General features: G+C 42.1%; 2 protein-coding genes and 1 long non-coding RNA gene across 5 annotated transcripts; 2 read left to right on the plus strand and 1 right to left on the minus strand.

Moving 5' to 3' along the window:
• Positions 1-5,233: 5,233 nt before the first annotated feature.
• On the minus strand, positions 5,234-164,746 carry ngef (neuronal guanine nucleotide exchange factor; the record flags this gene model as incomplete). 3 transcript variants are annotated; one of them, XM_084350029.1, is made up of 15 exons in its annotated part: positions 5,234-8,194; positions 8,335-8,439; positions 8,536-8,615; positions 13,949-14,107; positions 14,447-14,610; positions 55,628-55,717; positions 57,143-57,217; positions 57,393-57,522; positions 68,263-68,415; positions 71,398-71,558; positions 83,292-83,542; positions 88,835-88,899; positions 89,312-89,650; positions 151,005-151,110; positions 164,533-164,746. In XM_084350029.1, the coding sequence occupies 15 exons, from the start codon at positions 164,744-164,746 to the stop codon at positions 7,935-7,937; spliced, it is 2,352 nt and encodes a 783-aa protein (XP_084206155.1). In that variant the 3' UTR covers positions 5,234-7,934. The 3 variants fall into 3 exon arrangements, with proteins under 3 accessions (XP_084206155.1, XP_084206156.1, XP_084206157.1); XM_084350030.1 differs by having other exon boundaries at positions 14,447-14,568; positions 164,533-164,600; XM_084350031.1 differs by lacking the exon at positions 57,143-57,217 and having other exon boundaries at positions 164,533-164,600.
• Positions 145,102-145,993, plus strand: LOC311255501. The gene is made up of 3 exons (XR_014622378.1): positions 145,102-145,144; positions 145,757-145,821; positions 145,911-145,993. It is a non-coding gene; the product is annotated as an uncharacterized lncRNA (long non-coding RNA).
• An 81,769-nt stretch (positions 164,747-246,515) lies between the features above and the next one.
• Positions 246,516-253,917, plus strand: LOC311256227 (uncharacterized protein; the record flags this gene model as incomplete). Its single annotated transcript, XM_084351083.1, has 13 exons — positions 246,516-246,657; positions 248,139-248,247; positions 248,380-248,480; positions 248,571-248,843; positions 248,987-249,080; positions 249,249-249,316; positions 249,413-249,631; positions 249,740-249,799; positions 249,899-250,039; positions 250,202-250,246; positions 250,355-250,435; positions 250,524-252,317; positions 253,888-253,917. Exons 2-13 carry the CDS (start codon positions 248,139-248,141, stop codon positions 253,915-253,917), a joined length of 3,015 nt encoding a protein of 1,004 aa, XP_084207209.1. The 5' UTR covers positions 246,516-246,657.
• Positions 253,918-288,358: the final 34,441 nt, after the last annotated feature.

Genomic DNA, 288,358 nt, shown 5'->3' on the forward strand with positions numbered 1-288,358 from the left:
TAATGACGAACAGGCCACGCCCACTTTAACCTATCAACATGGCAGTGAATATATTAGGTAATAGTCACCCCTAGAGCATTCGTGCCAAATTTGGTGAAATTCCGTCCAGTGGTCTTTGAGATACACGTGTGGCATTTATGGCGCCCCCTATAGGTTGAGCTCAAAATGCTTTGGTAGGCAGATTCCCAGTCCCGTTGTGGACCTGCCCACCAAGTTTTGTGATGATAGGGCAAAGGGTGTAAGAGTTATGGCCAATCATTTCTAAGCTCCGCCCATTGCAAACATTCATTGGTCCGTGGCGGCCATGTTTTTTGACCAATCTGGCTCATTTATAATAGAAACTTGTCTTGTCATCCCCCGAGGCCGTATACCAAATTTGGTGTTGATAGGGTCAATTTTGCAAAAGTTTTATTCACTTTACTGTTTTTCACATTATGCAAATTAGCAAAGCATCTGTAATATCAGCTTTCATGGTGCAAAAGGCTTTTTTGTAGAGGACTATCAGCAGGGCGTGTAGAAAAAATTTCAAGTCAATAGCACTTATGGCTTGGTGAGGAGCGCCTTTCCAAGTTTACACTCTATGTTATAGCGCCCCCATTAGGCCGATTGGCATCAAATGTTTTGAGCAGCATTTGGACGTCATTTATATTCGATGTACCAAGTTTCATGTCTCTAAGTCTTTCCAGTTCGCCATAAATGATTAAAAAGCAAACAATGATGGTTAATGAGGAACAGGCCACGCCCACTTTCACCTATCAACATGGCGGTCAAGATATTAGTTAATAGTCACCCCTAGAGCATGCATGCCAAATTTGGTGAAATTCCGTCCAATGGTCTTTGAGATATGCATGTGTGGCATTTATGGCGCCCCCTATAGGTTGAGCTCAAAATGCTTTGGTAGGCAGATTCCCAGTCCCGTTGTGGACCTGCCCACCAAGTTTTGTGATGATAGGTCAAAGGGTGTAAGAGTTATGGCCAATCATTTCTAAGCCCCGCCCATTGCGAACATTAATTGGTCCGTGGCGGCCATGTTTTTTGACCAATCTGGCTCATTTATAATAGAAACTTGTCTTGTCATCCCCCGAGGCTGTATACCAAATTTGGTGTTGATAGGGTCAATTTTGCAAAAGTTTTATTCACTTTACTGTTTTTCACATTATGCAAATTAGCAAAAAATCTAGTTAGGCGGACCTTTATGGTTCTAGAGGCTTTTTTGTAGAGCACATTGAGCTGGACATGTGTGTAAAATTTCAAGTCAATCGGACTTACGGTGTGAGGGGCGTGGCCTTCTGAAAAACGCATTTTCAAGCCTTTATTACAACGCCACCATCTGGCCGACTGGGCTCATATTTTAATAAAAGTTGATGCACATCATTTCCAATCATTGGGCCAAGTTTCAAGTTTCTCTGCCATTCCAGCTCACGGGAATTTGAGCTCAAGCGGCAGAAAACAAATAATAATAATAATAAATATAGCCGCAAGCGGCAATCCGCGGGTTCTAACCTCTTTCGTCCCAAACCAGCCACCCTGAAGAGGCCACCCTAAAGAGGCTTTCTTTTGTAGAGGAATATTAGGAAGATGTGTAGGAAAAATTTCAAGTCAATAGCACTTATGGCTTGGTGAGGAGCGCCTTTCGAAGTTTACACTCTATGTTATAGCGCCCCGATTAGGCCGATCGGCATCAAATGGTTTGAGCAGCATTTGGACGTCATTTATATTCGATGTACCAAGTTTCATGTCTCTAAGTCTTTCCAGTTCGCCATAAATGATTAAAAAGCAAACAATGATGGTTAATGAGGAACAGGCCACGCCCACTTTCACCTATCAACATGGCGGTCAAGATATTAGTTAATAGTCACCCCTAGAGCAATAAAGCTCCACCCCGAAATATCGGCCGCTCTGCACACCCCTACTCTCCACGTACAGCGTGTTAACTACGACCTGCCTTATACAACATACAACAGTGCCCCCTTGTGGTATAAAGTAGCAATAGTATATCTGTTGTATATGATTGCAGAACACTACACCTGTTTTCAGTGAAATACAGCTTAATCTACTTAACAGTGCGAAAAGACGCTTCTCTCATTCCTTGGTTGTTTTTATCCAACTTCAAACATCTCTGGGAAGGAAACTTCCTTGAAAAACCTTTTTCGCTTCTCTTGGATTAATATTATGGCAAACATGGTTTCAATTGTTCTTTAATTAAAGAACAACTGAAACCATGTTTGCCATACTGTTTATCCAACTTCAACCATTCCACGGTAGGAAACTTAAAACATTTTTCAGTGAAATACAGAAATGAGTTATGTATACAGGTTTTATTGCACAGTGCACAGTAAGGTCTACTGAGAGCAGTGCTGATTGTAGAGTCTGACAGCAGCAGGAAGGAAGGACCTGCCATACCTCTCCTTCACACACTTGGACCTGCGATACCTCTCCTTCACGTGAAGAGCTTGAATTTGCTATAAGTGAGTTTTGACCAAAAATGAATTAAAGAACAAATGAAACCGTGTTTGCCGTAATATTTATCCAACTTCTGACTCAGATTCCTTGACCAATTCTTTTCAAGTTATACACATTCTGTATACATTTTAAAAGCACTTTCAGTGAATGCACCATCCAGCTCTTTTTTAGTTTGTTCTTTGACGGAGAACAGAACTGAATGGCAGGTAGAAAAAATTACTTTTTACTAAACTAATATTCACACTATTATTATACAATATCAGTCTGTTGTTGCTAGCACCATCTTCTTCGCTGCAGTGTCCTGGGGCGGTGTCCAACAGACTGAAAAAACTCATGAGGCATGGTCTGTTGTTGGCTCTAAGCTTCACACCCTGGAGGAGGTGGTGGAGGACAGGATGCTGGCAAAACTGCTGGCAATCATGGACAATGTCTCTAAACCCCTCCACAAAACTCTGGACAAGCTTAAGAGCAGCTTCAGCAGCAGACTCATTCAACCCCGCTGCCTAAAGGAACGGTACAGGAAATCACTCTTACCTGGTGCCATCAGACTTTATAACACTCACTCTAAAACACACAAATAATGTGCTTTAACCCATGTATGGTGTTCGGGTCTGTGGGACCCGTTTTCATTTTTTATCAAAAGAAAAATGATACGATTAATTTTTTTTTTTTTCAAGGTGTTTCTGCCCCTGCCGTTCCCGCACAAGGTTGCAACATTGTTGCAAAATTCAAGTACCAACACTGTCTGCGCTCACATTCCCGCACATTTTACCCTCTGTCTTGCGGGAAGCAATATTTATTTAAAACGAGTAGCACTTCATAAATGTGATCTAACAAAGGTAAAGGGCAAAAATTAACCATATATGCTGTTTATATTACTTGTAATTGGGATGAAGTAAACATCTGTTGAGTATTTTAACATAAAATTGTTTGATTGTGTTGAATTAAAAACCCCAAAATGCAGCAGGTCCACCAGACCTACGAACATTGGCTGATAACAAAAATATAAACACCACACAAGGGTTAAATTATCTATCTATCTATCTATCTATCTATCTATCTATCTATCTATCTATCTTATTATGACTGAAATGTGCTTTATTTGAAAGCAATTTGTGATGTGATTGACTTTAGCCTACTAATTGCATTAGTTGTGCACTATTAGATGAGTCCCCTGCTTAACCGCTCCCCCGCACCAGTAGGGAGAGCTGAGGTCCAGAGGTGAACCTATCCTAGCAATTTTGTTAGTGTGAAAACTGTTGTGCAATAACATTGGCCTGGAAAAAAACACAGTTTCTTTATGATCTTGTAAAACAGTCATGGTTAAAGTAACTTCAGCACTTACCCGCTGTTTTTTTTCAGATCCTTGTTTTGTGACACGAAATCTGTGATGAAAATTCTGTAGAGCGGGTGGGCTTGTTGTTATGAAGACCCGATGTCTTAAGAAGCAGCTTTATTGACAGTCTTGATCAAGGAGAATAAGAGCGACCGGTACAGTCTGCCAACCACTACCATTCTGACGAGCATTCCGATCAGTAGTGTATTTAACCCATCGCTGCATGCTCAGGTTTAAGAGTGACCTGGGTCAAACTACATGCTATATACGCTATCTTTGCATTCTGCACTCAGACAGAATTATCAGTCTAGCCTGAGATGTGCTTCTTAGTGAGGGACAAATGTATCCAAGGACTGATAGAGGGGTTTGTTTACTTCAGTCTTATCAAAGGCAGCTGCACTCAGCTGACAGACACAGAATAGAAGGTCACTTACTTCTTTCAGAGGCATATGCCAACAAATGTAACCCTGCTTGTATCTATGCTCAGTTGGGATGTAGCTTGGAACGCTCCTGTCACAGTAAATCACTGCTACACAGCATGTTATCTCCACCAGCTGGCAGTGAATGCAGGATAAGTAGACTAGTGCAGTTATCCTTTTAAGGGCTGGAAATAAAAACACTCGCCCAGATCTTTGCCCTCTTGAGCTCCAAAGTGGCCCAAAATTTAAGTCTGATTCACAGTTACTTCATGTAGCCTACCCCTGTGGCCCTGGGTCTGTTGCCCAGGCTCTTTGCTCAACATTGCCAAGTCTTTAGGCACACTCTACTGTAAACCGGACAGATTTTTCTGTCATGTTTGTGTGTATATGAGATCACATGTCTGACTGTGCCTTACAATCAAACTAATAAAATAATGCCTGAATAGCATGCCCAATGTTGGAGATGTTCAAATCAGACCACTGTTTCAAAGAGTGGACACAGTTCAATATCAAACTACAAAATAATTATTGTTCACTGACACTGACAAGCAGAAGAGAGGAAGTTCTCTTTCTTACAGCTAAGTTGGCTTTTGTGTGCAGGGAGAAATGAACAGTTGTTACAACTGGAATTTGTTTTGTGTTTTTTTAGTATTTGCAAGTTTGGTTCAGCTGAATTCTGTTGCTTTCCCCTAACTGTAATAAAACAGGGAATACTCCCTATATGTTGACACTCTCCATGTCACATAATGAAGCCATGTCTCCTTCAGTTGTTGACCCACACTCCCATAACTCTTGTTTTAGTGCAGTCCCCCAGAATGTGAATGTAAGTATTGCAGTTGGTGATGACAATAAACCTTTGTGTGAAGCTTCCTGCTAGCATGTGTGACAGAGGCTGCATGTATCTTTGCTCTATCTCAAACACTGGAGTTAAGAGGGAAAAGAACAGCTTTGGTTATGAATTATGTGAGAGAAAATGATTAAAATAATTAAATAGTTAAATAATCAGCAAGTCGGGCACATTTGATATTTGCTTTTAATGAGCAATAATTTACATCTTTCAAAATGAAATGACAGTTGCTGAGAAATGAATGGTTTAAACATTGAATGTCTGCATTACTATACATCGTATTTAAAGATACACAGGCTTTACAATCAGGCTTACTCACAGTTGTTCATAGTGTTGATACATTATGACACTGCTATTTGGCATTAAATTGCTATTACATGATTTATCCCTTGTGTATGTGTGTTTATGCATGTGTACTCCTTAAATTGACAATTTTTAAGTGTCATTTCAAACCAAATATATATTTTGAGCATTAAACATTGTATGCTTAAAAGACAGTTGTTAATGAGTAGTTTGTTCTTTGACAGAGAACAGAACCTGTAGGCTTGAGTTCATGGCAGGTAGAGGTGCTCTTTGTTTGGACTGTTTGACTGTGACAATTGTGGTTGTCCAGTATTTCCAAGAGTAGGCCTTTTGTCTGCCACTCAGTAAATGTAGATCTCATCATTCACAAGGAAAAAAAGGAGAAATCATCCTGAGGATCCTGATTTGAAGAAGTTTTAAAATGTGAAGACTTGATCCGAAATTATCTACTGACTTTTTATTTTTCTTCTTTTTTTTTTTGTGAGGTAAGGACTGTTAAATGACTTATTGTTTTTCTGTATCAGAAATACAGTCTGGTCATTTTGAGTGTGATAAAAAACTATTTTAGCTGGAATGACAGATTTTCAATGGAATATCTGCATAGGTGTATGGAGGACCATTTTCAGATTTTATCATATTAAAAGGCTAACTGGTCATTAGAAAACCCTTTAGCAATTTTGTTAGTGCAGCTGAAAACTGTTGTGCTGGTTAAAGAAGCAATAACATTGGCCTTCCTTGGGCTAGTTGAGTATCTGGAGCATCAACATAGCCTCACAATGGGCAAAAAATAATAACTTTCTTCTTAAAACTCCTTAGTCCATTCTTGTTCTGAGAAATGAATGCTTATCCATTAGAGAAGTCTCCAAAAACCTGAAGATTTCAAACGATAGTGTGTACTACTACCTTCAAAGAACACTGCAAACTGACTCTCACCAGATTAGAAAGAAAAGTGGCAGGCCTTGGTGCACAACTGAGCAAGAGAACAAGTACATCAGCTATTGAGAAAGGGATGCCTCACAGTTCCTTAACCGGCAGCTTCAGTAATTGATACCTGTGAAACACCAGTCTGAACATCAACAGTGAAGAGCCAACTCCAGGATGCTGGCCTTCTAGGCAGAGTTGAAAAGATAAAGCCATACCTAAGACTGGCTAATGAAAGGAAAAGATTAAGATGGGCAAAAGAACACAGACAGAGGAAGACTGGGAAAAAAGTGTTAAAGTTGTTCGATCTTTGGATGTAAGGATCCCATAGAAGAACATTAGTGAGATGTAGAACAAATGAAAAGATGCTGGAGGAGTACCTGACTCTGTCTGTCAAAATGGTTGAAGAAATATGATGGTCTGGAGGGCTTTAGTGCTGGAAAATTGGGAGTTTTCTACAGGGTTAAATGGATCATGAATTAGGAAGGCTATTACTCCATTTTGCAACACTCTGCCATACCCTGTGGATGAAGCCTTCCACAGTTGGAGCCAACTTTATCCTACAACAGGATAGCACGGCTCCAAACCATGCAAGATCTCTTTAAGGAATAAGCAGTCAGCTGGTATTCTGTTTAGAATAGAGTGGCCAATGGTTTCATCATTGAGCTGTTTTTTGAGATGCTTGACTGTATGGTATGTACGAAGTACCCATTGAGCCGATCCAACGAGTTGCCTCAGGAAGCATGGAGTAAAAATGTCTAAATTTTACCTCAACAAATTGATAGCTAGAATGTTAAAGGTCTGCAGGCTGTGCAAGTTTGCCTGACTGAGTCTGTATTTTGATGTGAATAAGGTCCATTTATCACTTGCTGATTTCTGTGCGACCACATCCCTAAACTTTTGTAGCCATTGTGAAAGCATGTCACTGCTGGACTCCATGGTTGTAACTGTAGCCAACCTGACTACTGCTGCTGCTTTCCATAATAGAACTACCTTTTACAACCAGTATGAAAGTCTGGCTATAGTCAGAATTTAACACTCATAGGATACATTTTGGGAGGAATATGACTTGGGGTTATTTAAACATCCATACACATTTTTTCAATAATCATTGTTGACTTTCATAAAATAATATTTTGTGTATTTCACAGATCACCAATCACAGGTACTTGACTTGCTTGTGTTGTAGGTTTGAGGAATAGTAAGTGTTAAAAGTATTTTCAACATTTGACAATAAAACAAACACATTAAAAGTTTGACTTGCCCATACAGCTGAGGGAAGTTTACAGTACCTTTACAATAGCTTTTTTGGTTCTTGCCATGCACACAGCTCCTAACCAAACCAGAGATTTGCTGCATGCATTACACACAACAGTATGTGGGCCTACAAAACACCTTGAGCACACATTTATATTAGACATGCAGCATTGGTTGTACAATGCTATGAACTTATTTTAATAATTTGTCCCAGATTACAGAGACCAAAACTGGGAATTTATAAAAACCACCACATATCCATTCTGAGGTGAAAATCAAAGCGACAAGATGTCATAGTATGGGAATTGAGTCATTCTACTATTATTCTGATTATTTTGCTGCTTAAGTGCCTATGGCTCTGAATGGTTACATTCATCTTGTTTTTGACTCACTGCTTTACTTCACTGCTCTCTCCCATTTGATTAATCCAATGACTGGAAAAGTTGGAGACCTTTGGGGTTCGTCTCCCCACCCTTAAACCAACCCTGGCCCCAGTTGGTGGGCCTCCTCCACCTTCCTGTGTCTGCTGAATCCTGAAAGCCTCTCTCAGGTTCTGAACTCGGACCTCCTTGCTTTGAATGTCCTCTACTACTCGACTAGGGAACCAGCCCCTTTCGCCATCATGGAGTCTTTCGCCCATCATCCAGCCTGAAATACAGAAGCCGACAGTAAGACCAAAGGTGAAATGAAGATGAAGGGGGAAAAAAATACATAGCAATATACAAACTAAATATGTCAGCTAGAAAAGAGTTTTGTTTTTTCCCAAGGGGATATAGAAGCAGATTCACCATCATCTGTTCTCTCTAGTAGGTTCAAAACATCGGCCATCTCAATTGAGAGTTCATCTGGCTCCTGAGATGAGTATGACTGTATACACTGCACTTGTGGAGAGTCTGAAATAAATCACAGATAGTTTATATTTATATCTCCATGTCTGCATATTGAGGAAAGGACTATGTGTGGATTGATGGTTTGATATTCTGTCTCACCTGGTTGGTGGGCACTAGTTGACATAAAACGTGTGCGCCGGTTAGGAGTGAGAGCACACATCCATCGCAGTTTATCACTCCTGTCCATAGGGATGCCATTGATTAGTAATCAGCTAAACATAAATTAATTGTTTGGTATGTTCATAGATTCATAGGTTCATAGATTTGGTAGATTCATTCTTCCAGAGGGAACACTATTTAGATTAACAGGTTGTATTTTTGCTTGTTGTCTCCTATAGTATATTATGATTTGACAAATAAATCAAATCATGTGCATATGCACACGATTTGCATATCCAAGATGACACCGCCGCGAAAACGCTGACTTTACCAAGCTCTGTTCATTCAATATATTCAACGTTTCATTCAATAAATTCAAAGATTCATTCCATATATTCAAAGTTCATTCCATGTATTCAAGGTTCATTCAATATATTCAAGATTCATTCAATATATTCATGAATTCATTCAATATATTCAAGGTTCATTCAATATATTTAAGAATTCATTCAATATATTCAAGGTTCATTCCATATATTCAAGAATTCTTATAATATATTCAAGGTTCATTCAATATATTCAAGAATTCATTCAATATATATTCAAGGTTCATTCCATATATTCAAGGATTTGTTCAATATATTCAAGAATTCATTCAATATATATTCAAGGTTCATTCCATATATTCAAGGATTTGTTCAATATATTCAAGGATTCATTCCATATATTCAAGGATTCATTCAATATATTCAAAGTTTCATTCATTATATTCAAAGATTAATTTCCTGAACGGCATGCCAATATATATATATATATATATATATATATAGTGTATATATTTATGTATATGTATACTATGTGGCTGCTCCAATGGCAATGGTGCATGTTGACAGAATCCATCATTACCATGCCTCAAATTCATTTTCAATATAAGCAGCCATGCAATGCATTTTGCATTTCGAGGGGAGGGGTGTCACATTTCCCATTCCTTATTTGCATAAAGTTGAGGTCTCTTTGTCCAAATCAGGGGTGTCCATGATTTGCTACTCCTGGGAACTCATAAAAAACAAGAATATTTGCCATTGCAGAGTTAATATGAATTGCATGGCTTATTTCTTGCCTTAAAAGTTTCCCCATCATCACCGTCTAAGTCTCCCAGAAGAACTATAGAGTCTCCAGGTGGAGCCCCTTGCAGAACACAACCCAAAGACTTGCAGAAGGCCGAGTAATCTGAGCTGCTGTTTGGTGCATATGCACAAACAACAGTCAGAGCCTTCCCCCCAGTGACCTGCAATTGCTTTGAGTTGACCCTCTCATCCCTCGGCGAGAACTCCAACACGGCAGTGCTCAACTGAGGGCTTGTGAGTGTCCCCACACTCCTCTCTGACCCTGGGCAACTCTGAAAAAAGAGGGAGTCCAGCCACTCTCAAGGAGTTTGAGCTGCCACTGTGCGTAGAGGTGAGGCCAACTATATCTAGTTGGTACCACTCTACCTCCCACACCACCTCCAGCTGACATTCCACATAACAAAGGCCAGTAGTTCGAAGCCAGGGGTCAGGACGCCTAGGTCCATGCCCTCACCTGCCGCCGGATACACAATTCACCAGACCCCATCTCTATCCCCTGCAGATGGTGAGCCCACAGGAGGGAGGCCCCATGTTGCCATTTCGGGCTGAGCCTGACCGGGCCCCATGGGCCAAGGCCTGACCACCAGACACTCGCCGGTGAGCTCCCCCTTGGGTCTGGCTCCGCTGGTGTCCCTGTACCGGGCAAGGAACACTGTCCCTGTGTTCGCCGAATCAAAGGATCTTTTAGAATTTGCCTTGGAAGACCCGACCTGGAGCTAATTCCCTGGACAACATAGCTCCCAGGATCACAGGGACACGCAAACCCTTCCAACATGTTTTATAATTTTTGTTTTGTAATACAAGAGATTGTTTCCAAATGAGCCGCCATGTTGGTTTGAAACATTACAAACAGGTTTGAAAATTCCGCTGTAGACAGCCCAGGAGTGGCGTTCCTCTAATCATGTGTAGTTTGTAAGGGTTGTAGGTAGGAATGGGAATTGATGAGATTTTTACGATTCCAATTCCATTTTTGATTCTGCTAAACGATTTGGTTCTTTATCGATTCTCTTATCGATTCTCATTTGGAAAAAAGGAGAACAAACAGGTCGATAAGCATCAACTTTGTTTAGTTTAGTTTAGAGGAAAACATGCAACTTTGACATTCTCTGACTTAGCATACAATTGAACACATTCACCTACCGAAATTCAGGGGCATCTACTGTGGCAAATGGGTGCAAGCCTTTTACCACAAACTTAGTCACTGCTCGGTGACATTCGTCTATCCTGGCCTGGGTCATTTTATTCTTCCCTGCCTCAGTGAAAGGAGAAGCTAGAGGTAGACATGAACTGGAGTGAGTACTGCCAGCCTCTGAGCCAGTCAGACTCTCATCATGGTCATCTTCTAAATGTAATGCATGAGAAGAGGGCATTCATTTAACATTAACTGAGTAATAGCAGGTTTTACAATGAGGCAAATGGCGCTAACATGATAGGCAGTGTTAGTTACCTGCAGTATTAACAACAGAGGACATGCTAATGTTGCTGCTGCTGCTGCTGGGTTGAGATTGATCGAAAACGCGACATTCATTCAAAGTTATTGCATGCTGTGTGCGCAAATGTTTCTGCATATTGGTAGTATTTCCTCCCGTTGATGAAATATCCACTTTGCAAGTATTGCAAGTTGCCCTGTTGCCATCCTTTATCGTGAAATTTAACCACACTTTCGAGCGTTTGTACCGCTTGGGCGCCATGTTTCCTGCCGGCTGTACTGGACTGGAGTCACCACGCACGTTGCGTAGCTTGCGCAAGCTACGCAACGTGCGTGGTGACGTCATTTGCGCCCACTGGAATCGATGAGGGAATCGTTTGCAACATTGGCAAATGATTCCAAGGAATTGAAACACTGGGAACTGGTTAGCAACAAGAACCGGTTTTCGATTCCCATCCCTAGTTGTAGGAGGGTGTAGCCATACGTGGAAATTACAGAGATGACAGGGTTGCCCAGACCCTAGTCATTTTTATACTGGACAGCAAGCCGCCAATTTGGCTGTCCTTTTTGCGGCTAGGTCCACGAATTTAGACAGAGTGCAGCATATTTGGGGTCTGTTTTGGTCCGTCAATTTTACGCCTCGGAGGGTACACTTTTTGCCGCCTCCATTGCTATGTAAATCCAAGACGTCGATTTGTCACGGCAATTGCATGACATGGGCGGAGGTGTCAATGACGTGTGCACTGTTGTGCGACCCACAGCCGGGAGTTTTAAAAGCAGGAAACAGTTGATTACAGCTGTCAGTTCATCACTTCATCCGCGGACGTCAAGATGAGCAACTGGAAAGCCGCTGAGATCTGGGAGATGATAACCATCACAGCCGAGAGAATTATGAACAACCAGATCAGAGGAACTGTGAAAGATGGTATTTTGTACGAAAAGGATGCAGAGGAGCTTAGCCGTAGTGGCTTTCGCCGGGAGAAAAAGCAGTTGTTTTACGTCACTATTCACACCCAACTTCGTGCTTCACGTCACGTCACATGTTTACGCCAACCCCAGTGGCGGCTTTTTTGCACAGGAGGAATATTACACCTCCATTAATTTCCTATCTAAAAGGGGCTACTGTATCACTGTAAACATACTTTTAAATGATATAGTTGTATGCATTAAAAACATTTGTGTTAATTAAAGACCAAACACTGTGTTCAAGTGTACACGTTTTTAAAGATTGGGTGCCCTCTTTATTTGCCTCAGAGTAGTTTGTTTCACTATACCAACCCGCGTCTCCACACACATTAGCACTAGGAGTGTTTGTGGAGCAGAGTCTGGAAGTGTTTTGGTAATGCTAGTAAGTAGCTACTTTACAAAAGTGAACTTTTGAACTATTGACTAGAACTATTGAATGGTGAAGTTTACCATTCAATAGATTGAAACACATTTACAGTTGTAACCGGACTGCACTTTGTTTGGACCAATACCTCAGGGTGGAATCTGCACATGTAAGATAAGGAATATGATCTGTATCAGCCTCTGCCTTACTGCCCAGGAGACCATGAATGTTACAGCTTTGTAACTGTCTTTGTGGGGTGTTGGCACACTAACTGTTGGGCACTAATCGAAGTTACACACAGTTACAAAGCAAAAGATTTCCTGTGATTTCTCCTTTTTACACGTACCTATACACAGTATCTCCAGGGCATGTCTATAAAGTAAATTATAGTGCATATAGTACACAAAATCAAAACCTTGAAATCATAATGAAATGGTGTGATCTCATTTTAATATTGTTCTCTTACATTAGTGTAAGACTTACATTAGTGTAAGACTTACTTGCTTCAACATGATGACCCAATGAAAAACAGTTGTCTCAGGCCAATCAAAAGTTTATGGTCAGCATTTAGAGTGACCAACCAAAAGAGAAGAAATATCAGCCACTGTCACACCTCCAAAAAAAGTCAAAAGTCAACTTCTCGAGCAAGTGTGGACTCTGCAGGCGAGCAAAAATGGAGCACTCCACTCCTGCTCATTTTTGCCTTACTTATCCACCACAGATAAGTACTCCCTCACAGCTGCGTGCTCGCAGGTCATATACATACGTACATAATAGTGTTGTGACGTTCACGAACGAACCGATTCTTTCATACGGCTCGTTAACATGAACGATGGGAACCGAGTCGCAGCTGGGAACCGTTCTTTTTTTTTTTATATCAGTGTGTTTCACGCAGATGCACACAAAAGCTCCTCCTTTGCTCCTCCCCTGAGTGGGACAGAGAACAGGAGGGGAAAGAAAGTTACATGGGGAGGAGCGCAGCCCAGCTGCACTCTGCCTTTGCGTAAAAAAATACTTGTGCAACCTTGTGGAATATTTACAATGAATCCAGATCAGACTTTAAAATCTAGTCCACACATGTCAAATGAGGTTATAATCAATATTTCAGAATAATTCAAACTCAGATATTGGTGGGATATCTAATTTTGTATTATTTTGTTCCAAATCTCACCCCATCTTACCTCCCAGTGATTAATTCCAAGATAAAATGAGTTACCACCCGACTGGCTTCTTAAAACTTCATAAATATGATAATGGGAAATAGAAATCAGTCAAATGAGCCAGTTTTTGAACGGCTCTTTGAAAGGAACGGCTCACCAAGATCCGGCTCCCCTCAAAGAGCCATAAATTCCATCTCTAGTACATAATACATGTAGTGTCACAAAATACTGTGGTTAGACAGTTTGCTTTTACAAATAAACCCATCCAGAGTTTCTCTCTCTTCATTTTTGTCTCAGTACCCTTACCCATATCTCACAATACAAGCACTCATTGGAAACCTAAGCTAATTAGGCTACAGATACTTACATACTGGAGGTCTTGAGCATGTAGCTGATTGGCCGCTCCTCTTGGTTCTCCAGCAGCTTAAGATTAAAGACACTGGCCAGTAGCTGGCCCTGGTCTTCAAGATCTTCAGTCCTCAACATGGCCCGTGTGCAAGAGTCAAGGACCTGGAACTTGTCCCCACTAATAACAAGGTGACTGAATTAATATTCCTTGGTTTCAGTGTAACAAAAGCCTTTTTCTGTCCACAACCCTTTATATCGATGAGGGTAGGCTAGATCACTAGGCTAGCAGCACAAACTACATCCTCCACAGTGATCAAAATCTTAAATAAAAATCTTTTAAACAAAAACTAAACATTATAACTATTCTGAAGAAAGGAATTATGTCAGGACCTTCAAATTAAACAACATAGGATGTAGCTAGGTTTACCTAATAAACTGGCAACTGAGTGTAAAGATACAAAAAATCATGTGGTAAACTCAAGGATTTCACAGTGAGAATTCCTTACCAAATGCTTACCTAGAGCTGGGCTTAGTGACCAGCAGTAGATTGTTAAAAAGGAACAAGTAGAGGGGTTGGTAGAGCTTACGACTTCGCATGGTCCTAGTGCTCCTAGGTCCAGCCATTAGCTGCACTTCACCCTTTTTTAGCAACCAGCGTGAGTGGGAAATGATGGGCACAGACTACAGGGGTTAACAGAGAGTATAAAGTAAGGTTTACAGCAATTTCTCCAAATTTACAACACAAACTGTATTTTATTCCTTGGCTGGCAATTTTTACTGTTGACTTGGAAAACAGTTCAATCACAGAGAGCCAACTGTTACTGATCCCATTTTAGTTTGAAAACCATTTCATGTACGAGGATCTGCAATTGTTTGGTTCAAATGAAATAATATACACAGCATGAGTTGCTCAGGATTGTATGACATGCAGCCGGTCTAGTATGATTGCCAAACACCCGCCATCTTTAGAATCTCACATGAAGGCTGCAGATATCTTGTGATTTTGCGGTAATAACATCCTCCAACCATCCCTGCCTACGACTTGGAAAGGTAGGTGCGTGTGTGTCAAATTTATACAACAAACCACCCTCTACCCAGATATATTTGACACTAATTTACCTCCTATGTCATCCCTGATAACACAGCACTTGATGGCTCCGTCACCAAGGCTCTCTCCAAACTAGAAACCCTAGGTGTTGAACTAAAATGATGGTGGGACAAAATATTAGGAAAATGGAAACCTGTGATTTTATCTGTCCTTACAGGATTTGTGGTAATTCTAGTTGTTTTTGCTGTGCTTGGTTGTTGTATTATTGATTGTATCAGGAGCCTTATTGTTAGGGCAATCGACAAATCGGTCCCATCTCAGATGATTTCCTTTACTAGGGAATGGCACGGATGACTTACCTGACTCATTTCCAACACCTAACTGGATCCCCCCTTTTATAATGATGACTGGGATACTTGTATTGTGATTACATGTTTAGGGTTACACTCACGTTCCCCTAGCTTGCTATGGCACTCCAGGATGTTTATATCCTCCAAAAACAGCTGATTTCTGTTTATCAATTGATGATGTGTTTACTTACAGGTGCATTTTGTAAGATCTCGACATAATTTTAGTTTCAAACATTTAAAAATGAACTAACTCTATCAACAGAGTGTGATGAAGTAACAGATCTTGCATTATGTCCAAGATGCCTATGTACTGTATTGCAGAGAAATCCATTGCTAAGCAAAATACTAAAAAAACATGTATATGCACTTGTATGTTCTTAGCACTTAAATCATAGCACTTATGTACTTATGGTATTCTTGATAAATAGCAGCTACTATGCTCAGACGAGGGCTGAAAATTGTGATTATTTTATCAATGGTGATATGTTGTGGTTTCTTTCTTGTGACAAATTTACTTATTGTAAGTCGCTTTGGACAAAAGCTGCTAAATGCCCTAAATGTAAATGTAAATGTAATTTGCAGTAAACACAAAGATGCGGAAAAATGACTTTTTATTATCATCTCAAACAACAGCTCCTGAAAAGACACCACGTCCACAGCAGAGAAAAGAAGTGACATAAAAAGAAGCTAAACAGGAGTGTAGCACCCTATAATGTAATAATTTCCTGGAAATGTAATAACGCCTGAAAATGTAATTAAATTTGCACTTGACTAGATTGAAAATGTAATAAAACCCAATAATGTAATAACTTCACCAATAATGTAATAAAATAATCTGACTGATATTGTAACAACATTTTTACCGATAATGTAATACCTTATTACATTATTGGGAATTTATTACATTTTCAGGAGTTTGGTTTTTTTTCAAAACTGATAATGTAATACTTGACAGATAATGTAATATATATGTTCATTTTCAGTCCAGAGTTCTACATTTTGTGTTTTGAGAATCTAAGAATGTTATATACACTGGATTTGAAACAACAGAATAACTATTGGGTTAAATTGCAGACCTTGAGTACCATACAGCCATATGCATATGTGCAAATAATCAGGGACATGCAACAACATCCTGGTCTTACTGAGTGGGTAATGGACTTACCTCCTTGGGAGCCCAGAACTCCAGCTCAGATATAAGCTTCTGAGTAGCACTGGAGACCCCAGGTAACTCTTCCCTAAAGGTACCTCTTCACTTCACATATTTCCAACAAATCACTACCTCATGAAAACAAACACAAACCAAAACCAAAGCAACTTTCAGTAACACTTCATTTGAAGAGAGTATACTCAAGGATTCATAACACCTGCATAAACATTACATGACACCCGACATAAACATAGGCCTACAAATCCACTCATAAAGCTTCAGCTAGCCGTCCCTCGGCAACTCCCGAGCAGCCGGGAAAGCAGGGCGGCTAGTGAAATGCATCCCAGGGGCCAGAGCGGGCAACATCGAATCAAATTTGAAACTGCTGGCTAAAGCTAAACGTAAATATAGTAAGATCATAATACATGTCGGCGGTAATGACTCGCGGCTACGCCAGTCGGAAGTCACTAAGATTAATGTTGAGTTGGTGTGTAACTATGCCAAAACAATGTCGGACTCCGTAGTTTTCTCTGGGAGCCTCGGCCAAACCTAACCAGCGATGACATGTTTAGCCGCATGTCATCATTCAACCGCTGGCTGTCGAGGTGGTGTCCAGCAAACGATGTGGGCTTTCTGGGGAAAACCTGGTCTGATTAGGAGAGACGGCATCCATCCCACTTTGGACGGAGCGGCTCTCATCTCTAGAAATTTAACCCATTTCATCAGCCAACAACCAGCCTGACAACCCAGAGTTGAGACCAGGAGGCAGAGCTGCAGTCTTACACGCTTCTCTGAGCTTCCATTAGATCAGTTACACACCCAAAACTTTATTGAGACTGTGTCTGCCCCCCGACCACCGAAATTAATTAAATTAATCAAATCAAAAGTCCACAGAAGAGGAGTTGTGCATGAAAATCTAATAAAAATTAACAGCAACTCTGCAATCTCAAAACAAGACAAGAGAATTAAATGCGGACTCTTAAATATCAGATCCCTGTCATCGAAAGCTGTATTAGTAAATGACTTAATTTCAGATTGTAATATTGATTTATTCTGTCTTACTGAAACCTGGCTGCATCCTGAAGAATATGTCAGCCTGAATGAATCCATTCCCCCTAGTCATATTAATACTCACATTCCTCGAGGCTCCGGCCGAGGAGGTGGTGTTGCAGCTATTTGTGACTTAAGTCTGTCAATCAATCCTAAACCTAAATTAAATTATAACTCATTTGAAAGCCTTGTTCTTAGTCTTTCACATCCAACGTGGAAAACTTTACAGCCAGTTCTATTTGTTGTAGTGTATCGAGCACCTGGTCCTTACTCAGAATTTTTATCTGAATTCTCTGAGTTTTTATCAAGTCTAGTCCTCAAATCAGATAAAGTAATTATTGTAGGTGATTTTAATATTCATGTGGATGTCATTAATGATAGCCTTAGTAGTGCATTTATCACATTATTAGACTCTATTGGCTTCTCTCAGTGTGTACATAAACCAACTCACTGTTTTGACCACACCCTTGACCTTGTTCTAGCTTATGGTATCAAGATTGAAAATCTAACAGTTTCTCCACAGAATCCTCTTTTATCAGACCATCACTTAATAACTTTTGAAGTTCTATTACTGGACTACACACCATTAGGCAAAAACTCCTTCACTAGATGTCTATCTGATAGTGCTGTAGCTAAATTTAAGGAAATTATACCGCTGGCACTAAATTCAATGCCATGTCTTAATATAATAGAGGACTCCTCCGCTAACCTCAGTTCCTCACAAATTGATCATCTTGTTGATAGCAATGCAGGCTCATTGCGAACAACACTGGACTCTATTGCCCCTCTGAAAAAGAAACCTATAAAGCACAGGAGGTTAGCACCCTGGTATAACTCGGATACCCGCAAATTGAAGCAAACATAACGGAAATTTGAAAGGAATTGGCGTTCCACTAATTTGGAAGAATCCCGCTTAGCCTGGAAAGATAGCCTTAAAATATATAGGAAGGCCCTCCGCAATGCCAGAGCAAGCTATTACTCGTCATTAATAGAGGAAAACAAAAACAACACCAGGTTTCTTTTCAGCACTGTAGCCAGGCTGACAGAAAGTCACAGCTCTACTGAACCATGTATTCCTACAACGCTCAGTAGTAATGACTTCATGAGCTTCTTTAATGATAAAACTACTAACTAACTTTTAACTATTAGAGACAAAATCCATCATCGCCTGCCCTCAACTGGCACTATTGTATCTTTAAACACAGGAACCTCAGAAACAGTTGTAAATTCTGACTTATATTTAGACTGCTTCTCTCCCATTGACCTCCACCAACTAACTTCGATGGTTTCTTCATCTAGACCAACAACTTGTCTCCTAGACCCCATCCCAACTAGGTTGCTGAAAGAAACTTTACCTTTAATTAGCACATCTCTACTAGAAATGATCAACGTGTCTCTATTAACAGGATACGTACCACAGTCCTTTAAACTAGCTGTAATTAGACCGCTCCTTAAAAAGCCTAATCTTGATCCAGAAGCTTTAGCCAACTATAGACCTATATCCAACCTCCCTTTCCTCTCCAAGATCCTTGAGAAAGCAGTCGCCAACCAGCTATGTGACTTTCTTCATAACAATAGTTTATATGAGGATTTTCAATCAGGTTTTAGAACACATCATAGCACAGAGACGGCACTGGTGAAAGTTACAAATGACCTCCTAATCGCTTCTGACAAAGGACTTATCTCTGTCCTGGTCTTACTAGATCTTAGTGCTGCATTTGATACTATTGATCATCACATTCTACTACAGAGACTGGAACACTTAATTGGCATTAAAGGACCTGCATTAAATTGGTTTAAGTCCTATTTATCGGATCGATTTCAGTTTGTACATGTTAATGATGAGTCATACCTGTATACCAAGGTTAGTCATGGTGTTCCTCAAGGCTCCGTGCTTGGACCCATACTATTCACCTTATATATGCTCCCTCTAGGAAATATAATTCGGAAACACTCCATAAACTTTCATTGTTACGCAGATGATACCCAGTTATACCTATCAATAAAGCCAGATGAAACTAATCAGCTTACTAAACTCCATGCATGTCTAAAGGACATTAAGACCTGGATGACCTGCAATTTTCTGCTGTTAAATTCAGATAAAAGCGAAGTTATAGTACTTGGTCCTAAACACCTTAGAGATGCATTATCTAATGATATAGCTAGTTTGGATGGCATTAACTTGGCCTCCAGCACCACCGTCAGGAATCTGGGAGTTATCTTTGATCAAGATATGTCCTTCAACTCCCACATAAAACAAATTTCAAGGTCTGCATTTTTTCATCTACGTAACATTGCAAAAATCAGGCCCATCCTGTCTCAAAAAGACGCAGAAAAGCTAGTCCATGCATTTGTTACTTCCAGGCTGGACTATTGTAATTCTCTATTATCAGGCTGCCCTAACAAGTCTCTAAAGAGTCTCCAGCTGGTCCAGAATGCTGCAGCACGTGTACTGACAGGAACTAAGAAAAGAGATCATATTACTCCTGTATTGGCCTCTCTGCACTGGCTCCCTGTAAAATCAAGAATAGAGTTTAAAATCCTTCTCCTCACTTACAAAGCTGTTAATGGTCAGGCACCATCATATCTCCAGGAGCTCATACTACCCTATCACCCAACTAGAGCATTACACTCCCAGAATGCAGGATTACTTGTAGTTCCTAAAGTCTCCAAAAGCAGAATGGGAGCCAGAGCCTTCAGTTATCAAGCTCATCTTCTGTGGAACCATCTTCCTGTTTTGGTCCGGGAGGCGGACACCCTCTCTACCTTTAAGAGTAGACTTAAGACCTTCCTTTTCGATAGAGTTTATAGTGTCTTGGACCAGCTCTTAGTTATGCTGCTATAGGCCTAGTCCGGGGGACAAATGACACACTGAGCTTCTCTCTCCTCCTCTCCTCTCCATCTGTATACATTATGCCCGTATACATGCCCCATCTCGGCATGTCACTGACTTCACTTCTTCCCCGGAGTCCTTGTGCTTTCTAGTCCTACAGGCTCCAATGGATCCTGGCCGCGTCCGGGTCGTGGATCGTGGATGCGCCCTACTGCTATGGCCCTGCCTGATCGTGGATGCGCCTACTGCCATGACCCTGCCTGATCATGGATGCGCCTACTGCCATGGCCCTGCCTGACACCCACCACTACTGTCGCTAATATTAGTCATATCTCTGTTACATACGTTCCACTACTATTATTGTAGTGCATTACTACATACTATCCTTACCGTTAACCACTACTACTGTTATCACTAGTAATCACATTTCCATGTGCATTTCATTGTTGTTGCTGTGATGCCTCTTTATGTGCTTTCATTCCTGTCAACCATCCATTATAATTGTATACATTGTGATCTCGTTGATCTGCTCTGTACATGCAACATCTATTGCACGTCTGTCCGTCCTGGGAGAGGGATCCCTCCTCTGTGGCTCTTCCTGAGGTTTCTTCCGCATTTGTTTTTTTTCCCTGTTAAAAGGGCTTTTTTTGGGGGGGCAGGTTTTTCCTCACTCGAATCGAGGGTCGAAGGACAGAGGGTGTCGTCTCTGTACAGATTGTAAAGCCCTCTGAGGCAAACTGTGATTTGTGAATTTGGGCTATACAAATAAAATTTGATTTGATTTGATTTGAGAAATGGTTATTAAATCATTTTAATGTCAAATTGACATCTCTATGTCAAGTGACATAGTGGCCAGTTGACATACTGTCATATTGGTATATGAGATTTACTTGTATGAATAAAGATTAAATACAAATAAAAGAATGAAAATATATATAATTGTTTGTTGTGTCTAATTTACACTTCTGGTAGTTTTATTTTGAAAATTCCGCCACTTCCGCCTGTGCCTCTTCTCAGCACTGCGCAATTAACAGGCAAGTCTACAGGCATAAAAGAGTAAAAAAACAAGCGTCGCCGGCAAAGACTCAATAATGAGATGTATCTGTTCGTCTTCGAACCTCCGACTTTCATTCTTGATTAATGAAAACATTCTTGGCAAATGTTTTTCACTTTAGTCCGTCTTGCGTCGGTCCAAGAATTTCACCGTGTGCACAGAGGCTCATGGCAAATGTAGTGTGAAAACACTTTGCTTTCAGAAACTCCTCATAGTCACTTTAAAAGAAAAACCAGTCCTGTTAAAATAACAGGTTCATTGCAACAGGTGATTCACATGCTCCAAGCCCACTGTGTATATTAAATGTGGCGACCGGGTCTGCACCGCTTCATCACTTCGCAGAAAACTTAAACTCTGCCTGTGTTCTGGGTTAAAGCAGATTATCCTGAGATGGCCAAAAAAGCACTGGAAACCTGCTTCCATTACAAACATATTATCTTTGTGAAGCGAGGAGTTTTCCGAGGTGACGGCAGCAAAAACGAGATTACAGAGAGTATATTATGGTTAGTTGTAACAAAGATGTATTTATTGAATTAAAAATGTTAACAGAAAACCATGTGACCGTCTGCAATCGTTTTTATATTATATGTGTAATGTAAACAGGTAATCGATGTTAGTCTTTTCTAAAACAACTTTTTCACTTGAAAAAAAATTGTCCACCCGTGAACGGTCCACAGTGAAAAAATGCTGGAGAACCCCTGTCTTAAGCTATTTAGAGAAGTAGCCAAGCCTTGGCTAAAGTGTCAAGAAGTTAGCATCAGTAAGAACTAGCATGTAGCCACATGGACAATAAAAACTAGTCTAAAGCCTACAGTACACTATTCTACCATTATCAAACTTTTTCTGGTATCCTACAGAAATCTGAAGGTATTGATGCTGAGGCGTTGCATACTCACTTTACCAAGTGTTCACATAAAAGGAGATATGTCTTTATTGGCCAGTCACCAGAGAGACACTGATCGTGTTCTACCTTGCAGGGCCACGCCCACCAGGCACAATGCAAGCTGTTGAAGGTCTAAGGATGCTACTGAGTGAATGTGAACTCTGTAGTGTTAAATATGTAGGAAAAGGTAGTAAAACTACAAGCCATAGAATTTGGGTCGGTACAGAATGGGAAAAGCCAAAAGGGGGTCATCGAAATTGACTGCACTGCCACGCCCACCAGGAATAACGTAGGCAAAAGCTTTTCACAACATATCATCATCAAGACATCAGGATGAGGCGTAGTGACTGGCAGGGCCGTAGCCAGGATTTTTGAAATACTGAGGTCAACATTCGGCAGACCCCCCCCCCCGATGAAACATTTATTTCAGGCAAAACTGTGTAGTGTGTGTCTTTGTATGAGTGTGTTGCTGTAATCGTAAAATAAATATATATGAAACTATAACTGAAGTATTTGAGTGTGTGTGTGTGTGTGTGTGTGTGTGTGTGTGTGTGTGTGGTGTTGCTGCCTCACAAAAAATTACAACTAAGATGATCTGTAACTGTTGTAAACACATTAAGTGTTTGGTATAGGCTATGAGTCATGATTACTATAACTTGACCTAATATTTTAATGCCATGTTTAGTCACATTATTACTTATCCATCCAAACATCCAAATAATATCATTGATGGATAATTCATACTGTGACTGAACATTAAATCTGTAGGCCAAGTTAAACAATGTACGAGGCTTAGAAATGGGTTCCTACAGAACGGAACAGCCATAAGGGGTCACCGCACCGCCACGCCCACCAGGGATATCGGAGGCGAAAGCTTTTGACAGGGTGTCATCATCAAGGTCTCAGGATGATACTTAGTGAGTGTGAAGTCTGTGGCGTTAAATCTGTCGGACTAGTTAAATAAAATACGAGGCATAGAAATGAAAAAGAATGAAAGGGAAAAGCCATAAGGGGCGTTAGGGGGCGCTACTGAGTTATCGTGCCACACGTGGTGGCAGAAGCGGTATCAAATTAACATCCTAAAGTCCCGGAAACAGTGTCGGAAAAATGAAAATCGCCGCACACCATTCAAGATGGCCGACTTCCTGTTGCAGCAAAAATTCCAACGAAAAGCATTCCTGTCTAAATCCTTGAGGCCCATGACTCCTGCGAATTTCACGACGACAGCGACATTAGGTGGCGCTATGGAGTCCCCTGGCCACACCCACCCCCAATCATGTTGAATTCAGATGTGTGCGTGCACATGTGACGTATGTTCCGATCAATCCTTACAGATACAATAGGTCCTCGCACGAGACTCGTGCTCGGGCCCTAATTAAAGCTGCAAGCAGCGATGAACGGGCCCTTGCCCCCCCACGTATGTTGGGCCCAGATGTGTACTCACCCTTTGCCTTTGGAAATTTCCTACCTAAATGGGATACGTGTCACACAAAACACAACAGTGGAATATTCAGTGACTTCCTGTGTCCAGTGGGTGGCGCTATAGATATGACACAGTATTGATGCAGAGACGTATTCAGGGTGAGCTCCTCTACATGTGTGAGCAGTTTGATGCAGATGGGCAAGTGTATGTTGAAGTTATAAGGACTTCCAGCGTGATGGCGAAGGATCACAATTGACCGCACCGCCACGCCCATCAGGTGTAACACAGGCTGTTGAAGGTATGAGGATGCTACTGAGTGAATGTGAAGTCTGTGGTGTTAAATCTGTAGGATGAGTTAGTTAATGTACGACGCTTAGAAATGGATTTCCTACAGAATGGGAAAAGTGTCACACTGCGGTGAGGAGTGTCCTGTCTTGGGTTTTTGTCTTGTGAAATTCATGTTTTATTTTGAAAAGTAAACTCTCCTCTCGTTTCAGGTCACTTGCCCTTCCTCTTGTGTCACCGGTCTGGCGTCTCCCCTGATCCCTGATTGTTTCCACCTGTGTCATCCCTCCTCGTGTATATAGTCTTTGTCTTCCCCTGTCTGCGTTGCCAGAGTATTTCGTTCGTCTCGTCGAGTACATCCAGCCTTGTTCACAGCCTTGATCACTGCCTTGTTCGTTACAAAGATAAGTATTGCCAAGCTTTATTTTCTGTTTAGTATTCCTCTGAAGAGTGATTTTTTGTTAATAATATTTTTGGTCAGTCTTTTGTTTCAATCAGTTAATTTCATAGCGTTTCTTTCTCCCTCCGTTTGGAGTGCCTTTCTTTCATAAAGTTTTGTACCCAGAGTAGTTTAAGTTTATAGCCTGTGAGCTTTCCTCGTTGAGTGATTTTCTGTTTATTTTTTCATCGAAAGAGATTATTGAGATCAGTGTAGTTGTTCTTTGTGTTGTTATCTTGTGTTGTCTGTTCTGTGTCTTGTCCCCTGGACACCTAGATTTTCATAGTCGGATATTTTGTCATTCTGTCTGAAGAGATACTGCTCAGAAAATAAAACCTGTCATTACTGCTACCTTTCTGCATCTGAGTCCTCTTTTTCTGCCAAGCCTGACAAAAAGCCATAAGGGGGTCATTGAAATAAACCGTGTCACCACGCCCACCAGGAATGACGTAGGCAAAAGCTGAGCACAACTTTTCATCATCAAGGTATGAGGATGCTACTGAGTGAATGTGAAGTCTGTAGTGTAAAATCTGTAGGACGAGTTAGTGAAAGTACGAGGCATAGACATATTTGGTCCGTACAGAATGGGAAAAGCCATAAGGGGGTCATCAAAATTAACCGCACCGCCACGCCCACCAGGGATATAGGAGGCGAAAGCTTTTCACCAGGTGTCATCATCAAGGTTTGAAGATGATATGTAGTGAGTGTGAAGTCTGTGGCATTAAATCTGTAGGACAAGTTACATAAAGTACGAGGTGAAAACATGACAAAAAATGAATGGGAAAAGCCATAAGGGGGGCGTTAGGGGGCGCTGCTGAGCTATCGTGCCACGCATGGTGGCAGATGTGGTATCAAATTAACGTACTCATGTGTAAGAAGAAACGGGCCAAATTTGGCGAGTCTGCAAACATCCTAAAGTGCCGAAAAAACGAAATTTGCCGCACGCCATTCAAGATGGCCGACTTCCTGTTGCAACTAAAATTCTGAAAAAAATAATTCCAGGCTAAATCCTTGAGACCCATGACCTCTGTAAATTCCAAGATGATCTGAGAATGTTTTCGCACCCTGATCCGACGTAAGGTGGCGCCATGGAGCCTCCTGGCCACACCCATCACCAATCATGTTGAATTCAGATGTGGGCGCACACATGTGACATATGTTCCGAGTTTGGTGAGTTTTGGGGTATGTTCAGGCCGCCAAATATGCAGTCGACTGGGAAGATAAAAAAGAATAATAAATAATCCTTACAGATACAATAGGTCCTTGCACGAGATTCGTGCCTGGGCCCTAATTAAAAATGCAAGCAGTGATGAACGGGCCCTCGCCCCCCCACGTACGTTGGGCTGTGGCGCCGTCGGAATCCACGCGCCCAGATGTGTCCTCACTCTTTGCCTTTGGAAATTTCCTACCTAAATGGGATACGTGTCACACAAAACACAACAGTGGAATATTCAGTGACTTCCTGTGTCCAGTGGGTGGCGCTATAGCTATGACACATTATTGATGCAGAGACATATTCAGGGCGAGCCCCTCTACATGTGTGACCAATTTGATGCAGATCGGCAATTGTATGTTGAAGTTATAAGGACTTCCTGCTTGATGGCGAAGGATCGAAACTGACCGCACAGCCACGCCCACCAGGCACAATGCAGGCTGTTGAAGGTATGAGGATGCTACTGCGTGAATGTGAAGTCTGTGGTGTTAAATCTGTAGGAAGAGTTAGTTAAAGTACAAGGGATAGACATATTGGGTCAGTACAGAATGGGAAAAGCCATAAGGGGGTTATCGACATTGACCGCACTGCCACACCCACCAGGAATAACGTAGGCAAAAGCTTTTCACAACTTTTCATCATCAAGGCATGAGGATGATACTTAGTGACTGGGAAGTCTGTGGTGTTAAATCTGTAGGCCAAGTTAAACAATGTACAAGGCTTAGAAATGGGTTCGGAAACAGCCATAAGGGTTCACCGCACTGCCATGCCCACCAGGTATATTGGAGGGGTTACATGCTGGCATTCCGATATCCCAAAATTCTGACATCCCAAAATTCCGACATACCGCGATTCCGACATGTCACCATTCCGACATACTGCTATTCCGACATGCGAACGTTCCGCCATTCCGACAAAGTTTCGTCCCGGCATTCCGACAAGACTAATACTAACCCAACCCATAACCCTAACCCTAACCCTAACCTTAACCCTTTTAAAAGATGTGTCGGAATGGCAACACGTTTAAAAAACGAAAAAATACCGCCATTCCGACCTTAGGAGGAAAAATTTGTCGGAATGGTGGGACGTTTAATTAAAGGTATAAGTGTTGCCATTCCGACAATTAGGGCCTCATGTCAGAATGGCGACATGTCGGAATGGCGATTGCCCCCCTATCGGAGGTGAAAGCTTTTGACAAGGTGTCATCATCAAGGTCTGACGATGATATCTAGTGAGTGTGAAGTCTGTGGCGTTAAATCTGTAGGACAAGTTACATAAAGTATGAGGTGAAAACATGAAAAAAAATGAATGGGAAAACCCATTAGGTGGGCGTTAGGGGGTGCTACTGAGCTGTCGTGCCACGCATGAGGGCAGTTGTGGTATCGAATTAACGTACTCATGGGTTAGGAGCTACATGGCAAATTTGGTGAGTCAGCAAACACCCTAAAGTCCCGAAAAAACATCGTCGGAAAATAAAATTTGCCGCACGCCATTCAAGATGGCCGACTTCCTGTTGCAGCAAAAATTCCGAAAAAGATAATTCCTGGCTAAATCCTTGAGACCCATGAGTCCAGCGAATTACAAGATGATCCGAGAATGTTTTGGTGGGGACAAGCGAACGTTAGGTGGCGCTATGGAGTCCCCTGGCCACACCCACCCCCAATCATGTGAAATTATCAAATTTTTCACCACATGTGACGTATGTTCCAAGTTTGGTGAGTTTTGGGGTATGTTCAGGCCACCAAATATGCGCTCGTTGTCGAGGCGGAAGAATAATAATAATTAAAACTGCAAGCAGTGATGAACGGGCCCTCGCCCCCACACGTACGTTGGGCTGTGGCGCCATCGGAGGCCGCGTGCCCAGATGTGTACTCACCCTTTGCCTTTGGAAATTTCCTACCGAAATGGGATACGTGTCACACAAAACACAACAGTGGAATATTCAGTGACTTCCTGTGTCCAATTGGTGGCGCTATAGATATGACACAGTATTGATGCAGAGACGTATTCAGTGTGAGCTCCTCTTCATGTGTGAGCAGTTTGATGCAGATGGGCAAGTGTATGTTGAAGTTATAAGGACTTCTTGCGTGATGGCGAAGGATCACAATTGACCGCACCGCCACACCCATCAGGTGTAACACCAGCTGTTGAAGGTATGAGGATACTACTGAGTGAATGTGAAGTCTGTGGTGTTAAATCTGTAGGACGAGTTAGTGAAAGTATGAATAAAATAAATTGGGATCGCACAGAATGGGAAAAGCCATAAGGGGGTCATCAAAATTAAACACACTGCCACGCCCACCAGGAATAATGTAGACGAAAGCTTTTGACAAATTTTCATTATCAAGGTATGAGGATGCTTCTGAGTGAATGTGAAGTCTGTGGTGTTAAATCTGTAGGACGAGTTAGTTAATGTACGACCCTTAGAAATGGGTTTTCTACAGAATGGGAAAAGCCATAAGGGGTTCATTGAAATAAACCGTATCACCACGCCCACCAGGAATGACGTAGGCAAAAGCTGAGCACAACTTTTCATCATTAAAGTCCGTGTAAAGCAAATTCAGCCATTTTCTTCTAAACACATTAAATAGGTTATAAATGTATTTCCTTAAAGCCATTCAGCCATTTATAATTTAGTTATGGAGCTAGGCTGCCAAACTGTATTTCAACATTTCTGTGTTCAGGATTTAATGGGCGGGTCAGAAATCATAGCCGCGTTACGTAACGTGGCTATGATTAGCATGAACCCCGCCCTGCTGCGGAAGCAGTATAAATACGTTCAGTGCATTAGCTTCGGTGGTTTTCCGCTAGCTCTCGAGTCTTGGATAGCATCGCTTTTGATAGTTTGCAGCTAGCTAACCAGTCATGTCTCCTCCACGTAGCTCATGCATCTTTCCTGGATGCCACAGTGTGCAGGCCAGGGTAACGGCTCAGTTAGCCTATTTAAGTCTCCTACCGAGACAACGTAAGGAAATGGTGGATCGATGTTGTCAAGAGGAGCTACTGTGGAGAGCTCAAAATCACCACCAACACCAGTCTCTGCAGTGTCCACATTACCCCCGATAGTTGCAGCACGGCCACTGGCATTATGTGCCCGCTACCAAGCCTCTCCGTCCGCCGACAGCAGCTGCTACCATCACGGCCACCGGCATTACGTGCCCGCCACCGGCATTATGTGCCCGCCACCGAGCCTCTCCGTCCGCCGACAGCGGCTGCTACCATCACGGCCACCGGAGAGAGAGCACCTGCTGTCGGTGGCGGGCACGTAATGCCGGTGGCCGTGATGGTAGCAGCCGCTGTCGGCGGATGGAGAGGATGCAAGCCGGGGACGGAGAAGATGTGCCCGCCACCGATCCTCTCTGTCCCGCCGACAGCAGGTGCTCTCATCTCCGCCACCGGCATTACGTGCCCGCCACGATCTTCTCCGTCCCCGGCTTGCAGCCTCCCGTCCTGCCGACAGAGGCTGCTACCATCACGGCCACCGGCATTACGTGCCTGCCACCGACAGCAGGTGCTCTCATCTCCGGTGGCGGGCACATAATGCCGGTGGCAGTGAGCAGCCGCTGTCGGCGGGACGGGGGGATGCAAGCCGGGGACGGAGAAGATCGGTGGCGGGCACATGATGGTGAGCTACGGGACAAATTTGGTGAGTCTGCGAACATCCTAAAGTCCCGAAAAATGCGTCGGAAAAATGAAATTCACTGCACGCCATTCAAGATTGCCGACTTCCTGTTGCAGCTAAAATTAAAAAAAAAAATAATGCCAGCCTAAATCCTTGAGGCCCATGAGTCCTGCGAATTTCATGACGATCCGAAAATGTTTTCGCGGCCTGACCAGACGTTAGGTGGCACTATGGAGTCCCCTGGCCACACCCACCGCCAATCATGTTGAATTCAAATGTGGGCGCGCACATGTGATGTATGTTCCAAGTTTGGTGAGTTTTGGGGTATGTTCAGGCCGCCAAATATGCGCTCGCTTGGAAGGACAAATAAGTATAATAATAAAGAATCCTTACAGATACAATGGGTCCTCGCACAAGATTCGTGCTCGGGCCCTAATAATCATTCGAAAAACAATAGGGACCTCGCAGGTTTCCTGCTCGGGCCCTAATAATCCTTACAGATACAATAGGTCCTCGCACGAGACTCGTGCTCGGGCCCTAATAAAAATAATCCTTACAGATACAATAGGTCATCGCACGAGATTCGTGCTTGGGCCCTAAAAAGAATAATCAATAAAAAAAAAAAAATAGGGACCTCGCGACCTTGCAGGTTTCCTGCTTGGGCCCTAATTATTTTTGTCTTTACAATTTTAACAATGTGCAATAATGTATTTGCATAGAAACAAATGAATTATATATGATAAATGGCAAAAAGGGTTTGAAGAGAAAGGGGGGAATACTGCCCCCGATTTGTTTCATGCAGGTGGCTGGCAATTACATATAGCTCCTTTAAACCATGAAGGACTGTATTCACTGATGTTATGATAAATTTGTATGTACTTTAATATGGCCATTTCATGGCCATATTAAAGTACATACAAGTACATACAAATTTAATCCATTTTCGGCTCTCCATTTTCTCTCTGAAATAAGCCAAATTTCCCCCCTTATTACTGTTGAAGCTGTACTTCAGTGAGAGAAGTTTCATATTTTGTGTTCAATTCACTTATGTCAATTTTGGGTTTCTCGTGTCAAAACAACCTTGAAACCTGTAACGTATGGTAAATATTATGGACTAGAACCATACTGAGTTTGTGCCGGTTCATGATTATGATTCAGGCCGGAAGGGCGAGAACCCTGCAGTTTTTGTGCCATTTTATTGTGAGATTGCAGGTAGCGTTATTCTACGTCTTTATTAGTGTTGGGGGTACCACGTTACAAAAGCAATGCATTACAGTAATATACACTATATGGACAAAAGTATCTGGACACACCTCTTAATCATTGAATTCAGGTGTTCAAGCACCTACTAGGGGTGTGCAGAGCAGCCAATATTTGTATCTGTATTTGTATTTGTTGAGGGGGGAAAAGTATTTGTATTTGTATTTGTATTCGAGTAAAATTCAAAATAGGCGAAAAAATATATTTTTTTTTGAGTTACACTTCTAATTTTTGTTATAGTGTAAGTATTCTTTAATTATCCATTATAATAATTATGGATATGCAATATTGGTTGATGTTTTTCCATAAATCCAGCAATGAACATGTTACAAGGAATGTCATTGAAAAGAAAATAACATAACAGCCATTACCTCATCCATGGTTAAACCAACAACTAATAAAATATCATTGTGAACATTATGAACCCCACCACCACCCGTCCTTGTTGGAGGACGTTGAACAGACAGAATAAAAACAAATAATACTTAAAAGAACTGTTCTTTCTAATGCACAGAATTCCAAGAACTAAACTTGATCTGTAAATAATATGACATAGTAGCCTATAGCTAACGGTCATTATGCTTCTGGCCTCTACCTGGTCTTTTTACTGAACTTAACCAACTCCTCTCTTCATTGCCTAAAACCCAACCAAAGCACCGAGCAAAGAATTTTTTTTCTCCCCCGGTCTGCTGTCAGCAGGGTCGCTGGCTGCAGCAGCCTCGCGCCCGTGAAGTGGGCTCAAGCCGCGTTCAGCCGCGCTCGAGCGGAGCGGGGGAGAGAAATAATGTGTATTTCTTTTACTCTGTGGAAGATCTCCCAACGGAGTGAGGGACAAAGCAAGTGGGACAGATCTGCCCAGTCCCTGAGCAGCGCGTTTCACAGACAAGCCACAACGCAGAGTGTAAACAACATCACCTGGTTCAGCAGCACCATGGACAGCTGCGGGGGCGGGGGGGGCGGAACAGCGGTGTTTAATGTGTTTAATGTTTAATGTGTTTGTTTTTTTTTCTAGTAAATGTCTCTGATATGTCTTTTAAACAGGTATTAAGCTAGAACTAGAAGAAATATGTATAAGTGATCAATTTTATCAATTCTACTGTATATTGAAGTGTGTTTTATGTTTTGATCCAGTTTTAATTTATTTTCAATGTTCAGTGATTTTAATCATGTCATATTATTTCATTGTTAGACGAAGTCCACCTATTTAGCCATGGTTAAGTTCTGGGAAAGGTGAAGCACAATCTCGAAACATTAAAAACGATAGTTTAAGTTTAATTAAGTTTCGTGAGTTTAGACTTATAATATCGTCTAAAGTGTGAACGCTGTCAGGCCGCCCCTTAGTCCCGCCTGCCACTCAGGACAACAAAACTGAGAGACATCGCTCTCTCCTTTTAATTTTTCAACTCTTTACTCTGCTTGGGACACGCTCCAAAGCAATCTCCGCAGAACTGACCACATGTTGATTTTTCTAATTATATGATTTGCGGGATTGACTTACTTTCTTTAAGTGCTTTCGCTTTTGTTAGGTGCTAACAGAACGCAGTTCTGCTTTGATCGTTAAGTATCACAACCTGATTCAGAGGAAGTGAATTTAATTTAATTAATCTTGTATTTAGAAACAATGGAAGATCCGCCCGTCCAGCGTTTCATCCTCTTGTTATTTTATTCAAGAAAGTTGAATTAGTTTACAAATCAGACGCTTAAGAGCCACCACTGGAAGCAAGAAGAGGAACATCTCTATTAAGACCACCATCATTAGAAAAGACTTGCAGTAGCCTTCTGCTTCAACAAAGCGTGCGAGCGGTTTGCAACGACAGAATGACTTTGTGCCATGCCGAGACCGGTCCTGCCTCCAATTCTCACAAGCGGTGCCATTCCACTTGGCAGCGGACCGAGATTATCATCAGCTGAGTGCCGGACGAGTTGAGCCCTTCCTCCGACATCGGAACGAGGGCGTCACCCACTGTGACATCTGACGAACTGCAACTTTCCTCCGGCTCTTGGACTGGCACTGCAAGCCCGCAGTCGAGCTAAGAACTCCAGAGGAAAGACCCAAAGTTGTGGACGTCCCAACTCTCCAGACAAAGTAGGCTAAGCACCTTGCACACTGCTGGATTCACACGCATGAAAGAGTTGGTGTCTTTTTGGCTTCTGATTCATATCTCTTAGCTTAATTCGGTTAGGGTCTCGTTAGTATTAAAATTACTCTCATAATATTTGAATGCTTCCCCAACCCGTGACTTCACCATCAGCACAAGTTCATATAATCCCATTACTTTAATCATTACAGTCTCCACATTTTCTGTCATCATTCTTGTTTGTTTAAATCACCATTTAATTTATTTACCCTGATTTATCTAGTTAATAAACACATTTAGCCGTATGTCGTTGTCTGTGCAGGTTTGTTTTTAATGTGGAGAACCGGAACTGTGTAGAAATCACTGCTTCATTTATGAGATTGAATACACTAATTTAAAATTGATTAGAATTGTTACAAGTTAACCTTGTCCAGTCGGATTTGATCAATTCCCTACGGATTATTCAAATAGACAAAACAACGGTGGTGCCCCATTTACGAGTGCTTTATTGATCGCCAGTGATTAATAAACTACATTTATTATTGGTGTATCGCCTACACAGAAAACTTAAATGAGACCAGAAGACAAAAACCAAAGTAGCAACAAAAGGCTAAAGCAAAGTGCAAACAAAAGCAAAGTACAAATCAAAAGAGAAACCAAAACTACAAACATACCAAACAGGAGACACAAGGAGTCACTGGAGGAGACACTGGGGAGGAAGCTGGTGGGGAACACAGGACATCACGGAGAAACACGGACAAACACAGAGGAAGACAGACCAAGAGGGGCACAGGCTAGGCTTACACGGAGAAGGTCGGAAACGGGACAGCACAGAGGAAAGACGGAGTAACGTGTATTACTCCGTGTAGACCAAGATGGGGGGAAACGAAACACACTGACAAACACATGAGGGAGAACAAAGACTATATACACAGACACTAACAGGAAACGAGTGGAAAAGCACTGGAAAGGAAAACACACAGGAAGAACTGAAAAGCAAGAAGAGACACACAAGGGTAAAACTTCAAAGTAAAACAGGAAACAGAAACAAAGAAACACAGAACCTGACAATGATGTCAGTAAAATCCTGATCCTAGTTATTGAATATGGTGTAGGCAGCCCTGTACAGTCGCTTGTCCGCAGATTGCAGCGCCGGAGGTTTGATTTGCAAAACACATAGCAAACTATTGTATCACTCTAAGAGGGGTCTGGCTGCAGACCTGCACTGTCAGGACCCTTCGTTGCAGACCTGCACTGTGAGGCCGGCTCCACTGTTGGGACCAGAAGTTGATTCGAAGCTTTTCAATATAAAAGTGAGCATACCGGAAGCATGCATTTGTGATGTGGGACTACGAGGTGAGTAAAAGTCAAGTGACAACTTTTCGTCATACGAAGAAACAGAAACAGTCGTTATTCACTAAAACGTTACGTCCTACAATATATATAGCCCTGTCAAGTTATATTAATTTGAAAGAATCGAGTTTTGGACTTTTGGGTAGTTTTTAGCGTTGTTATTGTAGTTAGGCTAACGGTGGCTAGCGATAACTAGGATGACTTTAGGATTAGCCTCTAAAGGCACTCTAGGGATATATTATTTACATATATCTATGGGATTAGCATGACATCAGAAGGCTTTCACTGTCATTTGCAAACAGCATTTGTATATAAATTATTCTGTCCCAGGCATTTTGATCCATATAAACGGTTGATCAGTATCCATAATCAATATAACATTAAAGCGGTTTCCACTGTACAATAACTTGTTGTTGAAGTCGTATTGTGCACGCGATAGTGCTCACTTAAATGTGTTATTTTCCAGCTCAAAGACCAAGAAAACTGAGTCATATCATACAATTTTGTTTGACTTATTACAACATTATCTGTCTCTTACAGATGCATATTTCAATCTTTACTCCCGGCACTATGCCCCAAGTTGAACGCTGCACGTCATGCTGCAACCAGTTTCACTGCCCTCTGTGCCTAAAATTCAAACCTACCAAATTCTCCAAGCTGCAGAGCCACTTGGAGGCACACAGGAAAGGTGGCATTATATTTAAAGGTAAGTAATGTATGTGTGTTTGTACTCATAAAGTATGAGCCAATGCTACTAACTTCTGGCAGGTTGTGGTTTGGCTGGTAAAAGGGGAAAAGGAAAATTAAGGGAATGTAAGTAGCAGCGAAGAACACCTAACACCTCACTTGTCTGTGTGTCTTACTGTTCTGAAATGATGCTTCTGATTTAGTTTAGTTTAGAATCAGATTCTGTGCTCTGCAAGTCAAAATGTATGTGAGTTATGTGAGCCAAAATCAATAGCAGAAAATGAAAAGTTAAGGGAAAAGTTGAATGTTGCTGACATAGTGTGTGGTGTGTGTGTGTGGTGTGTGTATGCGCAGAAAGAGAGTAGAAACAGTATTTATAGTGTGTACTTATTTGTCATTGGTCCCTAACTAAGATGTTATTTTATTTTATTTTATTCTAGATAAAATTAGCTGCAGATGTGGGTTGAACTGCAGAGATCAGGGACACTATCATTGCCCTGTGTGCAGTAAAACTATATTGAGAAGGCCAGACATGACAAGACACTTGGAGGCAAGATACAGCTACAGTGTCCTCCTTGGTTTTACCTGCTGCCACAGGGAATAGAGGTTCAAGATTATCCCTGAAAAAGGATAAATGCCCTCATTGCAACAACACTATCTACAAGAAAAACATGGTCAAACATATCCAGAGAAAACACAGCGGAAAATCAAAGGACATAAGGATCACTTTATGAGTGTCTGTGTAGATGCTACCAATGGCATTTCTGCAGTGCAGAAAACAAGGCATGGATTTTCTGTGCCCATACATGTGCAGAACAAAACCTGGGGTCATGTTCGTAAAATAGAGTGTGAGTTACAGGAATGAAGGCAGTATTATCTAATGACTGTTAGAAGTGGATTAACGTTTCGGCACTGTGACCACATTGCTCACTGGACTACTGTACTGAAATGGCAACAGAGGAATTCCTTAAAGAGGAAGTTTTGTCTGAGATGTTTTGTCTAAGATGTTTTGTTACATCTTCTACTGTGTCTCCAATCTTGACACAGTCGAAACTGCCAAGCAAGGTAACAAAACACCTCCTAACTTTATCTATGTCTGAAGATAAGAAAATAACGTACATATCATAAAAAGAAGACGTAATGAAACTAATCAATCTAAAACACTTTTACTTTGATAATTTTCATTTAAACTTTTCCTTTAGAATGATGTCCACATGAGAGATGCTATTGTCATTCCCATTTGGAAACCAGGACATTTCCTGTTATCTGTAAGTAGAGATACTTAATTGTGACAAGTAGCTCCATACAAATTAATCCCTAGGAATTAATATTAAAAGCACAAGATGAACATGCTACCACTCGCATTTCACTGGACTTTAATTTTTCAGCACTTTTTCTTTTTCCCAACTATCCATCAAATGATTTTAAAAAATCATTAAAAAAAAAAAAATCATCAGTATTTTATGTGACGTTGTGTATTAAGTTTGTAATATTGTCAATACTTCTCACACAAGATAAAATGTTATTATCTGCAACTGTAGGTCTTGAAGCCAACACAGAGAGACATAGTCTTTCTGGACTCCAAATGTGCACATGCACGGTTTGGATTTGGAGATCAAGACATGAGAGAACTGTTGAGGTTTATTTTATTACCAAAACATATGTTATTTTGGTTCTTTACCCATGTTCATGTTCCAAGGCTGTTCTGACGGCTTTCTGAAATGGTACGTTTGATATACCAGATCATGTTCAGATCTGTGTAGTACCAATTTATGGTGCTGTCAAAATTAACTGCAAAAAAGTAACTGCATATATTGTGCTAGTATTATAGATCTTCTATGTCTTTGAATTTTACAGTTAAATTTTATCACCAAAAATTCAAACTTTTTTGAACAGAGTTTAGACGGTGGCATCATAAAAGGCTGCTAAAATGGAGTGTGTGTGACTGCATGAAGATTCCAGACTGCTGTGATTATGTGTGTTCTGTGGTGTGCATGGAAGATGACCATGGTTTCAGCATAGATGGTTAGGTCGTAATACAGCTGTTTTTCAATTTTTAGAAACCTTTGCCAGTCAATTAATCCTGGAGTGTGGAATGAGACTGGCTTAGACATACAGGTAAATGTATAATAATGAGGATGATTGATGATGATGATAATGATGATGATGATGATGATTGTCATCAACTATCTTCTTTTTTATTTGTTAGGGATTTCCACGACAGCCCTATGGGAGGGACTGTGGCATCTTCATGCTGATGGTAAATGAGATAATTGGTCAGATCTATTTCATTATGTCCTTTTAAATATATATTAAGATTAAATGATTCTTTTGTTTGTAGTATGCCCTCTACACAGTTGTGGATGCTCCCTATGATTTCACCATATTAAGTTTACCTGCTCATTCAAGGAAAGATAATAAATTGATAATGTTTGATCTTATATGAAATCCATATGTCTGTATGTTTTCGTAGGCTGCCATGCCAACCTTGCGAAAATGGTGGTGTGTCATGCTCATCGAAAACTTTGATCTTGGAAGGTAGGATGTTATAATTTCATTGACTTTGAGATGTTGACATTGCAGTTTCTGTACTTGTAGTTAGGGTCCAGGCAGCCTAAGCTCTTGTTATCCTGCATGTTCTTCTTTCTTTCTTCCGAGGAAATCCTCAAAGCCTCAACTGATGCTATGCACATTGTAATGTCATATGTCTTGTTGTCTTCCTATTCTCATGCTTTTTGCCAGAATTGCCTGAAATTACCTGGCCCCGACCATTGCTGCGCAGCAGCTGTAATTTTAATTGTTTTACCCCTTTTACCAATTATTATAGCCATGGCAAAATGTTTGCCCATTGGACTGAGGTTTCAAAAGCCCTTCTGGCAGGTGAGGTGCCACCAGTTTTTAGACTGAAGAGGCGAAAGTTGGATGACATGACTGAGGTCAGTTTCAGTCCTTTTTTGTCAATCTTTATTATTTGTTTTCAGTAAATCGTATGTCAAGTTTCCCTTCCCAGGACATGGTTCGGGAACTTACTTTGTGACTTTTGCTTGTATTTAATGCAAAATAATACTTGTTTAGGCTGAAGAGAAGCAGAAGGAGGAGAAGGAAACTGCTGCTCCAGTTGTGCAGGAGGTGGAGGCAACTGAAGAGGTAGGCTTGATCTCCCGTTCCATTTTGTGAGATGACCTTCCATGCTCTGACAAAAAGCCGACACTTTTTTTCTTTAGACCAGTGTGGTGGGTCGAGTGGTTCATCACTGCAAAAAAGCAGTGGAATGGGTGCAGGCCAATGAACAACTGTTTGCAGCCAGAGTGGAGATGCCTCACATTTTAAACATGGACAGCACACAAACTGAGGCAGCTGCGCAGGAAATGGAAAAGCTGTTCAATGATGACACCATGGATCTAAATGAAGACCAAGAATCGATTCTGGAGCCTTTTAAGTTTTTTTTTTGACAACATTGAAGATATGTGGCTCTTCTGTGAAGAGATAATGGACAAAAGAGGGTACATGGCATACTGTGAGTACAGAGAGGAGGAAAAATAAGGGAAAAAAACTAAGAAAATTGACAATTTTATATATTTTTTATATTCAAGTTTAATGGTTGCGTTATTGAAGCTGCATCACCAGCAGAACTACAGCAACACAGTATTTGGAAAGTGCAGAAAGGTAAACAATTTGAGCACAGCCTAGACATAACACTACTAAATCACCCTGCACTGCACAACAACAACCCGATGTTCAAAATATTTTTAACTGAACACATAAATAAAGCATGTTCACATGGGAAACTAGAACATATATAGGTTACTTCTGGTATACTCGCTTTTAAATTATATTTACCTACATTATATATATAAAATAAAGCCCCAAGAAATAAAGTGGGAACGAAAAGTGTGTGCTTCCGGTATATTCACTTTTATTTTGAAAAGCTTCGAATCAACTTCTGGTCCCCACAGTGGAGGTCTGCAATGAAGGGTCCTGACAGTGGAGGTCTGCAGCCAGACTAAAATATATAGGTTACTTCTGGTATACTCGCTTTTAAATCATATTTACCTACATTATATATATAAAATAAAGCCCCAAGAAATAAAGTATATTCAAATGGGGAACGAAAAATGCGTGCTTCCGGTATATTGGCTTTTATTTTGAAAAGCTTAGAAACAACTTCCGGTCCCCACAGTGGAGGTGGCCTCACAGTGCAGGTCTGCAACGAAGGGTCCTGACAGTGCAGGTCTGCAGCCAGACTGTCTTGTGGAGGATCACTCTTCCATAAGTTTTTTAAAATGTTTAAACTCCTTCAAACTTTGTGCTACAGAAATCATTCAAATATGAAAATGTTCAGTTCTTTAAGGACATTTATGCTTTGCATTTTCTTGTTTCTACATTTTATGTATTTACTGAATTTTTTATTCAGTATATTAGTCAGCATTGCACACAATTATTACTGTTTTTGTCTGTATTTTCATGTCTCTACTGTACCTGCTATTCAAGCTCACCACAGAGGAGTGTCACTAGAATGGCTTTAAAAAGAGAAGATAACAAAACACCAAATTTGTAGTGTTACAAAGGCTCTTGCTCTTAGTGTGACAATGCACCTTGTGGGGGCTGGAAGACCTGTTGGACGATGGCCCATTAAGTGAACAAAAAGGTCCACTGTAATGCTAATTAGGTGTTGTACTGTAAGATTAGCAGCAGATATGTGTGAGCACACCATTTAACGATAACTTTAACTGCAATATCCCCAAGACTCGCTTAAAAAAATCACACATTTTGTGAGTTGTTGAGGAAGGAGAAATTCTCAATTATTTTTGGCCTGTACACTCGGTAAATGTTACACATCATGTGATTGTGGCAACTTATATGAGGAAAAAAATACAGCAGTTATACGTGGAGAAGCCTCTGTCATCCTGTCTGTCCTACTGACTCTTCGTCAAATTTCTGCCTGAAAAACAGCGTGTGTCCCTGGCAAAAAACCTTTAAATCACCACGCGAGATTCAGTGAACTTTCCCCCAGAAAACAGCATCCTTCCTCACGAGTGAAAGAGTCAGAAAGTGTTTACTGATGGCCATTATGTAATTATGTAATTTAGAGCGTAAAATTTAACTTTGTCACTTTCCATAATGTATGGTGGGTCAGGATCTCAATCACAACACATTATAACTTCATCCATATGATAATAAACAGTCAGAGAGTACATGTTTAGATTAGCAGGTGCCACACCGGGGGAAAAACGTTGAAAAAACCACACAGATGTCAACATCATGATGTGTACCATCACACCTTTCTTGAATCCACAGCGCCAGTGTGCTGTATGGATTGACACACTGGTGCAGCTTTACGCCGGAGCTGCTTGGTTCTGTGTGAACAAACAAATGCTGAGAATTGGCGAATCGCTGCGGAGATAATGTGTTAATGAAGGTTCTCAGTCATCCAGGTCATGGTAAATCTAGGTGCTGTATCGTAGGCAACTGGACTTGTTTCAGTTTCTTGAAGACGTTTCACCTCTCATCCAAGAGGCTCTAACTAACTGGAGAGGAGTTGGCAGGGTTTTAAACCTTGTTAAGGACACGTGTGAGCTCTGAGTTTAAGAGTCGTTAGGGCTATTTGTGGGTCGTTGGTCAAACCGGCCTTCATGTGTGTTGCTGAGGTTAGGCGAGCCCAGGTGTGAATGGTTGTTAAGCTGTCTGGGGAGAAAACTCAGTACAGCCCACTCAGTACAGTGGGTGATAAGTAAAGTCTACAGCTACTCAATGAAAGAGTGCGACAGATTAATTTCCCCATCGATGCGCTCACTACTAAGACTGACCAGACATTTAAGGAACTAACATCACTACTACCAAGCAATGTCCTGGAAAACATCTCCAAGTTTGTTGAGAAGGCACAAGCATCACAACACACTAAGGGTAAGGAACAGCAGACACGAAAATTCCAAACTTTACAGGCACGTCAGAGCAACTCACAAAGAACAGAAGCTCTCACCTGGAGAAATAAGGACATTAACAACACAGCACGTCCGTACATACAAGAGAACTGGGTGAAAAACTTGTCCAACAGAGAGCACACCCAACCAGAGAAGGATGTCCTTGCCAAAGGACTGAACTTTGCAGTAGCTCCAGAGCAGATACCAGTAGTATATCTTCTCACAACAACAGAGTCAGCCATCAGAAACAACAAGCCGGCAGACACAGAGGCAGAACAGCTACGGTTGAAGGTATCAGCTGCTCTTGCTAATGCAAAAGCACCCCCCTCCAACCTCACTACTGAGGAAAGGAAGCCCCTGGCATCACTCAAAAGAGACCGAAACCATCTTGCCGGCAGACAAAGGGAGATGCACTGTTGTGCTAAACACAGCAGACTACCACACCAAAGTCATGGATCTGCTTAGTGATACTAACACCTATGAGACTCTGAGGCGAGATCCTACCAGTAGCTACAAAAAGAAGGTTATAGAATATCTACAAAAACAGGAAAATGACAAATACACTGACAAGGAAGGAGCACCACTCAGACCCATCATCAGCAGCATTGACTTAGTTACATATGACATATCCAAGCACTTAACCAGTATCCTATCTCCCTTGGTCAGTAACACTCAAAGGAGTGTTGGGGGCAAGTTTTTCCTCACTCGAATCGAGGGTCGAAGGACAGAGGGTGTCGTCTCTGTACAGATTGTAAAGCCCTCTGAGGCAAACTGTGATTTGTGAATTTGGGCTATACAAATAAAATTTGATTTGATTTGATTTGATTTGAAACATTCTTGTACAGTGGGTTCCCTGGTCCAGTCGATTGACATAGGCCATGTGGACTGTCGAAAGGTAGCGCGCCTATGGAAATCAACAAATCTTGAAGTTCACAGGATTCACCTGAAGGAATTGAGAGCCTCCTTAAATGAAATCCTAAGAAATGCCAGAACCCAATACTTCTCTCAGCTAATATCTTTGAATAAGAAAAACCCCAAAATCCTGTTTGACACCATACACTCCATAGTGTCCCCTACCACCCCTCAAATCCCTGTTTTCCCAAGCAGACAGTAATGCACCCCTCACTTTTTTTGTTGAAAAGATCAGAAAAATCAGGGGAAACACCTTACCACCATCTTGTTATGGGTCTGCCTGTGTGTTGTCACCCCCTCACACTTGGTCCTCATTTAACCCCGTGACATTACATGATGTCTCTACCCTACGTGATAAAATGAAACCCTACTCCTGCCCTACAGATGTCCTCCCTACAGTGCTGTTCAAAAAGTCTTTTAAGTCTATTGGCCCTTGTGTTTAATTTATCTCTTTTAACTGGAGTTGTTCCCTGTGTCTTTAAACATGCAGTTGTCGAACCAATATTGAAAAAACCCAGTTTGGATCCATCACATCCTGAAAATTATAGGCCAATTTCTAAAATCCCCTTTGTGTCAAAAATCTTAGAAAAAGTGGTGGCAGAACAACTCACTGTACATTTAGAAAACCATGAGATCTTCAATGAATTCCAGTCTGGATTCCGTAAAAGGCATTCTACTGAAACTGCACTACTTAAAGTTTCAAGTGACATTTTGTTGTCAGCCAACTCATTTAGACCTGTCATCTGCCTTTGATACTGTTGATCATAATACTCTGATCAAAAGACTCCATGATCTGGTTGGGATGTCTTGTTCAGTTTTACAGTGGTTCTCATCATATCTGTCAGGTAGAACCTTTAGTGTTTGTGCGAACCAGATTATGTCTGATACCACTGAACTCTCATGTGAGGTTCCCCAGGGCTCAGTCTTGGGACCAATCTTATTCCTCTTGTACATACTCTGACTAGGAACAATAATCAGGTCTTATACCATTTTTTTGCTGATGACATTCAGCTGTATTGTAAGTTTTAAACCGTTTAAACCAAAAAATGGTTAAACGACAATGTAGGAACACGTCCATCGCCTCTGCATTCCATTGAGGTTCTGCTCTTGCATGAATTACTCCTCTCATCTGCAAGCTGACTGTTTTCAGGAAAGAGACGCCACGAAGTCTCTCACCTCTTCACCTGACTTGTTTTGCTTTCAATGAAACCTTCAGATGGACGCTTCACAGGGGAGCCCCTCTCCTCTATTTACAGCTTTGGATAACCCTTTTGTCCTTTTCCCCCACTCAAGACAGAAACACTCCTTTCTCTCAGGTCGGTCGAGTTCATCATCAAATGAATCTCCTCTCAAGAGATCAAGAGGAACAGAAGAACTGTCATATTCATGTGTTATAACTTATGTCTTTGCAATTGCAAATTAGGTAACGACTATGATGTTCTGTGTCTTCTTGTCTTCTTGTGACAAGAATTATCAAGTACACTCTCCAGGGTAAAAGCACTCTGGGCCTCATCTCTGTTTTCCTAGCCCTCCTGCCCAAATGGTTTATGACCATGCTTCTCGTATCACACATTCCAAACTATAATGGTCTCTGCACTCATCTAGATTTCAAGCAAGTTCTAAAATACCATTAAACCAGGAACTCATCCTCTTAATTTCAACAGATTAGGAAACAGCAAAAGAAGTTCATAAAACTGATCTTTTTCCCATTTCTCTGTGATGAAATTTGAATGAAATCAAGTTTTAATGTTTAATGTGTCCTGTGTTTGGTGGAACCACAGCACCTCCTGATGATAAGCCCTGGTACGATTGGGACAGACCTTCAGGAGATCTTTCGTTTAATAAGTTTTTCTTGATTACCAGTAAATGATATATTTAAACAAGTATTAAGCTAGAACTAGGAGGAATAAGTACAAGTGATCAATTCTACCAGTTCTACGGTATATTCAAGTGTGTTTTTATTTTTGATCCAGTTTTAATTTCTTTTAATTGTTCAGTGATTTTTGATCATGACATAATCTTTTTTCATGATGGACAAAGTCCATCTATTGAGCCATGGTGAGATTCTGTGAAAGGTGAAGCACGGTTTTGAAACGTTTAAAACTATAGTTTAGTTTTAGTGAGTTCCTGTGAATTTTCACACTTACCACTATCTACTTGGAGACAAAAGCCAGCAGTCCTGCCCCCAGGCACGCCCGCCTTTTGGAGACAACAAAACAGAGAGACATCACTTCTCTCCGAGCAGAGTTTTTAGTTTTTGTTTAGTGTTAGTTATTCTTAGTCACTCTTTCTCCTGAAACTTACTTTTGAAACTCTCGTCTTTCAATTTTTCCGCTCTTTACTTTTACTTTGAAACACGCTTCAAGACAGCGATCTCAGCAGAAGTGCTCACACGTTGATTTTTCTCATTTTTATAATTTTCGCTGTATTGATTAACTTCTTTTTATTAATTTTGTACCAGAACGAAGTTCTATTTTAATTTTATTATACAGTTAAGTATCGTAACCTGATTTAGAGGAAGTGAACTTAATTTAGATTATCTTGTATTGAGTAACAACAGAAGATCCGCCTGATCAACATATCATCCTCAGTTATTTTATCCAAGAAGTTAGATTTAGTTTACAAAGTCAGAGCCTGAGAACCACTCGAAGCAATGAAGAAGAACATCTTTATTAAAATCATCATCACGACACTACAGCAACTTGCTGTGTCCGAAACCGTGCAAGCGGTTTCCGACGAAAGACAGACTTTGACAAGCCAGACCGGCTCTGACCCCCCACGCTCTCAAGTGGTAACACCCCGCTGGGCATTGATCGTCACCGGCTTGGTACTGGACCAGCCACGCTCTTCCTAAGACATCGGACCAAGGTCCCCAACCGGCTGATACCGGACGAGCTGACACTTGGCCATTGGACCGGGACTTCCGGCTAGAGTCGCAAACCACCGGAGAGAGAGACCCACTGCCGCTGACTCCGCAATTCTGCTAAGAAAGTAGGCTCTCCATCACTCATAACAGCTGGATTCACACATGATAAATGAGTTGGTGTCTTTTGGCTTCTGATCTTTTAGTTTAAGAGAAGTTCGGTTAGGATTTTGTTAGTATTAAAATTACTCTCGTAATATTTAAATGCTTCAACCTAACTCGTGATCTCACCATCAGCCCATATTCCACTAATAACCCATTACTTAGTTATTCCACATTTCCTGTTACCTGTTGTTATTCATTCATTGCCATTTCATTTATTTCATCTGAATTATTTAGTCAATAAACCTATTTAACTGTATGTCGTTGTCTGTGCAGGTTTGTTTTTAATGTGGAGAACTGATGGAAACTGTGTAGAATTCACTACTTGAGATTGAATAAATTGATCTGAAATTGATTAGAATTAATACAAGTTAACCTTGTTTAGTCGGATTTGATTAATTACCTCCGGATTATTGAAATAGACAAAACATCGGAGGTGGTGCCCCATTAACGCGTGTTTTATTAATCGCCAGTGATAAATAAATTCCATTTATTATTAGTGTATCTCCTACAACAACTACCTGAAGCTTAATTCTGATAAAACAGAAACATTGATTATTGCGCCGGATGACAAAATCCCTCAGATCAGGCAGTACATTGGTGATGTTTTAGGCTCATCTGTTCAGTCAAGCCTCAGAAACTTGGGAGTCATTTTTGATTCCGCAATGTCGCTAGAGCAGCACTCCAGACCATTAACCAGAAACTGCTTTTTCCACATGAGGAACATTGCAAAATTGAGTGATATGGTGTCAAAAGCTGAACTTGAGATGGTTATTCATGCTTTTATTTCTTCTCGTCTAGACTACTGTAACAGTCTATTTACCTGCCTAAACAAGAAAGAGCTTAACCGTCTCCAGACTGTACAGAATGCAGCTGCACAGCTTTTAACTCACAAAAGAGCACACATCACCCCTGTTTTAGCTTCCCTGCATTGGTTACCAGTCCATTTTAGAATCAATTTTAAAATTTTGGTGCTTACTTTTAGAGCCCTTCATGGCCAAGCACCCCCTTACATCTCTGACCTGATTAAACTTCATGTACCTGCCCGTACTATGAGGTCGTCAGGTCAGAGATTGTTGGTGGTCCCTCACACCTACTTTAAGACCAGAGGTGACCGGTCCTTTCAGGCAGTGGCACCCAAACTTTGGAATGCCCTGCCTCTCTCTCTAAGATGCTCCGAATCTGTGGACTCTCTTAGGAAACAGCTAAAAACTTTTTGTTATTTAAGCAGGCTTTTAGTTAATGTCTTAAATTGTTTTATTCATTGTATTTTTATGTTTTTACTGTTGTATTTTATTTTACTGTGAAGCACTTTGTGATTTTTATCTGTGAAAAGTGCTATATAAATAAAATGAACTTACTTACTTACTTATATTTCATCCAATCTTCACCATATTTAGATGAGCTGAAAAACAAATCTGATGGACTTTTTGATATCACTTACCGTTTGTCCATAATGTCTTATCAAATGTTTGAGCGCGTGGCATGATGCACTTGAAAGGCCATAACTCTTCAATGCTTAATCTGATTTTCACCAAGTCTGGGAATGTTGTATGTACAGCCACACTGCATCAGTCTGTAAAATTTCATACAGTTCTACCCCCAGGGGGTGCTACAGTAACAACATAATGTGATATTCCTGTAATTCTGTTGCCTTTAAGAAGATGGAACTTGATACACAAGTTCTCCATGACCATGTGCATGTTGGTACCATGCTGTTGGTACGGCATGGTACCAACAGTGCCACCTTGTGGCCATTTAAAAATGCAGGCGTATCTCTTTAACTAATGATTCACTCAGATCCTATTTTGGGTTGTACCATCAGACCTCAGTTGCCAAACTGCTGTAAAATGTGATCAATTCTACCCTAACGGAACATTACAGTAACAATATGAAACAACATGATACTCCTGCAATTCTGTTGCCCTTAAGAATATGACACTTGTTACAGTTCTCCATGAGTATGTGCATGACAAATTAAAGTGCGGTACAGCACCACCTTGTAGTCATTAAAAATCTAGCTATATCTTTTCAACTTGTGAATGAGTATTAGCGGTATTGGTGGTAGCAGTATTAAAATGTTTTGTGTTCTGAGTAAACAATTTAATCTTATTTTTTTTATTTAAAAAAGAAAAACATAACATGTAGAAACAAGAAAATGCATAGCATAAATGTCCTTAAAGAACTGAACATTCCGATATTTGAATGGTTTCTGTGACACAAAGTTTGAAGGAGTGTAAACATTTTTAAAAACATATGGAAGAGTGATGGAATAGTGTGCTATGTGTTTTTCAAATTGTTTTTCTGAAAATGCATTGCAGAAAAACAATTTGATTCACCAGTAGAAAATCAGCAAACATTTCTGCAGCAATCCCACAATAAAAGAATAAAAGTGTTTGATGCCCACAGTCCCACAATTAGAAATAATGCAACAACATAAGCTGCAGCAATCCCACAATTAATAGTTAGAAGAATAAAAGACAGCTAGCTAGCGGCTAGCTAACACCCAGTGATGATACGGTTCATACACAATTGCTTTTTTTGGTCAAATCACATAGGCATAAAAAAAGAGGGGGGCACAACACCTCCACTCTACAACTCCATCCCAGGGCTTTCTGCTAATTTTTTCCCCAAGCAGCACATTCCCTTCAAAGTTGAAAAATTTAGGAGCTCTTACACATTTTCAAAAGTATATTCAAGCACTTTCTAAGCAATTTCAAAGTGAATTTCCAAGCTTTTTCAGCACCTAACAGCTTGGCAAATTGCATATCATATATTATATATAAAGTAACCTGACTGAACCTTAAATACCTAACCGTAACCTTAAAATAAATAATCAAATAAGAAATGTATTTAAAAAATCATGAATTTGCTATTTTATAGTGGAGCTAGGTCGCTGTAGAGATGTGTGCACAACAGTCTTTGTTTTCCAATTTTTTGGCCTGCCTGATTCCCATCATGTCCATTCCATTTGTCTACTACTGGAAATTAGCCAGCCTTAAGTCCAAGCTGGTTTAGTATGGCTCTCATCCCGTCTCTCCACCACCCACAGCAGCCTTTGGTCTGGTTGTTGTTGTGGTCGGAACATGCTGTGGACAGTTGTCAACAGTTGCTCTAGTTCAATCAGTTTTGGGTGGAAATGTTTTTCATCACACCTAACAGTTAACTGTGTGAACGGTTTCCATGTCTGTCAAGAATCAGAAAGATCCTTAAGAAGGTCTGGGCATGCACACAAATTAGTAGCACATTTATTTTCTTTATCAATGCAATGCATGAATGGACTTGCATTTTTATAGCATTTTTCCAGTCTACTGACTGCTCAAAGCACTTTAGTTACATTCACTCATTCACACACATTCAAGGATTCAAGGATACTCAAGGATACTTCGACATGCAGCCAGGGGAGCTGGGGATTCAAACCAGCGACCTTCCGATTGCTTGACAACCTGCTCTACCTCCTGACCTACAGCTGCCCCAAGTCATTTACTGCAGGACTCAAGCAATACTGTATATGGTATGGATGGAAACCTTTTCACAAGGAGTGATATAATTATAATTATAGCTGCTGCGCAGCAATGGGTCGGGTCCGGGCTATTTTTGGCAAATTTAGGCAATTCTGAGCAACAAACAGGAGAATAGGAAGACAAGACAGTTGACAACAATGTTCATTTTGGACCACTTGAGTATTGAACCCACAACTTCTGGAACCAAAGACTGTCATCTATCGCTCTGAGCTAATTGGCAAGTGGCAATACAACAGTGGCTTCACAAATTGAGTGAGCCATTCACTGTTGTGCAGGCAGATTTGAAACCACTGTAAAAAATTCAGTTATCAAGACAAAAATCTGAAAATACACATATTGCAGCATGGAGATGTTGGTAATTTTAAAAATGATTGATTTGCTCCATAAGTGAATAACTGGTGTTTAGCTATGTCATCATTGCATTGACTCCAGTTGTTCCCATGAAAGAAAAAATTAAAATGCTGTGAAAAATTCAGTTTTTGAGGGTCAATTTTTGATAAATCAAAGGAGGAGAGAGGAAATAGGTTTAAGAAGTTTTACAGTTTTTGAAAAAAAACTGAGTGATGTACTTAATAATTTTTAATAGTTTTAAATGTAAAAAGTTTCTTCAATATTGAGGCTACAGTTTGATGAAAGTTCTGAAGCTGTAGCAAGTATGGTTGATTTGTTATGAATTTTCAAAGGTTTGAACTTTAGATGCTTGCTGTAGCACCACCATCAGGACTATTGGCTTGAGTTTACAGCTGAGGTAATCTGGCATGAGACTGGACCTTTGTTCAAAATTTGGTTAGCTTTCGTCCATAGTCCAGTCCAAGCTATTTGTTTTTATTTAATTTAGAGGCTTGCTGTGATGCCACCGTCAGGACAATGGTCTTGTGTTTTATGTTGAGGACATCTGATATTTTGATCTGTCATCATCATCATCCTTGGTGGGTCTTGAATCCACAACCCCTGACACCAAGCACCAGCTCCTAACTCACTGAGCTAATTGGCTGGAAGTGGGGCCTGCTGTGTAGCTTCATTTGTCGACTCAGGGAGTCACTGTCTGGGCAGCTGTTGTCAAGGCAGATTTCAAAAATGGTCAAAATGTCAGAAATTCTGTTACCTGAACAAAAATCTGATAATACATAAATTGCATCTTGACAGCATGGAAATGTTGGTGATTTGTTTTTAACTTAAAGTGTTTTGCTTCATAAGAGAAAATTTAATGTTTAAAAATGCCACTCTTACATTGACTCCAGTTGTTCCCATGAGAGCAGAATTCAAAATGTTCTCAAAAATTCAGTTTTTGAGATAAAATTCTGATATTTGCCAAACTCCATCAACCATGACCGCAAAATATTCTCAATTTTTTTCAGGAAGATTGAAAATGTATTTAGCAAGAATTTGATAGTATATGTTTACAGTACTGTTTACAGTCAAACATTTTGATGCACTGTAGGCTTAATTTTTGATAGATCAAAAATCCGAGAAACAAGTTTTGTGGAGGACGGTCTGAAGATGCTCTCTAGCAAGTTTGGTGACAATTGGGCAAAAATTGTGGGAGGAGATAGGTTTTATAAGTTTTACAGGTTTTGAAAAAAACTGAGTGATGGACTTCATAATTTGTAATGAGTTTAAGTGGACTAAAGTTTCAGCAGTATTGGGGCTACAGTTTGGTGAAAGTTTCAAAACTGTAGCATGTACTGTTGATTTTGTAGGTATTTTTAAAGTTTTTAAATTTAAACGCTTATTGTGCCCCCCCCAGGAGGAATATTGACATGTCCTTGGAATTAAGTAAATCTGGCATGGGGCCGGACATTTCTGTAAAGTTTGGTGAGTTTTCGCCCATGGGAAGTATGACTTCCTCGGAAGAAGAAAGAAAGAAAGAAAGAAAGAATTCCTAGGAATACAATAGGTTCCTGGCAGCTTAGCTGCCCGGACCCAAATAATTCAGGCCTAACATCAGCCTAGGCCAATCACCACATTCACTCCTTTACACAAACACTAACTGCATTGTGTTATATTATTTTTAAGATTACTATTCATGCAGGGAAAATATATTTTAGTTTGAGTTTAAAAATAACATTCAAACACACAAAAAAAACAGCCACATGTCTCAGAGTTAGTCAAATGCACTTCAAGAATTAAAGCAATAAATAATCAAATATATCCTTATTGTTTTCAACTGGCGTTTCCTTCAGAGCTCTGACTGTAAATGAATTTACCATCAAGATGCTGTGGTAGCTGATGCTTCCATCTGACAGAGAGAGAATAGACTGTCCAGGTTATTTTCCACATTATTTCCATGGTGATGCATCTTCTGCATGATTAAGTTTTTACATCACAAAATCAATTTGGGAAATTTAGTTGTGATATGATGTGCTGAGGGCAGCTCTCTGATGATTTTTTTTTTTCTTTTTTGAAAACTACCCATGTCTCATTGGTGCTTGTGAACCTATCTCTTATTTTACATCTTTTAGCAGCACTTTGATTCGTGACTTTTCTCCTTTTGATGTGCTCTTTCCTAGTGCTTTTTTTTTTGTCTCTTTCTCTCGTTCCCCCATGAAAAAATCGACATCACAGGAGAGCTGTCATCTTTGGCGCACAATGATGAGCCCAGATGAAGAGCACTTCAAACAAGACTATCATGCCTTCTGTGCACATATAACTCACCACTAATAAGATCCTGCTTGTGATCCAGCTGACATCACCATTATTAGTTACATGCTATAAGCAGCTAGAGCAGGGGCAACCACATTGCGCATCGTGAGTGATAACACTGAAAAATTTGTCCTGTAAGTGTACTGGGCTTGGAAGGCCAATCAACAGTGGTAAAGTGGAATGGCACCATCCTGGACATCAGGGGATTGAGTGACAAATGTCACTAAATTTGGGTGGGAGGTTGCTGAAAGATGGGCTGTCATGCCCACTGTTTAAACCCATGCAGTGTCTCCTGTTAATTTCTTTGATGTCACTAGCCTAGGCATCTGGCATAGGCTACTGTATGGAGTCAGGCTGCATATGGACCTGGTGCGCTCCGAAGTGGAGCGTAATTTGATCAGGAGGGACTCCGCATAGCTGCAGGGCGAGAGCAGGCAGTTCTTGAGGCGGCTAAGGGGAAACGAGTGGATGTGGGTTCCCCGGAACTGACCCCCTTTCCACGAGAGCGGCTAAGCCTTGAGCTGGACATACTGAGGGATGTGTGTAGGGGACAAGAAGTTAGCACCATCCAGGATGTTGTGTCTGGCCCTGCCAATATCTGTCGTGGCATCCGAGCGCTCTTTCTCAGCCTTGTGCAAGCTGAAAACCTGGCTGCGCAACACCATGACGCAGGAGAGACTAACACATTTGACCATTATGAACGCTCACAGTGACCTTATGGATGAAAACGATGTCTCGACCCTCCTTAAAATCTTCATCCGTAGGTCAACTGACTTGTTTGAAGAAGGTCCACTTTTGGAAATGCATGAAAGCCCTGAGTCAGGAGCGCAGACTTTTTTTCATTCAAGGGTACAAATAATGCTGTTATGTTCCTTAAATGGCTTGATTTAGTTATCAAAGTTTCATTTTCTTAACAATAAAGATGCCGTGTTCATCCATCTAGTTCTCTTATAACTGCATGCTATTATAAAACAACTTCAAATCAAATCCTTAATCATTGATAAGTGTGCGTGCTTCCCCCGCCCCTCCCAACAGAAATCCCACCCCCCCTCTCAAAAAATAGTTCCAACGTCCATGAATGCTGTCAAAACTTTCATTTATAATTGCCAACGCAGCCTCCATAATTCTCAACCTGGAAAAAACATAAAAAACGACCCCAAATCACAGAGATGCCGATTCGCACGGGACTAATATTATCACATGACCTCTGTGTTTGGCGTAATATGGTAGGTAATTTGCGGTGGAATTTTTACTTTACAAATTACGGACATGGCAGATTCGCACGGGATTAAGATCACAGACGACCTCCGCAATTATTACAAATTACTAGAGGTCCCCAGGTAATACTAATTCCGTGCGAATAGGGCTCTAGTTGCACTGATAATTACAAGTGTCAAGGAGATTAAGTCCGCTGCTGCAGCCCATTCTAAACACATGAAGACAAGGAAGAAGAGGAGGCTGAAAGGAATAAGGAGAGAAATAATGAAGAGAGTGAAAGCAATTGAGTGCTCACAACCAATTGCGTTGTGGTTGTTGTTAATTGGAATTTATTGCTGTTTCCTGTAGGCAGGGATTTTATTTGCTAAGTATCGAATTACGTAAATGGTAAATCTACACGTTTACCTTTCAAATGTGCTAACTTTTAAAAAGATTTTTGAATTTTCACTTTTTTTCATTAAATATGGTGTTGTAATTAATGATTATGCTAATGAGAACATGGCAATGGGGCTAAAAATCTTTTCTTATATTTTACTGTATATGCAGTATGCAGTTTGTTACCATTAACATAAACTTATACTGAGAAGTCTTGAACAATGTTTGATTTTCTTCTTTATTTTACCAGAGATGAGCTAATTATTCTAATTACACTAGTTGAAATTCATCCACTAAAACCTATAGATGACATTTCAATCATAAAAGTTCAGAGGAAACACCCTTTCTGGGTCCAAGAAATTTCTAGTAAACTATAATTGGTACATACCAGCCAGATTTTTTGGCTAGTGTCATGTTAACAGTAAACAGCTGTTTTCTCTGGTTAATTTTACCATTAACACAAGAACTTTTTTTTTTGCTTTTTGAGATAACTAGGTAATATCTATATATAAAACCCTATTATACAGTAGTTCTGAATGCAAATACCACAAAAATATGATATGATCATGCTCTACTTCCCATCTTCAACTTTTCATTGCTCACCATAGATTGTGTGATACATGACTGCAAAGAACAAAACCACATGTCCAGACAGAGCAAAAGACAAAAAAGTGCAGTATAAACTTTTACATTTGCTTATACCTTGCCAATTGTCCGATATGTACTGAAAATGTTGAAAAATTAATGTTCATCATTAGAGGACAAACTTACACCAATAAATGCAGAAAAAAATAATATTCACAGAAACTATGAATAAATGCATGGTCATATTCATGAAATATTAATTCACTATACTCAAATCATTTTCTGTTTTGTTATTACTTGTCTAACTCCCTGCAACTGTTTTTATTTGTGCAACTGACTCAACTTTAGCACCAAAGGCAGAACAGACCTGCAGCACTGAATGAAAAAAAGACCAGGCTAATATTGCCTATTCCTGAACAAACATGTGGTCTTTCTCTTCATGTATAAGACCACGTTAACTTATTTTTTATTTTACAGATGTAACTGTAACTAACCTATCAGAGTGATTTATAACAATCATGATATAAATATAAGATATTTATTAATAGTAACAATGCCCACCCCTGTATTTTAGCCTAATGGGAACAGTTGAAATGGTCACCTCTCTTTACAAAACCATCAAAGTCAAGCGTCAAGTCTGATGTTGAAATGTGCAGCACAGAGGTGTTTATCAGTCAGTCATGATCTGAACAAAGCAAGCATTCTCTGTGCTTGCCTGTGCAGGTTTGGAAACTGTGTTTCCTTCAGTGAGAAGTAGAAGTTGTCCAGTGTGGATGTAGTGAACTTTTCTCTGTATGTAAATCAGTTCTAGTAGTACATCCAGGGGCGAATGATATGGGGAGATGACAGCAGCACCAGTTCTCCTTCAATTTTAGCAAAGTCAGAGAAACGGCGGTTGAACTCTGTGTGGAGGTCTGTGAGAGTAGTGGCGTATCTGTCGGTGTGGCAGGGTGGCATATCTAGGGTAGCCAGCATTGGAAAATGTGTGACGCACTTGTTGGTCAGTTGTCTGGAAAATAGGGCACTCCCCAGAAATGTCTCTATCTCCCTTTCAACTCCCACACCCAGCGAAACACCTTCCCAAGGCTCAGCCAGAGAACATTTGAGTGGTACAGCACATCAGTGTGTTCTGTCTCACTTTCCTCCAGTAATTGGATGAATTTGCAATGGTTTAAAGGAATAGTTCACTCAAACAAAATTCAGTCATTATCAACTCACCCACATGCTGGTGATAAGTCCGGTCTAGTTTCTTATTCCTCAAAGTGCAGCTGGAGACCGGCGGGGGTACTCTCCGGCAACGATAATCCATACAACGAGCTTAAGTGGCGCCCGGGAGAAAATGTCCATAAAACTACACAAAAACTTCATAATATTTCTCCATACTGCTCATCCGCTGCAATCCAAGTGTCCTGAAGTGGCGACGTCCAGAGTTTACTCAAAACGACGTCATTTAGTACATTTTTCTAGCCTAAACAGTCACTATGCTATGTTTACATGGAGGCACGCTCCGCGTTCACGCGAGTCTCCCTCACAGCGTTTGCACTACGGAAGCCGTGCCGGACAAGATGAACGAGACTCGCGATAGATACACACCGGTATTTACATGCTGCTGTGAGTTTCAAAGTTTCAAATCACCAGTGCAGCAGATCCCCCTTGTGTTTGTGTGTCACTCGGTGGCTCACAGCAGCATGTAACTCCAGCTGCACTTTGAGGAAAAAGAAACTACACCGGACTTATCACCAGCATGTGGGTGAGTCGATAATGACTGAATTTTGTTTTAGAGTGAACTATTCCTTTAAGCCCACAGGCCCGGATAGAGTTTACAAGTTCCACCACCGTCTTGGCAACATGATCAAGTTGCAACACAGATTTACACAGGGATTCCTGGTGAATGATGCAGTATAGGAATATCAAATCTAAGTTAGGGCTGTCCTCTCTTACGCTGTCCTGTATCCTGCACTAAGCCCAACATTCTTTCGGGAAGGTTTGGAGATCCATCCATTCAGCAATTTAGTTCAGTCTCTCCAGGCATCCTGACACTAATTTGTACAGGTTCGATCCCCGTGGTGTCCCCATCATAGACTCCATGGCAAGAATCTCCTCCACCATTTCAAACCTGTCATTGATCCCTCGAATGAAAATAAGTAGCTGGGCAGTATGTTTAATATCTGTTCTCTCATCCAGCGCATTGGAAAAATATGTAAAGTCAGCTGCCTTTTTTGACAATTCAGCAGACAAATCTTCATCAATTCTTCCTGCGAAATGACTTTTTTGTTCACTCACGAGACAGACCAGTGAACAAAAGTCAACTCGAGACCTATTGTCCAATCGAAATGTAGACAGCACCCTCTGTTTATCAAGCTAAATAGCAATGCAGATTCACTGTAGTTGTAAGCCTCAAGATTCATTAAGATGCTGCCCCTAATTGATTTTTTTGGAGATTGTTTTATTATTGATTATTATTAATTATTAATTCATTATTATTGTTTTGAGGACTTGGCGGGCCAGATTGGGTTGGTCCGCAGGCCAGAACCAGTTCCTGGGCTGTATTTTGCCCATGTGTGCCTTAATCCATAACACTACAATAGCATTGTGAGATTTTCCTGACCCTCTTCCCTAATTTTTTTTCTAGCTACATCAGCAAGGCTTTCTATTATGAAATGTACCTCAAAAGTGTGCTACCTTAAAAATATTATGGACACAATGCCCAAATTTCTGTAATATGCCATCATGAAAGCGTAAAATGCGATGAAAAGACTTTGTTTACCTTGTTTTTAAACTCCAGGGTTTTCTCAATGCAGATAAGCTCCTCTGTGCGACTCATTTTTCGCACCCCCTCGTTACACTCTTTTACAATCTAAGGAAGACATAAAAATAGCATCAGTCCATAACTTCAGAACATCATATTATTTTCTCTTCTTTTTAAATGTTGCTTTTGTAGATACAAGCTTCATGGATACCATACAGAGAGCTGATTACTGATCTGCAGCTACCCAGGAATATATAGTATATGAAACTGATGTATGTATGTATGCTGGAATTCCTTTAAATACTCTGCTTGGCTCCCATTGTTATGGAATGTGTAAAAATCTTTGTTTTTTCAATATAAAACTGGTTAAAACAATCTGACTGAAAAATGATATAATAGAAATCACATATTGCTGCTTTCTAATTTTTTGTTTATTTTAATAAAAACTAGATCAACTTCTCAAACACAGTTTCATGGCTGCACTTGTAATTGATTCCAGGGAGCTGGGCTCAATATAACCAGGTAAGATTTATCTTAGATTATCCTAAAAAGGATCCAAAGGATGCTGATGGTTGAGGTTCCATGGTCCACCATAACCACAGGCATAAATAAATCATGCATATAATAATAAAACATGTATGATATGGCAAACCAAGCACAAGTTATATAAAATGTGCAACATTTACAAAACACTCCTGACATAATTTTATAATCCTAAACTGCAATAACTGCATTACACCCCATTTAAGTAAGAAGATGATGAAACTGCCCTCTAGCAGCCGGTTGTCGGAGGTACAGGCAGTGGCAACTGGTCTCTTTGATTCTCAACGATAGAAAACAAAACAAACAACAAAGCAAATATGATATTATGATCAGCTACTCTTTTGCTACTATTTTTTTTCTATTAATTTCTGAGTGGAAGGATGTCCTGACTGAGTCTTCATACAAGAGAAAGGTGTTTGTTATAAACTCTCCTCAACAGTGTGCTCTGCATGAGAGCATAAGTTTATTACGTTTATTTATTTCTTCACAAAAAAAATTAAATAAGGAAGTTTAACTAGGATACCAAATTTGTATCAAATCTGTACCTAAAAGGGGCAAGGAGCTCTTGATCGTACAGTGCTTTGCAAAACAAAGTTACAAAGTGTTTATATATAAGATCAAACTAAGAAAATGATGTATTGATGCAAATAAGAACAAGCAATCAAAATACAAAAAGTCATAACCCCCCAAACAACAATAAAAATACAGAGATACATCCTCATAATAACAGAATAACAACTATGTTGACGATGGCTTGTGTGCTACAGTTAATAAGAGCCTTTTGTGAAAAAACGCGTTTTGAGGAGTGATTTTATAGGTGCTGCTACAGGCCTCAGATCCTCAGGGATGGAGAACCAGGGCTGAAGGGCCTTAATTGCAAAAGCCCAGTCACCACATTGGTCTAATCATCATCATTTCAATACCAGCCTTACAACTGCCTTACTGCCTGTTTTAGCCCAACCTTGGCACAGCCCCCTGACTGATGCTCACCTGTTCCAGTTGCTGGTGTGCTTTTATAGCATTTGCTTCCCTCTCTGACTTTTCCTCTGCTTTTTTCAGGATATTCTATCAAATGAAGAAATTAAGTCAAGTTCAAATAACAAAAAGCCTTGTTATTACATTAGCAAAAAATCCCCATTCATCACTGCAACTTATTCTAAGTATATCAAACACTGTTGCATCTTGCCATGTTACTGTACAGTATCCATTTGTGTCAGTTTAGTTTAGTTGGCACACTCACTTGTACTAGCAGCTTGAGCCTTGTGATTCTCTGGAAAGGAAGGATTAGGAATGAGGTGAAGGACAAGCCCCTGACACACGGATGGTTCTCCAGTACAGCCATGGCCTCTCGAAATGCCTGATTTCCCTCTCTGCATAGTCATGTTGAGACAAAACAATGCTTAGTTTATTATGACTGTCTCTCTTTGTCTCTCTCTCTCATTCAATGCAGTGATGACACAGAAAAAGAAAAAAAACTGACCTAACTTCATTAGGTTTCTGCTGGTCATACATTGTTACAGATCACAGTGTCTGTGTTGAGGGCTCTAGAGTTTCATTTTATTAAGGTTACAATTAAAGAGGTCATATTATGCAAATGTTATTGCAATTATTTATTTTATCTTTTATCTTTTATTTGGGGGACCTAGTAAAATAGGTTTACAAACTAATTTTCAAAAAACACATTTTTCTCATGTGGTGCATTGCTGCAGCTTCCCTTTTCACACTGTGTCTTGAACACTCTGTTTTAGCTACGGAGTGACCGCCGTTCAATCTTCGGTGAGAGCTGCACATGCGCATTACTTAACGGGCAGGATGCATCCAATCAGAGGCAGAGTAGGGTGGGTCATGTCGAACAAGGTAGTGTGGTCCAAAATAACACAACTACAGCTGGTAACCATGGCTGCTACAGCTGCACATGTTGGTGCCCGATTCTGATACCGAAACACAGGCAGAACAAATCAAACTACCTTCGCAACCAAGACTGGACTTATATAACGCCTGTTAGACGCACATAAGTTACAGAAGAAATGGCTTGACTCCAAACAAGGCATTTCAGGAAGCGCAGGAGCAGTGTTTTCTGTCGAAGAGAGTAATTTCCTTTGGCATGGACTTGGTGTGGCAAGAATCCCAAAAGCATAATATGACCTCTTTAAGTTCACTCAACTAGAAAATGCATTTCCTGCTGAAAATGCAGTATGAATGCTGAAATTATGGCCTTTTCATTTGTGATAAGCCAAGAAAGAGTGATAGGAAATAGGAAGAGAGAGAGTGTGGGGATGACATGCAGCCAAGAACCACTGGGTGGATTCAAAGCCTCGGCCACTGTGGTAAGAACATATTGTTTGTATGGGTCATACAATCTACCAATTGAGCTACTGGGACAATTCTAAGATGTGGAACTTTTCAACATCTGATGTCTGTCAAACTAGCACAGAGATTTTGACACAGTTTCATCATTTTTCCGGCAATTAACTTGTCACCAGTACTCTAACTACTTGATGAGGGACAACCCTGGCACAACTTGAGGCATAACATCTATAAAGCAAAGAGATTCTAATTGTTCAACATATTTGAAAAAACATTCAGACACTAATACACGTGTGATCAATCATCCAAACATCCATCTGTATGTATGTATGACATTTGGAAATATGTTTTTTTTAAAAATCATTAAGGGGTAAGGAATTGAACCCCTGATCATGGGATCATGAGCCATTTGCTTTACCCCCCACGGATCAGTAGTTTATCATTGTAGTTGCAGTCACCTTGAATTTACCCTCCCAACCAAAAGGCTGTCAGCTGAATTTCAGCCATTTCCCTGTCAATTTCCAGCCACTTGAAGTCCCCATGATGGTGCCACCCTCACAAAAACATATACAGGATATATACCCTGTAAACATAAACCTTATTCTTCTACTCTGGACCAATAAACACTCCCGCTGATGAATGACGCACTACAGGTTGTTCGGGGCTTGACTTTATGCTTTGAAGCAGGAAACAGTAAAGTTGCCAGCTGATATTAAAAAAATACCATTGTACTACAGCTAAACAGTCCACTACACAATATTTATGACATTTTAGGAGAGAAATAGATAATGAACAGAATCATGGTTCATATTTGCTCATCACTGCCTTGTTCTATAGTTTGCTCAGATTTTTTTTGTTTCCATTTTCACAGTACATAAACAATATGGCAGGGACTCCTATTTCATGATCTTTCTTTGTTGTAGCTAACTTGTACACTAAAATGTGTTTTTTACTGCACCTCCAACAAGAAATGGGCAGTGTAGTGTAGGAACACATGGCCATCGCCTCTGCATTTCATTGAGGTTGTGTTTCTTGCATTAAATTACTCCTTTCATCTGCAAGCTGACTGTTGTCAGGAAAGAGGCCCTTGGAGCCTCTCCCCGCTTCACCTGGTAAGGAGGACGTTGTCGCCTCCTGATGGTGAGTCCTGGTACGAGTGGGGCAGACTTTCAGGAAATCTTTTGTTTAATATGATCTTTTTTTTAATTACTAGTAAGTGTCTCTGATATGTCTTTTTAAACAAGTATTAAGCTAGAACTACTGTAGAAGAAATATGTATAAGTGGTTTCTGTATAAGTGATTCTACTGTATAATCAAGTGTGTTTTTATGTTTTGATCAAGTTTTAATTCCTTTGAATGTTAAGTGATTTTAATCATGTCATATTATTTCATGTTGGACAAAGTCCACCTATTTAGCCATGGTGAAATTCTGGGAAATGCGAAACACGATCTCGAAACATTAAAAACAATAGTTTAGTTTAGTTTAGACTTATAATATCGTCTAAAGCGTGAACACTGTCAGCCTGCCCCTTTAGTCCCGCCTGCCAGCCGGGATAACAAAACAGAGAGACATCCCTCTCACTCACTCTCTTACTCTTAAAGCTCTTACTCTTAAAACTCTTTCTCTTGAAACTTCCTCTCTTCTTTTTAACTTTTCAACTCTTTACTTTACTTCACTTTGCGACATGCTCCAAGACAGCAATCTCCGCAGAATTGAGCACGTGTTGATTTTTCTCATTTTTATAATTTGGGGTATTGACTCACTTTCTTTAAGTGCTTTCACTTTTGTTAAATGCTAACAGAACAAAGTTCTGCTTTGATTTTTTTATATATATATATGTCGTTGGGTATCACAACCTGACTCAGAGGAAGTGAATTTAATCTAATTTATCTTGTATTAAGTAACAACGGAAGATCCGCCCCGCCAGCGTTTCATCCTTCATTTATTTTATTCAAGAAAGTTGAATTAATTATGAATCAGAGCTTAAGAACCACCACTCGAAGCAACAAAGAAGAACATTTTTATTAAGATCATCATCACTGATAAAGCAGTAACCCCAGGTGTATTAAGCAACGTAGAACTTGGGAAGAAAAATACCACCACAGCAGAATTTGTTGAAAATTAGTTTTAGTAGGCTAATGTAGTCAGAGATGCCAACAACACGCACACTTCACATGAACAACAGTGAATGAACCAATAAAAAAACATAAATCGCTCGTGCGTTAATTAATGCGCTCTAGGCTTATTAAACATTTGAAAAGCAACAGTCATTTACGGGCATTAATATGGAGACAGTTCCTGCTCGGCTTGTCCAATCACGGTCAGGGAGCAGAGAGGATATCTCTTCCCTTTTACCCAGCAGTGGAAGAAGCAGACTCAGGTTCTTGGACTCAGACAGCAGCTTTATTTTTACGAAACTATATATGAACACTTACACACAGATACACTTTTTCCTCTCGACTGCTTCTACTCTCGCTCGCTCACCTCTTTCGACCACACATACACACACACACACACACACCGCTCTCGCTCTTAAAAGGACACACACCGATCTCATAACATGTAGCTCAGTAGAATTTATTGAAACACCCATAAAGTAGACTATTTAGTTTGGTTTATCTGCACTAAAAAGGTTGGGAAACGATGAAAGTTTAAAATGTAGAGTTCAAATGAACATTCTCCCAGCGCCCCCCACAATATTTAGAACGCCCCCTGGGGGGCGGTACCGCTCCCGTTGAGAAACCCTAGTTTACATCAATGGCTTTGGATTTATCACATTACTACAGTATGAAGTTCCCTCTCCTGCAGTGGGCCTAACACACACGGAATCCTGAAAAGCCCCTGCCCAGCAGATAACACACAGGATCAGAAATCTGCATGCATACCAAGTTGACTGGACATCAAATGCTTCTACTTTGCAGCACACGTTGAATTCATTATAAAATGTAACTGATTTAGTCATTTGCCATCTTGTTCATCACATTCAGTCAAAATTCTTATTCATGGTAAAGAAGTGACAATACTGCCATCTACTGATCATGTATGGTTTATTGTTTCTATTTTAATATGTATTGAGATTAAGTTACAAGGCCAAACCTTATTACAATTAGCAAAGAAAATCTGCATTTATGTATTTTAATGTTCAGTTACTTAGCAGTAGAGTTAATAATAACTATTATTATTATATATAATTTACTCTTTTACTGTAACAGTGATGAACAGTGAATGAGGGTTAGGGTTAAGTTTCTGCCTGATAAATTGCCTAAAAAGAAGAAACCACTAATTAATTTATCTGTTCCTTTTCTTTTACACTGTCAGTATAACATATTGATTATTTTAATATTTTAATGGATCCTGGTGGATGTCATATATAGACGTAAAACCTGTTTTAATTATTTAAAGTTTCGAAGTTACAGTCTCAAACAAAGAAAGGACAGGAAAAGTCCTGATTGGTTGAACGACCGCAAACACACCCTGAATCCTCCAAGATAAAAAAATAGAACTGTGGGTTTTGCTCTCTTCTTATCTTGCTCTTATTGTATTTACTACTCTTAGCTTTTACTTGTTTATTCCATGCTATCTTGTGTTTGTTCGCCGCTCACGTTCATATATTTCTTTGCTTTTTTTACTTTTGTGTGTGAGTTTTTATTCTTATTTTTGTAGCCAAGCAGTGGCGAGGCTAGCCCTTTTTTGGGGGGGCTCAAGCCCATCCAAAACTTGCCTTAGCCCATCCAATCGTTTAGTCCTCAAAATTTTCACAAACCTGTTTTGTTTGCTGTGGAAGAAAATGGTAACAGGTTCAAATGGGCCAGTAAAATCAAGCACAACCTCCCTGCATGAATCTCTTGCCTCTGATTGGTGGGTGGGCACCTCCTGTTTTACAAAACAAAAAATGCAGCCCGAGCACACCAAACGTGGTTCCTAGAGGCAGAGCAGAATCACATAACTTGCGGTGCAGCTACCATACGAAACTAATGACCAGGTAATGCTTCATTTTAGAACCTTGACATAATCTGTCAGATGTCTATTAAACGGCAGTTGACCACACTACGATTTTATCAATGCCTCTTCTTGAATTGCGTTACGTTTAAGTTTGCAGAATAGGCTTGTAATGATGCGTAGCATGATAAGCTAGGGCGCTAGGAGCTAGCTCTAGCTATTCAATTGCAAAGAGTTGACTTGTTGGTGAAGCATTGTGGCAATAGGAGTAGCAGCTATAGTGCTAGTAGACTAAACATAGTGCTAGCGCTTCAATGACATGAATCTTCTTTTTTTTACACTACATAAGCCTGCTTTTCATACTGGCTGTTGATAGAAAGGGGATTCATGGTCGCTATACTGTAGGATAGAGCTACCATCTTAAACACTGGAACAGTAAGCCCTTTGCAAATGTCTGCTTTTCCATAGATGGACATCTTTTTTTAACAGAAAACAGCCAGGTGCAGGTGAGAGAATGTAAATCCATGCCATTGAGTAGTATTTAATAGATGAATACATGTTAATGAGTTAGCATTTATTTCTTTGTTGTTTAGTTGTTATACTGTATTACTTTTCTTATTGGTGGACAGTACAACGAGAGGGAGATGAGGATAGAGAGAGAGAAAAGGAGAGAGAGCAAGATGAAACAGGTGAGAATACGAACAGGTAGTCAAGAAGACCATAACAATAAGCATCTTTTTGGCCACATTAATTGCATTTGCCCATATTTATTAACTCAATCTTTTAAAACTGCTCTGTTCCACTGCCCACCCATTTGCTGTATTTACCTCAGAAATTGGCCCACTGGGCTTGTTTGCTTTATGTATTAATTTAAAGATTTATAACTACTTCCTTACAAAACGTTTGTATGTATGTAAAGAGGGAGAGAGGAGGATGGAGAGAGGACACACAGAGGGTGCAAGACCTGGAAGAAGCAGGTAAGAAAAGGGCATTGATTGTTATAGGGGCAAACCACCTCACTAATTACATATAAAAAGAAAGTACATTATATTTCAAGTAATTTCATGGATGACTTTTTAATCTCTCTTTAAATATTTATATATTTTTTCTGAAAATGTAAGTTTATACAAACAATATTCCAATATCAATATCAACAATTTGTTTTGAAGTTCATATTTTATTTTGTCTTCAAATTTTTACCATCCATTTTCCATATTTACCATGTGTATTTTACATTGAAAACCAATGTGTTTCAGTTCTGTGTAAATATGATACAGAAATACTGTACTGTCCATGGCATGGAGGAAGGTGGTTCATGTCTCAATGCATATTAAATCCCATTTAGAGGGCATAGGCTTTTAAAAATAGCCCAAAATAGGCTATAGTTCAAGATGATCTTTTATCCCTTAATAGGCCAAAAAAGCTGAGACACAATGTTATACACAGACAGCTGTGGTCAATTGAGCCTTCTCCTCAGTTTACATTAACTAATTTTTGGAGAAAAGTTGATCATTGTTCATCCTTAATCATTACTGTTATCATAGGTTTAGGAAGATATTAGACTCTCATCCGGTGAAATGACTGATTTAGTGGGGGGATTGTATGTCAGTGGAACGTGTACATAGATCATGGTTGGATAATCAAAGATTCTTGCTTTTATGAAAAATCTTAGCCTTTTCTAAGAAATTTTAAAACAGGATTAAATTCGGTAGCCTCATCATTCCTCATCAAGAGCGGATGTCAGCTGCTTCCTGGGGGCTGAGCCCCCCCAAAGGTCAGATCCTAGAATCGCCCCTGTAGCCAAATATTAACAGCTTGCGCATTACATACACCAAATTGATTCAGCATCCTTGTGAATAATAAAACAGACTGTATATCTTTGTGTGTACCTTAAGTACATCAGGGAGAGAAACAGAGAGATAAGTTGTTGAAGGTTACACATCCTGCTCAAAGCTACAGCTGTAACATGCATGTTGGTATTTACTTAACATACTACTACTTACAGTAGGTACTACTTCAAAGTGGCCATTTCACTCGCGGGGAGCGAGAAATGTCAGTGACAACTGTAGCCACTACGTGGAAGCATAGTACTGAATTGCAGCTGAAACGATTTTGGGACAATTCCACATTTGACCACAATGTAGCTGCAATGGAGAGTGGCGCTGTTTTAGGCTACAGATAGAGTGAATGGAGAGGGGGACTGCTAAACCGTATCAGATTGATTCAGACTGATTGTTTCACAGCGGTGGGACACCTCAGTTATCTGGGTGACCTTGGATAATCACTTGTGCTTTCTTTCTTTTACAGTAGAGCTAAACTACATTAGTCGTTTTTTAAGGAACATTTGTTTACTGGTAAAATTGCCGACCTGAATTATTGTCCCAGTCCGCCCCCGTGAGCCTATATCATGGCCTGACTGGATGTTGCTTGAATATAAGAATAGCCAATAAAAATATCTGATACCCTAAAGACATCTGAGGTTGTGATTTTGCTCGCTCGCTGCAGCCACGGCTAATAAGTGGAGGCAGAAACAATTACGCACAGCCTACAGAAGTTTCAACGTCCATATAAGCATTTAAGAAATGATTCTTATCAGTTCCATAATTCAGAGAGGATTTTTACTCAACGAAAAAATGTATAAAGATCAGCTTTTAGGTTGAAGACACGACAGCAGCACGTATGTCCAGACGCTGGTGTGTGTTATGACTGACGTATAGCTCCCCTGGTAGAGCAGCTCCCTCAGTAAGCAGAATCTGCTGCTGGTATGAGTTCGAATCTCAGTTTAGGCTGTAACTTTAGTTAATGTGTTTTCTTTTCTCATCATCATTATGATCACATATAGCTCCAAGTTTGAGCAAATAAATGAGCAAATGAGCATTAATTCTCCGCCGGCCGCGGCACCAGCTTTCCTGCTTGTGTACATAAAATACATTAAATTCTGACATGGCGCAGGAGAATCGGTGTCACAGCTGCCACACTCCGTGACACCGATGCCTTGCTGAGGCCAGTGCCATCCCCCACCACCTCCAGGAAGCTCCCCACTGCGTAAAAAACGCAGCGCAGCCAGGAGCTGCACCTCCGGGCCGAGGGCAAAATTGCAGCTGTTGCTCTCTGGATGTGTGGAGACACCGAGTGATCAGCCGTTGGATCTCTGCACGGGGCAGCCGGTACTTTGCCTGGACAGCCCGGTCTGACAGCACGTCCAGTGCGGAGAAGTGCTGACGCACGTATGCATTTATGTAAACCGTCTGGCTTCGCGCACGGCGACGCTGTTGGTTCGCAGCGAGAATGTGCTGTATTGTAGCCATCGTTTCTCACACGCGCGGACTTTGGCAACGCATTTATATAGGGTAGCAGGTGAAGCCTCTCTGGATGAGGTTCAGCTGAGTTTAATTACATCTGTTTCCTTGATGTCTGTGAAATGCCACAGGGTTGTTGTATTTTTATGTAGTACTATAAACTCATATGCAGATGTGTGTGAAAAACTTAAACGTGTAATTCAATAACAAGGTTTTTTCTTCTTCTTCTATTAACCTATGTTTCTTGCGCCAGTGGTCTGCAGCCATGAGCGCATTTCAACATTGAGCATTGTTTTATTATTTCGAAAAGTGGAGGATGTAAATTTCCCTGACGCGGCTTGATCACTGAGCATCTGGTCGCTAAGAAGGCTGTTAAGAGTGGGTCAGCTCGATCTTACATTTCCTTCTTAGTGAAAGATCTTCTTAAGCTAAGAGCGACTCTGGGAAACACATCCTTCTTTCACAGCGTTCTTAAGAGCGCTCCTAAGAAGATCTTAGCACTTACGAGCTTCTTAACGAATCTGGGAAACGCGGCCATTGGCAGGGCCAGACACAGCTTAATGAGCTTCTCCACCTCCGAATGCAGGATGGACACATCCTGGATGGTGCTCACTTCTCGTCCCCTACACACATTCCTCAGTATGGGGGAATGCAAATGTTAAGGCATCTGGAACAAGTTCGCTTAACTGGAAAGACCACATCCATCCCCCACACTTTTGAAAAGCTTGCTACGCCAGCGCCCCCACCCCCACCCCCGCGCGCTGAGGACAGCAAAGAGGTCTGCAACAAATACATTGATCACTTGGCCAAGGGATCTCCTCCTGCAGGGAGACTGCTTCAGGGACTCAGTCCGCTTTAAATAACCTTCTGTATATCCGACTACTGTGAAGCTGCTGATTATGTATTTCAATAAAGCGAGAGAAAACTGTCTGACATGACGTGGCGTCGTTCTTCTTTCTATAGGCTAAGCCTGTTGTAGAAAATATAAGGAATAGAAAGCACAAATATTTGTGTTAAATTCTGACACCACAACTGAAAGAAAGAAAGCCGGTCATAGACGTCGGAACTCACGCACCCCATCAGCCTCCCTACCCACGGGAAGATACGAGAAGTAAGCACCATCCAGGATGTGCATATGGACCTGGTGCGCTCCGAGGCGGAGCGGCGTTTTGATCAGGAAGGACTCCGCATAGCTGCAGGGCGAGAGCAGGCAGTTCTTGAGGCGGCTCAGGGGAAACGAGTGGATGTGGGTTCCTCGGAACTGACCCCCTTTCCACGAGAGAGGTGGAGAAGCTCATTAAGCTGTGCCTGGCCCTGCCAATATCTGTCGCGGCATCCGAGCGCACTTTCTCAGCCTTGCACAGGCTGAAAACCTGGCTGCGCACCATGACGCAGGAGAGACTAACACATTTGACCGTTATGAACGTTCACAGTGACCTTATGGATGAAAGCGATGTCTCGACCCTGCTTAAAATCTTCATCAGTGGGTCAACTGAGAGAAGGTCCACTTTTGGAAATGCATGAAAGCCCAGAGTCAGGAGCGCAGACTTTTCTTTTTTTCATTCAAGGGTACAAATAATGCCGTTATGTTCCTTAAATGGCTTGATTTAGTGATCAAAGTTTCATTTTCTTAACAATAAAGATGCCGTGTCCATCCATTTTAGTTCTCTTATAACTGCACGCCATTATAAAATAACTTCAAATCAAATCCTTAATCATTGATAAGTGTGCGTGCTTCCCCCGCCCCCCCTCTCAGAAAATAGTTCCGACGTCCATGAAGCCGGTGAATCAGATCAATAGAACGTTTTTTTTCTGGTTATCATCTATTGATATTCGGTACGCTACAGTTGTGGTGTCAGAATTTAATGTATTTTATGTACACAAGCAGGAAAGCTGGTGCCGCGGCCGGCGGAGAATTAATGCTCATTTGCTCATTTATTTGCGCAAACTTGGAGCTATATGTGATCATAATGATGATGAGAAAAGAAAACACATTAACTAAAGTTACAGCCTAAACTGAGATTCGAACTCGTATCAGCGAGTTCGAATCTCTATTTAATTTTGAAACTACCAACAGGTCTCAGAGGTCCCCAGAGGTAGGATTTTCTGCCATTGGAGGTACCTGCTCTCTGCAACGTGTGGGAACGTCACATTCTCACTCAAGGTGTGGTTAACTATGAATATAATGCATACCACATGCCTATCAGTCACATGTCATGATCAACAAACCTGTTCTCCACTGGAAAGAGACAATGTCCACAGGCATAAAAACAGCATTGTGGTAGAGATGACGCCTATTATTTTTTGTTCACAGTTCCTCTCTCTCCAAGCATGTAATTGTCATCAGTAATCAAGCAGGCCACAAAACTGTTCTGAGCAGAGACAATGTATTATTTACTGATTTTTAAAAGACAAAAATTATGTCCAATATCCAAAATGACTATTTGATACATTTTCTTTCTTCAACAAGAAATAGCTGCTTGAGTCATGCACCACTCCACACACTCCACCAGTGTATGCAGAAGTCTACATTATGACAGATGTATTAAGAAATAGGTACTCACAAAATGCGTCTGTAGTTTTTCTCCTGGTACACCTGGTTAATGACATATTTGATGAAGACATTGAAGTGTTCCACAGCGTGGTAGTGGACAATGTCACACACATCAGAAATCAAAATAGACTTCTCAATTCGGTGCTCAAGATCCATCAGGAACCTAAAAATATGAAGAGACAATTAGTATTTTCCTGCTTTATGCGTTGCAGGCATCAAATTGGTAATGAGCATTTTTTTTACATAAAAACAATACATTTACAAGTTTGAACCATAAATATATAAATATAAATATTTGAAATCATAGGCTAATCCAACTTCTTTTCATTTTAACTGGTAACTCATAATGTGACATAATATGGCCCCTGCATGCCTGCAATGTCTACAATGTCTGGGTCTGCTCCTGATGAGTTGGCGATGAGATGGTGTCCTGGGGGATCTGTTCCCAGACTGGATGAGGGCATCAGTGAACTCCTGGACAGTCTGTGGCAGTCAGATGCACCGATACATAATGTCCCGTCGGTGCTCAATTGGATTTAGGTCAGGGTTACGAGAGGGCCAGTCAATGGCATCCATGCCTTCGTCATCTAGAAACTGCCAACACACTGCCATTGTCCTGCACCAGGAGGAACCCTAGGGCCACTGTACCAATGAAGGTCTGACATCTGCTCTTAGGATTTCATTCCGGTACCTACCAGCAGTCAGGGTACCGCTGGCTATGACATGGAGGTCTGTGCGACCCTCCAAGGATAGGCCTCCCCAGACCATCACTGACCCACTGCCAAACCGGTCATGCTGGATGATTTTACATGCAGCATAACGTTCCCCTTGGCGTCTCCAGACTCTTTTAGTCTCCTCTATCACAGCGGTGGATAGGAGGTTGTGTGGCTCGGGCACCACTTGGCGATGCCTAGGCCTGCTCAGTCGTCTCCTAGATTGACACACTTTACATATACTATAATTTGTATCAGATTGTCTGTCAATGCAACTTGTAAACTGTGATTTTGTTGCTCTCTTCTGTACATGCGACATTTATTGCATGTCTGCCCCTTTCTGGGAGAGGGATCCCTCTTCTGTGGCTTTTTCCTCACTCGAATCGAGGGTCTTAGGACAGAGGATGTCGTTTACTGTACGGATTGTAAAGCCCATTGAGGCAATGTGATTGTGGGCTATATAAATAAAACTGATTTGAGTCTGTTTCTGACAGTTTGGTCAGAAACATGCACACCAGTAGCCTGCTGGAGGTCATTTTGTAGGGCTCTGGCCTGTCCAGCTTTCCTCGTGTAACGACCACTCTCCTGGTATCTCCTCTGTGCTCTTGAGACTGTGCTTGGAGGCACAGCAAACCTTCTTGTGACAGCACATATCGATGTGCCATCCCAGAGAAGATGGACTACCAGATCAGATACTTTTACTTATGTGTGTGTATGTATATATATATATATATATATATATATATATATATATACATATATATATATATATATATATATATACATATACACACATATCTTGTCTTATATATATATATATATATATATATATATATATATATATATATATATATATATGTAGGTAGGGCAGGTGTGGTTATTAACAATTAATAATTACTAAAAGTAATTAAAATAATGATCAAAATGATTAATAAAACGGGGAACCACCCTGGAATCAGGGACCAATAACCAGACTGAAAAGCTGTCTGAAAATAAGGGTTCACTTTAAATGTAAATATGTGTTAAGGTTAAAGGTTAAGTTAAAGGAACAGTGAAGGAAGTGAATCCAAGCACTGACCATCACAACCAGCAGTGACCACAAAGCATATGCACAGATAATCACAGAACACTGCTCTGTACAATATAACAGAATTTATTAATGTTAGCAAATTGATCATTAATACTTCAATCAACAAACATCTATCATTCAACTACGGCAGCTAAACTATGAAACTAAAACTCTAAGAAAAACTGTGTGTGTTTGTGTGTGCGTGTGTTTATGGGTTAATGGAGAGAGAGAGAGAGAGAGAAAGAGGACTAGAGAGGCTCAAATCAGCTTGTGATGAGCACAAAGAAAAACAAGCAACAAGCATAATGTTTTACAGTGTGAAACCAGCAACAGGTGCACAAACTCACAACAATGTAGCTTACAAGCATACAATACACTCTGCCCAGACTCCAAATACGCCTCACTTGTGATCGCATTAGTAGCGGTTATGTGTCCGTCTGCCTCCTTAATCCAGCTCACTTTCTTTCCATGGATAAAAGTGTTGGCCGGCTCAGCATCCTGAGGGCTGATGAGGGCTGCTGAAACAGTGGAGTCGACTTGGGCAAAGAAAAAGGGGCAAAATTGTCACTTTCTGAGGGGCCCTACTCCTTCTGCAGGGATGAGAGATGCTGGGTTGTGCAGCTCTCCTCTGGATCAGAAATGTGTTTGGTAAGCACAGGACAGTTTTGACTCATCCAGCGAGAGCAAAGACTTGCCCCTAGGCGGAGGTAAAATCCATTGGGTTGCCTTTGAGTAACAGCTGCGCAGACAAAAGCTGATGTTTCCAGCAACATGTTACGATGGGACTGCCTTGAGTTGGGGCGTCAGCTGTGCTTTAAAGTCCTCCGGCATCCGGCTGTTGCGGAAATTAACGATGCGCTCAGATGCGCTTTCAGACCTCAGACAATAAGGGGGACTGTGGCAACCAGGCGCCAGCTACTGGACACTAGGGTTGGTGCACCTTCCTTTGTTTACCAGGCTTTGTTAGTGCAAGGAGACCACATGTTGGGCTTTGGTCTACATACAGGTCCCTCTATTGTTAGAACCATGTTGTTAGATATGCTAATTCTGATTGATGTCAGCATCATTTTTAGAACAACTTGTGACAAGGGCAACAAAAGACTGGAACAGTGTTTGAATGCTCAGAAAACACCTGTTTGGAACATCCAGCCCCATCACTGGGTCATTAGCAACAGGTGATGGGGGAAAGGTTCATTCATTTGTGAAACACTTGATTGTACAATGCATATTACTTCATGGGATAGGTTTGTTTGCAACTGACTAAATTCTGTTTTTATTTTTTACGTTATCCACAATATCTTAACGTTGATGGAATTAGAGTTGTATTATGAACAGATTTGTGTTAATCAAGACCTTGTCCTACCTTTCACTGGCTTTCATGACTTCCTCGATGTTGGAGAACAGAAAATGCATGTCCGATTGGCTGAGAGTGTTGATTAAAACAGGGTTACGCAGGAAGTGAGTCTCTAAAATTTCCAAACTCTTGTAGTAGGATGCTTCAGAGGTAACAAGCTCAAACATGGCCTAGAAAGAAAAGCAAATCATGAGGCCACATTAATACTGCACATCCCTAGACCATGTGAGCAGAGGATATGATGAAATTCTGCTTAAGTTTGATGTCTTGCTGGTGAGGTGTCTGTGTCACTACACATTCTGGGCTATGATTTAATTGGTTGTGAATGTAGGAGGCATTCACAACATATGTTCTTCTACGCACGGAATTCTTTATTAGTGTGAATGCTTCAAAGCATTCACACTATTGTTCTTCCGGAATTTATTAAAGTTATTATTAGTGTGAATGCTCCAAAGCATTCACACTATTGTTCTTCTGGAATCTATTAAAGTTATTATTATTAGTGTGAATGCTTCAAAGCATTCACACTATTGTTCTTCTGGAATTTATTAAAGTTATTTTTAGTGTGAATGCTGACACAGCATTCACACTATTGTTCTTCTGGAATTTATTAATATTATTAGTGTGAATGCTTCAAAGCATTCACACTATTGTTCTTCCGGAATTTATTAAAGTTATTATTAGTGTGAATGCTTTGAAGCATTCACACTATTGTTCTTCTGGAATTTATTATTAGTGTGAATGCTTCAAAGCATTCACACTATTGTTCTTCTGGAATTTATTAGTGTGAATGCTGACACAGCATTCACACTATTGTTCTTCTGGAATTTATTATTATTATTATTAGTGTGAATGCTTCAAAGCATTTACACTATTGTTCTTCTGGAATTTATTAAAGTTATTATTATTATTCCTGCTTCCGTACATTTTTGGCTCGCTTCACCTCCTACAAATTTTGAGCTACAGAAACCATTCAACTATCAAAATGTTCAGCTCGTTAAGGACATGATGGCATCCATTTTTCTTTTTTCTATCTTTCATACTTTTGAAAATATTCAGCTTTTTCTGCAAAATTTTCCCCATTCAACCTTATGGGGATTTTTTCAAATTTTGCTCTGCTACTACTTCAGCATACGTTCAGCTATAGAAACCGTTCAACTATCAAAATGTTCAGCTATTTATGCTCTTTCAGCCTTGTACTTTTCAGCTTTTTAGCTTTTCAACTTTTTCAAATATTCAGCTTTTTCAAAACTAAAACCAAAATTTTTTCCCATTCATCCTTATGGGGATTTTTTCAAATTTCATTCTGCTACTACTTCAGCATACATTCAGCTATAGAAACCGTTCAACTATCAAAATGTTCAGCTTTTTAAGCTCTTTCAGCCTTGTACTTTTCATCTTTTTCAAATATTCAGCTTTTTCAGAAAAAAAATTAATATGGAAGCAAATGGGAAAATCTTCAAATCCTCTTCAAAACTCATCCACTTTCAAGCTCTTCTGCTCCCTCATACTGTCACGTATAATATTTGCATAACATAATCCAGATTGCATGTGTGTATGTCTTCCAGCATTTCAGTGCACCGATAATGTTCGTGCCAGTAACACTCATGCAGTTTTTGTCTCTATGAGCTTTCAAACACATTCTCTATGAATTCAGTTATATTTGATTTAGATTTGACCAATGAAACATCCTACTAGTTTTTAAAATTAATTCATATTTACGATTCATGCTAGTATGCTTAAAGTCAATGTCGTTCTGATGGTATAATGTTTTTTTCAAATTAAGACATCCATTTTGGTGGTTTACTACATAATGCACCAAATTCTTACATTTTCTTGATAAAAAAAGTGCAACACCTGCATTTTGTAATTACTGATGCAATATGTAAGAACTTATTACAAAATGCGGCAAAGTTTATTACATATTGTGTTCAAGATTTTTATTACAAAATGTGGCAGATTATTACAAAATGCGGCGTTATTACATAATGAAGTGAACATTTATTACTTAATTACATAATGGGGCGTTTTTACATAATGTGGCGCTACAGCTACTTGTAGATTTCCTAGATTGGAGAGGATTTCTAGTAGAGCAGAACTTTGTCAGATATTGGGCGCACTGGTTCGGACGCAGGGTTGAAATCTGTTTCAATAAAGATTGCTCTATCCATCTCACCCAGCCTCGCCTCCGCAGATTCTTTTATCATCAAACTACACGCCGACACCTTTTGTTGAAGACAGCCCATAAACAACACTGGCATAGCCGTCAAAGGCGCATACAGTATAAAGCCTTCTAATTGCAACTGACTTCTTTCTGTACTGGTTTTGTTAGATCTTAGTGCTGGATTTGACACCATTGACTATCACATCCTCTTACAAAGACTGGAACATTGGCATTAAAGGAGCTGCATTGCATTGAGCAGTCTGTACAGGTTAACAATAAATTCTCGATACATACCAAATTTGGTTCCACAAGGTTCGGTGCTTGGACCAATACTAATTACTCTACATAGTATATATTCATAGTGCGCATGCACCACCGTGCATGCAGTCTGTTGCGGTTGCTCCTGTTTGTTTTTATACTTGACTACTTTTTAGCTTCTTATTTAATATATTGTTTTGACTTTTTTGTATTAGCTATTACTCCTACCCTTTCCAAACATACTGGTGGAGAGAGTTTTGGCCTTTCTTTTTGCTGTGAAAGTACTTCCTTCACTCAGCCGAGCCATTGTTGCACAGCAACTACACGGCTGCATTGTTTACATGAGGGATCAGCTGTTCGCTATGAAGCCGGACGGCATGGCGTCCAGATCAGCAGACATCCCCGAAGAGATCTGGAGAAGGACACCCAGAGGCTGCAGGGGAGGAATAAAGCTGCTGAATCCAAGAGCAAGGTAGAGACAACGGAGACTTACGGACAAGAGGAGTCATAAGCCGTGTCTTCCCTCTCTCATCATGGGCAATGTGAGATCGCTGGCTAATAAGATGGAGCCAGGAGTCAGAGGGAGTACCGGGAGTGTAGTTTAATGTGCTTTACGGAGACATTGTTCTGTTTGCCGTTGGACTCCAACCATATTATCTGCCTCGGGAGTTTTCACATGTTGTTGTGGTGACTGTTTACATTCCTCCCTCTGCCAACCCAACATCGGCGTGTGACGTCATCCACTCCGCCATAGCCCGGTTACAGACTCAACACCCGAGTGCATTCATTGCTATCTCGGGTGACTTCAACCGCGTCACCATGGATACAGCACTGCTCAACTTCACACAGTATGTGAGCTGTCCTACCAGTGAGGAGAGGACCCTGGACTTGCTGTATGCTAACGTGAAGGATGCATTATTCTAGTAGAATGTACATTTCTTTGTTCCGTTTGTGTTGTTCTTGCTTATATATAGTTTGTTTTTGTTGTTGTTGTTGTTGTTGATGATGATGATGATGATGATGATGATTATTATTTTTTTTTATTTGTTTCTGCATATTTCTGGACTTTGAATGGGAGCAGCTGCAATGCAAGCAATTTCCCCTCGGGGATCAATAAAGTATTTCTGATTCTGATTCTTTAAGGAAATACTATTTGGAAACAGCTTTCACTGTTACGCAGATGATACATAATTAAATTCTATCAAGCAAGATGACACTAATCAGTTGACTAAATAACAGGCATGTCTAAAGGACATATAAACCTGGATGAACTGTAATTTATTGCTAATAAAATGGATACAAAAATAAGTTATTTTGCTGGGCCTATAACATTTTAGAAACACATCAGCAGAGCGCATATCTCCTTCAAGGTTCAACAGTCCCCTTTAATTCAACCAAACTTAGTCCAATATCAAACTTGATAGCCCTATATCAGTCTAAATCTCAAACCACTCACAACTGCTTAACCATAATTTAAGAGCACAAGAACTAGGATCCGCAGCAAATTATATTCATTCATAGATACAAGCCACCCAAAAATACATGGCATTTTTCATCAAGATCCATGCATTATTCCCCAAGAAATTAATGATAATGTTGGAAAACGTGAAAGTGACAAATAATTCCTGGATCTGTCCCATTATCCAAAAGTTTATGGAGTCTAATCTGGGCCAAGACCCATCCTCCATCCAAGTTTTGTAGAAATCCATTCAGTAATTTATGTGTAATCCTGCTGACTACTAACCAAACAACCAGCCAACAAACAAACAAACAGACAGGGACAAAGCAATATAACCTCTGTGGCAGAGGTAATGATAAAGCTGCATTACTCTGTAGTGGTATTACTCTGGTGCATTGGGGCATTTGAGGGCTTTAATATGCTCAAAAACTCAGTCCCCTATACATGGGCAGCCCCAAACTTCATACATTCTATAAGAACACATTTACATGGAAATATTCAGCTATAATCATAGTGTCTCCTCATGGGTGCTGGAAATGTCTTCTAAACTGTGATGTACTCCTCCTAGCCAGACGACCTGATCTGAGTCAAAAATGGTGAGTTAATAATTCACGAATAACATGGTGAGTTAACACAAGCTTCGCCACATCGCTGTAGCCTGTAGCCTCTGGTGTGCCGCAGGAGAATATGAAGAAGTGGAGCCTGCTAGAGGGAACAGCCTCAGTGAGTTATTCAGCAAAAACAATGATGCAGAGGCTCCAGAAAAACAACTTTTATCATCAGCTCAAACAACAGCGCCTGAAAGACACAACGTCTGTGGCAGAGAAAAGAAGCAATGTAAAAAGAAGCTAAACAGGAGCACTTATTGTCGGGGCTTTCAAACACTGGAGACAGCTGTGAACCAGTAAAGAGCTGAACTCGCAACGTTTCTTTAGACCACAAAGTAACATCTAATGTTGTCTGTTTACTGAAACATATCTTTAGTTAACTAAGGACAACACAAACTGTAATAGTCAGGGTGATGTGACTGTTTTCCAGGTACTGTGGTGGTGCTAAAGCTGAGCTAAGTCAGCTGTAATGTAATCATAAGATAGAAGTCTTATTTTGACCAGCTATATTCTTGCTCTGCTTTCAGTTGCCTTTATTTATAACAGCTGACTGTAAGTTGCGATTGTATGGACCCAGTAGTAGACCAAATACTGTCATTCAATTCTGAATACTGTAACAACTTGGCATTACGGTTATGAGACTGTTATGTAACTTTGATATTCATTTTTGAGGACAGTACAAGGTTTATTACATGTGTCTCACTGTAGCAGTGACACTGTGAGATATTGTATACAGTCAGTAAATCATGAACTTCTTGCTCCAGGAAAGAACATGGAGCAGCTCTGGCTTCTACTCCCATGAAGAAATGACCAGGCCTGCAGAGCTGGAAGTTCCTGCTGTATCAAGTATTGGAGTGAAAGTGACAAGTAAGTCTAAAGTGGCTGAGGATCTCTGAAGATGGTTGTATTTTGTAAACTTTGTGTTATAATATATATAGTGTCAAAATTACTTTTGAACACAACTGTTTCTTAATTTCTTCCTGAAAGAGGACAGATGGCACTGTGATGTATGTATTATGAGTACTGACATCATCTGAGTGGAATAATGAATAAATCCTTTATCCTTTAAAATCTGACTAATCATATCCTACATGTAGAGAGGGCTTTACAAAAAACATTCAAACCACTGCAGAGTTCACAATGTATATACAGTATCTTAGCTGGATCACATCACTGTTCACACTGTATAATAAACACAGTACGGACATGTTCTAATAAAAACAATGTGTCTAAACTAAACTAACTGTCCTGACACACCTTTGTCTTTTTAGGAGCAGAAATCCAGTCCAGCCACCCCTAGCGATGAATTACCACCCTGCCCTTTATTCTCATCTACAGCTGGTCTCATCAACAAGTCCGCCCAGTGGACATCTGTCCCTATACATTACATCAGCTGACATCTTTGACCATCATCCCATGATATATATTCTCTATACTGTAACCTTTTGCACATCCCATGATGAAGAGGTTTGCACAAAACTGTACACCTTTCTGAGTCTAAAACATACACGCTTGCTATAGTATTTTTTTTTTGTAATTTTTGTATTCTATATTTCTGTTCTTGACTGTTGCAGTAATTAGCCATAATTTATTATGCACCAGACACCAAGAAAAACTTCTTCCTCTCAAAAAAGAGTGGCATTTTAGGGTCCACTATTGCACTGATATTTTTGTAAATTTTGTAAACTTTGTAATAAATGGCAAAACATGAAAGGCTGTTTGTGTTGACATTAACTAAAATTAAACATTCAAACCTGTTGGAAAGGCTTGGAACTAAACCTTGAGAAAGGCGGAAATACTGTCCCTATTCATTTGAAGACGGTGGCTGGTAATTACAAATAGGTCCTTTAAACAACTCCTAGAGCTTTAACCTGATTGACTTCTAAATTTCAATGGCCAATCTTAACACTTTTGCAATGAAAAGTCTTTGTTTAACAGTGTGGCCGTGGCGGAATGGCAAATATCGATAATTTGCCGTGACACGACGTTGCTGTAATCTAGCCGTACATGGTCAAATCTGAACAAAACTTCCCATGTTTAGGGGTTGGGGGTCTGACAATCTTTATTTAATTTACATAAAAGTCATGGTGCGGTCTATCCTTGCCATCCTTAAACGTAATTATAATTTTCTCTAGTACCAATGCAAGAAGTTATTATACTTTCTATGCCAAAGTAATTCACCTTTTGAGGGGCTAAATATGCTTTAAAACTCACAAAACTTTGCACAAAATTCAAACGTGGTGGAAAGTTTAGTATTTTATGGGTTTCAGTGATGGCCAGGGCACCCTAAAAAAATTTACATGTCAATATTCAGTTATAATCACAGCATCCCCCGCCAACAGAAGGAAATTTCCCACCTGACGGTTCAGGTGGGGCATTGCCACTAAGTGATCATGTGAAATGGCACGGTGTGACGTACAATGTTAGATGTTCCCTGTCTTGTTTAGTCAGCGATTCAGCTAGCTCCCACAGTCATACAATAAAAATCCTCATCTCATCTCATCTCATTTTCATGTCCGCTTATTCCTTATTCGGGTCGCGGGGTGTTGCCGCTTTATCCCCCCTTTCAGGGGGTTGCGGGGCTACTGGGGCCTAATCCAGTTATCAATGGGCGAAGGCCAGGGTACACCCCTGGATGAGATGCCAGCTCATCGCAGGGCCCTCTGATGGCAGAGGCTGCCTCGCAAGGTGCCAACTGCGCATCAGGAGCAATTTCGGGGTTCAGCATCTTGCTCAAGGATGCTTCGGCATGTAGCTCAGTTCCGCCCAGGGGAGCTGGGGTTCACCTGCTCTACCCACTGAGCTACAGCTGCCCCGACAATAAAAATCCTGCGATATTTAAATACCAAAAGAGGTCTGATGGTACACATTATAACGCTGAGATCTGTCGTTTTTTTATGCGTTTCCCCCTGATTTCTACCTAAAAATTTAAAAATGTATCTGCTGACTGTTTATAATCATATGGATGCTGTTTTATTGTGTTGTGATTGAGATCCTGACCCACCATGCATCTTGGAAAGTGACAAAGTTTTTGTTCGAAAAAATCACGTCACATAATCACCACCAGTCAACTGAGGGAGCCGCCTGGTTCTCACTGCTGGGTACAGACCAGCTACCACATTACTGTTGTTTGGTCTTGTAGCATTGCTTTGTTGGTTGAAGTGTGTAACATTTCTTTTTTATTTGATGAGTGAAGGATCTTTTTTCAGACTGAACGACATTAGATGATCACAGCCCTGTCCCTGGCTGCTGGCTTACCTTTTCACACAGATGTTATCTCGCCTCTGTAACGTTCACACAGATGGTGAGGAGGAAAGTCAGCGCAAAATTCTGGCCTTCAAAAAGCAGTGTGAATGGGGCTATTGATTGCTAAGCATCTCCCAATGCTGCTGGGATTGCGGAAGCAATAAAAAAATGACTGGAGACGTGGACTTCCCGATTGTTGCCCAGAGTTACAATGATGGTCAACTTTCTGGAGTGTAACAGCGCATGAAAAAGACCCACCCATATGCAACGTACATACACTGCTTAGCACACAGATGTAATCTGGTGCTTGTGGAGTGTTGTACTGTCAACCGCAGTGAAAACATTCCTGAACGTCATTAGTAAATGGTACTCTGTATTTGCAGAGCCTTCAAACCATCATTGGTTCATTGAAATCCAGAAATCACTTCATATGAAACAAAGTGAAATAGCGCAGCACAGTGAGACAAGATGGCCTTGCAAGTGGCAATCTGAGAATGCAGTTAAAACTCACCACTCCGCAATTACAGGATGCCGAAGAGAAATAAGTAACAGAAGACAAGTGGTCTGTGGAGGCCAGAGGTCTTTATGACCATATGACCAGAATTTCATTCATTACATGTCTCATTGTGTTTGAAGAAACACTGTGTGTGCTTCAGAATGAAGGCAGATATGTGGAGTGATGTGCTGACATCAGTGAAACAGTTATGCCAGGACAACTGCTTCGACCTGGGGATGTAGAAGACCATTAGTGCCCTTGCACCCAAAAGAAAACGGACCACAAACCACCCCACTATCCTTGGCAGTTTCCTGATTACAACTACTTTGGGTCAAAGAGAAACTGGCGCACAATTGTCACAGAGTGAGACACCTGGATTTCAACAGCACCTGTACCTCCTCGATACCCTCATCAACAAACTGGAAAGATGATTCATGGGAGAGTCTATGCTGGCATGTCCTGCAGTGTTCAGATGTGACAAAAATGGAATTGAACTTATCATTCAGAAATACGCACAACTGCTGAAAATACGCGGTCTCCTTGTTGGAGCAGAGATGGACATTCTTAAAATGTCTGCTGCCACACCTGTTTCACCTGAGCATTTTCAGAAAGCTGTTAAAACGAACTGCTATAGAAATCCACCTCTGAGAGAACTTTTTCTGCAATGAGGAGAATTTGGAACTGGCTGCGGTCACCGATGGGAGAAATAAGGTTTTCATCACTGACAGTTCTTCACATTGAGGACTGAGGAAGAAAATACACATTTAGAGTGACGTCTGAGAAGTGCCCTCTGATCTCCAGACATAAATGTTGATTCCTGTCTGTCTCCTAAACCCTGTAGATACACATTTGCGTAACACCAGTTAATCAATGGATAGTTAATCAATGGACAGACGATTTGATCACTATGTTAAATGTGTGCCCCCATACTTCCCCCACCCCCTGCTGATCACACTCTCCAAAGAGCAGACCCCCCTCCCTTTGCATGTCTTTTGCATACCTATTGTTTGAACCTGATTGAATCTTCTTTGTTCTTACTGTATAAAATGCTACTGTTTCACTTGCTCTGGGTTCACTCACTGGCTCAGTCCACCAGTCTACCGGTAGACTTTGAATAAACACATCACCACAGCAAACTACTCAACTGGACTTGAATGATTTCTTCAACAGGACGACATAACAGCAAAGCTATCACCTGAGAACATAGTGGACATATAGGAGTGCAAAAAAGGCATTTACTCCTTCACTAGTTAAGACACTGGTCATATAGGCTATTTTACAAGCCTACTGTAACAACAGGCAACACTGTTGCTGAACATGTTCTAATTGTGAGTGTGTGCACACAATAAATTTAATACGTGTGAGTATATGTGTCAGTTTTCAATTACACACAAAATTAGTTAATGTGTACACCTATACTAAAAAAATTAAAATGGTACAGGGAAATGAAAGCTGAACAACTTTATGGTTGCCAGTGAGCTTCAGTTGTGTGCGCTCATGTGTTGAAGACAGATAGCCTATCCTACGCAAGCCTATGTCTGATATAGTACAAGGTGGTCAGAAAGTAAATGTATGTCCTGTTGTCTGACACTATGGCATGCTTGGCTCTACTGTCTTCTGTTATTTTAATGCGTAAAAGGCACGCAATGGTTGAACTGAGTGTACTCAGATTGTCAGATTGCCCCCCGGGCGCAAATGTCAAAGTCTGCCTATGACAATGACATTCTCCTCCATTGTACATAGTCGAATCTGGCCAAAACTTCAAATGTTGTATTAGAGTCCCAGCTTGAAGACATTGAGATGCCAATATTCTGTTACAGTCATAGTGCCACCTGGTGGCAACAGGAAATTAAATTTTTCTTTACTTCTTATAGCAGCTGCTGCAGCTAGTTTGACCTACATATATGAAATTTGGTACACATGTATCGCACCTACAACAAAGTTTCTCGGTACCATGACCTAAACCCAACAGGAAGTCAGCCATTTTGAATTTATTGCTAATTTTTTGGCAATTTTGACGTGCTGTACTTTAACAATCTCCTCCTACAGCTTTAGGCCCATTTACTTGAAACTTTATCTGGGCAATCTTAACATCTTTACGATGAAAAGTATTAAATGCTCGAGTTTTCGCTGAATGGTGCCGCAGTTTCACTTTAAAACATTAAGTGCATGTAACTCCATTATACATGGTCGAATCTTCCCCAGACTTTACTCTTTTGATAATGGTCCCAGCCACATTAACATCTCAAATTTAGCTAACAGTCGTAGTGCAACCTTGTGGCAACAGGTAATAACATGTTTGTTTTTATTTTACTTCCATTTACTCCTGCTAGTAGGTTGACCTAATACACCTCAAATTTAGTCAGAGAATCCTAAAGGCCTTCATGATGGTATATGGTGACGATTCTGAGTGCTCATTGGACACTGATATAGTAGCAAGAAATTTTTCCCAATGAAAGAGGAAATTCTTAGAACTTCTTTGTAAATGGTCCAATCTTTCCAAAATGTTACATGTTTAATCAGAGTCACACCCAAAACACTTCTACATGTCAATTAGGAGGTATAGTCATTGAGCCACCTGCTGGCAACAGGAAATAAACCTTGTCTGACTATCATTATTTAATTTACATGAAATTTTCATGGTACGGTTTATGCTTCAAATCAAGGATGTTCAGTTAAACATCGTTCATCACTGCTTGCAGTTTTAGCTATATTTAATTTCATATATTTCCATTTCACCAAAATGTTGTCATTGTACTCCAAAGGATTTGTTCACTATTATTATTTTCCAAACTCAAAATGCATTTTTCAGGGGCTAAAGGTGATGGAAAATTCATGAAACCTTGCAAAGTTGTCACCGTTCATGAAAATTAAAATTTTCAAAAAAAATTCAAAAGCAAAGCCTCCACTGTATTAGTTCAAACTGTCCCAAACTTTACATGTTTGATAACTGCCTCGGCCAGTGCCACCTATTAGCAACAGGAATGGAGATGTTTTATACTTTGGTGTACTTTGTCCCCAGTTTGCCCACATTCACCTCAACTTTGATCACAAAAGCCTGAAGACCTTGATGATGCATTGTACCAAAAGCTGTGGGTTTTTGTTGAATGACTTGGGCATGGCAGCATGGCAATTTTGAGGTCATCATGAAACAGGAAGCTGTTGTTTCTCACACATACTTTATCCAATCTGCCCAAAACTTTACGTGCTTGATAAGAGTAATGTCCCAGAAAACATCTACATGCTATTTTTTTGGCATAGTTTTAGTGCCACCTGACAGCAAAGTTACAGGTTATATACTCTTACCAGTAACTTCAAGCAGATTAACAATACAATACACCTTACCGATGAAACGTTATCAAAAGGTTGTGCATAAGTTGAACAGTATGGATGTGGCAATGAGTCAAATGATATCATTTTGCCAACAAACAGGAAGTTGTTCTAACTTGCAGTTGAGTGTATTACAGTGTATCACATTGTGTTTTAAAATTAAACATCTGTGTTGCCAGTCTATTCATAATATTTTATGTTTTTCTCCTGTCTGGTGTAGCTAAGATAACAATGATTGGTGAAACCTATCAAGTAATGCTCACTTCTTGAATGCAATATTCTATCACTAATGTTTATATACAGTATATCCAAATCACATTTCACCCTCACAAAACCGCTTACCTCTTGCATTATGATTTCTTTCGGTGGTAACTGGGTGAGCAGGCCACTGCCCTGCACAGCTTCAAGATTCTGCCACAAGCTCAGTGAGCGAGCACTGTTCCTCAGTTGCAGCTGTAACACCGGCGGGGACATGACTCTGGTCCCTGACAACACTGTCCCTGCTGTGACCACAGGTGAAAGGGTCTCACGTTGCCGCCGTAGCTCGATCTCCTGCAGCTTGGAGGTGTCTCGATATTCCTGGTATAGGAAGGCTGTGGCGGTCACACACACACACATAAACTGATGATATCATAACACAAGTTTTCTAAGTGTCCATTTAAAAGGTGAGATAGATAGATAGATAGATAGATAGATAGATAGATAGATAGATAGATAGACTGCTCAAAAGGGAACACTTTAATCACACATCAGATCTTGATGAACCAATTATTCAAGCTGAAAATCTTTACTGATTGTATAATTTGTTGAGAACAAAATGACGTAACAACGATCAATGGAAACCAAAATCATCAACCCATTAAGTGCTGGATTCAAAAGTAAAAATTTGAAATCACAGGCTCATCTGACTTGCATAAATTTAATCAAAACCAACTAATGTCACTCAGTAGTGTGTGTGTCCCCCTGTGTGCATGTGTGCACTCCCTCCTGTGAGCTCCTGGACAGTCTGTAGCGGTATTTGGCGGGGTCTGATTCACTGATACATAACGTCCCATAGGTGCTCAATTGGATTTAGGTCAGGGAAACGAGAGGGCCTGTGAATGACCAGGAACTTCCTGCACACTCTGGCCACATGAGGCCGGGCATAGTCCTGCACCAGGAGGAACCAAGGGCCCACTGCACCAGTGTAAGGTCTAACAATTGGAGGGATTTCATCCCGGTATATAACAGCAGTCAAGGTACCGTTGGCTATGACATGGAGGTCTGTGCAAACCTCCAAGGATGTGCCTCCCCTCCTTTTCTTGCAGCACCAATCAAGCTGCATGGTGCTGGGCTGTGAGTACAGGTCCCACTAGAGGACGTCGGGCCCTCATGCCACCCTCATGGAGTCTGTTTCTGACAGTTTGGTCAGGAAACATGCACACCAGTAGCCTTCAACAGGTCATTTTGTAGGGGCTCTGACAGTGCTCCTCCTGTTCCTCCTCGCACGAAGGAGTAAATACCGGCCCTGCTGCTGGATTGATGCCCTTCTATGGCCCTGTCCAGCTCTCCTCTTGTAACGGCCAGGCTCAAGACTCACTTGAGACTCTGCTGGGAGACACAGCAAACCCATTATGACCACACATATGGATGTGCCATTCTGGAGGAGCTGGACTACCTGTGCAACCTGATTGGGCTACTGCCTCTACCAGTAGTGACAAGGACACTAGTAGAACACAAAACTAGAGAAGAACCGGTCAGGAAGGAGAAGGAGGGCAATTGTCTGTGGCCACCACATGCAAAAACATTCCGTATCTGGGTGTTGTCTTGCGTTTGGCCTCTCCATTGCACCTGTTGTCACTTTCATTTGGGACCTCACCACATGGTGCTAACATTAGAGGGGCCTGCATGTAAATCAAAACCTAACATGCGGCCTCCAAGCACAAACAAAGCCTCGAAACAAAGCGAAAAGTGTGCCAAACCCAGTGTCCTGTAAGTGGCACCTAGTTGCTACATTTCGCCAGGTTTGAAACTTCCCTTTCCCATTGACTGGAAGTGCACCAGAAGGCACCGCCAGTTCCGGCGCAACAGCCTGATGCACAGAGATGCCACAACTCACGGCAGACCCATCATAACACGTTGCTGAAAGCAGTAGTTTTAAATGCCAACGCCATTCATCCATGCGCAGGAAACGAGCTGGATTACCAAGGCTGACGGATAGGCTTTGGCGATTGGACGAATATATCGCCAATCAGCGAGTCCATCACGGTTGGTTTCATTTTTGGCGATTTTTGGGCCGATTTTTGTAATTTTATTTTGCTTAATTAATGGTCTGCCCCCACAGAATGCAACACGGTATGTAGTGTAATATAACTATATAACCATATATAAGTAGTTAGTGGATAGTGACAACTGGTAATATAAAACTGAGATGTTAAAGAAACTAATCAAAATGGGAAGGAATCGTAAATGAATGGTTAAGACATATGCTACTCAGCACTAGTTGATTAAACATGCACCTATTGATTGAATTGATGATTAAACTACTGTATTGTGTTAACTTGGAATAAAATGTAACCACACATGTACGAATGAAATTATGTAACACACTGTAATATTTTTAAAGTGCAGAACTGAGAAGGAGGAAAAGCTAATGGTGTATTCTGAAGAGAGGGCCTGGGTTTTTAAAACTGAAGAAAGGGCCTAGGTTTTTTAAAAAAACCAAGATGAGCTAATGGTATCAGGCACGTCCGCAGCACGGCCAGGTGCAGTGGAAAAGTTTGGGACTTTCCATGGAAAAAACCCAGTGTCAGCAGAAACGTGCAAGAGTAGGGATTGGTTGAGGCCAAAAGGCCCAGCCCCCTCTTTAGTGAATAAAAGGAGTATGTTTTGCATTGAGAAGTTGGGTCTTCAGATGAACTTTTGTCTGTATGATCTCATGCTTAATTGTCGACAATTAAACATTATTTGCACTCAGCTTTTGAGGACTCCTGGAGATTATTTCGTTTTATTGGCATCTTTTTGAAACTCTGAAAAACCGTTTTGAACAAACAAAGAAGAAGAAGTCGACACGACAGGTACATATAGTTCATAATTACTATGTAGAGCACAATTCAAAGTGTGCGCGTATTGGAACTGGCAGCTTCACACATGATTTCCGACGAGTCTTTCACAAAATGGCGGAGCTGAAAGTAACATTAATTCATTAACCATATTTGAGAACTTCATCAAAAAAAGATGCAGGTGCAGTTGTGCACCCCGATCGTTATAATAGGACAGGTATGTTATCATGATCTCCCACCTGTTTGCTCATTTAGAGGCTGTCAGCGAACGTGTCCTTCTGCAGCCTCGCCCCCTGCGCCCGCAAAGCACACCAAACTTTTTTGCTGCATTCATGTGGTGTTGGAAGATCCGAGTTGCCGAGTTGTTTTTCTGACATGAGGTGGCGTTCATGTGAATTATCCCATTCTGAAAGTCATTTTTTGATTTTTTCCAACATCACATGAATGCAACATCCCCCCCCCTTTTTTTTTTCTCCACCACACACACAACTGCTGAATATATCGGCAAACCATCGGTTGATGGGCTGACGGTGACCGGTTGGAAATTTTTAACATATCGACCAACCCTACTGACACACTAACCGCCATGAGAGTGGTCACAAGTGAGACTTATTAAGCGTCTGGACAGATATTAGAGATTTATAGCGTGTATTGTACGCTTTTAAGCTACATTGTTTGTGAGTTTGTGGACTGCTGAGTCCAATTTGTTGCTGTTTGTGCTTGCTGTTTGCTTTTCTATGTGCTCATCAGGAGCTGATTTGAGCCTTTGCACTTTGTGGATGTAAGTGTTAGCTTTGCCATCGTGTGAGCGCACGATAAGTTGCATTTCTATCAGGGAACAAGGACCAGTGGAAGGTGATTCGAGCCTAAGGGGGTTCGCCTGCATATTAGGGCTGTCAAAGTTAACACGATAGCAACAAATTAAGGCAAGTAACGCTGTTTTAATTTTTTGACGCGTGATCAACATGCATACAATATGGCCTTGGCCCGGAAATCAGGAACCGATGCAGCAGTAATGTTGTGGATGGCAAGCAGAAACAAACCTCCTTAAGCAAAAATGGATAGAGAAAATGGTCAGATCTAAAACAAACAGACCCCCCCACTCTCTAAAGACTTTAACACCAGTGCAATAAACCCCCACCCTAGAACTGAAGTGCAATAACCCCTCCACTATCACCTCATTTAAATAAATATCCACTTGAACCTTGTGTTATTTATCTTCTTGTATATATTTTTTAATACTATTTTTATGTATTAATTTTATACTTGTTTATATTTAATATCTATTTGTCAAACAAAGAGCTGCCATCCATGTTTCGTTGTTTTTGAAACAATGACAGTAAAAAAAATAAAAAAATCTAAATCTAATCTAATCTATTCTATTGCAAGTGTAAAGTTGGACACTACATTGTGTTATTATTACTAAGGAATGTTACATTCAGGTCATTATGCCCCTCTGTTGTTGCTTGTTGGGCTTGAGTTTGCCATGTTATGCTTTCAGCATATTTTCTGAGCAGGTACTGCATGCTCTGAGGTTATTCCAGAGAATATTCTGGATCGACAGTCAGGGTGTGCATTTATAGCCAATTTCAGCATCAGACCTACAGATACCAGGCAAGCAGTGCTGACAAGAAAAACGTATATACTAAGACATATCAGGGGGCTACTCAGTAAGAGACAGAGGTAAATTGTGTCATCTATGTCCTCAAATGTCCTCTCCTCAATATTGAAAAAAACATCCCTAGTCTGCCTAATGAGGTCTCACTGGCCAACATTTCCCCTGGATTCAATTAGCAAATAGGCCTACAGGCCTGCCTCCAATTATGTTGGCCATGGAAAAGTGCCACTAGGGTGCAACATCTAGAGGAGCATTACCAAAACAGCAGAAAAGCGACCAGACTTGCATATTAGTTCCTCTTTACTATAGCTAGCTAACAACATGTGATGTTAGCTCAAAATACATCATGACACACAAGGGCTATGCCTTTACAGGCTTATAAGGCTAACGTTCATTGACTAAAAGACAGTTCATAACCAAGCTAAATATGCCCAAAGCATAGCCAGCCAACGAAAAAAGCTAATGTTTTTAGCTAGTATTAACGTTACCTTAGATGTTTCGACACTCGTGGACTCGGGACTGGCTGACAGTTTTTTTGTTTCCCCCAGGTTGTACTTCATTGGTTTGGTGCAGTTCACTCATACACCCCCCACCCCCCCCACCCCAAAAAAAGAAAAACTCTTTGGATCTGAACGATTCACACAAGTGACCTATTTGGCCATGAAAAAAGCAAGTTTCGCTTATCAGCGCACTGTTTGCATCCATGAAACTTATATGCAACAAGTAATTGACTGGTTTACTTTTGCTGATCAGAACAGATGCCTTCTTTCTCGGAATGTTGGCTGTGTTTACATCCAGAAGGATGGGTGACTTTGAACAACAGGTGCTTGTTGCATAATCTCCCTCATATACTGCAGAATGCTTTGGTGGGTGTAGAACTAGATTGAGAATTACATAACAATGAGTGAAACACACATGCACACACAGCTAAAGAAATGCAAAGAGGGATAAAACAGTACCAGTACAGTGCAAACCACAGACAATATTGTTGCATTTTTTTCTGCTTTCTGTTAAGTTTTTTGTTTACCATATTAATTTATGGTAATAATTTATGGTTAATAAATTGTTCTTTATAACAATAAATGATAAGTTACCAATGCTCCGCCCTATTCATAATATATTCACAAGTAAGTGATGCTTTTGTAGCAAAAGTTATCTCCACCTTTTGCTAGTGGGTGGAATACAAAGTATATGCTACCCTCACCCTTTGACAAGATTTTCCTCACCAATGTTTTTGATGATGTTGAGGCTGTGGGAGATTTTCTTTGAGCTATTTTCATTGCTCAGCAACCTGGAAAGAAAAAGGAAATTTTTGTTTAGGTGGGTGAATATAAACATTTCTTTGCTTCATTGAATTTACATTCAAAAAATTATACAGCAAAAATGATGACTTCTCCATGCTGCCTTTTCATCAAATCAGATTGAACCCAAGCAGGGAAATTACTCTTTGCAGTATTTGATGGAAACATAAAAACATCACACTTACTCTTTAAGCACAGAATGTGTACCTCTTAAATCATTCTAATTACACCATCACCTTCTCATAACTTACAGTACCCACAATCAAATGTACTACAATCATTAATCATTGATATTTACCTGTTTTACGACTTTTTACTTTTAGCAGAAACCAAAGTTTAAGCTTTATAAAACAATAATGTTTTTTAATTTATATCCTTCACTTCTCTGTAATTTGGTCTGACCTGAGGTTGATGTTATCCTGGTCTTCTCCACCAGAACTGGGCTGTTGTGAGCTCATGGTTTTCCCTCTGACCTCCTGTACAGTGCAAGCCGCAGCCGTCTGCTCAGACAGCATTTTAATGTCGCCAGTATGAATGCTGTGAGTGCGGTAAGGGATTATGTCAGCTGTAAAATCTCTATGCTGGTTGTTGGAGGCAGTGGATATGTCCACACTCCTCCCTCCTCCCACTTCTCTTGTCCTATCCGCAGCATCACTGTTGTACAGAGCATGTCTGATGCTGGTCTCACCATTGCTTGGCAACACCGTTCTGGAATGATGGAGCTGTGGTGAAAGCTGAGGGCTACATTTGAAAGCAAAAAAAAAAAACATTATATAATTACATCTATATCAACTATCTTCATCTTTACCTTGGAACTGAAATTCTTCAATTGCTGAAAGGCATTTTGCAGTGTGATTTTTACAGATGTACATTTATTTCTTTAAAGTTAATAGCATTCTATGCTTTTGTTCAGCAATAGCCTTCATTTGACATGCTGTTTGCTTTTACTATTCTAATTGTGTCGACATAACAAATGCATCTTTTATAGTACTCAGAGTACCACAATTTATCAGACCTAACTGTTCACAGCAACACCTGGGATGAAACCAGGTCATTGACCAGGACATTCACAACCAATAAGATTACAATCTTTGAACACAGACTGTATACAGTATCTGATAACCAGTTACCGCATGAACAAAGTTCCACAGTGAGTTAACATAGTTACTATTAAGCCAGCTCTATTTGCTGATTAAAGACCATGATAGGTAGTTTATTGAATTTTGAGCTTTGATTTTTTTTTTTTTTTTTTAATGATTTTTTTTCCCTCAAGGTGAAGAATAACTTCCATGGTCACCTGTACATTGTTTAAACAGGCAATTAGTTTTTCATGTACCACTTTTTAGAAAAAATGACTTGACTTTTGTTAATGTGAGAAGTGTATATAATGTAGATCAGTGGTTCTTAACCTTTTTTGGGAATGGGTAAAGCGCATGGCTCATGATGTCATAGTCAGGGGATCGAATCCTCATACTCTCACTTTAAGAGAAATTTCCAATGTAGTTAAAAACTTCACACTTGCATGCACCTGGTTGAATGTATGATTGATTACACCTGTAGCAGTGACTGAATGTTTGTATGTTGTACATGTAGAACCTTTCTCTGTTGTAAATATTAAATGGCTTCAGCTGTGCCACGATTGTTCCTAGTCAGGTCCTTTGAGCAAGGTCACAAGTTAACCACAGAAAAAAATACTGTCAGAATCTCTATGTCTATGTCTTAAAATACACCATAAAGTGGTGGTAACCCTCTGCACCCACACTTTGTTTTATATCTAAGTTAGCCATATTTAATTTATACATATTATACATTTAATTAAGTCAGTTTACATTAGTTAACATTCAGTATCAAAATAAACCACACACAGATTTTCAGTTTCATACAACACACTTTATTATTTGACAATAAATTAGTTTCTATTTTGAAGCGCACACATTTAGTTAGCTTTTGTACTGTCTTTGTTTCAGTACAGTTGTTTTGTTTGTTCTTTTTTGAGTTACCGGTGCTGCTGGTGCTGCTGCTGGGATCCAGGAAATAAGGCAAAAGGGATCTGCCCCACAAGCTCCGCCATTTTTATTTTGGTTTGGTTAGGTATGCTTGTGTTTATTCTAATGAGTTAAGTTCCTGCTTTGCTTTGTTTGTAAATTAGCTGTCTTTTGTGTTCAGTGTTTATGTTAATCCCTCTTGTGTTAATCTGGGCTGATCACCCAGTATATAAATTCCCCTCTTGTGTTCAGTAGTTTAGGTCTGTTTAGTCTGTTTGTCTGCTGTTAGTTTGTTCAGTTGACGTTGGTACAGTTCTGTTGATTTGACCTCTTTTACGGGCCCAGTCCTTTATTATTTTCATTTGAGAAATTTTGTTTGCTTTATATTTTGGGTAAATAAAAAACCTTTTGTTTGAAGTTACTACCCGTTGTCCTCATTGCCGACTGACTCGGTCCCTCACAGTAAGGCAATTTCAACATTCACACTGCATTTTCAGCATGAGACGCATTTTCTAGTTATTCTAATCAGAATTATTAGTGTCCTAAATATTATTGTTTAACTTTTTAAAGATTATGCCACCAACTCTCTATTAACTACTGAGCCGACACACTCACACCAAGACAGAAAGAAAAAAAAACATTGCAAGCCTATTAGATGCCCGGGTGTGGTACAGCCATTAGGAATCCTCTATTTCATGCAGCAGAGCCACAGGCAGACAGAGTCATATACTGTTTCAGGCTGGGCACGCTGTGTGACGTTGTCCCCGCTTTTCATTTTGGTGTCCATGTTAACAGGTTAAACTGTTCACACTGGATGCCTGAGGCGTGCTTCTCACGGGAGTGTCAAGCGTCGCTGCTGAAGCTAGAGATTGGGAGTCTCACTTATTTCTACCACAACATGTTCTCTGCAAAAATCGACCTGAAAACGACCTGTAGATAGTCATATGGATATCATACCAGTATATTATTACAGTTTTAATGTCAGTATCTGTAGAATATGTCACAGACATGAAGAGAATACACACAAAATGTGAGGGGAAGTTTTGTGCACTCTCTCTTTTACTTTCACTTTCTCTCCCTTGCTCCCTCTTGTTCCCCCTCTGGCTTTCTCGCTCTTTCAGCAGGGTAAAGGAAAATTACGTCATCATATTTATCGATAATTTTCAAAGGCCGACTCGATGTAAACAGATAGGGCAGGCAAGAGCCGCCATGCAGCAGCAACGCAGTTGACAGTCAGCCTATGTGAACACAAACACGTGAGTGAGCCACAGCAGCTCTGTAATTCAGCCGCCACACATTACACAGTCATCCAGTGTGCCCACCCTTTTGGGCTCCGAAAATCCTCTCCCTGGGAAGCAAAGGTGCCGGCAAGCAAACTCAGAGTTTATCTAAAGCAGTCCTCTACTCACAAAGCAGAAGTCCAGCGGGTAACACTCACAGTCTGGTTGGAATGGTCCCCTCATCACGAAGCAGAAGCCCAGCGGGCAAAACTCACAGTCCAGCCAAAACAGTCCTCTCATCACAAAGCAGAAGTCAAGCAAGCAGGCACACTCACAGTTCAACTGTGGAAATCCTTGGACATCACAGAAGATAACCACATAGCAACCACAGCAAAATATCATTAGAAAGCCCACTCAGTTATTCCCGGTCGGCGGCTCTGTCATTGGACCTCAAGTTCACTTTAGCTTCACCTTAACGTTATTGAAACACACAAACACACACACACGGGAAAAGTGCGGTAGCTCAATGACTACAGTTTCTTCTGATTACTCAAACATAAGATAGACCTACACAAGGCTAATGCTGCTACCAATCAACATGTTCTTTCTGCTGCTGTCTTCCTTGCCTTTTTGTCTCCACCCACCTCCCAATCATCACAGGTAGACTGATCTGACCATCTCTGCTGACCAATCAAATTCCCTAAACAAAACCACAGCAATCTTGTGTGTCTACTCTGGCAACACTTTACTAGTTACTTTCATTAGCCTCTTCACCACTATATGTCACAGACAACCCTGCACACAGGTGAACATCCAGGGAATGGACATCGAGATGGTGACATCTTACAAGTACCTGGGAGTTCACCTGAACAATTTACTGGACTGGACGGATCACACTGCAGCAACCTATAAGAAATGTCAGAGCAGACTCCATCTGCTGAAGAAGCTCAAGTCCTTTGGAGTGCAGGGGGCACTCCTGAGGACTTTCTATGACTCTGTGGTGGCATCAGCCATTTTCTATGGAGTTGTCTGCTGGAGTAGCAGCATCTTGGCAGCAGATAGGAAGAGACTTGATAAACTTATCAAGAAGGCCAGCTCCATCCTGGGATGCCCTCTTGACCCAGTGCAGGTGGTGGGAGAGAGCAGGATGATGGATAAGTTGTCATCGCTGCTGGTGAAGGAGTCCCACCCCCTGCAGGACACTATCACAGCACTGGGCAGCTCCTTCAGCGATAGACTGATGCACCCCAAGTGTGTGAAGGAGAGGTATCGGTGGTCCAAGTGTGTGAAGGAGAGGTATGGCAGGTCCTTCCTTTCTGCTGCTGTCAGACTCTACAACCAGCACTGCTCCCAGTAGACCTCACTGTGCACTGTGCAATAAAAAGTGAATACAAAACTGTTTATAATTACACTGTTTATATCTGTACATATTATGTATATACGATTCTATAGACGGGTTTCTGTGCAACGCATCGCACATATGCGCGCGCAGCCAGGGGGCAGAAAGCGGAACATGTCTCATTTGTTTACCAGTGGAGTCAGCGGAGAAAGAAAATGACAAGGAGCTGTTGTGCTGTAAACTGCACGAATCGGCAAAAGGATGGATGGAAACTGTTTAATATCCCGAGGGGATCTCGTCCTTTTGCCAAGAGAAGAAGAAGATTGTGGGTCCAGTGCACGTACACCCAGGCATCATAAGGTTTTGCCTTTACTCCCTGTCTCTAGCTAGGCAGGACACCTGCCCTCAAAGCGCAAAACCCTGAACTCGTGTCATAAAATTTTAAGTTTTGCACATGACCACAAAGTACATAATTATACGCTTCTAAATATTTGTATGCACGCAAACTGTCCTTAGTGTACACACTAGGCTTCTCAATTAGATAATTGTATATGTCGGGCCATATAATAGCTGGCCATTTGGACATATCTGAAATCCATTCCTCACTCAGAATATTTTATGGGTCTGGTAATTTCTCACCAGTACTGAAGACCAGTTTGTTCAGGTAATCGGTGCAGTCTGAGCTGCTGAGGCTGTTGATATAATTGGTCTGAGCCATCTCTGTCAAGACCTAGCTAACGAGCTGTCAGACCTGTAGTGTAAAGTATATTTACCGATATTGGCGGGGTTTTTTTCTTTCTAAATGTTGGCAGGCTATAAAGTAGCCCCGTCGTAAACATTTTTACTTTGACTTTGTTAGCGTTCACTAACATTACCACCCTGCTCCTGATATTGTAGACATCCAAAACAGCCGTCACAACCTGCTAAGTTGAGTGAAATTCACGGACATTTCAGCAAGTGTTTTTCTGATTTGTGATGCAATGAAAGACAAAGCGATCTTTCAATGAAATGACATTTTATTGCAATTGTGTCAGGGAGAACTTACAAACAATACGGCATCTACATTGATATCAGTTCACTCCGAAGCAGTCTTTTGCCCCCTGGTTGCGCGCGCACCTAGTATTGTTTGTACACAAGAAACCCGTCTATTTCTATTTCTCCTCTAGCTCTTCTTCTTACCTTTTTAGTATATTGTTTATTTTTTACTATTATTATTGTTTAATGTTATACTGAACTGTCATTTGGCTGCTGTGACGCACAAATTTCCCCATTTGTGGGACTAATAAAGGAAGTTCTGATTTTGATTTTACGTTGCATTACTTGTTTTATAACTGAAATATCTTAAGTATCGCTCATATAATCACTTTTGCCCCTTATTAAATATTATTTAGGATACTTATTTTCACTTTGGCTTCTTGTGTTTTGATTTTCCTCATTTTTCGACATTATATTAATTTAACCCCTTATTTGCCACCAGGCCACACCTTCCCCCTTCTAGAAAGTTTTTATGTGCCCATCAGACCCAAAAATATAGATAACCTGAACTTGTTGAGACTGAATAGGCGAGCTGAAAATGAAACAATTCTTCACTCTCCTTGAGTGCTCAACTCAAAGTTCATCCTCTTCAGCCACATCTGAATCCTGAGTATCAACGGTCTCAACACTTAGATCCACTCTAGCCAGATTCTGGCACATTACATTTACATTTAGACATTTAGGCACATCTTGAACTCCATCTGTGACTTGACTTTGTTGTCTTGCAACAAATCTGGTTGTGGCAAAAGATCTTTCTATTTGACTGTAAAGCCTAGTTTATGCTTCTGCATTGCGGCGACGGCGTAGCTACGTTGTCGACCCTACGCCGTCATTGAGCATTCGAAGTTCTGCGTCGAGGGAATGCGTTGTTCTGCAATTCACCGCCAAGCCGCTCGTACCACAAAAACTTTAAAAATGGCGGTGTTGTTATACTGTTGACCGGAAAAGCAACTGCCGGAAATGACGTTCTGAGCGGACCAATCACAGTCCTTGCCGTTCGCGTCTCGACGCGTCGACGTGACGCGTAGTCAGGATTTTTTGGAGGCGCACGTCAGGCTACGGCGCAGGGTCCGCGTAGGGGTCTGCGTCGACGACGTAGCTATGCCGTTGCCGTGACGCAGAAGCATAAATCAGGCTTAAGTGGTTCTGGGGGGGGGGGTCAACTACCTTATAGTCAGACTCTGAACAGGATGAGCATCTTCACTCTGTCAGTGACAGGCTTCAGCCCTTCTCTGTGCTCTAGTCACAGGCCTGTGGCTGCTCTGGCTCATCATGATCTGATGGCAGTCTGACTAGGGCGCAATTGATTGCGGTGCACTGTTTTCACAGCTCCTGTTCCCACTTCAGGTTTCACTTGATAGACCAGAATGGCATCTTTCCAACAAGAAAGTATAACACTGACCTCCTTTTATCTCTCAACTTGTGACGCCGACATTTCTCAACAGCACTCTGTCTCCTTCCTCCAAAACTTGTTCTCTCACAAGCTTGTCTCTTTTGTTTTTCTTGTGACTCTTGTCAGCAGTTTCCTTTCCCCCCTGATCCGAATGGATCCATGCAGGGAGTCCATAGTGCACAATAGGGGCGGGGGAAAAAATCGATTCACATAAAAATCGCGATTCTAATCATCCACGATTCTGAATCGATTCATAAACTTCAAAAATCGATTTTTTTATTTATTTTTTTTTCATTTATTTTTTTTTACATTTTTTTTTCTATTTTGAAAAATCACACAAAACACCAATTTGTGTGATTTGTGTACAGTTTATTTTTGTAACTTCTGGGAGAAAAAGGCAGCTGGCCTAAGCTTTTACTTAGGCAATTTTATTTATGCAAGTTATTTCTTGTACAGTAAGTTTTCATTTGTTTAGCATGAATAAATGTTACCTTTTTTTAATGTTTGCCTTTGTGTGATTACATCATTGGAATCAGTTTGTTTAAAAATCACATTATCTTATACAAACTGTATTGTTTTGATGCCATAATTTGCCTTAACACACTATGCACTGTATCAATTTTTGAATTGAGAATCGTTTGAATCGAGAATCGATTCTGAATCGAATTGTGACCCTAAGAATCGGAATCGAATCGAATCGTGAGACACCCAAAGATTCACACCCCTAGTGCACAAAGTAGCACTCATAGAAGATCTTGGCTACAGTTGAGGCTCTTTGGTCTTTTGCTGGGAAAGCTTGGGCATATCTGGTGAAATGATCAATTACAACAAGGATATTAGCAAATCCCTGGGAATCAGACAGAAAGTCAATACACACAAGATCAAGGGGCTCTTTGCTGTGACCTGATTTAAAGGTGCAGCTCTTTGGGACTTACCTGTGATACAGCTGCCACAGTTTTTCATATACTATTCAATGTCAGCACCCATCTTAGGCCAGTAAATTCGGTTCCATATGAGTTCAGATGTCTTTTCCACTCCCAGGTGTCCTGATTTATCACAGAGGAACTGGAGAACCATGGGGACATACTCTGCTTGTAAGATGAGCTGAAATATGTCAGTGCCAGGTGTTACTCTTTCTCTCTGAAGTAGTGTTACTCTGGTATCCTCTCCCTTGACTGAGTGGCTGTCTTTAACCGCTTTGTTCACTGGAGTAATGACTGAGTCATTGTTTTTAGCTTTGACAGGGTCTTTCTGGCTAATCTGGGTCAGACAACCAAAGTCTAGATGTGTGGGAAAGGCATAACATTCAGGGATGGCTTCAGGGGAACTCTCTAAGGGGAACTCTCCAGCTGGCTTTCCACACCTGACCTGCTTACAGAGGGCTTTGACACTTTTAGGGGGCATGTTTTGCCAGTCAGTCTCATTAGTTGGAAGTGGGCTCCGTGACAGTGAATCCACATCAATGTTGCTGCTTCCTGGTCGATACTGGAGGGTGAAAATTGTAGGTTGAGAGGGCAGCAAGCCAACAGTGACCAGTTGTGTTGAGCTTGGCTGAGGAGAGGATATACATTAGATGGTTATCTGTCCTCACTGGAAACAGTGCTCCATACAGATGTTCATGAAATGTATTGATATTGAGTGCCAGGGATTCACACTGGTGCACCTGGTAGTTCCTCTCAGAAGAACTGAGCTTTTGGCTCGCAAAGGCAACTGGTCTCAACCCCTCAGAGTGCTCTACGTTTAGCTCAGTGCCCAAACCATGAAGACTGGCATCTATGTGCAGCACATAGGGCTTGGATGGGTCATCAATGTGCCAGTTCTGGCATTAACTAGCGCAGGCACTAAATGATCTTTTGGAAGACATTAGAACAAGACTGGTCCCAATTGTCTACAAAGGGCTCATGTACTTTGTGGTATGTCTTGTCCGGTGCCACTGTCGCTCTGTTAATAACAATGATAATAATAATAATAATAATAATAATAATAATAATAATTAAAGCTGCAAGCAGCGATGAACGGGCCCTCGCAGTCCACACGCGTCGGTGCATGCCGCTGTCGCTTCACGTTGCTGTCGGGGCATGTGGCTGTCGGGGCTTGTTCATGCAACAACTTCCGCTGAGGAATCAAAAGTGAAGGCAGGAAAGCTGTTCTTTCGTCATTTAGCAATAAAAGCGCTCCCTATTGGCAGATTTGCACAACATTTTTCACAAACCGTCATCGGGGCATGGAACACAATTAAAAAACTTAAGTGTTAATGGGACTGCATTTGATGAAGATATACAAGACTGTCTGTTTGACCACAATTTGCAGGAAATTGCTGTTTTATATTTTGGGCGTCCTTTGGACTACCACATTTGTTTTAATAACCTTGTTCTTTGGACTATCACAATTCTTTTAATAAGTTTTTGTCAGGAGGGTCCACAGATGCTGTGTGCAAAGTTTGGTGCAAATCGGAGAAATTGCCTGGAAGGAGTTCGAAAAAGTAGGTTTGCGACATTTAGCAAATTTGCAAATGGAAATGTACTGCAAAAGTGGGCGTGGCCTACATCACACAATTCAGCTGAATGCAGGGAACACATAGATATAAGGTTTAACTATGTGCACCATGTTATGTGGGAGTTATTAGGCAAAAACGGTTTTGTGTTGATAATAGCGCCACCTGCTGGTCATTTTTGGTGTGTGAGTTACAGGGGCCAGTCTATACCACCCTAATCAGTTTCATACCCATAAGTGTTATGGTGTGGGGACAGTGCCAAATCTAAAATGAAACTGCCACCAGAGCGCCACCTAGGGTCGGATCGGTAAGACCTTTGTCAGCCATCGTCAGGAGGGTATTGGCAATGAGTGTACCAAGTTTCATGTTAATCCGAAAAACGGATGTGGAGATATAAATGACTCCAATTTAAAGAGCGCCAACTAGTGGTCATTGGGCAAAACTTTGCAAAGAGCCTCAGGGGCTCATGGGGAAGTAGTATCATGAGTTTCACGTCATTGGGACAAACCAATGTAGAGATATGCAACACTTCCTGTTTGGAGCGATATCTGCAGGAAGTTGTTATTTAATAAGTTGAGTATTCTTTGGAATATCAAAATTATTTTAATAACTTTTTTGTCAGGAGGGTACACAGATGCTGTGTGCAAAGTTTCGTGGAAATTGGTGAAATTGCCTGGGAGGAGTTCGAAAAAGTAGGTTTGCAGATATGGCCTGTGGCCTATATCACGAGATTCAGCAGAATTCACTGAACGCATGGATATAAGGTTTTTGAATGTGCGACAAACTATGTGGGAGTTATAAGGCAAAAGGCACTTTCCTTAATTACAGTGCCACCTAGTGATGGAAATTCACAACGACAACAGATTATGAAATTTTTCGCCAGGTGTTATCAATATTCCAAGTTTGGTGAGTTTTGGGGCATGTTCAGGCCGCCAAATATGCGATGTCGGGGAAGGAAAAAAAATAATAATAATAAATAATCCTAGCAGATACAATAGGTCCTCGCAAGAGATTCGTGCTCGGGCCCTAATTAAAACTGCAAGCAGTGACGAACGGGCCCTCGCCCCCCCACGTACGTTGGGCTGTGGCGCCGTCGGAGGCCTGTGCGCCCAGATGTGTACTCACCCTTTGCCTTTGCCTGGAAATGTCCTACCTAAATGGGATACGTATTCAGGGTGAGCTCCTCTACATGTGTGAGCAGTTTGATGCAGATGGGCAAGTGTATTTTGAAGTTATAAGCACTTCCAGCGTGATGGCGAAGGATCACAATTGACCACACCGCCACGCCCATCAGGTGTAACACAGGCTGTTGAAGGTATGAGGATGCTACTGAGTGAATGTGAAGTCTGTGGTGTTAAATCTGTAGGATGAGTTAGTGAAAGTACGAGGCACAGACATTGGGTCAGTACAGAATGGAAAAAGCCATAAGGGGGTCATCGAAATTGACCACACTGTGACACCCACCAGGAATAACGTAGGTAAAAGTTTTTCACAACTTTTCATCATCAAGGCATGAGGATGATACTTGGTGACTGGGAAGTCTGTGGTGTTAAATCTGTAGGCCAAGTTAAACAATGTACGAGGCTTAGAAATGGGTTCCTACAGAATGGGAACAGCCATAAGGGGACCCCCCTTATGGCTGTTCCCATTCTGTAGTTGAACACACTGCCACGCCCACTAGAAATAACGTAGGTCAAAGCTTTTTACAACTTTTCATTATCAAGGTCTGAAGATGATATATAGTGAGTGTGAAGTCTGTGGCGTTAAATCTGTAGGCCAAGTTAAACAATGTACGAGGCATAGAAATGGGTACCTACAAAATGGAAACAGCCATAAGGGGGTCATCGCAATTGAACGCACTGCCACGCCCACTAGGAATAACGTAGGTGAAAGCTTTTAACAACTTTTCATTATCAAGGTCTGAAGATGATATATAGTGAATGTGAAGCCTGTGGCGTTAAATCTGTAGGCCAAGTTAAATAATGTACGAGGCATAGAAATGGGTGACAATGGCGGCGAAATCTCAACTTTGAACCAATATGGCAGACTTCCCGTTGGACTGAGGTTACGGGTCCAAGAGGGTTTTTTGTGCGTCTCCTCATGATACATAAGCGTACCAAATTCTATTCATGTACGTGCATGTAGGAGGCGGGGCTTAAAGTTTGAAATATTCCAGGGGGCGTTGTGGAGCCATTTAGCGCCCCCTGCTGGTCATTTTTGATGTGTGGGTTACAGGGGCCAGTCTATACCACCTCTATCAATTTCATATCCATAAGTGTTATGGTGTGGGCACAGTACCAAATATAAAATTAAACTGCCACCAGAGCGCCACCTAGTGGCAGATTGGTAACCCCTTTTTCAGCTATCGTCAGGAGGGCAGTGGCAATGAGTGTACCAAGTTTTATGATAATCCGACCAACGGATGTTGAGATATAAATTACTTTAATTTAAAGAGCGCCACCTAGTGGTCATCAGCCAAAATTTTGCACAGAGCCTTATGGGCTCATGTGGAAGTAGTATCCTGAGTTTCATGTCATTCAGACAAACCAATGTGGAGATATGCCACACTTCCTGTTTGGAAGAAATGTGCAGGAAGTTGTGATTTAATAACTTGAGTATTCTTTGGAATATCAAAATTCTTTTTATTAGTTTTTGTCAGGAGGGTCCACAGATGCTGTGTGCAAAGTTTGATGCTAATCGGTGAAATTGTCTGGGAGGAGTTAGCAAAAGTAGGTTTGCGACATTTTGCTAATTCGCGAAAAAATTAGGTAACCGGAAATGGGCGTGGCCTATATCACGAGATTCAGCACAATTCAGTGAACGCGTGGATATAAGGTTTTTGAATGTGCGACAAAGTATGTGGGAGTTATGAGCCAAAACGCACTTTGCTTGATTATAGCGCCACCTAGTGGTGAAAATTCACAACGACAACAGATTAAAAAAATTTTCGCCAGGTCTGATCTATATTCCAAGTTTGGTGAGTTTTGGGGTATGTTCAGGCCGCCAAATATGCGATCTCGTGGACAGGAAAAAAATAATAATAATTAAAGCTGCAAGCAGCGATGAACGGGCCCTCGCAGTCCACGCTTGTCGGGGCATGCTGCCGTCGCGGCATGCTGCTGTCGCTACATGCTGCTGTCGGGGCATGCTGCTGTTGGGGCTTGCTCATGCAACAACTTCCGTTGAGGAGTCAAAAGTGGAGGCAGTCAAGCTGTTGTTTGGTAATTTAGCAATAAAAGCGCCCCCTATTGGCCGCTTTGCACCAAATTTTTGACAAATGGTCATCGGGCCATGGAACACAATTAAAAAAACTTTAGTGTTAATGGGAGTGTATTTCATCAAGATATGGAAGATTGTCTGTGTTACCACAATGTGCAGGAAGTTGTTGTTTCATATTTTGGCCGTTCTTTGGACTATCATAAATGTTTTAATAACTTTTTGTCAGGAGGGTCCACAGATGCTGTGTGCAAAGTTTTGTGCAAATTGGAGAAATTGCCTGGGAGGAGTTCGAAAAAGTAGGTTTGAGACATTCCGGAATCTGCAAATGGAATTCTGTCGCAAAAGTGGGGTTGGCCTACATCACACAATTCAGATGAATGCAGGGAACACGTAGATATAAGGTTTAACAATGTGCGCCATATTATGTGGGAGTTATTAGGCAAAAATGCTTTTATGTTGATAATAGCGCCACCTGCTGGTCAAATTTGGTGTGTGAGTTACAGGGGCCAGTCTATACCACCCCTATCAATTTCATATCCATAAGTGTTATGGTGTGGGCACAGTGCCAAATATAAAATTAGACGGCCACCAGAGCACCACCTAGTGTCGGATCTGGAACACATTTGTCAGCTATCCTCAGGAGGGCATTGGGAATAAGTGTACCAAGTTTTGTGACAATCTGACCAACCGATGTTGAGATATAAAATAGTTCAATTTAAACAGCGCCACCTGGTGGTCATCATCCCAAAATTTGAAGAGAGCCTTAGGGCCTCATAGGGAAGTAGGATCCTGAGTTTGAAGTCATTCGGACACACCAATGTGGAGATATGCAAAACTTCCTCTTTTGAGCGAAATCTGCAGGAATTTGTAATTTAATAACTTGAGTATTTTTTGGTATATCAAAATTCTTTTAATAACTTTTTGTCAGGAGGGTCCACAGATGCTGTGTGCAAAGTTTTGTGCAAATTGGTGAAATTGCCTGGGAGGAGTTCGAAAAAGTAGGTTTGCGACATTTTGCGAGCTAGCGAAAAAAAACGGTAGGCGGATATGGGCGTGGCCTATACCCAGAGATTCAGGAGGATTCACTGAACGCGTGGATATAAGGTTTTTGAATGTGCGACAAAGTATGTGGGAGTTATTAGGCAAAACGCACTTTCCTTGATAAGAGCGCCAACTAGTGGCGAAAATGAACACTGACAACAGATTATAAAATTTTTCGCCAGGTGTGACATATATTCCAAGTTTGGCGAGTTTTGGGGTATGTTCAGGCAGTGAAAAATGCGATCATTTGGGAAAAATAAAAATAATTAAAGCTGCAAGCAGCGATGAACGGGCCCTCGCAGTCCACGTACGTTGGGCTGTGGCGCCGTCGGAGGCCTGTGCGCCCAGTTGTGTGCTTGCCCGTTGGCTGTGGAAATGTCCTACCTAATGTAAATGGGATCCGTGTCACACAAAACACAACAGTGACATCTTCAGTGACTTCCTGTGTCCAGAGGGTGGTGCTATAGATATGACACAGTATTGATGCAGAGACGTGTTCAGGGCGAGCCCCTCTACATGTGTGAGGAATTTGATGCCGATGGGAAATTGTATGTTGAAGTTATCAGGACTTCCTGCTTGATGGCAAAGGATTGAATTTGAAGGAAAATGGCGGAGTTCCTGTTGGACTGAGGGTATGTGTCCAAGAGGGTTTTTTGTGCGGCTGGTGATGACACATAAGCCTACCGAATTTTGTTCATGTACGTGCATGTAGGGGGCAGGGCTTCAATTTTGAAATATTCCAGGGGGCGCTATGGAGCCATTTAGCGCCACCTGCTCGTCATTTTTGGTGTGTGAGTTACAGGGGCCAGTCTCTAACACCCCAATGAATTTCATATCCATAAGTGTTATGGTGTGGGCACAGTGCCAAATCTAAGATGAAACTGCCACCAGAGCGCCACCTAGTGGCAGATCTGTTACCCCTTTTTCAGCTATCCTCAGGAGGGCATTGGCAATGAGTGTACCAAGTTTCATGTTAATCCGACAAACCAATGTGGAGATATAAATTACTTCAATTTAAAGAGCGCCACCTAGTGGTCATCGGCCAAAATTTTGAACAGAGCCTTAGGGCCTCATAGGGAAGTAGGATCCTGAGTTTGAAGTCATTCGGACACACCAATGTGGAGATATGCAAAACTTCCTGTTTGGAGCGAAATGTGCAGGAATTTGTAATTTAATAACTTGAGTATTTTTTGGTATATCAAAATTCTTTTAATAACTTTTAGTCAGGAGGGTCCACAGATGCTGTGTGCAAAGTTTTGTGCAAATTGGTGAAATTGCCTGGGAGGAGTTCGAAAAAGTAGGTTTGCGACATTTTGCGAGCTAGCGAAAAAAACCGGTAGGCGGATATGGGCGTGGCCTATACCCAGAGATTCAGGAGGATTCACTGAACGCGTGGATATAAGGTTTTTGAATGTGCGACAAAGTATGTGGGAGTTATTAGGCAAAACGCACTTTCCTTGATAAAAGCGCCACCTAGTGGTGAAAATTCACAACGACAACAGATTATAAAATTTTTCGCCAGGTGTGACGTATATTCCAAGTTTGGCGAGTTTTGGGGTATGTTCAGGCAGTGAAAAATGCGATCATTTGGGAAAAATAAAAATAAAAATAATTAAAACTGCAAGCAGTGATGAACGGGCCCTCGCCCCCCCACGTACGTTGGGCTGTGGCGCCGTCAGAAGCCGCACGCCCAGATGTGTGCTTGCCCCTTGCCTGTGGAAATGTCCTACCTAAATGGGATTCGTGTCACACAAAACACAACAGTGACACCTTCAGTGACTTCCTGTGTCCAGTGGGTGGCACTATAGATACGACGTAGTATTGATGCAGAGACATATTTTGGGTGAAGAATTTGCAGAAAAAGCAGATTTTTTCAAAAGCTGAAAAGGAAGAAAGGCTGAAAAGTAATAGGTTGAAAGAGCTTAAAAAGCTGAACATTTTGATAGTTGAACGGTTTCTCTAGCTGAACATGAAGCTGAATGTTTTGATAGCTGAATGGTTTCTATAGCTGAACATAAAGCAGAATTTTTGAAAAAGCTGAAAAGGTTGAAAAGCTGAAAGTAATAGGCTGAAAGAGCTTAAAAAGCTGAACAGTTTGACAGCCAAACAGTTTCTGTAGCTGCACAGATGCTGGAGCAGTAGCAGAACCAAAGTTGAAAATGTCCCAATAAGAATGAATGGGAAAAGACCTCCCAAACACCTGCAGGTTTAGAAAAAAGTGTAATGGTTATGGCCAAAATATGCATACATTGAGTAACAGGAGACATTGCTGAACCATGTGATGTATTTTTTATTTCTGTAGAGTGAAAAATGAGGGCACAACAGCGAGAGACAAAACCGGTACCGTCTGCTCCGCTCCAGAGATTTAGGCTCAAAGTTAACACTGCGGCTTATGGCGGAGTTGCTGGAGTTCTTGTCACTCTAGGGCTTCCACAGCCAAAAGTTTAAGTCGCACATCTGAAATAAGATGATCATGTGAAAGCCAACAAGATTTCCTACATTTCTATGTATATATTGTCTATGTGAAGTAAAAGCTGTGGGACCCAAATCAAGCGGAAGAGAGTTTTTTCTAAAGTTTTTGCAGCTGCTCTGCACTCTAGCGATGATGTCACCCACTCTAGCTCACGCAATACACACCCATTATAAACCCAGAAGAGGAGCTAAAAATCCTTCAAACTAGCTGTTCTTTCATCATTTAGCAATAAAAGCGCCACCTATTGGTTGATTTGCACCAAATTTTGTACAAACCCTCATCAGGCCATCCAACACAATTACAAAAAGTTTAGTGTTAATTGGACTGTATTTCATCAAGATAGGCAAGACGTGTTTGGCCACAATGTGCAGGAAATTGTTGTTTTATATTTTGGGCGTTCTTTGGACTATCACAATTCTTTTAATAACTTTTTGTCAGGAGGGTCCATAGATGCTGTGTGCAAAGTTTTGTGTAAATGGGATAAATTGCCTAGGAGGAGTTCGAAAAAATGGATTAGCGGTATTTAGCGAATTTGGGAATGGAATTCTGGCGCGAAAGTGGGCGTGGCCTACATCACACAATTCAGCTGAATGCAGGGAACACATGGACATACGATTTAACAATATGCACCATGTTATGTGGGAGTTATTAGCCAAAAAGGGTTTTGTCTTGATAACAGCGCCACCTGCTGGTCATTTTTGGTGTGTGAGTTACAGGGGCCAGTCTATACCACCCCAATGAGTTTCATATCCATAAGTGTTATGGTGTTGGCACAGTGCCAAATCTAAGATGAAACTGCCACCAGAGCGCCACCTAGTGTCGGATCGGTAACACATTCGTCAGGTATCCTCTGGAGGGCACTGGCAATGAGTGTACCAAGTCTTGTGTTAATCCGACCAACCGGTGTTGAGATATAAAATAGTTGAATTTATACAGCGCCACCTGGTGGTCATCATCCCAAATTTTGAACAGAGCCTTAGGGCCTCATCTGGAAGTAGGATCCTGAGTTTGAAGTCATTCGGACACACCGACGTGGAGATATGCAACACTTCCTGTCTGGAGCGAAATCTGCAGGAAGTTATAATTTAATAACTCGAGTATTCTTTGGAATATGAAAATTCTTTTAATAACTTTTTGTCAGGAGGGTCCACAGATGCTGTGTGCAAAGTTTGGTGCAAATCGGTCAAAGTGCCTGGGAGGAGTTCGAAAAAGTAGGTTTGCGACGTTTCGCGAGCTAGCGAAAAAAAACGGTAGGCGGATATGGGCGTGGCCTATACCCAGAGATTCAGGAGGATTCACTGAACGCGTGGATATGAGGTTTTTGAATGTGCGACAAAGTATGTGGGAGTTATTAGGCAAAACGCACTTTCCTTGATAATAGCGCCACCTAGTGGCGAAAATTGACAACGACAACAGATTATAAAATTTTTCGCCAGGTGTGACGTATATTCCAAGTTTGGTGAGTTTTGGGGTATGTTCAGGCAGTGAAAAATGCGATTTTGGGGATGGAACAATAATAATAATAATCCTAGCGAATCCAATAGGTCCTCGCACGAGATTCGTGCTCGGGCCCTAATTAAAGCTGCAAGCAGCGATGAACGGGCCCTCGCAGTCCACGTGTGTCCGGGCGTGCTGCTGTCGCTACATGCTGCCGTCGGGGCATGCTGCTGTCGGGGCATGCTGCTGTCGGGGCTTGCTCATGCAACAACTTCCGTTGAGGAGTCAAAAGTGGAGGCAGTCAAGCTGTTGTTTCGTAATTTAGCAATAAAAGCGCCCCCTATTGGCCGCTTTGCACCAAATTTTTCACAAACGGTCATCGGGCCATGGAACACAATTAAAACTAGAAAAATTGTATTTCTTGCGAAAATACAGTGTGAATGCTGACGGCTGAAGTGATTTTGCAAAATCTGCTGGATGCGCTGGAAAACGCTTGCCTAATGCATAAAAAAATGCCTAAAACTATGAGAATGAATGGTCAAGAATTTGCAGAAAAAGCAGATTTTTTCAAAAGCTGAAAAGGAAGAAAGGCTTAAAAGTAATAGGTTGAAAGAGCTTAAAAAGCTGAACATTTTGATAATTGAACGGTTTCTCTAGCTGAACATGAAGCTGAATGTTTTGATAGTTGAATGGTTTCTATAGCTGAACATAAAGCTGAATGTTTTGATAGTTGAACAGTTTCTCTAGCTGAACATAAAGCTGAATGTTTTGATAGTTGAACAGATTCTCTAGCTGAACATGAAGCTGAATTTTTGAAAAAGCTGAAAAGGTTGAAAAGCTGAAAGTAATAGGCTGAAAGAGCTTAATGAGCTGAACAGTTTGACAGCCAAACAGTTTCTGTAGCTGCACATATGCTGGAGCAGTAGCAGAACCAAAGCTGAAAATGTCCCCATAAGAATGAATGGGAAAAGACCTCCCAAACACCTGCAGGTTTAGAAAAAAGTGTAATGGTTATGGCCAAAATATGTATACAGTGAGTAACAGGAGACATTGCTGAACCATGTGATGTATTTTTTATTTCTGTAGAGTGAAAAACGAGGGCACAAGAGCAAGAGACAAAACCGGTACCGTCTGCTCCACTCCAGAGATTTAGGCTCAAAGTTAACACTGCGGCTTATGGCGGAGTTGCTGGAGTTCTTGTCACTCTAAGGCTTCCACAGCCAAAAGTTTAAGTCGCACATCTGAAATAAGATGATCATATGAAAGCCAACAAGATTTCCTACATTTCTATGTATATATTGTCTATGTGAAGTAAAAGCTGTGGGACCCAAATCAAGCGGAAGAGAGTTTTTTCTAAAGTTTTTGCAGCTGCTCTCCACTCTAGCGATGATGTCACCCACTCTAGCTCACGCAATACACACCCATTATAAACCCAGAAGAGGAGCTAAAAATCCTTCAAACTAGCTGTTCTTTCATCATTTAGCAAAAAGCGCCACCTATTGGTTGATTTGCACCAAATTTTGTACAAACCCCCATCAGGCCATCCAACACAATTACAAAAAGTTTAGTGTTAATTGGACTGTATTTCATAGGCAAGACTGTGTGTTTGGCCACAATGTGCAGGAAATTGTTGTTTTATATTTTGGGCGTTCTTTGGACTATCACAATTCTTTTAATAACTTTTTGTCAGGAGGGTCCATAGATGCTGTGTGCAAAGTTTTGTGGAAATGGGATAAATTGCCTAGGAGGAGTTCGAAAAAATAGGTTAGCGGTATTTAGCGAATTTGCGAATGGAATTCTGGCGCGAAAGTGGGCGTGGCCTACATCAATCAATTCATCTGGATTCAGGGAACATGTAGACATAGGGTTTTAAACTGTGTGACATATTATGTGGGAGTTATTAGCCAAAAACGGTTTTGTCTTGATAACAGCGCCACCTGCTGGTCATTTTTGGTGTGTGAGTTACAGGGGCCAGTCTATACCACCCCAATGAGTTTCATATCCATAAGTGTTATGGTGTTGGCACAGTGCCAAATCTAAGATGAAGCTGCCACCAGAGCGCCACCTAGTGTCAGATCGGCAACACATTCGTCAGGTATCCTCAAGAGGGCATTGGCAACGAGTGTACCAAGTTTTGTGTTAATCCGACCAACCGATGTTGAGATATAAAATAGTTGAATTTAAACAGTGCCACCTGGTGGTCATCATCCCACATTTTTAACAGAGCCTTAGGGCCTCATGTGGAAGTAGGATCCTGAGTTTGAAGTCATTCGGACACATCGACGTGGAGATATGCAACACTTCCTGTCTGGAGCGAAATCTGCAGGAAGTTATAATTTAATAACTCGAGTATTCTTTGGTATATCAAAATTCTTTTAATAACTTTTTGTCAGGAGGGTCCACAGATGCTGTGTGCAAAGTTTGGTGCACATCTGTGAAAATGCCTGGGAGGAGTTCGAAAAAGTAGGTTTGCGACATTTGGCGAGCTAGCGAAAAAAAACGTTAGGCGGAAGTGGGCGTGGCCTATATCAGGAGATTCAGCACAATTCACTGAAGGCGGGGATATAAGGTTTTTGAATGTGTGATAAATTATGCGGGAGTTATTAGCCAAAACGCACTTTCCTTGAGTATAGCGCCACCTAGTGGTGAAAATTCACAACAACAATAGATTATAAAAATTTTCGCCAGGTGTGACATATATTCCAAGTTTGGCGAGTTTTGGGGTATGTTCAGGCAGTGAAAAATGCGATTTTGGGGATGGAACAATAATAATAATAATTAAAACTGCAAGCAGTGATGAACGGGCCCTCGCAGTCCACGCGTGTCGGGGTGTGCTGCGGTCGGGGCCTGCCAGTTACCCGGCCGCATTGCCCGATTATTGTGTATGTATGTCTTAACTGTCCGTGTGTTAATGGGACTGCATTTGGTGAAGATATGGAAGACTGTCTGTTTGAACAGAATTTGCAGGAAATTGTTGTTTCATATTATGGCCGTTGTTTGGACTATCACAATTCTTTTAATAACTTTTTGTCAGGAGGGTCCGCAGATGATGTGTGCAAAGTTTGGTGGAAATGGGATTAATTGCATAGGTGGAGTTCGGAGAAGAAGGTTTGTGACATTCCGGAATTTTCAAATGGAAGTGTGACGCGAAAGTGGGCGTGGCCTACATCACACAATTCAGCTGAATGCAGGGAACACATAGATATAAGGTTTAAGAATTCACACCATGTTATGTGGGAGTTATTAGGCAAAAACGGTTTTGTGTTGATAATAGCGCCACCTGCTGGTCATTTTTGGTGTGTGAGTTACAGGGGCCAGTTTATAGCACCCCTATGAGTTTCATATCCATAAGTGTTATGGTGTGGGCACAGTGGCAAATAAAAAATGAAACTGCCACCAGAGCGCCACCTAGTGTTGGATCGGTAAGACCTTCGTCAGCTATCCTCAGGAGGGCATTGGCAATGAGTGTACCAAGTTTCATGTTAATCCGACAAACCAATGTGGAGATATAAATTACTCCAATTTAAAGAGCGCCACCTAGTGGTCATCGGGCAAAATTTTGAACAGAGCCTTAGGGCCTCATAGGGAAGTAGGATCCTGAGTTTGAAGTCATTCGGACACACCAATGTGGAGATATGCAAAACTTCCTGTTATGAGCGAAATCTGCAGGAATTTGTAATTTAATAAGTTGAGTATTTTTTGGTATATCAAAATTCTTTTAATAACTTTTTGTCAGGAGGGTCCACAGATGCTGTGTGCAAAGTTTCGTGCAAATCGGTGAAATTGCCTGGGAGGAGTTCGAAAAAGTAGGTTTGCGACATTTTGCGAGCTAGCGAAAAAAAACGGTAGGCGGATATGGGCGTGGCCTATACCCAGAGATTCAGGAGGATTCACTGAACGCGTGGATATAAGGATTTAGAATGTGCGACAAAGTATGTGGGAGTTATTAGGCAAAACGCACTTTCCTTGATAACAGCGCCACCTAGTGGTGAAAATTCACAACGACGACAGATTATAAAATTTTTCGCCAGGTGTGACGTATATTCCAAGTTTGGCGAGTTTTGGGGTATGTTAAGGCAGTGAAAAATGCGATCATTTGGGATAAATAAAAATAATAATAAACATTACAATTACAATAGGGACCTCGCAGGTTTCCTGCTCGGGCCCTAATAATTAAAACTGCGAGCAGTGATGTACGGGCCCTCGCAGTCCACGCGTGTCGGGGCATGCTGCCGTCAGGGCTTGTTCATGCAACAACTTCCGTTGAGTAATGAAAAGTGAAGGCAGTCAAGGGAAAAACGGTTTTGTCTTGATAACAGCGCCACCTAGTGGCAATTTTTGGTGTGTGAGTTACAGGGGCCAGTGTGTACCACCCCAATGAATTTCATATCCATAAGTATTATGGTGTGGGCACAGTGCCAAAAACAAAATGAAACTGCCGCCAGAGCGCCACCTAGTGTCGGAGCGGTAAGACCTTCGTCAGCCATCCTCAGGAGGGCATTTGCAATAAGTGTACCAAGTTTCATGTCAATCAGACAATCGGATGTGGAGATATAAATTACTTCAATTTAAAGAGCGCCACCTAGTGGTGGTCGGCCAAAATTTGGCACAGAGCCATAGGGGCTCATGGGGAAGTAGGATCCTGAGTTTGAAGTCATTCGGACACACCAGTGTGGAGATATGCAAAACTTCCTGTTTTGAGCGAAATCTGCAGGAATTTGTAATTTAATAACTTGAGTATTTTTTGGTGTATCAAAATTCTTTTAATAACTTTTTGTCAGGAGGGTCCACTGATGCTGTGTGCAAAGTTTTGTGCAAATTGGTGAAATTGCCTGGGAGGAGTTCGAAAAAGTAGGTTTGCGACATTTTGCGAGCTAGCGAAAAAAAACGGTAGGCGGATATGGGCGTGGCCTATACCCAGAGATTCAGGAGGATTCACTGAACGCGTGGATATAAGGTTTTTGAATGTGCGACAAAGTATGTGGGAGTTATTAGGCAAAACGCACTTTCCTTGATAATAGCGCCACCTAGTGGCGAAAATTCACAATGACAACAGATTATAAAATTTTTCGCCAGGTGTGACATATATTCCAAGTTTGGCGAGTTTTGGGGTATGTTCAGGCAGTGAAAAATGCGATCATTTCGGCTGAAGGAAAAAAACTAAAAATAATAATAATAATCACTACAAAAACAATAGGGTCCTTGCAGGTTCCCTGCTCGGGCCCTAATTAAAACTGCAAGCAGTGATGATCGGGCCCTCGCAGGGTATGCTACCGTCGGGGCATGCTGCTGTCGAGGCATGCAGCTGTCGGGGCTTCTTCATGCAACAACTTCCATTGAGGAATGAAAAGTGAAGGCAGTCAAGCTGTTCTTTCATCATTTAGCAATAAAAGTGCCATGTATTGGCCGATTTGCACCAAATTTTGCACAAACCATCAGTGGGCCATGGAACACAATAGGTTAAGGTCCTGTGTTAATGGGAGAGTATTTGGTCAAGATACGCAAGATTGTCTGTTTGACCACAAGGTGCAGGAAATTGTAATTCTATATTTTGGGTGTTTAGTGGACTATCAAAATTCTTTAAATAACTTTTGTGGTGAGCATCCACAGATGCTGTGTGCAAAGCTTGGTGCAAATCGGTGAAATTGCCTGGGAGGAGTTTGAAAAAGTACGTTTATCAGTTTTCGCGATTTTGCGAATGGAAATTGTGGGCGAAAGCGGGGGTGGCCTACATCAATCAATTCATCTGGATTCAGGTAACACGTAGATATAAGGTTTTAAACTGTGCGACATATTATGTGGGAGTTATTAACCAAAAACGACTTTGGCTTGATAACAGTGCCACCTGCTGGTCATTTTTGGTGTGTGAGTTACAGGGGCCAGTCTATACCACCTCAATGAGTTTCATATCCATAAGTGTTATGGTGTGGGCACAGTGGCAAAAATAAAATGAAACTGCCACCACAGCGCCACCTTGTGTCGGATCTGGAACACATTTGTCAGCTATCCTCAGGAGGGCATTGGGAATGAGTGTACCAAGTTTTGTGTTAATCCGACCAACCGATGTTGAGATATAAAATAGTTCAATTTAAACAGCGCCACCTGGTGGTGATCATCCCAAATTTAGCACAGAGCCTTAGGGGCTCATGGGGAAGTATTATCCTGAGCTTCATGTCATTCGGACTCACCAATGTGGAGATATGCAACACTTCCTGTTTTGACCGAAATCTGCAGGAAATTGTTATTTAATAACTTGAGTATTGTTTGGAATATCAAAATTCTTTTAATAACTTTTTGTCAGGAGAGTCCACAGATGCTGTGTGCAAAGTTTCGTGCAAATCGGTCGAACTGCCTGGGAGGAGTTCGAAAAAGTAGGTTTGCGACATTTCGCGAGCTAGCGAAAAAAAACGGTAGGCGGATATGGGCGTGGCCTATACCCAGAGATTCAGGAGGATTCACTGAACGCGTGGATATAAGGTTTTTGAATGTGCGACAAAGTATGTGGGAGTTATTAGGCAAAACGCACTTTCCTTGATAAGAGCGCCACCTAGTGGTGAAAATTCACAACGACAACAGATTATAAAAATTTTCGCCAGGTGTGACGTATATTCCAAGTTTGGCGAGTTTTGGGGTATGTTCAGGCAGTGAAAAATGCGATCATTTGGGACAAAGAAAAATAACTAAATAAAATAATAATCACTACAGAAACAATAGGGACCTCGCAGGTTCCCTGCTCGGGCCCTAATAATAATTCGAGCGAATCCAATAGGTCCTCGCACGAGATTCGTGCTCGGGCCCTAATTAAAACTGCGAGCAGTGATGTACGGGCCCTCGCAGTCCACGCGTGTCGGGGCATGCTGCCGTCGGGGCTTGTTCATGCAACAACTTCCGTTGAGTAATGAAAAGTGAAGGCAGTCAAGGGAAAAACGGTTTTGTCTTGATAACAGCGCCACCTAGTGGCAATTTTTGGTGTGTGAGTTACAGGGGCCAGTGTGTACCACCCCAATGAATTTCATATCCATAAGTATTATGGTGTGGGCACAGTGCCAAAAACAAAATGAAACTGCCGCCAGAGCGCCACCTAGTGTCGGAGCGGTAAGACCTTCGTCAGCCATCCTCAGGAGGGCATTTGCAATAAGTGTACCAAGTTTCATGTCAATCAGACAAACGGATGTGGAGATATAAATTACTTCAATTTAAAGAGCGCCACCTAGTGGTGGTCGGCCAAAATTTGGCACAGAGCCTTAGGGGCTCATGGGGAAGTATTATCCTGAGTTTCATGTCATTCGGACACACCAATGTGGAGATATGCAACACTTCCTGTTTTGACCGAAATCTGCAGGAAATTGTTATTTAATAACTTGAGTATTCTTTGGAATATCAAAATTCTTTTAATAACTTTTTGTCAGGAGGGTCCACAGATGCTGTGTGCAAAGTTTCGTGCAAAAAGGTCGAACTGCCTGGGAGGAGTTCGAAAAAGTAGGTTTGCGACATTTTGCGAGCTAGCGAAAAAAAACGGTAGGCGGATATGGGCGTGGCCTATACCCAGAGATTCAGGAGGATTCACTGAACGCGTGGATATAAGGATTTAGAATGTGCGACAAAGTATGTGGGAGTTATTAGCCAAAACGCACTTTCCTTGATAACAGCGCCACCTAGTGGTGAAAATTCACAACGACGACAGATTATAAAATTTTTCGCCAGGTGTGACGTATATTCCAAGTTTGGCGAGTTTTGGGGTATGTTCAGGCAGTGAAAAATGCGATCATTTGGGAAGAAAAAAAACTAAAATAAGAATTAAAGCTGCAAGCAGCGATGAACGGGCCCTCGCAGTCCACGCACGTTTGGCTGTGGCGCCGTCGGAGGCCTGTGCGCCCAGTTGTGTGCTTGCCTATTGCCTGTGGAAATGTCCTACCTAATGTAAATGTGATCCGTGTCACACAAAACACAACAGTGACATCTTCAGTGACTTCCTGTGTCCAGAGGGTGGCGCTATAGATATGACACAGCATTGATGCAGAGACGTGTTCAGGGCGAGCCCCTCTACATGTGTGAGCAATTTGATGCCGATGGGAAATTGTATGTTGAAGTAATCAGGACTTCCTGCTTGATGGCGAAGGATTGAATTTGAAGGAAAATGGCGGACTTCCTGTTGGACTGAGGGTATGTGTCCAAGAGGGTTTTTTGTGCGTCTGGTGATGATACATAAGCCTACCGAATTTTGTTCATGTACGTGCATGTAGGAGGCAGGGTTTCAATTTTGAAATATTCCAGGGGGCGCTATGGAGCCATTTAGCGCCAGCTGCTCGTCATTTTTGGTGTGTGAGTTACAGGGGCCAGTCTCTAACACCCCAATGAATTTCATATCCATAAGTGTTATGGTGTGGGCACAGTGCCAAATATAAAATGAAACTGCCACCAGAGCGCCACCCAGTGTCGGATCGGTAAGATCTTTGTCAGCCATCCTCAGGAGTTCATTGGCAATGAGTGTACCAAGTTTCATGTTAATCCGACAAACGGATGTGGAGATATAAATTACTTCAATTTAAAGAGCGCCACCTAGTGGTCATGAGATAAAATTTAGTATAGAGCGTTAGGGGCTCATGGGGAAGTAGTATCCTGAGTTTGATGTCATTCGGACACAGCATTGTGGAGATATGCAACACTTCCTGTTTGGAGCGAAATCTGCAGGAAGTTGTTATTTAATAAGTTGAGCATTCTTTGGAATATCTAAATTCTTTTAATAAGTTTTTGTCAGGAGGGTCCACAGATGCTGTGTGCAAAGTTTTGTGCAAATTGGAGAAATTGCCTGGGAGGAGTTTGAAAAAGTAGGTTTGTGACATTCCGGAATGTGCAAATGGAAATGTACGTCGAAAGTGGGCGTGGCCTAATTCACACAATTCAGATGAATGCAGGGAACAGGTAGATATATGGTTTAACAATGTGGTCCATATTATGTGGGAGTTATTAGGCAAAAACGGTTTTGTGTTGAAAATAGCGCCACCTGTTGGTCATTTTTGGTGTGTGAGTTACAGGCACCAGTCTATAGCACCCCTATGAATTTCATATCCATAAGTATTATGGTGTGGGCACAGTGCCAAAAACAAAATGAAACTGCCGCCAGAGCGCCACCTAGTGTCATATCAGTAAGACCTTCGTCAGCCATCCTCAGGAGGGCATTTGCAATAAGTGTACCAAGTTTCATGTCAATCAGACAATCGGATGTGGAGATATAAATTACTTCAATTTAAAGAGCGCCACCTAGTGGTGGTCGGCCAAAATTTGGCACAGAGCCTTAGGGGCTCATGGGGAAGTAGGATCCTCAGTTTGAAGTCATTCGGACACACCAGTGTGGAGATATGCAAAACTTCCTGTTTTGAGCGAAATCTGCAGGAATTTGTAATTTAATAACTTGAGTATTTTTTGGTATATCAAAATTCTTTTAATAACTTTTTGTCAGGAGGGTCCACAGATGCTGTGTGCAAAGTTTTGTGCAAATTGGTGAAATTGCCTGGGAGGAGTTCGAAAAAGTAGGTTTGCGACATTTTGCGAGCTAGCGAAAAAAAACGGTAGGCGGATATGGGCGTGGCCTATACCCAGAGATTCAGGAGGATTCACTGAACGCGTGGATATAAGGTTTTTGAATGTGCGACAAAGTATGTGGGACTTATTAGGCAAAACGCACTTTCGTTGATAATAGCGCCACCTAGTGGTGAAAATTCACAACGACAACAGATTATAAAATTTTTCGCGAGGTCTGATCTATATTCCAAGTTTGGTGAGTTTTGGGGTATGTTCAGGCAGTGAAAAATGCGATCATTTTGGCAGAAGAAAAATAACAAATAACAAAAAATAATCATTACAATTACAATAGGGTCCTTGCAGGTTCCCTGCTCGGGCCCTAATAACAATAATAATCATTACAATTACAATAGGGTCCTTGCAGGTTCCCTGCTCGGGCCCTAATAATTAAAACTGCAAGCAGTGATGAACGGGCCCTCGCAGTCCACGCGTGTCGGGGTGTGCTGCGGTCGGGGCCTGCCAGTTACCCGGCCGCATTGCCCGATTATTGTGTATGTATGTCTTAACTGTCCGTGTGTTAATGGGACTGCATTTGGTGAAGATATGGAAGACTGTCTGTTTGAACAGAATTTGCAGGAAATTGTTGTTTCATATTATGGCCGTTGTTTGGACTATCACAATTCTTTTAATAACTTTTTGTCAGGAGGGTCCACAGATGATGTGTGCAAAGTTTGGTGGAAATGGGATTAATTGCATAGGTGGAGTTCGGAGAAGAAGGTTTGTGACATTCCGGAATTCTCAAATGGAAGTGTGACGCGAAAGTGGGCGTGGCCTACATCACACAATTCAGCTGAATGCAGGGAACACATAGATATAAGGTTTAAGAATTCACACCATGTTATGTGGGAGTTATTAGGCAAAAACGGTTTTGTGTTGATAATAGCGCCACCTGCTGGTCATTTTTGGTGTGTGAGTTACAGGGGCCAGTTTATAGCACCCCTATGAGTTTCATATCCATAAGTGTTATGGTGTGGGCACAGTGGCAAATAAAAAATGAAACTGCCACCAGAGCGCCACCTAGTGTTGGATCGGTAAGACCTTCGTCAGCTATCCTCAGGAGGGCATTGGCAATGAGTGTACCAAGTTTCATGTTAATCCGACAAACCAATGTGGAGATATAAATTACTCCAATTTAAAGAGCGCCACCTAGTGGTCATAGGGCAAAATTTTGAACAGAGCCTTAGGGCCTCATAGGGAAGTAGGATCCTGAGTTTGAAGTCATTCGGACACACCAATGTGGAGATATGCAAAACTTCCTGTTATGAGCGAAATCTGCAGGAATTTGTAATTTAATAAGTTGAGTATTTTTTGGTATATCAAAATTCTTTTAATAACTTTTTGTCAGGAGGGTCCACAGATGCTGTGTGCAAAGTTTCGTGCAAATCGGTGAAATTGCCTGGGAGGAGTTCGAAAAAGTAGGTTTGCGACATTTTGCGAGCTAGCGAAAAAAAACGGTAGGCGGATATGGGCGTGGCCTATACCCAGAGATTCAGGAGGATTCACTGAACGCGTGGATATAAGGATTTAGAATGTGCGACAAAGTATGTGGGAGTTATTAGGCAAAACGCACTTTCCTTGATAACAGCGCCACCTAGTGGTGAAAATTCACAACGACGACAGATTATAAAATTTTTCGCCAGGTGTGACGTATATTCCAAGTTTGGCGAGTTTTGGGGTATGTTAAGGCAGTGAAAAATGCGATCATTTGGGATAAATAAAAATAATAATAATTAAAGCTGCAAGCAGCGTTGAACGGGCCCTCGCAGTCCACGCGTGTCGGAGCATGCTGATGTTGCGGCGTGCTGCTGTCGCTACATGCTGCTGTCGGGGCATGCTGCTGTCGCGGCTTGTTCATGCAACAACTTCCGCTGAGGAATGAAAAGTGAAGGCAGGCAAGCTGTTCTTTCGTCATTTAGCAATAAAAGCGCCCCCTATTGGGCGATTTGCACCAAATTTTTCACAAACCGTCATCGGGCCATGGAACACAATAAAAAAAACTTTAGTGTTAATGGGAGTGTATTTCATCAAGATATGGAAGACTGTCGGTTTGACCACAATGTGCAGGAAATTGTTGTTGCATATTTTGGCCGTTGTTTGGACTATCACTATTATTTTAATAAGTTTTTGTCAGGAGGGTCCACAGATGCTGTGTGCAAAGTTTGGTGCAAATCGGAGAAATTGGGTGGGAGGAGTTGGAAAAAGTAGGTTTGAGACATTCCGGAATTTGCAAATGGAATTCTGTCGTGAAAGTGGGGTTGGCCTACATCACAAAATTCAGATGAATGCAGGGAACACGTAGACATAAGGTTTAACAATGTGCACCATGCTATGTGGGAGTTATTAGCCAAAAACGGTTTTGTGGTGAAAATAGCGCCACCTGCCGGTCATTTTTGGTGTGTGAGTTACAGGCACCAGTCTATATCCACCCCTATGAATTTCATATCCATAAGTATTATGGTGTGGGCACAGTGCCAAATAAAAAATGAAACTGCCACCAGAGCGCCACCTAGTGTCGGATCGGTATGACCTTCGTCAGATATCCTCAGGAGGGCATTGGCAATGAGCGTAGCAAGTTTCATGTTAATCCGACAAACGGATGTGGAGATATAAATTACTTCAATTTAAAGAGCGCCACCTAGTGGTCATGAGACAAAATTTAGTACAGAGCCGTAGGGGCTCATGGGGAAGTAGTATCTTGAGTTTCATGTCCTTCGGACAAACCAATGTGGAGATATGCAACACTTCCTGTTTGGAGCGAAATCTGCAGGAAGTTGTAATTTAATAACTTGAGTATTCTTTGGAATATCAAAATTCTTTTAATAACTTTTTGTCAGAAGGGTCCACAGATGCTGTGTGCAAAGTTTGGTGCAAATTGGTGAAATTGCCTGGGAGGAGTTCGAAAAAGTACGTTTATCAGTTTTCGTGATTTTGCGAATGGAAATTTGGGGCAAAAGTGGGCGTGGCCTACATCAATCAATTCATCTGGATTCAGGTAACACGTAGATATAAGGTTTTAAACTGTGCGACATATAATGTGGGAGTTTTTAACCAAAAACGTCTTTGGCTTGATAACAGCGCCACCTGCTGGTCATTTTTGGTGTGTGAGTTACAGGGGCCAGTCTATAGCACCCCAATGAATTTCATATCCATAAGTGTTATGGTGTGGGCACAGTGCCAAATATAAAATGAGACGGCCACCAGAACGCCACCTAGTGTCGGATCTGGAACACATTTGTCAGCTATCCTCAGGAGGGCATTGGGAATGAGTGTACCAAGTTTTGTGTTAATCCGACAAACTGATGTTGAGATATAAAATAGTTGAAATTAAACAGCGCCACCTGGTGGTCATCATCCCAAATTTTGCACAGAGCCTTAGAGGCTCATGGGGAAGTAGTATCCTGAGTTTGATGTCATTCGGACACACCAATGTGGAGATATGCAAAACTTCCTGTTTTGAGCGAAATCTGCAGGAATTTGTAATTTAATAACTTGAGAATTTTTTGGTGTATCAAAATTCTTTTAATAACTTTTTGTCAGGAGGGTCCACAGATGCTGTGTGCAAAGTTTTGTGCAAATTGGTGAAATTGCCTGGGAGGAGTTCGAAAAAGTAGGTTTGCGACATTTTGCGAGCTAGCGGAAAAAAACGGTAGGCGGATATGGGCGTGGCCTATACCGAGAGATTCAGGAGGATTCACTGAACGCGTGGATATAAGGATTTAGAATGTGCGACAAAGTATGTGGGAGTTATTAGGCAAAACGCACTTTCCTTGATAACAGCGCCACCTAGTGGTGAAAATTCACAACTACGACAGATTATAAAATTTTTCGCCAGGTGTGACGTATATTCCAAGTTTGGTGAGTTTTGGGGTATGTTCAGGCAGTGAAAAATGCGATCATTTGGGATAAATAAAAATAATAATAATAAGAAACATTACAATTACAATAGGGACCTCGCAGGTTTCCTGCTCGGGCCCTAATAATTAAAGCTGCAAGCAGCGATGAACGGGCCCTCGCAGTCCACGTACGTTGGGCTGTGGCGCCGTCGGAGGCCTGTGCGCCCAGTTGTGTGCTTGCCCGTTGGCTGTGGAAATGTGGTACCTAATGTAAATGGAATCCGTGTCACACAAAACACAACAGTGACATCTTCAGTGACTTGCTGTGTCCAGAGGGTGGCGCTATAGATATGACATAGTATTGATGTAGAGACGTGTTCAGGGCGAGCCCCTCTACATGTGTGAGCAATTTGATGCCGATGGGAAATTGTATGTTGAAGTTATCAGGACTTCCTGCTTGATGGGAAAAGATTGAATTTGAAGGAAAATGGCGGACTTCCTGTTGGACTGAGGGTATGTGTCCAAGAGGGTTTTTTGTGCGTCTGGTGATGATACATAAGCCTACCGAATTTGGTTCATGTACGTGCATGTAGGAGGCAGGGCTTCAATTTTGAAATATTCCAGGGGGCGCTATGGAGCCATTTAGCGCCACCTGCTCGTCATTTTTGGTGTGAGAGTTACAGGGGCCAGTCTCTAACACCCCTATGAGTTTCATATCCATAAGTGTTATGGTGTGGGCACAGTGGCAAATAAAAAATGAAACTGCCACCAGGGCGCCACCTAGTGTCGGATCAGTATGACCTTCGTCAGCTATCCTCAGGAGGGCATTGGCAATGAGTGTAGCAAGTTTCATGTTAATCCGACAAAGGGATGTGGAGATCTAAATTACTTCAATTTAAAGAGCGCCACCTAGTGGTCATTGGCCAAGACTCTGCACAGAGCCTTAGGGGCTCATGGAGAAGTACTATCCTGAGTTTGAAGTCATTCGGACACACCAATGTGGAGAAATGCAACACTTCCTGTTTGGAGCGAATACTGCAGGAAGTTGTTTTTTAATAACTTGAGCATTCTTTGGAATATTAAAATTCTTTTAATAACTTTTTGTCAGGAGGGTCCACAGATGCTGTGTGCAAAGTTTCGTGCGAATCGGTGAAATTGCCTGTGAGGAGTTCGAAAAAGTAGGTTTGCGACATTTCGCGAGCTAGCAAAAAAAAACGGTAGGCGGATATGGGCGTGGCCTATACCCAGAGATTCAGGAGGATTCACTGAAAGCGTGGATATAAGGTTTTTGAATGTGCGACAAAGTATGTGGGAGTTATTAGGGAAAACGTAATTTTCTTATAATAGCGCCACCTAGTGGTGAAAATTGACAATGACAACAGATTATAAAATTTTTCGCCAGGTGTGACATATATTCCAAGTTTGGTGAGTTTTGGGGTATGTTCAGGCAGTGAAAAATGCGATCATTTGGGAAGAAAAACTAAAATAATAATAATAATCATTACAATTACAATAGGGACCTCGCAGGTTCCCTGCTCGGGCCCTAATAAACATTACAATTACAATAGGGACCTCGCAGGTTTCCTGCTCGGGCCCTAATTAAAACTGCAAGCAGTGATGAACGGGCCCTCGCAGTCCACGTACGTTGGGCTGTGGCGCCGTCGGAGGCCTGTGCGCCCAGTTGTGTGCTTGCCCGTTGGCTGTGGAAATGTGGTACCTAATGTAAATGGGATCCGTGTCACACAAAACACAACAGTGACATCTTCAGTGACTTCCTGTGTCCAGTGGGTGGCGCTATAGATATGACACAGTATTGATGCAGAGACGTGTTGAGGGCGAGCCCCTCTACATGTGTGAGCAATTTGATGGCGATGGGAAATTGTATGTTGAAGTTATCAGGACTTCCTGCTTGATGGCGAAGGATTGAATTTGAAGGAAAATGGCAGACTTCCTGTTGGACTGAGGGTATGTGTCCTAGAGGGTTTTTTGTGCGGCTGGTGATGATAGATAAGCCTACCGAATTTTGTTCATGTACGTGCATGTAGGGGGCAGGGCTTAAATTTTGAAATATTCCAGGGGGCGCTATGGAGCCATTTAGCGCCACCTGCTCGTCATTTTTGGTGTGTGAGTTACAGGGGCCAGTCTCTAACACCCCAATGAATTTCATATCCATAAGTGTTATGGTGTGGGCACAGTGCCAAATCTAAGATGAAACTGCCACCAGAGCGCCACCTAGTGGCAGATCGGTAACCCCTTTTTCAGCTATCCTCACGAGGGCATTGGCAATGAATGTACCAAGTTTCATGTTAATCCGACAAACCAATGTGGAGATATAAATTACTCCAATTTAAAGAGCGCCACCTAGTGGTCGTCGGCCAAAATTTTGAACAGAGCCTTAGGGCCTCATGGGGAAGTAGAATCCTGAGTTTGAAGTCATTCGGACACACCAATGTGGAGATATGCAACACTTCCTGTTTTGAGGTAAATCTGCAGGAAGTTGTCATTTAATAACTTGGTTATTGTTTGGAGTATCAAAATTCTTTTAATAACTTTTTGTCAGAAGGGTCCACAGATGCTGTGTGCAAAGTTTGGTGCAAATCGGTCAAACTGCCTGGGAGGAGTTCGAAAAAGTAGGTTTGCGACATTTTGCGAGCTACCGAAAAAAAACGGTAGGCGGATATGGGCGTGGCCTATACCCAGAGATTCAGGAGGATTCACTGAACGCGTGGATATAAGGTTTTTGATTGTGCGACAAAGTATGTGGGAGTTATTAGGCAAAACGCACTTTCCTTGATAATAGCGCCACCTAGTGGCGAAATTTGACAATGACAACAGATTATAAAATTTTTCGCCAGGTGTGATCTATATTCCAAGTTTGGCGAGTTTTGGGGTATGTTCAGGCAGTGAAAAATGCGATCATTTGGGAAGAAAAAAAACTAAAATAATAATAATAATCATTACAATTACAATAGGGTCCTTGCAGGTTCCCTGCTCGGGCCCTAATTAAAACTGCGAGCAGTGATGTACGGGCCCTCGCAGTCCACGCGTGTCGGGGCATGCTGCCGTCGGGGCTTGTTCATGCAACAACTTCTGTTGAGTAATGAAAAGTGAAGGCAGTCAAGGGAAAAACGGTTTTGTCTTGATAACAGCGCCACCTAGTGGTAATTTTTGGTGTGTGAGTTACAGGGGCCAGTGTGTACCACCCCAATGAATTTCATATCCATAAGTATTATGGTGTGGGCACAGTGCCAAAAACAAAATGAAACTGCCGCCAGAGCGCCACCTAGTGTCGGAGCGGTAAGACCTTCGTCAGCCATCCTCAGGAGGGCATTTGCAATAAGTGTACCAAGTTTCATGTCAATCAGACAAAAGGATGTGGAGATATAAATTACTTCAATTTAAAGAGCTCCACCTAGGGGTGGTCGGCCAAAACTTGGCACAGAGCCTTAGGGGCTCATGGGGAAGTATTATCCTGAGTTTCATGTCATTCGGACACACCAATGTGGAGATATGCAACACTTCCTGTTTTGACCGAAATCTGCAGGAAATTGTTATTTAATAACTTGAGTATTCTTTGGAATATCAAAATTCTTTTAATAAGTTTTTGTCAGGAGGGTCCACAGATGCTGTGTGCAAAGTTTCGTGCAAATCGGTCGAACTGCCTGGGAGGAGTTCGAAAAAGTAGGTTTGCGACATTTTGCGAGCTAGCGAAAAAAAACGGTAGGCGGATATGGGCGTGGCCTATACCCAGAGATTCAGGAGGATTCACTGAACGCGTGGATATAAGGATTTAGAATGTGCGAGAAAGTATGTGGGAGTTATTAGGCAAAACGCACTTTCCTTGATAACAGCGCCACCTAGTGGTGAAAATTCACAACGACGACAGATAATAAAATTTTTCGCCAGGTGTGACGTATATTCCAAGTTTGGCGAGTTTTGGGGTATGTTCAGGCAGTGAAAAATGCGATCATTTGGGAAAAATAAAAATAACTGAAATAATAATAAGAAACACTACAATTACAATAGGGTCCTCGCAGGTTCCCTGCTCGGGCCCTAATTAAAACTGCGAGCAGTGATGTACGGGCCCTCGCAGTCCACGCGTGTCGGGGCATGCTGCCGTCGGGGCTTGTTCATGCAACAACTTCCGTTGAGTAATGAAAAGTGAAGGCAGTCAAGGGAAAAACGGTTTTGTCTTGATAACAGCGCCACCTAGTGGTAATTTTTGGTGTGTGAGTTACAGGGGCCAGTGTGTACCACCCCAATGAATTTCATATCCATAAGTATTATGGTGTGGGCACAGTGCCAAAAACAAAATGATACTGCCGCCAGAGCGCCACCTAGTGTTGGAGCGGTAAGACCTTCGTCAGCCATCCTCAGGAGGGCATTTGCAATAAGTGTACCAAGTTTCATGTCAATCATACAAACGGATGTGGAGATATAAATTACTTCAATTTAAAGAGCGCCACCTAGTGGTGGTCGTCCAAAATTTGGCACAGAGCCTTAGGGGCTCATGGGGAAGTATTATCCTGAGTTTCATGTCATTCGGACACACCAATGTGGAGATATGCAACACTTCCTGTTTTGACCGAAATCTGCAGGAAATTGTTATTTAATAACTTGAGTATTCTTTGGAATATCAAAATTCTTTTAATAACTTTTTGTCAGGAGGGTCCACAGATGCTGTGTGCAAAGTTTCGTGCAAATCGGTCGAACTGCCTGGGAGGAGTTCGAAAAAGTAGGTTTGCGACATTTTGCGAGCTAGCGAAAAAAAACGGTAGGCGGATATGGGCGTGGCCTATACCAGGTGATTCAGCACAATTCACTGAAGGCGGGGATATAAGGTTTTTGAATGTGCGACAAAGTATGTGGGAGTTATTAGCCAAAACGCACTTTCCTTGATAATAGTGCCACCTAGTGGCGAAAATTCACAACGACAACAGATTATAAAATTTTTCGCCAGGTGTGACATATATTCCAAGTTTGGCGAGTTTTGGGATATGTTCAGGCAGTGAAAAATGCGATCATTTCGGCTGAAGGAAAAAAACTAAAAATAATTAAAACTGCAAGCAGTGATGATCGGGCCCTCGCAGGGTATGCTCCCGTCGGGGCATGCAGCTGTCGGGGCTTCTTCATGCAACAACTTCCGTTGAGGAATGAAAAGTGAAGGCAGTCAAGCTGTTCTTTCATCATTTAGCAATAAAAGTGCCATCTATTGGCCGATTTGCACCAAATTTAGCACAAACCGTCAGTTGGCCATGGAACACAATAAGTTAAAGTCTTGTGTTAATCGGACTGTATTTCGTCAATATACGCAAGATTGAGTGTTTGACCACAATGTGCAGGAAATTGTAATTCTATATTTTGGGTGTTTATTGGACTATCAAAATTCTTTTAATAACTTTTTGTGGTCAGCATCCACAGATGGTGTGTGCAAAATTTGGTGCACATCGGTGAAATTGCCTGGGAGGAGTTCGAAAAAGTAGGTTTGAGACATTGGGGAATGTGCAAATGGAAATGTACCTCGAAAGTGGGCGTGGCCTACATCAATCAATTCATCTGGATTCAGGGAACACGAAGATATAAGGCTTTGAACTGTGCGACATATTATGTGGGAGTTATTCACCGAAAACGCTTTTCTCTTGATAACAGCGCCACCTGCTGGTAATTTTTTGTGTGTGAGTTACAGGGGCCAGTCTATACCACCCCAATGAGTTTCATATCCATAAGTGTTATGGTGTGGGCACAGTGCCAAATCTAAAATGAAACTGCCACCAGAGCGCCACCTAGTGTCGGATCGGTAAGTCCTTCATGAGCTGTCCTCAGGAGGGCACTGGCAATGAGTGTACCAAATTTCATGTCAATCCGACAAACGGATGTGGAGATATAAATTACTTCAATTTAAAGAGCGCCACCTAGTGGTCATCAGCCAAAATTTTGCACAGAGCCTTAGGGCCTCATAGGGAAGTAGGATCCTGAGTTTGAAGTCATTCGGACACACCAATGTGGAGATATGCAAAACTTCCTGTTTTGAGCGAAATCTGCAGGAATTTGTAATTTAATAACTTGAGTATTTTTTGGTATATCAAAATTCTTTTAATAACTTTTTGTCAGGAGGGTCCACAGATGCTGTGTGCAAAGTTTGGTGCAAATCGGTTAAATTCCCTGGGAGGAGTTTGAAAAAGTAGGTTTGCGACATTTTGCGAGCTAGCGAAAAAAAACGGTAGGCGGATATGGGCGTGGCCTATACCCAGAGATTCAGGAGGATTCACTGAACGCGTGGATATAAGGTATTTGAATGTGCGACAAAGTATGTGGGAGTTATAAGGCAAAACGCACTTTCCTTGATAATAGCGCCACCTAGTGGCGAAAATTAACAATGACAACAGATTATAAAATTTTTCGCGAGGTGTGACATATATTCCAAGTTTGGCGAGTTTTGGGGTATGTTAAGGCAGTGAAAAATGCGATCATTTTGGCCTAAAAAAAAAAATAATAACAATTAAAACTGCGAGCAGTGATGTACGGGCCCTCGCAGTTCACGTACGTTGGGCTGTGGCGCCGTCGGAGGCCTGTGCGCCCAGTTGTGTGCTTGGCCGTTGCCTGTTGAAATGTCCTACCTAAACGGGATTTGTGTCACACAAAACACAACAGTGACATCTTCAGTGACTTCCTGTGTCCAGTGGGTGGCGCTATAGATATGACATAGTATTGATGCAGAGACGTGTTCAGGGCGAGCCCCTCTACATGTGTGAGCAATTTGATGCCGATGGGAAATTGTATGTTGAAGTTATCAGGACTTCCTGATTGATGGCAAAAGATTGAATTTGAAGGAAAATGGCGGACTTCCTGTTGGACTGAGGGTATGTGTCCAAGAGGGTTTTTTGTGCGTCTGGTGATGATACATAAGGCCACCGAATTTGGTTCATGTACGTGCATGTAGGAGGCAGGGCTTCAAATTTGAAATATTCCAGGGGGCGCTATGGAGCCATTTAGCGCCACCTGCTCGTCATTTTTGGTGTGTGAGTTACAGGGGCCAGTGTCTAACACCCCTATGAGTTTCATATCCATAAGTGTTATAGTGTAAGCACAGTGGCAAATAAAAAATGAAACTGCCACCAGAGCGCCACCTAGTGTCGGATCGGTATGACCTTCGTCAGCTATCCTCAGGAGGGCATTGGCAATGAGTGTAGCAAGTTTCATGTTAATCCGACAAACGGATGTGGAGATATAAATTACTTCAATTTCAAGAGCGCCACCTAGTGGTCATTGGCCAAAACTTTGCACAGAGCCTTAGGGGCTCATGTCGAAGTAGTATCCTGAGTTGCATGTCATTCGGACACACCAATGTGGAGATATGCAACACTTCCTGTTTTGACCGAAATCTGCAGGAAATTGTTATTTAATAACTTGAGCATTCTTTGGAATATCAAACTTCTTTTAATAACTTTTTGTCAGGAGGGTCCACAGATGCTGTTTGCAAAGTTTCGTGCAAATCGGTCGAACTGCCTGGGAGGAGTTCGAAAAAGTAGGTTTGCGACATTTTGCGAGCTAGCGAAAAAAAACGGTAGGCGGATATGGGCGTGGCCTATACCCAGAGATTCAGGAGGATTCACTGAACGCGTGGATATAAGGATTTAGAATGTGCGACAAAGTATGTGGGAGTTATTAGGCAAAACGCACTTTCCTTGATAACAGCGCCACCTAGTGGTGAAAATTCACAACGACGACAGATTATAAAATTTTTCGCCAGATGTGACGTATATTCCAAGTTTGGCGAGTTTTGGGGTATGTTCAGGCAGTGAAAAATGCGATCATTTGGGATAAATAAAAATAATAATAAACATTACAATTACAATAGGGACCTCGCAGGTTTCCTGCTCGGGCCCTAATTAAAGCTGCAAGCAGCGATGAACGGGCCCTCGCAGTCCACGCGTGTCGGAGCATGCTGATGTTGCGGCGTGCTGCTGTCGCTACATGCTGCTGTCGGGGCATGCTGCTGTCGCGGCTTGTTCATGCAACAACTTCCGCTGAGGAATGAAAAGTGAAGGCAGGCAAGCTGTTCTTTCGTCATTTAGCAATAAAAGCGCCCCCTATTGGGCGATTTGCACCAAATTTTTCACAAACCGTCATCGGGCCATGGAACACAATAAAAAAAACTTTAGTGTTAATGGGAGTGTATTTCATCAAGATATGGAAGACTGTCGGTTTGACCACAATGTGCAGGAAATTGTTGTTGCATATTTTGGCCGTTGTTTGGACTATCAGTATTATTTTAATAACTTTTTGTCAGGAGGGTCCACAGATGCTGTGTGCAAAGTTTGGTGCAAATCGGAGAAATTGGGTGGGAGGAGTTGGAAAAAGTAGGTTTGAGACATTCCGGAATTTGCAAATGGAATTCTGTCGTGAAAGTGGGGTTGGCCTACATCACAAAATTCAGATGAATGCAGGGAACACGTAGACATAAGGTTTAACAATGTGCACCATGCTATGTGGGAGTTATTAGCCAAAAACGGTTTTGTGTTGAAAATAGCGCCACCTGCCGGTCATTTTTGGTGTGTGAGTTACAGGCACCAGTCTATACCACCCCTATGAATTTCATATCCATAAGTATTATGGTGTGGGCACAGTGCCAAATAAAAAATGAAACTGCCACCAGAGCGCCACCTAGTGTCGGATCGGTATGACCTTCGTCAGATATCCTCAGGAGGGCATTGGCAATGAGCGTAGCAAGTTTCATGTTAATCCGACAAACGGATGTGGAGATATAAATTACTTCAATTTAAAGAGCGCCACCTAGTGGTCATGAGACAAAATTTAGTACAGAGCCGTAGGGGCTCATGGGGAAGTAGTATCTTGAGTTTCATGTCCTTCGGACAAACCAATGTGGAGATATGCAACACTTCCTGTTTGGAGCGAAATCTGCAGGAAGTTGTAATTTAATAACTTGAGTATTCTTTGGAATATCAAAATTCTTTTAATAACTTTTTGTCAGAAGGGTCCACAGATGCTGTGTGCCAAGTTTGGTGCAAATCGGTGAAATTGCCTGGGAGGAGTTCGAAAAAGTAGGTTTGCGACATTTTGCGAGCTAGCGAAAAAAAACGGTAGGCGGATATGGGCGTGGCCTATATCAGGAGATTCAGCACAATTCACTGAAGGCGTGGATATAAGGTTTTTGAATGTGCGACAAAGTATGTGGGAGTTATTAGCCAAAACGCACTTTCCTTGATAATAGCGCCACCTAGTGGTGAAATTTCACAACAACAATAGATTATAAAATTTTTCGCCAGGTCTGATCTATATTCCAAGTTTGGTGAGTTTTGGGGTATGTTCAGGCAGTGAAAAATGCGATCATTTTGGCCTAAAAATAATAAAAAAAAAAATAATAATAATCACTACAAAAACAATAGGGTCCTTCCTGCTCGGGCCCTAATTAAAACTGCAAGCAGTGATGAACGGGCCCTCGCAGTCCACGTACGTTGGGCTGTGGCGCCGTCGGAGGCCTGTGCGCCCAGTTGTGTGCTTGCCCGTTGGCTGTGGAAATGTGGTACCTAATGTAAATGGGATCCGTGTCACACAAAACACAACAGTGACATCTTCAGTGACTTCCTGTGTCCAGTGGGTGGCGCTATAGATATGACACAGTATTGATGCAGAGATGTGTTGAGGGCGAGCCCCTCTACATGTGTGAGCAATTTGATGGCGATGGGAAATTGTATGTTGAAGTTATCAGGACTTCCTGCTTGATGGCGAAGGATTGAATTTGAAGGAAAATGGCGGACTTCCTGCTGGACTGAGGGTATGTGTCCTAGAGAGTTTTTTGTGCGGCTGGTGATGATAGATAAGCCTACCGAATTTTGTTCATGTACGTGCATGTAGGAGGCGGGGCTTAAATTTTGAAATATTCCAGGGGGCGTTGTGGAGCCATTTAGCGCCACCTGCTCGTCATTTTTGGTGTGTGAGTTACAGGGGCCAGTCTCTAACACCCCAATGAATTTCATATCCATAAGTGTTATGGTGTGGGCACAGTGCCAAATCTAAGATGAAACTGCCACCAGAGCGCCACCTAGTGGCAGATCGGTAACCCCTTTTTCAGCTATCCTCACGAGGGCATTGGCAATGAATGTACCAAGTTTCATGTTAATCCGACAAACCAATGTGGAGATATAAATTGCTCCAATTTAAAGAGCGCCACCTAGTGGTCGTCGGCCAAAATTTTGAACAGAGCCTTAGGGCCTCATAGGGAAGTAGGATCCTGAGTTTGAAGTCATTCGGACACACCAATGTGGAGATATGCAACACTTCCTGTTTTGAGGTAAATCTGCAGGAAGTTGTCATTTAATAACTTGGTTATTGTTTGGAGTATCAAAATTCTTTTAATAAGTTTTTGTCAGGAGGGTCCACAGATGCTGTGTGCAAAGTTTGGTGCAAATCGGTCAAAGTGCCTGGGAGGAGTTCGAAAAAGTAGGTTTGCGACGTTTCGCGAGCTAGCGAAAAAAAACGGTAGGCGAATATGGGCGTGGCCTATACCAAGAGATTCAGGAGGATTCACTGAACGCGTGGATATAAGGTTTTTGAATGTGCGACAAAATATGTGGGAGTTATTAGGGAAAACGTAATTTTCTTATAATAGCGCCACCTAGTGGTGAAAATTGATAATGACAACAGATTATAAAATTTTTCGCCAGGTGTGACATATATTCCAAGTTTGGCGAGTTTTGGGGTATGTTCAGGCAGTGAAAAATGCGATCATTTGGGAAGAAAAACTAAAATAATAATAATTAAAGCTGCAAGCAGCGATGAACGGGCCCTCGCAGTCCACGCGTGTCGGGGCATGCTGCCGTCGCGGCATGCTGCTGTCGCTACATGCTGCTGTCGGGGCATGCTGCTGTCGGGGCTTGCTCATGCAACAACTTCCGTTGAGGAGTCAAAAGTGGAGGCAGTCAAGCTGTTGTTTGGTAATTTAGCAATAAAAGCGCCCCCTATTGGCCGCTTTGCACCAAATTTTTGACAAATGGTCATCGGGCCATGGAACACAATTAGAAAAACTTTAGTGTTAATGGGAGTGTATTTCATCAAGATATGGAAGATTGTCTGTGTTACCACAATGTGCAGGAAGTTGTTGTTTCATATTTTGGCCGTTCTTTGGACTATCATAAATGTTTTAATAACTTTTTGTCAGGAGGGTCCACAGATGCTGTGTGCAAAGTTTTGTGCAAATTGGAGAAATTGCCTGGGAGGAGTTCGAAAAAGTAGGTTTGAGACATTCCGGAATCTGCAAATGGAATTCTGTCGCAAAAGTGGGGTTGGCCTACATCACACAATTCAGATGAATGCAGGGAACACGTAGATATAAGGTTTAACAATGTGCGCCATATTATGTGGGAGTTATTAGGCAAAAATGCTTTTATGTTGATAATAGCGCCACCTGCTGGTCAAATTTGGTGTGTGAGTTACAGGGGCCAGTCTATACCACCCCTATCAATTTCATATCCATAAGTGTTATGGTGTGGGCACAGTGCCAAATATAAAATTAGACGGCCACCAGAGCACCACCTAGTGTCGGATCTGGAACACATTTGTCAGCTATCCTCAGGAGGGCATTGGGAATAAGTGTACCAAGTTTTGTGATAATCTGACCAACCGATGTTGAGATATAAAATAGTTCAATTTAAACAGCGCCACCTGGTGGTCATCATCCCAAAATTTGAAGAGAGCCTTAGGGCCTCATAGGGAAGTAGGATCCTGAGTTTGAAGTCATTCGGACACACCAATGTGGAGATATGCAAAACTTCCTCTTTTGAGCGAAATCTGCAGGAATTTGTAATTTAATAACTTGAGTATTTTTTGGTATATCAAAATTCTTTTAATAACTTTTTGTCAGGAGGGTCCACAGATGCTGTGTGCAAAGTTTTGTGCAAATTGGTGAAATTGCCTGGGAGGAGTTCGAAAAAGTAGGTTTGCGACATTTTGCGAGCTAGCGAAAAAAAACGGTAGGCGGATATGGGCGTGGCCTATACCCAGAGATTCAGGAGGATTCACTGAACGCGTGGATATAAGGTTTTTGAATGTGCGACAAAGTATGTGGGAGTTATTAGGCAAAACGCACTTTCCTTGATAAGAGCGCCAACTAGTGGCGAAAATGAACACTGACAACAGATTATAAAATTTTTCGCCAGGTGTGACATATATTCCAAGTTTGGCGAGTTTTGGGGTATGTTCAGGCAGTGAAAAATGCGATCATTTGGGAAAAATAAAAATAAAAATAATAATAATAATCATTACAATTACAATAGGGTCCTTGCAGGTTCCCTGCTCGGGCCCTAATTAAAGCTGCAAGCAGCGATGAACGGGCCCTCGCAGTCCACGCGTGTCGGGGCATGCTGATGTCGGGGCATGCTGATGTCGCGGCGTGCTGCTGTAGCTACATGCTGCTGTCGGGGCATGCTGCTGTCGCGGCTTGTTCATGCAACAACTTCCGCTGAGGAATCAAAAGTGAAGGCAGGCAAGCTGTTCTTTCGTCATTTAGCAATAAAAGCGCCCCCTATTGGGCGATTTGCACCAAATTTTTCACAAACCGTCATGGGGCCATGGAACACAATTAAAAAAACTTAAGTGTTAATGGGAGTGTATTTGATCAAGATATGGAAGATTGTCTGCCTGACCACAATGTGCAGGAAATTGTTGTTTCATATTTTGGCCGTTGTTTGGACTATCACAATTCTTTTAATAACTTTTTGTCAGGAGGGTCCACAGATGATGTGTGCAAAGTTTGGTGGAAATGGGATTAATTGCATAGGTGGAGTTCGGAGAAGAAGGTTTGTGACATTCCGGAATTTTCAAATGGAAGTGTGACGCGAAAGTGGGCGTGGCCTACATCACACAATTCAGCTGAATGCAGGGAACACATAGATATAAGGTTTAAGAATTCACACCATGTTATGTGGGAGTTATTAGGCAAAAACGGTTTTGTGTTGATAATAGCGCCACCTGCTGGTCATTTTTGGTGTGTGAGTTACAGGGGCCAGTTTATAGCACCCCTATGAGTTTCATATCCATAAGTGTTATGGTGTGGGCACAGTGGCAAATAAAAAATGAAACTGCCACCAGAGCGCCACCTAGTGTCGGATCGGAAAGACCTTCGTCAGCTATCCTCAGGAGGGCATTGGCAATGAGTGTACCAAGTTTCATGTTAATCCGACAAACCAATGTGGAGATATAAATTACTCCAATTTAAAGAGCGCCACCTAGTGGTCATCGGGCAAAATTTTGAACAGAGCCTTAGGGCCTCATAGGGAAGTAGGATCCTGAGTTTGAAGTCATTCGGACACACCAATGTGGAGATATGCAAAACTTCCTGTTTTGAAGGAAATCTGCAGGAATTTGTAATTTAATAACTTGAGTATTTTTTGGTATATCAAAATTCTTTTAATAGCTTTTTGTCAGGAGGGTCCACAGATGCTGTGTGCAAAGTTTCGTGCAAATCGGTGAAATTGCCTGGGAGGAGTTCGAAAAAGTAGGTTTGCGACATTTCGCGAGCTAGCGAAAAAAAACGGTAGGCGGATATGGGCGTGGCCTATATCAGGAGATTCAGCAGAATTCACTGAACGCGTGGATATGAGTTTTTTGAATGTGCGACAAAGTATGTGGGAGTTATTAGCCAAAACGCACTTTCCTTGATAATAGCGCCACCTAGTGGCGAAAATTCACAATGACAACAGATTATAAAATTTTTCGCCAGGTGTGACGTATATTCCAAGTTTGGTGAGTTTTGGGGTATGTTCAGGCAGTGAAAAATGCGATCATTTGGGAAAAATAAAAATAAAAATAATAATAATAATCATTACAATTACAATAGGGTCCTTGCAGGTTCCCTGCTCGGGCCCTAATAATCATTACAATTACAATAGGGACCTCGCAGGTTCCCTGCTCGGGCCCTAATAATAATCACTACAAAAACAATAGGGTCCTTGCAGGTTCCCTGCTTGGGCCCTAATAAACATTACAATTACAATAGGGTCCTCGCAGGTTCCCTGCTCGGGCCCTAATAATCATTCGAAAAACAATAGGGTCCTTGCAGGTTCCCTGCTCGGGCCCTAAATAATAATAATAATAATAATAATAATAAACATTACAATTACAATAGGGTCCTCGCAGGTTCCCTGCTCGGGCCCTAATTAAAGCTGCAAGCAGCGATGAACGGGCCCTCGCAGTCCACGCGTGTCGGGGCATGCTGCTGTCGCAGCGTGCTGCTGTCGCTACATGCTGGTGTCGGGGCTTGCTCATGTAACAACTTCCGTTGAGGAGTCAAAAGTGGAGGCAGTGAAGCTGTTGTTTCGTAATTTAGCAATAAAAGCGCCCCCTATTGGCCGCTTTTCACCACGTTTTTCACAAACGGTCATCGGGCCATGGAACACAATTAAAACTAGAAAAATTGTATTTCCTGCGAAAATACAGTGTGAATGCTGACGGCTGAAGTGATTTTGCAAAATCTGCTGAATGTGCTGGAAAATGCTTGCCTAATGCATAAAAAAATGCCTAAAACTATGAGAATGAATGGTCAAGAATTTGCAGAAAAAGCAGATTTTTTCAAAAGCTGAAAAGGAAGAAAGGCTGAAAAGTAATAGGTTGAAAGAGCTTAAAAAGTTGAACATTTTGATAGTTAAACGGTTTCTCTAGCTGAACATGAAGCTGAATGTTTTGATAGTTGAATGGTTTCTATAGCTGAACATAAAGCTGAATTTTTGAAAAAGTTGAAAAGGTTGGAAAGCTGAAAGTAATAGGCTGAAAGAGCAAAAAGCTGAACAGTTTGACAGCCAGACAGTTTCTGTAGCTGCACATATGCTGGAGCAGTAGCAGAACCAAAGCTGAAAATGTCCCCATAAGAATGAATGGGAAAACACCTCCCAAACACCTGCAGGTTTAGAAAAAAGTGTAATGGTTATGGCCAAAATATGTATACAGTGAGTAACAGGAGACATTGCTGAACCATGTGATGTATATTTTATTTCTGTAGAGTGAAAAATGAGGGCACAAGAGCGAGAGACAAAACCGGTACCGTCTGCTCCACTCCAGAGATTTAGGCTTTAAGTTAACACTGCGGCTTATGGCGGAGTTGCTGGAGTTCTCGTCACTCTAGGGCTTCCACAGCCAAAAGTTTAAGTCACACATCTGAAATAAGATGATCATATGAAAGCCAACAAGATTTCCTACATTTCTATGTATATATTGTCTATGTGAAGTAAAAGCTGTGGGACCCAAATCAAGCGGAATAGAGTTTTTTCTAAAGTTTTTGCAGCTGCTCTGCACTCTAGCGATGATGTCACCCACTCTAGCTCACGCAATACACACCCATTATAAACCCAGAAGAGGAGCTAAAAATCCTTCAAACTAGCTGTTCTTTCATCATTTAGCAATAAAAGCGCCACCTATTGGTTGATTTGCACCGAATTTTGTACAAACCCTCATCAGGCCATCCAACACAATTACAAAAAGTTTAGTGTTAATTGGACTGTATTTCATCAAGATAGGCAAGACTGTGTGTTTGACCACAATGTGCAGGAAATTGTTGTTTTATATTTTGGGCGTTCTTTGGACTATCACAATTCTTTTAATAACTTTTTGTCAGGAGGGTCCATAGATGCTGTGTGCAAAGTTTTGTGGAAATGGGATAAATTGCCTAGGAGGAGTTCGAAAAAATAGGTTAGCGGTATTTAGCGAATTTGCGAATGGAATTCTGGCGCGAAAGTGGGCGTGGCCTACATCAATAAATTCATCTGGATTCAGGGAACACGTAGACATAGGGTTTTAAACTGTGCGACATATTATGTGGGAGTTATTAGCCAAAAACGGTTTTGTCTTGATAACAGCGCCACCTGCTGGTCATTTTTGGTGTGTGAGTTACAGGGGCCAGTCTATACCACCCAAATCAGTTTCATATCCATAAGTGTTATGGTGTTGGCACAGTGCCAAATCTAAGATGAAACTGCCACCAGAGCGCTGGAACACATTCGTCAGGTATCCTCAAGAGGGCATTGGCAATGAGTGTACCAAGTTTTGTGTTAATCCGACCAACCGATGTTGAGATATAAAATAGTTGAATTTAAACAGCGCCACCTGGTGGTCATCATCCCAAATTTTGAACAGAGCCTTAGGGCCTCATGTGGAAGTAGGATCCTGAGTTTGAAGTCATTCGGACACACCGACGTGGAGATATGCAACACTTCCTGTCTGGAGCGAAATGTGCAGGAAGTTATAATTTAATAACTTGAGTATTCTTTGGAATATCAAAATTCTTTTAATAACTTTTTGTCAGAAGGGTCCACAGATGCTGTGTGCAAAGTTTGGTGCAAATGGGTGAAATTGCCTGGGAGGAGTTCGAAAAAGTAGGTTTGCGACATTTCGCGAGCTAGCGAAAAAAAACGGTAGGCGGATATGGGCGTGGCCTATATCAGGAGATTCAGCACAATTCACTGAAGGCGTGGATATAAGGTTTTTGAATGTGCGACAAAGTATGTGGGAGTTATTAGGCAAAACACACTTTCCTTGAGTATAGCGCCACCTAGTGGCGAAAATTCACAATGGCAACAGATTATAAAATTTTTCGCCAGGTGTGACATATATTCCAAGTTTGGTGAGTTTTGGGGGGTACGTTCAGGGCTCCAAAAAGCCGCCCAATGCGCAGATGAATAATAATAAATAATCCGAGCAAATACAATAGGGCCTCGCACTGGTCAGTGCTCGGGCCCTAATAATCATTACAATTACAATAGGGTCCTTGCAGGTTCCCTGCTCGGGCCCTAATAAATAATAATAATCATTCGAAAAACAATAGGGTCCTTGCAGGTTCCCTGCTCGGGCCCTAATAAAACTGCAAGCAGTGATGATCGGGCCCTCGCAGGGTATGCTACCGTCGGGGCATGCTGCTGTCGAGGCATACAGCTGTCGGGGCTTCTTCATGCAACAACTTCCATTGAGGAATGAAAAGTCAAGGCAGTCAAGCTGTTCTTTCATCATTTAGCAATAAAAGTGCCATGTATTGGCCGATTTGCACCAAATGTTGCACAAACCATCAGTGGGCCATGGAACACAATAGGTTAAGGTCTTGTGTTAATGGGAGAGTATTTGGTCAAGATACGCAAGATTGTCTGTTTGACCACAAGGTGCAGGAAATTGTAATTCTATATTTTGGGTGTTGAGTGGACTATCAAAATTCTTTAAATAACTTTTGTGGTGAGCATCCACAGATGCTGTGTGCAAAGCTTGGTGCAAATCGGTGAAATTGCCTGGGAGGAGTTTGAAAAAGTACGTTTATCAGTTTTCGCGATTTTGTGAATGGAAATTGTGGGCGAAAGCGGGGGTGGCCTACATCAATCAATTCATCTGGATTCAGGTAACACGTAGATATAAGGTTTTAAACTGTGCGACATATTATGTGGGAGTTATTAACCAAAAACGACTTTGGCTTGATAACAGTGCCACCTGCTGGTCATTTTTGGTGTGTGAGTTACAGGGGCCAGTCTATACCACCTCAATGAGTTTCATATCCATAAGTGTTATGGTGTGGGCACAGTGGCAAAAATAAAATGAAACTGCCACCACAGCGCCACCTTGTGTCGGATCTGGAACACATTTGTCAGCTATCCTCAGGAGGGCATTGGGAATGAGTGTACCAAGTTTTGTGTTAATCCGACCAACCGATGTTGAGATATAAAATAGTTCAATTTAAACAGCGCCACCTGGTGGTGATCATCCCAAATTTTGCACAGAGCCTTAGGGGCTCATGGGGAAGTATTATCCTGAGTTTCATGTCATTCGGACTCACCAATGTGGAGATATGCAACACTTCCTGTTTTGACCGAAATCTGCAGGAAATTGTTATTTAATAACTTGAGTATTGTTTGGAATATCAAAATTCTTTTAATAAGTTTTTGTCAGGAGAGTCCACAGATGCTGTGTGCAAAGTTTCGTGCAAATCGGTCGAACTGCCTGGGAGGAGTTCGAAAAAGTAGGTTTGCGACATTTGGCGAGCTAGCAAAAAAAAACGGTAGGCGGATATGGGCGTGGCCTATACCCAGAGATTCACGAGGATTCACTGAACGCGTGGATATAAGGTTTTTGAATGTGCGACAAAGTCTGTGGGAGTTATTAGGCAAAACGCATTTCCCTTGATAATAGCGCCACCTAGTGGTGAAAATTCACAACGACAACAGATCATAAAAATTTTCGCCAGGTGTGACGTATATTCCAAGTTTGGTGAGTTTTGGGGTATGTTCAGGCAGTGAAAAATGCGATCATTTTGTCAGAAGAAAAATTAAAAAAAAAATAATAATCATTACAATTACAATAGGGTCCTTGCAGGTTCCCTGCTCGGGCCCTAATAAGAAACACTACAATTACAATAGGGTCCTCGCAGGTTCCCTGCTCGGGCCCTAATAATAATCATTACAATTACAATAGGGTCCTTGCAGGTTCCCTGCTCGGGCCCTAATTAAAGCTGCAAGCAGCGATGAACGGGCCCTTGCAGTCCACGCGCGTCGGGGCATGCTGCTGTCGCGACACAATGCTATAGAGGCATGCTGCTGTTGGGGAATGCTGCTGTCGGGGCTTGTTCATGTAACAACTTGAATTGAGGAATGAAAAGTGAAGGTAGTGAAGCTGTTGTTTGGTCATTTAGCAATAAAAGTGCCCCCAATTGGACGATTTGCACCAAATTTTGCACAAACCGTCATCGGGCCATGGAACACAATGACAAAAACTGTAGTGTTAATAGGACTGTATTTCATCAAGATATGGAAGACTGTCTCACAATTCTTTTAATAACTTTTTGTCAGGAGGGTCCATAGATGGTCTGGAAATGAGTTTTGGGGTATGTTGAGGCAGTGAAAAATGCGATCATTTGGGAGGAAGGAAAACAAATAACAAAAAATTTAAATAATAATCACTACAGAAACAATAGGGACCTCGCAGGTTCCCTGCTTGGGCCCTAATAAGAAGAAACACTACAAAAACAATAGGGTCCTTGCAGGTTCCCGGCTCGGGCCCTAATAATCACTACAAAAACAATAGGGTCCTTGCAGGTTCCCTGCTCGGGCCCTAATAATAATAAAAACAATAACAGTGGTTGTGCAGGGCTTTGTTAGTGAGGAGGAGGATTCTGAAAAAAAATGTGGGACAGGGAGCCAGTGGAGTTTCTGGAGGATGGGGGTAATGTGGTCACAGGTGCAGGTGTGGGTGAGCAGGCTAGCAGCAGAGTTCTGGATGTATTGCAGTTTATTAAAGAGTTTGGATGGTGTGCTGTATAGCATGCTGCTGCAATAGTCAATTCTGGATGTGATGAAGGCGTGGATCAGGGTTTTTGCAGCAGAGGAGAGTGATGGGCGGAGATAGGCTATGTTTTTGAGGTGGAAGAAGGCAGTTCTGGTGATTTGATTAATGTGTTGTTGAAAGGAGAGGTTGTTGCCAAAGATGACTCAGAGATTGCGACTGTGTGGGGAGGGAGACTGGGTGGAGTTGTCAATGGTGAGGCAGAAGTTGTGAGTGGTTTTGATGAGGGATTTGGGGCCGATGACGAGCATGTCCTATTTGTCACAGCTCAGTTAGAGGAAGTTAGATTGCACCAAGGATTTTATTTCAGTGAGGCAGTTGGTGAGTGTGGAGTTGGATTTGGTGGAGATGTAGAGTTGGACGTTGTCAGTGTAACAGTGGAAGCGGAGAACATGACGGCGTATGATGTTGCAAAGGGGAAGCATGTTGAGGATGAAGTGCCTTATGATGAAGTGCCTGAAGTGTTTATAAAGTGACAGCAGTACCCACAGAACCCTAAGAAGGACTGCAAGGAGAGGAGATTTGTGGGCTACTTCCAGTGGGCTACCGCTCCAACTTTGGCAAGGTCTGTGGTGATTCCATCCTCGGACAAAGTTTGCCACAGATATAAGTCACTTGTGGCCGGCAGAACTGGCATTTGTCTATTGACAACTTCAGACCAGTCTCCTCGAGTCTGCAACAAGAGTCTTGGTTTGTACTCTTCCAGAGTTTTCCCAAAGAGGATCAGGTCGACCAAGTTCATTATTACCTCAAGCATGTGCATGTCTCTGACCGCCTTCTCCAGAAGTCTTTGAAAAGTTGCCAGAGCCCCCTTGATCCCCTGTAACATCCTTTCAAAATGATAAAATCCCAGTGAACAGATGAAGGCAGTTTTCTCTTTATCCTCTTCTGCCATTGGGATCTGATAGTAACCACTGTGCAAATCCAACACAAAAAACCACTTGCTTCCAGTCAAGCACACCAATGCATCATCAATCCGTGGCACTGTGTACTGGTCAGGGATTGTTCTCTGGTTTAGTGTTTGGTAAGCCACACACATGCAGTTTTCTAAATTTCTTTCGTGCCAGGACGATGGGTGAAGCATAGGGGCTTCTTGACTCTTTTATCACCCCTGCTGCCAGAAGTCCCTGAGGGTGGCATCGGAGGTCATCCAGGTCAGCAGGCAATATACAACGAGACCTTTCTCTGAATGGGGTACTGCCATTTAGCCTTATATGTGCCATTCCCTTGGCTAATCCAACACCCCATTCATCAGTTGAGAACATGTTGGACCTCTCATAGAGTTTCTGTTGCAATCGTTGCTTCCACTCACTGGCGGAGTCTCGAAAATCAAACAGTGACACATCATCTTCAGGGGTGTCTCTGACTTTAAGCTGGGGATCTTAGTCACCATATCAGCTACATGCCTTTTGCCTTTTGATGTGCAGGTTCGGTTGGGGCTAATCTGCTGCAGAAAGGTAGGTGGATTGTCCCTTCACTCTGTCAACCTTAGACTTAAGAGCATCATATCAGATTTGGGGGCCCCTTTAACAAGCTGATCCAGGTGTGCTTTGTCAATGGAGGCTCTCCCCATCATTGTCAGAAACTCAGAAAGTTTCTCACCTGAGTGCTGGCAGGGCATTCTGAAGGTAAAGTAGAGCTCTTCGCCTGTTTCTGTTGTGCTAAGAGTGTTCTCAACCACATCAATGTAGTCTGCAGGTGTTGCATCAGGTGTGTTTGAATGTTGCTGTTTGTAATTTATTCTCTATCAAATGTTCTATTTAAATTTTGGTACTACTACTTTTGCTGTCTGAGTCAGAAACAAATATTAACACAAACTATCCCAGCAGTGCCTCCATTTTAGCACCCTATCACTCTCACTGTCTAAGGTGTGGGAAATTACTTTGACAAGACTGATTTATCCATGTAGGAACTTAAATTACTCTACTAACCACAAGAAATAAACTGTTCAACCAAACTGTATCTACTTACTATATTATAATTAACTGACCCCAGACAATGTTTTAAAAGTGAAAAGTTTACTGAAAGTTTTTGCAAAAACACAAATATTTGACCCTTTACAATGAATATTAAAGCTATGTTCTACGATCTGAGAAAGATTTGAAAAAAGAATCCCCCCCACACACACACCCCTCCCCTCTGTGCTCCTTAATCCCTCCCCTCCGAGCTCGTATCGCTCTCCCCTCGGAGCTTCCTGCAACACACCCCCTCCCGCAACAAGCCTGCCGGCAGAAACCAAATATAGCGCCAGCTTTGGATGTTGAGTAACAATGTCGGATTCACAGGTAAAGTTATTACAATGCACGTTGAAACCAACGTAAATCTTGTAAGTCATTACAATGTCCACAGCTAAGCTCCACAGCCAAGCTAGCGTAACGTCATTAGCATGTTACAGCTACGTTACAGCTACGTAATAAGTTACTATTTATCAACAGCTAAGTTAGCCACTTCTAAAAGTTATTGAGGGCAAAGAGACTAACAGATGCTGCCGTTAGCTTTAATCATAATGATCGCTTCCACATTGTGGCTGAAAACTAAATCTGCATGAGCCTCGGACCCAGCTGTGTCCCAGCTGTTGTATGAGTAGCACCACGACCGCCATACAAACGTGCCTGTAAACCGTAATCTCTTGTTTATGACAGATAAGACCACACAAATACACACATCGTAATGCGTATATGATAATCCATCATATTGATTTAGCAAAGGCTTCGTTGAAAACAAATGCATAAAAGTTATCTGTGTCACAACATCCACAATAAAGATGAACGATTACCTGCTCAGGGCCAAACAAACCTCTTGCCTGCTTGTAGTTTCAAATGCGGAAGTGGGTTGGGACGAGACGTGACCAGGAGCAGGAGAGTGAGCGAGGGGAGAGAATGGATTTATTTGGTTCCTAATGCTCTTCACATTGTGTAGGTCGTACTATTGGGCCATAACCACCATCTAAATAATGTTAATAATAACGATCAATCTTTCAAATCGTAGACCATAGCTTTAAAAACGGAAAAATACAGTTCCAAAATGTTCACCTTAAGTGTCCTGAAGTGCTAAACCCCTAAAATAATGTCACACTCAATATATACACCAATTGGCAAATAAATTACCAATCTGTATATACTGTAATCCTTAATTGGCTACCAAAAATTTATCAAACACACATAATATTAATCTTAACTTTCTAAACCTTGAATGTCCTTAATACTAGCCATTTTCACACAGAGACGTCGCATTATCACGCAGCAGCGGTTCACCAATTCTCCGCCGTTGGTCGTTCACATGGAGCCAAGCAGCTCCGACATAACAGGCGAACCAGAGTGTAATTCACACAGAAAGCAGGCACTGTGGCTCCAAAAGAGGCGTGACGCTACACGTCATGATGATGACATCTATGTGTTTTTTTCAACGTCTTTCCCCCGGTGTCCTCCTGTTAATCTAAATATCAACCCGCTGACTGTTTAGAATCAGATGGATGCAGTGTATGTGTTGTGATTGAGATCCTGACCCACCATGCATCCTGGAAAGCGACAAAGTTATGTTTTTCGCTCTAAATTACATAATTACATAATCGCCATCAGTAAACAGGACGCTGTCTGATTCAGTTGAGGGGAGGGATGCTGTTTTCTGGGGGAAAGTTCACTGAAGTCTCAGTCAGGAGGGCTGACCGTCGTGGTGATCTTTTTCACCGTGACAAGCAGTTGGTGAGTTTAAGTTTTTTGCCGGGGACAGACGCTGTTTTTCGGGCAGAAATGTGATGAAGAGTCGGACAGAGGCTTTTCCACGTATAACTGTGGTATTTTTTTCCTCATATAAGTTGCCAAAGACACTACCAGTTACTATGTTACTGTTGTTTGGTCTTGTAACATTGCTTTGTGCGACATTCCTCTATATTTTGTTGAGTGAAGGACTTGTTTAGTTATCAGACAGTGAACACCATCAGATCAACAGGCCTTCGCTCCGCGCCGCTGGCTTATCCGTTCACACTGGTTCAGTTCGCCAGTACTGCGGCTCTGATACTACCTCCGGAGGTGCGTCAGAGGTGCAGCGAAATTTCACCCCTCGGCGCATCTGCGGAGAATTGGCGCAGAATCCTCGCATGCAAATGGCAGTATGAATGGGGCTACTGTCGTTATTTAACCCTATAAAGGTAATACCATGAACTCTCTATTAACTACTGGGCCCTTACGCGCAAACTAACTACAGGTGCCTGATTAAATTTGTCGTGTTGGGGCATGGATTGCGGGTCGCTTGGGTTGTGTCTGTCTTGTTCGCTTTGAGGGGGTCCCACACTGCCGGCGTGTTTGTTTGAATACGACAGCTAATGATTCAAGATTCAAAAAACTATATTGTCTGTCACATCATGACAGGGCTCAAAACTAGCTGTCGGGTTCGGGCAGGCGTGTCGGTGGTGTGGAGCTTCTTCGGAGTGGGTGGGACGGGTGGGACACAGGCCGTCTGCAATCTATGCAACGGGAGCATCTGCGGGGAGTTGTAGCACGACAATGACGTCATTGATCGGATCGGCGAATAAAGACATTACAGCTGATCTCACAAATTGCATAAAATGCAAAATATCGGCCGATCCGATATAGCTGATCAGATCAGCAGAAAGCCTAATGGTTATTCATAATTTATGCTTCAGATGTGTTTATTGCCTGATGTGCTGTTATTTGTAAATCACTGTGTGACCTCACTGAAGGATTAATATCTATATTTGCATGTGTGTTTAATTTGCTTGCAGGTGAAGGAACAAGCACAGCATGCACTGTTCAACAGCCTGATGACACACAGTCAACACATCCTGAAGGACACAAGGCAGCACCTTTGGACCCTGCTGACTGGCCATCCCTGTCTGATAAGGTGAGGGTGGAGTTAGTCAGCAGAGGGCCATATCAGCTAACATCAGACTTTGAATTTCCGAAAAGAGAATAAATGACACAATAGATGCCTTTGCTGCAAGGAAGTCCAGGCGAGTAGAATGTAGTTGAAATTTAGTTGAAACATGCTGGAAAGAGTGACTTGAAAGTTCATTGTCGTTGTTCAAATAAAACTGTTGTTAGTGTTCAGATGGTTCAGATGTTGTCATTCAATTATATGATGGTGTTCTTTTCTTTTTTTGGGGGGGGGGGTGGAGTTATCTTGCCTAGGGCATCAAATGGGCTAGAGCCAGCCCTGACTACTACTACTACTTCTGCTACTACTACTTCAATTACTACTCCTGCTGCTACCCACCAAACATTAGACGTCTGATAGACGTCCAGATCATGTCTATATTGCGTCCGTCGGTCCAAGACCAATTCTGGACCACTACACGACGTGCAAACTAGGTCTGCTATTTGGACGTCTAATCATGACCCCACTTGGACGTCAATATGCAGTTGAACATTTGAACGTCGGGCTAGGTCACTTATTTCGACGTCTAAGACAGGTGCAGGTAATTGACATGATGTAATTTATTTATTTACATTATTATTATTATTATTATTATTATTATTATTATCATAGTAGTAGTAGTAGTAGTAGTATGGGCATGATGACATATTTTGTGATTAAACATTATTTTTGAATAAAAGTAATATTTTTGTTTGTTTACATTTTTGTTTTTCTCTTTTAAAATAGTGTTATTCTGTTTATTACAACAATAAAGGTGTAGCCTTTGGGGAAGGGGGGGGGATGTTACAGTCAACGCCATTGTGATTGGCTGAGGCATTGCGTCATCAACGTACATCATAAGAGCCTCTCCCATTGGCCCAGGTGTTTCTCTACGGTGAAAGCAAATGGCCGCTCGGCTCTGTGCACCTTCGACCTCTACAACAACCTACACAGCAATCCGAAAATCAGCGTTGTCCACTAAATTGCAGGTAAGTTCGGTCAGCATAAGTTAATTTTATGTTCATTTATGCATTTATAGCGTTTGCCGTTTTAGCTTTATGCCTCAAACCTGTTGTTGCTACAATTAGCATTACATCTGCTAACGTTAGCTTTTGAACACGACCAATTTTGTTTAACGTACAACGAAACCGGCGAAAAATAAATACATGGAGTGAAGCGCTGGAGCCGTGGGCCATTACACGACCGTTATCGGCAACAGGCCTCCAGTGTTAACGAGCAGGAGGGCCATTGTGTTGAGCTGGGGAGCGGCCGGGTGTTAGCAGCGGATGCTAACTGCTAATGCTAGTCGAAGTTGGCATCGAGCTACCTCACAACACAGCCATCTTTCTTGTTACCGGTCGAGGCTTTATTTGTCGGTGACAGCCGGTTATGGGTCCGCGGCTCCAGCGCTTATTTCTTTTTCTTTGACGTGCTGCTGCTGAGATAGACAGAGAGAGAGAGAGAGATTAGCACTTGCTAACACCCGGGACAGCTAATGGGGCTAGCAGCACAGACCAATATACAGGCGGGGGGAGGGAGCGCTTCAGACACAGCCACGTTAGTAAGGTGTTTCTAAATCCTTTTTTTTATCCTTTTGTCAGGTGGTGTTTGGTCCTCTTTTGAAAGTGAGTGAGGTGTCCTGCCCTTTGGAAGCCACCTAAACAAGGTACAGATTGTGACCTCATGCTCCTTTGCACACACCCAGTCAAATAAATTGTCAGACTAAACTGACTTGTACTGCATCTGTGTCTACAGATGGCTATGAAAATGAGACAATGGCGGAAAGGCCAAAGAGACATGGATGAACTTCTGCGTCATGACAGCGAAGATGAACTTCAGAGCTAACCTTTTTTTTTTTTTTTTTACACGTTTGTATATACTGCCTGCTGTTGTATTGTCAACTGACGTCTGCAATTAAAAATGGGTGACAGAACAGTCAGGATTTGATTGTGATTTATTATAACGTGACTGTAGAAACGTGTCCAGGAGGTAGGAACCTGTTTTCCTGTACCAGCTAATTTTACTGTAGCGTCATTTGGTTATGCATAGGAACTAAACCAGTAAAAAAAAAAGAGTAATATGAGTTATAATTTGACGTAGAAAAGACGTCCACAACGACCATATTTGGACTAGAAATAGCTCCTGCACGGAGGTACTGTGGACGTCATAAATGGACGTCAAGTATACGTTGAAAGAAAGACGTCGTCTGGAGTAACAGTCTGCACCTTGAGGTGACCAAAATTAGACGTGCAAAAATGACTTGGAAAAGACGTCGTTTGGACGTCTCTTTGCGCAGTGGGTACTTCCCAGCAAACATTTTGACGTCTATTTGACGTCTAATCAACGTCGGTCAGGCAGGTCGATTCGACATCTAGCAGAGGTGCTGAAATGAAAGTTTTTCTGACGTCGGTCTTATGACCGACCACATTTCGACCGTTATTAGACCGCATCAATTCACGTCGTTTCAACGACATATCAACGGCTCACAGAGCAGGCTACTTCCATCAATGTCATTATTACGTCGTATAGACGACTTTTCAACGTCTCTACGTGACGTCTATCTGACGTCTAATCAACGTCGGTCAGGAAGGTCGATTCGACGTCTAGCAGAGGTGCTGAAATGAAAGTTTTTCTGACGTCGGTCATTTTGACGGCATCAATTCACGTCGTTTCGACGACATAAAAACGGCTCACAGAGCAGGCTACTTCAATTATTACGTCGCATAGACGACTTTTCAACGTCTCTACGTGGCGTCTTTTTGACGTCTAATCAACGTCGGTCAGGCAGGTCGATTCGACGTCTACCAGAGGTGCTGAAATGAAAGTTTTTCTGACGTCGTTTTCATGACCGACGTCATTTCGACGGCTCTTAGACGGCATCAATTCACGTCGTTTCAACGTCGTTTTGACGGCATATCAACCTTTGTCAAAATACACATGTAATGTATTGCATTTAAAAATATGTTTACCTAAATCGATTTTCAACTAGTGCCTACATAACTGGCATTACCACACCCATACATTCTATTACAAGCACAGCTCTTGTGCTGTAGCCTATAGTCTACATGTGCAATTCTCAATGCTCTAATCTGCAACTATTTAAATTAACATCAATTTCAGCAAAAAAATCCTTAAAATGCAAAGAGGTCAAAAAGTCCAATAGACAACACCAGCAAATTTCACATTTGCCAACTTAAAATATCACAGGAATGGTGAACCTGGTTAAAACTTTCATAGTAAATAAACTCAGCTGTGATAAAGTTAAAAATACTCGAATAATGTTCACCCATACTGTAAAATACAAGTAGTACATGGACAAATCTCAGGTAAAAAAAAAAGAAAGAAAAAAAAGACAGCATTCAGGACCAGATATATGTAACGAGTTATCTATATATTGAATAATTGAATAAAAAACGAACATGTTTATGGGAACAAATGTTTTATTGACTTTCTTTTTATTGCAGTCCTTTGGGGGTCTGCCCCTTGCCCCCGCTTCTTGGTGGGGCATGTTTAAGTTGGTTCTGAATCACACTCTCTATTTCTGCATCTGTGGCCTTTGGACTCCATCTCTTCACAGCAGCTGGAGAGAGGGCATAAGAAAAAAATAAACATTTTTACAGAGCGCCTATTCAGATGTTAAATGCACTTTATAGATGGCAAGAACAAATTGTTTTGGGAGTTGAAAGAGTAATGAAAGAACCACTTCTTAGAGCCACTCAGTAGCCTGAATCTGATGGTTCCTAATAAAGCCAGTAGGCATTAACAGTCTGTGCTATGGTAGCCCAGCTTAGCCCAGGATAGCCACATGCACATGAAGCCCATTCAGTAATTTCAATTATATCAATCTTAGTTTCTTACACTTGATGACATGGAACATCTTTGTGGCTTTAAAAGGCACAACACAGAGATGCAACACTAAGCATAACTTCTCTTTCATGCAGGTGCCTGGCTGTTCACACAGGGAGCACAATAGCACATTAGAGGTTTTCTTTTAAAGGACAATTCCATTTCATTTCAAACATGTGCTACAGTTTCGGAATACATTTACTCTAAAAGAATGAATTTGAAGATATTCCTCACTGTTGCTGCTGTTATGCATTATAATGCAAAATAATTATGCAATATTCATATTCATTCAAGCCCCCCCATTCAAGTGTGTGTGTGTGTGTGTGTGTGTGTATCTCACCTGGTGTGCGTCTCACAATAAACCTGTGAAGTGAGGTAAATTGGACAAATAGTTATCAAAACAGGCCTATGCGAGGGACAGAGACACACAAATAGATTACTTTTATATGTAGAGAGATAGTGACATTGATTAACCTCTGAAGTCAATAAAAATGTAAAAATTTTAGTACGCCTAAAATAAAAAAAAACTGTAAGGATGAATAACTGCTTGTGGCTTCATCTGAGCATGTCAATGGCATTATGGGGCTGTAGCCACACTATCAGTGAACACTTGTTTCAAATTTGAAGAAGATGGCACAAAGTATGACCATTCTACACCTAAGCTGTGATTGACAGATAACCAGCCACACTGTCAGCTGGCGCCCTCTGCCGTTGCGGTCGTGTAGCGACACCAGACAACTATCAGCATGTGTCAACGGTTAGACCCCGGTTATAAGACGATTTCTGGCCACATATCAATGTCCGTGGACCAGATAGTTTTCGGGAGCTGGTATGGACCGTATGGTCCGTCCCGTTTTTGGTGTATGTCAAGCGACACCTATAGGCCTGGCATATGAACTACAACGTTTTCGGTTGATCCGTCTAGATGCAAATATTCTTGAAACAATGGCGAGGAAGACGGAGAAAAAATAACGTTTTCGCCCGTCTGGACGGCCCCTTAAAGTGTTTTGGTTCTGTAACGATGCTAAACCGATAGTTGCACAGATGTTCGGCTCGGTTTAGCATCGAGCACCTCACGTAGCCTGTGAGCTAACTCAGGGCTAGTTTCACACGGCAGCTAACTCGGCTGCTAGCCGCCGCTCGGTTACGAATAAAAGCAAAAAAAAACAGCTATCTGTAACAATACACGATGCAGCAACAAAATCAAAACTCTAGCATGCAACTGATAAACGTATAATGTCTTACCAAACACGGTTTCATTTTAAATTACAGTACTTTTAGTAACTCACCTTTCACAGGTGTCTGTGTCTCCTCCTCGTCAACTGACACTGCAAAGTTCTTCTTGCGCATGCGTAGGAAACCACTAGGTGCGCTGACTACGCGAGGAAAAATAGTTCCTAGATGGATGCTAGAATCACAAACATTTCAGCCCACATTGCCAATATGATACTACATTATTTTCTTAAATTCACGAACATATTTCCATTATTTCGAATAGTTTTTAACATTCGTGCGTTGATAGGTCGTTGAAACAACGTCTAAATGACGTTGGTCATTTCAGCCCCTCAGATAGACATCAAATCAACCTGCCTGCCCGACGTTAATCAGACGTCCCGACATGATTGGATATCTGCATCTCGACACAGCAGTAGATAGAGGAAATCATTCTTGACAGTGTTTTTTCAGTTAAATATGTTTTCTTTGAGATCGTATTCCCCCTAATGTTCACATGTCGAAAAAAAGTCGAATTAAAGTCACGTCGTGACGCGACGTCGATTGGACGTCTTCATCTAGACGCAGGTCGAGAAAGCGTTTTCTGGCAGTGTTTATTCAGTTAAACCGCTCTAAAATGCATATTTAATTAGGTCATATTTGCCATGATATTATTTTATGATGTTGAAAAACAGTCGAATTAAAGTCACGACGTGACGCGACGTTGACTGGACGTCTTCATCTAGACGCAGGTCGAGAAAATGTTTGCTGGGTTGTTACTTGTACTACTTCTACTACTACTACTACTTCTATTACTACTACATGAGGGTTCTTCAGCAGTGCATAGTGCAATCACTTCAGCTGCCAGCATTCACACTGTATTTTCGCAGTAACATACAAATCTTCTAGTCTACTTTTATTTCTTTCCTAACCCTTTTTTTGGTGTGCTACTAGCCTACAGTCTGGTTCCACAACTAAAATGTTAAAAAACACGTTTCAGGAGATGTGTGATATTTCTTCTTGTAATGCTTGTTTTTTAGGATTTTTTACATGAATGGGTTCCTATGGGAGCAGAGACTCAACTTTGATTAATTTATGGTAATTTTGGAGGATGTACTTTATAGTGCTATTGAATTGTTTTGTGTTAAAATGATGTCATTCTGTTATTTGGTCCACCCTATATCAATGAGGGCAGGGAAAATAACACAAACACCTCTGTATAATGCAATACAGTTTAACAGCACCATAAACTAAATCTTCTGCAATAAAAGTTGAATAAACAACTCTCTAAAATGAAAAAAAGGAACATCATGAAGGTAGGGTGTCTTCATATTGACTGTATTAGACAATCAGTATCAGTTTCAGCTTCCTAAAAAACAGGCAATGGTAGTCTTCTACTGGTGTCCACTGAGCTGCTTGGGCAGCTGGTTGCTCTTTGTTTGGTATGGCAAGTTAAGTTCTTATACGGTTAGTCCTTCTGTACTATTACAGTGTTGGTTTGTGAACTTCTAGCATACTGCTTCCCGTGATCACAGTCTTCGGAGCAGAACTACAACAATACTACATCAGGAGAGTAAATTTTCAATGACAATAAATTAACCGTCAGAGACAATGGATAGGCTTATGTGTGTATTATGTCTCCCATAATATCATAAGCCATTTAGAGTACCAAATTAAAAGAATGAACATGGTGTGTGGCAATGTTTAAACAAGCACATACAGTGATTGTTTGTTTTCTGGGTGTGTTTGTGTTCAGCTTTAGGGTTGGGCAGTGAAAGCATGCAGACTCACTGTTTAGCTCCCGACAGCAAAGGTGATTTGTGGGGTACGGGAGAACTAGAGAAGGAGACGCATGCTGTGCTGGATGGACTTTGGTCCAAACTAGGCCTGGTAGAATCTGGAAAGAGAGAAAGAGGAACAGAGAGAAACAATCACTTGAATTGTTATATTCAGGGGTGTAGTGCTGTTTGTTTAGTATCAAAGCGCAACTAAGACATGCATACTGCGCGTGCATGCACATGGCCATAATGTAATTATGGCTCATTTTGAAGGTCAAGTAAGTACTGTTCCTACAGTGACAAGTTTAAATACATTAGCCAATTGACCACATGATTAAATGTTAGACTGACTTCATCATGTTGAGAATATAATGCAGTAATCACCCAAAACATTTGTTTTGAATGACTACATTTACTTACCTATGCTGAGCATGAACCTACATTTGAAATATCCATTCTGAGGATAGGTTGCAGTGGCATACCAAACTCACCTAATAGGCTAGGCTTATTTGAAAATATAGTAAGTACAGTAGGTACTACTTCGTTGTGGCCGGGTTCACGCGTGATTCTCGCGCCTTTTTAGTGGAGGATCAATTGTGTTTTCATGAGAAGCGGCAATGTGCCCAAACAACCACCAGGTGGCATCTGTGAGCAGGAGGACGACAACATGCAGCAGCAGGGAGCAGTGACCATGAACGGGGAATGGACAGAGTTGCCTGATTTATGTTTCTGTTCGTTGTTGCTTAAATACAAGAATGTAGCTAATAATACCTCACCCACTCCACACCTCATTCCAACTCCTTCCTTCAGCCTGTCGCTAAAGGGTCCCTCTAGCAAGGACAAACTTAGTGAAAAAAATCATTCATCTCATCCGCCATCAACATCAACAACTCACTATGAAGCCTTTTAAATGTATGTTAAGGTCTTATTCTTTGTATTTTGTATTTATCTGTGATATTCCCATTTTATGTTTATCTGTTTTCGTTTTGCTTTTATGTTTAACTGTGGTCTTTTTTTGTGCACACGTCAAAGACCCTAAAGACATCTGAGGTTGTGATTTTCCTTGCTCGCTGCAGCCACGGCTAAGCAGAAGCAGAAACAATTACGCACAGCCTACAGAAGTTTCAACATCCATACAAGCATTTAAGAAATGATTCTTATCAGTTCCATAATTCAGACAGGATTTTTACTCAACGAAAAAATTTATAAAGATCAGTTTTTAGGTTGAAGACATGACAGCAGCACGTATGTCCAGACGCTGATGTGTGTCAGCTGGCGCAGCGGGTCGGTGATCAATAAGACACATGAGAGCATTATGACTGATGTATAGCTCCCCTGGTAGAGCAGCTCCCTCAGTAAGCAGAATCATCCGCTAGTATGGGTTTGAATCTCAGTATAGGTTGTACCTTTAGTTAATGTGTTTTCTTTTCTCATCATCATTATGATCACATATGGCTCCAAGTTTGAGCAAAGAAATGAGCAAATGAGCCTTGTGGTGAATTAATGCTCATTTGCTCATTTTTAGCTGCCGCGGCACCAGCTTTCCTGCTTGTGTACATATTTGTCTCCAATGGCTTATGACACGCGCCGTCCCTGCAGAGTGGCGGCTGATTTGAGAACCTAATGTAGGTTTACTATTGCGCATTTCCTATTGCTGCTATAATAAATATTTGCTTAGGATTGACAATGGAAACAGCTAAAAACAAACAAAATCTAGCGAGTATAGGGCGTATCAAATCAAATCAAATTTTATTTGTATAGCCCAAATTCACAAATCACAGTTTGCCTCAGAGGGCTTTACAATCTGTACAGAGACGACACCCTCTGTCCTTCGACCCTCGATTCCAGTGAGGAAAAACTTGCCCCCAAAAAAAAGCCCTTTTAACAGGGAAAAAAAATGCAGAAGAAACCTCAGGGAGAGCCACAGAGGAGGGATCCCTCTCCCAGGACGGACAGACGTGCAATAGATGTCGCATGTACAGAGCAGATCAACGAGATCACAATGTATTCAATTATAAGCGATGGTTGACAGGAGTGAAAGTACACAAAGATGTATTACAGCAATAATGATGAAATGCACATGGAAATGTGATTACTAGTGATAACAGTAGTAGTGATCAATGGCAAGGATGGTATGTAGCAATGCAGTACGATAATAGTAGTGGAACGTATGTAACAGAGATGTGACTAATATTAGCGACAGTAGTGGTGGGTGTCAGGCAGGGTCATGGCAGTAGGTGCATCCACGATCAGGCAGGGCCATAGCAGTAGGCGCATCCACGATCAGGCAGGGCCATAGCAGTGGGCGCATCCACGATCAGGCAGGGCCATAGCAGTGGGCGCATCCATGATCCACGACCGTATACTGGCGTATCACGCAGACTAAACCACTGGATCTACCCCCCACCCCCACCCCCGCGCACTGAGGACAGAGATGGTGGTCAGAGATGAATGGAGGTGCTAATGTGTCTATTAAGCTCATTACTTTTAATAGACCCGAGAAGGTGGAACATAAACAACCATTACAAGCAGAAAGAAAGCCGCTGAATCAGATCAATAGAACGTTTTTTTTCTGGTTATCATCTATTGATATTCGGTATGCTACAGTTGTGGTGTCAGAATTTAACACAAATATTTGTGCTTTCTATTCCTTATATTTTCTACAACAGGCTTGTAGGTTTTTTAACAAAGTTCCACCGGAGCTTATGGCTGACGCGTGTTGTCCAAAACAAAGAAAAAACTGTGTCCTCCACGATGGTTGATTTAACAGGTTAGTTCTTTTATTTCACAAATGCACCAAAACATGGCATCATTGAAATGGAAATGCAAAGTTCAAGTAGGCTACCTATTGTAAGCATAACTAGCCCCCTGCAGAGTTGCCACATCATGTGAAAATATAAATGAATGTTCATTTATGCCTATTAATAATCTTGATAGGCTAAGTTAGACTCTCTAGGCTGCGTTACTTTCATTATAAGACACAAATATGTTTTGCGTCTCCAGACAGATTTTCTTGGCAAAGGGACGTGGCAAAAATGTCTCTTTAGATAGTAAAGGTTGCTGACACCTGCCCTAACTTCTGGTAAGAAGTCATCCTCTCCTTTCTGATATTCATCTTAACACCTTGAGCAGTGTGAGATACATGTCTGGACTCCGCTATGAACCACGATCTACGGTCGCTACAGGTGTTTGTATCACAGGTTGATCTGGGCGTCTCACGCTCTGCCACAGCTGACCGACCTCACGCTGAGTTCGGGCTGAATATCAACATACTCTGCAGACTGTTTGACGAGCAGGCTGTATGACAGAGTGCACAGTTTTCACATGGACTTGGCGCCAGCTTAATAACGATGTATACTGCTCGGGCTTTAAGTGGCCATTTGAACGGAGTGTGGAATGAAAGAAATACTCGATGACACAAAGTGTCACAAGTTGACCTGGACACTGCGCACTCAACGCCACAGCTAACAGCGCTCTGCACGCTGCTTTTGAGCCACTCGGCATGAACAAATGCCTCAGACTGTTCCACCCATGAGCTATATGTAAGTACAGACATCCACGACAAAGATATCAGACCGACAACATGCACTTTTGGACGATTTATTGACAGTTGCGTTTTTTGGACAGGCATCGACACAGTCACCTATGATGTCATTGTGTGCTCTGTAGCGCTCGTTGTGAAGTGGCTTGCAGGTCGCAGACCCCGGCATCTCCGTGTGGAATAGTGGTGTTCAAGCCACGTCAACATTAATATACATATACATGACTTAGATCAATGAGCAGGGTGATCGGAAGGTTTTTCCTGGTAAGCGGACAGGGCCGAGGACCCCTCTCGAGACGGGATTCTCTAACCACACCTCCAGCACATCTGGGACCCTCGCCAGTTAAAATGAACACCAGTTAAACTGTCACACCGGAGAGTACCCCCGCGAGTCTCCAGCTGCACTTTGAGGAATAAGAAACTACACCGGACTTATCACCAGCATGTGGGTGAGTCGATAATGACTGATCTTTGTTTTAGAGTGAACTATTCCTTTAACGTTGGCTGGGAATGGGATCCAAATGTCCGACGCAGGTATGACTGGAGTTGAGGCCCTCTGCTGGGTCTTGGCTCAAAAAATCGCAAGCTAGTGGCTAATAGCCTACGCCAAGCAATGTCAAAAGGTCAAATGTAACGTGCCGTCTGCGTGCAAACCAGCCAAACAAATCGCGTGACACAAGAGCAGCAAAATTCAAGGGTCATCATCATTAAAGACGTTATAAATAATTTCATTTCTTGTCATAATTGTTACCTATGATTGTTACATACATCACATATGTCTAAACCAGAGAGATGTATTTATTTGTTGTATATATATATATTCATTCATATTTCGAGGGAAGGAGGGGCATAAGGGGGGTCCCAGCCATTTACAGGAGGGTCTTAAAGGATAAGTACCGTTTTTTACAACCTGGACCTTATTTCTGGCAAAAGATATGGTCATTTACTCACCCAGATAACTTTGGTGTCATTCGGCGTCGTTCGGACGAAATTAGATCCAGTGTAGCGGCGATATATCCATATAATGGGAGAGACGGGGCAGCGACACACAGCCTCTATATAACGCATTATCTGCCACGAAACTAGTTAATTTCATCAATATTTTGTTATGAAATGCTAGCGCTATTCCCCTCTGAGTCCGGGCTCGTCCGTTATCAACATCCGGGGTCAAACTAGCAGTAGCAGCTACAGGTAAACAAGGCGCGCTGTCGCGGGTGCGCGCGCAGCTCAGAGACGACATCTTCCAGGTCAGAGGTAGTAGCTCAACCTACAGACCCCGGATGTTGACAATAGACGAGCCCGGACTCAGAGGCTAATAGCGCTAGCATATCGTAACAAAATATTGATGAAATTAACTAGTTTCGTGGCAGATAATGCGCTATATAGAGGCTGTGTGTCGCTGCCCCGTCTCTCCCATTATATGGATATATCGCCGCTACACTGGATCTAATTTCGTCCGAACGACGCCGAATGACACCAAAGTTATCTGGGTGAGTAAATGACCATATCTTTTGCCAGAAATAAGGTCCAGGTTGTAAAAAACGGTACTTATCCTTTAAGACCCTGCTTGCCCCTCCCTCCGGCCGCCGGTGCTTGTGTGTCGCAAGACACAGCGAGCCGGCTTCCCTGCTGCTTTGTGTGTGTACTGCTGTGAAGAGTTCATGCGCGCTCCCGTGCCAGCTTGGTTAAGGATTACTACCATTTTTTACAACCTGGACCTCATTTCTAGCATAAAATACTATCATTTACTCACCCAGATAACTTTGGTGTCATTTGGCGTCGTTCGGACGAAATTAGATCCAGTGGAGCGCAGCGTATATAATGCGAGTGATCCGGGCACCGAAGCGCAGCCTCTATGAGCATTATCTGCCATGAAACTAGTTCATTTCACCAATATTTTGTTGCGATACGCTAATGCTATTCCCCTCTGAGTCCGGGCTTGTCTGTTGTCAACATGATAACTCTCTGACCTGGAAGATGTCATCTCTGAGCTGCGCGAGCACCCGCGACAGCCGGCTTGTTTACCTGTAGCTGCTACTGCTAGTTTGACCCCGGATGTTGATAACAGACAAGCCCAACTCAGAGGGGAATAGCACTAGTGTATCATGACAAAATATTGGTGAAATGAACTAGTTTCATGGCAGATAATGCGTTATACAGAGGCTGTGTTTCAGCGCCTTGTCACTCGCATTATATGGATATATCGCCGCTACACTGGATCTAATTTCGTCCGAACGACTTCAAATGACACCAAAGTTATCTGGGTGAGTAAATGATAATATTTTATGCTAGAAATAAGGTCCAGGTTGTAAAAAACGATAGTTATCCTTTAATGGCAGCAGTTACCCTAAAGTTCCTTTAGGAAGGTAACGCCAGGTTCAGACAGGACGCCGAAGCGTCGCGATTAGCTGCGAAGCGCCGAGGAGCGGAACCATTTTCGATTGGGCGGCCATGTTAACCAATGGTGTCGTTCACATAGGTAGCGCCGGGGCGCTCTGCTCCGCTGCCGGCAAGCGCCGTGCAGCAATCGTTTCGGCGTCTGGTCAATTTTTTTCGCGTGCCGCGACCGAATGTGTCAAGCCAGGCAGGAAGTCAAACAAAGCAACAACGAGAGAATCCGGTCGATTTTCAAAATAAAACAAATTTCAAAATAAAACTATTTTCGATCATTAAAACACCATGATTGACAGAAAACTACTCATTACTATGAAGCTGACATACATTTATAGTTGTCAGGAAAACATGGCGTTGTAATTTTATGCGGTTATTTACTTTCCTATGGTGAAAAAACAGCTCCAAGTGTGACTACAGAACAGCTGAGAAGCAGAGCCGTTTGCCGACTGGCGCGGAGAAATTCGTGTCTGGTGTGAACAGAAGGGCCGTGGCTCGCACGAGAATTTCCGAGCGTGGCGCTTCGGTGTCCTGTCTGAACCTGGCGTAAGAGAAAAAGTTTGGAGGTAACTGTAGTACTGTCAAAGCTGGAGGTTCAATACTGTAATAAAGAAAAGAAGAACAAGTTAAAAAATGCTAAATATATTAAAAAGCATAAAAGGAAGAAAAATGTATAGTAGTAGCAGAAATATCACAAAAGAGATGAAAATTGAAAAGGAAGGGAGGAAGACAAGGGGGAGCAGGAAGGAAGAAGACAAAAGAGGAGGAGATGCAGGGGAGGGGAGAAAAAGTAGGAAGTAAGGAAGAATTTGCTTAATGGCGAAAAAATATGAAAACTGTAAGTCCTATTGCTGAAGTAGCATTAGTAGTAATAGAAGTAAACGTAGTAGTAGTATGTAGTAACAGTAGTAGCACTAGTAGTAGCTGTGTCAGCATTCACAGTAATAAATTCCATAAGAACAATAGTGTGAATGCTGACTCAGCAAACACACTAATACACTGCTGTGTCAGCATTCACACTTTTGAGTAAGAATAAGAAAGAAAAACACAACATAGCACTGCAGCAATCCTATCTATCAGAAGGATGCACACTTTAAGTTTCTCCAACTGTGTGGAAATCAAATGTTTTCACCTCACAGATTATGGTGCATTTCCTGGATGCATTGATGTTGGGTCTTTTTGTATTTTAATGCCTCAGAGATACACAACATGCAACTCCACTGCCTTGCATACCACTGTTCTGTTCTGATCACCACCAGATTTTATTATTTTTGGACTGTAACTCTCTATGATAGCTGCCTCGTGCACAGGTCAAGTCCTTCTGACTCATTTGTCATCAATACCAAATATTTAATTGCATCGTGTTGAGTTGAGTCTTTCATCAGTGTTAGTCAAACAAGTCTCAAGTCCTCAAATTTGCAACTCAAGTCCAACTCGAGTCAAGTCATGTGACTCAAGTCCCCCACCTCTGAGAAGCATAAGTAGTAGCTGCAAAACCCAACATTCAGCCTGTCCAGTGACAGGTTTGGTAAACACAAATAGATATTGCAGGCTTCACTTGCAGAAGCACAGGAGGTTACAATTGGTCACCTCAATGATGACGTAATTACGCTTGACCCTTGACTCCGGTCGACCACACCACCCCGAATTAAACAGCCACAACATTAAAACCACTGTAATTCTGTCACTCAACAGCAGCACTGCACTGACACTTAGTGCATGTGCCTTGAAATGAATATGATTTAATTTAAAAACTGTAATTTATGTGAAAGTGGAATTGGGGTTCATAGTGTTGCCATAGCCTATACTGATTTAGATTTTCTCAAGATTTAAGACTTTACAGTACGTGCGCTTTATGATACCTTGAACAAAAAAAAAGTTAAAAGTGTTACAGTTTGGGCAAACCAGGAATTTTTAACCGATGGACACAGAGTTGCTCATTGCAGCTCGGCTCTGTGTGTGAGATCTGTATTTTACACGATGCCAATATTCTACGTAAGAAACTGTGCCTAAGTTAACGTGTTAATTGGGACCAATCTGATGTTTTTTCCCATGATACAATTTCTGATAGTTAAAGGTTTTGACTGATATAAAGTGCTCTTTCCACAACACAGTTCAAAATCTGTCCCCTTCCTGTGTATAAGTAATGTTACTATGTGCACAGTTAAACATAAATATGGAAATCTTCATACACCAATGTATTTTGCTATTTTGCTATTTTTAATTATGTTACACAGAACTACTTCACTTGTGTGTGGATCCTTTTTTTCTTTGTTTCTTTACAAATCAAAACTAACCTTGGATGTATGGTACATATGTGTTTATAACTGATTTAGCTATTTCCTGTTTATTTCAATTAAAGTGAAGACTGTTGTAGGCTGGCCAGCAGACAATAAGAGCTTCCTCTCTTGGGCTGGAGGGGTACTGAAGTCTGTGGGAGACTACACAACAACTGAAGGTCAGTTAGGCTGGAAGATGAGACACATAAAATATCTCATTCTAAAAATGAGCTTTTGTAAGCCTTCTATGTCGGCTCCTTTATACCAACTGTCTTCTTTGTTCTCCAGCTCTTCAAAATTTTAATATTTTCTATATGGACTATGTGAAATTAGTGCACTCTCAACATTAGTTGAGTTTACTTTTGATTGTTAGCATGTTTTACAGAACTGGAACACACTTCACAGAGGCTAACAGTCAATTATCATTTCGCTGATGAATATATGGAAGCTTTAGGGCTGCTGAAATTTAATGTCTGTAGGTTAACAGAGGTTGTATTGTCTGTTGCATCAAACCACCAAATATAGCTGCAATAAGAGCAAAACAAAAGAATTGTCTAATAATAAAGCTTTACTTGTACTGTATATGATGAACAACCATCTAACATTCTGACCATCGTCTTTTTCTGTCTTTTGTTACAGATGGTGCTTATTGATCATGAAACTCTTTTTGAAAATGTGTTATTTGTATTACACAGGCTGACTGTGGGTAACTGTGACATCACTATTGGAAAAATTATGCATCTTCTGGTTTTGGAAAAAAAACAGTATTGTGGTGGTTGGCAGATGTGGGAGATATGTCATTTAAATTGAAGATGAATTAACTGTAACCTGCATCTGGTTTTGAGAGATACTGTATACATACAGTTATTCTAATTAAGTTAAACCTGGGGTCGGTAAGTTGTTAAACCGTCAAGCCCAGGCTAGATTTTGAAAGTATCCAGACAGTAAACCCCGCCCCCTGCACTCAGGCCTCTTGGAGTCCGAGTCCTCACGAGCGGTGGGATGAAGAGTGTTTCAGTGCATCGTTTTCATCACAACATCTAACTACAAGTAACTCCTCATGTCTCATTCACGTGTAAGTAAACACCTAATATTATCATATTGAACGTAAACAACAAACACGGCCATTGCTAGCACTGATAGCTGTCAAGCTAGCTTTGTTGGCATTCAGACATTGGTATTTTGATGTTGTAACTTATTGCTGGTTAGCTAGCAACAGCTGGCTATGGTAACGTTAGATATGGCAAAGCTAACACATCAAGATAGTGGTGGGCCTGCTACATGTTTTGTTTTTTTTACCCTCATTGATTCACAGACGAATGTGAATATTGTATTGGACTCGCGATAATACAATGTTTAGCATGTTAGAGCTTCAACGATGTGAGCATCATTGACAAATGATGAAGACACACCAGAGCAAGCACATCATGACATCAGAGAGGACAATGGGTGGGCAACTAGGTTTTGAACTACATGCTGTCTATTTAACTGTCTATTCTGTAATCTACAAGAGTGAATAATACAAATCCTTTGACCTTTACAAGCTGTTGACATATTAATTTGGCTGGCGTTATTAAGTGATTTATTAATCAGAGTTAGTACTAATTTATGAGACTAAATCACTGAATGTGTTATCTTGCCCATTATATTATTAATTTATTTTATAGCGATAATTATTAATTATTACTGATAGACAAATTAAAGTTAAATTCAATATAAATGTTGAGCAATGTCCCAACAACAAGAATATTTAGGGTCCTCACACTGGTTGGTGCTCGGGCCCTAAATAATTATACAGCAGCCATATCATAAGAGTTGTGCAAGGCTCTTGCTGAAATAAAGAATGAATGGTCAGAAATAAAAAATTTTGGGCATTAATGCATTCAAGCCTATTCTAGTAGTAACCAAAAACAAAACTGTGAATCTGAAAATGAGCATGATATGTCTCATTTAATTAGAACACATCCATAGCTACATAATACATTTTCTATAACACAAGCAGTTTGGATGTTGAGAGATTTGGCCCTGGTGCCATCACATGCATGAAAGGGTAAAGAAGGCAATATCTGCTTGGCCACAATTCCTTCTATTAATCCATATGATTCATAATGCACCAGTGACTCAACATATTTGCCAGACTTGGTTAGCTATCAGAACCAAATGCTCTCCCAGGTGAGCCACCAGGGAGCAAGAAGTCAGACATTTTTAGGCTGAGGCTACCATGCAAGATGCCACCTGCTCATCAGGAGCATACCATGAGAATGTTGATATGGCAAACAGAATATTAAGTTGGTATTAAGTTTATTTTGTAGATGTATTTTGTATGCTTTTTACACACATATACATACATACATACACACATACAAACATACAGATAGATAGATAGACAGACAGACAGACAGACGGACGGACAGACAGACAGACAGACAGACAGACAGACAGACAGACAGACAGACAGACAGACAGACAGACAGACAGACAGACAGATAGATAGATAGATAGATAGATAGATAGATAGGTGGCATCACTTTAACCTAGATAACTGGGCATTATACAATGAAAGTTCAAAGTCAGGTCTCATCTCCTGCTCCGCTTCTACACAGCCATCATCGAAAGCATCCTCACCTCATCCATTACAGTCTGGTTCAGCAGTCTTGATACACTTTCAAGGAAGAAATTACAGCGTATCATTAACAGAGCATCCAGAATCACTGGCTCCCCCCTACCATCACTTGAATCACTTCACCACAAACGGACACCGCGCAGAGCTCGTAAATTTTTTTTACGATCCCACTCACCCTGCTCACTATGCCTTCCAGCTGCTGCCCTCTGGGAGAAGCTACAGGACATCTGTCTCCAAAACAACCCGCTTCAGAAACAGTTTCATTCCCACCACAGTAAATATCTTGAACTCTGTACGCTGAGGAACAAGCATGGCCCTACATGAATTGTAATTGTATGTTTGTCTATATATGTTATATGTCTGGAACCTGTACCAATGAGCTGTACTGGAAGCAAATTCCAGCAGCCTGGCTGTGTGGTCATTAAAAGAATCAATCAATCAATCAATCAATGAGATTAATACTGTTTGGCTACTATAGCCTTGTTATTAACCTGAACTCTATTGAACACAAAACCTTTTACTATCATTCAAAGCTTTTTCTTTATTGTCAATTTATGTTTTGATTTCACCTGTGTTTAGAAAAAACAACTTAAAAAGGTGCCTCTTACTGCAAAAACTGCACTCTGTCTGACAAGAGTCTATCAGCCTTCTAAAAGAGAAAAAGGTGTTTGATGAACGAAGGTGGCAGACAGTGAGTGATGGACTTCACAGGACAAAATTCCCAGCTCGGATTAATTTTATGAAAAACCCATTTTGATTCTTTTGATCAGTGGACTCTTTCTGACTAAAGGAATAAAAATTATCAAAGAATGGACAAATAAGGACTTTATGACCACTTCAAAGGTATGGAGCCACAACGTTTTTCTGTCTCTTTTGTTGACCATGGCAGCAAATTTGAATTAATTATTCGTCTGTTCTTCTGGTTTCTGTTCAATTAACTGAAAGACTGAATTGTGGAGAATCTAACTGATCTAACCATCTATAGCTTGACCATATTGACAAACATTTATATCGTTATATCTTTAAACAAGCTTTGCCAGCAACCTGATGGGTCTTTGGGGTGGTTACACGTTACCAGACTTAGTAACTGCAATAATATTACTGCAAATCCTATTAGAGATGCATTACATCACTGCTTAAGGTAATTTATTACTGTTACATACATACTATATAAGTACATACATATATATATATATATATAGAGAGAGAGAGAGAGAGAGAGAGAGAGAAATGGTAGAAGTTCATTCTTCTGTGGTGGCTACATTGTATAGTAATCAGTAACGCATTTATCAGACCAGACATGCCAATGCAAATAACATATGATCATATCCCTGATAAAATGCAAAGGACAAAGGAACAAGTCTAGCCTGTGCGAATTGTAAAAGCTTGATCATTGATGATGGTGAAGTTAATCAATAATCATTCACTTTATCCACGGAACACACATTACTGGTTTTAGTTTCCTTTATATTTCAGGTCGTCAATTATCAGGTAATTGGATTTTGTGACATTTTTCAACAGGCCTTAATGTTTTATGACCTAATTTTGTAAGACTGTGCAGTTACATAATAAAAAATCACTTTGATCCCTCCTTTTGAAGTCAGGGCAAAGTCTAAGCTCAAACAATTCCTATGGTGTGGCTCTATGAATTACTGCATTCCAACAGAGAAGTATTTTTATCCTTTGCCAATGTGCAGGTTAAAAACTCAACATGCGATAACTAATTATCACTTAGTTATCATCATCCATCATTGAGTTTCTGCGATTGTACTTATTATAGATGGTTGATTACTTGATCAAGTACAAAGCCGGTTGGCAAATAAAACCCCCTCACAGAACAACTCTGCAAATCATTTCATACATTAAAACAGGATATCTGGTATATAATTTCCACATGAACATAAAAACAAGCAATTTTTTAATCATGAGGTCAGAAAATGACCTGTTGAAAGTACAGGTATAACTCACTCGACGATTGTGCTGCTTAAACATAACTAGTTTCTCAGGTTGTATTCATGAAGATATCTATTTAGGGATAGGACTACCAAGCCTTTGTTCCACTTTCAGTGACAACTGTACCAACTGTCAATGGGACAACAATATTGAGCAACAAACTGAGTTTCAGACAGAATGAGATTAACAAACAATGTTGATTTTAAATGTAAGAAAGCCAGTCAGAGACAGTTTTTATCTTGAAAAATTAAAGGTTTTGGGGTCAGTCTTGAAGTCTTGAAAAAAGTGACCTGATTGAGAACTCCCTTGCTTTTAATATCTCTGTTTAGTGTGGGCACTTGAGTTTAGTAAATAGAAACAAGATGACTAGGATTGTTAAGATAGCAGGCTGCCAACAGAAGTAACTAGATGATCTTTACAGCACAGCTGTACACAGGAAAGCCCTGTCAATCATCAATGACAAAACATATCCCCTTTACCCATAAGTGTGGGCTGCCTCAGAGCAACACTACAAAATACTAACCCTAACACAGCAAAGAAAAACATCTATAACGGTTGTTTTATCCCAAATGCAATAAATGTGCTTAACACTTCACAATAAACTTAAAAACTCAGCAGCAGAAGCAGAACAGAATACCAGAAAAGTCAACGTAAATGTAAATTGTGAAAGCTGAGCACAGGTTTGCCAAATTTCAGATACAATAGAAATACAGCATTAAATGGCAAGCACAGCAGAAGCCTGATGTTCTCTTACTTCCAGACTGCTCAGATGAGACCAGCCTCTTCTTCCTCATTGACCGGTAAAAGCGGGAGTTCCTGCGGATAGGCTCTCTGCTGAAACCAACATTTGGGTCATCTTCATCATCGTCCTCATCATGGCTGGGTTGAACCACAGCTGCTAGTTGCTTCTCTGGGTTTTCCTGTGACTTCTGACCCCACTTGCCTCTGAACAGGGCAGTCATAGACATTGTTAATGATTCCTTTTCCTCTCTTGAAAAACAAGTGAGTTAGAAAAATTCTGTTTGACTTTGATACTGGGAGAAATATTTATAATTATCCAAAATCCAAGAAAATATCCATGCCCAGAAATTGAATGTTCTGGTGACAAAAGTAATCCAAAAATGAGTACAGTAGAAACAACAACTCCTGGACCCTATCTCCCTCCTATCAGAGAGACTGCAGTATTGTTAGCTACGTAGGCAGCCTTTGGAACCAGGAAAGCCACTTTGCTTATTTCAGCCTAAGCTGTTATTACTGCATTTATGACTCTCTCTCCTGCTCTTTGTCCCTCCTCTGTTTGGCTCCCTCCCTCCATCCCTCTCTCTAACACCACCCTGTTACGTGCTGACATTCCTGAACTCAACCTGGCCTTACCACCCTCCCTGTCTGTCTGCTTTAAAGCTCTCTCTGTTGTGAAACCTGAAAAGCCACCTGTTGACTACTGCCTGCACACTTCCTTCTGCTTTGGCTCAGATGTTCTCACGCTTGGGCTTACTTATTTAGCTAAAGGTTAAATTGTTCATGTAGAAGTAGAAAACAAATAAAAATACAGCATGTATTTTGCAAGTGGTACATTACTTCCTTACGTAGGAGGTAAATGTAAAATGTTTCTTATGTATGAAAGTAATAATAACAACAATAATAATACATTAGACTTAAATAGCGCTTTGCTATTTAACACCATAAGGCAGAAGTTGTTGGCGTTTTTTGACATGTGGGAGATAAAATGTTGATGACACTGGATGGATTACTGTCCTCAGAAAGGCCTTCATCATCTGATGAAAATTCCAGTCAAGTCATATTTCTATAAACTTAATCATGTGTGTAGGATTGGGTAGGGACGCTAGGGACATGTCCCCACCAATATCCAGGTATTGGTCCACAAACGGTTAAGAGATCTTGGGGAGGGGAGGAGGAGAAGAGGAGAAACAGCCTAGTGCTGAGATTGTTAAGTCACTCAGTTCTCTGCTGTCATCATGCATTTACAAACGTTTTATTTATCATCTGAATATTGTGTCAAAATCTAAATATTTTGAAAGCCAAGACTTTGTTAATTTAAATGAATCTTTGCTCAGAACCACAATGACACAAGTGAGACCGAACAACGTGTGTGCATATATCCACCAGGACAAACTGGACAATATTGATGTGAAACAAATATGCCAACAGTTCATTTCTGTAACAGACAGGTGTAGGCATGTGTTTGGCTCTTTCAAATAGAGAAAGGCAGTGCACCCTGAGCTGTCTGTTTAGGGTGTCGATAGTATTTTTTTTTTTATGTTTAAGCCTAGATGTAAATACAAAAGACATATCTCCTTTTATGTGAACACTTGGTAAAGTGAGTATGCAATGCCTCAGCATCAATACCTTCAGATTTCTGTAGGATACCAAAAAAATTTTGATAATGGTAGAATAGTGTACTGTAGGCTTTAGACTAGTTTTTATTGTCCATGTGGCTACATGCTAGTTCTTACTGATGCTAACTTCTTGACACTTTAGCCAAGGCTTGGCTACTTCTCTAAATAGCTTAAGACAGGGGTTCCCCAGCATTTTTTCACTGTGGACCGTTCACGGGGGGGACAATTTTTTTTTCAAGTGAAAAAGTTGTTTTAGAAAAGACTAACATACGTTTACCTGTTTACATTACACATATAATATAAAAACGATTGCAGACGGTCACATGGTTTTCTGTTAACATTTTTAATTCAATAATACATCTTTGTTACAACTAACCATAATATACTCTCTGTAATCTCGTTTTTGCTGCCGTCACCTCGGAAAACTCCTCGCTTCGAAAAGATAATATGTTTGTAATGGAAGCAGGTTTTCAGTGCTTTTGTGGCCATCTCAGGTTAATCTGCTTTAACCCAGAACACAGGCAGAGTTTAAGTTTTCTGCGAAGTGATGAAGCGGTGCAGACCCGGTCGCCACATTTAATACACACAGTGGGCTTGGAGCATGTGAATCACCTGTTGTAATGAACCCGTTATTTTAACAGGACTGGTTTTTCTTTTAAAGTGACTATGAGGAGTTTCTGAAAGCGAAGTGTTTTCACACTACATTTCCCATGAGCCTCTGTGCACACGGTGAAATTCTTGGACCAACGCAAGACGGACTAAAGTGAAAAACATTTGCCAAGAATGTTTTCTTTAATCAAGAATGAAAGTCAGAGGTTCGAAGACGAACAGATACTGTCGTAGTTCCGACCATAAACGGCGATCCGGCGGCGTTATTCCCATGACCCGCCGAGCAGCGTCCGGGAAACCAAAACTAGGAAATGCTAGGCAAGCCGACCACCAAATAATAATATCAAATTAACTATAAAGACAAAACAATATATTTATTGAAAATGGACTCATTAACAAGTGGGTAACATAGATTCATCCACATTAATATGAGACTCTTTCATTACCAAAAGCAAACTCCTCAGAGTCTCTTTAAAACAGTTTTCTTCTTGTTGGCAGTCGTTGGGTCTTCTGTCATCTCATTATTGAGTCTTTCCCGGTGACGCTTGTTTTTTTACTCTTTTATGCCTGTAGACTTGCCTGTCAATTTCGCAGTTCTGAGAAGAGGCACAGGCGGAAGTGGTGGAATTTTCAAAATAAAACTACCGGAAGTGTAAATTAGACACAACAAACAATTATATATATTTTCATTCTTTTATTTTTATTTAATCTTTATTTATACAAGTAAATCTCATATACCAATATGACAGTATGTCAACTGGCCACTATGTCACTTGACATAGAGATGTCAATTTGACAATGAAATTGATTTAATAACCATTTATGAGTGGATTTGTAGGCCTATGTTTATGTCGGGTGTCATGTAATGTTTATGCAGGTGTTATGAATCCTTAAGTATACTCTCTTCAAATGAAGTGTTACTGAAAGTTGCTTTGGTTTTGGTTTGTGGTTGTGTTCATGAGGTAGTGATTTGTTGGAAATATGTGAAGTGAAGAGGTACCTTTAGGGAAGAGTTACCTGGGGTCTCCAGTGCTACTATGTTGTTGCATGTCCCTGAGTATTTGCACATATGCATATGGCTGTATGGTACTCAAGGTCTGCAATTTAACCCAATAGTTATTCTGTTGTTTCAAATCCAGTGTATATAACATTCTTAGAATCTCAAAACACAAAATGTTGAACTCTGGACTGAAAATTAACATATATATTACATTATCTGTCAAGTATTACATTATCAGTTTTGAAAAAAAACAAAAAACTCCTGAAAATGTAATAAATTCCCAATAATGTAATAAGGTATTACATTATCGGTAAAACTGTTATTACAATATCAGTCAGATTATTTTATTACATTATTGGTGAAGTTATTACATTATTGGGTTTTATTACATTTTCAATCGAGTTAAGTGCAAATTTAATTAATTTTTCAGGCGTTATTACATTTCCAGGAAATTATTACATTATAGGGTGCTACACGGAGCCCTGGAGATGACACGGATGTGTGTTTTTTGGCTTGCACGCGCGAGATAGTAGGCTCATTCGAGTCGAGCCAGGCCTGTGCAGAATCGATCGCGGCGACCGGTTAGATTTGTGTGTTTGTTTTTTGTTTGTTTTTTGCCGGTTAGATTTGTGTTTTTTGGGGGGGTTTTTTTAAACAATTTTATTGAACAATTTAAATGTACAAAACTACAAGGTACACAATAACAAACAGCATATTGGTGACAAACAATAAATAAAACAAAGATAGAGTACAAATATATAAAAAATAAATAAATAAATTAAAAAAATAAATAGATAGTTCAAGCAGGGGCTTCAGGGAAAAACTTTTCATAATGACTCAGTAAGGTATTACTTTATTTGTTATTTAACAAAATCAGCGATTTGAGCAAAGAGCTCAGTTCCAGGAGAAAAGGAGCAAATTTAGGTAACGATTTTGCAAATTTTTGTTTGTGAATAAAAAAATTTGCATATACGATAACAAAGTTCATCAAGTGTTCAAGAGCATTATCTTCTGGGTTAACATAGTAGCAAATAACATCTTTAAGGATAAGAGAGTAGACAGAGTTAGCAGCATCAAAAAAATGAGATTCAAGATCACTCCAAAACCTTTTAGACATATCACAATAAAAAAACAGATGTGAAATTGTTTCTTTATTATGATTACAAAAAGTACAGGAATCATCAACATCTATAAACTTAGCAATAATACTACTAACTGGATATATCTTATGCAGTATTTTAAAATGTACTTCTTTAGCCTTGTTAGATATGCAATATTTGTGGGGTAGAAGCCAAGCTCTTCTCCAGTTTATGTCCTCTATTTGGGACCTCCAGTAAAACTTGCCTCTAGGCACAACTCTAGTCATTCTTTGAAAACACTGGCGAATATGTTTATTATTACACTTTCTATCTGTTAGTTCAATTCCACTCAGCATCAGTACAGGTTGACTTGTTTTATATTCACTGTAACTCAAGTGGCTTTTTATAAATTGAATTAACTCTATTGGGATAGCACAAGTTACAAATATAAATTCTCTGAAGGGAACAGGAAAACTGTGTACAGACATAAAACGTTCATAAGACAACATATTACCAGCATTATGAAAAAGATCGAGGATATGGATGATACCTCTTTCAAACCATTTTGGCAAGAATAAGGATTTGTTTCTCATATTATTCCAGAGCAAAGCTTTGTGGGGTGAGAAATTGTGGACAAAAGCCAGCTTCCATGCTAGGAGGGTTTGTTGATGAAATTTTAATAGTTTGAATGGTAATCTATTAGGTAAAAAATTACATTTCAAAAGAAAGGAAAGACCTCCAATTTTATTAAAGATGAAGTTTGGGATGAAAAACCAGATAGAGTCAGGAGACACTTTCTCAACCAGTTAACCTTGAAGGTATTGACATTGTCGCTAAAATTCTTCTGCCTTACTGTTGGAGAGTACACATTTCTTAAGTTTATGCGATTTATTTTTCCAGATGAAGTCTAGGAAAATTTTATTCACTTGTGTGGTTGTTGGTTCACTTACAAATGCTGGATATACGAAGCAAGACAAGCCTTATGCTTTAGAGAGAAGAACTCTACCTAGAACAGACAAGTCCCTTTGAACCCAAATGTTAAAAATAGATTTGGTCTTTTTTAGTCTGTTCGAGAAATTTAAATGTTGCCTAGCTGTAAGATCTTTAGTTATGAATATTCCTAAATATTTAACAGAAGTCTTTACTGGGATATTTTCAATTGTAGAATCACTGGAATTATGCAAAGACAAAATTTCACATTTGGACATATTAAGTCTTAGACCTGAGGTGTTAGAAAATTGGTTAATTACAGTGTTAAAAAAGTGTAGTGTCATCTGCCAGTTGGGAGATTTTTAATTCTCTGCCAAAAATTGAGATACCCTCAAATTTCTCATTGTTTACTATATTGAATGACAATAACTCAGTGACTAAAAGAAATAAAAAGGGAGATATAGGGCAGCCTTGTCGGACACCTCTGTTAATTTGAAATCTTTTAGCTGTGTTCAAATTGATTATCACAGAGCTGTTAATGTCTTTATAAAACATACTGACAATAACAATAAAGTTATTCCCGAAACCGAATACTATGAGGGACTGAAAAAGAAAGTTGTGCTCAATCGTATCAAAGGCCTTGTAAAAGTCTAAGAACAAAATAAGAGCCTCGGTGTTAACTTCATTAGCATAGTCCAATAAATCTAAAATGAGTCTAATGTTACTGCTAATATGTCGATTTTTCATAAAACCTATTTGAGTTTCTGCATTAATCATGTCTAGCCCTACTTTGAACCTGTTGGCATACACTAAGGCCAATATTTTATAATAAATTCTTAGGAGAGTAATAGGAGGCCAATTCTCTATTATTAGGCGGTCTTTATCCGGCTTGGGAATAAGAGATATAATACCCTGCTTCATTGTAGCCGTCATCTCTCCTTGACTGATGCATTCTTTTTACATACATAATAGTGAGTTTTGAATAGATTCCCATAAGTGAGTATAGAATTCGACAGATAAGCCGTCAATACCTGGTGACTTTCCTTTCTTCATTGAGAATAATGCATTTTTGAGTTCAATAATTGATAGGTCAGAGTCACATATAGACGGTTAGATTTGTGTCCGACTTTATCCCGACTTGCTCTGCTGTCGGGGCATGCTGCTGTGGGGGCTTGTTATTGTAACAACTTCCATTGAGGAATGAGAGGTGAAGGCAGTCAAGCAGTTATTTCGTCATTTAACAATAAAAGTGCCCCCTATTGGCCGACTTAGACCAAATTTTTGACAAAGCGTCATTGGGTCATGGAACACAATTAAAAAAACTTTAGTGTTAATGGGAATGTATTTCATGAAGACATGGAAGACTGTCGGTTTGACCACGATGTGTAGGAAATTGTTGCTTCATATTTTGGGTTCACAGATGCTGTGTGCAAGGTTTGATGCAAATTGGAGAAATTTGGTGGGAGGAGTTTGAAAAGTTTGCGACATTCCGCAGTTGCAAATGGAAATTACCGCGAAAGTGGGCGTGGCCTACATCACACATTTCAGGTGAATGCAGAGAACACGTAGATATAAGGTTTAACAATGTGCACCATATTATGTTATTAAGCAAAAATGGTTTTGTGTTGATAATAGCGCCACCTGCTGGTCATTTTTGGTGTGAGAGTTACAGGGGCCAGTCTATACCACCCCAAACAGTTTCATATCCATAAGTGTTATGGTGTGGGCACAGTGGCAAATACAAAATTAAACTGCCACCAGAGCGCCACCTAGTGTCGGATCGGTAAGACCTTCGTCAGCTATCCTCAGGAGGGCAGTGGCAATGAGTGTACCAAGTTTGGCATTAATCGGACCAACGAACGTGGAGATATAAAGTAGTTGAATTTGATTAGCGCCACCTAGCGGTCATCAGCCAAAATTTTGCACAGAGCCTTAGGGGCTCATGTGGAAGGAGTATCCTGAGTTTCATGTCATTCAGACAGACCAATTTGGAGATATGCCACACTTCCTGTTTGGTACGAAATGTGCAGGAAGTTGTGATTTAATAACTTGAGTATTCATTGGAATATCAACATTCTTTTAATTGTTTTTTGTCAGGAGGGGCCACAGATGCCGTGTGCAAAGTTTGGTGCAAATCGGAGAAATTGGCGGTGAGGAGTTAGCAAAAGTATGTTTGCGACATTTTGCTAATTTGCGAAAAAATTAGGTAACCGGAAATGGGCGAGATTCAGCACAATTCACTGAACGCGGGGATATAAGGTTTTTGAATGTGCGACAAAGTATGTGGGAGTTATGAGCCAAAACGCACTTTGCTTGATTATAGCGGCACCTAGTGGTGAAAATTCACAACGACAACAGATTATAAAATTTTTCGCCAGGTCTGATCTATATTCCAAGTTTGGTGAGTTTTGGGGCATGTTCAGGCCGCCAAATATGCGATCTTGGGGACAGACAAAAAATAATAATAACTAAAACTGCAAGCAGTGATGAACGGGCCCTCGCAGCCCCACGTACGTCGGGCTGTGGCACCGTTGGAGGCCGCGCGCCCAGATGTGTGCTTGCCTGTTGCCTGTCGAAAGTCCCTACCTAAATGGGATCGTGTCACACAAAACACAACAGTGACATCTTCAGTGACTTCCTGTGTCCAGTGGGTGGCGCTATAGATATGACACAGTATTGATGCAGACACGTATTTTGAATGAGCTCCTCTACATGTGTGACCAATTTGATGCAGATGGGAAATTGTATGTTGAAGTCACAAGGACTTCCTGCGTGATGGCTAAGGATCAAAATTGACCGCACCGCCATGCCCACCAAGCACAACGCAGGCTGTTGAAGGTAAAAGGATGCTACTGAGTGAATGTGAAGTCTGTGGCGTTAAATCTGTAGGATGAGTTAGTTAAAGTACGAGGCACAGACATTGAGTCCGTACAAAATGGGAAAAGCCATAAGGGGGTCATCGAAATTGACCACACTGCCACAACCACCAGGAATAACATAGGCAAAAGCTTTTCACAACTCTTCATCATCAAGGCATGAGGATGATACTTAGTGACTGCGAAGTCTGTGGTGTTAAATCTGTAGGCCAAGTTAAACAATGTACGAGGCTTAGAAATGGGTTCCTACAGAATGGGAACAGCCATAAGGGGGGTCGCAAAGTTGAACACACTGCCACGCCCACTAGAAATAACGTAGGTGAAAGCTTTTTACAACTTTTCATTATCAAGGTCTGAAGATGATATATAGTGACTGGGAAGTCTGTGGTGTTAAATCTGTAGGCCAAGTTAAACGATGTACGAGGCTTAGAAATGGGTTCCTACAGAATGGGAACAGCCATAAGGGGGGTCGCGAAGTTGAACACACTGCCACGCCCACTAGAAATAACGTAGGTGAAAGCTTTTTACAACTTTTCATTATCAAGGTCTGAAGATGATATATAGTGAGTGTGAAGTCTGTGGTGTTAAATCTGTAGGACGAGTTAATTAAAGTACGAGGCATAGCAATGGGTACCTACAAAATGGAAAAAGCCATAAGGGGGTCATCGCAATTGAACGCACTGCCACGCCCACTAGGAATAACGTAGGTGAAAGCTTTTTACAACTTTTCATTATCAAGGTCTGAAGATGATATATAGTGAATGTGAAGCCTGTGGCGTTAAATCTGTAGGCCAAGTTAAATAATGTACGAGGCATAGAAATGGGTGACAATGGCAACGAAATCTCAACTTTGAACCAATATGGCAGACTTCCCGTTGGACTGAGGTTATGGGTCCAAGAGGGTTTTTTGTGCGTCTGGTCATGATACATCAGCGTACCGAATTCTGTTCATGTACGTGCATGTAGGAGGCGGGGCTTAAAGTTTGAAATATTCCAGGGGGCGTTATGGAGCCATTTAGCGCCCCCTGCTGGTAATTTTTGGTGTGTGAGTTACAGGGGCCAGTCTATACCACCCCTATCAATTTCATATCCATAAGTGTTATGGTGTGGGCACAGTACCAAATATAAAATTAAACTGCCACCAGAGCGCCACCTAGTGGCGAATCGGTAAGACCTTCATCAGGTATCCTCAGGAGGGCAGTGGCAATGAGTGTCCCAAATGTTATGACAATCCGACCAACGGATGTTGAGATATAAAATAGTTGAATTTATACAGCGCCACCTGGTGGTCATCATCCCAAATTTTGAACAGAGCCTTAGGGCCTCATCTGGAAGTAGGATCCTGAGTTTGAAGTCATTCGGACACACTGACGTGGAGATATGCAACACTTCCTGTCTGGAGCGAAATCTGCAGGAAGTTATAATTTAATAACTCGAGTATTCTTTGGAATATGAAAATTCTTTTAATAACTTTTTGTCAGGAGGGTCCACAGATGCTGTGTGCAAAGTTTGGTGCAAATCGGTCAAAGTGCCTGGGAGGAGTTCGAAAAAGTAGGTTTGCGACGTTTCGCGAGCTAGCGAAAAAAAACGGTAGGCGGATATGGGCCTGGCCTATAACCAGAGATTCAGGAGGATTCACTGAACGCGTGGATATAAGGTTTTTGAATGTGCGACAAAGTATGTGGGAGTTATTAGGCAAAACGCACTTTCCTTGATAATAGCGCCACCTAGTGGCGAAAATTGACAACGACAACAGATTATAAAATTTTTCGCCAGGTGTGACGTATATTCCAAGTTTGGTGAGTTTTGGGGTATGTTCAGGCAGTGAAAAATGCGATTTTGGGGATGGAACAATAATAATAATAATCCTAGCGAATCCAATAGGTCCTCGCACGAGATTCGTGCTCGGGCCCTAATTAAAGCTGCAAGCAGCGATGAACGGGCCCTCGCAGTCCACGTACGTTGGGCTGTGGCGCCATCGGAGGCCTGTGCGCCCAGTTGTGTGCTTGCCTATTGCCTGTGGAAATGTCCTACCTAATGTAAATGGGATCCGTGTCACAGAAATCACAACAGTGACATCTTCAGTGACTTCCTGTGTCCAGAGGGTGGCGCTATAGATATGACACAGTACTGATGCAGAGACGTGTTCAGGGCGAGCCCCTCTACATGTGTGAGCAATTTGATGCCGATGGGAAATTGTATGTTGAAGTTATCAGGAGTTGTTGCTTGATGGCGAAGGATTGAATTTGAAGGAAAATGGCGGACTTCCTGTTGGACTGAGGGTATGTGTCCAAGAGGGTTTTTTGTGCGTCTGGTGATGATACATAAGCCTACCGAATTTTGTTCATGTACGTGCATGTAGGAGGCAGGGTTTCAATTTTGAAACATTCCAGGGGGCGCTATGGAGCCATTTAGCGCCACCTGCTCGTCATTTTTGGTGTGTGAGTTACAGGGGCAAGTCTCTAACACCCCAATGAATTTCATATCCGTAAGTGTTATGGTGTGGGCACAGTGCCAAATCTAAGATGAAACTGCCGCCAGAGCGCCACCTAGTGTCGGTTCGGTAACACATTCGTCAGCTATCCTCTGGAGGGCACTGGCAATAACTGTACCAAGTTTCATGTCAATTCGAACAACCAATGTGGAGATATAAATTACTTCAATTTAAAGAGCGCCACCTAGGGGTCATGAGATAAAATTTAGTACAGAGCCATAGGGGCTCATGGGGAAGTAGTATCCCAAGTTTCATGTCCTTCGGACAAACCAATGTGGAGATATGCAACACTTCCTGTTTGGAACGAAATCTGCAAGAAGTTGTTTTGTAATAACTTGAGTATTCTTTGGAATATCAAAATTCTTTTAATAACTTTTTGTCAGAAGGGTCCACAGATGGTGTGTGCAAAGTTTGGTGCGAATCGGTGAAAGTGCCTGGGAGGAGTTCGAAAAAGTAGGTTTGCGACATTTTGCGAGCTAGCGAAAAAAAACGGTAGGCGGATATGGGCGTGGCCTATATCAGGAGATTCAGCAGAATTCACTGAACGCGTGGATATGAGGTTTTTGAATGTGCGACAAAGTATGTGGGAGTTATAAGGCAAAACGCACTTTCCTTGATAATAGCGCCACCTAGTGGCGAAAATTAACAATGACAACAGATTATAAAATTTTTCGCCAAGCCGAATTACTTTGCCAAATAAAATCGCGTTTTCATTCATGTTCAGGCATTGAAAACTGCGATCATTTGCGACAAAGAAAAAAAATAATAATTAAAACTGCGAGCAGTGATGTACGGGCCCTCGCAGTCCACGTACGTTGGGCTGTGGCGCCGTCGGAGGCCTGTGCGCCCAGTTGTGTGCTTGCCCGTTGCCTGTGGAAATGTCCTACCTAAATGGGATTCGTGTCACACAAAACACAACAGTGACATCTTCAGTGACTTCCTGTGTCCAGTGGGTGGCGCTATAGATATGACATAGTATTGATGCAGAGACGTGTTCAGGGCGAGCCCCTCTACATGTGTGAGCAATTTGATGCGGATGGGAAATTGTATGTTGAAGTTATCAGGACTTCCTGATTGATGGCAAAAGATTGAATTTGAAGGAAAATGGCGGACTTCCTGTTGGACTGAGGGTATGTGTCCAAGAGGGTTTTTTGTGCGTCTGGTGATATATACATAATCCTACCGACTTTGGTTCATGTACGTGCATGTAGGAGGCAGGGCTTCAATTTTGAAATATTCCAGGGAGCGCTATGGAGCCATTTAGCGCCACCTGCTCGTCATTTTTGGTGTGTGAGTTACAGGGGCCAGTCTCTAACACCCCTATGAGTTTCATATCCATAAGTGTTATGGTGTGGGCACAGTGGCAAATAAAAAATGAAACTGCCACCAGAGCACCACCTAGAGTCGGATCTGGAACACATTTGTCAGCTATCCTCAGGAGGGCATTGGGAATAAGTATACCAAGTTTTGTGATAATCTGACCAACCGATGTTGAGATATAAAATAGTTCAATTTAAACAGCGCCACCTGGTGGTCATCATCCCAAATTTTGAAGAGAGCCTTAGGGCCTCATAGGGAAGTAGGATCCTGAGTTTGAAGTCATTCGGACACACCAATGTGGAGATATGCAAAACTTCCTCTTTTGAGCGAAATCTGCAGGAATTTGTAATTTAATAACTTGAGTATTTTTTGGTATATCAAAATTCTTTTAATAACTTTTTGTCAGGAGGGTCCACAGATGCTGTGTGCAAAGTTTTGTGCAAATTGGTGAAATTGCCTGGGAGGAGTTCGAAAAAGTAGGTTTGCGACATTTTGCGAGCTAGCGAAAAAAAACGGTAGGCGGATATGGGCGTGGCCTATACCCAGAGATTCAGGAGGATTCACTGAACGCGTGGATATAAGGTTTTTGAATGTGTGACAAAGTATGTGGGAGTTATTAGGCAAAACGCACTTTCCTTGATAAGAGCGCCAACTAGTGGCGAAAATGAACACTGACAACAGATTATAAAATTTTTCGCCAGGTGTGACATATATTCCAAGTTTGGCGAGTTTTGGGGTATGTTCAGGCAGTGAAAAATGCGATCATTTGGGCAAAATAAAAATAAAAATAATAATAATAATCATTACAATTACAATAGGGTCCTTGCAGGTTCCCTGCTCGGGCCCTAATAATCATTACAATTACAATAGGGACCTCGCAGGTTCCCTGCTCGGGCCCTAATTAAAGCTGCAAGCAGCGATGAACGGGCCCTCGCAGTCCACGCGTGTCGGGGCATGCTGATGTCGCGGCGTGCTGCTGTCGCTACATGCTGCTGTTGGGGCATGCTGCTGTCGCGGCTTGTTCATGCAAGAACTTCCGCTGAGGAATCAAAAGTGAAGGCAGGCAAGCTGTTCTTTGGTCATTTAGCAATAAAAGCGCCCCCTATTGGGCGATTTGTACCAAATTTTTCACAAACCGTCATCGTGCCATGGAACACAATTAAAGAAACTTTAGTGTTAATAGGAGTGTATTTCATCAAGATATGGAAGATTGTCTGCCTGACCACGATATGCAGGAAATTTTTGTTTCATATTTTGACCATTGTTTGGACTATCACAATTGTTTTAATAACTTTTTGTCGTGAGCATCCACAGATGCTGTGTGCAAAGTTTGGTGCAAATTGGTGAAATTGCCTGGGAGGAGTTCGAAAAAGTACGTTTATCAGTTTTCGCGATTTTGCGAATGGAAATGTACGTCGAAAGTGGGCGTGGCCTACATCACACAATTCAGCTGAATGCAGGGAAAACATAGATATAAGGTTTAACAATGTGCTCCATATTATGTGGGAGTTATTAGGCAAAAACGGTTTTGTGTTGAAAATAGCGCCACCTGCTGGTCATTTTTGGTGTGTGAGTTACAGGGGCCAGTCTATAGCACTCCTATGAATGTCATATCCATAAGTGTTATGGTGTGGGCACAGTGCGAAATATAAAATGAGACGGCCACCAGAGCGCCACCTAGTGTGGGATCTGGAACACATTTGTCAGCTATCCTCAGGAGGGCATTGGGAATAAGTGTACCAAGTTTCATGATAATCCGACCAACCGATGTTGAGATATAAAATAGTTGAATTTAAACAGCGCCACCTGGTGGTCATCATCCCAAATTTTGCACAGAGCCTTAGGGCCTCATAGGGAAGTAGGATCCTGAGTTTGAAGTCATTCGGACACACCAATGTGGAGATATGCAAAACTTCCTGTTTTGAGCGAAATCTGCAGGAATTTGTAATTTAATAACTTGAGTATTTTTTGGTATATCAAAATTCTTTTAATAACTTTTTGTCAGGAGGGTCCACAGATGCTGTGTGCAAAGTTTGGTGCAAATCGATGAAATTACCTGGGAGGAGTTCGAAAAAGTAGGTTTGCGACATTTTGCGAGCTAGCGAAAAAAAACGGTAGGCGGATATGGGCGTGGCCTATATCAGGAGATTCAGCAGAATTCACTGAACGCGTTGATATGAGGTTTTTGAATGTGCGACAAAGTATGTGGGAGTTATTAGCCAAAACGCACTTTCCTTGATAATAGCGCCACCTAGTGGCGAAAATTCACAATGACAACAGATTATAAAATTTTTCGCCAGGTCTGATCTATATTCCAAGTTTGGTGAGTTTTGGGGTATGTTCAGGCAGTGAAAAATGCGATCATTTCGTCAGAAGGAAAATAAAAACAAAAAATAATCACTACAAAAACAATAGGGACCTCGCAGGTTCCCTGCTCGGGCCCTAATTAAAGCTGCAAGCAGCGATGAACGGGCCCTCGCAGTCCACGTACGTTGGGCTGTGGCGCCGTCGGAGGCCTGTGCGCCCAGTTGTGTGCTTGCCCGTTGGCTGTGGAAATGTCCTACCTAATGTAAATGGGCTCCGTGTCACACAAAACACAACAGTGACATCTTCAGTGACTTGCTGTGTCCAGAGGGTGGCGCTATATGTATGACATAGTATTGATGCAAAGACGTGTTCAGGGCGAGCTCCTCTACATGTGTGAGCAATTTGATGCCGATGGGAAATTGTATGTTGAAGTTATCAGGACTTCCTGCTTGATGGCAAAGGATTGAATTTGAAGGAAAATGGCGGACTTCCTGTTGGACTGAGGGTATGTGTCCAAGAGGGTTTTTTGTGCGTCTGGTGATGATACATAAGCCTACCGAATTTGGTTCATGTACGTGCATGTAGGAGGCAGGGCTTCAATTTTGAAATATTCCAGGGGGCGCTATGGAGCCATTTAGCGCCACCTGGTCGTCATTTTTGGTGTGTGAGTTACAGAGGCCAGTCTCTAACACCCGAATGAATTTCATATCCATAAGTGTTATGGTGTGGGCACAGTGCCAAATATAAAAGTAAACTGCCACCAGAGCGCCACCCAGTGTCGGATCAGTAAGATCTTTGTCAGCCATCCTCAGGAGGGCATTGGCAATGAGTGTAGCAAGTTTCAGGTTAATTCGACAAACGGATGTGGAGATATAAATTACTTCAATTTAAAGAGCGCCACCTAGTGGTCATTGGCCAAAACTTTGCACTGAGCCTTAGGGGCTCATGTCGAAGTAGTATCCTGAGTTTCATGTCATTCGGACACAGCATTGTGGAGATATGCAACACTTCCTGTTTGGAGCGAAATGTGCAGGAAGTTGTCATTTAATAAGTTGAGCATTCTTTGGAATATCAAAATTCTTTTAATAACTTTTAGTCAGGAGGGTCCACAGATGCTCTGTGCAAAGTTTCGTGCAAATTGGTGAAATTGCCTGGGAGGAGTTCGAAAAAGTACGTTTATGAGTTTTCGCGATTTTGCGAATGGAAATGTACGTCGAAAGTGGGCGTGGCCTACATCACACAATTCAGCTGAATGCAGGGAACACATAGATATAAGGTTTAACAATGTGCTCCATATTATGTGGGAGTTATTAGCCAAAAACGGTTTTGTGTTGAAAATAGCGCCACCTGCTGGTCATTTTTGGTGTGTGAGTTACAGGGGCCAGTCTATAGCACCCCTATGAATTTCATATCCATAAGTGTTATGGTGTGGGCACAGTGCGAAATATAAAATGAGACGGCCACCAGAGCGCCACCTAGTGTCGGATCTGGAACACATTTGTCAGCTATCCTCAGGAGGGCATTGGGAATAAGTGTACCAAGTTTTGTGATAATCCGACCAACCGATGTTGAGATATAAAACAGTTCAATTTAAAGAGCGCCATCTGGTGGTCATCATCTCAAATTTTGCACAGAGCCTTAGGGGCTCATGGGGAAGTACTATCCTGAGTTTGAAGTCATTCGGACACACCAATGTGGAGAAATGCAACACTTCCTGTTTGGAGCGAAATCTGCAGGAAGTTGTAATTTAATAACTTGAGTATTATTTGGAATATCAAAATTCTTTTAATAACTTTTTGTCAGGAGGGTCCACAGATGCTGTGTGCAAAGTTTCGTGCAAATTGGTGAAATTGCCTGGGAGGAGTTCGAAAAAGTAGGTTTGCTACATTTTGCGAGCTAGCGAAAAAAAACGGTAGGCGGATATGGGCGTGGCCTATACCCAGAGATTCAGGAGGATTCACTGAACGCGTGGATATGAGGTTTTTGAATGTGTGACAAAGTATGTGGGAGTTATTAGCCAAAACGCACTTTCCTTGATAATAGCTCCACCTAGTGGTGAAAGTTCACAATGACAACAGATTATAAAATTTTTCGCCAGGTGTGACATATATTCCAAGTTTGGTGAGTTTTGGGGTATGTTCAGGCAGTGAAAAATGCGATCATTTGGGAAAAATAAAAATAACTAAAATAATAATAATTAAAGCTGCAAGCAGCGTTGAACGGGCCCTCGCAGTCCACGCGTGTCGGAGCATGCTGATGTTGCGGCGTGCTGCTGTCGCTACATGCTGCTGTCGGGGCATGCTGCTGTCGCGGCTTGTTCATGCAACAACTTCCGCTGAGGAATGAAAAGTGAAGGCAGGCAAGCTGTTCTTTCGTCATTTAGCAATAAAAGCGCCCCCTATTGGGCGATTTGCACCAAATTTTTCACAAACCGTCATCGGGCCATGGAACACAATAAAAAAAACTTTAGTGTTAATGGGAGTGTATTTCATCAAGATATGGAAGACTGTCGGTTTGACCACAATGTGCAGGAAATTGTTGTTGCATATTTTGGCCGTTGTTTGGACTATCACTATTATTTTAATAAGTTTTTGTCAGGAGGGTCCACAGATGCTGTGTGCAAAGTTTGGTGCAAATCGGAGAAATTGGGTGGGAGGAGTTGGAAAAAGTAGGTTTGAGACATTCCGGAATTTGCAAATGGAATTCTGTCGTGAAAGTGGGGTTGGCCTACATCACAAAATTCAGATGAATGCAGGGAACACGTAGACATAAGGTTTAACAATGTGCACCATGCTATGTGGGAGTTATTAGCCAAAAACGGTTTTGTGGTGAAAATAGCGCCACCTGCCGGTCATTTTTGGTGTGTGAGTTACAGGCACCAGTCTATATCCACCCCTATGAATTTCATATCCATAAGTATTATGGTGTGGGCACAGTGCCAAATAAAAAATGAAACTGCCACCAGAGCGCCACCTAGTGTCGGATCGGTATGACCTTCGTCAGATATCCTCAGGAGGGCATTGGCAATGAGCGTAGCAAGTTTCATGTTAATCCGACAAACGGATGTGGAGATATAAATTACTTCAATTTAAAGAGCGCCACCTAGTGGTCATGAGACAAAATTTAGTACAGAGCCGTAGGGGCTCATGGGGAAGTAGTATCTTGAGTTTCATGTCCTTCGGACAAACCAATGTGGAGATATGCAACACTTCCTGTTTGGAGCGAAATCTGCAGGAAGTTGTAATTTAATAACTTGAGTATTCTTTGGAATATCAAAATTCTTTTAATAACTTTTTGTCAGAAGGGTCCACAGATGCTGTGTGCAAAGTTTGGTGCAAATTGGTGAAATTGCCTGGGAGGAGTTCGAAAAAGTACGTTTATCAGTTTTCGTGATTTTGCGAATGGAAATTTGGGGCAAAAGTGGGCGTGGCCTACATCAATCAATTCATCTGGATTCAGGTAACACGTAGATATAAGGTTTTAAACTGTGCGACATATAATGTGGGAGTTTTTAACCAAAAACGTCTTTGGCTTGATAACAGCGCCACCTGCTGGTCATTTTTGGTGTGTGAGTTACAGGGGCCAGTCTATAGCACCCCAATGAATTTCATATCCATAAGTGTTATGGTGTGGGCACAGTGCCAAATATAAAATGAGACGGCCACCAGAACGCCACCTAGTGTCGGATCTGGAACACATTTGTCAGCTATCCTCAGGAGGGCATTGGGAATGAGTGTACCAAGTTTTGTGTTAATCCGACAAACTGATGTTGAGATATAAAATAGTTGAAATTAAACAGCGCCACCTGGTGGTCATCATCCCAAATTTTGCACAGAGCCTTAGAGGCTCATGGGGAAGTAGTATCCTGAGTTTGATGTCATTCGGACACACCAATGTGGAGATATGCAAAACTTCCTGTTTTGAGCGAAATCTGCAGGAATTTGTAATTTAATAACTTGAGAATTTTTTGGTGTATCAAAATTCTTTTAATAACTTTTTGTCAGGAGGGTCCACAGATGCTGTGTGCAAAGTTTTGTGCAAATTGGTGAAATTGCCTGGGAGGAGTTCGAAAAAGTAGGTTTGCGACATTTTGCGAGCTAGCGGAAAAAAACGGTAGGCGGATATGGGCGTGGCCTATACCGAGAGATTCAGGAGGATTCACTGAACGCGTGGATATAAGGATTTAGAATGTGCGACAAAGTATGTGGGAGTTATTAGGCAAAACGCACTTTCCTTGATAACAGCGCCACCTAGTGGTGAAAATTCACAACTACGACAGATTATAAAATTTTTCGCCAGGTGTGACGTATATTCCAAGTTTGGTGAGTTTTGGGGTATGTTCAGGCAGTGAAAAATGCGATCATTTGGGATAAATAAAAATAATAATAATAAGAAACATTACAATTACAATAGGGACCTCGCAGGTTTCCTGCTCGGGCCCTAATAAGAAACACTACAAAAACAATAGGGTCCTTGCAGGTTCCCTGCTCGGGCCCTAATAATCCTAGCGAATCCAATAGGTCCTCGCACGAGATTCGTGCTCGGGCCCTAATTAAAGCTGCAAGCAGCGATGAACGGGCCCTCGCAGTCCACGTACGTTGGGCTGTGGCGCCGTCGGAGGCCTGTGCGCCCAGTTGTGTGCTTGCCTATTGCCTGTGGAAATGTCCTACCTAATGTAAATGTGATCCGTGTCAGACAAAACACAACAGTGACAAGATAAGTGACTTCCTGTGTCCAGAGGGTGGCGCTATAGATATGACACAGTATTGATGCAGAGACGTGTTGAGGGCGAGCCCCTCTACATGTGTGAGCAATTTGATGGCGATGGGAAATTGTATGTTGGAGTTATCAGGACTTCCTGCTTGATGGCGAAGGATTGAATTTGAAGGAAAATGGCGGACTTCCTGTTGGACTGAGGGTATGTGTCCAAGAGAGTTTTTTGTGCGGCTGGTGATGATACATAAGCCTACCGAATTTTGTTTATGTACATGCATGTAGGGGGCAGGGCTTCAATTTTGAAATATTCCAGGGGGCGCTATGGAGCCATTTAGCGCCACCTGCTCGTCATTTTTGGTGTGTGAGTTACCGGGGCCAGTCTCTAACACCCCAATGAATTTCATATCCATAAGTGTTATGGTGTGGGCACAGTGCCAAATGTAAGATGAAACTGCCACCAGAGCACCACCTAGTGGCAGATCTGTAACCCCTTTTTCAGCTATGCTCAGGAGGGCATTGGCAATGAGTGTACCAAGTTTCATGTTAATCCGACGAACCAATGTGGAGATATAAGTTACTTCAATTTAAAGAGCGCCACCTAGTGGTCATCGGCCAAAATTTTGAACAGAGCCTTAGGGCCTCATAGGGAAGTAGGATCCTGAGTTTGAAGTCATTAGGACACACCAATGTGGAGATATGCAACACTTCCTGTTAAGAACTAAATCTGCAGGAAGATGTTTTTTAATAACTTGAGTATTCTTTGGACTATCAAAATTCTTTTAATAAGTCTTTGTCAGAAGGGTCCACAGATGCTGTGTGCAAAGTTTGGTGCAAATCGGTGAAATTACCTGGGAGGAGTTCGAAAAAGTAGGTTTGCGACATTTTGCGAGATAGCGAAAAAAAACGGTAGGCGGATATGGTCGTGGCCTACACCCAGAGATTCAGGAGGATTCACTGGACGCGTGGATATAAGGTTTTTGAATGTGCGACAAAGTATGTGGGAGTTATTAGGCAAAACGCACTTTCCTTGATAATAGCGCCACCTAGTGGCGAAAATTCACAATGACAACAGATTATAAAATTTTTCGCCAGGTGTGACATATATTCCAAGTTTGGCGAGTTTTGGGGTATGTTCAGGCAGTGAAAAATGCGATCATTTCGGCTGAAGGAAAAAAACTAAAAATAATTAAAACTGCGAGCAGTGATGTACGGGCCCTCGCAGTCCACGCGTGTCGGGGCATGCTGCCGTCGGGGCTTGTTCATGCAACAACTTCCGTTGAGTAATGAAAAGTGAAGGCAGTCAAGGGAAAAACGGTTTTGTCTTGATAAAAGCGCCACCTAGTGGTAATTTTTGGTGTGTGAGTTACAGGGGCCAGTGTGTACCACCCCAATGAATTTCATATCCATAAGTGTTATGGTGTGGGCACAGTGCCAAAAACAAAATGAAACTGCCGCCAGAGCGCCACCTAGTGTCGGAGCGGTAAGACCTTCGTCAGCCATCCTCAGGAGGGCATTTGCAATAAGTGTACCAAGTTTCATGTCAATGAGACAAACGGATGTGGAGATATAAATTACTTCAATTTAAAGAGCGCCACCTAGTGGTGGTCGTCCAAAATTTGGCACAGAGCCTTAGGGGCTCATGGGGAAGTATTATCCTGAGTTTCATGTCATTCGGACACACCAATGTGGAGATATGCAACACTTCCTGTTTTGACCGAAATCTGCAGGAAATTGTTATTTAATAACTTGAGTATTCTTTGGAATATCAAAATTCTTTTAATAACTTTTTGTCAGGAGGGTCCACAGATGCTGTGTGCAAAGTTTCGTGCAAATCGGTCGAACTGCCTGGGAGGAGTTCGAAAAAGTAGGTTTGCGACATTTTGCGAGCTAGCGAAAAAAAACGGTAGGCGGATATGGGCGTGGCCTATACCCAGAGATTCAGGAGGATTCACTGAACGCGTGGATATAAGGATTTAGAATGTGCGACAAAGTATGTGGGAGTTATTAGCCAAAACGCACTTTCCTTGATAACAGCGCCACCTAGTGGTGAAAATTCACAACGACGACAGATTATAAAATTTTTCGCCAGGTGTGACGTATATTCCAAGTTTGGCGAGTTTTGGGGTATGTTCAGGCAGTGAAAAATGCGATCATTTTGGCAGAAGAAAAATAACTAAAAATAAATAATAATAATCATTCGAAAAACAATAGGGTCCTTGCAGGTTCCCTGCTCGGGCCCTAACTAATTAAAACTGCAAGCAGTGATGAACGGGCCCTCGCAGTCCACGCGTGTCGGGGTGTGCTGCGGTCGGGGCCTGCCAGTTACCCGGCCGCATTGCCCGATTATTGTGTATGTATGTCTTAACTGTCCGTGTGTTAATGGGACTGCATTTGGTCAAGATATGGAAGACTGTCTGTTTGAACAGAATTTGCAGGAAATTGTAATTCTATATTTTGGGTGTTTATTGGAGTATCAAAATTGTTTTAATAACTTTTTGTCGTGAGCATGTACAGATGCTGTGTGCAAAGTTTGGTGCAAATCGGTGAAATTGCCTGGGAGGAGTTCGAAAAAGTAGGTTTTTCAGTTTGCTCGATTTTGCGAATGGAAATTTGGGGTGAACGTGGGCGTGGCCTACATCAATCACTTCATCTGGATTCAGGGAACACGTAGATATAAGGCTTTGAACTGTGCGACATATTATGTGGGAGTTATTCACCGAAAACGCTTTTCTCTTGATAACAGCGCCACCTGCTGGTCATTTTTGGTGTGTGAGTTACAGGGGCCAGTCTATACCACCCCAATGAGTTTCATATCCATAAGTGTTATGGTGTGGGCACAGTGCCAAATGTAAAATGAAACTGCCACCAGAGCGCCACCTAGTGTCAGATCGATAAGACCTTCATCAGCTATCCTCAGGAGGGCACTGGCAATGAGTGTACCAAGTTTGGCATTAATCGGACCAACCGATGTGGAGATATAAAATAGTTTAATTTAAAGAGCGGCACCTAGTGGTGGTCGGCCAAAATTTGGCACAGAGCCTTAGGGGCTCATGGGGAAGTAGGATCCTGAGTTTGAAGTCATTCGGACACACCAGTGTGGAGATATGCAAAACTTCCTGTTTTGAGGGAAATCTGCAGGAATTTGTAATTTAATAACTTGAGTATTTTTTGGTATATCAAAATTCTTTTAATAACTTTTTGTCAGGACGGTCCACAGATGCTGTGTGCAAAGTTTTGTGCAAATTGGTGAAATTCCCTTGGAGGAGTTCGAAAAAGTAGATTTGGGACATTTTGCGAGCTAGCGAAAAAAAACGGTAGGCGGATATGGGCGTGGCCTATACCCAGAGATTCAGGAGGATTCACTGAACGCGTGGATATAAGGTTTTTGAATGTGCGACAAAGTATGTGGGAGTTATTAGGCAAAACGCACTTTCCTTGATAATAGCGCCACCTAGTGGCGAAAATTCACAATGACAACAGATTATAAAATTTTTCGCCAGGTGTGACATATATTCCAAGTTTGGTAAGTTTTGGGGTATGTTCAGACAGTGAAAAATGCGATCATTTTGGCAGAAGAAAAAATAAAATAACAATAATAATCATTACAATTACAATAGGGTCCTTGCAGGTTCCCTGCTCGGGCCCTAATTAAAACTGCAAGCAGTGATGATCGGGCCCTCGCAGGGTATGCTCCCGTCGGGGCATGCTGCTGTCGAGGCATGCAGCTGTCGGGGCTTCTTCATGCAACAACTTCCATTGAGGAATGAAAAGTGAAGGCAGTCAAGCTGTTCTTTCATCATTTAGCAATAAAAGCGCCATCTATTGGCCGATTTGCACCAAATTTAGCACAAACCGTCAGTTGGCCATGGAACACAATAAGTTAAAGTCTTGTGTTAATCGGACTGTATTTCGTCAATATACGCAAGATTGACTGTTTGACCACAATGTGCAGGAAATTGTAATTCTATATTTTGGGTGTTTATTGGACTATCAAAATTCTTTTAATAACTTTTTGTGGTCAGCATCCACAGATGGTGTGTGCAAAATTTGGTGCACATCGGTGAAATTGCCTGGGAGGAGTTCGAAAAAGTAGGTTTGAGACATTCGGGAATGTGCAAATGGAAATGTACCTCGAAAGTGGGCGTGGCCTACATCAATCAATTCATCTGGATTCAGGGAACACGAAGATATAAGGCTTTGAACTGTGCGACATATTATGTGGGAGTTATTCACCGAAAACGCTTTTGTCTTGATAACAGCGCCACCTGCTGGTCATTTTTTGTGTGTGAGTTACAGGGGCCAGTCTATACCACCCCAATGAGTTTCATATCCATAAGTGTTATGGTGTGGGCACAGTGCCAAATCTAAAATGAAACTGCCACCAGAGCGCCACCTAGTGTCGGATCGGTAAGTCCTTCATGAGCTGTCCTCAGGAGGGCACTGGCAATGAGTGTACCAAGTTTCATGTCAATCGACAAACGGATGTGGAGATATAAATTACTTCAATTTAAAGAGCGCCACCTAGTGGACATCAGGCAAAATTTTGCACAGAGCCTTAGGGGCTCATGGGGAAGTACTATCCTGAGTTTGAAGTCATTTGGACACACCAATGTGGAGATATGCAAAACTTCCTGTTTTGAGCGAAATCTGCAGGAATTTGTAATTGAATAACTTGAGTATTTTTTGGTATATCAAAATTCTTTTAATAACTTTTTGTCAGGAGGGTCCACAGATGCTGTGTGCAAAGTTTTGTGCAAATTGGTGAAATTGCCTGGGAGGAGTTCGAAAAAGTAGGTTTGCGACATTTTGCGAGCTAGCGAAAAAAAACGGTAGGCGGATATGGGCGTGGCCGATACCCAGAGATTCAGGAGGATTCACTGAACGCGTGGATGTAAGGTTTTTGATTGTGCGACAAAGTATGTGGGAGTTATTAGGCAAAATGCACTTTCCTTGATAATAGCGCCACCTAGTGGCGAAAATTCACAATGACAACAGATTATAAAATTTTGCCAGGTGTGACGTATATTCCAAGTTTGGCGAGTTTTGGGGTATGTTCAGGCAGTGAAAAATGCAATCAATTTGGAAGAAGGAATAAAATAATAATAATAATAATCACTACAAAAACAATAGGGACCTCGCAGGTTCCCTGCTCGGGCCCTAATAATAATCATTACAATTACAATAGGGTCCTTGCAGGTTCCCTGCTCGGGCCCTAATTAAAACTGCAAGCAGTGATGAACGGGCCCTCGCAGTCCACGCGTGTCGGGGTGTGCTGCGGTCGGTGCCTGCCAGTTACCCGGCCGCATTGCCCGATTATTGTGTATGTATGTCTTAACTGTCCGTGTGTTAATGGGATTGCATTTGGTCAAGATATGGAAGACTGTCTGTTTGAACAGAATTTGCAGGAAATTGTAATTCTATATTTTGGGTGTTTATTGGAGTATCAAAATTGTTTTAATAAGTTTTTGTCGTGAGCATGTACAGATGCTGTGTGCAAAGTTTGGTGCAAATCGGTGAAATTGCCTGGGAGGAGTTCGAAAAAGTAGGTTTTTCAGTTCGCGCGATTTTGCGAATGGAAATTTGGGGTGAACGTGGGCGTGGCCTACATCAATGACTTCATCTGGATTCAGGGAACACGTAGATATAAGGCTTTGAACTGTGCGACATATTATGTGGGAGTTATTCACGGAAAACGCTTTTCTCTTGATAACAGCGCCACCTGCTGGTCATTTTTGGTGTGTGAGTTACAGGGGCCAGTCTATACCACCCCAATGAGTTTCATATCCATAAGTGTTATGGTGTTGGCACAGTGCCAAATCTAAGATGAAACTGCCACCAGAGCGCCACCTAGTGTCGGATCGGTGACACATTCGTCAGGTATCCTCTGGAGGGCACTGGCAATGAGTGTACCAAGTTTCATGTTAATCCAACAAACGGATGTGGAGATATAAATTACTTAAATTTAAAGAGCGCCACCTAGTGGTGATGTCCCGAAATTTTGCACAGAGCCTTAGGGGCTCATGGGGAAGTAATATCCTGAGTTTGATGTCATTCGGACACACCAATGTGGAGATATGCAACACTTCCTGTTTGGAACGAAATCTGCAGGAAGTTGTAATTTAATAACTTGAGTATTCTTTGGAATATTAAAATTCTTTTAATAACTTTTTGTCAGGAGGGTCCACAGATGCTGTGTGCAAAGTTTGGTGCAAATTGGTGAAATTGCCTGGGAGGAGTTCGAAAAAGTAGGTTTGCGACATTTTGCGAGCTAGCGAAAAAAAACGGTAGGCGGATATGGGCGTGGCCTATACCCAGAGATTCAGGAGGATTCACTGAACGCGTGGATATAAGGATTTAGAATGTGCGACAAAGTATGTGTGAGTTATTAGCCAAAACGCACTTTCCTTCATAATAGCGCCACCTAGTGGCGAAATTTGACAATGACAACAGATTATAAAATTTTTCGCCAGGTGTGATCTATATTCCAAGTTTGGCGAGTTTTGGGGTATGTTCAGGCAGTGAAAAATGCGATCATTTTGGAAGAAGGAATAAAATTAAAACTGCGAGCAGTGATGTTACGGGCCCTCGCAGTCCACGCGTGTCGGGGCGTGCTGCTGTCGGGGCATGCTGCCGTTGTGGCTTGTTCACGCAACAACTTCCGTTGAGGAATCAAAAGTGAAGGCAGTCAAGGCAAAAACGCTTTTGTCTTCATAACAGCGCCACCTGCTGGTCATTTTTGGTGTGTGAGTTACAGGGGCCAGTCTATACCACCCCAATGAGTTTCATATCCATAAGTGTTATGGTGTGGGCACAGTGCCAAATACAAAATGAGACGGCCACCAGAGCGCCACCTAGTGTCGGATCTGGAACACATTTGTCAGCTATCCTCAGGAGGGCAGTGGCAATGAGTGTACCAGATTTTGTGTTAATCCGACAAACTGATGTTGAGATATAAATTACTTTAATTTAAAGAGCGCCACCTGGTGGTCATCATCCCAAATTTTGAACAGAGCCTTTGGGCCTCATAGGGAAGGAGGATCCTGAGTTTGAAGTCATTCGGACACACCAATGTGGAGATATGCAAAACTTCCTGTTTTGAGCGAAATCTGCAGGAATTAGTAATTTAATAACTTGAGTACTTTTTGGTATATCAAAATTCTTTTAATAACTTTTTGTCAGGAGGGTCCACAGATGCTGTGTGCAAAGTTTTGTGCAAATTGGTGAAATTCCCTGGGAGGAGTTCGAAAAAGTAGGTTTGCGACATTTTGCGAGCTAGCGAAAAAAAACGGTAGGCGGATATGGGCGTGGCCTATACCCAGAGATTCAGGAGGATTCACTGAACGCGTGGATGTAAGGTTTTTGAATGTGCGACAAAGTATGTGGGAGTTATTAGGCAAAACGCACTTTCCTTGATAATAGCGCCACCTAGTGGCGAAAATTCACAATGACAACAGATTATAAAATTTTTCGCCAGGTCTGATCTATATTCCAAGTTTGGCGAGTTTTGGGGTATGTTCAGGCAGTGAAAAATGCGATCATTTTGGCAGAAGAAAAATAACAAAAAATAATTAAAACTGCGAGCAGTGATGTACGGGCCCTCGCAGTCCACGCGTGTCGGGGCATGCTGCCGTCGGGGCTTGTTCATGCAACAACTTCCGTTGAGTAATGAAAAGTGAAGGCAGTCAAGGGAAAAACGGTTTTGTCTTGATAACAGCGCCACCTAGTGGTAATTTTTGGTGTGTGAGTTACAGGGGCTAGTGTGTACCACCCCAATGAATTTCATATCCATAAGTGTTATGGTGTGGGCACAGTGCCAAAAACAAAATGAAACTGCCGCCAGAGCGCCACCTAGTGTCGGAGCGGTAAGACCTTCGTCAGCCATCCTCAGGAGGGCATTTGCAATAAGTGTACCAAGTTTCATGTCAATCAGACAAACGGATGTGGAGATATAAATTACTTCAATTTAAAGAGCGCCACCTAGTGGTGATGTCCCGAAATTTTGCACAGAGCCTTAGGGGCTCATGGGGAAGTAATATCCTGAGTTTGATGTCATTCGGACACACCAATGTGGAGATATGCAACACTTCCTGTTTGGAACGAAATCTGCAGGAAGTTGTAATTTAATAACTTGAGTATTCTTTGGAATATCAAAATTCTTTTAATAACCTTTCGTCAGAAGGGTCCACAGATGCTGTGTGCAAAGTTTGGTGCAAATCGGTGAAATTGTCTGGGAGGAGTTCGAAAAAGTAGGTTTGCGACATTCTGGAATTAGCAAATGGAATTGTGCGGCAAAAGTGGGCGTGGCCTATATCACAGAATTCAGCTGAATGCAGGGAACACATACATATAGGGTTTAACAATGTGCACCATATTATGTGGGAGTTATTAGCCAAAAACGGTTTTGTCTTGTTAACAGCGCCACCTGCTGGTCATTTTTGGTGTGTGAGTTACAGGGGCCAGTCTATACCACCCCAATGAGTTTCATATCCATAAGTGTTATGGTGTTGGCACAGTGCCAAATCTAAGATGAAACTGCCACCAGAGTGCCACCTAGTGTCAGATCGGTAACACATTTGTCAGGTATCCTCAGGAGGGCATTGGCAATGAGTGTACCAAGTTTTGTGTTAATCCGACCAACCGATTTTGAGATATAAAATAGTTGAATTTAAACAGCGCCACCTGGTGGTCATCATCCCAAATTTTTAACAGAGCCTTAGGGCCTCATGGGGAAGTAGGATCCTGAGTTTGAAGTCATTCGGACACACTGACGTGGAGATATGCAACACATCCTGTCTGGAGCGAAATCTGCAGGAAGTTATAATTTAATAACTCGAGTATTCTTTGGTATATCAAAATTCTTTTAATAACTTTTTGTCAGGAGGGTCCACAGATGCTGTGTGCAAAGTTTTGTGCAAATTGGTGAAATTCCCTGGGAGAAGTTCGAAAAAGTAGGTTTGCGACATTTTGCGAGCTAGCGAAAAAAAACGGTAGGCGGATTTGGGCGTGGCCTATACCCAGAGATTCAGGAGGATTCACTGAACGCGTGGATATAAGGTTTTTGATTGTGCGACAAAGTATGTGGGAGTTATTAGGCAAAACGCACTTTCCTTGATAATAGCGCCACCTAGTGGCGAAAATTCACAATGACAACAGATTATAAAATTTTTCGCCAGGTGTGACGTATATTCCAAGTTTGGCGAGTTTTGGGGTATGTTCAGGCAGTGAAAAATGCGATCATTTTGGAAGAAGGAATAAAATAATAATAATAATAATCACTACAAAAACAATAGGGACCTCGCAGGTTTCCTGCTCGGGCCCTAATAATAATCATTACAATTACAATAGGGTCCTCGCAGGTTCCCTGCTCGGGCCCTAATAAGAATAATAATTAAAGCTGCGAGCAGCGATGAACGGGCCCTCGCAGTCCACGTGTGTCGGGGCATGCTGATGTCGGGGCATGCTGATGTCGCGGCGTGCTGCTGTCGCTACATGCTGCTGTCGGGGCATGCTGCTGTCGTGGCTTGTTCATGCAAGAACGTCCGCTGAGGAATCAAAAGTGAAGGCAGGCAAGCTGTTCTTTCGTCATTTCGCAATAAAAGCGCCCCCTATTGGGCGATTTTCACCAAATTTTTCACAAACCGTCATCGTGCCATGGAACACAATTAAAAAAACTTTAGTGTTAATGGGAGTGTATTTCATCAAGATATGGAAGATTGTCTGCCTGACCACAATGTGCAGGAAATTGTTGTTTCATATTTTGGCCATTGTTTGGACTATCATAAATCTTTTAATAAGTTTTTGTCAGGAGGGTCCACAGATGCTGTGTGCAAAGTTTTGTGCAAATTGGAGAAATTGGCTGGGAGGAGTTCGAAAAAGTAGGTTTGTGACATTCCGGAATGTGCAAATGGAAATGTACGTCGAAAGTGGGCGTGGCCTACATCACACAATTCAGCTGAATGCAGGGAACACATAGATATAAGGTTTAACAATGTGCTCCATATTATGTGGGAGTTATTAGCCAAAAACGGTTTTGTGTTGAAAATAGCGCCACCTGCTGGTCATTTTTGGTTTGTGAGTTACAGGGGCCAGTCTATACCACCCTAATGAGTTTCATATGCATAAGTGTTATGGTGTGGGCACAGTGCCATATTTAAAATGAAACTGCCACCAGAGTGCCACCTAGTGGCAGATCGGTAACCCCTTTTTCAGCTATCCTCAGGAGGGCATTGGGAATAAGTGTAGCAAGTTTTGTGATAATCCGACCAACCGATGTTGAGATATAAAATAGTTCAATTTAAACAGCGCCACCTGGTGGTCATCATCCCAAATTTTGCACAGAGCCTTAGGGGCTCATGGGGAAGTACTATCCTGATTTTGAAGTCATTCGGACACACCAATGTGGAGAAATGCAACACTTCCTGTTTGGAGCGAAATCTGCAGGAAGTTGTAATTTAATAACTTGAGTATTATTTGGAATATCAAAATTGTTTTAATAACTTTTTGTCAGTAGGGTCCACAGATGCTGTGTGCAAAGTTTGGTGCAAATCGGTCAAAGTGCCTGGGAGGAGTTCGAAAAAGTAGGTTTGCGACATTTTGCGAGCTAGCGAAAATAAATGGTAGGCGGATATGGGCGTGGCCTATACCCAGAGATTCAGGAGGATTCACTGAACGCGTGGATATAAGGATTTAGAATGTGCGACAAAGTATGTGGGAGTTATTAGGCAAAACGCACTTTCCTTGATAACAGCGCCACCTAGTGGTGAAAATTCACAACGACGACAGATTATAAAATTTTTCGCCAGGTGTGACGTATATTCCAAGTTTGGCGAGTTTTGGGGTATGTTCAGGCAGTGAAAAATGCGATCATTTGGGATAAATAAAAATAATAATAATTAAAACTGCAAGCAGTGATGAACGGGCCCTCGCAGTCCACGCGTGTCGGGGCGTGCTGCGGTCGGGGCCTGCCAGTTACCCAGCCGCATTACCCGATTATTGTGTATGTATGTCTTAACTGTCCGTGTGTTAATGGGACTGCATTTGGTGAAGATATGGAAGACTGTCTGTTTGAACAGAATTTGCAGGAAATTGTAATTCTATATTTTGGGTGTTTATTGGAGTATCAAAATTGTTTTAATAACTTTTTGTCGTGAGCATGTACAGATCCTGTGTGCAAAGTTTGGTGAAAATCGATGAAATTGCCTGGGAGGAGTTCGAAAAAGTAGGTTTTTCAGTTTGCGCGATTTTGCGAATGGAAATTTGGGGTGAACGTGGGCGTGGCCTACATCAATCACTTCATCTGGATTCAGGGAACACGTAGATATAAGGCTTTGAACTGTGCGACATATTATGTGGGAGTTATTCAGCGAAAACTCTTTTCTCTTGATAACAGCGCCACCTGCTGGTCATTTTTGGTGTGTGAGTTACAGGGGCCAGTCTATACCACCCCAATGAGTTTCATATCCATAAGTGTTATGGTGTGGGCACAGTGCCAAATGTAAAATGAAACTGCCACCAGAGCGCCACCTAGTGTCGGATCGGTAAGACCTTCATCAGCTATCCTCAGGAGGGCACTGGCAATGAGTGTACCAAGTTTGGCATTAATCGGACCAACCGATGTGGAGATATAAAATAGTTTAATTTAAAGAGCGCCACCTAGTGGTGGTCGGCCAAAATTTGGCACAGAGCCTTAGGGGCTCATGGGGAAGTAGGATCCTGAGTTTCATGTCATTCGGACACACCAATGTGGAGATATGCAACACTTCCTGTTTTGACCGAAATCTGCAGGAAATTGTTATTTAATAACTTGAGTATTCTTTGGAATATCAAAATTCTTTTAATAAGTTTTTGTCAGGAGGGTCCACAGATGCTGTGTGCAAAGTTTCGTGCAAATCGGTCGAACTGCCTGGGAGGAGTTCGAAAAAGTAGGTTTGCGACATTTTGCGAGCTAGCGAAAAAAAACGGTAGGCGGATATGGGCGTGGCCTATACCCAGAGATTCAGGAGGATTCACTGAACGCGTGGATATAAGGATTTAGAATGTGCGACAAAGTATGTGGGAGTTATTAGGCAAAACGCACTGTCCTTGATAACAGCGCCACCTAGTGGCGAAAATTAACACTGACAACAGATTATAAAATTTTTCGCCAGGTGTGACATATATTCCAAGTTTGGCGAGTTTTGGGGTATGTTCAGGCAGTGAAAAATGCGATCATTTGGGAAAAATAAAAATAAAAATAATAATAATAATCATTACAATTACAATAGGGTCCTTGCAGGTTCCCTGCTCGGGCCCTAATTAAAACTGCGAGCAGTGATGTACGGGCCCTCGCAGTCCACGCGTGTCGGGGCATGCTGCCGTCAGGGCTTGTTCATGCAACAACTTCCGTTGAGTAATGAAAAGTGAAGGCAGTCAAGGGAAAAACGGTTTTGTCTTGATAACAGCGCCACCTAGTGGCAATTTTTGGTGTGTGAGTTACAGGGGCCAGTGTGTACCACCCCAATGAATTTCATATCCATAAGTATTATGGTGTGGGCACAGTGCCAAAAACAAAATGAAACTGCCGCCAGAGCGCCACCTAGTGTCGGAGCGGTAAGACCTTCGTCAGCCATCCTCAGGAGGGCATTTGCAATAAGTGTACCAAGTTTCATGTCAATCAGACAAACGGATGTGGAGATATAAATTACTTCAATTTAAAGAGCGCCACCTAGTGGTGGTCGGCCAAAATTTGGCACAGAGCCTTAGGGGCTCATGGGGAAGTATTATCCTGAGTTTCATGTCATTCAGACACACCAATGTGGAGATATGCAACACTTCCTGTTTTGACCGAAATCTGCAGGAAATTGTTATTTAATAACTTGAGTATTCTTTGGAATATCAAAATTCTTTTAATAACTTTTTGTCAGGACGGTCCACAGATGCTGTGTGCAAAGTTTCGTGCAAATCGGTCGAACTGCCTGGGAGGAGTTGGAAAAAGTAGGTTTGCGACATTTTGCGAGCTAGCGAAAAAAAACGGTAGGCGGATATGGGCGTGGCCTATACCCAGAGATTCAGGAGGATTCACTGAACGCGTGGATATAAGGATTTAGAATGTGCGACAAAGTATGTGGGAGTTATTAGGCAAAACGCACTTTCCTTGATAACAGCGCCACCTACTGGTGAAAATTCACAACGACAACAGATTATAAAATTTTTCACCAGGTCTGATCTATATTCCAAGTTTGGTGAGTTTTGGGGTATGTTCAGGCAGTGAAAAATGCGATCATTTGGGAAAAATAAAAATAACTAAAATAATAAGAAACACTACAATTACAATAGGGTCCTCGCAGGTTCCCTGCTCGGGCCCTAATTAAAACTGCGAGCAGTGATGTACGGGCCCTCGCAGTCCACGCGTGTCGGGGCATGCTGCCGTCGGGGCTTGTTCATGCAACAACTTCCGTTGAGTAATGAAAAGTGAAGGCAGTCAAGGGAAAAACGGTTTTGTCTTGATAACAGCGCCACCTAGTGGTAATTTTTGGTGTGTGAGTTACAGGGGCCAGTGTGTACCACCCCAATGAATTTCATATCCATAAGTGTTATGGTGTGGGCACAGTGCCAAAAACAAAATGAAACTGCCGCCAGAGCGCCACCTAGTGTCGGAGCGGTAAGACCTTCGTCAGCCATCCTCAGGAGGGCATTTGCAATAAGTTTACCAAGTTTCATGTCAATCAGACAAACGGATGTGGAGATATAAATTACTTCAATTTAAAGAGCGCCACCTAGTGGTGGTCGTCCAAAATTTGGCACAGAGCCTTAGGGGCTCATGGGGAAGTATTATCCTGAGTTTCATGTCATTCGGACACACCAATGTGGAGATATGCAACACTTCCTGTTTTGACCGAAATCTGCAGGAAATTGTTATTTAATAACTTGAGTATTCTTTGGAATATCAAAATTCTTTTAATAGCTTTTTGTCAGGAGGGTCCACAGATGCTGTGTGCAAAGTTTCGTGCAAATCGGTCGAACTGCCTGGGAGGAGTTCGAAAAAGTAGGTTTGCGACATTTTGCGAGCTAGCGAAAAAAAACGGTAGGCGGATATGGGCGTGGCCTATACCCAGAGATTCAGGAGGATTCACTGAACGCGTGGATATAAGGATTTAGAATGTGCGACAAAGTATGTGGGAGTTATTAGCCAAAACGCACTTTCCTTGATAACAGCGCCACCTAGTGGTGAAAATTCACAACGACGACAGATTATAAAATTTTTCGCCAGGTGTGACGTATATTCCAAGTTTGGCGAGTTTTGGGGTATGTTCAGGCAGTGAAAAATGCGATCATTTCGGAAGAAAAAAAACTAAAATAAGAATAATAATAATCATTAAAACTGCAAGCAGTGATGAACGGGCCCTCGCAGTCCACGCGTGTCGGGGTGTGCTGCGGTCGGGGCCTGCCAGTTACCCGGCCGCATTGCCCGATTATTGTGTATGTATGTCTTAACTGTCCGTGTGTTAATGGGACTGCATTTGGTGAAGATATGGAAGACTGTCTGTTTGAACAGAATTTGCAGGAAATTGTTGTTTCATATTATGGCCGTTGTTTGGACTATCACAATTCTTTTAATAACTTTTTGTCAGGAGGGTCCACAGATGATGTGTGCAAAGTTTGGTGGAAATGGGATTAATTGCATAGGTGGAGTTCGGAGAAGAAGGTTTGTGACATTCCGGAATTTTCAAATGGAAGTGTGACGCGAAAGTGGGCGTGGCCTACATCACACAATTCAGCTGAATGCAGGGAACACATAGATATAAGGTTTAAGAATTCACACCATGTTATGTGGGAGTTATTAGGCAAAAACGGTTTTGTGTTGATAATAGCGCCACCTGCTGGTCATTTTTGGTGTGTGAGTTACAGGGGCCAGTTTATAGCACCCCTATGAGTTTCATATCCATAAGTGTTATGGTGTGGGCACAGTGGCAAATAAAAAATGAAACTGCCACCAGAGCGCCACCTAGTGTTGGATCGGTAAGACCTTCGTCAGCTATCCTCAGGAGGGCATTGGCAATGAGTGTACCAAGTTTCATGTTAATCCGACAAACCAATGTGGAGATATAAATTACTCCAATTTAAAGAGCGCCACCTAGTGGTCATCGGGCAAAATTTTGAACAGAGCCTTAGGGCCTCATAGGGAAGTAGGATCCTGAGTTTGAAGTCATTCGGACACACCAATGTGGAGATATGCAAAACTTCCTGTTATGAGCGAAATCTGCAGGAATTTGTAATTTAATAAGTTGAGTATTTTTTGGTATATCAAAATTCTTTTAATAACTTTTTGTCAGGAGGGTCCACAGATGCTGTGTGCAAAGTTTCGTGCAAATCGGTGAAATTGCCTGGGAGGAGTTCGAAAAAGTAGGTTTGCGACATTTTGCGAGCTAGCGAAAAAAAACGGTAGGCGGATATGGGCGTGGCCTATACCCAGAGATTCAGGAGGATTCACTGAACGCGTGGATATAAGGATTTAGAATGTGCGACAAAGTATGTGGGAGTTATTAGGCAAAACGCACTTTCCTTGATAACAGCGCCACCTAGTGGTGAAAATTCACAACGACGACAGATTATAAAATTTTTCGCCAGGTGTGACGTATATTCCAAGTTTGGCGAGTTTTGGGGTATGTTAAGGCAGTGAAAAATGCGATCATTTGGGATAAATAAAAATAATAATAATTAAAACTGCAAGCAGTGATGAACGGGCCCTCGCCCCCCCACGTACGTTGGGCTGTGGCGCCGTCAGAAGCCGCACGCCCAGATGTGTGCTTGCCCCTTGCCTGTGGAAATGTCCTACCTAAATGGGATTCGTGTCACACAAAACACAACAGTGACACCTTCAGTGACTTCCTGTGTCCAGTGGGTGGCACTATAGATACGACGTAGTATTGATGCAGAGACATATTTTGGGTGAAGAATTTGCAGAAAAAGCAGATTTTTTCAAAAGCTGAAAAGGAAGAAAGGCTGAAAAGTAATAGGTTGAAAGAGCTTAAAAAGCTGAACATTTTGATAGTTGAACGGTTTCTCTAGCTGAACATGAAGCTGAATGTTTTGATAGCTGAATGGTTTCTATAGCTGAACATAAAGCAGAATTTTTGAAAAAGCTGAAAAGGTTGAAAAGCTGAAAGTAATAGGCTGAAAGAGCTTAAAAAGCTGAACAGTTTGACAGCCAAACAGTTTCTGTAGCTGCACAGATGCTGGAGCAGTAGCAGAACCAAAGTTGAAAATGTCCCAATAAGAATGAATGGGAAAAGACCTCCCAAACACCTGCAGGTTTAGAAAAAAGTGTAATGGTTATGGCCAAAATATGCATACATTGAGTAACAGGAGACATTGCTGAACCATGTGATGTATTTTTTATTTCTGTAGAGTGAAAAATGAGGGCACAACAGCGAGAGACAAAACCGGTACCGTCTGCTCCGCTCCAGAGATTTAGGCTCAAAGTTAACACTGCGGCTTATGGCGGAGTTGCTGGAGTTCTTGTCACTCTAGGGCTTCCACAGCCAAAAGTTTAAGTCGCACATCTGAAATAAGATGATCATGTGAAAGCCAACAAGATTTCCTACATTTCTATGTATATATTGTCTATGTGAAGTAAAAGCTGTGGGACCCAAATCAAGCGGAAGAGAGTTTTTTCTAAAGTTTTTGCAGCTGCTCTGCACTCTAGCGATGATGTCACCCACTCTAGCTCACGCAATACACACCCATTATAAACCCAGAAGAGGAGCTAAAAATCCTTCAAACTAGCTGTTCTTTCATCATTTAGCAATAAAAGCGCCACCTATTGGTTGATTTGCACCAAATTTTGTACAAACCCTCATCAGGCCATCCAACACAATTACAAAAAGTTTAGTGTTAATTGGACTGTATTTCATCAAGATAGGCAAGACGTGTTTGGCCACAATGTGCAGGAAATTGTTGTTTTATATTTTGGGCGTTCTTTGGACTATCACAATTCTTTTAATAACTTTTTGTCAGGAGGGTCCATAGATGCTGTGTGCAAAGTTTTGTGTAAATGGGATAAATTGCCTAGGAGGAGTTCGAAAAAATGGATTAGCGGTATTTAGCGAATTTGGGAATGGAATTCTGGCGCGAAAGTGGGCGTGGCCTACATCACACAATTCAGCTGAATGCAGGGAACACATGGACATACGATTTAACAATATGCACCATGTTATGTGGGAGTTATTAGCCAAAAAGGGTTTTGTCTTGATAACAGCGCCACCTGCTGGTCATTTTTGGTGTGTGAGTTACAGGGGCCAGTCTATACCACCCCAATGAGTTTCATATCCATAAGTGTTATGGTGTTGGCACAGTGCCAAATCTAAGATGAAACTGCCACCAGAGCGCCACCTAGTGTCGGATCGGTAACACATTCGTCAGGTATCCTCTGGAGGGCACTGGCAATGAGTGTACCAAGTCTTGTGTTAATCCGACCAACCGGTGTTGAGATATAAAATAGTTGAATTTATACAGCGCCACCTGGTGGTCATCATCCCAAATTTTGAACAGAGCCTTAGGGCCTCATCTGGAAGTAGGATCCTGAGTTTGAAGTCATTCGGACACACCGACGTGGAGATATGCAACACTTCCTGTCTGGAGCGAAATCTGCAGGAAGTTATAATTTAATAACTCGAGTATTCTTTGGAATATGAAAATTCTTTTAATAACTTTTTGTCAGGAGGGTCCACAGATGCTGTGTGCAAAGTTTGGTGCAAATCGGTCAAAGTGCCTGGGAGGAGTTCGAAAAAGTAGGTTTGCGACGTTTCGCGAGCTAGCGAAAAAAAACGGTAGGCGGATATGGGCGTGGCCTATACCCAGAGATTCAGGAGGATTCACTGAACGCGTGGATATGAGGTTTTTGAATGTGCGACAAAGTATGTGGGAGTTATTAGGCAAAACGCACTTTCCTTGATAATAGCGCCACCTAGTGGCGAAAATTGACAACGACAACAGATTATAAAATTTTTCGCCAGGTGTGACGTATATTCCAAGTTTGGTGAGTTTTGGGGTATGTTCAGGCAGTGAAAAATGCGATTTTGGGGATGGAACAATAATAATAATAATCCTAGCGAATCCAATAGGTCCTCGCACGAGATTCGTGCTCGGGCCCTAATAAACATTACAATTACAATAGGGACCTCGCAGGTTTCCTGCTCGGGCCCTAATAAACATTACAATTACAATAGGGACCTCGCAGGTTTCCTGCTCGGGCCCTAATTAAAACTGCGAGCAGTGATGAACGGGCCCTCGCAGTCCACGCGTGTCGGGGTGTGCTGCCGTCGGGGCCTGCCAGTTACCCGGCCGCATTGCCCGATTATTGTGTATGTATGTCTTAACTGTCCGTGTGTTAATGGGACTGCATTTGGTCAAGATATGGAAGACTGTCTGTTTGAACAGAATTTGCAGGAAATTGTAATTCTATATTTTTTGGGTGTTTATTGGAGTATCAGAATTGTTTTAATAACTTTTTGTCGTGAGCATGTACAGATGCTGTGTGCAAAGTTTGGTGCAAATCGGTGAAATTGCCTGGGAGGAGTTCGAAAAAGTAGGTTTTTCAGTTTGCGCGATTTTGCGAATGGAAATTTGGGGTGAACGTGGGCGTGGCCTACATCGATCAATTCATCTAGATTCAGGGAACACGTAGATATAAGGCTTTAGACTGTGCGACATATTATGTGGGAGTTATTCATCAAAAACGCTTTTTTCTTGATAACAGCGCCACCTGCTGGTCATTTTTGGTGTGTGAGTTACAGGGGCCAGTCTATACCACCCCAATGAGTTTCATATCCATAAGTGTTATGGTGTTGGCAGAGTGCCAAATCTAAGATGAAACTGCCACCAGAGCGCCACCTAGTGTCGGATCGGTAACACATTCGTCAGCTATCCTCTGGAGGGCACTGGCAATGAGTGTACCAAGTTTCATGTTAATCCGACAAACGGATGTGGAGATATAAATTACTTCAATTTAAAGAGCGCCACCTAGTGGTGATGTCCCGAAATTTTGCACAGAGCCTTAGGGGCTCATGGGGAAGTAATATCCTGAGTTTGATGTCATTCGGACACACCAATGTGGAGATATGCAAAACTTCCTGTTTTGAGGGAAATCTGCAGGAAGTTGTAATTTAATAACTTGAGTATTTTTTGGTATATCAAAATTCTTTTAATAACTTTTTGTCAGGAGGGTCCACAGATGGTGTGTGCAAAGTTTGGTGCAAATTGGTGAAATTGCCTGGGAGGAGTTCGAAAAAGTAGGTTTGCGACATTTTGCGAGCTAGCGAAAAAAAACGGTCGGCGGATATGGGCGTGGCCTATATCAGGAGATTCAGCAGAATTCACTGAACGCGTGGATATAAGTTTTTTGAAGATGCGACAAAGTACGTGGGAGTTATTAGCCAAAACGCACTTTCCTTGATAATAGCGCCACCTAGTGGCGAAAATTCACAATGACAACAGATTATAAAATTTTTCGCGAGGCCTGATGTATTTACCAAATAAAATCGCGTTTTCGTCCATGAACAGGCAGTGAAAAATGCGATCATTTGGGAAAAAGAAAAATAATAATAATAATAATCATTACAATTACAATAGGGACCTTGCAGGTTTCCTGCTCGGGCCCTAATAATAATTAAAACTGCAAGCAGTGATGAACGGGCCCTCGCCCCCCCACGTACGTTGGGCTGTGGCGCCGTCGGAGGCCTGTGTGCCCAGATGTGTGCTTGCCCCTTGCCTGTGGAAATGTCCTACCTAAATGGGATTCGTGTCACACAAAACACAACAGTGACACCTTCAGTGACTTCCTGTGTCCAGTGGGTGGCACTATAGATACGACGTAGTATTGATGCAGAGACGTATTTTGGGTGAAGAATTTGCAGAAAAAGCAGATTTTTTCAAAAGCTGAAAAGGAAGAAAGGCTGAAAAGTAATAGGTTGAAAGAGCTTAAAAAGCTGAACATTTTGATAGTTGAACGGTTTCTCTAGCTGAACATGAAGCTGAATGTTTTGATAGTTGAATGGTTTCTATAGCTGAACATAAAGCAGAATTTTTGAAAAAGCTGAAAAGGTTGAAAAGCTGAAAGTAATAGGCTGAAAGAGCTGAAAAAGCTGAACAGTTTGACAGCCAAACAGTTTCTGTAGCTGCACAGATGCTGGAGCAGTAGCAGAACCAAAGTTGAAAATGTCCCAATAAGAATGAATGGGAAAACACCTCCCAAACACCTGCAGGTTTAGAAAAAAGTGTAATGGTTATGGCCAAAATATGTATACAGTGAGTAACAGGAGACATTGCTGAACCATGTGATGTATTTTTTATTTCTGTAGAGTGAAAAATGAGGGCACAACAGCGAGAGACAAAACCGGTACCGTCTGCTCCACTCCAGAGATTTAGGCTCAAAGTTAACACTGCGGCTTATGGTGGAGTTGCTGGAGTTCTTGTCACTCTAGGGCTTCCACAGCCAAAAGTTTAAGTCGCACATCTGAAATAAGATGATCATGTGAAAGCCAACAAGATTTCCTACATTTCTATGTATATATTGTCTATGTGAAGTAAAAGCTGTGGGACCCAAATCAAGCGGAAGAGAGTTTTTTCTAAAGTTTTTGCAGCTGCTCTGCACTCTAGCGATGATGTCACCCACTCTAGCTCACGCAATACACACCCATTATAAACCTAGAAGAGGAGCTAAAAATCCTTCAAACTAGCTGTTCTTTCATCATTTAGCAATAAAAGCGCCACCTATTGGTTGATTTGCACCAAATTTTGTACAAACCCTCATCAGGCCATCCAACACAATTACAAAAAGTTTAGTGTTAATTGGACTGTATTTCATCAAGATAGGCAAGACTGTGTGTTTGGCCACAATGTGCAGGAAATTGTTGTTTTATATTTTGGGCGTTCTTTGGACTATCACAATTCTTTTAATAACATTTTGTCAGGAGGGTCCATAGATGCTGTGTGCAAAGTTTTGTGTAAATGGGTTAATTGCCTAGGAGGAGTTCGAAAAAATGGGTTAGCGGTATTTAGCGAATTTGCGAATGGAATTCTGGTGCGAAAGTGGGCGTGGCTTACATCACACAATTCAGCTGAATGCAGGGAACACATGGACATACGATTTAACAATATGCACCATGTTATGTGGGAGTTATTAGCCAAAAATGGTTTTGTCTTGATAACAGCGCCACCTGCTGGTCATTTTTGGTGTGTGAGTTACAGGGGCCAGTCTATACCACCCCAATGAGTTTCACATCCATAAGTGTTATGGTGTTGGCACAGTGCCAAATCTAAGATGAAACTGCCACCAGAGCGCCACCTAGTGTCGGATCGGTAACACATTCGTCAGGTATCCTCTGGAGGGCACTGGCAATGAGTGTACCAAGTCTTGTGTTAATCCGACCAACCGGTGTTGAGATATAAAATAGTTGAATTTATACAGCGCCACCTGGTGGTCATCATCCCAAATTTTGAACAGAGCCTTAGGGCCTCATCTGGAAGTAGGATCCTGAGTTTGAAGTCATTCGGACACACCGACGTGGAGATATGCAACACTTCCTGTCTGGAGCGAAATCTGCAGGAAGTTATAATTTAATAACTCGAGTATTCTTTGGAATATGAAAATGCTTTTAATAACTTTTTGTCAGGAGGGTCCACAGATGCTGTGTGCAAAGTTTGGTGCAAATCGGTCAAAGTGCCTGGGAGGAGTTCGAAAAAGTAGGTTTGCGACGTTTCGCGAGCTAGCGAAAAAAAACGGTAGGCGGATATGGGCGTGGCCTATACCCAGAGATTCAGGAGGATTCACTGAACGCGTGGATATAAGGTTTTTGAATGTGCGACAAAGTATGTGGGAGTTATTAGGCAAAACGCACTTTCCTTGATAATAGCGCCACCTAGTGGCGAAAATTGACAACGACAACAGATTATAAAATTTTTCGCCAGGTGTGACGTATATTCCAAGTTTGGTGAGTTTTGGGGTATGTTCAGGCAGTGAAAAATGCGATTTTGGGGATGGAACAATAATAATTAAAACTGCGAGCAGTGATGTACGGGCCCTCGCAGTCCACGCGTGTCGGGGCGTGCTGCTGTCGGGGCATGCTGCCGTTGTGGCTTGTTCACGCACCAACTTCCGTTGAGGAATCAAAAGTGAAGGCAGTCAAGGCAAAAACGCCTTTGTCTTCATAACAGCGCCACCTGCTGGTCATTTTTGGTGTGTGAGTTACAGGGGCCAGTCTATACCACCCCAATGAGTTTCATATCCATAAGTGTTATGGTTTTGGCACAGTGCCAAATCTAAGATGTAACTGCCACCAGAGCGCCACCTAGTGTCGGATCGGTAACACATTCGTGAGGTATCCTCAGGAGGGCATTGGCAATGAGTCTACCAAGTTTTGTGTTAATCCGAATAACAGATGTTGAGATATAAAATAGTTGAATTTAAACAGCGCCACCTGGTGGTCATCATCCCAAATTTTGAACAGAGCCTTAGGGCCTCACGTGGAAGTAGGATCCTGAGTTTGAAGTCATTCGGACACACCGACGTGGAGATATGCAACACTTCCTGTCTGGAGCGAAATCTGCAGGAAGTTATAATTTAATAACTTGAGTATTTTTTGGCATATCAAAATTCTTTTAATAACTTTCTGTCAGGAGGGTCCACAGATGCTGTGTGCAAAGTTTGGTGCAAATCGGTGAAATTGCCTGGGAGGAGTTCGAAAAAGTAGGTTTGCGACATTTTGCGAGCTAGCGAAAAAAAACGGTAGGCGGATATGGGCGTGGCCTATACCCAGAGATTCAGGAGGATTCACTGAACGCGTGGATATAAGGATTTAGAATGTGCGACAAAGTATGTGTGAGTTATTAGCCAAAACGCACTGTCCTTCATAATAGCGCCACCTAGTGGCGAAATTTGACAATGACAACAGATTATAAAATTTTTCGCCAGGTGTGATCTATATTCCAAGTTTGGCGAGTTTTGGGGTATGTTCAGGCAGTGAAAAATGCGATCATTTTGGAAGAAGGAATAAAATAAGAATAATAATAATAATCATTACAATTACAATAGGGTCCTTGCAGGTTCCCTGCTCGGGCCCTAATAATAATCCTAGCGAATCCAATAGGTCCTCGCACGAGATTCGTGCTCGGGCCCTAATTAAAACTGCGAGCAGTGATGTACGGGCCCTCGCAGTCCACGCGTGTCGGGGCATGCTGCCGTCGGGGCTTGTTCATGCAACAACTTCCGTTGAGTAATGAAAAGTGAAGGCAGTCAAGGGAAAAACGGTTTTGTCTTGATAACAGCGCCACCTAGTGGTAATTTTTGGTGTCTGAGTTACAGGGGCCAGTGTGTACCACCCCAATGAATTTCATATCCATAAGTGTTATGGTGTGGGCACAGTGCCAAAAACAAAATGAAACTGCCGCCAGAGCGCCACCTAGTGTCGGAGCGGTAAGACCTTCGTCAGCCATCCTCAGGAGGGCATTTGCAATAAGTTTACCAAGTTTCATGTCAATCAGACAAACGGATGTGGAGATATAAATTACTTCAATTTAAAGAGCGCCACCTAGTGGTGTTCGTCCAAAATTTGGCACAGAGCCTTAGGGGCTCATGGGGAAGTATTATCCTGAGTTTCATGTCATTCGGACACACCAATGTGGAGATATGCAACACTTCCTGTTTTGACCGAAATCTGCAGGAAATTGTTATTTAATAACTTGAGTATTCTTTGGAATATCAAAATTCTTTTAATAACTTTTTGTCAGGAGGGTCCACAGATGCTGTGTGCAAAGTTTCGTGCAAATCGGTCGAACTGCCTGGGAGGAGTTCGAAAAAGTAGGTTTGCGACATTTTGCGAGCTAGCGAAAAAAAACGGTAGGCGGATATGGGCGTGGCCTATACCCAGAGATTCAGGAGGATTCACTGAACGCGTGGATATAAGGTTTTTGAATGTGCGACAAAGTATGTGGGAGTTATAAGGCAAAACGCACTTTCCTTGATAACAGCGCCACCTAGTGGCGATAATTCACAACGATGAGAGATTATAAAATTTTTCGCCAGGTGTGACGTATATTCCAAGTTTGGCGAGTTTTGGGGTATGTTCAGGCAGTGAAAAATGCGATCATTTGGGATAAATAAAAATAATAATAATAATAATTAAAACTGCAAGCAGTGATGAACGGGCCCTCGCAGTCCACGCGTGTCGGGGCGTGCTGCGGTCGGGGCCTGCCAGTTACCCAGCCGCATTACCCGATTATTGTGTATGTATGTCTTAACTGTCCGTGTGTTAATGGGACTGCATTTGGTGAAGATATGGAAGACTGTCTGTTTGAACAGAATTTGCAGGAAATTGTAATTCTATATTTTGGGTGTTTATTGGAGTATCAAAATTGTTTTAATAACTTTTTGTCGTGAGCATGTACAGATCCTGTGTGCAAAGTTTGGTGAAAATCGATGAAATTGCCTGGGAGGAGTTCGAAAAAGTAGGTTTTTCAGTTTGCGCGATTTTGCGAATGGAAATTTGGGGTGAACGTGGGCGTGGCCTACATCAATCACTTCATCTGGATTCAGGGAACACGTAGATATAAGGCTTTGAACTGTGCGACATATTATGTGGGAGTTATTCAGCGAAAACTCTTTTCTCTTGATAACAGCGCCACCTGCTGGTCATTTTTGGTGTGTGAGTTACAGGGGCCAGTCTATACCACCCCAATGAGTTTCATATCCATAAGTGTTATGGTGTGGGCACAGTGCCAAATGTAAAATGAAACTGCCACCAGAGCGCCACCTAGTGTCGGATCGGTAAGACCTTCATCAGCTATCCTCAGGAGGGCACTGGCAATGAGTGTACCAAGTTTGGCATTAATCGGACCAACCGATGTGGAGATATAAAATAGTTTAATTTAAAGAGCGCCACCTAGTGGTGGTCGGCCAAAATTTGGCACAGAGCCTTAGGGGCTCATGGGGAAGTAGGATCCTGAGTTTCATGTCATTCGGACACACCAATGTGGAGATATGCAACACTTCCTGTTTTGACCGAAATCTGCAGGAAATTGTTATTTAATAACTTGAGTATTCTTTGGAATATCAAAATTCTTTTAATAAGTTTTTGTCAGGAGGGTCCACAGATGCTGTGTGCAAAGTTTCGTGCAAATCGGTCGAACTGCCTGGGAGGAGTTCGAAAAAGTAGGTTTGCGACATTTTGCGAGCTAGCGAAAAAAAACGGTAGGCGGATATGGGCGTGGCCTATACCCAGAGATTCAGGAGGATTCACTGAACGCGTGGATATAAGGATTTAGAATGTGCGACAAAGTATGTGGGAGTTATTAGGCAAAACGCACTGTCCTTGATAACAGCGCCACCTAGTGGCGAAAATTAACACTGACAACAGATTATAAAATTTTTCGCCAGGTGTGACATATATTCCAAGTTTGGCGAGTTTTGGGGTATGTTCAGGCAGTGAAAAATGCGATCATTTGGGAAAAATAAAAATAAAAATAATAATAATAATCATTACAATTACAATAGGGTCCTTGCAGGTTCCCTGCTCGGGCCCTAATTAAAACTGCGAGCAGTGATGTACGGGCCCTCGCAGTCCACGCGTGTCGGGGCATGCTGCCGTCAGGGCTTGTTCATGCAACAACTTCCGTTGAGTAATGAAAAGTGAAGGCAGTCAAGGGAAAAACGGTTTTGTCTTGATAACAGCGCCACCTAGTGGCAATTTTTGGTGTGTGAGTTACAGGGGCCAGTGTGTACCACCCCAATGAATTTCATATCCATAAGTATTATGGTGTGGGCACAGTGCCAAAAACAAAATGAAACTGCCGCCAGAGCGCCACCTAGTGTCGGAGCGGTAAGACCTTCGTCAGCCATCCTCAGGAGGGCATTTGCAATAAGTGTACCAAGTTTCATGTCAATCAGACAAACGGATGTGGAGATATAAATTACTTCAATTTAAAGAGCGCCACCTAGTGGTGGTCGGCCAAAATTTGGCACAGAGCCTTAGGGGCTCATGGGGAAGTATTATCCTGAGTTTCATGTCATTCAGACACACCAATGTGGAGATATGCAACACTTCCTGTTTTGACCGAAATCTGCAGGAAATTGTTATTTAATAACTTGAGTATTCTTTGGAATATCAAAATTCTTTTAATAACTTTTTGTCAGGACGGTCCACAGATGCTGTGTGCAAAGTTTCGTGCAAATCGGTCGAACTGCCTGGGAGGAGTTGGAAAAAGTAGGTTTGCGACATTTTGCGAGCTAGCGAAAAAAAACGGTAGGCGGATATGGGCGTGGCCTATACCCAGAGATTCAGGAGGATTCACTGAACGCGTGGATATAAGGATTTAGAATGTGCGACAAAGTATGTGGGAGTTATTAGGCAAAACGCACTTTCCTTGATAACAGCGCCACCTACTGGTGAAAATTCACAACGACAACAGATTATAAAATTTTTCACCAGGTCTGATCTATATTCCAAGTTTGGTGAGTTTTGGGGTATGTTCAGGCAGTGAAAAATGCGATCATTTGGGAAAAATAAAAATAACTAAAATAATAAGAAACACTACAATTACAATAGGGTCCTCGCAGGTTCCCTGCTCGGGCCCTAATTAAAACTGCAAGCAGTGATGAACGGGCCCTCGCAGTCCACGCGTGTCGGGCATGCTGATGTCGCGGCGTGCTGCTGTCGCTACATGCTGCTGTCGGGGCATGCTGCTGTCGCGCTTGTTCATGCAACAACTTCCGCTGAGGAATCAAAAGTGAAGGCAGGCAAGCTGTTCTTTCGTCATTTAGCAATAAAAGCGCCCCGTATTGGGCGATTTGCACCAAATTTTTCACAAACCGTCATCGGGCCATGGAACACAATTAAAAAAACTTTAGTGTTAATGGGAGTGTATTTCATCAAGATATGGAAGATTGTCTGCCTGACCAGAATGTGCAGGAAATTGTTGTTTCATATTTTGGCTGTTGTTTGGACTATCACAATTCTTTTAAAACTTTTTGTCAGGAGGGTCCACAGATGCTGTGTGCAAAGTTTGGTGCAAATTAGAGAAATTGGGTGGGAGGAGTTCGAAAAAGTAGGTTTGAGACATTCCGGAATTTGCGAATGGAATTCTGTTGCGAAAGTGGGGGTGGGCTACATCACACAATTCAGATGAATGCAGGGAACACGTAGATATAAGGTTTAACAATGTGCGCCATATTATGTGGGAGTTATTAGGCAAAAACGCTTTTGTGTTGATAATAGCGCCACCTGCTGGTCAAATTTGGTGTGTGAGTTCTAGGGGCCAGTCTATACCACCCCTATCAATTTCATATCCATAAGTGTTATGGTGTGGGCACAGTGCCAAATATAAAATTAGACGGCCACCAGAGCGCCACCTAGTGTCGGATCGGTAAGACCTTCATCAGCTATCCTCAGGAGGGCACTGGCAATGAGTGTACCAAGTTTGGCATTAATCGGACCAACCGATGTGGAGATATAAAATAGTTTAATTTAAAGAGCGCCACCTAGTGGTGGTCGGCCAAAGTTTGGCACAGAGCCTTAGGGGCTCATGGGGAAGTAGGATCCTGAGTTTGAAGTCATTCGGACACACCAGTGTGGAGATATGCAAAACTTCCTGTTTTTAGGGAAATCTGCAGGAATTTGTAATTTAATAACTTGAGTATTTTTTGGTATATCAAAATTCTTTTAATAAGTTTTTGTCAGGATGGTCCACAGATGCTGTGTGCAAAGTTTGGTGCAAATCGGTCAAAGTGCCTGGGAGGAGTTCGAAAAAGTAGGTTTGCGACGTTTTGCGAGCTAGCGAAAAAAAATGGTAGGCGGATATGGGCGTGGCCTATATCAGCAGATTCAGCAGAATTCACTGAACGCGTGGATGTAAGGTTTTTGAATGTGCGACAAAGTATGTGGGAGTTATTAGGCAAAACGCACTTTCCTTGATAATAGCGCCACCTAGTGGTGAAAATTCACAATGACAACAGATTATAAAATTTTTCGCGAGGCCTGATGTATTTACCAAATAAAATCGCGATTTCATCCATGTTCAGGCAGTGAAAAATGCGATCATTTGGGACAAAGGAAAATAATAATAATAATAATAATCATTACAATTACAATAGGGTCCTTGCAGGTTCCCTGCTCGGGCCCTAATAATAATTAAAACTGCAAGCAGTGATGAACGGGCCCTCGCCCCCCCACGTACGTTGGGCTGTGGCGCCGTCAGAAGCCGCACGCCCAGATGTGTGCTTGCCCCTTGCCTGTGGAAATGTCCTACCTAAATGGGATTCGTGTCACACAAAACACAACAGTGACACCTTCAGTGACTTCCTGTGTCCAGTCGGTGGCACTATAGATACGACGTAGTATTGATGCAGAGACGTATTTTGGGTGAAGAATTTGCAGAAAAAGCAGATTTTTTCAAAAGCTGAAAAGGAAGAAAGGCTGAAAAGTAATAGGTTGAAAGAGCTAAAAAAGCTGAACATTTTGATAGTGGAACGGTTTCTCTAGCTGAACATGAAGCTAAATGTTTTGATAGTTGAATGGTTTCTATAGCTGAACATAAAGCAGAATTTTTGAAAAAGCTGAAAAGGTTGAAAAGCTGAAAGTAATAGGCTGAAAGAGCTTAAAAAGCTGAACAGTTTGACAGCCAGACAGTTTCTGTAGCTGCACAGATGCTGGAGCAGTAGCAGAACCAAAAGTGAAAATGTCCCCATAAGAATGAATGGGAAAACACCTCCCAAACACCTGCAGGTTTAGAAAAAAGTGTAATGGTTATGCCCAAAATATGTATACAGTGAGTAACAGGAGACATTGCTGAACCATGTGATGTATTTTTTATTTCTGTAGAGTGAAAAATGAGGGCACAACAGCGAGAGACAAAACCGGTACCGTCTGCTCCACTCCAGAGATTTAGGCTCAAAGTTAACACTGCGGCTTATGGCGGAGTTGCTGGAGTTCTTGTCACTCTAGGGCTTCCACAGCCAAAAGTTTAAGTCGCACATCTGAAATAAGACGATCATGTGAAAGCCAACAAGATTTCCTACATTTCTATGTATATATTGTCTATGTGAAGTAAAAGCTGTGGGACCCAAATCAAGCGGAAGAGAGTTTTTTCTAAAGTTTTTGCAGCTGCTCTGCACTCTAGCGATGATGTCACCCACTCTAGCTCACGCAATACACACCCATTATAAACCTAGAAGAGGAGCTAAAAATCCTTCAAACTAGCTGTTCTTTCATCATTTAGCAATAAAAGCGCCACCTATTGGTTGATTTGCACCAAATTTTGTACAAACCCTCATCAGGCCATCCAACACAATTACAAAAAGTTTAGTGTTAATTGGACTGTATTTCATCAAGATAGGCAAGACTGTGTGTTTGGCCACAATGTGCAGGAAATTGTTGTTTTATATTTTGGGCGTTCTTTGGACTATCACAATTCTTTTAATAACTTTTTGTCAGGAGGGTCCATAGATGCTGTGTGCAAAGTTTTGTGGAAATGGGATAAATTGCCTAGGAGGAGTTCGAAAAAATGGGTTAGCGGTATTTAGCGAATTTGCGAATGGAATTCTGGCGCGAAAGTGGGCGTGGCCTACATCACACAATTCAGCTCAATGCAGGGAACACATGGACATAAGATTTAACAATATGCACCATGTTACGTGGGAGTTATTAGCCAAAAACGGTTTTGTCTTGATAACAGCGCCACCTGCTGGTCATTTTTGGAGTGTGAGTTACAGGGGCCAGTCTATACCACCCCAATGAGTTTCATATCCATAAGTGTTATGGTGTTGGCACAGTGCCAAATCTAAGATGAAACTGCCACCAGAGCGCCACCTAGTGTCGGATCGGTAACACATTCGTCAGCTATCCTCTGGAGGGCACTGGCAATGAGTGTACCAAGTCTTGTGTTAATCCGACCAACCGGTGTTGAGATATAAAATAGTTGAATTTAAACAGCGCCACCTGGTGGTCATCATCCCAAATTTTGAACAGAGCCTTAGGGCCTCACGTGGAAGTAGGATCCTGAGTTTGAAGTCATTCGGACACACCGACGTGGAGATATGCAACACTTCCTGTCTGGAGCGAAATCTGCAGGAAGTTATAATTTAATAACTCGGGTTTCTTTGGCATATGAAAATTCTTTTAATAACTTTTAGTCAGGAGGGTCCACAGATGCTGCGTGCAAAATTTGGTGCACATCGGTGAAAATGCCTGGGAGGAGTTCAAAAAAGTAGGTTTGCGACATTTGGCGAGCTAGCGAAAAAGAACGTTAGGCGGAAGTGGGCGTGGCCTATATCAGGAGATTCAGCACAATTCACTGAAGGCGGGGATATAAGGTTTTTGAATGTGTGATAAATTATCCGGGAGTTATTAGCCAAAACGCACTTTCCTTGAGTATAGCGCCACCTAGTGGTGAAAATTCACAACAACAATAGATTATAAAATTTTTCGCCAGGTCTGATCTGTATTCCAAGTTTGGCGAGTTTTGGGGTATGTTCAGGCAGTGAAAAATGCGATTTTGGGGATGGAACAATAATAATAATAATAATTAAAACTGCGAGCAGTGATGTACGGGCCCTCGCAGTCCACGCGTGTCGGGGCATGCTGCCGTCGGGGCTTGTTCATGCAACAACTTCCGTTGAGTAATGAAAAGTGAAGGCAGTCAAGGGAAAAACGGTTTTGTCTTGATAACAGCGCCACCTAGTGGTAATTTTTGGTGTGTGAGTTACAGGGGCCAGTGTGTACCACCCCAATGAATTTCATATCCATAAGTATTATGGTGTGGGCACAGTGCCAAAAACAAAATGAAACTGCCGCCAGAGCGCCACCTAGTGTCGGAGCGGTAAGACCTTCGTCAGCCATCCTCAGGAGGGCATTTGCAATAAGTGTACCAAGTTTCATGTCAATCAGACAAACGGATGTGGAGATATAAATTACTTCAATTTAAAGAGCGCCACCTAGTGGTGGTCGGCCACAATTTGGCACAGAGCCTTAGGGGCTCATGGGGAAGTATTATCCTGAGTTTCATGTCATTCGGACACACCAATGTGGAGATATGCAACACTTCCTGTTTTGACCGAAATCTGCAGGAAGTTGTTATTTAATCACTTGAGTATCCTTTGGAATATCAAAATTCTTTTAATAAGTTTGAGTCAGGAGGGTCCACAGATGCTGTGTGCAAAGTTTGGTGCAAATCGGTGAAACTGCCTGGGAGGAGTTTGAAAAAGTAGGTTTACGACATTTTGCGAGCTAGCGAAAAAAAACGGTAGGCGGATATGGGCGTGGCCTATATCAGGAGATTCAGCAGAATTCACTGAACGCGTGGATATGAGGTTTTTGAATGTGCGACAAAGTATGTGGGAGTTATTAGCCAAAACGCACTTTCCTTGATAATAGCGCCACCTAGTGGCGAAAATTCACAATGACAACAGATTATAAAATTTTTCGCGAGGCCTGATCTATTTACCAAATAAAATCGCGTTTTCATCCATGTTCAGGCAGCGAAAAATGCGATCATTTGGGACAAAGGAAAATAATAATAATAATTAAAACTGCGAGCAGTGATGTACGGGCCCTCGCAGTCCACGCGTGTCGGGGCATGCTGCCGTCGGGGCTTGTTCATGCAACAACTTCCGTTGAGTAATGAAAAGTGAAGGCAGTCAAGGGAAAAACGGTTTTGTCTTGATAACAGCGCCACCTAGTGGTAATTTTTGGTGTGTGAGTTACAGGGGCCAGTGTGTACCACCCCAATGAATTTCATATCCATAAGTGTTATGGTGTGGGCACAGTGCCAAAAAGAAAATGAAACTGCCGCCAGAGCGCCACCTAGTGTCGGAGCGGTAAGACCTTCGTCAGCCATCCTCAGGAGGGCATTTGCAATAAGTGTACCAAGTTTCATGTCAATCAGACAAACGGATGTGGAGATATAAATTACTTCAATTTAAAGAGCGCCACCTAGTGGTGGTCGGCCACAATTTGGCACAGAGCCTTAGGGGCTCATGGGGAAGTATTATCCTGAGTTTCATGTAATTCGGACACACCAATGTGGAGATATGCAACACTTCCTGTTTTGACCGAAATCTGCAGGAAGTTGTTATTTAATAACTTGAGTATCCTTTGGAATATCAAAATTATTTTAATAACTTTGAGTCAGGAGGGTCCACAGATGCTGTGTGCAAAGTTTGGTGCAAATCGGTGAAACTGCCTGGGAGGAGTTTGAAAAAGTAGGTTTACGACATTTTGCGAGCTAGCGAAAAAAAACGGTAGGCGGATATGGGCGTGGCCTATATCAGGAGATTCAGCAGAATTCACTGAACGCGTGGATATGAGGTTTTTGAATGTGCGAGAAAGTATGTGGGAGTTATTAGCCAAAACGCACTTTCCTTGATAATAGCGCCACCTAGTGGCGAAAATTCACAATGACAACAGATTATAAAATTTTTCGCGAGGCCTGATCTATTTACCAAATAAAATCGCGTTTTCATCCATGTTCAGGCAGTGAAAAATGCGATCATTTGGGACAAAGGAAAATAATAATAATAATAATTAAAGCTGCAAGCAGCGATGAACGGGCCCTCGCAGTCCACGCGTGTCGGGGCATGCTGATGTCGGGGCATGCTGATGTCGCGGCGTGCTGCTGTCGCTACATGCTGCTGTCGGGGCATGCTGCTGTCGTGGCTTGTTCATGCAAGAACTTCCGCTGAGGAATCAAAAGTGAAGGCAGGCAAGCTGTTCTTTCGTCAATTCGCAATAAAAGCGCCCCCTATTGGGCGATTTTCACCAAATTTTTCACAAACCGTCATCGTGCCATGGAACACAATTAAAAAAACTTTAGTGTTAATGGGAGTGTATTTCATCAAGATATGGAAGATTGTCTGCCTGACCACAATGTGCAGGAAATTGTTGTTTCATATTTTGGCCGTTGTTTGGACTATCACAATTCTTTTAATAACTTTTTGTCAGGAGGGTCCACAGATGCTGTGTGCAAAGTTTGGTGCAAATTAGAGAAATTGGGTGGGAGGAGTTCGAAAAAGTAGGTTTGAGACATTCCGGAATTTGCGAATGGAATTCTGTCGCGAAAGTGGGGGTAGCCTACATAACACAATTCAGATGAATGCAGGGAACACGTAGATATAAGGTTTAACAATGTGCGCCATATCATGTGGGAGTTATTAGGCAAAAACGCTTTTGTGTTGATAATAGCGCCACCTGCTGGTCAAATTTGGTGTGTGAGTTCTAGGGGCCAGTCTATACCACCCCTATCAATTTCATATCCATAAGTGTTATGGTGTGGGCACAGTGCCAAATATAAAATTAGACGGCCACCAGAGCGCCACCTAGTGTCGGATCTGGAACACATTTGTCAACTATCCTCAGGAGGGCAGTGGCAATAAGTGTACCAGATTTTGTGTTAATCCGACCAACTGATGTTGAGATATAAATTACTTTAATTTAAAGAGCGCCACCTGGTGGTCATCATCCCAAATTTTGCACAGAGTCTTAGGGCCTCATAGGGAAGTAGGATCCTGAGTTTGAAGTCATTCGGACACACCAGTGTGGAGATATGCAAAACTTCGTGTTTTGAGCGAAATCTGCAGGAATTTGTAATTTAATAACTTGAGTATTTTTTGGCATATCAAAATTCTTTTAATAACTTTTTGTCAGGAGGGTCCACAGATGCTGTGTGCAGAGTTTGGTGCAAATTGGTGAAATTGCCTGGGATGAGTTCGAAAAAGTAGGTTTGCGACATTTTGCGAGCTAGCGAAAAAAAACGGTAGGCGGATATGGGCGTGGCCTATACCCAGAGATTCAGGAGGATTCACTGAACGCGTGGATATAAGGTTTTTAAATGTGCGACAAAGTATGTGGGAGTTATTAGGCAAAACGCACTTTCCTTGATAATAGCGCCACCTAGTGTTGAAAATTCACAATGACAACAGATTATAAAATTTTTCGCCAGGCCTAATGTATTTACCAAATAAAATCGCGTTTTCATCCATATTCAGGCAGTGAAAAATGCGATCATTTGGGAAAAAGAAAAATAATAATAATAATCATTACAAAAACAATAGGGACCTCGCAGGTTTCCTGCTCGGGCCCTAATTAAAACTGCGAGCAGTGATGAACGGGCCCTCGCAGTCCACGCGTGTCGGGGTGTGCTGCCGTCGGGGCCTGCCAGTTACCCGGCCGCATTGCCCGATTATTGTGTATGTATGTCTTAACTGTCCGTGTGTTAATGGGACTGCATTTGGTCAAGATATGGAAGACTGTCTGTTTGAACAGAATTTGCAGGAAATTGTAATTCTATATTTTTTGGGTGTTTATTGGAGTATCAGAATTGTTTTAATAACTTTTTGTCGTGAGCATGTACAGATGCTGTGTGCAAAGTTTGGTGCAAATCGGTGAAATTGCCTGGGAGGAGTTCGAAAAAGTAGGTTTTTCAGTTTGCGCGATTTTGCGAATGGAAATTTGGGGTGAACGTGGGCGTGGCCTACATCGATCAATTCATCTAGATTCAGGGAACACGTAGATATAAGGCTTTAGACTGTGCGACATATTATGTGGGAGTTATTCATCAAAAACGCTTTTTTCTTGATAACAGCGCCACCTGCTGGTCATTTTTGGTGTGTGAGTTACAGGGGCCAGTCTATACCACCCCAATGAGTTTCATATCCATAAGTGTTATGGTGTTGGCAGAGTGCCAAATCTAAGATGAAACTGCCACCAGAGCGCCACCTAGTGTCGGATCGGTAACACATTCGTCAGCTATCCTCTGGAGGGCACTGGCAATGAGTGTACCAAGTTTCATGTTAATCCGACAAACGGATGTGGAGATATAAATTACTTCAATTTAAAGAGCGCCACCTAGTGGTGATGTCCCGAAATTTTGCACAGAGCCTTAGGGGCTCATGGGGAAGTAATATCCTGAGTTTGATGTCATTCGGACACACCAATGTGGAGATATGCAAAACTTCCTGTTTTGAGGGAAATCTGCAGGAAGTTGTAATTTAATAACTTGAGTATTTTTTGGTATATCAAAATTCTTTTAATAACTTTTTGTCAGGAGGGTCCACAGATGGTGTGTGCAAAGTTTGGTGCAAATTGGTGAAATTGCCTGGGAGGAGTTCGAAAAAGTAGGTTTGCGACATTTTGCGAGCTAGCGAAAAAAAACGGTCGGCGGATATGGGCGTGGCCTATATCAGGAGATTCAGCAGAATTCACTGAACGCGTGGATATAAGTTTTTTGAAGATGCGACAAAGTACGTGGGAGTTATTAGCCAAAACGCACTTTCCTTGATAATAGCGCCACCTAGTGGCGAAAATTCACAATGACAACAGATTATAAAATTTTTCGCGAGGCCTGATGTATTTACCAAATAAAATCGCGTTTTCGTCCATGAACAGGCAGTGAAAAATGCGATCATTTGGGAAAAAGAAAAATAATAATAATTAAAACTGCGAGCAGTGATGTACGGGCCCTCGCAGTCCACGCGTGTCGGGGCATGCTGCCGTCGGGGCTTGTTTATGCAACAACTTCCGTTGAGTAATGAAAAGTGAAGGCAGTCAAGGGAAAAACGGTTTTGTCTTGATAACAGCGCCACCTAGTGGTAATTTTTGGTGTGTGAGTTACAGGGGCCAGTGTGTACCACCCCAATGAATTTCATATCGATAAGTATTATGGTGTGGGCACAGTGCCAAAAAGAAAATGAAACTGCCGCCAGAGCGCCACCTAGTGTCGGAGCGGAAAGACCTTCGTCAGCCATCCTCAGGAGGGAATTTGCAATATGTGTACCAAGTTTCATGTCAATCAGACAAACGGATGTGGAGATATAAATTACTTCAATTTAAAGAGCGCCACCTAGTGGTGGTCGTCCAAAATTTGGCACAGAGCCTTAGGGGCTCATGGGGAAGTATTATCCTGAGTTTCATGTCATTCGGACACACCAATGTGGAGATATGCAACACTTCCTGTTTTGACCGAAATCTGCAGGAAATTGTTATTTAATAACTTGAGTATTCTTTGGAATATCAAAATTCTTTTAATAACTTTTTGTCAGGAGGGTCCACAGATGCTGTGTGCAAAGTTTCGTGCAAATCGGTCGAACTGCCTGGGAGGAGTTCGAAAAAGTAGGTTTGCGACATTTTGCGAGCTAGCGAAAAAAAACGGTAGGCGGATATGGGCGTGGCCTATACCCAGAGATTCAGGATGATTCACTGAACGCGTGGATATAAGGATTTAGAATGTGCGACAAAGTATGTGGGAGTTATTAGCCAAAACGCACTTTCCTTGATAACAGCGCCACCTAGTGGTGAAAATTCACAACGACGACAGATTATAAAATTTTTCGCCAGGTGTGACATATATTCCAAGTTTGGCGAGTTTTGGGGTATGTTCAGGCAGTGAAAAATGCGATCATTTCGGCTGAAGGAAAAAAACTAAAAATAATTAAAGCTGCAAGCAGCGATGAACGGGCCCTCGCAGTCCACGTACGTTGGGCTGTGGCGCCGTCGGAGGCCTGTGCGCCCAGTTGTGTGCTTGCCCGTTGCCTGTGGAAATGTCCTACCTAATGTAAATGGGGTCCGTGTCAAACAAATCACAACAGTGACATCTTCAGTGACTTCCTGTGTCCAGAGGGTGGCGCTATAGATATGACAGAGTATTGATGCAGAGACGTGTTCAGGGCGAGCCCCTGTACATGTGTGAGCAATTTGATGCCGATGGGAAATTGCATGTTGAAGGTATCAGGACTTCCTGCTTGATGGCGAAGGATTGAATTTGAAGGAAAATGGCGGACTTCCTGTTGGACTGAGGGTATGTGTCCAAGAGGGTTTTTTGTGCGTCTGGTGATGATACATAAGCCTACCGAATTTTGTTCATGTACGTGCATGTAGGGGGCAGGGCTTCAATTTTGAAATATTCCGGGGGGCGCTATGGAGCCATTTAGCGCCACCTGCTCGTCATTTTTGGTGTGTGAGTTACAGGGGCCAGTCTGTAACACCCCAATGAATTTCATATCCATAAGTGTTATGGTGTGGGCACAGTGCCAAATCTAAGATGAAACTGCCACCAGAGCGCCACCTAGTGTCGGATCGGTAAGACCTTTGTGAGCTATCCTCAAGAAGGCACTGGCAATGAGTGTACCAAGTGTCATGTTAATCAGAGAAACGGATATGGAGATTTAAATTACTTCAATTTAAAGAGCGCCACCTAGTGGTCGTCGGCCAAAATTTTTCACAGAGCCTTAGAGGTTCATGGGGAAGTAGTATCCTGAGTTTCATGTCCTTCGGACAAACCAATGTGGAGATATGCAACACTTCCTGTTTGGAACGAAATCTGCAGGAAGTTGTAATTTAATAACTTGAGTATTCTTTGGAATATTAAAATTCTTTTAATAACTTTTTGTCAGGAGGGTCCACAGATGCTGTGTGCAAAGTTTTGTGCAAATTGGTGAAATTCGCTGGGAGGAGTTCGAAAAAGTAGGTTTGCGACATTTTGCGAGCTAGCGAAAAAAAACGGTAGGCGGATATGGGCGTGGCCTATACCCAGAGATTCAGGAGGATTCACTGAACGCGTGGATATAAGGTTTTTGATTGTGCGACAAAGTATGTGGGAGTTATTAGGCAAAACGCACTTTCCTTGATAATAGCGCCACCTAGTGGCGAAAATTCACAACGACAACAGATTATAAAATTTTTCGCCAGGTGTGACGTATATTCCAAGTTTGGCGAGTTTTGGGGTATGTTCAGGCAGTGAAAAATGCGATCATTTTGGAAGAAGGAATAAAATAATAATAATAATAATCACTACAAAAACAATAGGGACCTCGCAGGTTTCCTGCTCGGGCCCTAATAATAATAATCACTACAAAAACAATAGGGTCCTTGCAGGTTCCCTGCTCGGGCCCTAATTAAAGCTGCAAGCAGCGATGAACGGGCCCTCGCAGTCCACGCGTGTCGGGGCATGCTGATGTCGGGGCATGCTGATGTCGCGGCGTGCTGCTGTCGCTACATGCTGCTGTCGGGGCATGCTGCTGTCGTGGCTTGTTCATGCAAGAACTTCCGCTGAGGAATCAAAAGTGAAGGCAGGCAAGCTGTTCTTTCGTCATTTCGCAATAAAAGCGCCCCCTATTGGGCGATTTTCACCAAATTTTTCACAAACCGTCATCGTGCCATGGAACACAATTAAAAAAACTTTAGTGTTAATGGGAGTGTATTTCATCAAGATATGGAAGATTGTCTGCCTGACCACAATGTGCAGGAAATTGCTGTTTCATATTTTGGCCATTGTTTGGACTATCATAAATCTTTTAATAACTTTTTGTCAGGAGGGTCCACAGATGCTGTGTGCAAAGTTTTGTGCAAATTGGAGAAATTGGCTGGGAGGAGTTCGAAAAAGTAGGTTTGTGACATTCCGGAATGTGCAAATGGAAATGTACGTCGAAAGTGGGCGTGGCCTACATCACACAATTCAGCTGAATGCAGGGAACACATAGATATAAGGTTTAACAATGTGCTCCATATTATGTGGGAGTTATTAGCCAAAAACGGTTTTGTGTTGAAAATAGCGCCACCTGCTGGTCATTTTTGGTGTGTGAGTTACAGGGGCCAGTCTATACCACCCCAATGAGTTTCATATGCATAAGTGTTATGGTGTGGGCACAGTGCCATATTTAAAATGAAACTGCCACCAGAGTGCCACCTAGTGGCAGATCGGTAACCCCTTTTTCAGCTATCCTCAGGAGGGCATTGGGAATAAGTGTAGCAAGTTTTGTGATAATCCGACCAACCGATGTTGAGATATAAAATAGTTCAATTTAAACAGCGCCACCTGGTGGTCATCATCCCAAATTTTGCACAGAGCCTTAGGGGCTCATGGGGAAGTACTATCCTGATTTTGAAGTCATTCGGACACACCAATGTGGAGAAATGCAACACTTCCTGTTTGGAGCGAAATCTGCAGGAAGTTGTAATTTACTAACTTGAGTATTATTTGGAATATCAAAATTGTTTTAATAACTTTTTGTCAGTAGGGTCCACAGATGCTGTGTGCAAAGTTTGGTGCAAATCGGTCAAAGTGCCTGGGAGGAGTTCGAAAAAGTAGGTTTGCGACATTTTGCGAGCTAGCGAAAAAAAACGGTAGGCGGATATGGGCGTGGCCTATACCCAGAGATTCAGGAGGATTCACTGAACGCGTGGATATAAGGTTTTTGAATGTGCGACAAAGTATGTGGGAGTTATTAGGCAAAACGCACTTTCCTTGATAATAGCGCCACCTAGTGGCGAAAATTGACAACGACAACAGATTATAAAATTTTTCGCCAGGTGTGACGTATATTCCAAGTTTGGTGAGTTTTGGGGTATGTTCAGGCAGTGAAAAATGCGATTTTGGGGATGGAACAATAATAATAATAATAATCCTAGCGAATCCAATAGGTCCTCGCACGAGATTCGTGCTCGGGCCCTAATAATAATCATTACAATTACAATAGGGACCTCGCAGGTTCCCTGCTCGGGCCCTAATTAAAACTGCGAGCAGTGATGATCGGGCCCTCGCAGGGTATGCTCCCGTCGGGGCATGCTGCTGTCGAGGCATGCTGCTGTCGGGGCATGCAGCTGTCGGGGCTTCTTCATGCAACAACTTCCGTTGAGGAATGAAAAGTGAAGGCAGTCAAGCTGTTCTTTCATCATTTAGCAATAAAAGCACCATCTATTGGCCGATTTGGTGTGTGCAAAATTTGGTGCACATCGGTGAAATTGCCTGGGAGGAGTTCAAAAAAGTAGGTTTGAGACATTCGGGAATGTGCAAATGGAAATGTACCTCGAAAGTGGGCGTGGCCTACATCAATCAATTCATCTGGATTCAGGGAACACAAAGATATAAGGCTTTGAACTATGCGACATATTATGTGGGAGTTATTCACCGAAAACGCTTTTCTCTTGATAACAGCGCCACCTGCTGGTCATTTTTTGTGTGTGAGTTACAGGGGCCAGTCTATACCACCCCAATGAGTTTCATATCCATAAGTGTTATGGTGTGGGCACAGTGCCAAATCTAAAATGAAACTGCCACCAGAGCGCCACCTAGTGTCGGATCGGTAAGTCCTTCATGAGCTGTCCTCAGGAGGGCACTGGCAATGAGTGTACCAAGTTTCATGTCAATCCGACAAACGGATGTGGAGATATAAATTACTTCAATTTAAAGAGCGCCACCTAGTGGTCATCAGCCAAAATTGTGCACAGAGCCTTAGGGGCTCATGGGGAAGTACTATCCTGAGTTTGAAGTCATTTGGACACACCAATGTGGAGATATGCAAAACTTCCTGTTTTGAGCGAAATCTGCAGGAATTTGTAATTTAATAACTTGAGTATTTTTTGGTATATCAAAATTCTTTTAATAACTTTTTGTCAGGAGGGTCCACAGATGCTGTGTGCAAAGTTTGGTGCAAATCGGTCAAACTGCCTGGGACGAGTTCGAAAAAGTAGGTTTGCGACATTTTGCGAGCTAGCGAAAAAAAACGGTAGGCGGATATGGGCGTGGCCTATACCCAGAGATTCAGGAGGATTCACTGAACGCGTGGATATAAGGTTTTTGAATGTGCGACAAAGTATGTGGGAGTTATTAGGGAAAACGTAATTTTCTTATAATAGCGCCACCTAGTGGTGAAAATTGACAATGACAACAGATTATAAAATTTTTCGCCAGGTGTGACATATATTCCAAGTTTGGTGAGTTTTGGGGTATGTTCAGGCAGTGAAAAATGCGATCATTTGGGAAGAAAAACTAAAATAATAATAATAATCATTACAATTACAATAGGGACCTCGCAGGTTCCCTGCTCGGGCCCTAATAATAATCATTACAATTACAATAGGGACCTTGCAGGTTTCCTGCTCGGGCCCTAATAATAATTAAAGCTGCAAGCAGCGATGAACGGGCCCTCGCAGTCCACGCGTGTCGGGGCATGCTGATGTCGGGGCATGCTGATGTCGCTGCGTGCTGCTGTCGCTACATGCTGCTGTCGGGGCATGCTGCTGTCGTGGCTTGTTCATGCAAGAACTTCCGCTGAGGAATCAAAAGTGAAGGCAGGCAAGCTGTTCTTTCGTCATTTCGCAATAAAAGCGCCCCCTATTGGGCGATTTTCACCAAATTTTTCACAAACCGTCATCGTGCCATGGAACACAATTAAAAAAACTTTAGTGTTAATGGGAGTGTATTTCATCAAGATATGGAAGATTGTCTGCCTTACCACAATGTGCAGGAAATTGCTGTTTCATATTTTGGCCATTGTTTGGACTATCATAAATCTTTTAATAACTTTTTGTCAGGAGGGTCCACAGATGCTGTGTGCAAAGTTTTGTGCAAATTGGAGAAATTGGCTGGGAGGAGTTCGAAAAAGTAGGTTTGTGACATTCCGGAATGTGCAAATGGAAATGTACGTCGAAAGTGGGCGTGGCCTACATCACACAATTCAGCTGAATGCAGGGAACACATAGATATAAGGTTTAACAATGTGCTCCATATTATGTGGGAGTTATTAGCCAAAAACAGTTTTGTGTTGAAAATAGCGCCACCTGCTGGTCATTTTTGGTGTGTGAGTTACAGGGGCCAGTCTATACCACCCCAATGAGTTTCATATGCATAAGTGTTATGGTGTGGGCACAGTGCCATATTTAAAATGAAACTGCCACCAGAGTGCCACCTAGTGGCAGATCGGTAACCCCTTTTTCAGCTATCCTCAGGAGGGCATTGGGAATAAGTGTAGCAAGTTTTGTGATAATCCGACCAACCGATGTTGAGATATAAAATAGTTCAATTTAAACAGTGCCACCTGGTGGTCATCATCCCAAATTTTGCACAGAGCCTTAGGGGCTCATGGGGAAGTAGTATCCTGATTTTGAAGTCATTCGGACACACCAATGTGGAGAAATGCAACACTTCCTGTTTGGAGCGAAATCTGCAGGAAGTTGTAATTTAATAACTTGAGTATTATTTGGAATATCAAAATTGTTTTAATAACTTTTTGTCAGTAGGGTCCACAGATGCTGTGTGCAAAGTTTGGTGCAAATCGGTCAAAGTGCCTGGGAGGAGTTCGAAAAAGTAGGTTTGCGACATTTTGCGAGCTAGCGAAAAAAAACGGTAGGCGGATATGGGCGTGGCCTATACCCAGAGATTCAGGAGGATTAACTGAACGCGTGGATATAAGGTTTTTGAATGTGCGACAAAGTATGTGGGAGTTATTAGGCAAAACGCACTTTCCTTGATAATAGCGCCACCTAGTGGCGAAAATTGACAACGACAACAGATTATGAAATTTTTCGCCAGGTGTTACGTATATTCCAAGTTTGGTGAGTTTTGGGGTATGTTCAGGCAGTGAAAAATGCGATCATTTGGGAAGAAAAACTAAAATAATTAAAACTGCGAGCAGTGATGTACGGGCCCTCGCAGTCCATGCGTGTCGGGGCATGCTGCCGTCGGGGCTTGTTCATGCAACAACTTCCGTTGAGTAATGAAAAGTGAAGGCAGTCAAGGGAAAAACGGTTTTGTCTTGATAACAGCGCCACCTAGTGGTAATTTTTGGTGTGTGAGGTACAGGGGCCAGTGTGTACCACCCCAATGAATTTCATATCCATAAGTATTGTGGTGTGGGCACAGTGCCAAAAACAAAATGAATCTGCCGCCAGAGCGCCACCTAGTGTCGGAGCGGTAAGACCTTGGTCAGCCATCCTCAGGAGGGCATTTGCAATAAGTGTACCAAGTTTCATGTCAATCAGACAAACGGATGTGGAGATATAAATTACTTCAATTTAAAGAGCGCCACCTAGTGGTGGTCGTCCAAAATTTGGCACAGAGCCTTAGGGGCTCATGGGGAAGTATTATCCTGAGTTTCATGTCATTCGGACACACCAATGTGGAGATATGCAACACTTCCTGTTTTGACCGAAATCTGCAGGAAATTGTTATTTAATAACTTGAGTATTCTTTGGAATATCAAAATTCTTTTAATAACTTTTTGTCAGGAGGGTCCACAGATGCTGTGTGCAAAGTTTCGTGCAAATCGGTCGAACTGCCTGGGAGGAGTTCGAAAAAGTAGGTTTGCGACATTTTGCGAGCTAGCGAAAAAAAACGGTAGGCGGATATGGGCGTGGCCTATACCCAGAGATTCAGGAGGATTCACTGAACGTGTGGATATAAGGTTTTTGAATGTGCGACAAAGTATGTGGGAGTTATAAGGCGAAACGCACTTTCCTTGATAATAGCGCCACCTAGTGGTGAAAATTCACAACGACAACAGATTATAAAATTTTTCGCCAGGTGTGACGTATATTCCAAGTTTGGTGAGTTTTGGGGTATGTTCAGGCAGTGAAAAATGCGATCATTTTGGCCTAAAAATAATTAAAAAAAAAATAATAATAATCACTACAAAAACAATAGGGTCCTTGCAGGTTCCCTGCTCGGGCCCTAATTAAAACTGCAAGCAGTGATGAACGGGCCCTCGCAGTCCACGCGTGTCGGGGTGTGCTGCGGTCGGGGCCTGCCAGTTACCCGGCCGCATTGCCCGATTATTGTGTATGTATGTCTTAACTGTCCGTGTGTTAATGGGACTGCATTTGGTCAAGATATGGAAGACTGTCTGTTTGAACAGAATTTGCAGGAAATTGTAATTCTATATTTTGGGTGTTTATTGGAGTATCAAAATTGTTTTAAAAAGTTTTTGTCGTGAGCATGTACAGATGCTGTGTGCAAAGTTTGGTGCAAATCGGTGAAATTGCCTGGGAGGAGTTCGAAAAAGTAGGTTTTTCAGTTCGCGCGATTTTGCGAATGGAAATTTGGGGTGAACGTGGGCGTGGCCTACATCAATCACTTCATCTGGATTCAGGGAACACGTAGATATAAGGCTTTGAACTGTGCGACATATTATGTGGGAGTTATTCACGGAAAACGCTTTTGTCTTGATAACAGCGCCACCTGCTGGTCATTTTTGGTGTGTGAGTTACAGGGGCCAGTCTATACCACCCCAATGAGTTTCATATCCATAAGTGTTATGGTGTTGGCACAGTGCCAAATCTAAGATGAAACTGCCACCAGAGCGCCACCTAGTGTCGGATCGGTAACACATTCGTCAGGTATCCTCTGGAGGGCACTGGCAATGAGTGTACCAAGTTTCATGTTAATCCAACAAACGGATGTGGAGATATAAATTACTTAAATTTAAAGAGCGCCACCTAGTGGTGATGTCCCGAAATTTTGCACAGAGCCTTAGGGGCTCATGGGGAAGTAATATCCTGAGTTTGATGTCATTCAGACACACCAATGTGGAGATATGCAACACTTCCTGTTTGGAACGAAATCTGCAGGAAGTTGTAATTTAATAACTTGAGTATTCTTTGGAATATTAAAATTCTTTTAATAACTTTTTGTCAGGAGGGTCCACAGATGCTGTGTGCAAAGTTTGGTGCAAATTGGTGAAATTGCCTGGGAGGAGTTCGAAAAAGTAGGTTTGCGACATTTTGCGAGCTAGCGAAAAAAAACGGTAGGCGGATATGGGCGTGGCCTATACCCAGAGATTCAGGAGGATTCACTGAACGCGTGGATATAAGGATTTAGAATGTGCGACAAAGTATGTGGGAGTTATTAGCCAAAAACGGTTTTGTCTTGATAACAGCGCCACCTGCTGGTCATTTTTGGTGTGTGAGTTACAGGGGCCAGTCTATACCACCCCAATGAGTTTCATATCCATAAGTGTTATGGTGTTGGCACAGTGCCAAATCTAAGATGAAACTGCCACCAGAGCGCCACCTAGTGTTGGATTGGTAACACATTCGTCAGCTATCCTCACGAGGGCATTGGGAATGAGTGTACCAAGTTTTGTGTTAATCCGACCAACCGATGTTGAGATATAAAATAGTTGAATTTAAACAGCGCCACCTGGTGGTCATCATCCCAAATTTTGACCAGAGCCTTAGGGCCTCATGTGGAAGTAGGATCCTGAGTTTGAAGTCATTCGGACACACCGACGTGGAGATATGCAACACTTCCTGTCTGGAGCGAAATCTGCAGGAAGTTATAATTTAATAACTCGAGTATTCTTTGGTATATCAAAATTCTTTTAATAACTTTTTGTCAGGAGGGTCCACAGATGCTGTGTGCAAAATTTGGTGCACATCGGTGAAAATGCCTGGGAGGAGTTCGAAAAAGTAGGTTTGCGACATTTGGCGAGCTAGCGAAAAAAAACGTTAGGCGGAAGTGGGCGTGGCCTATATCAGGAGATTCAGCACAATTCACTGAAGGCGGGGATATAAGGTTTTTGAATGTGTGATAAATTATGCGGGAGTTATTAGCCAAAACGCACTTTCCTTGAGTATAGCGCCACCTAGTGGTGAAAATTCACAACAACAATAGATTATAAAATTTTTCGCCAGGTCTGATCTATATTCCAAGTTTGGCGAGTTTTGGGGTATGTTCAGGCAGTGAAAAATGCGATTTTGGGGATGGAACAATAATAATAATAATAATAATTCGAGCGAATCCAATAGGGCCTCGCACGAGATTCGTGCTCGGGCCCTAATAATAATAATCATTACAATTACAATAGGGACCTCGCAGGTTCCCTGCTCGGGCCCTAATAATCCGAGCGGATCCAATAGGGCCTCGCACGAGATTCGTGCTCGGGCCCTAATAAACATTACAATTACAATAGGGTCCTCGCAGGTTCCCTGCTCGGGCCCTAATTAAAACTGCAAGCAGTGATGATCGGGCCCTCGCAGGGTATGCTCCCGTCGGGGCATGCTGCTGTCGAGGCATGCTGCTGTCGGGGCATGCAGCTGTCGGGGCTTCTTCATGCAACAACTTCCGTTGAGGAATGAAAAGTGAAGGCAGTCAAGCTGTTCTTTCATCATTTAGCAATAAAAGCGCCATCTATTGGCCGATTTGCACCAAATTTAGCACAAACCGTCAGTTGGCCATGGAACACAATAAGTTAAAGTCTTGTGTTAATCGGACTGTATTTCGTCAATATACGCAAGATTGACTGTTTGACCACAATGTGCAGGAAATTGTAATTCTATATTTTGGGTGTTTATTGGACTATCAAAATTCTTTTAATAACTTTTTGTGGTCAGCATCCACAGATGGTGTGTGCAAAATTTGGTACACATTGGTGAAATTGCCTGGGAGGAGTTCGAAAAAGTAGGTTTGAGACATTCGGGAATGTGCAAATGGAAATGTACCTCGAAAGTGGGCGTGGCCTACATCAATCAATTCATCTGGATTCAGGGAACACGAAGATATAAGGCTTTGAACTGTGCGACATATTATGTGGGAGTTATTCACCGAAAACGCTTTTCTCTTGATAACAGCGCCACCTGCTGGTCATTTTTTGTGTGTGAGTTACAGGGGCCAGTCTATACCACCCCAATGAGTTTCATATCCATAAGTGTTATGGTGTGGGCACAGTGCCAAATACAAAATGAGACGGCCACCAGAGCGCCACCTAGTGTCGGATCGGTAACACATTTGTCAGGTATCCTCAGGAGGGGAGTGGCAATGAGTGTACCAGATTTTGTGTTAATCCGACCAACTGATGTTGAGATATAAATTACTTTAATTTAAAGAGCGCCACCTGGTGGTCATCATCCCAAATTTTGAACAGAGCCTTAGGGCCTCATGTGGAAGAAGGATCCTGAGTTTGAAGTCATTCGGACACACCGATGTGGAGATATGCAACACTTCCTGTCTGGAGCGAAATCTGCAGGAAGTTATAATTTAATAACTCGAGTATTCTTTGGTATATCAAAATTCTTTTAATAACTTTTTGTCAGGAGGGTCCACAGATGGTGTGTGCAAAGTTTTGTGCAAATTGGTGAAATTGCCTGGGAGGAGTTCGAAAAAGTAGGTTTGCGACATTTTACGAGCTAGCGAAAAAAAACGGTAGGCGGATATGGGCGTGGCCTATACCCAGAGATTCAGGAGGATTCACTGAACGCGTGGATATAAGGTTTTTGAATGTGCGACAAAGTATGTGGGAGTTATTAGGCAAAACGCACTTTCCTTGATAACAGCGCCACCTAGTGGTGAAAATTCACAACGACGACAGATTATAAAATTTTTCGCGAGGCCTGATGTATTTACCAAATAAAATTGCGTTTTCATCCATGTTCAGGCAGTGAAAAATGCGATCATTTGGGACAAAGGAAAATAATAATAATTAAAACTGCGAGCAGTGATGTACGGGCCCTCGCAGTCCACGCGTGTCGGGGCATGCTGCCGTCGGGGCTTGTTCATGCAACAACTTCCGTTGAGTAATGAAAAGTGAAGGCAGTCAAGGGAAAAACGGTTTTGTCTTGATAACAGCGCCACCTAGTGGTAATTTTTGGTGTGTGAGTTACAGGGGCCAGTGTGTACCACCCCAATGAATTTCATATCCATAAGTGTTATGGTGTGGGCACAGTGCCAAAAACAAAATGAAACTGCCGCCAGAGCGCCACCTAGTGTCGGAGCGGTAAGACCTTCGTCAGCCATCCTCAGGAGGGCATTTGCAATAAGTGTACCAAGTTTCATGTCAATCAGACAAACGGATGTGGAGATATAAATTACTTCAATTTAAAGAGCGCCACCTAGTGGTGGTCGGCCACAATTTGGCACAGAGCCTTAGGGGCTCATGGGGAAGTATTATCCTGAGTTTCATGTAATTCGGACACACCAATGTGGAGATATGCAACACTTCCTGTTTTGACCGAAATCTGCAGGAAGTTGTTATTTAATAACTTGAGTATCCTTTGGAATATCAAAATTCTTTTAATAACTTTGAGTCAGGAGGGTCCACAGATGCTGTGTGCAAAGTTTGGTGCAAATCGGTGAAACTGCCTGGGAGGAGTTTGAAAAAGTAGGTTTACGACATTTTGCGAGCTAGCGAAAAAAAACGGTAGGCGGATATGGGCGTGGCCTATATCAGGAGATTCAGCAGAATTCACTGAACGCGTGGATATGAGGTTTTTGAATGTGCGAGAAAGTATGTGGGAGTTATTAGCCAAAACGCACTTTCCTTGATAATAGCGCCACCTAGTGGCGAAAATTCACAATGACAACAGATTATAAAATTTTTCGCGAGGCCTGATCTATTTACCAAATAAAATCGCGTTTTCATCCATGTTCAGGCAGTGAAAAATGCGATCATTTGGGACAAAGGAAAATAATAATAATTAAAACTGCGAGCAGTGATGTACGGGCCCTCGCAGTCCACGCGTGTCGGGGCATGCTGCCGTCGGGGCTTGTTCATGCAACAACTTCCGTTGAGTAATGAAAAGTGAAGGCAGTCAAGGGAAAAACGGTTTTGTCTTGATAACAGCGCCACCTAGTGGTAATTTTTGGTGTGTGAGTTACAGGGGCCAGTGTGTACCACCCCAATGAATTTCATATCCATAAGTGTTATGGTGTGGGCACAGTGCCAAAAACAAAATGAAACTGCCGCCAGAGCGCCACCTAGTGTCGGAGCGGTAAGACCTTCGTCAGCCATCCTCAGGAGGGCATTTGCAATAAGTGTACCAAGTTTCATGTCAAGCAGACAAACGGATGTGGAGATATAAATTACTTCAATTTAAAGAGCGCCACCTAGTGGTGGTCGGCCACAATTTGGCACAGAGCCTTAGGGGCTCATGGGGAAGTAGGATCCTGAGTTTCATGTCATTCGGACAAACCAATGTGGAGATATGCAACACTTCCTGTTTGGAGCGGATACTACAGGAAGTTGTTATTTAATAACTTGAGTATTGTTTGGAATATCAAAATTCTTTTAATAACTTTTAGTCAGGAGGGTCCACAGATGCTGTGTACAAAGTTTTGTGCAAATCGGTGAAATTGCCTGGGAGGAGTTCGAAAAAGTAGGTTTTCCACATTTCGCGAGCTAGCGAAAAAAAACGGTAGGCGGATATGGGCGTGGCCTATATCCCAAGATTCAGCACAATTCACTGAACGTGTGGATATAAGGTTTTTGAATGTGCGACAAAGTATGTGGGAGTTATTAGCCAAAAGGCACTTTCCTTGACTATAGCGCCACCTAGTGTTGAAAATTCCCAACAACAACAGATTATAAAATTTTTCGCCAAGCCTAATATGTTTGCCAAATAAAATCGCGTTTTCACATATGTTCAGGTAGTGAAAAATGCGATCATTTGGGAGGAAGGAAAACTAAAAATAATTAAAACTGCAAGCAGTGATGAACGGGCCCTCGCAGTCCACGCGTGTCGGGGTGTGCTGCGGTCGGGGCCTGCCAGTTACCCGGCCGCATTGCCCGATTATTGTGTATGTATGTCTTAACTGTCCGTGTGTTAATGGGACTGCATTTGGTCAAGATATGGAAGACTGTCTGTTTGAACAGAATTTGCAGGAAATTGTAATTCTATATTTTGGGTGTTTATTGGAGTATCAAAATTGTTTTAATAACTTTTTGTCGTGAGCATGTACAGATGCTGTGTGCAAAGTTTGGTGCAAATCGGTGAAATTGCCTGGGAGGAGTTCGAAAAAGTAGGTTTTTCAGTTTGCGCGATTTTGCGAATGGAAATTTGGGGTGAACATGGGCGTGGCCTACATCAATCACTTCATCTGGATTCAGGGAACACGTAGATATAAGGCTTTGAACTGTGCGACATATTATGTGGGAGTTATTCACCGAAAACGCTTTTCTCTTGATAACAGCGCCACCTGCTGGTCATTTTTGGTGTGTGAGTTACAGGGGCCAGTCTATACCACCCCAATGAGTTTCATATCCATAAGTGTTATGGTGTGGGCACAGTGCCAAATGTAAAGCGAAACTGCCACCAGAGCGCCACCTAGTGTCGGATCGGTAAGACCTTCATCAGCTATCCTCAGGAGGGAACTGGCAATGAGTGTACCAAGTTTGGCATTAATCGGACCAACCGATGTGGAGATATAAAATAGTTTAATTTAAAGAGCGCCACCTAGTGGTGGTCGGCCAAAATTTGGCACAGAGCCTTAGGGGCTCATGGGGAAGTAGGATCCTGAGTTTGAAGTCATTCGGACACACCAGTGTGGAGATATGCAACACTTCCTGTTTGGAACGAAATCTGCAGGAAGTTGTAATTTAATAACTTGAGTATTCTTTGGAATATTAAAATTCTTTTAATAACTTTTTGTCAGGAGGGTCCACAGATGCTGTGTGCAAAGTTTGGTGCAAATCGGTGAAATTGCCTGGGAGGAGTTCGAAAAAGTAGGTTTGCGACATTTGGCGAGCTAGCGAAAAAAAACGGTAGGCGGATATGGGCGTGGCCTATATCAGGAGATTCAGCAGAATTCACTGAACGCGTGGATATGAGGTTTTTGAATGTGCGACAAAGTATGTGAGACTTATTAGGCAAAACGCACTTTCCTTGATAATAGCGCCACCTAGTGGCGAAAATTCACAATGACAACAGATTATAAAATTTTTCGCCAGGTGTGACTTATATTCCAAGTTTGGCGAGTTTTGGGGTATGTTCAGGCAGTGAAAAATGCGATCATTTTGGCCTAAAAAAAAAAATAATAATAATAACAATAATAATCTCTACAAAAACAATAGGGACCTCGCAGGTTCCCTGCTCGGGCCCTAATTAAAACTGCAAGCAGTGATGAACGGGCCCTCGCACTCCCACGTAAATTGGGCTGTGGCGCTGTTGAAGGGCGCGCTCATACTTCCTTTTGACAATTAAAGACAAACATCATTTCAGCTGTGAATAGCTGTTTGGCAAAATGTTTGAGCAAAGTTTAAATTTTGATAGTTGAACGGTTTCTCTAGCTGAACATGAAGCTGAATGTTTTGATAGTTGAATGGTTTCTATAGCTGAACATAAAGCAGAATTTTTGAAAAAGTTGAAAAGGTTGAAAAGCTGAAAGTAATAGGCTGAAAGAGCTTAAAAAGCTGAACAGTTTGGCAGCCAAACAGTTTCTGTAACTGCACAGATGCTGGAGCAGTAGCAGAACCAAAAGTGAAAATGTCCCCATAAGAATGAATGGGAAAACACCTCCCAAACACCTGCAGGTTTAGAAAAAAGTGTAATGGTTATGGCCAAAATATGCATACAGTGAGTAACAGGAGACATTGCTGAACCATGTGATGTATTTTTTATTTCTGTAGAGTGAAAAATGAGGGCACAAGAGCGAGAGACAAAACCGGTACCGTCTGCTCCACTCCAGAGATTTAGGCTCAAAGTTAACACTGCGGCTTATGGCGGAGTTGCTGGAGTTCTTGTCACTCTAGGGCTTCCACAGCCAAAAGTTTAAGTCGCACATCTGAAATAAGACGATCATGTGAAAGCCAACAAGATTTCCTACATTTCTATGTATATATTGTCTATGTGAAGTAAAAGCTGTGGGACCCAAATCAAGCGGAAGAGAGTTTTTTCTAAAGTTTTTGCAGCTGCTCTGCACTCTAGCGATGATGTCACCCACTCTAGCTCACGCAATACACACCCATTATAAACCCAGAAGACGAGCTAAAAATCCTTCAAACTAGCTGTTCTTTCATCATTTAGCAATAAAAGCGCCACCTATTGGTTGATTTGCACCAAATTTTGTACAAACCCTCATCAGGCCATCCAACACAATTACAAAAAGTTTAGTGTTAATTGGACTGTATTTCATCAAGATAGGCAAGACTGTGTGTTTGGCCTCAATGTGCAGGAAATTGTTGTTTTATATTTTGGGCGTTCTTTGGACTATCACAATTCTTTTAATAACTTTTTGTCAGGAGGGTCCATAGATGCCGTGTGCAAAGTTTTGTGGAAATGGGATAAATTGCCTAGGAGGAGTTCGAAAAAATGGGTTAGCGGTATTTAGCGAATTTGCGAATGGAATTCTGGCGCGAAAGTGGGCGTGGCCTACATCACACAATTCAGCTGAATGCAGGGAACACATGGACATACGATTTAACAATATGCACCATGTTATGTGGGAGTTATTAGCCAAAAACGGTTTTGTCTTGATAACAGCGCCACCTGCTGGTCATTTTTGGTGTGTGAGTTACAGGGGCCAGTCTATACCACCCCAATGACTTTCATATCCATAAGTGTTATGGTGTTGGCACAGTGCCAAATCTAAGATGAAACTGCCACCAGAGCGCCACCTAGTGTCGGATCGGTAACACATTCGTCAGGTATCCTCTGAAGGGCACTGGCAATGAGTGTACCAAGTCTTGTGTTAATCCGACCAACCGGTGTTGAGATATAAAATAGTTGAATTTAAACAGCGCCACCTGGTGGTCATCATCCCAAATTTTGAACAGAGCCTTAGGGCCTCACGTGGAAGTAGGATCCTGAGTTTTAAGTCATTCGGACACACCGACGTGGAGATATGCAACACTTCCTGTCCGGAGCGAAATCTGCAGGAAGTTATAATTTAATAACTCGGGTTTCTTTGGCATGTGAAAATTCTTTTAATAACTTTTAGTCAGGAGGGTCCACAGATGCTGCGTGCAAAATTTGGTGCACATCGGTGAAAATGCCTGGGAGGAGTTCGAAAAAGTAGGTTTGCGACATTTGGCGAGCTAGCGAAAAAAAACGTTAGGCGGAAGTGGGCGTGGCCTATATCAGGAGATTCAGCACAATTCACTGAAGGCGGGGATATAAGGTTTTTGAATGTGTGATAAATTATGCGGGAGTTATTAGCCAAAACACACTTTCCTTGAGTATAGCGCCACCTAGTGGTGAAAATTCATAACAACAATAGATTATAAAATTTTTCGCCAGGTCTGATCTATATTCAAACTTTGGTGAGTTTTGGGGTATGTTCAGGCAGTGAAAAATGCGATTTTGGGGATGGAACAATAATAATAATAATTAAAGCTGCAAGCAGCGATGAACGGGCCCTCGCAGTCCACGTGTGTCCGGGCGTGCTGCTGTCGCTACATGCTGCCGTCGGGGCATGCTGCTGTCGGGGCTTGCTCATGCAACAACTTCCGTTGAGGAGTCAAAAGTGGAGGCAGTCAAGCTGTTGTTTCGTAATTTAGCAATAAAAGCGCCCCCTATTGGCCGCTTTGCACCAAATTTTTCACAAACGGTCATCGGGCCATGGAACACAATTAAAACTAGAAAAATTGTATTTCCTGCGAAAATACAGTGTGAATGCTGACGGCAGAAGTGATTTTGCAAAATCTGCTGGATGCGCTGGAAAACGCTTGCCTAATGCATAAAAAAATGCCTAAAACTATGAGAATGAATGGTCAAGAATTTGCAGAAAAAGCAGATTTTTTCAAAAGCTGAAAAGGAAGAAAGGCTTAAAAGTAATAGGTTGAAAGAGCTTAAAAAGCTGAACATTTTGATAGTTGAACGGTTTCTCTAGCTGAACATGAAGCTGAATGTTTTGATAGTTGAATGGTTTCTATAGCTGAACATAAAGCTGAATGTTTTGATAGTTGAACAGTTTCTCTAGCTGAACATAAAGCTGAATGTTTTGATAGTTGAACAGATTCTCTAGCTGAACATGAAGCTGAATTTTTGAAAAAGCTGAAAAGGTTGAAAAGCTGAAAGTAATAGGCTGAAAGAGCTTAATGAGCTGAACAGTTTGACAGCCAAACAGTTTCTGTAGCTGCACATATGCTGGAGCAGTAGCAGAACCAAAGTTGAAAATGTCCCCATAAGAATGAATGGGAAAACACCTCCCAAACACCTGCAGGTTTAGAAAAAAGTGTAATGGTCATGGCCAAAATATGTATACAGTGAGTAACAGGAGACATTGCTGAACCATGTGATGTGTTTTTAATTTCTGTAGAGTGAAAAATGAGGGCACAAGAGCGAGAGACAAAACCGGTACCGTCTGCTCCACTCCAGAGATTTAGGCTCAAAGTTAACACTGCGGCTTATGGCGGAGTTGCTGGAGTTCTCGTCGCTCTAGGGCTTCCACAGCCAAAAGTTTAAGTCGCACATCTGAAATAAGACGATCATATGAAAGCCAACAAGATTTCCTACATTTCTATGTATATATTGTCTATGTGAAGTAAAAGCTGTGGGACCCAAATCAAGCGGAAGAGAGTTTTTTCTAAAGTTTTTGCAGCTGCTCTCCACTCTAGCGATGATGTCACCCACTCTAGCTCACGCAATACACACCCATTATAAACCCAGAAGAGGAGCTAAAAATCCTTCAAACTAGCTGTTCTTTCATCATTTAGCAATAAAAGCGCCACCTATTGGTTGATTTGCACCAAATTTTGTACAAACCCTCATCAGGCCATCCAACACAATTACAAAAAGTTTAGTGTTAATTGGACTGTATTTCATCAAGATATGCAAAACTTCATGTTTTGAGCGAAATCTGCAGGAATTTGTAATTTAATAACTTGAGTATTTTTTGGTATATCAAAATTCTTTTAATAACTTTTTGTCAGGAGGGTCCATAGATGCTGTGTGCAAAGTTTTGTGGAAATGGGATAAATTTCCTAGGAGGAGTTCGAAAAAATAGGTTAGCGGTATTTAGCGAATTTGCGAATGGAATTCTGGCGCGAAAGTGGGCGTGGCCTACATCAATCAATTCATCTGGATTCAGGGAACACGTTGAGATAGGGTTTTAAACTGTGCGACATATTATGTGGGAGTTATTAGCCAAAAACGGTTTTGTCTTGATAACAGCGCCACCTGCTGGTCATTTTTGGTGTGTGAGTTACAGGGGCCAGTCTATACCACCCCAATGAGTTTCATATCCATAAGTGTTATGGTGTTGGCACAGTGCCAAATCTAAGATGAAACTGTGTCCAGAGCGCCACCTAGTGTCAGATCGGTAACACATTCGTCAGGTATCCTCAGGAGGGCATTGGCAATGATTGTACCAAGTTTTGTGTTAATCCGACCAACCGATGTTGAGATATAAAATAGTTGAATTTAAACAGCGCCACCTGGTGGTCATCATCCCAAATTTTGAACAGAGCCTTAGGGCCTCATGTGGAAGTAGGATCCTGAGTTTGAAGTCATTCGGACACACCGACGTCGAGATATGCAACACTTCCTCTCTGGAGCGAAATCTGCAGGAAGTTATAATTTAATAACTCGAGTATTCTTTGGTATATAAAAATTCTTTTAATAACTTTTTGTCACGAGGGTCCACAGATGCTGTGTGCAAAATGTGGTGCAAATCGCTGAAAATGCCTGGGAGGAGTTCGAAAAAGTAGGTTTGCAACATTTGGCGAGCTAGCGAAAAAAAACGCTGGGCGGAAGTGGGCGTGGCCTATATCAGGAGATTCAGCACAATTCACTGAAGGCGGGGATATAAGGTTTTTGAATGTGTGATAAATTATGCGGGAGTTATTAGCCAAAACGCACTTTCCTTGACTATAGCGCCACCTAGTGGTGAAAATTCACAACAACAATAGATTATAAAATTTTTCGCCAGGTCTGATCTATATTCCAAGTTTGGTGAGTTTTGGGGTATGTTCAGGCAGTGAAAAATGCGATTTTGGGGATGGAAGAATAATAATAATCCGAGCGGATCCAATAGGGCCTCGCACGAGATTCGTGCTCGGGCCCTAATAATAATAATAATTAAAGCTGCAAGCAGCGATGAACGGGCCCTCGCAGTCCACGTACGTTGGGCTGTGGCGGCGTCGGAGGCCTGTGCGCCCAGTTGTGTGCTTGCCCGTTGGCTGTGGAAATGTGGTACCTAATGTAAATGGGATCCGTGGCACACAAAACACAACAGTGACATCTTCAGTGACTTGCTGTGTCCAGAGGGTGGCGCTATAGATATGACACAGTATTGATGTAGAGACGTGTTCAGGGCGAGCCCCTCTACATGTGTGAGCAATTTGATGCCGATGGGAAATTGTATGTTGAAGTTATCAGGACTTCCTACTTGATGGCAAAAGATTGAATTTGAAGGAAAATGGCGGACTTCCTGTTGGACTGAGGGTATGTGTCCAAGAGGGTTTTTTGTGCGTCTGGTGATGATACATAAGCCTACTGAATTTGGTTCATGTACATGCATTTAGGAGGCAGGGCTTCAATTTTGAAATATTCCAGGGGGCGCTATGGAGCTATTTAGCGCCACCTGCTTGTCATTTTTGGTGTGAGAGTTACAGGGGCCAGTCTCTAACACCCCTATGAGTTTCATATCCATAAGTGTTATGGTGTGGGCACAGTGGCAAATAAAAAATGAAACTGCCACCAGGGCGCCACCTAGTGTCGGATCAGTATGACCTTCGTCAGCTATCCTCAGGAGGGCATTGGCAATGAGTGTAGCAAGTTTCCCTGTTAATCCGACAAACGGATGTGGAGATCTAAATTACTTCAATTTAAAGAGCGCCACCTAGTGGTCATTGGCCAAAACTTTGCACAGACCCTTAGGGGCTCATGGGGAAGTACTATCCTGAGTTTGAAGTCATTCGGACACACCACTGTGGAGAAATGCAACACTTCCTGTTTGGAGCGAATACTGCAGGAAGTTGTTTTTTAATAACTTGAGCATTCTTTGGAATATTAAAAATCTTTTAATAACTTTTTGTCAGGAGGGTCCACAGATGCTGTGTGCAAAGTTTCGTGCGAATCGGTGAAATTGCCTGGGAGGAGTTCGAAAAAGTAGGTTTGCGACATTTCGCGAGCTAGCGAAAAAAAACGGTAGGCGGATATGGGCGTGGCCTATACCCAGAGATTCAGGAGGATTCACTGAACGCGTGGATATAAGGTTTTTGAATGTGCGACAAAGTATGTGGCAGTTATTAGGCAAAACGTAATTTTCTTATAATAGCGCCACCTAGTGGTGAAAATTGACAATGACAACAGATCATAAAATTTTTCGCCAGGTGTGACATATATTCCAAGTTTGGTGAGTTTTGGGGTATGTTCAGGCAGTGAAAAATGCGATCATTTGGGAAGAAAAACTAAAATAATAATAATAATCATTACAATTACAATAGGGACCTCGCAGGTTCCCTGCTCGGGCCCTAATTAAAACTGCAAGCAGTGATGAACGGGCCCTCGCAGTCCACGTACGTTGGGCTGTGGCGCCGTCGGAGGCCTGTGCGCCCAGTTGTGTGCTTGCCCGTTGGCTGTGGAAATGTGGTACCTAATGTAAATGGGATCCGTGTCACACAAAACACAACAGTGACATCTTCAGTGACTTCCTGTGTCCAGTGGGTGGCGCTATAGATATGACACAGTATTGATGCAGAGACGTGTTGAGGGCGAGCCCCTCTACATGTGTGAGCAATTTGATGGCGATGGGAAATTGTATGTTGAAGTTATCAGGACTTCCTGCTTGATGGCGAAGGATTGAATTTGAAGGAAAATGGCAGACTTCCTGTTGGACTGAGGGTATGTGTCCTAGAGGGTTTTTTGTGCGGCTGGTGATGATAGATAAGCCTACCGAATTTTGTTCATGTACGTGCATGTAGGGGGCAGGGCTTAAATTTTGAAATATTCCAGGGGGCGCTATGGAGCCATTTAGCGCCACCTGCTCGTCATTTTTGGTGTGTGAGTTACAGGGGCCAGTCTCTAACACCCCAATGAATTTCATATCCATAAGTGTTATGGTGTGGGCACAGTGCCAAATCTAAGATGAAACTGCCACCAGAGCGCCACCTAGTGGCAGATCGGTAACCCCTTTTTCAGCTATCCTCACGAGGGCATTGGCAATGAATGTACCAAGTTTCATGTTAATCCGACAAACCAATGTGGAGATATAAATTACTCCAATTTAAAGAGCGCCACCTAGTGGTCGTCGGCCAAAATTTTGAACAGAGCCTTAGGGCCTCATGGGGAAGTAGAATCCTGAGTTTGAAGTCATTCGGACACACCAATGTGGAGATATGCAACACTTCCTGTTTTGAGGTAAATCTGCAGGAAGTTGTCATTTAATAACTTGGTTATTGTTTGGAGTATCAAAATTCTTTTAATAACTTTTTGTCAGAAGGGTCCACAGATGCTGTGTGCAAAGTTTGGTGCAAATCGGTCAAACTGCCTGGGAGGAGTTCGAAAAAGTAGGTTTGCGACATTTTGCGAGCTACCGAAAAAAAACGGTAGGCGGATATGGGCGTGGCCTATACCCAGAGATTCAGGAGGATTCACTGAACGCGTGGATATAAGGTTTTTGATTGTGCGACAAAGTATGTGGGAGTTATTAGGCAAAACGCACTTTCCTTGATAATAGCGCCACCTAGTGGCGAAATTTGACAATGACAACAGATTATAAAATTTTTCGCCAGGTGTGATCTATATTCCAAGTTTGGCGTGTTTTGGGGTATGTTCAGGCAGTGAAAAATGCGATCATTTGGGAAGAAAAAAAACTAAAATAATAATAATAATCATTACAATTACAATAGGGTCCTTGCAGGTTCCCTGCTCGGGCCCTAATTAAAGCTGCAAGCAGCGATGAACGGGCCCTCGCAGTCCACGCGTGTCGGGACATGCTGATGTCGCTACATGCTGCTGTCGGGGCATGCTGCTGTTGCGGCTTGTTCATGCAAGAACTTCCGCTGAGGAATCAAAAGTGAAGGCAGGCAAGCTGTTGTTTCGTCATTTAGCAATAAAAGCGCCCCCTATTGGGCGATTTGCACCAAATTTTTGACAAACCGTCATCGTGCCATGGAACACAATTAAAAAAACTTTAGTGTTAATGGGATTGTATTTCATCAAGATATGGAAGATTGTCTGCCTGACCACAATGTGCAGGAATTTGTTGTTTCATATTTTGGCCATTGTTTGGACTATCACAATTCTTTTAATAAGTTTTTGTCGTGAGCATCCACAGATGCTGTGTCCAAAGTTTGGTGCAAATTGGTGAAATTCCCTGGGAGGAGTTGGAAAAAGTAAGTTTATCAGTTTTCGCGATTTCGCGAATGGAAATGTACGTCGAAAGTGGGCGTGGCCGACATCACACAATTCAGCTGAATGCAGGGAACACATAGATATAAGGTTTAACAATGTGCTCCATATTATGTGGGAGTTATTAGCCAAAAACGGTTTTGTGTTGAAAATAGCGCCACCTGCTGGTCATTTTTGGTGTGTGAGTTACAGGGGCCAGTGTATAGCACCCCTATGAATTTCATATCCATAAGTGTTATGGTGTGGGCACAGTGCGAAATATAAAATGAGACGGCCACCAGGGCGCCACCTAGTGTCGGATCTGGAACACATTTGTCAGTTATCCTCAGGAGGGCATTGGCAATGAGTGTAGCAAGTTTCATGTTAATCCGACAAACGGATGTGGAGATATAAATTACTTCAATTTAAAGAGCGCCACCTAGTGGTCATGAGAAAAAATTTAGTACAGAGCATTAGGGGCTCATGGGGAAGTAGTATCCTGAGTTTCATGTCCTTTGGACACACCAATGTGGAGATATGCAACACTTCCTGTTTGGAACGAAATCTGCAGGAAGTTGTTTTTTAATAACTTGAGTATTCTTTGGAATATCAAAATTCTTTTAATAAGTTTTTGTCAGAAGGGTCCACAGATGCTTTGTGCAAAGTTTGGTGCAAATCGGTGAAATTACCTGGGAGGAGTTCGAAAAAGTAGGTTTGCGACATTTCGCGAGCTAGGGAAAAAAAAAGCTAGGCGGATATGGGCGTGGCCTATACCCAGAGATTCAGGAGGATTCAGTGAACGCGTGGATATAAGGTTTTTGAATGTGCGACAAAGTATATGGGAGTTATTAGGCAAAACGCACTTTCCTTGATAATAGCGCCACCTAGTGGCGAAAATGCACAATGACAACAGATTATAAAATTTTTCGCGAGGCCTGATGTATTTACCAAATAAAATCGCGATTTCATCCATGTTCAGGCAGTGAAAAATGCGATCATTTGGGACAAAGGAAAATAATAATAATAATAATAATTAAAACTGCGAGCAGTGATGTACGGGCCCTCGCAGTTCACGTACGTTGGGCTGTGGCGCCGTCGGAGGCCTGTGCGCCCAGTTGTGTGCTTGGCCGTTGCCTGTGGAAATGTCCTACCTAAACGGGATTTGTGTCACACAAAACACAACAGTGACATCTTCAGTGACTTCCTGTGTCCAGTGGGTGGCGCTATAGATATGACATAGTATTGATGCAGAGACGTGTTCAGGGCGAGCCCCTCTACATGTGTGAGCAATTTGATGCCGATGGGAAATTGTATGTTGAAGTTATCAGGACTTCCTGATTGATGGCAAAAGATTGAATTTGAAGGAAAATGGCGGACTTCCTGTTGGACTGAGGGTATGTGTCCAAGAGGGTTTTTTGTGCGTCTGGTGATGATACATAAGGCCACCGAATTTGGTTCATGTACGTGCATGTAGGAGGCAGGGCTTCAAATTTGAAATATTCCAGGGGGCGCTATGGAGCCATTTAGCGCCACCTGCTCGTCATTTTTGGTGTGTGAGTTACAGGGGCCAGTCTCTAACACCCCTATGAGTTTCATATCCATAAGTGTTATAGTGTAAGCACAGTGGCAAATAAAAAATGAAACTGCCACCAGAGCGCCACCTAGTGTCGGATCGGTATGACCTTCGTCAGCTATCCTCAGGAGGGCATTGGCAATGAGTGTAGCAAGTTTCATGTTAATCCGACAAACGGATGTGGAGATATAAATTACTTCAATTTAAAGAGCGCCACCTAGTGGTCATTGGCCAAAACTTTGCACAGAGCCTTAGGGGCTCATGTCGAAGTAGCATCCTGAGTTGCATGTCATTCGGACACACCAATGTGGAGATATGCAACACTTCCTGTTTGGAACGAAATCTGCAGGAAGTTGTCATTTAATAACTTGAGTATTCTTTGGAATATTAAACTTCTTTTAATAACTTTTTGTCAGGAGGGTCCACAGATGCTGTGTGCAAAGTTTGGTGCAAATCGGTGAAATTGTGTGGGAGGAGTTCAAAAAAGTGGGTTTGCGACATTTTGCGAGCTAGCGAAAAAAAACGGTAGGCGGATATGGGCGTGGCCTATACCCAGAGATTCAGGAGGATTCACTGAACGCGTGGATGTAAGGATTTAGAATGTGCGACAAAGTATGTGGGAGTTATTAGGAAAAACGCACTTTCCTTGATAACAGCGCCACCTAGTGGTGAAAATTCACAACGACGACAGATTATAAAATTTTTCGCCAGGTGTGACGTATATTCCAAGTTTGGCGAGTTTTGGGGTATGTTCAGGCAGTGAAAAATGCGATCATTTTGGCAGAAGAAAAATAACAAAAAATAATAATCATTACAATTACAATAGGGTCCTCGCAGGTTCCCTGCTCGGGCCCTAATAATAATCATTACAATTACAATAGGGTCCTTGCAGGTTCCCTGCTCGGGCCCTAATGAATAATCACTACAATTACAATAGGGACCTCGCAGGTTCCCTGCTCGGGCCCTAATAATCACTACAAAAACAATAGGGACCTCGCAGGTTTCCTGCTCGGGCCCTAATAATCATTACAATTACAATAGGGTCCTTGCAGGTTCCCTGCTCGGGCCCTAATAATAATAATAAACATTACAATTACAATAGGGACCTCGCAGGTTTCCTGCTCGGGCCCTAATTAAAACTGCGAGCAGTGATGTACGGGCCCTCGCAGTCCACGTGCGTTGGGGCGCGCTGCAGTCAGGGCATGCTGCTGTCAGGGCATGCTGCTGTCAGGACATGCTGGTGTTGCAGCATGCTGCTCTCGGGCGCGCACATCCTTCCTTTAGAAAATTTAAGACAAATATCATTTGAGCTGTGAATAGATGTTTGGCAAAATGTTTGAACAAAGCTTAAAGAGTCTTAAAAGTAGTATTGTCAGAATCCTCTAATCCACAACAACTTGTCTAATTTCCAACAGTCTGTCATCCAACAGAAAAGACAGCCATCGGATACACTTCAAGCTTTTATTAATGTACCACAAATACATCCAATAACTGTAGCCTACTGGCTGATTATGTTACTATACTGTAACTACTCTACAGCAATTTAATGTGATGTAATGCTGTTTTTTTACTTATGCATGTCAATAAAGGTGGAAAAGATTTAGCAGAGGAGAGCAGTTTGTATTGGAAACACTTCTGCCTCCTCTGCATTACTGTTGCATTTAAATCTCCTCTGAAAAGGCTTTGACATTTGTCTCTCCGCTTGAAACGGGATATAATGGGTTTGGATTTAAAACTGGGAGGAATCCATTTTAGTCAGTGTTAATCTTGGCTGGGATTGTCTTTAGTTTTTTAATGATTGTGATTGTAAAATGTATCAGTTATAAGAGAATACATTTATTGTGTCATCATAGAAATGTAAATATTTTCAGTGTTTTCTGTTGTATATAATGGCAGATTAAAGAATACACATAATTTAAAAAAATTCCAAACGATTATTTTTGTTATCACAAAAACCTGTAAATAAGTTTTAGCCATGTTTATCAGTAAGTTGTCAATTGTGTTGCCTCCTCATTAACGGTGATGTTTCTGCTTGAATGTGAACATAATAGTTTTTCAGCTATATGTTATTTGTATAAAATGTGCTATATCAATAAAGTCTGATTGATGGATATGAGGCTAACTTCCTATTTTTAGTTGCTGGTGCCTTGGAAAGGTGCCTACCTAAATATGATACATGTTACCCCAAACACAATAGTGACAGTTTTCACCTGCAATCTGTAGGAGTTACTTAAATTTATACCTGTGTTATGTTTGAGAGAAAGTGTGTGTGACAAAAGAGGCGTGACGGTACACGTCATGATGATGACGTGTGTGTTTTTTTCAAGGTGTTTCCCCGGTGTCCTCCTGTTAATTTAAACAGGTACCGGTTGAGTGTTTGTCATGACATGGATGCTGTTATAATGTGGTGTGACTGATATCCTCACCCACCATGCCTACTGGAAAGTGACAAATGTTTTTATAATTCAGACTGAGAATTAGGTGGCATTTATGGTCATCTGTGTCTTTCTCGCACTAATATGCCCACCTGGCAGCCAACAATATATTATATCTGTTGATTATGGAAAACGCTGCGAAAAAGCAGCGGAGGTTGATTTTACTTAGCTTTTGTCATGGATTTGAACGCATCAACCAATCACGTCGTGAGAAAGAACTTGACGTCAGCGCTGCAACGTTTGAACGGTTGTCTGTTACCTGACTCTCGTCCTGTGCAGACTGCTTCACCTTGGCTCTACGGATTTTTCTACAAATACACACAAATATCTACAGATACTCGCAAACATTTCCACCACTTTCGGATTAAGACAGCAGCATTCTTTTCAAGGACCTTCAGCTTGCTCAACACGGTGAGTTAATTTCGATTAAATCCGCTGTTTCCCATCGCGGCACAGAGAAGGCTGCTCAGCCAGTGCAGCGGACAACGAGCTAACATCCATGCTAGCTGCATCATCGAACCGTAATTGTGAATGTATTCTGATTTCATGTAAAATACTGCTAACTTCAGCAAGGTACATTGCGTGTGTATGGTTTGTAAATGAGTATTATCAATGCTGTTATTAACACTGTTGGCTACTCTGCTGTCACGAGACAGCTAGTTAGCAAGCATTATTAGCATCGCTCGGCAGCAGAAACCTTTGGGTGTTTTTTTCTAAACGAGCTAAAAGTTACCGAGTCTTCTCCTGCAGTAGCTACTGTAACTAGCTTCCCTGTAGTCATAGGAGAGGTGGTTGGCTGTTAGCACAGATTATAACCACATGTTTGGTAGCATATGAGTGGCCTTGGTGTGTTTGCTGAAGCAGCTACAAGCTACTAGCAATGCCAGACTTTAGACAATATTCATTTAATTTAATATCAAGTCATTTCATCTGTCACATCGGCTCACTGGTAAACGACTCCGTTATTACGCTGCGATTGGCGCGAGTATATTTGAAATGTCGCTGGGGTTGTCGCGCGGTGGTTGTCGGGAGTACAATTTCAACTTGGAGGCGTTTTGCGCCATGATTGGCTGGAGTACATTTTTGAACTTCGCGGGCGTTGTAGCGCTTCACTGCAGACAGACAGACAGAGTAAAAGAGAAATGTATAGAGAAAAAGAAACACGCAACTTACTGATTGTACCCTCTACTATACTCCTAATTTAGCAATATCATCAAACTGTAAAACGGCAATCCACTAGCTGTACAGAGCTTTTCAGTAATTATTGTTTTCATTAATATAGCTATGTATTGGGGAGAAGGTCATTGTAACATGGCTACATGGAAATGAAATGTGTTTTCAACCCTCCTGTGGTGTTCGCATAAAATCTGACTGGTTTATAACATCATAATATCATAAAAATGTGGTTGTTTTGATTATTCATGTTGATTTTCTGATGTTCTGTGAATTTGGTCTGTGTTGTGATCATTATTATTATAATTTTCAGTGTCTATTGTTTGCATATTCACTGCAGTTATTGATGTTCACTGGTACTTGGATACATTATGTACAGTATTAAAAGGTCTTAAATAGAACTTGGTGCCGATTATGTTTAAATGATGTTTTTTGTGTTAATGTAAGAGCAGTTAAACCAGACTGGTCAAATTTGACTGGGAACACCAAAGTAAAGGGGGACAAACAAACATAATACAAGGGTTAAAGTAAACTATCAGCATTTTAGTCTAGTATTTGTCAGTGTTGTATGAATACTTTGATTTAAGTAACAACTTTAATTCTTCTGCTTCCATCACTGGTTGCTTGTTAAACGTGTGTATAAGATGTATTTTTCCAATTATTGCAGGCTAAAGATGAGTTGTAATGTCAATATTAATCAATTGTCTACTTGTTATTAGATGCCACGGGGCAAGTCTTATCGTCGTTCGGAGGCAGCCAAACGGCGTATGGCAGAACGGCGAACGGTTGACGTGGAACCGCAGCGCCCCGCCAATGTCTCTGTCGCACGTATGTAAATCTTTTCCTTGTATGTGTATGTATATTTTGCTAGTGGCAAGGTGTGTTGCGTTTACATGATTTGTGATTTGTAATATTTTATGAACTGCGTGTATCTCGGTGTTTTTTTCTTCTGCGTATTAGTTGGCACCGGCTGGCGCCACGCTGTGCGACAATGGCCAATCTCGTCTCTGACGGGAAAACAGCACAAATTGGTCATTCCGCCGGAAGTCCCTGACGAGAAGGTAAAATAATAACAATAATGATAATATTAATAACAAGACTTATAATAATTAGCGATTGTCATTCTCTAACAATGTAATCTTTTTTTCCAGTTTGTTCTTCTCATAGGCGCTTCCCATCTGCGCGCTTTCGCAGATGGCATTGTTGCGATGCCAGAGGGCTCACTCTCCTTTGGCATCATGTCCACGCCCGGGGCCTGCGCGAGGGAGCTGAGGACCGAGTTGCTGCACGCTGCTGTTCCTCGGACTCCTGACGCAGTCCTGGTCATGGCGCCTAGCAACAACCTGACAGCCAGCAAGACCATCGACGAGGCAGGGGCAGACTTCGCTAAGTTCCTGCAGGCTGCTTGCAGTCGATGGTCTAACGTAGGTTTATTTTCTATTGTATTCATTACCACAGTTAATGTACTTGTATGAACTGTTGCAAAATAATGTATATTTATATGACATTAGTTATTGCATTTTCAGAAAGAAATTACTTTGTCGTTAACAACCACTTTACTCTCCAGGTGTGTGTCGCAGACTTCGTGCCTCGTTTGACCGTTGAAGTCCTTCAGCAAGACTTCATGCGTCAAGAGTTCCGCCGCGTGGCAGCACGTATGGGTAAGCTTTAAAAAGACTATAGTTTAAGTACATTTCCACGCATAATGCATCATATGTTGTTTGGCAGACCGTTTAAACGAATATTACAATTTCCATAATCTTTCCGGTAAAACTTAAAGTATAATCCATAGATGTGTTAAAATAATGTATGTTATTTTTCTTTTTTAGGTGTCAGGTACTTCTCTACAGCTGATCATTTCCCTATGAACCGCCGTGAGCTGTGGTGCAGAGATGGTGTAAGTAGAATACATAGCATCATCTACACTTTGTCTGTAGCCGAATGACAAGTTTTTTGCACCGCGTAATCTGTTTCATTTTCGTTATTTTCGCAGGTTCACCTGAGCGATAGTGACGGCATGCCCGTTCTAGCCGGGCTGCTGTGGAACGCTGCGTTCGAACAACTGCAGCCTCCGACACCAAAGCTCCAGCCTGCTCCCAGAGCAGCGTTGCCTCGTAGGCACGTCGTCCCAAAGGTGGTCGTCAGGGGACAGGTCGCCGTACCTCGTCCCTCAAACCCCTTTGAGTGGACAGTCGTCGGCAAGGGCGGGAAGGTAATTGTTTACGCATTGTAATGGCGCGGTCGATGTATTTTTGATCAGCTGACCTCTGCAATGGTCGACTGGTTGTTTAATACAAAGTATCTTTTTTTGTCATTACAGAGGAGAGCACCTGAGGAACGTGAGCAGTCCTCTGGTGCAGAGAGGGTGGTTCAGCAGCAGGTATGTTACACTTGATTTAACCTAGCCTGTTTTGGATGCAATTGTCGATTTGATGATGGTGTTTTGACAGAGGAGCCATTCTCTATATGCATTTCGCAGGTTGACGCAAGTGCAAGCGCACTTCCACTCATCCAGCCAAACCCTGTTTGGTTCAGCAGTTCGGTGTTGGCTGCGATGGATGCTGCTGTGCCATCCCATCTTCCTACACCCGATTCCACCGCTGTTCCACGAAGCTCAAAGGTAAACTGCGTGCAAGTTGTATCTCTTGGTTTGTTGAAGGCTGTGTAGCATCTCCTTTTTCCTGATACACTCACAACAACATGCAAAACTGCACAATATTGTCCACAAGGGCTTTTGCCCAAATATGGCTTCACAAAGTGTATTTTGTTTTTCTTCCATTAGCGTCCAAAAGTGGAACATCGTCGTCGGACTTCTGCAAGCCAGAAGGTTTGTCTCGATTTTATTCGATATTTGACTTATTGGGCTTTTTTTTGTGTGCACGTCTGCAGTATTACGGCAATAATTGGATAATCATTGGGAAAAAATGTTCTCTAGGTCCCGGCGAGAGCTTTGCCCGTGGTGAAACCCGTGCCACCGCCTGCAACTGCTCATCTGAAAGCAGACGCCAGGGAGGAGGTTAGTACAGTTTGTGCGTCTAGTACCTTTTATAAAAATAGTAGTCTAGTTTATTTATAGATCATTTAATGTTTTTCTTGTCTTCTAGGTCGCCGTCGCCACCTCCGCCGGCGACACTCCTGTCGTCGCTGCGCCGGGCGGCTGCCTTCGGCCTGTCGTCGATCTCGGTGTCTCGCCGACACCGAGATCCAACAAAGGTAAGTGTGACGCTAACCCCGTTCCCTGCAGGTGTGAAGAGGTCTTGCAGTCTGTTGTTCCTGGTATTCGTGTCAAAAGTGCACCAGTCACTTACGACATAAATACACCCATGGCATGTGGCGTTGCAGCAGTCATGAAACATGTCATTTCTCCAGTGTGTACGTGGAAAGGGACAGATGTCGATAGCATAGGCGTAGAAGGTGGCAAACTGGCCAGTTACATCGAAGCTAGTCAGAAGAGCGAGGATAGACAGGACTTGTGCAAGTTGCTCGAACAGCACAATGTGTTTGGCAGGCAGTGGCAGGTAGCTATTCCTCCTCCAGCACGTAGCGATTTTAATTGGCTGGAGGGAGACACCGCGATGTACGAGAAGCTGCAAGAGCAGTTGTTTATCCACGGCGCGTGTCTGTTGAACCTCGGTGGTGCGGTCAGTGCCGTTATTCTCCATAACGGGTACTTTGTTGTTGTTGATTGTGGCACGCGTGACGCATCTGGGATGGCATCTAGTATTGGCACATCTGTGGCTGTGTTCAACACATGCCTTAATGACTTGATGCTTCACATCGGTCATTTGCAGGAGTCTTTAGATGCAAAGTGGTATGCCGTGCATGGCATTTCTGTCATTGAGTGTCCAGTAGATAACGACGGGGAGAGCGCTACATTGTTTGCAGGCGAGAACGTTGACGTCGGAGTTGCAGCAAAGCTCGAGGACGGTAGTTCAGTCAGGCCAGAGACCGAAGTAAGTTCCATCAGGGGAACTTTTCACCAAGGGGACGCTCGGTTCCAACACGGAGGGCTTCAGTGTATGGCTGTAAGTTTGGTAGCTATAGCCAAACACAGCATTGATACTGTGTTTTCGTGGCAGTCCGGCGATCTGGATAAGGTTGTAGAGTTAGGGGACGAGCTCTACACGTCGTTGCGGGAAAGTAAGTCTATCAGTGGGCGGTCTGAACTGCTGTGCGTTCCAGATTTGCCCAAAGAGTCCATTATCGATGGAGAGAAATTTGAGTTTGAGTATGGTGACTACGTTTCTGGTGACGTTGATGTGGTTGAGGGACAGCTTGTTGATGCAGGTGTGTACACCACTCTCAGGAATGGTTTGGGAAAGATGTGTAGCAAATATGACACATGCTTTCTGACTGTGAGTGGCAGCACGTGTGCCATCATTGGTCGAGGTGAGCAGTATGCAGTTGTTGACTCGCACGCACGCGGTGCAGATGGCATGGTAGATGTGACTGGGTTAAGTGTTGTTGTGTATCTTAGTTGCCTTGACCGCGTGTTTGATCACATATGCAAATTTGCCACCGCAATGAACACTCCAAAGCTGTTTGAGATTGCCGGTGTTTGTGTCATTCACAAAAGTCGAAGCGCAACTGTGGAAAGCAGAGAGGTCGACTTTGGTCGTAGCTTACCTCTTCAGCCATCGCTTAAAGTGTCGGCTGAACAGGTAAGCCTTGGCAGTAGCAGCAGTCAGAGAGGTGTGAAACGCAAGATTTCAGTGGGTAGTCGTGGATCGAAAAAGTTGAAAAGCAGGGATGTTAATGTGGTTAATTCAGATGTTGTATTTGTCAGCGATGTGACAAGTAAAAGATTTGAGTTTAATCCACTGCGTAGTGACGTTGCACAAGCTTTGTGCAAACACTTGAACGTGGAGTCGGAGAAAGTCGATCTAGTGTCTACAGAGGTTGGTGCATTAGGGGCTCCTTGTAGGAACGAGCCAATAGTTGGCGATGGTAATTGTTTCTTTAGATCCGTTAGTCAAGCTGTGTGTGGCACACAGAAGAATCATAGAAAAATTAGATTTGCTGTGTTTAAGCAATTACAGGCCAATCCTCTAGCATATTTGTTGCGTCCCGAGTATTCCTCAATGGCGGATTATTTGAGTAGATCGAGAATGCGCTATGTTGGTAGTTGGGCCACTGAAGTAGAGATTCAAGCAGCAGCAGATTGTTTAGGAGTAAATATTTTCACGTTTTGTGGTGATCGCTGGCTTGAATACAGTTGCAAGAATAAGCAGTCGTGCAATCAGGCAGTGTATTTAGAAAATTGCAACGGTAACCATTATGAGACTGTTGTTTGTGTAAAGCAGCCTCAGATGCAGACTTGTTATGGTTACTGCAAAGTGAGCGCGTCTTGTGCCGGAGGGTACAATTTTAGACGGCAAAGTAGAGAGAGTAGTGTTTGTGCTGAGAGTTCAAGTGCAGTTGTAGCTCCTGGTTGTGTAGCTGAAGAAGTTATTGATGTTGAAGATAATGTTATAGAACAGCAGGATAGTACTGTGTCTATGCAGGAGCAGACTTCATTTACATTTAACCCAACTAATGTTAGTCCTTCTAAGTATATGAAAAGTAAAAAGAAGTTAAAAATAATGAAAAAATACCAGGAAAATTATTTGCATAGGATGAAAGTCATTGAAATCAATAATAGGCGATATAGGGAAAATTTAATACATAAGTATAAATTTCTTGAAATGAAGAAAAGGAAATATAGGGAAAATGTAGTGCATAAGCATCAAGTTATTGAAACGGTTAAAAGGATATATCGGGAAAATGCAGTATATAACCATAAAGTTAAGGAGATGAGTCAGAGAAAATATAGGGAAAATTTAGTACATAAACAGAAGGTTAAGGAGATGAGTCAGAGGAAATATAGGGAAAATTTAGTACATAAACAGCAAGTTAAGGAGATGAGTCAGAGGAAATATAGGGAAAGTGAAGTGCACAGGCAGCATGTAAAAGCTATGAGTACAAGTAAATATCATGGAAGTCTTGAGCATAAGAAGCAGGTTATAGCTGGAAACAAATTGAAGAGGGAACAAAATAAAGAAAAGGCAGAGCAATTTGATTATGTAAGAGAACAGTTTTGGGATAAAGTTAAAGATGGGCCAGATTTTGTCTGCTGTGTATGTCAGAGAGGGTTGTTTAAGAATCAGGTTTTAAAGTGTAAAAGAGATAATTATACAAAAAGTAAAGAAATAAGTGTAATTGCAGATAAATGTATTAGTGAAGAGTATTTACATAAATGTAATGAAGACTGCGTATTGCCGTGTCAATGGTTGGATACAGCTAGAGGAGAGCTGTGGATTTGTAGCACGTGTCATTCTAAGATTAGTAAAGGTGTAGTGCCACCTGAATGTGCATTGAACAATTTGGCGGTTTGTCCCATTCCACCAGAATTGGCGTGTTTGAATAGTTTAGAGCGACATTTGATCGCGATGCATATTCCGTTTATGAAGATGTTGGCGTTGCCTAAAGGTGGGCAAAATGGAGTACATGGACCTGTAACGTGCGTTCCTGCAAATATTGTGCAGACGAGCAATTTGCTGCCACGTACAGAAATGGAAGGATCTTTGTTGCCGGTAAAGTTGAAGCGGAAGCTAACTTATAAAGGACATTATGAGTATGAGTTTGTTGATAGTACGCGCGTAAGGCAGGCGTTGCAGTATTTAAAAGGGACAAATGTCCATTATAAAGATGTAGAGTTTAATGAAGCGTGGATAAACCATTTTTGTAGGGAACCGGATACCGATTGTAATGGTGGTGGTGAAGCATCTGCGGATGTTGGGGAAGATGAGCTTCTGCATGATAGACAACAACACTGCATGTTTCAGGACACTTGTCTTATGCCTGTAGATATTGGTCAGGAAACACTTGATCAATCTTTTGACGATATCTTGAATTTGGCTCCAGCAGAAGGGAACTCTCCTGTCAGGTTGTTGTCTGATCATACAAATGAGGCAAAATGCTTCCCAGTGTTGTTTCCTACGGGACTTGGTACATATCGTGATAATAGACAGCATCGTTTGACTTTGTCGCGTTATTTCAATAACAGGATTTTACATGCTGATGGTAGATTTGCACAAAATGTTGAATACATCTTTTATGCTCAGTACTTATCTGAGGTAGAACAGGTTGTGTCAAATGTATCAATAGCATTGCGAAAGGGTAAAGGAGGTGCTAGATCTGAAAAAGTTACCAAACATCTTTTGAATGATGAAGAATCCTTGAAAAAGTTGTTGCATGTTGATGATGGGTTTCGTTTTCTTAAACCCATTAGAGGTACCCCATCTTTTTGGCAGGGAGCCCAGCGTGATTTGTTGGCTTGTGTTCGTCAGCTGGGTGTTCCCACGTGGTTTTGTTCGTTTTCTTCAGCTGATATGCGGTGGAAAAATCTCCTCAATAGTATTTTGAAGCAGGCAGGCAGAACAGAGACAGCCGAACAATTAGAATGGGCAGATAGGTGTCAACTTTTGCGTGGCAATCCGGTCACTGCGGCAACAATGTTTGATTTTCGCTGGCATTGTTTTTTGAGAGAGGTGCTCATGTCTCCATCTAATCCTATTGGCAAAATAAAGGATTATTTTTATAGGGTAGAATTCCAGCAGCGTGGATCACCACATGTTCACTGCCTCTTTTGGATAGAGAATGCCCCAATAATTGATAAAAACACAGATGAAGAGGTAGTTCAATTTATTGATCAGTATGTAACATGCGAATTACCAGCACATGATGAAACATTATTGGAAGTTGTAACATCTGTGCAACAACATTCAAAACGACATTCAAAATCTTGTAAAAAGAATAAAACTGTTTGTCGTTTCAATTTTCCTAAGCCGCCCTCTGCAAAAACTTTTATTTCACGTCCAGTCAGTGAAGAGGATGGCAAAGAATCTTGTAAATGTAAGGTAGATAAAGCACAGAAATTGGACAGCTGTGCATGCAAAAATGAGGGGCAGAAAAAACCAGAGATCATGAAAAAAGAGATTGCAGTGAACATTATGACAAAAATTAAGACGGCTCTTTCAGATGAGAATGCCAGTTTTGATAGTGTGGAAGAGTTGTTTAGACATTTAGGATTAAATCAAACGGTTTTTGAGGCTGCGTATAATCGTGTTGGCAGGAAGACGCATGTCGTTTTGAAGAGGCAGGCGAACGAGGTTTGGATCAATCAGTACAGCAAACCACTTTTAAAATGCTGGAATGCTAATATTGACATCCAATATGTCGTTGATGCTTATGCTTGCGTAGTGTACATTATTTCTTACATCTCCAAGGCAGAAAAGGAGATGGGGTTGTTGTTAGGAAATGCGCAGAGGGAAGCGGCTAAAGAGGGTAATAGTAGTGCTAAAGATGCATTGAAAAAATTAGGAAGTGTGTATTTACACAATAGGGATGTTTGTGCTCAGGAGGCAGTGTATAGGTTGACAAACATGCATCTTAAGGAGTGCTCTAGGAAAGTTGTGTTTGTGCCGGTAGGGGAGAATACGGTTAGAATGAGTTTGCCTTTAAGCGTGTTAAAACAAAAGGCATCATCACATGATCTTACCGACGAAGATATGTGGATGAGGAATACTGTCGACAGGTACAAGAATAGGCCGAAGGATGGTACATTTAATGACATGTGTTTGGCAGCATTTGCGTCAGAGTATCGCGTCTTGAGTAAAAATGAAACGTGTGTCAATAGGGTGAAATTAAACAACGATTGTGGTTTTGTTGTGAAAAGAACACGTACGCAGCCCGCCGTTGTTCGTTACGTGCGCTTTTCGGAGACTAAGAATCCGGAATTGTTCCATCAGAGCATTTTGCAGTTGTTCCTGCCGTATCATAACGACGGGCAGCTCAAACCGGCGGGGTTTGAGACGTTTGAGCAGTTTTATGGTCACGGTCGTGTGAGATTGGGTGATAAATCGCTACATTCGGTTAAAGCGGTTGTCGATCAGAACAGATGCAAATTTGAAAGGGACGCAGACGAGTTAGACGATATCCAAAATTCAATCGATAGTGACAGTGTTTTAGAAGATGCCTGGTGCGAGCTGTGCCCAGAGCAGGAGTTGGAGCGTTTAGAGTGTATAGAGGAACGTAGAGAGACGGAGCAGATAGTTGACGAACCAGTAGATGCCATTCCAGATTTAGCGGTAAACGGTAAAGACGTTGCACATTTAGAAAAGAGGAACAATGTCCTCTGCAGACGTGACGGTTTGGCTTTAGTTAGGTCTCTGAATGAGACACAGATGTGTATTTTTTATCAGATTAGGCAGTGGTGCTTACAAAGGGTAAGTGGATCAAAGCCAGATCCGATACATGTATTTATTACAGGCGGTGCGGGGACAGGTAAGAGCCATTTGATCAGGGCTATACAGTACGAGGCAATGAGGTTGTTGTCGAGAGTGTGTCGCGATCCGGACAACATTTGCGTTCTACTAACTGCTCCTACGGGGATAGCGGCGCACAATTTAAATGCGGCTACTATTCACAATGCGTTTAGCATTGGTAAAGATGTACGCTTACCTTACACTCCGTTGGGTGAGGAGAAGCTGAATTCTTTACGTGCTAAATATAGTAGCTTGCAGCTTTTGATAATAGATGAAATCTCCATGGTTGATCACAAACTATTGGCTTATATCCATGGAAGATTAAGACAAATTAAGCAATCTGGTGACTATTCCTCGTTTGGAAACGTTAGTGTAATTGCAGTTGGAGATTTTTATCAGTTGCCTCCGGTGAAAGGGAAACCTTTGTATTTAGACGACGTAGGTGTTGATTTGTGGTCTCGGTTGTTTAAGATCGCGGAATTGAAAACAATCGTTCGTCAGAAAGATCAGGTATTCGCAGAGTTGTTGAATAGAGTTAGAACTCGTTCAAAAGGTACCCCGATGTTGGATAGCGACATTGAAATATTACAACGTTGTGAAACCGGCGAAGTCAGCTCAGCTTTGCACGTATTTCCCACAAATCGACAAGTAAATGTACATAACCTACAGCGGTTGTTTATAACTTGTCCGGATTATGTTGCGATACAGGCTCAGGATTACGTGAACAGTAAAAAAACAGGCAAGCTGGAGTTGATAAGCGGACATCATTCCAGAGCATACGACACATGTCTGGATGAGACGCTGCTTTTAGGGAAAGATGCCCGTGTAATGCTGTTTAAAAACTTAGATGTAGCGGACGGTCTGGTCAATGGGGCGTGTGGCACTGTCACACACATAGTTTATCCAGAGAATGACGAAACGAGGTTTCCTCAGACGGTGTATGTCAAATTTGATGACGATAGGGTAGGCGTACAGAAGAGGAAAAGCTGTGCATTTGCCTCTGCGGTAGAAATGGGTTCCACGGGCATTGGACCTGAAGAGGATAGGGTAACTAAAAAGGGTGGAATGCGTAGGCAATTTCCACTGAAGCTTGCCTGGGCTTGTACAGTACATAAAGTACAAGGCATTACAGTAGATAAAGCGGTAGTGTCCCTTGAAAAGATTTTTGCGGCTGGACAGGCGTATGTAGGTTTGAGTCGGGTTAGAGATTTGTCAGGGTTGGTGATCAGGGATTTTAAGGAGAAAGCCATCTATTGTAAGGACGCAATTAAAGATGCAATTGAACAGATGCCTCCCTTCATGGTCGAGAATATTACAAGGCACAAATTCAATACGCAGACCTTTACTGTGTTTTTGATGAATGTGCAGAATTTGACCCAACATGTATCCGATTTGGCATTGTGTACGCAGCATTTGCAGCTTAACTGCATTGCTGTTACAGAAACATGGCTGCCTGCAGTTTCCTCATTTGAAACTGTAAAGATGGACGGTTATGTATTTCATAATCAGCCAAGGAATTTATCCTACAGTAGCAGCGACCCAATATTGACAGAAATTCAAGGTCAACGACATGGTGGAGTTGGCCTTTACAGTGCAGACAATTTGGCATGTAATGTTCTCCAGGTACCAAATGTAAATTTAGAATGTTTGGTTTACCACTGCACTACATACAGCATATTGATAGCAGTAATTTACAGACCACCATCTTATCCCATGACTTTGTTTAAACAAAATTTAAGCAAATTACTTGATTGGCTGAATCCACAAAGCGACACAGTCGCCGTCATGGGAGATTTCAATGACGACATTTTGAAATCATCGTCAATTGCCAAATTCATGACAAACAAAGGGTTTGTTCAATTTGTGAAACAACAAACAACAGAAAACGGCACACTAATTGATCATGTGTATGTGAAAACAACACATTATATTGTTGAATCCTTAGTGGTGCCAACTTATTTCAGTGACCATGAGGGGATCATGTGTTCTTTTACATCTAGGACTTAGAAGAGTTGTTAGGGACAAGAGCAGTAATAATTTGATATATATATGTGTGTGTGTATATATATATATATATATATATATATATATATATATATATATATATATATATATATACATATATACACATATATATATATATATGTGTATATATATGTGTATGTCCGATTTGGCATTGTGTACACATATATATATATATATATATATATATATATATATATATTAGATCATTGCCTCGTATATAATTGCCTCGTACTGTATAGATGGATAGGTAGATGACCAAAAAATAATTGTTGATTGTTGTCGTTTATATCGTAGGTCTTTATATATGGATGTTTTCCTTTTAGGAGTTTTGTGTGCTATGTTGTGTGTTTTAATATATAAAAAGACAAAAAAAAAGTTTTTCATAACATTCATCATGTTTCCTTAGGAGTTTTGTGTTATTCTGTATTGTGTGTTCAATATAAAAAACAAAAAACAAAACACCAAAAAAACGTTAGATATAAAAAGGGTTTCGTTTCCTGCATTACAACAGCATTTTAAAGTACAACATGTTATGACAAATAGTAATAATAATTGTAATCACTAATGTCAATGATACACATTTGGAGTTTTATAAGTCAAACATTTTATTGCGAACTTTTAAGCTCATATATAGCACTTACTATACTGCATTAATCACATAATATCAATTTCTGCCAGTCATATGCTGTTGATAATGCAGGTTTTGCTTTACCTTTCATGTAGCCTCAAAAAGCAAAAGGCACTGGTAATGGTACTCCTGGTTTACTGGGATGGGGTTCGATTCCCTGCGGTGTCCTGCTGATTCTTTTGGCACTTACATGAAAGCCGACATTTTGCTCAATTACATTTATAACAAGTGTGACTAAACTCCATAACAGAAAATCAACATCAAATTAACCCTTACATTGCCACCAAAAAACATAATTCAAACATAATCATCATCAAATTTCATTGAACAGCTTTTAATACTGTAAACAGTGTTTCCAAGTAGTGGTGAACATGCATAACTGCAGTGAAAATACAAAGAATAGACACAGAAAATTATAATTATCATGTTGTCACGATCTATGGCTGCAGTGTCTGTGTTGTGTTTTTTGTGCTTGTGTGTTGTGTTTGCTTGCAGAGGTGCACTGGAAGGCTGGGCGGAGTTTGCTGTCTCGGGAGGGATCACATGCACCTGCAGCAGGTTGACAATCAGCGGCCACTTAAAAGCCCTGATCCTCACTGTAGCTGCTGCCAGATGATTTTGTGAACAACACGCGGTATAGGGCTCCGGGAATAGTGTTTTCTATGCTTACTGTAGTGCACCTGTGTTTTCCAGTACAAAGACTAACTTCACCTTGCTTTGTCTACAGTGTCCATCTGAGCGCCGACCAACGTGTGACTCTGCTCCTGCGTACCGATTCCTCAGCACCTCTGCAGAGCGGCCAAACACCGTGCATCTCCTCAGCAAGGCTGCAGAACTACCTTTCCGCTACGCTCCTTTCTAGCAGCTACACACCACACAACTCTTAAGCCCCACTGCAACACGCCACCTGATCTGCACTCCTATGAGCGGCTACCCACTACGTGGCACCTCAATTCCTGTTGAGATACAATGGGTTTTTTTTGTGCACCAGTCATATGCTACTCCACATGTTCACTTAATGATGTCCCTATATATATAGCTGTACTTATCCTGTTGATTGATGAGATTGATACAAGCATTGACACCATGTTATGAAAGGTTAAGTCATTGGAGAAACAAGCCAGGATAAGAGAGAGAACACAGCTGCCTTTGTCTCCGTAACAATGTTGCCTGCACATGATGAGCTTAAGGTGAACGGTATTCGTCTGTGAAATGACAGCAAAGTGTGTCTTAGATGAACTCTAAGTAGTGCAGACCAGTGCAGGATGAGACAGGAAGCGAACAGGAAGAGGGAGGGTCTTTCCACAGAGCCATGTTTTCACGGATTGGAGGAATCGTGTTGCCAAGAGGCTGGGACCAGCCTGTGCACCAACGACAGGAGAAGCCAAGTGTAAACCACGGCCTCCTCACCTTTTTGACAAATGAGAAGTTAAAACACCTCAACAGCAAAAATGTAACTGTTGTTTTAAAGTGAATATGTCCATGTTTTTCTGGGTGATGGGTTACAGAGTAACAGCAATCCACTGACTGTGATTTGTGTAACAGAGAAAGGTCCATGATCATGCTTGCTTGATACAATTGTAAATAAATAGTTAAATGTAACGTCGTTGTATGTCTTCGCTCAAACAAACACACCGACACTCCGCCTGTCCTGCGGTCCTCCGAGCAGCTAGACACCATGCAGCTGTCCAGCAGCATGAACCTCAAACCATGAGCAGCTGTGAATTCAGTTGTATTCAAATAAAGCACCTCTTCATCCTGCTTCAGACGCGTGTCTGCTTTTGGCTTCAACCAGATTCTATCACATGTGCTCCGTCCAGAATGAACAGAGCCATGTAGGCTTGGAGGTCTACCATGTCCAATGATCCCCATGCTGGAGGTAAAGTCAAAAGTGAAGAAAACGAAGCTGTTTGTATTTGGGGATGATATGCAAGACTGTCTGTATTGACGACAATGTTCAGGAAATTGTTTTATATTGAGGCCGTTTTTTGGACTATGAGAATTGTTTTTATAAAATTTTGTGAAGAGGGTCCACAGATGCTTCATGCAAAGTTTGTTGCAAATGGGATAAATTGCCTGGGAGCAGTTGGAAAAAGTAGGTTTGCAACATTGTGTGAGTTTGCGAATGATAATGTGGCACGAAAGTGGGCGTGGCCTACATCACACAATTCAGCTGTATGCAGGGAACATGTAGATATAAGGTTTAACAATGTGCACCATGTTATGTGGGAGTAATTAAGCAAAAATGGTTTTGTGTTGATAATAGCACCACCTGCTGGTCATTTTTGGTGTGTGAGTTCCAGGGGACAGTCTTTACTACCCCTATGAATTTCATATCCATAAGTGTTATGGTGTGGGCACAGTACCAAATATAAAGTGAAACTGCCACCAGAGCGCCACCTGGTGGCAGATCCGTAACCCCTTTTTCAGCTATCCTCAGGAGGGCACTGGCAATGAGTGTACCAAGTTTGGCATTAATCGGACCAACCAATGTGGAGATATGAAATAGTTCAATTTAAAGAGCGCCACCTAGGGGTCATGAGATAAAATTTATTAGAGAGCCATAGGGGCTCATGGGGAAGTAGTATCCTGAGTTTGATGTCCTTCGGACAAACCAATGTGGAGATATGCAACACTTCCTGTTTAGAACGAAATGTGCAGGAAGTTTTTTTTTAATAACTTGAGCATTCTTTGGAATATTAAAATTCTTTTAATAACTTTTTGTCACGAGGGTCCACAGATGCTGTGTGCAAAGTTTCGTGCGAATCGGTGAAATTGCCTGGGAGGAGTTCGAAAAAGTAGGTTTGCAACATTTGGCGAGCTAGCGGAAAAAAACGGTAGGCGGATGTGGGCGTGGCCTATATCAGGAGATTCAGCACAATCCACTGAAGGTGTGGATATAAGGTTTTTGAATGTGCGACAAAGTATGTGGGAGTTATTAGGGAAAACGTAATTTTCTTATAATAGCGCCACCTAGTGGTGAAAATTGACAATGACAACAGATTATAAAATTTTTCGCCAGGTGTGACATATATATTCCAAGTTTCGTGAGTTTTGGGGTATGTTCAGGCAGTGAAAAATGCGATCATTTGGGAAGAAAAACTAAAATAATTAAAGCTGCAAGCAGCGATGAACGGGCCCTCGCAGTCCACGCGTGTCGGAGCATGCTGATGTCGCGGCGTGCTGCTGTCGCTACATGCTGCTGTCGGGGCATGCTGCTGTCGCGGCTTGTTCATGCAACAACTTCCGCTGAGGAATGAAAAGTGAAGGCAGGCAAGCTGTTCTTTCGTCATTTAGCAATAAAAGCGCCCCCTATTGGGCGATTTGCACCAAATTTTTCACAAACCGTCATCGGGCCATGGAACACAATAAAAAAAACTTTAGTGTTAATGGGAGTGTATTTCATCAAGATATGGAAGACTGTCGGTTTGACCACAATGTGCAGGAAATTGTTGTTGCATATTTTGGCCGTTGTTTGGACTATCACTATTATTTTAATAACTTTTTGTCAGGAGGGTCCACAGATGCTGTGTGCAAAGTTTGGTGCAAATCGGAGAAATTGGGTGGGAGGAGTTGGAAAAAGTAGGTTTGAGACATTCCGGAATTTGCAAATGGAATTCTGTCGTGAAAGTGGGGTTGGCCTACATCACAAAATTCAGATGAATGCAGGGAACACGTAGACATAAGGTTTAACAATGTGCACCATGCTATGTGGGAGTTATTAGCCAAAAACGGTTTTGTGTTGAAAATAGCGCCACCTGCCGGTCATTTTTGGTGTGTGAGTTACAGGCACCAGTCTATACCACCCCTATGAATTTCATATCCATAAGTATTATGGTGTGGGCACAGTGCCAAATAAAAAATGAAACTGCCACCAGAGCGCCACCTAGTGTGGGATCGGTATGACCTTCGTCAGATATCCTCAGGAGGGCATTGGCAATGAGCGTAGCAAGTTTCATGTTAATCCGACAAACGGATGTGGAGATATAAATTACTTCAATTTAAAGAGCGCCACCTAGTGGTCATGAGACAAAATTTAGTACAGAGCCGTAGGGGCTCATGGGGAAGTAGTATCTTGAGTTTCATGTCCTTCGGACAAACCAATGTGGAGATATGCAACACTTCCTGTTTGGAGCGAAATCTGCAGGAAGTTGTAATTTAATAACTTGAGTATTCTTTGGAATATCAAAATTCTTTTAATAACTTTTTGTCAGAAGGGTCCACAGATGCTGTGTGCAAAGTTTGGTGCAAATTGGTGAAATTGCCTGGGAGGAGTTCGAAAAAGTAGGTTTGCGACATTTTGCGAGCTAGCGAAAAAAAACGGTAGGCGGATATGGGCGTGGCCTATATCAGGAGATTCAGCACAATTCACTGAAGGCGTGGATATAAGGTTTTTGAATGTGCGACAAAGTATGTGGGAGTTATTAGCCAAAACGCACTTTCCTTGATAATAGCGCCACCTAGTGGTGAAATTTCACAACAACAATAGATTATAAAATTTTTCGCCAGGTCTGATCTATATTCCAAGTTTGGTGAGTTTTGGGGTATGTTCAGGCAGTGAAAAATGCGATCATTTTGGCCTAAAAATAATAAAAAAAAAAATAATAATAATCACTACAAAAACAATAGGGTCCTTGCAGGTTCCCTGCTCGGGCCCTAATAATAATTAAAACTGCGAGCAGTGATGTACGGGCCCTCGCAGTCCACGCGTGTCGGGGCATGCTGCCGTCGGGGCTTGTTCATGCAACAACTTCCGTTGAGTAATGAAAAGTGAAGGCAGTCAAGGGAAAAACGGTTTTGTCTTGATAACAGCGCCACCTAGTGGTAATTTTTGGTGTGTGAGTTACAGGGGCCAGTGTGTACCACCCCAATGAATTTCATATCCATAAGTGTTATGGTGTGGGCACAGTGCCAAAAACAAAATGAAACTGCCGCCAGAGCGCCACCTAGTGTCGGAGCGGTAAGACCTTCGTCAGCCATCCTCAGGAGGGCATTTGCAATAAGTGTACCAAGTTTCATGTCAATCAGACAAACGGATGTGGAGATATAAATTACTTCAATTTAAAGAGCGCCACCTAGTGGTGGTCGGCCACAATTTGGCACAGAGCCTTAGGGGCTCATGGGGAAGTAGGATCCTGAGTTTGAAGTCATTCGGACACACCAGTGTGGAGATATGCAAAACTTCCTGTTTTGAGCGAAATCTGCAGGAATTTGTAATTTAATAACTTGAGTATTTTTTGGTATATCAAAATTCTTTTAATAACTTTTTGTCAGGAGGGTCCACAGATGCTGTGTGCAAAGTTTTGTGCAAATTGGTGAAATTGCCTGGGAGGAGTTCGAAAAAGTAGGTTTGCGACATTTTGCGAGCTAGCGAAAAAAAACGGTAGGCGGATATGGGCGTGGCCTATACCCAGAGATTCAGGAGGATTCACTGAAGGCGTGGAAATAAGGTTTTTGAATGTGCGACAAAGTATGTGTGAGTTATAAGGCAAAACGCACTTTCCTTAATTACAGCGCCACCTACTGGTGAAAATTCACAACGACAACAGATTATAAAATTTTTCACCAGGTCTGATCTATATTCCAAGTTTGGTGAGTTTTGGGGTATGTTCAGGCAGTGAAAAATGCGATCATTTGGGAAAAATAAAAATAACTAAAATAATTAAAACTGCGAGCAGTGATGTACGGGCCCTCGCAGTCCATGCGTGTCGGGGCATGCTGCCGTCGGGGCTTGTTCATGCAACAACTTCCGTTGAGTAATGAAAAGTGAAGGCAGTCAAGGGAAAAACGGTTTTGTCTTGATAACAGCGCCACCTAGTGGTAATTTTTGGTGTGTGAGTTACAGGGGCCAGTGTGTACCACCCCAATGAATTTCATATCCATAAGTATTATGGTGTGGGCACAGTGCCAAAAACAAAATGAAACTGCCGCCAGAGCGCCACCTAGTGTCGGAGCGGTAAGACCTTCGTCAGCCATCCTCAGGAGGGCATTTGCAATAAGTGTACCAAGTTTCATGTCAATCAGACAAACGGATGTGGAGATATAAATTACTTCAATTTAAAGAGCGCCACCTAGTGGTGGTCGGCCAAAATTTGGCACAGAGCCTTAGGGGCTCATGGGGAAGTATTATCCTGAGTTTCATGTCATTCGGACACACCAATGTGGAGATATGCAAAACTTCCTGTGTTGAGCGAAATCTGCAGGAATTTGTAATTTAATAACTTGAGTATTTTTTTGTATATCAAAATTCTTTTAATAACTTTTTGTCAGGAGGGTCCACAGATGCTGTGTGCAAAGTTTGGTGCAAATCGGTGAAATTACCTGGGAGGAGTTCGAAAAAGTAGGTTTGCGACATTTTGCGAGCTAGCGAAAAAAAACGGTAGGCGGATATGGGCGTGGCCTATACCCAGAGATTCAGGAGGATTCACTGAACGCGTGGATATAAGGTTTTTGAATGTGCGACAAAGTATGTGGGAGTTATAAGGCAAAACGCACTTTCCTTGATAACAGCGCCACCTAGTGGCGAAAATTCACCACGACGACAGATTATAAAATTTTTCGCCAGGTGTGACGTATATTCCAAGTTTGGCGAGTTTTGGGGTATGTTCAGGCAGTGAAAAATGCGATCATTTGGGGATAAGAAAAATAATAATAATAATTAAAACTGCAAGCAGTGATGATCGGGCCCTCGCAGGGTATGCTCCCGTCGGGGCATGCAGCTGTCGGGGCTTCTTCATGCAACAACTTCCGTTGAGGAATGAAAAGTGAAGGCAGTCAAGCTGTTCTTTCATCATTTAGCAATAAAAGCGCCATCTATTGGCCGATTTGCACCAAATTTAGCACAAACCGTCAGTTGGCCATGGAACACAATAAGTTAAAGTCTTGTGTTAATCGGACTGTATTTCGTCAATATACGCAAGATTGAGTGTTTGACCACAATGTGCAGGAAATTGTAATTCTATATTTTGGGTGTTTATTGGACTATCAAAATTCTTTTAATAACTTTTTGTGGTCAGCATCCACAGATGGTGTGTGCAAAATTTGGTGCACATCGGTGAAATTGCCTGGGAGGAGTTCGAAAAAGTAGGTTTGAGACATTCGGGAATGTGCAAATGGAAATGTACCTCGAAAGTGGGCGTGGCCTACATCAATCAATTCATCTGGATTCAGGGAACACGAAGATATAAGGCTTTGAACTGTGCGACATATTATGTGGGAGTTATTCACCGAAAACGCTTTTCTCTTGATAACAGCGCCACCTGCTGGTAATTTTTTGTGTGTGAGTTACAGGGGCCAGTCTATACCACCCCAATGAGTTTCATATCCATAAGTGTTATGGTGTGGGCACAGTGCCAAATCTAAAATGAAACTGCCACCAGAGCGCCACCTAGTGTCGGATCGGTAAGTCCTTCATGAGCTGTCCTCAGGAGGGCACTGGCAATGAGTGTAACAAATTTCATGTCAATCCGACAAACGGATGTGGAGATATAAATTACTTCAATTTAAAGAGCGCCACCTAGTGGTCATCAGCCAAAATTTTGCACAGAGCCTTAGGGCCTCATAGGGAAGTAGGATCCTGAGTTTGAAGTCATTCGGACACAGCAATGTGGAGATATGCAAAACTTCCTGTTTTGAGCGAAATCTGCAGGAATTTGTAATTTAATAACTTGAGTATTTTTTGGTATATCAAAATTCTTTTAATAACTTTTTGTCAGGAGGGTCCACAGATGCTGTGTGCAAAGTTTTGTGCAAATTGGTGAAATTCCCTGGGAGGAGTTCGAAAAAGTAGGTTTGCGACATTTTGTGAGCTAGCGAAAAAAAACGGTAGGCGGATATGGGCGTGGCCTATATTAGGAGATTCAGCAGAATTCACTGAACGCGTGGATATGAGGTTTTTGAATGTGCGACAAAGTATGTGGGAGTTATTAGCCAAAACGCACTTTCCTTGATAATAGCGCCACCTAGTGGCGAAAATTCACAATGACAACAGATTATAAAATTTTTCGCGAGGCCTGATCTATTTACCAAATAAAATCGCGTTTTCATCCATGTTCAGGCAGTGAAAAATGCGATCATTTGGGACAAAGGAAAATAATAATAATAATAATAATCATTACAATTACAATAGGGTCCTTGCAGGTTCCCTGCTCGGGCCCTAATTAAAACTGCAAGCAGTGATGAACGGGCCCTCGCAGTCCACGTACGTTGGGCTGTGGCGCCGTCGGAGGCCTGTGCGCCCAGTTGTGTGCTTGCCCGTTGGCTGTGGAAATGTGGTACCTAATGTAAATGGGATCCGTGTCACACAAAACACAACAGTGACATCTTCAGTGACTTCCTGTGTCCAGTGGGTGGCGCTATAGATATGACACAGTATTGATGCAGAGACGTGTTGAGGGCGAGCCCCTCTACATGTGTGAGCAATTTGATGGCGATGGGAAATTGTATGTTGAAGTTATCAGGACTTCCTGCTTGATGGCGAAGGATTGAATTTGAAGGAAAATGGCGGACTTCCTGCTGGACTGAGGGTATGTGTCCTAGAGGGTTTTTTGTGCGGCTGGTGATGATAGATAAGCCTACCGAATTTTGTTCATGTACGTGCATGTAGGGGGCAGGGCTTAAATTTTGAAATATTCCAGGGGGCGCTATGGAGCCATTTAGCGCCACCTGCTCGTCATTTTTGGTGTGTGAGTTACAGGGGCCAGTCTCTAACACCCCAATGAATTTCATATCCATAAGTGTTATGGTGTGGGCACAGTGCCAAATCTAAGATGAAACTGCCACCAGAGCGCCACCTAGTGGCAGATCGGTAACCCCTTTTTCAGCTATCCTCACGAGGGCATTGGCAATGAATGTACCAAGTTTCATGTTAATCCGACAAACCAATGTGGAGATATAAATTACTCCAATTTAAAGAGCGCCACCTAGTGGTCGTCGGCCAAAATTTTGAACAGAGCCTTAGGGCCTCATAGGGAAGTAGGATCCTGAGTTTGAAGTCATTCGGACACACCAATGTGGAGATATGCAACACTTCCTGTTTTGAGGTAAATCTGCAGGAAGTTGTCATTTAATAACTTGGTTATTGTTTGGAGTATCAAAATTCTTTTAATAACTTTTTGTCAGAAGGGTCCACAGATGCTGTGTGCAAAGTTTGGTGCAAATCGGTCAAACTGCCTGGGAGGAGTTCGAAAAAGTAGGTTTGCGACATTTTGCGAGCTAGCGAAAAAAAACGGTAGGCGGATATGGGCGTGGCCTATACCCAGAGATTCAGGAGGATTCACTGAACGCGTGGATATAAGGTTTTTGAATGTGCGACAAAGTATGTGGGAGTTATTAGGGAAAACGTAATTTTCTTATAATAGCGCCACCTAGTGGTGAAAATTGACAATGACAACAGATTATAAAATTTTTCGCCAGGTGTGACATATATTCCAAGTTTGGTGAGTTTTGGGGTATGTTCAGGCAGTGAAAAATGCGATTTTGGGGATGGAACAATAATAATAATAATTAAAACTGCAAGCAGTGATGAACGGGCCCTCGCAGTCCACGCGTGTCGGGGTGTGCTGCGGTCGGGGCCTGCCAGTTACCCGGCCGCATTGCCCGATTATTGTGTATGTATGTCTTAACTGTCCGTGTGTTAATGGGACTGCATTTGGTCAAGATATGGAAGACTGTCTGTTTGAACAGAATTTGCAGGAAATTGTAATTCTATATTTTGGGTGTTTATTGGAGTATCAGAATTGTTTTAATAACTTTTTGTCGTGAGCATGTACAGATGCTGTGTGCAAAGTTTGGTGCAAATCGGTGAAATTGCCTGGGAGGAGTTTGAAAAAGTAGGTTTTTCAGTTTGCGCGATTTTGCGAATGGAAATTTGGGGTGAACGTGGGCGTGGCCTACATCGATCAATTCATCTAGATTCAGGGAACACGTAGATATAAGGCTTTAGACTGTGCGACATATTATGTGGGAGTTATTCATCAAAAACGCTTTTGTCTTGATAACAGCGCCACCTGCTTGTCATTTTTGGTGTGTGAGTTACAGGGGCCAGTCTATACCACCCCAATGAGTTTCATATCCATAAGTGTTATGGTGTGGGCACAGTGGCAAATGAAAAACGAAACTGCCACCAGGGCGCCACCTAGTGTTGGATCAGTATGACCTTCGTCAGCTATCCTCAGCAGGGCATTGGCAATGAGTGTAGCAAGTTTCATGTTAATCCGACAAACGGATGTGGAGATATAAATTACTTCAATTTAAAGAGCGCCACCTAGTGGTCATTGGCCAAAACTTTGCACAGAGCCTTAGGGGCTCATGGGGAAGTACTATCCTGAGTTTGAAGTCATTCAGACACACCAATGTGGAGAAATGCAACACTTCCTGTTTGGAGCGAAATGTGCAGGAAGTAGTTTTTTAATAACTTGAGCATTCTTTGGAATATTAAAATTCTTTTAATAACTTTTAGTCAGGAGGGTCCACAGATGCTGTGTGCAAAGTTTCGTGCGAATCGGTGAAATTGCCTGGGAGGAGTTCGAAAAAGTAGGTTTGCGACATTTCGCGAGCTAGCGAAAAAAAACGGTAGGCGGATATGGGCGTGGCCTATACCGAGAGATTCAGGAGGATTCACTGAACGCGTGGATATAAGGTTTTTGAATGTGCGACAAAATATGTGGGAGTTATTAGGGAAAACGTAATTTTCTTATAATAGCGCCACCTAGTGGTGAACATTGACAATGACAACAGATTATAAAATTTTTCGCCAGGTGTGACATATATTCCAAGTTTGGTGAGTTTTGGGGTATGTTCAGGCAGTGAAAAATGCGATCATTTGGGAAGAAAAACTAAAATAATAATAATAATTAAAACTGCAAGCAGTGATGAACGGGCCCTCGCAGTCCACGCGTGTCGGGGTGTGCTGCGGTCGGGGCCTGCCAGTTACCCGGCCGCATTGCCCGATTATTGTGTATGTATGTCTTAACTGTCCGTGTGTTAATGGGACTGCATTTGGTGAAGATATGGAAGACTGTCTGTTTGAACAGAATTTGCAGGAAATTGTTGTTTCATATTATGGCCGTTGTTTGGACTATCACAATTCTTTTAATAACTTTTTGTCAGGAGGGTCCGCAGATGATGTGTGCAAAGTTTGGTGGAAATGGGATTAATTGCATAGGTGGAGTTCGGAGAAGAAGGTTTGTGACATTCCGGAATTTTCAAATGGAAGTGTGACGCGAAAGTGGGCGTGGCCTACATCACACAATTCAGCTGAATGCAGGGAACACATAGATATAAGGTTTAAGAATTCACACCATGTTATGTGGGAGTTATTAGGCAAAAACGGTTTTGTGTTGATAATAGCGCCACCTGCTGGTCATTTTTGGTGTGTGAGTTACAGGGGCCAGTTTATAGCACCCCTATGAGTTTCATATCCATAAGTGTTATGGTGTGGGCACAGTGGCAAATAAAAAATGAAACTGCCACCAGAGCGCCACCTAGTGTTGGATCGGTAAGACCTTCGTCAGCTATCCTCAGGAGGGCATTGGCAATGAGTGTACCAAGTTTCATGTTAATCCGACAAACCAATGTGGAGATATAAATTACTCCAATTTAAAGAGCGCCACCTAGTGGTCATCGGGCGAAATTTTGAACAGAGCCTTAGGGCCTCATAGGGAAGTAGGATCCTGAGTTTGAAGTCATTCGGACACACCAATGTGGAGATATGCAAAACTTCCTGTTATGAGCGAAATCTGCAGGAATTTGTAATTTAATAAGTTGAGTATTTTTTGGTATATCAAAATTCTTTTAATAACTTTTTGTCAGGAGGGTCCACAGATGCTGTGTGCAAAGTTTCGTGCAAATCGGTGAAATTGCCTGGGAGGAGTTCGAAAAAGTAGGTTTGCGACATTTTGCGAGCTAGCGAAAAAAAACGGTAGGCGGATATGGGCGTGGCCTATACCCAGAGATTCAGGAGGATTCACTGAACGCGTGGATATAAGGATTTAGAATGTGCGACAAAGTATGTGGGAGTTATTAGGCAAAACGCACTTTCCTTGATAACAGCGCCACCTAGTGGTGAAAATTCACAACGACGACAGATTATAAAATTTTTCGCCAGGTGTGACGTATATTCCAAGTTTGGCGAGTTTTGGGGTATGTTAAGGCAGTGAAAAATGCGATCATTTGGGATAAATAAAAATAATAATAAACATTACAATTACAATAGGGACCTCGCAGGTTTCCTGCTCGGGCCCTAATAATCATTACAATTACAATAGGGACCTCGCAGGTTCCCTGCTCGGGCCCTAATAATCCGAGCGAATCCAATAGGTCCTCGCACGAGATTCGTGCTCGGGCCCTAATTAAAGCTGCAAGCAGCGATGAACGGGCCCTCGCAGTCCACGCGTGTCGGGGCATGCTGCTGTTGCGGTGTGCTGCTGTCAGGGCATGCTGCTGTTGGGGCTTGCTCATGTAATAAGTTCCGTTGAGGAAAGAGAAGTGACAGTAAAGCTGTTGTTTTGTCATTTAGATAGCACCACCTGCTGGTCATCTTTGGTGTGTGAGTTACAGGCGCCAGTCTATACCACCCCTGTGAGTTTCATATCCATAAGTGTTATGGTGTGGGCACTGTGGCAAATGAAAAATGAAACTGCCACCAGAGCGCCACCTAGTGTCGGATCGGTATGACCTTCGTCAGCTATCCTCAGGAGGGCACTGGCAATGAGTGTACCAAGTTTCATGTTAGTCAGAGAAATGGATATGGAGATATTAATTACTTCAATTTAAAGAGCGCCACCTAGTGGTCGTCGGGCAAAATTTTGCACAGAGCCTTAGGGGCTCATGGGGAAGTAGTATCCTGAGTTTGATGTCATTCGGACAAACCAGTGTGGAGATATGCAACACTTCCTGTTTGGAACGAAATCTGCAGGAAGTTGTAATTTAATAACTTGAGTATTCTTTGGAATATCAAAATTCTTTTAATAACTTTTTGTCAGGAGGGTCCACAGATGCTGTGTGCAAAGTTTGGTGCAAATCGGTTAAATTAGTTAGGCGGATAGGTGTCAGGACGGTCCACAGATGCTGTGTGCAAAGTTTTGTGCAAATTGGTGAAATTGCCTGGGAGGAGTTCGAAAAAGTAGGTTTGCGACATTTTGCGAGCTAGCGAAAAAAAACGGTAGGCGGATATGGGCGTGGCCTATACCCAGAGATTCAGGAGGATTCACTGAACGCGTGGATATAAGGATTTAGAATGTGCGACAAAGTATGTGGGAGTTATTAGGCAAAACGCACTTTCCTTGATAATAGCGCCACCTAGTGGCGAAAATTCACAACGACAACAGATTATAAAATTTTTCGCCAGGTGTGACGTATATTCCAAGTTTGGTGAGTTTTGGGGTATGTTCAGGCAGTGAAAAATGCGATCATTTCGGAAGAAAAAAAACTAAAATAATAATAATCATTACAATTACAATAGGGACCTCGCAGGTTCCCTGCTCGGGCCCTAATAATCATTACAATTACAATAGGGACCTCGCAGGTTTCCTGCTCGGGCCCTAATAATAATCATTACAAAAACAATAGGGACCTCGCAGGTTTCCTGCTCGGGCCCTAATTAAAACTGCGAGCAGTGATGTACGGGCCCTCGCAGTCCACGCGTGTCGGGGCATGCTGCCGTCAGGGCTTGTTCATGCAACAACTTCCGTTGAGTAATGAAAAGTGAAGGCAGTCAAGGGAAAAACGGTTTTGTCTTGATAACAGCGCCACCTAGTGGCAATTTTTGGTGTGTGAGTTACAGGGGCCAGTGTCTACCACCCCAATGAATTTCATATCCATAAGTATTATGGTGTGGGCACAGTGCCAAAAACAAAATGAAACTGCCGCCAGAGCGCCACCTAGTGTCGGAGCGGTAAGACCTTCGTCAGCCATCCTCAGGAGGGCATTTGCAATAAGTGTACCAAGTTTCATGTCAATCAGACAAACGGATGTGGAGATATAAATTACTTCAATTTAAAGAGCGCCACCTAGTGGTGGTCGGCCAAAATTTGGCACAGAGCCTTAGGGGCTCATGGGGAAGTATTATCCTGAGTTTCATGTCATTCGGACACACCAATGTGGAGATATGCAACACTTCCTGTTTTGACCGAAATCTGCAGGAAATTGTTATTTAATAACTTGAGTATTCTTTGGAATATCAAAATTCTTTTAATAACTTTTTGTCAGGAGGGTCCACAGATGCTGTGTGCAAAGTTTCGTGCAAATCGATCGAACTGCCTGGGAGGAGTTCGAAAAAGTAGGTTTGCGACATTTTGCGAGCTAGCGAAAAAAAAACAGTAGGCGGATATGGGCGTGGCCTATACCCAGAGATTCAGGAGGATTCACTGAACGCGTGGATATAAGGATTTAGAATGTGCGACAAAGTATGTGGGAGTTATTAGGCAAAACGCACTTTCCTTGATAACAGCGCCACCTAATGGTGAAAATTCACAACGACGACAGATTACAAAATTTTTCGCCAGGTGTGGTGTATATTCCAAGTTTGGCGAGTTTTGGGGTATGTTCAGGCAGTGAAAAATGCGATCATTTGGGATAAATAAAAATAATAATAATAATAAACATTACAATTACAATAGGGACCTCGCAGGTTTCCTGCTCGGGCCCTAATTAAAACTGCAAGCAGTGATGATCGGGCCCTCGCAGGGTATGCTCCCGTCGGGGCATGCTGCTGTCGAGGCATGCTGCTGTCGGGGCATGCAGCTGTCGGGGCTTCTTCATGCAACAACTTCCATTGAGGAATGAAAAGTGAAGGCAGTCAAGCTGTTCTTTCATCATTTAGCAATAACAGCGCCATCTATTGGGCGATTTGCACCAAATTTAGCACAAACCGTCAGTTGGCCATGGAACACAATAAGTTAAAGTGTTGTGTTAATCGGACTGTATTTCGTCAATATACGCAAGATTGACTGTTTGACCACAATGTGCAGGAAATTGTAATTCTATATTTTGGGTGTTTATTGGACTATCAAAATTCTTTTAATAACTTTTAGTGGTCAGCATCCACAGATGGTGTGTGCAAAATTTGGTGCACATCGGTGAAATTGCCTGGGAGGAGTTCGAAAAAGTAGGTTTGAGACATTCGGGAATGTGTAAATGGAAATGTACCTCGAAAGTGGGCGTGGCCTACATCAATCAATTCATCTGGATTCAGGGAACACGAAGATATAGGGCTTTAAACTGTGCGACATATTATGTGGGAGTTATTCACCGAAAACGCTTTTCTCTTGATAACAGCGCCACCTGCTGGTCATTTTTTGTGTGTGAGTTACAGGGGCCAGTCTATACCACCCCAATGAGTTTCATATCCATAAGTGTTATGGTGTGGGCACAGTGCCAAATATAAAATGAAACTGCCACCAGAGCGCCACCTAGTGTCGGATCGGTAAGTCCTTCATGAGCTGTCCTCAGGAGGGCATTGGCAATGAGTGTACCAAGTTTCATGTTAATCCGACAAACCAATGTGGAGATATAAATTACTCCAATTTAAAGAGCGCCACCTAGTGGTCATCGGCCAAAATTTTGAACAGAGCCTTAGGGCCTCTTAGGGAAGTAGGATCCTGAGTTTGAAGTCATTCGGACACACCAATGTGGAGATATGCAAAACTTCCTGTTTTGAGCGAAATCTGCAGGAATTTGTAATTTAATAAGTTGAGTATTTTTTGGTATATCCAAATTCTTTTAATAACTTTTTGTCAAAAGGGTCCACAGATGCTGTGTGCAAAGTTTGGTGCAAATCGGTGAAATTACCTGGGAGGAGTTCGAAAAAGTAGGTTTGCGACATTTTGCGAGCTAGCGAAAAAAAACGGTAGGCGGATATGGGCGTGGCCTATACCCAGAGATTCAGGAGGATTCACTGAACGCGTGGATATAAGGTTTTTGAATGTGCGACAAAGTATGTGGGAGTTATAAGGCAAAACGCACTTTCCTTGATAACAGCGCCACCTAGTGGCGAAAATTCACAACGACGACAGATTCTAAAATTTTTCGCCAGGTGTGACGTATATTCCAAGTTTGGCGAGTTTTGGGGTATGTTCAGGCAGTGAAAAATGCGATCATTTGGGATAAATAAAAATAATAATAATTAAAACTGCAAGCAGTGATGAACGGGCCCTCGCCCCCCCACGTACGTTGGGCTGTGGCGCCGTCAGAAGCCGCACGCCCAGATGTGTGCTTGCCCCTTGCCTGTGGAAATGTCCTACCTAAATGGGATTCGTGTCACACAAAACACAACAGTGACACCTTCAGTGACTTCCTGTGTCCAGTGGGTGGCACTATAGATACGACGTAGTATTGATGCAGAGACATATTTTGCGTGAAGAATTTGGAGAAAAAGCAGATTTTTTCAAAAGCTGAAAAGGAAGAAAGGCTGAAAAGTAATAGGTTGAAAGAGCTTAAAAAGCTGAACATTTTGATAGTTGAACGGTTTCTCTAGCTGAACATGAAGCTGAATGTTTTGATAGTTGAATGGTTTCTATAGCTGAACATAAAGCAGAATATTTGAAAAAGCTGAAAGTAATAGGCTGAAAGAGCTTAAAAAGCTGAACAGTTTGACAGCCAGACAGTTTCTGTAGCTGCACAGATGCTGGAGCAGTAGCAGAACCAAAGGTGAAAATGTCCCCATAAGAATGAATGGGAAAACACCTCCCAAACACCTGCAGGTTTAGAAAAAAGTGTAATGGTTATGGCCAAAATATGTATACATTGAGTAACAGGAGACATTGCTGAACCATGTGATGTATTTTTTATTTCTGTAGAGTGAAAAATGAGGGCACAAGAGCAAGAGACAAAACCGGTACCGTCTGCTCCGCTCCAGAGATTTAGGCTCAAAGTTAACACTGCGGCTTATGGCGGAGTTGCTGGAGTTCTTGTCACTCTAGGGCTTCCACAGCCAAAACTTTAAGTCGCACATCTGAAATAAGATGATCATATGAAAGCCAACAAGATTTCCTACATTTCTATGTATATATTGTCTATGTGAAGTAAAAGCTGTGGGACCCAAATCAAGCGGAAGAGAGTTTTTTCTAAAGTTTTTGCAGCTGCTCTCCACTCTAGCGATGATGTCACCCACTCTAGCTCACGCAATACACACCCATTATAAACCCAGAAGAGGAGCTAAAAATCCTTCAAACTAGCTGTTCTTTCATCATTTAGCAATAAAAGCGCCACCTATTGGTTGATTTGCACCAAATTTTGTACAAACCCTCATCAGGCCATCCAACACAATTACAAAAAGTTTAGTGTTAATTGGACTGTATTTCATCAAGATATGCAAAACTTCATGTTTTGAGCGAAATCTGCAGGAATTTGTAATTTAATAACTTGAGTATTTTTTGGTATATCAAAATTCTTTTAATAACTTTTTGTCAGGAGGGTCCATAGATGCTGTGTGCAAAGTTTTGTGGAAATGGGATAAATTGCCTAGGAGGAGTTCGAAAAAATAGGTTAGCGGCATTTAGCGAATTTGCGAATGGAATTCTGGCGCGAAAGTGGGCGTGGCCTACATCAATCAATTCATCTGGATTCAGGGAACACGTAGACATAGGGTTTTAAACTGTGCGACATATTATGTGGGAGTTATTAGCCAAAAACGGTTTTGTCTTGATCACAGCGCCACCTGCTGGTCATTTTTGGTGTGTGAGTTACAGGGGCCAGTCTATACCACCCCAATGAGTTTCATATCCATAAGTGTTATGGTGTTGGCACAGTGCCAAATCTAAGATGAAACTGCCACCAGAGCGCCACCTAGTGTCAGATCGGTAACACATTCGTCAGGTATCCTCAAGAGGGCATTGGCAACGAGTGTACCAAGTTTTGTGTTAATCCGACCAACCGATGTTGAGATATAAAATAGTTGAATTTAAACAGCGCCACCTGGTGGTCATCATCCCACATTTTTAACAGAGCCTAAGGGCCTCATGTGGAAGTAGGATCCTGAGTTTGAAGTCATTCGGACACACCGACGTGGAGATATGCAACACTTCCTGTCTGGAGCGAAATCAGCAGGAAGTTATAATTTAATAACTCGAGTATTCTTTGGTATATCAAAATTCTTTTAATAACTTTTAGTCAGGAGGGTCCACAGATGCTGTGTGCAAAGTTTGGTGCACATCGGTGAAAATGCCTGGGAGGAGTTCGAAAAAGTAGGTTTGCGACATTTGGCGAGCTAGCGAAAAAAAACGTTAGGCGGAAGTGGGCGTGGCCTATATCAGGAGATTCAGCACAATTCACTGAAGGCGGGGATATAAGGTTTTAGAATGTGTGATAAATTATGCGGGAGTTATTAGCCAAAACGCACTTTCCTTGAGTATAGCGCCACCTAGTGGTGAAAATTCACAACAACAATAGATTATAAAATTTTTCGCCAGGTCTGATCTATATTCCAAGTTTGGCGAGTTTTGGGGTATGTTCAGGCAGTGAAAAATGCAATTTTGGGGATGGAACAATAATAATAATTAAAACTGCGAGCAGTGATGTACGGGCCCTCGCAGTCCACGCGTGTCGGGGCATGCTGCCGTCGGGGCTTGTTCATGCAACAACTTCCGTTGAGTAATGAAAAGTGAAGGCAGTCAAGGGAAAAACGGTTTTGTCTTGATAACAGCGCCACCTAGTGGTAATTTTTGGTGTGTGAGTTACAGGGGCCAGTGTGTACCACCCCAATGAATTTCATATCGATAAGTATTATGGTGTGGGCACAGTGCCAAAAAGAAAATGAAACTGCCGCCAGAGCGCCACCTAGTGTCGGAGCGGAAAGACCTTCGTCAGCCATCCTCAGGAGGGAATTTGCAATATGTGTACCAAGTTTCATGTCAATCAGACAAACGGATGTGGAGATATAAATTACTTCAATTTAAAGAGCGCCACCTAGTGGTGGTCGTCCAAAATTTGGCACAGAGCCTTAGGGGCTCATGGGGAAGTATTATCCTGAGTTTCATGTCATTCGGACACACCAATGTGGAGATATGCAACACTTCCTGTTTTGACCGAAATCTGCAGGAAATTGTTATTTAATAACTTGAGTATTCTTTGGAATATCAAAATTCTTTTAATAACTTTTTGTCAGGAGGGTCCACAGATGCTGTGTGCAAAGTTTCGTGCAAATCGGTCGAACTGCCTGGGAGGAGTTCGAAAAAGTAGGTTTGCGACATTTTGCGAGCTAGCGAAAAAAAACGGTAGGCGGATATGGGCGTGGCCTATACCCAGAGATTCAGGATGATTCACTGAACGCGTGGATATAAGGATTTAGAATGTGCGACAAAGTATGTGGGAGTTATTAGCCAAAACGCACTTTCCTTGATAACAGCGCCACCTAGTGGTGAAAATTCACAACGACGACAGATTATAAAATTTTTCTCCAGGTGTGACATATATTCCAAGTTTGGCGAGTTTTGGGGTATGTTCAGGCAGTGAAAAATGCGATCATTTCGGCTGAAGGAAAAAAACTAAAAATAATAATAATAATCACTACAAAAACAATAGGGTCCTTGCAGGTTCCCTGCTCGGGCCCTAATAATAATAATAAACATTACAATTACAATAGGGTCCTCGCAGGTTCCCTGCTCGGGCCCTAATAATAATAATCCGAGCGGATCCAATAGGGCCTCGCACGAGATTCGTGCTCGGGCCCTAATTAAAGCTGCAAGCAGCGATGAACGGGCCCTCGCAGTCCACGTACGTTGGGCTGTGGCGCCGTCGGAGGCCTGTGCGCCCAGTTGTGTGCTTGCCCATTGCCTGTGGAAATGTCGTACCTAATGTAAATGTGATCCGTGTCACACAAAACACAACAGTGACATCTTCAGTGACTTCCTGTGTCCAGAGGGTGGCGCTATAGATATGACACAGTATTGATGCAGAGACGTGTTGAGGGCGAGCCCCTCTACATGTGTGAGCAATTTGATGCCGATGGGAAATTGTATGTTGAAGTTATCAGGACTTCCTGCTTGATGGCGAAGGATTGAAATAGAAGGAAAATGGCGGACTTCCTGTTGGACTGAGGGTATGTGTCCAAGAGGGTTTTTTGTGCGTCTGGTGATGATACATAAGCCTACTGAATTTGGTTCATGTACGTGCATGTAGGAGGCAGGGCTTCAATTTTGAAATATTCCAGGGGGCGCTATGGAGCCATTTAGCGCCACCTGCTCGTCATTTTTGGTGTGTGAGTTACAGGGGCCAGTCTCTAACACCCCTATGAGTTTCATATCCATAAGTGTTATGGTGTGGGCACAGTGGCAAATAAAAAATGAAACTGCCACCAGAGCGCCACCTAGTGTCAGATCGGTATGACCTTCATCAGCTATCCTCAGGAGGGAATTGGCAATGAGTGTAGCAAGTTTCATGTTAATCCGACAAACGGATGTGGAGATATAAATTACTTCAATTTAAAGAGCGCCACCTAGTGGTCATTGGCCAAAACTTTGCACAGAGCCTTAGGGGCTCATGGTGAAGTAGTGTCCTGAGTTTCATGTCATTCGGACACACTAATGTGGAGATATGCAACTCTTCCTGTTTTGAGGTAAATCTGCAGGAAGTTGTCATTTTATAACTTGGTTATTGTTTGGAGTATCAAAATTCTTTTAATAACTTTTTGTCAGGACGGTCCACAGATGCTGTGTGCAAAGTTTGGTGCAAATCGGTGAAACTGCCTGGGAGGAGTTCGAAAAAGTAGGTTTGCGACGTTTCGCGAGCTAGCGAAAAAAAACGGTAGGCGGATATGGGCGTGGCCTATACCCAGAGATTCAGGAGGATTCACTGAACGCGTGGATATAAGGTTTTTGAATGTGCGACAAAGTATGTGGGAGTTATTAGGCAAAACGCACTTTCCTTGATAAGAGCGCCACCTAGTGGCGAAAATGAACACTGACAACAGATTATAAAATTTTTCGCCAGGTGTGACATATATTCCAAGTTTGGCGAGTTTTGGGGTATGTTCAGGCAGTGAAAAATGCGATCATTTCGGCTGAAGGAAAAAAACTAAAAATAATTAAAACTGCAAGCAGTGATGAACGGGCCCTCGCAGTCCACGTACGTTGGGCTGTGGCGCCGTCGGAGGCCTGTGCGCCCAGTTGTGTGCTTGCCCGTTGGCTGTGGAAATGTGGTACCTAATGTAAATGGGATCCGTGTCACACAAAACACAACAGTGACATCTCCAGTGACTTCCTGTGTCCAGTGGGTGGCGCTATAGATATGACACAGTATTGATGCAGAGACGTGTTGAGGGCGAGCCCCTCTACATGTGTGAGCAATTTGATGGCGATGGGAAATTGTATGTTGAAGTTATCAGGACTTCCTGCTTGATGGCGAAGGATTGAATTTGAAGGAAAATGGCGGACTTCCTGCTGGACTGAGGGTATGTGTCCTAGAGGGTTTTTTGTGCGGCTGGTGATGATAGATAAGCCTACCGAATTTTGTTCATGTACGTGCATGTAGGGGGCAGGGCTTAAATTTTGAAATATTCCAGGGGGCGCTATGGAGCCATTTAGCGCCACCTGCTCGTCATTTTTGGTGTGTGAGTTACAGGGGCCAGTCTCTAACACCCCAATGAATTTCATATCCATAAGTGTTATGGTGTGGGCACAGTGCCAAATCTAAGATGAAACTGCCACCAGAGCGCCACCTAGTGGCAGATCGGTAACCCCTTTTTCAGCTATCCTCACGAGGGCATTGGCAATGAATGTACCAAGTTTCATGTTAATCCGACAAACCAATGTGGAGATATAAATTACTCCAATTTAAAGAGCGCCACCTAGTGGTCGTCGGCCAAAATTTTGAACAGAGCCTTAGGGCCTCATAGGGAAGTAGGATCCTGAGTTTGAAGTCATTCGGACACACCAATGTGGAGATATGCAACACTTCCTGTTTTGAGGTAAATCTGCAGGAAGTTGTCATTTAATAACTTGGTTATTGTTTGGAGTATCAAAATTCTTTTAATAACTTTTTGTCAGAAGGGTCCACAGATGCTGTGTGCAAAGTTTGGTGCAAATCGGTCAAACTGCCTGGGAGGAGTTCGAAAAAGTAGGTTTGCGACATTTTGCGAGCTAGCGAAAAAAAACGGTAGGCGGATATGGGCGTGGCCTATACCCAGAGATTCAGGAGGATTCACTGAACGCGTGGATATAAGGTTTTTGATTGTGCGACAAAGTATGTGGGAGTTATTAGGCAAAACGCACTTTCCTTGATAACAGCGCCACCTAGTGGTGCAAATTCACAACGACGACAGATTATAAAATTTTTCGCCAGGTGTGACGTATATTCCAAGTTTGGCGAGTTTTGGGGTATGTTAAGGCAGTGAAAAATGCGATCATTTGGGATAAATAAAAATAATAATAAACATTACAATTACAATAGGGACCTCGCAGGTTTCCTGCTCGGGCCCTAATTAAAACTGCAAGCAGTGATGAACGGGCCCTCGCCCCCCCACGTACGTTGGGCTGTGGCGCCGTCAGAAGCCGCACGCCCAGATGTGTGCTTGACCCTTGCCTGTGGAAATGTCCTACCTAAATGGGATTCGTGTCACACAAAACACAACAGTGACACCTTCAGTGACTTCCTGTGTCCAGTGGGTGGCACTATAGATACGACGTAGTATTGATGCAGAGACGTATTTTGGGTGAAGAATTTGCAGAAAAAGCAGATTTTTTCAAAAGCTGAAAAGGAAGAAAGGCTGAAAAGTAATAGGTTGAAAGAGCTTAAAAAGCTGAACATTTTGATAGTTGAACGGTTTCTCTAGCTGAACATGAAGCTGAATGTTTTGATAGCTGAATGGTTTCTATAGCTGAACATAAAGCAGAATTTTTGAAAAAGCTGAAAAGGTTGAAAAGCTGAAAGTAACAGGCTGAAAGAGCTTAAAAAGCTGAACAGTTTGACAGCCAAACAGTTTCTGTAGCTGCACAGATGCTGGAGCAGTAGCAGAACCAAAGTTGAAAATGTCCCAATAAGAATGAATGGGAAAACACCTCCCAAACACCTGCAGGTTTAGAAAAAAGTGTAATGGTTATGGCCAAAATATGTATACAGTGAGTAACAGGAGACATTGCTGAACCATGTGATGTATTTTTTATTTCTGTAGAGTGAAAAATGAGGGCACAACAGCGAGAGACAAAACCGGTACCGTCTGCTCCACTCCAGAGATTTAGGCTCAAAGTTAACACTGCGGCTTATGGCGGAGTTGCTGGAGTTCTTGTCACTCTAGGGCTTCCACAGCCAAAACTTTAAGTCGCACATCTGAAATAAGACGATCATGTGAAAGCCAACAAGATTTCCTACATTTCTATGTATATATTGTCTATGTGAAGTAAAAGCTGTGGGACCCAAATCAAGCGGAAGAGAGTTTTTTCTAAAGTTTTTGCAGCTGCTCTGCACTCTAGCGATGATGTCACCCACTCTAGCTCACGCAATACACACCCATTATAAACCCAGAAGAGGAGCTAAAAATCCTTCAAACTAGCTGTTCTTTCATCATTTAGCAATAAAAGCGCCACCTATTGGTTGATTTGCACCAAATTTTGTACAAACCCTCATCAGAACATCCAACACAATTACAAAAAGTTTAGTGTTAATTGGACTGTATTTCATCAAGATAGGCAAGACTGTGTGTTTGACCACAATGTGCAGGAAATTGTTGTTTTATATTTTGGGCGTTCTTTGGACTATCACAAATCTTTTAATAACTTTTTGTCAGGAGGGTCCATAGATGCTGTGTGCAAAGTTTTGTGGAAATGGGATAAATTGCCTAGGAGGAGTTCGAAAAAATGGGTTAGCGGTATTTAGCGAATTTGCGAATGGAATTCTGGCGCGAAAGTGGGCGTGGCCTACATCACACAATTCAGCTGAATGCAGGGAACACATGGACATACGATTTAACAATATGCACCATGTTATGTGGGAGTTATTAGCCAAAAACGGTTTTGTCTTGATAACAGCGCCACCTGCTGGTCATTTTTGGTGTGTGAGTTACAGGGGCCAGTCTATACCACCCCAATGAGTTTCATATCCATAAGTGTTATGGTGTTGGCACAGTGCCAAATCTAAGATGAAACTGCCACCAGAGCGCCACCTAGTGTCGGATCGGTAACACATTCGTCAGGTATCCTCTGGAGGGCACTGGCAATGAGTGTACCAAGTCTTGTGTTAATCTGACCAACCGGTGTTGAGATATAAAATAGTTGAATTTAAACAGCACCACCTGGTGGTCATCATCCCAAATTTTGAACAGAGCCTTAGGGCCTCATCTGGAAGTAGGATCCTGAGTTTGATGTCATTGGGACAAACCAATGTGGAGATATGCAACACTTCCTGTTTGGAACGAAATCTGCAGGAAGTTGTAATTTAATAACTTGAGTATTCTTTGGAATATTAAAATTCTTTTAATAACTTTTTGTCAGGAGGGTCCACAGATGCTGTGTGCAAAGTTTTGTGCAAATTGGTGAAATTCCCTGGGAGGAGTTCGAAAAAGTAGGTTTGCGACATTTTGCGAGCTAGCGAAAAAAAACGTTAGGCGGATATGGGCGTGGCCTATACCCAGAGATTCAGGAGGATTCACTGAACGCGTGGATATAAGGATTTAGAATGTGCGACAAAGTATGTGGGAGTTATTAGGCAAAACGCACTTTCCTTGATAACAGCGCCACCTAGTGGTGAAAATTCACAACGACGACAGATTATAAAATTTTTCGCCAGGTGTGACGTATATTCCAAGTTTGGCGAGTTTTGGGGTATGTTCAGGCAGTGAAAAATGCGATCATTTTGTCAGAAGAAAAATAAAAAAAATTAAAACTGCGAGCAGTGATGTACGGGCCCTCGCAGTCCACGTACGTTGGGCTGTGGCGCCGTCGGAGGCCTGTGCGCCCAGTTGTGTGCTTGCCCGTTGCCTGTGGAAATGTCCTACCTAAATGGGATTCGTGTCACACAAAACACAACAGTGACATCTTCAGTGACTTCCTGTGTCCAGTGGGTGGCGCTATAGATATGACATAGTATTGATGCAGAGACGTGTTCAGGGCGAGCCCCTCTACATGTGTGAGCAATTTGATGCGGATGGGAAATTGTATGTTGAAGTTATCAGGACTTCCTGATTGATGGCAAAAGATTGAATTTGAAGGAAAATGGCGGACTTCCTGTTGGACTGAGGGTATGTGTCCAAGAGGGTTTTTTGTGCGTCTGGTGATATATACATAATCCTACCGACTTTGGTTCATGTACGTGCATGTAGGAGGCAGGGCTTCAATTTTGAAATATTCCAGGGGGCGCTATGGAGCCATTTAGCGCCACCTGCTCGTCATTTTTGGTGTGTGAGTTACAGGGGCCAGTCTCTAACACCCCTATGAGTTTCATATCCATAAGTGTTATGGTGTGGGCACAGTGGCAAATAAAAAATGAAACTGCCACCAGAGCACCACCTAGAGTCGGATCTGGAACACATTTGTCAGCTATCCTCAGGAGGGCATTGGGAATAAGTGTACCAAGTTTTGTGATAATCTGACCAACCGATGTTGAGATATAAAATAGTTCAATTTAAACAGCGCCACCTGGTGGTCATCATCCCAAATTTTGAAGAGAGCCTTAGGGCCTCATAGGGAAGTAGGATCCTGAGTTTGAAGTCATTCGGACACACCAATGTGGAGATATGCAAAACTTCCTCTTTTGAGCGAAATCTGCAGGAATTTGTAATTTAATAACTTGAGTATTTTTTGGTATATCAAAATTCTTTTAATAACTTTTTGTCAGGAGGGTCCACAGATGCTGTGTGCAAAGTTTTGTGCAAATTGGTGAAATTGCCTGGGAGGAGTTCGAAAAAGTAGGTTTGCGACATTTTGCGAGCTAGCGAAAAAAAACGGTAGGCGGATATGGGCGTGGCCTATACCCAGAGATTCAGGAGGATTCACTGAACGCGTGGATATAAGGTTTTTGAATGTGCGACAAAGTATGTGGGAGTTATTAGGCAAAACGCACTTTCCTTGATAAGAGCGCCAACTAGTGGCGAAAATGAACACTGACAACAGATTATAAAATTTTTCGCCAGGTGTGACATATATTCCAAGTTTGGCGAGTTTTGGGGTATGTTCAGGCAGTGAAAAATGCGATCATTTGGGCAAAATAAAAATAAAAATAATAATAATAATCATTACAATTACAATAGGGTCCTTGCAGGTTCCCTGCTCGGGCCCTAATAATAATCATTACAATTACAATAGGGACCTCGCAGGTTTCCTGCTCGGGCCCTAATTAAAACTGCGAGCAGTGATGTACGGGCCCTCGCAGTCCACGCGTGTCGGGGCATGCTGCTGTCGGGGCTTGTTCATGCAACAACTTCCGTTGAGTAATGAAAAGTGAAGGCAGTCAAGGGAAAAACGGTTTTGTCTTGATAACAGCGCCACCTAGTGGTAATTTTTGGTGTGTGAGTTACAGGGACCAGTGTGTACCACCCCAATGAATTTCATATCCATAAGTATTATGGTGTGGGCACAGTGCCAAAAACAAAATGAAACTGCCGCCAGAGCGCCACCTAGTGTTGGAGCGGTAAGACCTTCGTCAGCCATCCTCAGGAGGGCATTTGCAATAAGTGTACCAAGTTTCATGTCAATCAGACAAACGGATGTGGAGATATAAATTACTTCAATTTAAAGAGCGCCACCTAGTGGTGGTCGGCCAAAATTTGGCACAGAGCCTTAGGGGCTCATGGGGAAGTATTATCCTGAGTTTCATGTCATTCGGACACACCAATGTGGAGATATGCAAGACTTCCTGTTTTGACCGAAATCTGCAGGAAATTGTTTTTTAATAACTTGAGTATTCTTTGGAATATCAAAATTCTTTTAATAACTTTTTGTCAGGAGGGTCCACAGATGCTGTGTGCAAAGTTTCGTGCAAATCGGTCGAACTGCCTGGGAGGAGTTCGAAAAAGTAGGTTTGCGACATTTTGCGAGCTAGCGAAAAAAAACGGTAGGCGGATATGGGCGTGGCCTATATCAGGTGATTCAGCACAATTCACTGAAGGTGGGGATATAAGGTTTTTGAATGTGCGACAAAGTATGTGTGAGTTATTAGCCAAAACGCACTTTCCTTCATAATAGCGCCACCTAGTGGCGAAATTTGACAATGACAACAGATTATAAAATTTTTCGCCAGGTGTGATCTATATTCCAAGTTTGGCGAGTTTTGGGGTATGTTCAGGCAGTGAAAAATGCGATCATTTGGGAAAAATAAAAATAAAAATTAAAACTGCAAGCAGTGATGAACGGGCCCTCGCAGTCCACGCGTGTCGGGGTGTGCTGCGGTCGGGGGCTGCCAGTTACCCGGCCGCATTGCCCAATTATTGTGTATGTATGTCTTAACTGTCCGTGTGTTAATGGGACTGCATTTGGTCAAGATATGGAAGACTGTCTGTTTGAACCGAATTTGCAGGAAATTGTAATTCTATATTTTGGGTGTTTATTGGAGTATCAGAATTGTTTTAATAAGTTTTTGTCGTGAGCATGTACAGATGCTGTGTGCAAAGTTTGGTGCAAATTGGTGAAATTGCCTGGGTGGAGTTCGAAAGAGTAGGTTTTTCAGTTAGCGCGATTTTGCGAATGGTAATTTGGGGTGAACGTGGGCGTGGCCTACATCGATCAATTCATCTAGATTCAGGGAACACGTAGATATAAGGCTTTAGACTGTGCGACATATTATGTGGGAGTTATTCATCAAAAACGCTTTTGTCTTGATAACAGCGCCACCTGCTGGTCATTTTTGGTGTGTGAGTTACAGGGGCCAGTCTATAGCACCCCAATGAGTTTCATATCCATAAGTGTTATGGTGTTGGCACAGTGCCAAATCTAAGATGAAACTGCCACCAGAGCGCAACCTAGTGTCGGATCGGTAAGACCTTCGTCAGCCATCCTCAGGAGGGCATTTGCAATAAGTGTACCAAGTTTCATGTCAATCAGACAATCGGATGTGGAGATATAAATTACTTCAATTTAAAGAGCGCCACCTAGTGGTGGTCGGCCAAAATTTGGCACAGAGCCTTAGGGGCTCATGGGGAAGTAGGATCCTGAGTTTGAAGTCATTCGGACACACCAGTGTGGAGATATGCAAAACTTCCTGTTTTGAGGGAAATCTGCAGGAATTTGTAATTTAATAACTTGAGTATTTTTTGGTATATCAAAATTCTTTTAATAACTTTTTGTCAGGACGGTCCACAGATGCTGTGTGCAAAGTTTGGTGCAAATCGGTCAAAGTGCCTGGGAGGAGTTCGAAAAAGTAGGTTTGCGACGTTTTGCGAGCTAGCGAAAAAAAATGGTAGGCGGATATGGGCGTGGCCTATATCAGCAGATTCAGCACAATTCACTGAACGCGTGGATGTAAGGTTTTTGAATGTGCGACAAAGTATGTGGGAGTTATTAGGCAAAACGCACTTTCCTTGATAATAGCGCCACCTAGTGGTGAAAATTCACAATGACAACAGATTATAAAATTTTTCGCGAGGCCTGATGTATTTACCAAATAAAATCGCGATTTCATCCATGTTCAGGCAGTGAAAAATGCGATCATTTGGGACAAAGGAAAATAATAATAATAATAATAATAATCATTACAATTACAATAGGGTCCTTGCAGGTTCCCTGCTCGGGCCCTAATTAAAGCTGCAAGCAGCGATGAACGGGCCCTCGCAGTCCACGCGTGTCGGGGCGTGCTGCCGTCGCGGCATGCTGCTGTCGCTACATGCTGCTGTCGGGGCATGCTGCTGTCGGGGCTTGCTCATGCAACAACTTCCGTTGAGGAGTCAAAAGTGGAGGCAGTCAAGCTGTTGTTTGGTAATTTAGCAATAAAAGCGCCCCCTATTGGCCGCTTTGCACCAAATTTTTGACAAACGGTCATCGGGCCATGGAACACAATTAAAAAAACTTTAGTGTTAATGGGAGTGTATTTCATCAAGATATGGAAGATTGTCTGTGTTACCACA

The sequence above is a fragment of the Pagrus pagrus genome (genome assembly GCF_965226575.1).
Source record: "Pagrus pagrus genome assembly, chromosome: 4".
Lineage (NCBI taxonomy): Eukaryota > Metazoa > Chordata > Actinopteri > Spariformes > Sparidae > Pagrus > Pagrus pagrus.